General features: G+C 45.1%; 13 protein-coding genes across 15 annotated transcripts; 4 read left to right on the forward strand and 9 right to left on the reverse strand.

Moving 5' to 3' along the window:
* Positions 1-783: 783 nt before the first annotated feature.
* C14H17orf49 (chromosome 14 C17orf49 homolog) lies at positions 784-12,379 on the reverse strand. 3 transcript variants are annotated; one of them, XM_030187158.1, is made up of 6 exons: positions 12,248-12,379; positions 9,265-9,359; positions 8,486-8,587; positions 8,067-8,275; positions 5,219-5,326; positions 784-1,225 (listed from the first exon to the last, which is right to left on the reverse strand). In XM_030187158.1, exons 1-6 carry the CDS (start codon positions 12,266-12,268, stop codon positions 1,221-1,223), a joined length of 540 nt encoding a protein of 179 aa, XP_030043018.1. In that variant the 5' UTR covers positions 12,269-12,379; the 3' UTR covers positions 784-1,220. The 3 variants fall into 3 exon arrangements, with proteins under 3 accessions (XP_030043018.1, XP_030043017.1, XP_030043019.1); XM_030187157.1 differs by having other exon boundaries at positions 784-1,229; XM_030187159.1 differs by lacking the exon at positions 8,486-8,587 and having other exon boundaries at positions 784-1,229.
* A 320-nt stretch (positions 12,380-12,699) lies between these two features.
* LOC115457642 (proline-, glutamic acid- and leucine-rich protein 1-like) lies at positions 12,700-51,623 on the forward strand. Its single transcript, XM_030187156.1, is given in 18 exon segments — positions 12,700-12,894; positions 32,235-32,299; positions 32,671-32,776; positions 33,094-33,243; positions 36,922-36,970; positions 36,973-36,992; positions 37,361-37,420; positions 37,598-37,748; positions 37,853-37,982; positions 38,414-38,501; positions 39,910-39,998; positions 41,644-41,760; positions 41,857-42,007; positions 44,459-44,612; positions 47,568-47,623; positions 48,696-48,902; positions 49,213-50,940; positions 51,121-51,623. Coding segments are annotated over 18 exon segments (3,573 nt in total). The 5' UTR covers positions 12,700-12,732; the 3' UTR covers positions 51,211-51,623.
* Positions 51,624-62,753: 11,130 nt separating this feature from the next.
* On the forward strand, positions 62,754-103,185 carry ALOX12 (arachidonate 12-lipoxygenase, 12S type). The gene is given in 15 exon segments (XM_030188046.1): positions 62,754-62,847; positions 62,850-62,959; positions 82,806-83,004; positions 83,820-83,901; positions 89,920-90,042; positions 91,158-91,264; positions 91,601-91,773; positions 92,044-92,187; positions 93,206-93,409; positions 94,442-94,528; positions 95,718-95,887; positions 96,380-96,501; positions 97,230-97,330; positions 100,236-100,406; positions 102,883-103,185. Coding segments are annotated over 15 exon segments (2,001 nt in total). The 5' UTR covers positions 62,754-62,813; the 3' UTR covers positions 103,057-103,185.
* An 11,679-nt stretch (positions 103,186-114,864) lies between these two features.
* RNASEK (ribonuclease K) lies at positions 114,865-119,773 on the forward strand. The gene is made up of 3 exons (XM_030187741.1): positions 114,865-115,009; positions 117,751-117,830; positions 118,707-119,773. The coding sequence occupies exons 1-3, from the start codon at positions 114,932-114,934 to the stop codon at positions 118,849-118,851; spliced, it is 303 nt and encodes a 100-aa protein (XP_030043601.1). The 5' UTR covers positions 114,865-114,931; the 3' UTR covers positions 118,852-119,773.
* Positions 119,774-127,653: 7,880 nt separating this feature from the next.
* Positions 127,654-184,635, forward strand: ARRB2 (arrestin beta 2). The gene is made up of 16 exons (XM_030187742.1): positions 127,654-128,118; positions 155,187-155,217; positions 159,753-159,813; positions 160,491-160,535; positions 160,632-160,828; positions 160,921-160,980; positions 168,142-168,209; positions 168,438-168,573; positions 170,086-170,170; positions 171,248-171,320; positions 176,179-176,316; positions 176,543-176,626; positions 176,848-176,924; positions 179,454-179,508; positions 183,105-183,226; positions 184,003-184,635. Exons 1-15 carry the CDS (start codon positions 128,096-128,098, stop codon positions 183,199-183,201), a joined length of 1,230 nt encoding a protein of 409 aa, XP_030043602.1. The 5' UTR covers positions 127,654-128,095; the 3' UTR covers positions 183,202-183,226; positions 184,003-184,635.
* Positions 184,636-200,315: 15,680 nt separating this feature from the next.
* LOC115457016 (olfactory receptor 5V1-like) lies at positions 200,316-201,245 on the reverse strand. Its single transcript, XM_030186441.1, has one exon. It carries the CDS (start codon positions 201,243-201,245, stop codon positions 200,316-200,318), a length of 930 nt encoding a protein of 309 aa, XP_030042301.1.
* Positions 201,246-212,752: 11,507 nt separating this feature from the next.
* Positions 212,753-213,709, reverse strand: LOC115457018 (olfactory receptor 5F1-like). The gene has a single exon (XM_030186442.1). It carries the CDS (start codon positions 213,707-213,709, stop codon positions 212,753-212,755), a length of 957 nt encoding a protein of 318 aa, XP_030042302.1.
* Positions 213,710-224,088: 10,379 nt separating this feature from the next.
* Positions 224,089-227,125, reverse strand: LOC115457019 (olfactory receptor 5F1-like). The gene is made up of 2 exons (XM_030186443.1): positions 227,009-227,125; positions 224,089-225,057 (listed from the first exon to the last, which is right to left on the reverse strand). The coding sequence occupies exons 1-2, from the start codon at positions 227,123-227,125 to the stop codon at positions 224,089-224,091; spliced, it is 1,086 nt and encodes a 361-aa protein (XP_030042303.1).
* Positions 227,126-230,147: 3,022 nt separating this feature from the next.
* LOC115457020 (olfactory receptor 1019-like) lies at positions 230,148-231,110 on the reverse strand. Its single transcript, XM_030186444.1, has one exon. The coding sequence runs from the start codon at positions 231,108-231,110 to the stop codon at positions 230,148-230,150; it is 963 nt and encodes a 320-aa protein (XP_030042304.1).
* Positions 231,111-238,036: 6,926 nt separating this feature from the next.
* Positions 238,037-238,987, reverse strand: LOC115457021 (olfactory receptor 1019-like). The gene has a single exon (XM_030186446.1). It carries the CDS (start codon positions 238,985-238,987, stop codon positions 238,037-238,039), a length of 951 nt encoding a protein of 316 aa, XP_030042306.1.
* A 15,807-nt stretch (positions 238,988-254,794) lies between these two features.
* LOC115457022 (olfactory receptor 13F1-like) lies at positions 254,795-255,766 on the reverse strand. Its single transcript, XM_030186447.1, has one exon. It carries the CDS (start codon positions 255,764-255,766, stop codon positions 254,795-254,797), a length of 972 nt encoding a protein of 323 aa, XP_030042307.1.
* A 6,291-nt stretch (positions 255,767-262,057) lies between these two features.
* LOC115457023 (olfactory receptor 8D4-like) lies at positions 262,058-263,029 on the reverse strand. Its single transcript, XM_030186448.1, has one exon. The coding sequence runs from the start codon at positions 263,027-263,029 to the stop codon at positions 262,058-262,060; it is 972 nt and encodes a 323-aa protein (XP_030042308.1).
* A 6,335-nt stretch (positions 263,030-269,364) lies between these two features.
* LOC115457024 (olfactory receptor 13F1-like) lies at positions 269,365-270,336 on the reverse strand. Its single transcript, XM_030186449.1, has one exon. It carries the CDS (start codon positions 270,334-270,336, stop codon positions 269,365-269,367), a length of 972 nt encoding a protein of 323 aa, XP_030042309.1.
* Positions 270,337-288,358: the final 18,022 nt, after the last annotated feature.

The following is a 288,358-nucleotide window of genomic DNA, read 5'->3' on the forward strand; positions in this document are numbered from 1 at the left end:
AATGGATCTCATCACTACAAGAAACGATCACACCAAAGTTAAAAGTGAAAAAACTGGCATTTATTCACAAGAACGAAATCACAAACATGATAAAAGCCAGAGGGTGGGAAAAGGCTGCAGTTATAGGAGAGAGAGCAGATGGCGTTTCTTTACGTTGCTGCCAGTCAGAATCATATGAAGCACAGGCTGGTGGGAATTTTGAGTTTCAAGTCCCCCACCACGCAGCTTCTCGTGGTCAGTACGGATCAAGGAAAACAACTTGTTTTCTGTTCTCACCCCTGCTGTTATGTATTGGCAGCTCTTCTGACTGGGAAAAGAGTTGGACAGGGAAGCCAGGCTGTCTCTGTGGTTCCAGGAGACGATAAGGATAAAGTCTGCTATGGTTTAATCCTCCCATCCAGAAAGAGTGGAGGAGTGGCCTAGTGGTTAGGGTGGTGGACCTTGGTCCTGGGGAACTGAGTTCGATTCCCGGCACAGGCAGCTCCTTGTGACTCTGGGCAAGTCACTTAATCCTCCATTGCCCCATGTAAGCCACATGCAGGACGTCAGACTCACAGAAGCAGAAGCCTGCGCGGCCACATTGGTGATCTGCAAGGGCCGACTTCTACATGGAATGTTGCTAGTGGAATAGCAACATTCCATGTAGAATCTCAAATAGTAGCAACAGTGGAGGAGTGGCCTAGTGGTTAGGGTGGTGGACCTTGGTCCTGGGGAACTGAGTTCGATTCCCGGCACAGGCAGCTCCTTGTGACTCTGGGCAAGTCACTTAACCCTCCATTGCCTGCCGCATTGAGCCTGCCATAAGTGGGAAAGCGCGGGGTACAAATGTAACAAAAAAAAAAAAAAAAAAAGCAATCAGCAGTAACTTGTGGACCTCATTCAACGGGTAGGGCAGGCCGCTGCTAAGATTCTGGAACGCCCTTCCTTTTGGACAGGTGTTTAAAACCTGGGGCAGGGGCTGCAGGAGGTGGAAGGGATTATAACAAGGCTCGGCTGGTCACAGGGGACCCCCAGTGATGAATCTTGTTTTGTTTAAGTAGTAGTGGAAGTCTCTCTCTGGCTCCGTGGAACACAAGCCGGCTCTTGGTCCTGTGGGTGTTTGTCACCCTCTGCTGGAATGGGTCCAGAGCTACAGGTGGCCAGAGGTTACTTCACTTCCTGCTTTCAGCGGGACAGCAGTGGAAGGTCACTGGAGTTCATGATGAGGCTGGAGTCTAGGTTCAGGCTGTCTGAAACGAAAGCGCAATCGCCCGTCAGTGCTGGAAAGTGGAGTGTGTACTCCTCAGCTACCCTGCCCCTGCCAATCCCCCCCCCCCCCCCCCCCCCCCCCGATCTGAAGGACTGCAAGAGTTTCACCCTGAGAAGTAATAATATAATTACCAGCTGCCTTTCTATGGGACGGGAATGCTGGGGATTATCCCAACTGTTAGTCTGCCGAAAAATGCTCTTTTGACAGCACGTGAAGCCGAGTAAAGTTACCTATCCCCAGTGTGTGTTTTTTTTTAATGGCGAAAAAGATGCCCGTACTCAAATGCCAGGCCACCCTTCAGGGGTGGGGTGATCACTGAGGGACTCACCCCACAATAGCCAGGCCGCCAGTCACAGAATCTATGACAAGGTGTGTAGAGCCTGAGCTCTTTCATTAAAACTTAGGGACTGTGGGCCAATTTTAGCAGACAATGGAAAAGGTGCCGGTACTCAAATGCCAGGCCACCCTTCAGGGGTGGGGTGATCACTGAGGGACTCACCCCACAATAGCCAGGCCCCTTGCAACCAGTCACAGAATCTATGACAAGGTGTGTAGAGCCTGAGCTCTTTCATTAAAACTTGGGGACTGTGGGCCAATTTTAGCAGACAATGGAAAAGGTGCCGGTACTCGGCACCCCCCAAGTACCCTCTCAAAAAAAAGCCCTGCCTAACCCTATCCAGAAGGCACACCTCCCCGGGCTGATGTTGTACACAGCTATAAGAGCTATGCAAGAAAGATGTTTGCATACACACTGGGTGTCTTATAGACAGATCTGCCTCTCCCATGATGGCTGCTGGGTGAGCCCTTGATGTCAGTGAACTACTACAGTCAAGAGAAAGGGCTGCAGGGTGACAACATCATCTAACCTTGAGCTAAAATCTCCCTCTTGGAACTGAGAGACTTGACAGCTCTGCTTCAGCCTCTACTGCCTCAGGTTTAAACTTCAGATTGGAAGCCCTACGGGGCAGAGACAACCTGCTCTATCTGAATGTAACTTCACCTTCAGCTTGGATAAAGTAGCGTGCTAGCTGGGTTAGTCCTCTTTAAAAGGAAATAAACAGGAATAAAACAAAAAAAATAACGGGGAAAATAGAAGATAACCTTTTTTCACTAGACTAAATAAATTTTTGAAGGCCAGAACAATCGTCCTCGGGCATATTTTCCTGTCCTGGGAAGAAGGCTGCGGCCTTCGAAAGCTAGTCAAAACTATTAAGTTACTCCAGTAAAAAAAAGATATCATCTTATTTTCCTTTTAAATTTTGTTTTGTTATATTTTTGTTTGTCACCTCGAGCATGAATTTCCAAAGGTGAGGGATTATTAAATCCCCACCATACAGCAAAGAAAATGACAGTACTTAAGGACCAAAAGTCTCACCTCTTCCGCCTATTGCTGTTTCAACATTACAGAGCCCACAACAGCTCAGGCTTTAACCCTTACATGCTCTGAGCTAGGCTTGAAGTGGAGGGAGGGGTAGCCTAATGCAGGGGTTGTCAACCCAGTCCTCAGGGCACAACTAGCCTGTCAGGTTTTCAGGATATCCACAATGAATATGCATGAGACAGATTTGCACACAAAGGCAATGCATGTAAATCTATCTCGTGGATATCCTCAAAACCTGACAGGCTAGTTGTGCCCTGAGGACTGGGTTGAGAAGCACTGGCCTAAAGGTTAGTGCAGTGAGCTGACAACCTGGGGACTAGGTTCAATTTTCACTGCATCTCATTGTGATTCTGGGCAACTCACTTAACCTTCCCTTTCCCCAGGTACAAAAAAAAAACCCTACCTTAGATTGTGAGTCCACTAAGTCAGAGGCGTAGCCAGAAAACAGATTTTGGGTGGGCCTAGGCAAGACGTGGGTGGGCACCAAGTGTTCTCCCTCCCCCCCCCCCCCCCCCCCTCAAAAAAAAAAATATCTCAGCTGGTGGGAAAACGCTTCTTTCCACCTTGGCAGTCTGCAGCAGGCATGTGCTGAAAACTTAGTGTGTGCAGGTGCCGGTATCACGGAGAGTAGCGTTTTTGTTACCATCAGGGGGAAGTCTTCCGTAGGCGGAGCTTGGGATCCCCACTAGCTACCGCTAAATGTGTGCTACTGTTGGGTGGGCCTGAGCCCTAAGTGGGTGGGCCCCAGCCCACCCAGGCCCACCTGTGGCTACACCACTGCACTAAGTACCTGCATAATTGTATCAGAGAAAGGCAGTATATCAAATCCATGATCTTTGGGCTTTTACTAGTCTTGCCTCCAATGCCTCACTCTGGGAGGTCCTTTCAGGTATTCACTACCTTGTCTATGAAGAAACAGTTGCTAATGTTACTTCTATATCTAACCTGCTGCAGACTTTCCTTATCTTTGAAAAAAGGTTTCCTCTGCATTGCTCATAACTTTTGATGGATTTGAATTTATTATACTGTTGTTGTCCCACCCCCCACCTCCGGTATTAAGTTTCATCCTGAGCCTTTTGGTAACCTTTCTCTGGAATGTGTCTATATACCAGGGGCGTAGCCAGACAGCCAATTTTGGGTGGGCCTGAGTCCAAGGTGAGTGAGCATGGAATTCATGCCCCCCCCCCCCCCCCGCTCCACTCTCTGCTCTTCGTCCCTTCCTCTACCTGCAAGCCCAAAATATTAAATACCTGAGCAGGAGAGGATCTACAGACCCCGCCAGCTGAAGATTTCCTCCTGCTCAGGCAGTCAGCGCTCTTTCAAACAGAAGCCAGCAGCCAGCAGCACTTCCCTCTAGCTGATGCCATGGCCAGCAGGCTTTGCATGTGTGAAAACTAAGCACGTGCAGAGGGACTGGTATTGATGTCAGCTGAAGGCAAGTGCTGCCAGCTGCCGTTTGGAAGAGCACTGGCTGCCTGAGGAGGAGGAAATCATCAGCTGGCGGGGTTTGAGGATCTCTGTCAGCCATGGCAAGAGTGCCACAATTTTGGGTGGGCCTGAGTCCAAATAGGGTGGGCCCTGGCCCACCCATGGCTACTCCACTGCGGGAAAGAATAACTCCAGGTGAGTTCACCCCACCCTGCTATACACAGGCACTATTGCCCCCATGACCTCAGAATTCCTGCCCTTTTGTTACACTGATTTTATCTCACCACCTTCCATTGTATTTTGCCACCTTGGATTTCTGCACACCAAACACACAATTCTGGCCTTTCTTCTTCGCAGTTTGGCCTACAGTTTCCTTACAGTTCTTCTCACTCTATCTACTCTTGCAGGCAAGTCCACCCTGTTTCAGCTCTTAATGTCATGTATGTAAAAAGCAAACTGTCCCTATTAACTTCTCTAATAAGATCATCAGTCACCCACCCACCCACCTCAAGATCCACCAAGAGGCTACTCAGTTGAACAGGGGAAATGAAAGTATACCATGTCTAGTGTTCACCTCCATCTTAGTCTTTCTGTGTGTGTGTGGGGGGGGGGGGGGGGAGGGTTCCTCAGGATTCTTCTCTGCTCATTGCCCTGCTGTGAGCTGTGGTTCACTAGAAGAACCAAGCGAGGAGAAGCAGAGGCAGACCAACAGACAAATCTAACACTGGAGATATCATGAAGAAATACTTTATTGCCATTGATATAAGAGGATCCAACACAGTCCGTGTTTTGGCATCGCAAAACGCCTACATCAGGGGTCTTGTAATAGTTCCTCGGAAGCCACACTACGAGCAGACCCTACTGGGGCCGGCAGTGTTTGTTTATTTGCTCATGCCTTTTGGCCATCTTAGTTGTACCACAATGCTGAGTCGGCATCCCCTGACTGGTTTATAAAGTGGTTTCCAAGGACCCTGAAGGGTTGTCCTATATCAGCGACAATAAAGTATCTCTTCATAATATGTCCAGTGTTGGATCCGTCTCTTGGTCAGCCTCTACGTCTCCTTGCTTGGTCTTCCTGACGTAGAGGGTCCTTCCTACCTTGGCTTTCACCAGTAGAACCCACAATGAGGCTGAGAGATGATACGCCCAGCCAGACCTACCCTGGTCAAAGTTCAGTTTCTTAGTTGCAGGTGTCTCGCCAAGTCCTTCAATATCCACCAAATCACTGTTAGCGTCCGAATCATTCAGCGCACTGAGTGTAACGTCTCCTGATAGGAAGAAACCATTCCCAATCAATCAGGTGATCAAATGACCTCTACCCCATACCTCAGAGCACCACCCCAAGTGTGACCAGGCCTACACCTTATTCCAGAGACCACCCCAAACCTTAACACTTCACTCCCAGTGTGACCAGCCACCATTCCAAACCACGTCTCCACATTCACTGAAACTAGGGCTTCACCAAATAGCACAGGCCCTGTCGCCCTGTGTGACCAGGCCCCATCTCTTAACCTACAGCTCCTCTACCAGTATAACAAGGCTCCAACCTGTATTCAGAGGCCCTGTCTCAACAGACATGTTTATGTTCATTACAGAAAGCGGAGTTGCTTACCTGTAATGGGGGGGGGGGGGGGGGGGGAGGGTTTCTGCAGGCAGCAGAGAAATGCAGCCACACTTGTGGTTATGTCATCCATTGTGTTGGAGCTTTCCTGCAGATCAAGAGAAGCCATTTTGACTTCTCCTGAGCATGTTTAAGGCTCTCCTCCCCTCAGTCTATTTTCTAGCAGCATGTCTTGATGTTCAATATGTTTGTATAGGGGATGGCGAATGGGGGGGGGGGGGGTGGGCAGTGAGGCTGAATTTCGCTGCTGTCTATCGAAAACCTCCAGGCACACCTGTGGTGAGTCACTAGATGAGGGTCATTATGTGATACTGTTTCTCTGTGAGCAACCCTGACAAATAAGTGGTGGACAGATATGGGATGTGAAAGGCGAAATGGAGAATGGCCTGTCCAAAGGCAATATCTCTGGAAGTGGACTGACAACCAACTGGCCACTCTGTAGATGTCAATGATGTAGGTAGCCCTTAAGATTATCCACCAAGGCTGCTACGGCCTTATCTTCTGTGGAGATTCTTCAGCTCGATGAAAACAAAAAGTGATGCAATCAGAAATCCAGTTGGATATGGTGCGCTTGGAGGCTGAAAGGCTGGGATTGTTTGGATTGATGGTGATAAGCGAGATGTGTGGTGTAAGCTTTTAGGCAGAAGAGGAGGGCTTTTTTGGAAGTCTAAGGTGTGGAGGGCTTGTTCGGCTGACGATAAGTGTGGTCCCGCATAAAACTAGGGCAGCACTATGGATTGATGAAGATGAAATCCAAGACGACCTTTAGGGAGAAATTTGGGGCGAGTACATAGAATGATGCTGTTGTTGAGGAACTAGGATGGGGAGTAATTGGCTAGGACCTGGAGCTCCTCAGTACCTCTTAACTCTCCCTACATTCCTCCCCGGGAACACCGCTCATCGGTTAAATCTCTCTTATCTGTACCCTTCTCCTCCACTGCCAACTTCCAGACTCGGTTCCTTTTATCTTGCAGCACCGTACACCTGGAATAGACTTCCTGAGTCAGTACATCAAGCTCCATCTCTGGCTGCATTCAAATCTAGGCTAAAAGCCCACCTTTTGAGGCTGCTTTTAACTCCTAACTCCTATTCACCTGTTCGGTGCCCTTGTCTGTAAGGAATTCCCTTATCCCTTATATGTCCTGTTTGTCTGTCATGATTAGATTGTAAACTCTGTCAAGCAGGGACTGTCTCTTACAAATTTAGTGTACAGTGCTGCATAAGTCTAGTAGCACTATAGAAATGATGAGTAGTAGTAGTAGTAGTACTAGCTTGCCGACACATCTGGCCGACGTGGCTGCTGTCAGGAAATGGTTTTCCAACTGAGATACTTGAATGAAGCAAAGCCGAGCGGTTCAAAGGGCAGTTTCAAGAGTTGGCTGAGGACAAGATTGAGGTCCTACGCTGGTGTTGGCAATCAAAATGGAGGACTGAAATGGGCGGGTGGGAAGAGAACGGTTTACCCTCTACAGTTTCATGGTAGGCTGCAAGTGCAGTGAGATGGACATGGATGGAGGTGGTCTGAAGTCCGGAATGAGAGAGATATAGAAAACAAGTCAGAATTTGAGGCAGAAAGCAAGTGAAAGCAGGTAAAATGAGACCATTGGAGGTAGAAGGATTTCCTTGTAGAGGGTTTCTGTGTGACAAGAACGTCCCTGATGGAGTGGAAGCAGCTCGTTAAGGACCTCTTTGACAAAGCCACACTAGCGATTCCTGTGTGGTAAATGGAAATCACCGTCAGCTGATGTTGAGGAATTAATTGATTTCTCAGATTTTGGAAGTCAAACTGTCTTCCCAAATTTAAAAAAATATATACACGTATTTATTTACGTATAGCATTTCTATTCTGCACGATCTAGAAATTCTCGGTGTCCCCTCCCCCTGTACCTTAAAATCTCCTCCAGTCTTTGCCAGTGGCACTCACAGGCTGCCTGCGGCCTGCATCGGGTCTTCTCTCTGAAGTTCACAGAGAAGGCCCGGTGCAGGCCGCAGGCAGCCTGTGAGTGTGAACCATCCTGATGCCCCTTCTGACACAACTTCCTGTTTTCTAAAGGAGGGGCTGGTTCAGAGAGAAAGCTTCAGTGTAGGCCACCTACGAGTGACTCGGCCACTGCCCAGGCGAAGACTGGAGGTGATTTTAAAACATGGGGTGGAGTGGGGAGCGAGGGAATTGTGAGAGCTGTGCGGGGCTGGGAAGAAAGAGATGCGGCAGGAGGGAGAATGAGAAGGGAGAGACTGGCGAGGGTGCGTACGCAACAAACGCACCTTGAATGATATAAACCGCTTCGGTTGTACCTCAGAAGGGCGGCTAATCACATCCAATTATTCTTTACCTCTCTTGCAATTATGAAACTGTATGGGAGGAATGCCGATGTCGCCGGAAGTACCTGAAGTTTTCTGCTTCTTCATGGTGGACGCAGGCGGGTCTTGCATGGAGCTGCTCAGCACCGCCTGGGATGTGGGCACCGTGATCACCGCTGGTTTTGAGGAGGACGTCATTTGAGCTTTCTTTTGGGACTTCTTGGGGGACTCGGAGGGGAGAGGCACGCCGCTGTCTTCGTAGATTTTCCTCTTCACCGTGGTCTTTATCTGCGCCCTGTGGAGAGAGAAAGGCACATGAGTACTATCAGAAACAGAAGGAACTTTTCGCATGAACTTGTCTCCTAACCTAATGACATTTTCTGCTGCTGCTGCTGTCATCACCCTTCCTCCTTCCATGGTCCTGTCCCCACCCTGCACCTGAGGCTCTCTACCCTCAGCCTCCCCTGGTTTCTGTCCACCTCTACCGATCCTTTCCTTTCCTTACACTGTTCTGTCTTTGATGACTGTGCTGATTTTATTTAAATCTTCCCCAAAGTGCTTGACAGCTGCTCGTAACATCTCAATCTCTGTGTCTGTCCACTTGGCACTGAAACGAAACAAAGGGGAGAGAAAAAGAGAGAGAGGGTCAGAACGATGGGGACACAGGCTGGATAATACACCGTAAGATCCCCAGTGCAAAAGGAGCGAGGTTCATTACTGTCGTGGTATAGGCCAGGGATAAGCAACAACAGGCCGTGAGTGTCACAGGTACGTCAGGTTTTCAGGATATCCACAATGCATATGAAGGAGATAGATTTGCATGCAAATTGATCTCATGCATATATTCATTGTGGAAATCCTGAAAACCTGATGTGCCTATATGGCACTTGAGGATCGGAGCTGCCTATCCCTGGTATAGGCAAAACCCAACCCATTTGGAGAGATTGCCCTAGAAAAGGCAGCACCCCCGATCCACTAACCACCTGGAGAGAGATGACCCCTGACACTCTATACTACCCTCAACCCCATCCCCAGCAGGAAGTGTCCCGAGACTAACCAGCCTGTACAGATTTCACGACAATCCCTCAACCTGTCTGACTTTGAGATGGGAGAAAAAGAAAAATCAGAAGAAAACGTATCACATGGCAAACAGCTTGTTGCAGAGAAGGAATCAACACTGCACTTCATCCATCCTCTCTCAGGAAGACACGGGGGCCACTAGCTCAAACCCTACTGTGGAAGAGGCAGATGCCAGGCCTGGAGAAATGATGAGGACAGACATACCCTGCAGGAGAGGAGTCGGCCACCGGATGGAGCTGCATCGTCAGTTCCCCCAACTTTGTGAAAGCAGCGCCAGCTGCGGAGAAAATCTCACCCACCTTTAGAGAGAAAAATAAAAAGAGAGAGAAAGACTGAGGTGAGAATATTGGAATAGCAACATTCCATGTAGAATCTCAAATAGTAGCAACAGTGGAGGAGTGGCCTAGTGGTTAGGGTGGCGGACTTTGGTCCTGGGGAATTGAGGAACTGAGTTTGATTCCCACTTCAGGCACAGGCAGCTCCTTGTAACTCTGGGCAAGTCACTTAACCCTCCATTGCCCCATGTAAGCCGCATTGAGCCTGCCATGAGTGGGAGAGTGGGGTACAAATTAAAAAAAAAAAAAAAAGGTATTAAAAATACACAATAAGCAACCTTTTTATGATAGAAGTTCAAAGGGGAGAAGAATCAGGTCTAACATTAGGAAACTTTTCTTCATGGAATGGAAGGTGACTGTCTAAAAAAAAAAAAGCCACAGAGCTGCCAAGTTATCCAATTCCAGGAGAGATACTACAGGGCTAGTCCTGGATTTCTGACAACTCCCATCCTGGTGCATGGAAATAATACAGGCAGAGAGTTTGCATTGGAAAGTAATTTTTAAAAAATAAGGCTTTGCCAAAAAAAAAAAAAAAATTCTCCTTCCTGGAACTGGGTAACTTAAGTAGTTTGGGGTAATTTTATTTCTTTGTTGCATTTGTACCCCACATTTCCTCACCTATTTGCAGGCTCAATGTGGCTTACATAGTACCGTCAAAGGCGTTTGCCCAGTCGGTGGATAACAAATACAAAGTTTTATAGTGATCATATGAGGTATAAGTGGAGGGTCAGAATGGATGAAGATTGCGTGTTGTCCTATGCGATCATAGTCTGGGATCCCACAGAACCCTCTTCACTTACCGACCATGCTGTGTTGGTAGGTGAAGAGGGTTAGGTGGGGTCGTTGGGGTAGGCCTTTTTGAAGAGGTTGGTTTTTAGTGATTTCCTGAAGTTCAAGTGGTCGTGGATTGTTTTCACAGCTTTTGGGAGGTCATTCCATAGTTGTGCGCTTATGTAGGAGAAGCCGGCTGCGTAAGTTGTTTTGTATTTCAGTCCTTTGCAATTTGGGTAGTGTAGATTTGGAGTAATGGAGTAACAGGGTCAGGGGAGTGGTATGGGAGGACCATGGGCGGATCAGGGAAGTGGTATGGGAGGGCCATGGGCGGATCAGGGAAGTGGTATGGGAGGGCCATGGGCGGGTCGGGGGTGTTCCCAGTACTTGCACACAGTTAGGCACGAGGCATTTACACTGGTGTTCTATAAGAGAAATTGTGCGCACAACTGCTGATATAGAATTTGGACTTTATCATCCTGGCACCTAACTTGAAGTGGTCTATAGAGAATTACCCATTAATGTACAGTATGACACCATACTGTTTGAAGGTAGTTCTATTATTAGGTTTCAATTTACTGTTTTCAAGTTTACCTCATTTATTGTATTTATGTTTACTTTTGGTTATTTTACTATTGTTATGCTGTCAACAAAATTGTAAGTTTTATGTTAAACTGTACCTGCTGTACACCGCCTTGAGTGAATCTCTTCACAAAGGCGGTTAATAAATCCCAATATATAAATAAACAAGTAAATATGTTAACTGTTAACACAGCAAATAACAGAGACTATTTTCATGCCAGCTTGATAGATGATGTGAAGCGCACCCATGCAGCTTGCAATCTGGTTAACATGTCAGTGTACTGTCTCTGAGTTCATTGTATAGGAAGATACTATGAATGCCCACAACAGTTAAGGCAGAGGCTAAACCATTACTACAAGGTAATTCTGGAACAACTTGAAAAACCTGACACGCTTTATTAAAGAGGGATATAGGTTTACATACATTTGAGACAGGCCCTGTTGCTCACACAAAAATTAGGCAGCCACAGAGCACTAAATACTCTGGCAAAAGAGGGAATACAACTTATTTCTGGGCCACGCACATCTGAGATTTTAAAGAGCCACCACCGAGGCATTACGGCCATCCTCTCCTGGCTTCTCAGATCCTCAGCTCTCTGTGATCTACCATCTGGTTTGCCTTTGGGCACCAAAATCTTAAATCCAGTTCTGATTAAAGACCTAGCATATTCGAATCTTTCTCATGCATTATTCATTGTGGCAAATCTGACAATCCAACTGTAAAAACACTGCACCATTGCAGTGGCTTCACCCCAGTTCCTGCACGGATCTGTTGCTATGCCCTGCATACAAAGTAAGCAGTATGCATGCAAATCTAATGCATATCATTAGGGATAATCTTAAAGCCCCTGGAGGGTGCTTACCCCAGACTACAAGTCCCAGTGTGCATTAGATGCCTAGATGACCAGCCTATCCCTCCTCTCTCTCTATCACCTGTCTCTACCTACCTACCTACCTACCCATCCATCCTTCTATTATGTTATACTTAATTTCCTACTTTACATAACAAAATTCTGTGTTACCTATTACTATGTAAGCAGCATTGAGCCTGCTTTTTAGTGGGAAAGTGTGGGATACAAATATAATAAATAAATAATACTGACCATATGGTAACCCTATGTAAGCACAGAGATGCCAAGTAATCCAGTTTCCAGGCAAGAGATTTTGGGCAGTCCAGGATTTCTGACCACCCCATTCTACTACTACTTGACATTTCTAAAGTGCTACTAGGGTTACGCAGCGCTGTACAATTTAACATAGATTGTTGCATTACAGGCTGTGCAGCACTGACTTCTCAATAGGAAGAACCAGAAACCACAAATCCCCGACTGCTTTTTGGCTAACCCAAAAGTCTCCTCCTTTGCTCCAAGACTACAACTCCCAGGGCACCCTGCTCTGTGACGTCACTCCGGGCCCGCTCCCGGCTCGTAGACGGCGAACCCCCTAGGCGGGGGGGCCACGCCGACCAATGGGAGCAGCGCTTGCCCCTGGTACAATACCTTAGTAGAGGCTGACGTCATTGTTACCGCGCGGTGGCTGCTTTGCACCGGAGGCGTGCGCACCCTCCCGCAGGCGCCTGTGCGTGCGCTACCCGGTTCTTCCCTCTTCGCAACTGATGCAGCCAGCAGGGGACCCACCCCCCTCTGTAAAATACCGCCCCTCCTCCTCCGCCACATCTCATAGGGCGGTAAAAAGTCTACCCGTACCACCATTGGCTCGAGCGGACGTCGCTCAGCTGGACTGCGGACCTTTCCTTCGCATCCCATAGGCTAGGCGACTACGGTGCCGCGCGGCCATTGGCTACTACTACAGAGGCCGCTCGTCCTACTTTTTTTTTTTTTCTCTCCCTCGCTCGCGCCTGTTTAGCGGCGCGGTCGCCCTGCTGTGGCGTCACAAAGGAGTTGCTAAGGGAACGGAGGCGGTAGGGCGAGAGGGGATGGTCAACCCCTGTCATTTGTTGATGACGTCCTAGGCGGGAGGGAAAATGGCGGCTGTGGCCACACATGGGGTGTGGGAACAGCTAGTGGAAAGTGTATCCGGCCTCTTTCGCCGCGGGGACAGGCCCGGCGCCCCGACACCGGCTCCCCTGCTCCTGCTGCCGGGGCTAGTGCGGGGTCTTTGGGAGCATGGGGGGCTCCGGGTGCAGGTGAGGAGCGCGCGTGCTTGCTGCATTCTTAGACTAGTGCAGCGTATCTGGCTGCTCAACTTGAGACGTAAAGCAGTAGATGCGAAATATGCATGCACAGGCAGCTCGATAATGGGTGCAAATGTATGAATTTATAATTATAGTCAGTGCGTTTTTTCTAGCAAAAAAGGGGCCGGTACTCAGTACCCCCAAGTACCCCCTCAAAAAAAGCCCTGGACATCATCAGCCTACTCCTTTATAAGGACCTGGGGAGCTTTCCTACGTTGCCTTTGCAAGGGGTCTCTTAGTTTGCCTCAGTGTTACCTGTATACAGTGCAATTTTTCTAGCAAAAAAGGGGCCGGTACTCAGTACCCCCCGAGTACCCCCTCAAAAAAAGCCCTGGACATCATCAGCCTACTCCTTTATAAGGACCTGGGGAGCTTTCCTACGTTGCCTTTGCAAGGGGTCTCTTAGTTTGCCTCTGTGTTACCTGTATACAGTGCAATTTTTCTAGCAAAAAAGGGGCCTGTACTCAGTACCCCCCGAGTACCCCCTCAAAAAAAGCCCTGGACATCATCAGCCTACTCCTTTATAAGGACCTGGGGAGCTTTCCTACGTTGCCTTTGCAAGGGGTCTCTTAGTTTGCCTCTGTGTTACCTGTATACAGTGCAATTTTTCTAGCAAAAAAGGGGCCGGTACTCAGTACCCCCGAGTACCCCCTCAAAAAAAGCCCTGGACATCATCAGCCTACTCCTTTATAAGGACCTGGGGAGCTTTCCTACGTTGCCTTTGCAAGGGGTCTCTTAGTTTGCCTCTGTGTTACCTGTATACAGTGCAATTTTTCTAGCAAAAAAGGGGCCGGTACTCAGTACCCCCGAGTACCCCCTCAAAAAAAGCCCTGGACATCATCAGCCTACTCCTTTATAAGGACCTAGGGAGCTTTCCTACGTTGCCTTTGCAAGGGGTCTCTTAGTTTGCCTCTGTGTTACCTGTATACAGTGCATTTTTTCTAGCAAAAAAGGGGCCGGTACTCAGTACCCCCGAGTACCCCCTCAAAAAAAGCCCTGGACATCATCAGCCTACTCCTTTATAAGGACCTGGGGAGCTTTCCTACGTTGCCTTTGCAAGGGGTCTCTTAGTTTGCCTCTGTGTTACCTGTATACAGTGCAATTTTTCTAGCAAAAAAGGGCCGGTACTCAGTACCCCCGAGTACCCCCTCAAAAAAAGCCCTGGCCATCATCAGCCTACTCCTTTATAAGGACCTGTGGAGCTTTCCTACGTTGCCTTTGCAAGTGGTCTCTTAGTTTGCCTCAGTGTTACCTGTATACAGTGCAATTTTTCTAGCAAAAAAGGGGCGGTACTCAGTACCCCCAAGTACCCCCTCAAAAAAAGCCCTGGACATCATCAGCCTACTCCTTTATAAGGACCTGGGGAGCTTTCCTACGTTGCCTTTGCAAGGGGTCTCTTAGTTTGCCTCTGTGTTACCTGTATACAGTGCAATTTTTCTAGCAAAAAAGGGGCCGGTACTCAGTACCCCCAAGTACCCCCCTCAAAAAAAAGCCCTGGACATCATCAGCCTACTCCTTTATAAGGACCTGGGGAGCTTTCCTACGTTGCCTTTGCAAGGGGTCTCTTAGTTTGCCTCTGTGTTACCTGTATACAGTGCAATTTTTCTAGCAAAAAAGGGGCCGGTACTCAGTACCCCCAAGTACCCCCTCAAAAAAAAGCCCTGGACATCATCAGCCTACTCCTTTATAAGGACCTGGGGAGCTTTCCTACGTTGCCTTTGCAAGGGGTCTCTTAGTTTGCCTCTGTGTTACCTGTATACAGTGCAATTTTTCTAGCAAAAAAGGGGCCGGTACTCAGTACCCCCAAGTACCCCCTCAAAAAAAGCCCTGGACATCTTTCAGCCTACTCCTTTATAAGGACCTGGGGAGCTTTCCTACGTTGCCTTTGCAAGGGGTCTCTTAGTTTGCCTCTGTGTTACCTGTATACAGTGCAATTTTTCTAGCAAAAAAGGGGCCGGTACTCAGTACCCCCCCGAGTACCCCCTCAAAAAAAGCCCTGGACATCATCAGCCTACTCCTTTATAAGGACCTAGGGAGCTTTCCTACGTTGCCTTTGCAAGGGGTCTCTTAGTTTGCCTCTGTGTTACCTGTATACAGTGCATTTTTTCTAGCAAAAAAGGGGCCGGTACTCAGTACCCCCCGAGTACCCCCTCAAAAAAAGCCCTGGACATCATCAGCCTACTCCTTTATAAGGACCTGGGGAGCTTTCCTACGTTGCCTTTGCAAGGGGTCTCTTAGTTTGCCTCTGTGTTACCTGTATACAGTGCAATTTTTCTAGCAAAAAAGGGGCCGGTACTCAGTACCCCCGAGTACCCCCTCAAAAAAAGCCCTGGCCATCATCAGCCTACTCCTTTATAAGGACCTGGGGAGCTTTCCTACGTTGCCTTTGCAAGGGGTCTCTTAGTTTGCCTCAGTGTTACCTGTATACAGTGCAATTTTTCTAGCAAAAAAGGGGCCGGTACTCAGTACCCCCAAGTACCCCCTCAAAAAAAGCCCTGGACATCATCAGCCTACTCCTTTATAAGGACCTGGGGAGCTTTCCTACGTTGCCTTTGCAAGGGGTCTCTTAGTTTGCCTCTGTGTTACCTGTATACAGTGCAATTTTTCTAGCAAAAAAGGGGCCGGTACTCAGTACCCCCAAGTACCCCCTCAAAAAAAGCCCTGGACATCATCAGCCTACTCCTTTATAAGGACCTGGGGAGCTTTCCTACGTTGCCTTTGCAAGGGGTCTCTTAGTTTGCCTCTGTGTTACCTGTTGTAAATTGTAAAGGCCCTCTTTCCGCCCCGGGATTACCCTTTTCCAGTGACAAAGGGTCTCCGTTTGCACTATCTGTTGGGCTGTCTGCCTAAATTCTCTTGATATTCCATCCCAGGGATATTTCTGCTGTACAAGTAACTCTAAGATAAGGCCCATGATCATGGTCTTATGTCTATCAGGGTCTAAATGAATCCTTGGTTATCTGTGTACCCAAATGTATGTTATTAAAATGTAACAGTATTTTGTACACAGAATGAGTGTCAGGTGTGTATGTAGATTAGTTTGTAGAATAAATGGGAAATGAAGAATAGATAGAAATTAAGACAAACATAGTTTCAGGAATAGAAGTACATTTTATTTCTTACCCAAAGACAAGTTTTCAAGTTGGTACAAATCACAGAATCAGTTGGACAGCTGTTAGGTACAGAAGTTGGACAGATTCTGGATATAACCGGACAGAGCTTTCGCTGCTTCCAAGGTGTCGGGGAAGGACTCCGAAATTAAGCCAAATTCTCCCTTCTTTTATACCCACAGATCTCAATAGAAGTCTATTGTGAAGTACATTTTTTTCTAATATTTCTCAATTTCTGAGATCATATTTTCCTATCCGGCCACCTGTTCCTCTGTACCCAACTCTTTCCGTTCTAGCTATTGCAAGTTATTTCGCAATTTCCTCTTTTGTCAACATGTTTTTCTCTTCTGCCAGAACATCTTATTTTTAGCATATCAGTTTCACTTCCTCTTTTTCTATTATCTAAGTTTCATCTTATAGAAAGAAAAACTCCATTTTAATAAGTGCTACATTCAATTTGTACCTGATTTTGTTAAGACTCATCTATAAGGCCATTAGTAGGTTATCAGGCCTAGGCAGTGCTTTTCAGCTGTACAAAGCTATTCCAGTGGATATATCTTAACTGGAACGCATATTAACTTGGAGGAAAAGCACGTCCTTGCTCAGCCAGTCATAGATTTTTAAACCTAGCTGGTATTTTTACAGCCTGAGTCCTAAAATCTGGCCTTCCACCCTTCCGGTGGGCATCCAGTGAGGGCCTCTTGCTGTAGTATAATTATACACTGTATACAGTGCAATTTTTCTAGCAAAAAAGGGGCCGGTACTCAGTACCCCCGAGTACCCCCTCAAAAAAAGCCCTGGACATCATCAGCCTACTCCTTTATAAGGACCTAGGGAGCTTTCCTACGTTGCCTTTGCAAGGGGTCTCTTAGTTTGCCTCTGTGTTACCTGTATACAGTGCAATTTTTCTAGCAAAAAAGGGGCCGGTACTCAGTACCCCCCGAGTACCCCCTCAAAAAAAGCCCTGGACATCATCAGCCTACTCCTTTATAAGGACCTGGGGAGCTTTCCTACGTTGCCTTTGCAAGGGGTCTCTTAGTTTGCCTCTGTGTTACCTGTATACAGTGCATTTTTTCTAGCAAAAAAGGGGCCGGTACTCAGTACCCCCGAGTACCCCCTCAAAAAAAGCCCTGGACATCATCAGCCTACTCCTTTATAAGGACCTAGGGAGCTTTCCTACGTTGCCTTTGCAAGGGGTCTCTTAGTTTGCCTCTGTGTTACCTGTATACAGTGCAATTTTTCTAGCAAAAAAGGGGCCGGTACTCAGTACCCCCGAGTACCCCCTCAAAAAAAGCCCTGGCCATCATCAGCCTACTCCTTTATAAGGACCTGGGGAGCTTTTCTACGTTGCCTTTGCAAGGGGTCTCTTAGTTTGCCTCTGTGTTACCTGTATACAGTGCAATTTTTCTAGCAAAAAAGGGGCCGGTACTCAGTACCCCCAAGTACCCCCTCAAAAAAAGCCCTGGACATCAGCAGCCTACTCCTTTATAAGGACCTGGGGAGCTTTCCTACGTTGCCTTTGCAAGGGGTCTCTTAGTTTGCCTCTGTGTTACCTGTATACAGTGCAATTTTTCTAGCAAAAAAGGGGCCGGTACTCAGTACCCCCAAGTACCCCCCTCAAAAAAAGCCCTGGACATCATCAGCCTACTCCTTTATAAGGACCTGGGGAGCTTTCCTACGTTGCCTTTGCAAGGGGTCTCTTAGTTTGCCTCAGTGTTACCTGTATACAGTGCAATTTTTCTAGCAAAAAAGGGGCCGGTACTCAGTACCCCCAAGTACCCCCTCAAAAAAAGCCCTGGACATCATCAGCCTACTCCTTTATAAGGACCTGGGGAGCTTTCCTACGTTGCCTTTGCAAGGGGTCTCTTAGTTTGCCTCTGTGTTACCTGTATACAGTGCAATTTTTCTAGCAAAAAAGGGGCCGGTACTCAGTACCCCCGAGTACCCCCTCAAAAAAAGCCCTGGACATCATCAGCCTACTCCTTTATAAGGACCTGGGGAGCTTTCCTACGTTGCCTTTGCAAGGGGTCTCTTAGTTTGCCTCTGTGTTACCTGTATACAGTGCAATTTTTCTAGCAAAAAAGGGGCCGGTACTCAGTACCCCCCGAGTACCCCCTCAAAAAAAGCCCTGGACATCATCAGCCTACTCCTTTATAAGGACCTGGGGAGCTTTCCTACGTTGCCTTTGCAAGGGGTCTCTTAGTTTGCCTCTGTGTTACCTGTATACAGTGCAATTTTTCTAGCAAAAAAGGGGCCGGTACTCAGTACCCCCGAGTACCCCCTCAAAAAAAAGCCCTGGACATCATCAGCCTACTCCTTTATAAGGACCTAGGGAGCTTTCCTACGTTGCCTTTGCAAGGGGTCTCTTAGTTTGCCTCTGTGTTACCTGTATACAGTGCATTTTTTCTAGCAAAAAAGGGGCCGGTACTCAGTACCCCCCCGAGTACCCCCTCAAAAAAAGCCCTGGACATCATCAGCCTACTCCTTTATAAGGACCTGGGGAGCTTTCCTACGTTGCCTTTGCAAGGGGTCTCTTAGTTTGCCTCTGTGTTACCTGTATACAGTGCAATTTTTCTAGCAAAAAAGGGGCCGGTACTCAGTACCCCCGAGTACCCCCTCAAAAAAAGCCCTGGCCATCATCAGCCTACTCCTTTATAAGGACCTGGGGAGCTTTCCTACGTTGCCTTTGCAAGGGGTCTCTTAGTTTGCCTCAGTGTTACCTGTATACAGTGCAATTTTTCTAGCAAAAAAGGGGCGGTACTCAGTACCCCCAAGTACCCCCCTCAAAAAAAGCCCTGGACATCATCAGCCTACTCCTTTATAAGGACCTGGGGAGCTTTCCTACGTTGCCTTTGCAAGGGGTCTCTTAGTTTGCCTCTGTGTTACCTGTATACAGTGCAATTTTTCTAGCAAAAAAGGGGCCGGTACTCAGTACCCCCAAGTACCCCCCTCAAAAAAAAGCCCTGGACATCATCAGCCTACTCCTTTATAAGGACCTGGGGAGCTTTCCTACGTTGCCTTTGCAAGGGGTCTCTTAGTTTGCCTCTGTGTTACCTGTATACAGTGCAATTTTTCTAGCAAAAAAGGGGCCGGTACTCAGTACCCCCGAGTACCCCCTCAAAAAAAGCCCTGGACATCATCAGCCTACTCCTTTATAAGGACCTGGGGAGCTTTCCTACGTTGCCTTTGCAAGGGGTCTCTTAGTTTGCCTCTGTGTTACCTGTATACAGTGCAATTTTTCTAGCAAAAAAGGGGCCGGTACTCAGTACCCCCAAGTACCCCCTCAAAAAAAGCCCTGGACATCTTTCAGCCTACTCCTTTATAAGGACCTGGGGAGCTTTCCTACGTTGCCTTTGCAAGGGGTCTCTTAGTTTGCCTCTGTGTTACCTGTATACAGTGCAATTTTTCTAGCAAAAAAGGGGCCGGTACTCAGTACCCCCGAGTACCCCCTCAAAAAAAGCCCTGGCCATCATCAGCCTACTCCTTTATAAGGACCTAGGGAGCTTTCCTACGTTGCCTTTGCAAGGGGTCTCTTAGTTTGCCTCTGTGTTACCTGTATACAGTGCAATTTTTCTAGCAAAAAAGGGGCCGGTACTCAGTACCCCCGAGTACCCCCTCAAAAAAAAGCCCTGGCCATCATCAGCCTACTCCTTTATAAGGACCTGGGGAGCTTTCCTACGTTGCCTTTGCAAGGGGTCTCTTAGTTTGCCTCAGTGTTACCTGTATACAGTGCAATTTTTCTAGCAAAAAAGGGGCCGGTACTCAGTACCCCCGAGTACCCCCTCAAAAAAAGCCCTGGACATCATCAGCCTACTCCTTTATAAGGACCTGGGGAGCTTTCCTACGTTGCCTTTGCAAGGGGTCTCTTAGTTTGCCTCTGTGTTACCTGTATACAGTGCAATTTTTCTAGCAAAAAAGGGGCCGGTACTCAGTACCCCCAAGTACCCCCTCAAAAAAAGCCCTGGCCATCATCAGCCTACTCCTTTATAAGGACCTGGGGAGCTTTCCTACGTTGCCTTTGCAAGGGGTCTCTTAGTTTGCCTCTGTGTTACCTGTATACAGTGCAATTTTTCTAGCAAAAAAGGGGCCTGTACTCAGTACCCCCGAGTACCCCCTCAAAAAAAGCCCTGGACATCATCAGCCTACTCCTTTATAAGGACCTAGGGAGCTTTCCTACGTTGCCTTTGCAAGGGGTCTCTTAGTTTGCCTCTGTGTTACCTGTATACAGTGCAATTTTTCTAGCAAAAAAGGGGCCGGTACTCAGTACCCCCGAGTACCCCCTCAAAAAAAGCCCTGGCCATCATCAGCCTACTCCTTTATAAGGACCTGGGGAGCTTTCCTACGTTGCCTTTGCAAGGGGTCTCTTAGTTTGCCTCTGTGTTACCTGTATACAGTGCAATTTTTCTAGCAAAAAGGGGCCTGTACTCAGTACCCCCGAGTACCCCCTCAAAAAAAGCCCTGGACATCATCAGCCTACTCCTTTATAAGGACCTAGGGAGCTTTCCTACGTTGCCTTTGCAAGGGGTCTCTTAGTTTGCCTCTGTGTTACCTGTATACAGTGCAATTTTTCTAGCAAAAAAGGGGCCGGTACTCAGTACCCCCGAGTACCCCCTCAAAAAAAGCCCTGGCCATCATCAGCCTACTCCTTTATAAGGACCTGGGGAGCTTTCCTACGTTGCCTTTGCAAGGGGTCTCTTAGTTTGCCTCTGTGTTACCTGTATACAGTGCAATTTTTCTAGCAAAAAAGGGGCCGGTACTCAGTACCCCCAAGTACCCCCTCAAAAAAAGCCCTGGACATCAGCAGCCTACTCCTTTATAAGGACCTGGGGAGCTTTCCTACGTTGCCTTTGCAAGGGGTCTCTTAGTTTGCCTCTGTGTTACCTGTATACAGTGCAATTTTCTAGCAAAAAAGGGGCCGGTACTCAGTACCCCCAAGTACCCCCTCAAAAAAAGCCCTGGACATCATCAGCCTACTCCTTTATAAGGACCTGGGGAGCTTTCCTACGTTGCCTTTGCAAGGGGTCTCTTTGTTTGCCTCTGTGTTACCTGTATACAGTGCAATTTTTCTAGCAAAAAAGGGGCCGGTACTCAGTACCCCCGAGTACCCCCTCAAAAAAAAGCCCTGGACATCATCAGCCTACTCCTTTATAAGGACCTGGGGAGCTTTCCTACGTTGCCTTTGCAAGGGGTCTCTTAGTTTGCCTCTGTGTTACCTGTATACAGTGCAATTTTTCTAGCAAAAAAGGGGCCGGTACTCAGTACCCCCGAGTACCCCCTCAAAAAAAGCCCTGGACATCATCAGCCTACTCCTTTATAAGGACCTGGGGAGCTTTCCTACGTTGCCTTTGCAAGGGGTCTCTTAGTTTGCCTCTGTGTTACCTGTATACAGTGCAATTTTTCTAGCAAAAAAGGGGCCGGTACTCAAATGCAGGGCCACCCTTCAGGGATGGGGTGATCACTGAGGGACCCACCCCACAATAGCTAGGCCCCCTGCATCCAGTCACAGGATCTCTGACAAGGCAGAATTGGTGTGTAGAGACTGAGCTCTTTCCTTAAAACTTGGGGTCCATGGGTCAATTTTAGCGGACAATGGAAAAGGTGCTGGTACTCAAATGCCAGGCCACCCTTCAGGGGTGGGGTGATCACTGAGGGACCCACCCCACAATAGCCAGGCCCCCTGCAACCAGTCACAGGATCTCTGACAAAGCAGAATTGGTGTGTAGAGACTGAGCTCTTTCCTTAAAACTTGGGGTCCATGGGTCAATTTTAGCGGACAATGGAAAAGGTGCCGGTACTCAGTTCCCCCAAGCACCCCCTCAAAAAAAGCCCAGATTATAGTCATAGCCGTTCACTCTGTCTCTCTGTATAAAGAACGGTCAAATATATGGTTTATGTAGAATAATATATAAAGGTATCTTAACATATCTAGCTTTATTGATATTATATAGTAGTGTAATAGGTACCAAAATATGTTTAGTCTTTTAGGTCAATATGTTATGTATCTGTGTGACATACTCTACTTCTACTTATCATTTCTATAGCGCTACAAGGCATACGCAGCGCTGTACACATTACATGAAAAGACAGTCCCTGCTCAAAGAGCTTACAGTCTAGATAAGACAGGCAGACAGACAGAACAGTTAAGGGTAAGGGAATAAAGAGGTGAGGATAAAAGGACAGGGCAAGTTAGCAGTGGTTAGGAGTCAAAAGTAAAGAGGTGGCTTTAAGTTTGGACTTGAAAACGGTCAGAGAGGGGGCTAGACGCACAGGCTCGGGAAGTCTATTCCAGGCGTGAGGTGCAGCAAGATAAAAGGAACGGAGTCTGGAATTAGCAGCAGAGGAGAAGGGGACAGATAAGAGAGACTTATCAACAGAACGGAGTACCCGAGGAGGGGCGTAGGGAGAGACAAGAGTGGAGAGGTACTGGGGAGCGGCAGAGTGAATGCACTTATAGGTCAATAAGAGAAGTTTGAATTGAATGCAGAAACAGATAGGGAGTCAGTGAAGTGACTTAAGGAGAGGAGGGCTAGTGTGAGCATAGCGACTTTGGTGGAAAATGAGTTGCGCAGCAGAGTTTTGGACTGATTGAAGAGGAGAGAGATGGCTGAGAGGGAAGGCCGGTGGTTACAATAATCAAGATGAGAGGTGTTAAGAGTGTGGATAAGAGTTCTGGTAGAGTGCTCAGAGATGAAGGGACGGATTTTGCTGATGTTATAGAGAAAGAAACGTCAGGTTTTGGCAATCTGCTGAATGTGAGCAGAGAAGGAGAGAGAGGAGTCAAAGATGACCCCAAGGTTACTCAATGGTGGTGTGCCATCTAGATTATTGCAATGCATTGTATACTGGCTGTAAAGAGCATATCATCAAGAAAATTCAGACAGCCCAGAATACCGCAGCTAGGCTCATTTTTGGAATGTCAAAATACAAAAGTGCAAAAGAGAAGAAGCTACATTGGCTCCCAGTTAAGGAACGTTCTGTGTTCAAAGTTTGCACACTGGTTCATAAAATCATTCATGGAAATGCTCCGGCATACACGTCAGACCTTATTGATTTACCTCCCAGAAACGCTGAAAAATCAGCACTTACGTTCTTGGGACTCCACTTCCCTAGCTGTAAAGGTTTAAAATACAAATTAGTTAATGCGTCCTGCTTCAGAATTCAGCTGCTAGGTCCATGTTTACAAAGGCACGCTAGCGTTTTCAATGCGCGCTGTGTAGACGCCAATAGGAATATTATAACATAGTAGATGACGGCAGAAAAAGACCTGCACGGTCCATCCAGTCTGCCCAACAAGATAAACTCATATGTGCTACTTCTTGTGTATACCTTACCTTGATTTGTATCTGCCATTTTCAGGGCACAGACCGTAGAAATCTTGCCCAGCACTAGCCCTGCCTTACAACCACCGCCGGCTCTGCCACCCAATCGCAGCTAAGCTTCTGAGGATCCATTCCTTCTGAACAGGATTCCTTTATGTTTATCCCACGCACGTTTCAATTCCGTTATGGGCGTCTACACGGTTAGCGCGAGCTAAAAACCATAGCGCGCCTTTGTAAACAGGGCCCCCTCTGTTGGTTGAATTACATTGGTTGCCCGTGAAGTTTTGGATTATTTTTAAAGTACTCTGGTGTCCTTTAACAAAGGCTCGCTAGCGTTTTTAGGGTGTGCTAAAAATAAGCACGCGCTAAACGCTAGAGACGCCCATATTTTCAAGGAAGTGTAACTGTTTGCTGTTAGCCTTTTCCTTCAGCTAAAAAATATATGTTTTAAGGCAGACTTTTCTCAATCGTTTTTCTTCATGGTGGTTCGTCACTGGAATGATCTTCCATTATTATTATTATTATTTGTTGCTTTTGTATCCCACATTTTCCCACCCATTTGCAGGCTCAATGTGGCTTACATATTACCGTTAGCGGCGTAAGCCGATTCCAGTTGTGGAATGAGGTACAAGTAGTGTTCATTGCGGTCTTTGGTACATTGTGTCGCAAGTGTCCAGGTTTTTTTTATGTTGGGTTGGTGGGGTATGCTCTTCTGAACAGTTCCGTCTTCAGTGCTTTCCGGAAGTTTAGATGGTCGAACGTAGTTTTTTACTTCTTTTGGCAATGCGTTCCATACTTGTGCGCTTAAATAGGAAAAGCTGGATGCGTAGGTGGATTTGTACTTGAGTCCGTTGCTGCTTGGGTAGTGGAGGTTTAGGTATGATCGTGTGGATTTTGTAGTGTTTCTGGTTGGCAGCTCGATGAGGTCTGTCATGTATCCCGGTGCTTCACCGTAAAGTATTTTATGAACGGTCATGCAGATTTTGAAAGTAATACGTTCTTTGGTAGCCAGGGCATCAGAATTGCGCCCGATGAGTAGCCTAGTGGTTAGGGTGGTGGACTTTGGTCCTGGGGAACTGAGTTTGATTCCCACTTCAGGCACAGGCAGCTCCTTGTGACTCTGGGCAAGTCACTTAACCCTCCATTGCCCCATGTAAGCTGCATTGAGCCTGCCATGAGTGGGAAAGCGCAGGGTACAAATGTAACAAAAATAAAACAGATACTATTGGAGATTCTACATGGAATGTTGCTACTATTGGAGATTCCACATGGAATATTGGAGATTCTACATGGAATGTTGCTACTATTGGAGATTCTACATGGAATGTTGTTGATTCTACATGGAATGTTGCTACTATTGGAGATTCTACATGGAATGTTGCTATTCCACTAGCAACATTCCATGTAGAAGCCTGCGCGGCCACATTGGTGATTGCAAGGTCCGACTTCTACATGGAATGTTGCTAGTGGAATAGCAACATTCCATGTAGAATCTCCAATAGTAGCAACATTCCATGTAGAATCTCAAATAGTAGCAACAGTGGAGGAGGAGTGGCCTAGTGGTTAGGGTGGTGGACTTTGGTCCTGAGGAACTGAGTTCGATTCCCGGCACAGGCAGCTCCTTGTGACTCTGGGCAAGTCACTTAACCCTCCATTGCCCCATGTAAGCCGCATTGAGCCTGCCATGAGTGGGAAAGCGCGGGGTACAAATGTAACAAAAATAAAACAGATACTATTGGAGATTCTACATGGAATGTTGCTACTATTGGAGATTCTACATGGAATGTTGCTATTCCACTAGCAACATTCCATGTAGAAGGCTGTGCAGGCTTCTGTTTCTGTGAGTCTGACGTCCTGCACGTACGTGCGTCAGACTCACAGAAGCAGAAGCCTGCGCGGCCACATTGGTGATCTGCAAGGGCCGACTTCTAGTGGAATAGCAACATTCCATGTAGAATCTCAAATAGTAGCAGGAGTGGCCTAGTGGTTAGGGTGGTGGACTTTGGTCCTGGGGAACTGAGAAACTGAGTTCGATTCCCACTTCAGGCACAGGCAGCTCCTTGTGACTCTGGGCAAGTCACTTAACCCTCCATTGCCCCATGTAAGCCGCATTGAGCCTGCCATGAGTGGGAAAGCGCAGGGTACAAATGTAACAAAAATAAAATAGATACTATTGGAGATTCTACATGGAATGTTGCTACTATTGGAGATTCCACATGGAATATTGGAGATTCTACATGGAATGTTGTTAGTATTTGAGATTCCACATAGAATGTTGCTATTCCACTAGCAACATTCCATGTAGAAGGCTGCGCAGGCTTCTGTTTCTGTGAGTCTGACGTCCTGCACGTACGTGCAGGACGTCAGACTCACAGAAGCAGAAGCCTGCGCGGCCACATTGGTGATCTGCAAGAGCCGACTTCTAGTGGAATAGCAACATTCCATGTAGAATCTCAAATAGTAGCAACAGTGGAGGAGTGGCCTAGTGGTTAGGGTGGTGGACTTTGGTCCTGAGGAACTGAGTTCAATTCCCAGCACAGGCAGCTCCTTGTGACTCTGGGCAAGTCACTTAACCCTCCATTGCCTGCCGCATTGAGCCTGCCATGAGTGGGAAAGCGCAGGGTACAAATGTAACAAAAAAAAACCAATATTTTTTTATTTCGTTAAATCTTGAAAACTGTAATAAAGATTTAGGTGGTTTGACCACCATCCCAATAATCATACATATCCCAGTAAAAGATTGGAGTGATAAAAGACCAGGCAAGCAATTTATTAACTTACCAATAGAGTATACAGAATCAATATAAATTTTCTCATAGGAGAACAGTTCTGCTTGTACAAAAATATTGGCTGGGACTGTCTCAAACATGTACTAATCATGCTGCTACTTATATACAGTTTCTACACAAAGCCTTTTCATAAAAGACGTTACTTCATTCTTTTCACTTACCAACTTTCTCTCTTTTATGTTCTTTAGCCAAAAACTCCCTGCTACTTTATCTATTACCTCATGTTCTTTTCCCTGAACTCCTGTGCACATACCATTCTAGCTACAGTCTTTGTCTGTTAGTTTGGTCGGCCTTCATCTGCTCAAGATTGTAACCTAAAGAGCAGGTAACTGCATTTTATAGATCACTAGTAAAAAAAGGCCTGTTTCTGAAACAAATGAAACGGGCGCTAGCAAGGTTTTCCTCGGAGTGTGTATGTTTGAGAGTGTGTGTGTGAGAGTGAGACTGGGTGCGAGTGTGTGTGTGTGAGAGAGAGAGAGAGTGTGCCAGGGGCCCCTCCATCCCTCCCTCCCAGTTTCAGGGTCTCTCTCCCTCCCTCCACACGCACCTTCCGAGTTGAAGCTGAGGTGGTTCTTGCGGGTGAGCTTTTCTGCCTCGTCGCTGCACAACACGACCACCAAGTGCACGAAAGCGTCATGTAGAAACTCTTGCACGGGCTACAGGCACCGCGCCGGCTGTTCACGTGCGCAGGTGTCTCTCGCTTCTCCTTCCGGACACCCTCTGTAATGCTGTATTGCCGTGAGGTTAGGAGGAGGTGGTACTTAGACATCGGAGGAGGTAGTTGAGAGGCTCGTACACTCCCTTCTCTGATGTTACTTTTTCAATTCTTCGGCGTCCAGAACGCAGTGCTCTCCTGTGAGGCGACTTCCTGTTTTCGGCATGGCAGGCGGGAGCTTCTGAGGGAGAGAAGTTGTATCAGAGCTGACACCTGCGCGTTTTTCACAGGGGCGGGCAGTGCCTCGGCTACTCCGCCCCTCCACGCTTCTCTTTCTGTGTGAAGCTCCGCCCCCGCCCCTGTGCCCTGTCCCCGCAGCTGATGTTGGACGGAGGGGGGGGAGCGGCGGCGACCTGTGATGGAGGGTTGAGCAGTGGCTGCGGCGACCTTGGGGGGGGGGGGTGCTAGCGGTTGCAACTTGGGGGGGGGGGGGCGTGGCGAAGGGCAAATACTGCGCCTCCAACGTTCCAATGGGACATCATCTCTCTGTATAAAACGCACCTCTAACGTGTCAAATAGGGTGAGCGATGCGATTCGGTGAGTGTCATTGCTCTGCACTCGACGTAATCACGTTGTGACGCGAGGGCGGGGCAGACACTCGTGGGCAAAAAGCGATCTACACAACTACATCTTCCGGTTTCTGGCTTCCGGCTTCATTAGAACGTTGGCGGTGCGTTTTATATAGAGAAATTAATGAATATTGGGCCTTCCTGGAGGATCCCAAGAATGGACTGAGTACCCTACTTCTTTTTTTATTTTCCACCCCTTGGTTTTTGTTTAGAACATTTCTGCGCAATAACTCTGAAACAGTATATCATCATGATGCCATATTGCTCATTCAGTGGTGTTCAGTGCATGCACACTGTAAAATGAGTAGCTGCCTGTTTTTTTTTAATTTAATACTTACAGCCAAAGACAGGTTACAACTTACAATCCCCTCAGGACCCAGCCAGTCTGGTTTGCAAGGTATCCACAATGAATGTACATAACACAGATTTGAATGCAGTGGAGGCAATACATGCACAGATATGACCATCCACCAGCTTAATTACCCAGTGGTTTCTAAGGACTCTGGGACCACACTTCCAGGGGTCCCACAGTTCCTAGAAAGCACCCACAAACCCAAAACACAAACCACCAGGATTCTTAGTCAGTCCAGGACAAACAGAGCTAATAAATGAATTGATTTATTATTATGACAAGTTAGAACAGTGAACGGATGAGTAGGGTGTAATTAGCAGACAATAACAGGTAAATTAAACAGAAATCAATATTAAACTAGCTAAACACTTATTCACTACCTGAGGTAGTACCTGGGGAGTTCAGGAAAATGAACTGCTCGCTGCCTTTGAACAGGGTCTCAGTATAGAGCTCTGTACCTTCCACACTCCCATTCTCAGACTAAAGATTTCCAGCAGATTCAATCAGAGCCCGGAGCATAAACACGGAGGGGCTTCTGACCCAACAGCAGTGCAGATGACGTCTTTGCAGCTTAGTCAGGAAGAAGAAACTGTCACTTCTGTAACAACTTTACAGACAAAGGACAGACACCATCTGCTGGCTGAACAAGAGAAATGCACATCATAAAAAAAAAAATAGCTATACAATTTGCAAGCAGGAAAATTCCCCGTTTCTTTAAAAATCCAGAATTTGTAAAAGTTATATAATCTTGAAAGTTCTTTAATATGCTCTTTCTGTGATACTTTATGTGGGATATGCATAAAGGAATCCTGTGCATAAGGAATGTATCCTCAGAAGTTTAGCTGAAATTGGGTGGCGGAGCAGGTGAGGGGAAGAGGGGTTGGTGGTTGGGAGGCGAGGATAGGGGAGGGCAGACTTATACGGTCTGTACCAGAGCCGGTGCTGGGAGGCGGGACTGGTGGTTGGGAGGCGGGAAATACTGCTGGGCAGACTTATATGGTCTGTGCCCTGAAAAGGACAGGTACAAATTCAAGGTAAGGTATACACGTATGAGTTTGCCATGGGCAGACTGGATGGACCATGCAGGTCTTTTCCTGCCGTCATCTACTATGTTACTATGTATTAAAAAAAAAATAGCTATACAATTTGCAAGCAGGAAAGTTCCCCGTTTCTTTAAAAATCCAGAATTTCAACTCCTTTCTAAAAGTTATATAATCTTGAAAGTTCTTTAATATGTTCTTTCTGTGATACTTGTAACCCATACTGTGTAAGCCGCACTGAACCTGCTATTGAGCGGGAAAGAGCGGGGTATAAATGTAAGAAATAATAATAATAACTCACCGGGAAGCTTGTTCAAAAGTCCTGGGGCTGTGCCTGGAAAACACACTGCCTGCATCCTTACTACTACTGCTACAAATCATTTCTACAGCGCTACCAGTCGTACGCAGCGCTTCACAATAGAACTTGAAGAAAGACAGTCCCTGCCCAAAAGAGCTTACAGTCTAAATCAGGAGACAGACAGACAGGACAAATAAGGGATAAGGGTAGGACAGTCAGATAGGACACATCCTTACTAACTTAGGTTCTCTTTTACTAAACTATATTGAGCACTAACACATGCTTAACATAGGAAAAATGGCCTAACACAGAACATAGTAGTAAATGACGGCAGAAAAAGACCTGCACGGTCCATCCAGTCTGCCCAACAAGATAAACTCATATGTGCTACTTTTTGTGTATACCTTACCTTGATTTGTACCTGTCCTTTTCAGGGCACAGACCGTGTAAGTCTGCCCAGCACTGTCCCCGCCTCCCACCACCAGCTCTGGCACAGACCGTATAAGTCTGCCCAGCACTATCCCCACCTCCCAACCACCAGTCCCACCTCCCACCACCAGATCTGGCACAGACCGTATACTTCTGCCCAGCACCATCCCCGCCTCACAACCACCGGCTCTGGCACAGACCGTGTAAGTCTGCCCAGCACTATCCCCGCCTCCCAACCACCATCCCTGCCTCCCGCCACCAGCTCTGCCACCCAATCTCGGCTAAGCTCCTTAGAATCCATTCCTTCTGAACAGGATTCCTTTATGTTTATTCCACGCGTGTTTGAATTCTGTTACCATTTTCATTTTCACCACCTCCCGCGGGAGGGCATTCCAAGCATCCATTACTCTCTCCATGAAAAAATACTTCCTGACATTTTTCTTGAGTCTGCCCCCCTTCAATCTCATTTCATGTCCTCTCGTTCTACCGCCTTTGCACCTCCGGAAAAGGTTAGTTTGCGAATTTATACTTTTCAAATATTTGAACGTCTGTATCATATCACCCCTGTTTCTCCTTTCTTCCAGAGTATACATGTTCAGGTCATCAAGTCTCTCCTCGTACGTCCTGTAAATCCCTTACCATTCTCATAGCTTTTCTTTGCACCGCTTCAATTCTTTTTACATCCTTCGCAAGGTACGGCCTCCAAAACTGAACACAATACTCTAGGTGGGGCCTCACCAATGACTTATACAGAATGCAGAAAACTGTTTCGCGTTAGTTTTGTCATTTGCACACACTAACTGCACGGTGTTTTCTTTGGCGGGGAGGGGCATGTCGAGGGCAGAGAATTGAGTGTGGAAGCACTTTTCAGCAAACGCACGGACATTAGCATAAGTTAACTGAATAACGCTGACTTAAATGTGAGCGCCCTTAGCGTCTCCTAAATAGGAGGCAGCAAGTGCTCGCTCGTTTAATTTTATTTCAATGGCTGATTAACTGGTATAAAACAAAACCATTCTGAATGTGTTGGTGTAACAAAAGAAACAGTAGTAGGGGACGGGGGGTTCACACATCAATAATTATTCAGTAGACTGATCAACGGAACACCTGAGGGACAGTATATTATCACATTTTGAGAAAGAAGACGGTAATCCTAATATCCTTCAATCAAGTTGGAAATCTATGCAAAGTACAGTCATTTGATTTATCTGTAAATTTAAATAAGGGAATGCTTTTCTTTTGGCCTTTTCTGTTCTTTTTTTCCTTCAGTGTGACAAAGAGAGGGAACTAAACACAAGCACAGTCCAAGCAAAACAACACAGCACAAAGGGCCTTTAAAAACAAAAGGGACACAATACTTATATTGAAAACCTTTTAATGGTCAAATTTGATTGAAGGGAGACCCGACACGGGCCGTGTTTCGGTGCTATCGCACCTGCGTCAGGGATCACACCAATGACAGGGAGGCCTATACAGACAAATTCAGAACATCTGTTGACTTTCAAAGCTGTCTATAAATGTATTCCTCCATACGTCATACAGTATTGAGCTCGCGCACACCTTGAGAGTAAATGTCAGCCACTTTCCTTCTCTCTTTGGAGAACTTCTTCCCTTACTTCCGGGCACGTTTTTCTTGCAACCCCATTTCCTTCTCAGCCTTTCCCCATCTCTTCAGACATCTTAGCCCGTCTTTCTTTCTCTACTAGTAAAAAAGGCCCGTTTATGACACAAATGAAACAGGCGCTAGCAAGGTTTTCCTCGGAGTGTGTATGTTTGAGAGAGTGTATGTGAGAGTGACTGTGTGAGAGAGAGTGAATGTGCAAGTGTGTGTGTGAGAGAGTGAGTCTGGGTGCGAGTGTGTCTGTGAGAGAGAGAGTGTGTGTGTGTGTGTGTGTGTGAGAATGAGTGTGTGTGTGTGTGAGAATGAGAGTGTGTGCAAGTGCGTATGTGAGAGACAGTGTGAGAGAGAGTGTGTTTCACACAGATACAGTGTGTGCGAGAGAGAGTATGTGTGAGACGCAGACTCTCTGTGAGACTGAGTGTATGAGACCAAGAGAGTGTGTGAGTGACTGTGTGACACATAGAGAGTGAATGTGATACAGTGTGAGACATAGTGTGTGAGAGACAGTGTGTGAGAGTGAGAGAAAGACATTGACTGTGAGAGAGAGAGAGTGTGTGTGTGACAGAGATACCCCCCCTCCCTCTGGTGTCAGGCCCCCCCTCCCTCCCTCCCTCTGGTGTCAGCCCCCCCCCCCCCCCCTCTGGTGTCTGAGCGTTACTGTGCAGGACGCTGAGCTCTGGCTGTGCTTCAAGGAACTGACCAATCCTATTTAATAGAATGCACCTCCAACATTCTGAAGCCGAGAAACCTCGTGTGGTTGGTCACTTCTGCTTGTGACGAACCCGGAAGTACATGATGTCAATTCAGGAGATGGATACAGAGAGCAGGAATGCCTCAGCCATGCAGTCAGCTTCAGAATGTTGGAGGTGCCTTTTATTATATAGGATACTAGTTTCTTTTCCGGCCTTCCCTCCTGTCTTCTTCCTTTTCCACAGCCCCATCAGCGACAGCTGTCGTGACTTTCTGCTGCTGCTCTGGCCCTGCTGTTGTGTGATTCTGCCTCTGTTCTTTTGGGCTGATACTGAGCCTCTTCATCTGCTCTGATTGCAGAGCTCCACATCCATTGGAGGCCTGACGGGAATCAGCAATGCTCGTCTGAGCTCTATCAAGACGAGGTAAGGAAGAGAGAGCAGTGTTTTGTTTTAACCATAGATTTCAGCGTTACTGTGGGGGATGAGGTGAGGGGGGGGGGGGGGGTATGTTTTTTTTAACCACTAGGGGGCAGTTCATCAGGAAATGGGGCCCTGAGTCTATCCATAGGGAACACCACTCCCCTGCTTGCCTCCCGCACCCCCCTGTCCTTTGGAGTCCTCACTAGCCATTGAACTAGTGTGTATATTTATAATACACAAGGCCTGGTATGTAACCATGAGGTCAGGCTTTGCTGCTGTGCTTAACATTATATTCTCTGATTTGGATAGCTTTTGCTGGGAAGGCAATGCAGAACTTTTTCTAAATTAAAAAAAAAAAAAATAAAACATTTCAGGTTCGAAGGACTGTGTCTTCTTTCGCTGCTTGCCGCGGAAAGTCCAACAGATCACTTTCAGCAGCACTGTGTGTCCTGGCTTCGAAGCATCCAGCATATTATACAAGTAAGATCTCGCCAAAGCATCTTTGTGATGATGGTGGGTGGGGGGGGGGCAGGACAGGAAGACATCTCTCTGAAACAGGATGGATGGTGGGAGGATGTGAGATACCTTCCTCAGATAGACTTGACTTTGGGGGGGGGGGAGGGGTGGGACAGGACAAGTTGCCTGCCTTACAGAGACAACTTTAACTGGACATTTTAAAATTATGGGGTACTATTTTCCTGCTTTGCTGGAGCAGTTATCCTGCTCAGTGCCTGTACCCCTCCCCCTTTCACTTTGCCTTGGTAATGTTCTGATCTGTCTTCCTCTGCATCTCACAGTCCCAGGACCTGCCACCAACGATGGAGCTGGCCGTGCTTGTCCTGCATGACCTGCTGAAATACTCCTCACTCCTTCCTGCTTTGTCCCGCGAGATCTCGATGAACCTCATTCCCGGCCTTCTCACCTCTCTGCTGGACCTCAAGCCTGAGGTGAGACCTCTAAACCTCCTGGGAGGGAGTTGTTTCAGGATAACAGTGACTTCAGAATGCGGTGTAAGGCTTGGGGGGGATGGTGGTATAGATGTTACTCCCCCGAGGAATTCTGTGCACAGTGCAGAATTCGCATGGAATTCCCCACCCCTACAGAACATGCAGAATTCTGCAAGGCTGTGGCTCTCCCTCCTCCCCCACAGAGATCATGTGGCAGAAGGAGGAGGAGGAGGAGTATGTGAACCACTGCATGTTGGGTCACTTTCTCCTCCTCCGCTGACTTAGAACAACTGTTTATATCAGGCTTGACCAACCTTTTTTCTTTCGGGGGCCACATTTTTACATTTTGTAACATTCGGAGGGCCAAAGCACGCACTGTTTTATTTGGCAAAATACGATGGTGTGCTGTCCCTTTCCCAGCCTTCATCCAATCCTGCTCTCTCTCTCTCAAGCACCCCTTCCCAACCTTCACCCACTCTGTCTCATGCCCCCCCCCCCCCCCCAAGCATTCACCCAGTCTCTCTCGCTGTCTGTCTCAAGTACCCCACTCTGCAGTCTTCACCTGGTCTCTCACACTCTCGTATACCCCCCAGCTTTCACCCAGTCTCTTTCTCTCTATCTCATGTACCCCCCCCCCCCCCCCCCCCCCCCGGAAATCACCCTGTCTCTCTCTCTCTCTTTCTCTGTCTCTCATGTACTCCCCCCCCTCCCCAACACAAACACACCAAACCTGGCTTCAGATGCAAAGAAACAGAGGTCTTCCTGCTTCCTCACTGCAACTGAGCTCTCTGCATTCTTGAGCTGCCTGGCGCTGGAAATTAGGGTTGATCTCACAGGTTCAAGTATTGCCAAGCTTCAGAGGGCCAGAAAAAAAAATTCCTTGGCAGGCTGGATTCTGGCCTGTGGGCCGTAGATTGGACAAGCCTGGTGTAGATGTGTGAGTATATTTCTTTCTTTCTTTCGATGTGTGAGTATATTTCTTTCTTTCTTTCGATGTGTGAGTATATTTCTTTCTTTCTTTCGATGTGTGAGTATATTTCTTTCTTTCTTTCGATGTGTGAGTATATTTCTTTCTTTCTTTCTTTGTTTTTCTTTCGATGTGTGAGTATATTTCTTTCTTTCTTTCGATGTGTGAGTATATTTCTTTTTTTCTTGTTTTTCTTTCGATGTGTGAGTATATTTCTTTCTTTCTTTCGATGTGAGTTTCTTTCTTTCTTTGTTTTTCTTTCGATGTGTGAGTTTCTTTCTTTCTTTGTTTTTCTTTCGATGTGTGAGTTTCTTTCTTTCTTTGTTTTTCTTTCGATGTGTGAGTTTCTTTCTTTCTTTCTTTCTTTCTTTCTTTCGATGTGTGAGTATATTTCTTTCTTTTTCTTTCGATGTGTGAGTATATTTCTTTTTCTTTCGATGTGTGAGTATCTTTCTTTCTTTCTTTCTTTCTTTTTCTTTCGATGTGTGAGTATCTTTCTTTCTTTCTTTCTTTTTCTTTCGATGTGTGAGTATCTTTCTTTCTTTCTTTCTTTTTCTTTCGATGTGTGAGTATCTTTCTTTCTTTCTTTCTTTTTCTTTCGATGTGTGAGTATCTTTCTTTCTTTTTCTTTCGATGTGTGAGTATCTTTCTTTCTTTTTCTTTCGATGTGTGAGTATCTTTCTTTCTTTTTCTTTCGATGTGTGAGTATCTTTCTTTCTTTTTCTTTCGATGTGTGAGTATCTTTCTTTCTTTCTTTCGATGTGTGAGTATATTTCTTTCTTTTTCTTTCGATGTGTGAGTATATTTCTTTCTTTCTTTCTTTGTTTTTCTTTCGATGTGTGAGTATATTTCTTTCTTTCTTTCGATGTGTGAGTGTATTTCTTTCTTTCTTTGTTTTTCTTTCGATGTGTGAGTTTCTTTCTTTCTTTCTTTCTTTCTTTCTTTCGATGTGTGAGTATATTTCTTTGTTTTTCTTTCGATGTGTGAGTTTCTTTCTTTCTTTCTTTCTTTCTTTCGATGTGTGAGTATATTTCTTTCTTTTTCTTTCGATGTGTGAGTATATTTCTTTCTTTTTCTTTCGATGTGTGAGTATCTTTCTTTCTTTCTTTTTCTTTCGATGTGTGAGTATCTTTCTTTCTTTTTCTTTCGATGTGTGAGTATCTTTCTTTCTTTTTCTTTCGATGTGTGAGTATCTTTCTTTCTTTCTTTCTTTTTCTTTCGATGTGTGAGTATCTTTCTTTCTTTCTTTCTTTTTCTTTCGATGTGTGAGTATCTTTCTTTCTTTTTCTTTCGATGTGTGAGTATCTTTCTTTCTTTTTCTTTCGATGTGTGAGTATCTTTCTTTCTTTTTCTTTCGATGTGTGAGTATCTTTCTTTCTTTTTCTTTCGATGTGTGAGTATCTTTCTTTCTTTTTCTTTCGATGTGTGAGTATCTTTCTTTCTTTTTCTTTCGATGTGTGAGTATCTTTCTTTCTTTTTCTTTCGATGTGTGAGTATCTTTCTTTCTTTTTCTTTCGATGTGTGAGTATCTTTCTTTCTTTTTCTTTCGATGTGTGAGTTTCTTTCTTTCTTTCTTTCTTTCGATGTGTGAGTATATTTCTTTCTTTTTCTTTCGATGTGTGAGTATATTTCTTTCTTTTTCTTTCGATGTGTGAGTATCTTTCTTTCTTTCTTTCTTTTTCTTTCGATGTGTGAGTATCTTTCTTTCTTTTTCTTTCGATGTGTGAGTATCTTTCTTTCTTTTTCTTTCGATGTGTGAGTATCTTTCTTTCTTTTTCTTTCGATGTGTGAGTATCTTTCTTTCTTTTTCTTTCGATGTGTGAGTATCTTTCTTTCTTTTTCTTTCGATGTGTGAGTATCTTTCTTTCTTTTTCTTTCGATGTGTGAGTGTATTTCTTTCTTTCTTTCTTTTTCTTTCGATGTGTGAGTGTATTTCTTTCTTTCTTTCTTTTTCTTTCGATGTGTGAGTGTATTTCTTTCTTTCTTTCTTTTCTTTCGATGTGTGAGTGTATTTCTTTCTTTCTTTCTTTTTCTTTCGATGTGTGAGTGTATTTCTTTCTTTCTTTCTTTCTTTCTTTTTTTCTTTCGATGTGTGAGTGTATTTCTTTCTTTCTTTCTTTTTCTTTCGATGTGTGAGTGTATTTCTTTCTTTCTTTCTTTCTTTCTTTCTTTCTTTCTTTCTTTCTTTCTTTCTTTCTTTCTTTCTTTCTTTCTTTCTTTCTATTCAGCCAGCAGCAGTCAAACTTTTAAGGCACTAACTGCCACAGGCTGAGCTTTATCCAGTTATTCAAAGCTGCCCTAACTTTATTATAATCATTACCAGTTAGCAGACTGAGAATCGCTGCTAACCGGGTAACTCCAGGCTCCATTCCAGGATTGTGCTGCCTCAGTCTGCCCGGATATTCAGCGGCACTGTCCGGTTATGCTGCTGCTGAAAATCTGGCTATGACTAGGTCAGCAGGAGATAACAGGGTAGGACCATCCTCCATCCGGTTTCTCTCCTGCTAAATATCGACCTCAAAAACGTTTCATGAATTTTTGTGCAGTTCTACTAGATGGCTTTTGGGTTGGGCTTAAAGAGCTGTTTCTCCCCTTTCTTCATGGGGTCATGACCACCCAGTGGCACTTAGTGCAAGGGTTCTCAAATACCCATGTGTGCCTGCAGCCTTTACCACCTGTATAATAACCTTCCTCCCTCTCTCTTTGGACAGTGCCAGGCTCCAGCATTGGAAGGAATGAAAGCCTGTATGACCTTTTATCCCGAGCCTGTGGCTCTTTGCGGGTAAGTTCAGCAAAAACCTTTTACTTAATAAAATTAAATTCCCCCCCCCCCCCCCCACACCTTAGTTTTGTCACTGCACCTTAACTTTGCCCTGCTGCACCCTCTGCTACTTTAGTCCTGAGACCTCAACACAGAGCTTTGCCACCTCATTCTTATGCTGTATCGTCTGCTTAATGTACCTCATTCCCTCTCTGCTGCATCCTCTGATACCCCATGCGGCTGTGACAAAGTACTTCAGTCCTGTTCTTCCCTGGTAGTAAGGTCTTCCCGTCCTCTTCCTCTTGTTCGTACATTGTGAATTGAGCATGTAATTCTTATTCTGTCTCTCTTCCTCTCTACCCCCCCCCCCCCCCCCCCCCCAACCACAGGGGAAATTAGCCTCCTTTTTTTTGAGTCAACTGGAAGCAGAGAGCCCTCAGATTCAGCAGGTGAGAGGAGCTTACCTCCAGGGACTTTGCTGGGCTGGGAACACATGGGGCAGTTTTGAATCTGTCTGCTGTGGGATTGGGCAAGATACGCATGTCTCTTTATGATGTTGCAACACACATATGTCATGTTCCTATATACAGCTGATTTTGTTTGACAGTATCTCCCTCTGATTTTAGCTGGCATGCGAGTGCTACACCCTCCTTCCTTCTCTGGGCTCGGGATTTGCACAGGGGGTGAAACACACGGAGTGCTGGGAGCATCAGCTACAGTGTCTCCTGGCAACGCTGCATGCCACAGTAGGTCAGCTGTATGAGGAAGCAGAGACAGGTAGGTGAGCATGTCCCCTCTCACGGTTTACAAGTAGAGAGGGATTTCTCCCCTTCTTCAGGGGGGCACAGAAGAGAAATGATAATGTTCTCTTCCTTTTCCAGAACCACTTCATTATGAGGGCCCTGGGGTGGAGCTGCTGCTTCCAGTAGCAGATGATGGGGAATCCCTCCATGTGCTGCGTCTAAAGCATCGATTCTCTGGCATCAGCAAATGCCTGTGTCTGCTTCTTAGGTACTAACTCAAATAAAACCATCGCCAGCACCTTACCCTCGAGACAGGGACCATACATCCTCAGATCTCTGCTACCTGCCAAGGTGATAAATGTGATTCTTTGAGGATAGGAGGGGAGGCACTGAAGGCAGATAGGGGAGGGAAGGTCTTCAGACAGGTTACTTCAGGTGACCCAGATAGTCATTGCTGGGGTAGAAAGGATGCAGGGTTTGATAGATCATCGGTCTGTCCTAGCATGGTGGTACTTACCAGTTGAAGAGGGAGAGGAGTTGTGAAGGTGGATATTTGTGGAGGATTCTTGGAGACCTGTTCCTTTTTGCCCACAGAACCCTCTTAATTTTCCTTAGTTTAATCATGTTTTTCTTAACATCCTCACCAGACCAGTACAGAAAGCGAGATCTGATTTTTTTTTTTCCCATTTCCTCTCTCAGCTCCAGCTTTTCAGTGCCTGTGACTGTTCCTGTTCAGGATGTCCTAGATGCCATCTGCAGGGTTTTGAGCATTAACAGCAAAAACATTGTAAGTGTTAAATTGGGGGGGGGGGGGGGGCGGTGCTGATATGCCACTTTCAGGCCTTAGAATAAAAAGCTGCAGCGCTTTGGTCACACAAGGCTGAAACTTTTGTTTTTGATTTCAATAATAAGTTTTTATTGATCTCAGCTGAATAATACAAAGCAGTTCAAGCATTGTCCAAACCACCATAGCTTCGTATTAATATGCCGCCTCCTATGCTCTCAGAAAATAAATGTAATAACAAAAACATTTCTTTGTATCCTTAGATAACCCTTCTAACTAGTTTGTTCCCCCCCCCCCCACCCCCCCGCACAGTTTTCACTCTGTATATCAAAATCCTGATGAATTTCTCCGATTTACACCCTTTCTTTTGGTATGCACTATGGCTCCTTCAGTGTATTTCCCTGGAGTGGAGGAGTGGCCTAGTGGTTAGGGTGGTGGACTTTGGTCCTGGGGAACTGAGGAACTGAGTTCAATTCCCACTTCAGGCACAGGCAGCTCCTTGTGACTCTGGGCAAGTCACTTAACCCTCCATTGCCCCATGTAAGCCGCATTGAGCCTGCCATGAGTGGGAAAGCGCAGGGTACAAATGTAACAAAAATAAAATAGATACTATTGGAGATTCTACATGGAATGTTGCTATTCCACTAGCAACATTCCACGTAGAAAGCTTCGCAGGCTTCTGTTTCTCTGTGAGTCTAACGTCCTGCACGCAGGACGTCAGACTCACAGAAGCAGAAGCCTGTGCGGCCACATTGGTGATCTGCAAGGGCCGACTTCTACATGGAATGTTGCTAGTGGAATAGCAACATTCCATGTAGAATCTCCAAATAGTAGCAACAGTGGAGGAGTGGCCTAGTGGTTAGGGTGGTGGACTTTGGTCATGGGGAACTGAGGAACTGAGTTCGATTCCCACTTCAGGCACAGGCAGCTCCTTGTGACTCTGGGCAAGTCACTTAACCCTCCATTGCCCCATATAAGCCGCATTGAGCCTGCCATGAGTGGGAAAGTGTGGAGTACAAATGTAACAAAAATAAAATTAAAAAAAAAAAATTTAACCATTCTTTTCTTTCCCACTTCCCCCTCCCCACCAAACACCCTACTTAAGGAAATACATTCTTCCCTTTTATCATCATATCTCCCCCTGCATTCATCTGTAAGGTTTTTTTTTTGTTTTTTTTTTTCAATTCCCCTGCTATTTTCATTCTTAATATCCAGTCTTGCATGGCTGAAACAGTTTCACCGTGGTGAACGCGCTCTGTGGGAACAGCCTTGTTGGTAGGAATGTTTGGGGGTGAGGCGGCAAACATCCTTGATAGAGAAATATCTTTTACTGGATTCATTTTTAGGTGGGGAATGGGTGGTGGTGGTGGTGTGGTGGTCTCTGCGCTTACCTTGCTTCTCTCCTGAGCAGAGCTGGCTGGGGGATGGGCCCCTAAAGACGCTGCTGCTACCATCCATCCACGCGGAGGTGCTGGATCTGCTGGCTGCACTCATTATGGCGTAAGTGATTTCTTCACTTTTGATGTGGAAATCTCAGCAGGCACAGAAGGGGGGGGGGCTCTTTGTTTTCAAAGGGTAAAGGGGTCGTGGATATGATATACCGTATTTTTCGGACTATGACGCACTTTTTTCCCCCCAAATTTGGGAGGAAAATGGGGGGTGCGTCTTATAGTCCGAAGGTAGAGATTTCCCTCCCTCCCTCCGAGTTCGGGATCGCTCGCCCGCCCTCCCTCCCTCCGAGTTCGGGATCGCCCTCCCCCCCGGCCCTGTCACCACTTCTCCCTACTCACGTCACGCGATCTTCCCTGGTGGTCTAGTGACGTCGGGGCAGGAAAGAGCCCCCTCTTTCCTGCCCAGCGCGTTGCTCTCCGTCCTCCTGTATGCAGCCTGATGGTCTCGGCGAGATTCAAAATGGCCGCCTTCAATTCTCGGCGGCCATTTTGAATCTCGCCGAGACCGTCAGGCAGCATACAGGAGGACGGAGAGCAGCGCGCTGGGCAGGAAAGAGGGGGCTCTTTCCTGCCCCGACGTCACTAGACCACCAGGGAAGATCGCGTGACGTGAGTAGGGAGAAGTGGTGACAGGGCCGGGGGGGAGGGCGATCCCGAACTCGGAGGGAGGGATTCGGACAAGACGCACCGGAGCACCTAGGTTTTAGAGGAGGGAAAAAGAAAAAAACATTTTTTTTCCTATTTTCCTCCTCTAAAACCTAGGTGCGTCTTATAGTCTGAAAAATACGGTACCACTTTTCTGTAGTACAACCAAAGTAATTTGCATATTTTGCATGCAGGTGCTTTCTGTGTCCTTCACAATCTTTTGGTACCCGGGGCAATGGAGAGTTAAGTGACTTGCCCAGGGCCACAAGGAGCGGCAGTAGGAATTGAACCCAGGTTCTCAGCCCACTGCACTAACCATTAGGTTATTCCTCCACTCCTGAGAAGTTTTGTGACACCCCCACCTCCCTAGACTGACTATACTGAGCATGTACAGGAGGTGGGGAAAGGGGAGACCACTAGGGAACATCAGACTAATTGTGCTGAACCAGGTTAGGGGAGGGAAGTGATCGGAGACAGGGTGAATGGGTGGGGTGTGGTGAGATGGGTTAGAAGTGTGGAGGCAGGGCATAGCAAGGTGTGTGGTCTGTCAGTGTAGAGGCAGGCCTGAGTTTATCAAAGTCAGCTGCCTACGGCAGTGCTGCTCAACACTCTCCTGGAAGCACACCTGGCCATTCTGGTTTTAAGGATTACCGCAATGAATATGCATGAAGAATATTTGCATACAGAGAGCCCCCAACAAATGCAAATTTATATCATGGCCTATTCATTGTGGTAACCTGTAAGGCTAGGTGTGCCTTCTAGGACAGGGTTGAGAAGCACCTACCTAGGTTACCAGATTTTAAAGGTCCCAAAAACCCAAGCTGAAGTGGAACGTGTTACCCAGCCTAAAAGCAGGCAGAAACACTGCTGTTTTAAAGGCATGTTATTGTGGTATTCTGGCCTCCCTTCTCTCTCTCAACTCGTGAAATCTTAAATCAGCCCCTGATTGTGCAAGGTATTGGGGGGTTGGGAGTACGTGTCCTAGAGTTGTAGAGGCAGGATGTGGCATGGTATACGGTCTGCACAGAATGATTAGTTTCCTTTCACAGGTGTGGCAGCAGACTGGTGCGCTTTGCTGACCTGTTCTGCAGGCTGTTTGCACAGGTTTTGACGCTATGGAGTGGAAAAAGAGACACCGTCATACCAGGCCAGGAGAAGCCTTACAGGTTAGCGGGGAAAGGGACCGAAAAGCAGAGTGAGAGAGACACAAGAAGGGCATCATTTTGTGATGTAATTACGCTAACGCTGTTCCCTTCCTCTAGCGCTGTTCGAACAAAGGTTTACCAGGTGTTGGAGTTGTGGATCAAAGTCTGTGGAGCCTCTTCTGGAGTTCTTCAGGGCGCCGGTCACCAGTGCGACGTGCTGCTGGCTCACCTCACCAGTGATATCAGTCCTCCCACAGATACCATCAAGGTTAGGACATGCCCTTAATTCTTGGTCTGCTAATACATCACCAGCAGGTGGCGCCGGAAGAGCAGCGTTTCGGGAATAAACTCAGTATAACCCCCCAAAAAAACCTGAACTATAGATGATGGACCATCAGAAATGTACAGGAACCAAACAGTGCCAAGTTCACATTTTTTAAATCCACTCTGAGTCCAGTGTCACTGTCCAAAATCCACAAATAATAGTGTATTAATCAAAAAGTTCAGTGTGTCAAAAAAAAATGCAAAAAAAAAAAACCAAACAAACCTAATAACGATGCAACTTACATAAATCAGTTTGGCCAAACTTCTGGGTATAACTTTTTTTTCTTTCCCAAAAAGCCTTTATTAAACACACTGAGCTGAATACAATATCTCATAACGTACTATAAAAGCAAATGGGAAATAGTACTACACATCACAGAACATCCAACCCCTAACCACCCCCCCCCCCCTCCCCAAGTGGGCAGGGTACAACTACTACTACTTGACATTTCTAAAGCGCTACTAGGGTTACGCAGCGCTGTACAATTTAACATAGAAGGACGGTCCCTGCTCAAGGAGCTTACAATCTAATAGACAAATGTACAGTCAGTCAAATAGGGGCAGTCTAGATTTCCTGAAAGGTATAAAGGTTAGGTGCCGAAAGCAACATTGAAGAGGTGGACGTTGAGCAAAGATTTGAAGATGAGTAGGGAGGGGGCTTGGCGTAAGGGCTCAGGAAGTTTATTCCAAGCATAGGGTGAGGCGAGGCAGAATGAGCGGAGCCTTGAGTTGGCGGTGGTGGGGAAGGGTACTGAGAGGAGGGATTTGTCCTGTGAGCGGAAGTTACGGGCGGGAACGTAAGGGGAAATGAGGGTAGAGAGGTAATGAGGGGCTGCAGACTGAGTGCATTTGTAGGTAAGAAGGAGAAGCTTGAACTGTATGCGGTATCTGATCGGAAGCCAGTGAAGTGACCTGAGGAGAGGGGTGATACGAGTATAACGGTTCAGGCGGAATATAAGACGTGCAGCAGAGTTCTGAACGGATTGAAGGGGGGATAGATGGTTAAGTGGGAGGCCAGTGAGGAGTAGGTTGCAGTAGTTAAGGCGAGAGGTAATGAGAGCATGGAAGAGAGTACGGTACAATGACCCTACTTAATTGTATTTCGGCTATTCCAACTTCGGAGCTGTCCCACACCTTATGAAAAGCTGCCAGCCGCCAGTGCTAATCTAGCCGCTGTAAAGAAATTAGTAGCTAGTTTGTGTTGGGTTGGCTTTATACCGAAAGGTTTATGATGTAGTAGACAATGTTCAGATTCCCAGAATCTGCTTTACAAGTCGGAGAACAGTAGACCAACATGATTGTATGACAGGACAAGTCCACCAAATGTGGAACATATCTCCATTCATACCACAGTGTCCACTGCCATGCTTAAATATTTTCAGTAGTCTCATTGAAATATAATACCATCTGTACAATATTTTTATGCCTATTTTCTACCGAGGTACTGCTCACCAAAACATTTAGCAGATGTCAAAAAGTTTTAGGTTGATGTGAACATTAATATTGAAATCATCGTAAGCAGCAGCATAATCATAATCGGCATCATCATTTTTGTAATATAAAATTGCATTCCACAAACAAAAGGAGCAAGTTCCCACAAACCATCTTTCTCTTTTGATCTAAGCACAAAAAACTGTGCCCCCCCCCCCTCCAGCATTGTTTTTATTTTATTTTGTGTTTTTTTACAATTCCACAGCCCCCCCCCCCCCCCTGCTCTGATTCGAGTCCTGTGTCTCCCTCGGTCTATACGTGCTCCCTCTGGCTCCTGCTAGCATAGCAGCTACTCACAGCTGCCCTGTCTCACTCTCCACAGTCCATCTCCTGCCGGGCCGGCCAGCTGCCATTAGGCCAGCTCAGGCCACCACCATAGTCTAGTGCTGCATGCAGCCATTATAGTCGGCCGGATCTCCCGCATGCTCCTATTGGTCCAATTAGGACCAATGGAGAGCAAGCTGCAGAGCGCGCAACCCATGGCTGTGGTGAGAAAAAGCCAAACCCGCGGCCGTGGGGATTGAAAAGCGCCCGAAAACCGGCAACCCACAGGCTTTATAAAGATCCCACCGGGGGGGGGGGGGGGGGGGGGGGAGCGGGAAACCACCCAATTCCGTGGTTTTACCATGGAATTGGTTTCAATAGTTGAACCTGCGCTGGTCAGCTGTTATAAATTTCTGATGGGCCCACCTTCCGTTTACAAGGATTTCAAGGTTTTTGCATTTATATTCAGCATTTTAGGAGCCAGACCTGGGACTTGGCACTCTGTCTCCTCTGCTTGGAGTGCATGTGTTAATGTATGGGCAGCTAATCCCACTCGTAACAAAATTGGCTTGCTGTAGAGGTTTCTTCAGCTTTTTCATTCCTTTAAGTGTTAGACCTTTTTTTTTTTCTGCCCTTTCAGCTAAGGGTGGGACGTTTGGGCGCCGAAATCTTGAGCAACGGGAAGCCAGGAAGCAAGAAACAAAAGATGGATGTGGGAGATGGCCCTCAGCTGCAGAACCACCGCAAACAAGATGTCAATGCAAACAGCGATACATGCACTATGGCTCTGAGAGGTAATGGGAGCTGCAGAAACAACCTCTAGGTCGTGAGCAGTATTTCCTGGGGTCTAGTGGCTGTTCCAAACCTCAAATGGCCGGTCTAGTCTCCTATCCCAGGCTGCTTTCTCTGGTTTACTGACTTAAAACACAGTGTCTTAAGAGCGAGTTGGGAGCTTAAGACAAGCTTATTTATTTGTAACATTTGTATCCCACATTTTCCCACATATTTTTTTTTTGTTGTTGTTACATTTGTACCCTGCGCTTTCCCACTCATGGCAGGCTCAATGCGGCTTACATGGGGCAATGGAGGGTTAAGTGACTTGCCCAGAGTCACAAGGAGCTCCCTGTGCCGGAAATCGAACTCAGTTCCCCAGGACCAAAGTCCACCACCCTAACCACTAGGCCACTCCTCCACTGTTGCTACTATTTGAGATTCTACATGGAATGTTGCTACTATTTGAGATTCTACATGGAATGTTGCTATTCCACTAGAAGTCGGCCCTTGCAGATCACCAATGTGGCCGCGCAGGCTTATGCTTCTGTGAGTCTGACGTCCTGCGCAGCCTTCTGCATGGAATGTTGCTAGTAGAATCGCAACGTTCCATGTAGCATCTCCAATAGTAGCAACATTCCATGTAGAAGTCGGCCCTTGCAGATCACCAATGTGGCTTCTGCTTCTGTGAGTCTGACGTCCTGCACATACGTGCAGGACGTCAGACTCACAGAAACAGAAGCCTGCGCAGCCTTCTACATGGAATGTTGCTAGTGGAATAACAACAATCTGTGTAGAATCTCCAATAGTAGCAACATTCCATGTAGAATCTAGTGGAATAGCAACATTCCATGTAAAATCTCCAATAGTAGCAACATTCCATGTAGAATCTCCAATAGTATCTATTTTATTTTGGTTACATTTGTACCCTGCGCTTTCCCACTCATGGCAGGCTCAATGCGGCTTACATGGGGCAATGGAGGGTTAAGTGACTTGCCCAGAGTCACAAGGAGCTGCCTGTGCCTGAAGTGGGAATGGAAATCAGTTCCCCAGGACCAAAGGCCACCACCCTAACCACTAGGCCACTCAGGCTCAATGTGGCTTACATAGTACCGGAGGGGCCTTTGCAGGCTCCTGTGTGAACAAATATACAAAGTTAAATAAACAAATTATTTCCCTGTCGATGGATTTGCAATCCAAATTGTGCTGTGGTGACCGAGGAAGAAATGGTTTGTTCATGGTCAGCTGACCAGCCAGGATTTGAACCCTGGCTTTCTTGATTCCCAGCCCTCGCCTCTAACCTCCAGGCTACTTCTCACTGCACTGTAGACACACAAGAGGTTATTCCGTAACGAGGCGCCATATTTCCACAGGTAGCAAGCCTATTGTATAAGATGATTTGGGAACGGAAGAGTTCTTACAGAATACAAGAATAAACCCGCATCATCACAGCCTGATTTAGTCACACACATTTCTAACAGCTTTATGGCTTGCATAAATGTTAATATCTAAATGTGACATACAGTATTCTGTAAGTGGCATGTGTGTAAAAGTGGGCCCTGCCTGTGCCTCTCCCCTGTGAATGCTCCTCTTAATAATTGCGTGCAAAGCCATTTTAGCATGCATGCATGTATGTATGTATTCATTCGTTCATTCATTTCAAAAATTTATATACCAAATCTAGGCGGATTCCAAGGAACCACACACAATTAAAAACAAGCGTACAAAAATTAAAACAGAAAAATAACACGATAACATGACAACCACTACAAATCATCAAAACAGATAATGCTGTTCTTCCACACCAAAAAGTCGTAGCAGTTTACTCTTAAAGAAAAGCAGCGATAAATAGCCATCTTCAACCATTTTTTTTTTAAATTGCACTTTATTACTTCATAAACGGATTTGACCAGGAAGTGCATTCCACAGCTGAGCACCCACAGCTGAAAAGCATCTGGTATCAACGTAAGAGACTTTTGTCACTAGATCTAATGGTAACCGCATTGATCTTTTTGGGCGATAGACACAAATGATTTGGGAACAATAAAATACCACACAAGTATAGAATAATGCTTAGTGGCCTAGTGGTTAGGGTGGTGGACTTTGGTCCTGGGGAACTGAGGAACTGAGTTCGATTCCCAGCACAGGCAGCTCCTTGTGACTCTGGGCAAGTCACTTAACCCTCCATTGCCTGCCGCATTGAGCTGCCATGAGTGGGAAAGCGCGGGGTACAAATGTAACAAAAAAAAACAAAAAAAGTGTAAAGTTACCCGCCTGGGCGGCAGTATTCTATAAAAGTACACGCACAAATGGCGCTTAAAGTTAGTCAAACTGTTATATAAGATGAAGGGGATAATTTTGTCCTTAGCAAGCAGCGGATCCTGAGAGGCTGATCACAAGTGTGTGTTTGGGGGGGAGGGGGAGTGTGAAATAGCTGTGGGAAGGAGAGGTTTTCCTGAGAGAGGAATTCGTTGCCAGAGAATGTGGTAAAGGTGGTTAGCTTAGCGGGGTTTAAAAAAAGGTCTGGCCGATTTCCTAAAGGAAAAGTCCATAGACCATTATTAAATTGACTTGGGGAAAATCTACTGCTTATTTCTGGGATATGTATTGAACTTTTTTTGGATCTTGCCAGGTATTTGTGACCTGGATTGGCCACTGTTGGAAGCAGGATACTGGGCTTGATGGACCTTCAGTCCGTCTCAGTGTGGCAATACTTATGGAATTGGAGGGAGTGGGGCGGGAAGAATGGAGTAGCTGTAGATTTGCAATGGGGGGTTGGTGATCCTCAGGTGTTTTGGATTAGGGCTCTGGGGGAGTCATGATGTGTAGTGGTTGTTGGGGAGAAAAGCAGGATCTAGAAGAACAGGTATAAGTTGGGTAGAAGATTCTGGGGTGGGGGGGGGGGGAGAGAATATTGTTACTGAGGGGCAGCTTTTGACCTTGTGTTATCCTTCCCTCCTTCTTGCATCCATTTCTAGTGCTCAGCCGGGCAATCCTGCTGTGTGGGACTTTAATAAAAGAAGATACACATAGGGTGAGTTGTGCCAAGAGAGGGTCCCAGACCTCAGCTGAACGTGAGTTGCATGCCAGTCTGCACTGGAGGATAGAACAGAATGGTAGGAAAAGGATTAAAGGCATCAGTGTGTGAGGGAGGCATGAGGGGAAACGGGCGCTGACACAGCAGTGTGTGAGGGAGGCATGAGGGAAACGGGCGCTGGTGGAGCGACATGTGAAGGTGGATGGAGACTATAATAGAAAATGAAACGGGGACGTGGAACCGCAGTTACCGTGGGGACGGGGATAGAGCTCGTGGGGACATGGTGGGGATGAGGACAGAGCCCACAAGGACGGGGATAAACTTTGTCCCCGTGTCATTTTCTACTTTGAAGCCTGTTAATGAACTGGACTATTATTTGTGTGTGAGTGAGGCCTACAAAGATATTTTAGATTTTGGGGGGGAAAACAAGCAAACATACTGGCCACAGCTAGCAAAATTTGCATGGGGGAATCCTGTACATCCTGCTACCAGTTCTATTCCAGGAAGGACTGTGGAAGACAGGAGAGCTAGATTGAATCCTGAGATTGTTGATGATTTCTTATTCATCCACAGATTAAAAAAATCATAACAGTGCTTCATAGGGCATATTTCTCCCCTCTAGGGCTAATAGAACGGGTTGTATTTTGTACCCATGGACATTTTAACAGGGTGGATTAGGATTCCTTGGGGTAGTAGAAATCAGCTATTGTTGGGGTTGGAAGGGTAGAGGGTGGTGGTGGGAAGGAGGGTGTTACAGCTGCTCATTGTTATTATTGTTTTCTATTTGTAATTTATACACAACAGTTGCACAGCATATTGTTCCTTTTTATATTTTAATAAAAAGATTTAAATATAAAATCATAAGTGTTCAAAACTTCTGCAGATCAGGACAGAGCCCACGGGGATGGGGCGGGGATGAGGACAGAACCTGCTGGGACGGAGTGGGGATGGGGCGGGGACAGGGACAGACTTTGTCCCTGTGTCATTCTCCAGACTATAACAACATAAGGTAAGGGATTGGAATCTCCTTTCCTAGCCTTTGATTCCATTCAATGCTGTTCTCCCTCAGAGACTCCACGAGCTCGTCGTGCCATTGCTGATTCACCTACAGCAGAGCACTCTTCCGATGACTAGCCCATATGCCAGCTCTGAATGCCGGAAGGAGCTCTATCGCTTGCTGCTCTGTCTCCTGCTCACGCCTCACCCACGGTGGCCACCTCCCCTTCACTGCGCTGTCTGCATCTTCAGCCAAGGCCAGAAGGAGAACAACATGAAGGTAAATAAAGGGGGGGGGGGAATAGTCCTCTGGAAATTCGTTCTTGTCAGTAATAGAAATAACTTGTAGGGTCTAACCGTTTAGCATTGGTATCAAAGACAGTCTTGCCCCCTATCTGCATCTGTGTTAAGAAAGGAAGCACCCCACCCCCCAGCCTCATTGTGGTCTAAAGCATTGGTAGAAACAGCACCCCCTTCTCCTCTTTCCCCTGAACTGTTGTGTCCATGTAAAGAGCACCTTCCGCCCTCTTCTTAGTTTTTTGAAATGTGTATCCCACTTATGATGTCTCCTGTTCTGTTTCCTGTGGTAGGTTTCTTCCTTTTGTGCCGAGGCATTGGTGATCTGTAATTGTATTCTCCACCCGCGGGTTCCGTCTCTTCAGCTCCCAGTCCTTTCTGCCACCGGTACTGCTGCCACAGACCTGCTGAAATCCTCTGTGCTGGGAGCAGAAGTGCCATCTACCTTCCGACACAGCCCACTTGCCACATCTGTGCGTCCCCAGACCAACCACTTGGCCATTCCCTTACAGGGACTACCATCGGGGCAACCTCTGGCATCCCGCCTGCAGCCTTCCTTGGTATCCAACCTGACATTGCCTTCTGTGCCACCTTGCACCATTGGCGCTGAGAATCATCAACTGGATGAACAGATGGAAGTGGAGCCCCGAGTTCCTAGCATTCCCTCACCCAGTGAGGAAACCTTTGGTGGAAAGGCTCATCGTCCTGTCTTTATCCATTATGAGAAGGAAGAGACATCGGATGTGGAAATCTCCTTGGACAGTGACTCTGACGATAGCGTGGTCATCGTCCCAGAGGGACTGCTACCGAAACAGCCCATATCGCCACCTGCCAAGGCGGTAGAAGAAGCCGAAGAGTTGTCCAAGGAGCATGCTGTCACTGTCACTGGTGCCACCACAGCAAACGCCACAGTCTCTGCTCCAGCACCACCATCTAACCAACCCCCTGCTCCCCCTGCAGCTCCCCCACCTCCCCCGCCACCCCTACCTCCCCCACCCCCACCTCTGCAGCTCGTGGCAGAAACTCCAGCCTTGGCCGTTGAGGAGGACCTCACTGTGATCAACCTCAACAGCAGTGAGGAGGAGGAAGAGGAGGAGGAGGAAGAGGACTTTGCTGAAGATGAATACTTTGATGAGGAAGATTATGAAGAGGAAGAATATGATGGTGAGATGATGGAGGATGATGATGATGAGGAGGAGGAGGAGGAGGATGAGGATGAAGAAGGTGAGGAAGGGCGGCTAGACCTGGAGGAGATCGACGATATAGATGATGAAGAGTTGGAGGAAGACCTTGAGGAAGATTTAGAAGGTGAAGATGAAGTGATGACGGAGGAAGAAGAAGAAGAGGAGGAGGAGGAACTCCTGCAGGACGTAATGCCGCGCATAGAAGAGGAGCCGGAGGAAGAGCTGCGTATTGGCTTTGTGGAAAAGGAGGCACCGGAGGCTGAGGGGGAGCCGGCGGTGCAAGTTGATGCTGAAGTAAGGGAAGAGAAAGCAGGAGCCGAAGAACGGATGGATGAATCCCCCCCTCGACTGTCTCCAGTGCGAGAGGATGCACAGGAGGTGAAGCCAGAGGAAGAGGAAGACATGGCAGCAGATGCAGACACCGACTTACTCATGACAGTGGAAAGCGATAGTGCAGAGAGGCTGGAGGACGAGGACGAAGAAGAGGAGGAAGTGAGGGAGACCCCGATCCTGGTGCAGGAGACTCGGACACCTCAGTTACCGGAGGAGACGAGTCCCCCTCCTCCTCCTCCCCCTCCTCCGCCACCGCCGCCTTCCTCACCCCCTCCCCCACCTCCTCCCCCTCCTCCACCCCTCTCTCCACCTCTTCCGCCTCCCCTGCCAACAGAATCTGAGGAATGTGAAGAAATCCAAACGGAAGAGAAGTCTGACCAGAACGTCGAGGCACCTCCATTGCCTGCAACTACCGAAGAAGGCATAGGGGAGCTTGTGACTGAAGGAGATATAAAACCAGAAAAGGAAGAGGAGACCCCAGAGAGCTCTGAGAAAAAAGCTGAGGTAAGACCTTATGCCAGGCTGTTCTGGAGGAGGCAAATACGTTTTTAAGGCTTTCCTTTTATTGATAAGTGTAGATTGGATTTATATTTATGTCTGTTTCTGTATTGTCTATCTGGCACACAGCGTAATGGTATGTTTGTGCATATTTTGGGTTTTACTTCATACGTTTTTCTCACCCAGGCTGATATCGACGACTCGGCGGCCTTGCTTGCCGACTTCATTGACTGCGCTCCCGATGGAAACAAAATATCCCACGATACCAGCTCCTAGACTGCCCTTGACAGAACCGGCCCCACCCCCACCCCCGAGATCAAGGCCTGCTCCTACACCGCCAATGACTGATCCGAGATGCTGACAAGACCAGGGCCGGCTCTTGAGCGTGGGAAGCGTGGTGGAGATCTGCCTCCGAACCGAACCCTTTAGACTCTTTCAGCTGACAAAAGCGCTAAATCTGAGAGTGAGCAGAAATCGTGGTACAGCTCTGAGAGACCTGGAGGGAAAAACACTTGTAGGGTTTCTGAGGCCGGATGGGACTCAGAACTCTTATTTGAAAAGACACATGCTGTGAAACATTTTGTTTGTTTGTTTTGTTTTTTTTAATCTCCCCCCTCCCCTCTTTGGCTTAAACTTACTTGCTGTGTTAGAGAAAAGTGGAAAAAATAAACTTTGACAGTTGCGTCTAATATTGAATTTGGAAGAAGAATGTCAGTGTCTCAATCCTTTATTATATCTCACCCTGACTCACGGACCTGGAAAGGAGCTGATGGTTTGCAGCAGTGGTCTCTTAGTAGCTTTGTGGCACGAGCGGCTGTAGCCTGAAATGACTCCCAGAGATTACAGTAGGTTAACTGCCCCCCCCCCCTCGCATCTGATGGCCAGTTCAGGGCAGCCTAAATTCATTCTTATCGCCTGCACACACACCCTGAACTGCAGCAAGAGCTGAGGGTGTTTTTAACTTTCTAGCAGCCATTCCACGGAGGGAGGATGGTCTTTAGCTGCTCACATACTTCTCAGGGAGATGCCACAGCAGCATGCCTTCTGCTTACAACTGCAGTATTTTAATTTTAGTGTTTCGTACTGCTGTGATAAGTTTGCCCCTTTTATAACGGAGGGAGACACATTCCTGTAAAAGACACTCCTCAGTCTAGTATCGCCAGGCCATTCAGCCCCTCTTGAGTGTCTTTGGTGGAAGACTTATCATTAGATTAGCGCTGAGCTGTAGCACAGCTGGGGCCTGTATCAGACAGGAATGAAGGCAATGTGTTTAATTTGGCTCTCCTCCCTCACCAGTCTCTTGCAAACAGAAATGCCTGCGGTTGGTCTAAACACAAGGTGCTTCATTGTTTTTACGGGCCTCTCACTTCCCTTCTGTTAAGGAGGAGATGCTGCTGGTCCCATCCCTTCCCGGTACAGTATGACAACAGCAAATAATAGCAGAGAAAAACCCTTAGGTCCATCTAGCGACCGCACCTAGAGTATTGTGTTCAATTCTGGTCGCCGCATCTCAAGAAAGATATAGTAGAATTGGAAAAGGTGCAGCGAAGGGCGACTAAAATGATAGCGGGGATGGGACGACTTCCCTATGAAGAAAGACTAAGGAGGCTAGGGCTATTCAGCTTGTAGAAGAGACGGCTGAGGGGAGACATGATAGAGGTATATAAAATAATGAGTGGAGTGGAACAGGTGGATGTGAAGCGTCTGTTCACGCTTTCCAAAAATACTAGGACTAGGGGGCATGCGATGAAACTACAGTGTAGTAAATTTAAAACAAATCGGAGAAAATGTTTCTTCACCCAACGTATAATTAAACTCTGGAATTCGTTGCCGGAGAACGTGGTGAAGGCGGTTAGCTTAGCAGAGTTTTAAAAGGGGTTGGACGGTTTCCTAAAGGGCAAGTCCATAAACCGCTACTAAATGGACTTGGGAAAAATCCACAATTCCAGGAATAACATGTATAGAATGTTTGTACGTTTGGGAAGCTCACCAGGTGCCCTTGGCCTGGATTGGCCGCTGTCGTGGACAGGATGTTGGGCTCGATGGACCCTTGGTCTTTTCCCAGTATGGCATTACTTATGTACTTATGTCCTCTACTTGGCTCACTTTTATTACATAGAGCAGTGATTTAACCTATTGTGATGTCATAGTGGCTCATTCCACCAATAAGAGGCAACCTCATTAGTGTTGTCACAATGGCTTGATTGTACGTTTGGGAAGCTCGCCAGGTGCCCTTGGCCTAGATTGGCCGCTGTCGTGGACAGGATGCTGGGCTCGATGGACCCTTGGTCTTTTCCCAGTATGGCATTACTTATGTAGTTTCTGCCCAGTTTATGTCCTGGTGCAGTGCCAGAGACTCCAGGTAACCCCTCCATTTCTCTACAACTTAGGATTTTCTTAGGTTTTCTTGAATTCTGTTACTGTTTTCATCTCTGTCCTCATGCCCCTGTCATCTTTTGTGTGAAAAAAAAAAATACTTCTTGGGTACCCCCAGGACCCTTTCCCTTTAGAAGCCTAAAAAATAAAATGGGAGAGTTAGAGTATAAAGCACTAAATGAGGTAGATCAATGGGGACACTGTGTTAACAGGATACATAAACTCTGGAATTCGTTGCCAGAGAGTGGTAAAGGCGGTTAGCTTAGCGGGGTTTAAAAAAGATCTGGACGGCTTCCTAAAGGAAAAGTCCATAGACCATTATTAAATTGACTTGGGATACGCAGTATAAACTGTATTGAACTTTTTCGGGATTTTGCCAGGTATTTGTGACCTGGATTGGCCACTGTTGGAAACAGGATGCTGGGCTTGATGGACCTTTGATCTGTCCCAGTGCGGCAGTACTTATGTACATATTGTATTGCAATGATAGAGGGGATCAGATTGGAGGGAGAGTTGCACTATATGGTAAAGAGGGAACGGAGTCAACCAAAATAAACATTCTACATGAAACCAGCAGCGTGGAATCCTTCTGAATAGAAATTCCATGTGTGAAGGGAAGGAGTATAGACTGGTAGGGCTGTACTACCGTCGACCAGGACAGAATAGACGGATGAAGAAATGTTCACAGAAATTAGGAAAGCTGGCAAATTGGGCAACAGTATAATGGGTGATTTCAGTTACCCCAATATTGTCTGGATAACATTGGGGAGCGCTAGGGAGGTAAACTTCCTAGACGTAATAAATGCTTCTTGGAGCAACTGGTCCAGGAACTGATAAGAAGGGGGAACTGTATTAGATTTAGTCCTTAGTGGCATGCAGGGTATGAAGTAACGGTGTTGGGTCTGCTGGGAAACGATTTTAACGTGATCAAATTTTGAGCTAATATCTGGAGTGAAGTAACAAAGGAAAACCCTATGGTGGCAGGCATTTAATTTTCAAAAGGGCGACTTTGATAAAATGAGGAAAATGGTTAAAATGAAGCTTATAAGGTGTGGTTGGGCATGGATGCTGTTTAAAAATACCATCTTGGAAGCCCAGACCAGATGTATTCCACGTATTAACAAGGTGGAAAGAAGAGCAAATGACAGCCAGCGTGGCTAAAAGGCGACGTGAAAGAGGCAATTAGAGCCAATAGAACATCCTTCAAAGAATGGAAAAAGGATCCGAATGAAAAAAAAATAAGAAGCAAGGTAAGTACTGGCAAGTTAGATGCAAAGCATTGATAAAGAAAACTAAAACAGAATATGAAGGAAAACTTGCCGCAGAGGCAAAACTCACAGTAACAACTTTTTTAGGCACATCAGAAGCAGAAAGGGAGGGAATCCACGGGACTGTTAGATTGTCAAGGAGCAAAAGGTGCACTCGGGGAGACTGAATGAGTGCTTCGGTCTTTACGGAAGATGTAAGAGATCTACCTTCACCAGAAGTGGTTTTCAAGGCTGATGCTGCAGAGGAGCTGGAAAACGTACTGAGCCAAATCAACAAATTAAAGAGTAGTAAATCACCTGGACTGGATGGTAAGCACCCTAGGGTACTGAAAGAGCTCAAACATGAACTTGATGATCTGTTGTTAGTGATCTGTAACCTATCATTAAAATCGTCCGTAGTGGGTGGCCAGTGTAACGCCTGATTTTTAAAAAGGGTTCCAGGGGTGATCTGGGAAATTACAAACCGGTAAGCCTGACTTTAGTGCTGGGCAAAATAGTGGAAACTATTATAAAGAATACAATTATGGAATACATAGAGAAATATGGTTTAATGGGACAGAGTCGGCATGAGTTCAGCCAAGGGAAGTCTTTATTTGCTTCATTTCAAAATAAAACATGGAAAAGAAAATAAGATGATACCTTTTTTATTGGACATAACTTAATACATTTCTTGATTAGCTTTCGAAGGTTGCCCTTCTTTGACAGATCGGGTTCTACATGGAACGTTGCTACTCTTTGAGATTCTGATGTGGAATCTTGTCACTCTTTAGCATTCCGGAATCTTGCTATTCTTTGGGGTTCTACATGTAGAGAGGTGTGGTAGCCGTGTTAGTCCACTCTTAAAGGTTATCAATAGAAATCAAACAAAATAAAACATGGAAAAGAAAATAAGATGATACCTTTTTTATTGGACATAACTTAATACATTTCTTGATTAGCTTTCGAAGGTTGCCTTTCTTCGTCAGATCGGAAATAAGCAAATGTGGTAGCTGATAGTATATATATAAGTGAAACATCCAAGCATTTCATTGACAGTCTAGCAGGGTGGGGGTGGGTAGGAGGTATGCATGGGGACATCAAAGCATTTCATTGATAGTCTAACAGGATGGGTGTGGGTAGGTGAGAGGAGGGTGATAAACAGAGAAATACAACTTTATGGTTTATAATGGGCTAGAAAACCCAGATCCTTGTTAAGTCCTGTCTGTTGGGTGTCAAAATATTCAATCATTCTGACTTCAAAGGTCTTACGTTCTTTATCAATGCTGTGCATCTAACTTGCCAGTACTTACAGTGGTGGAAATAAGTATTTGATCCCTTGCTGATTTTGTAAGTTTGCCCACTGCAAAGACATGAGCAGCCCATAATTGAAGGGTAGGTTATTGGTAACAGTGAGAGATAGCACATCACAAATTAAATCCGGAAATCACATTGTGGAAAGTATATGAATTTATTTGCATTCTGCAGAGGGAAATAAGTATTTAATCCCTCTGGCAAACAAGACCTAATACTTGGTGGCAAAACGCTTGTTGGCAAGCACAGCGGTCAGACGTCTTCTGTAGTTGATGATGAGGTTTGCACACATGTCAGGAGGAATTTTGGTCCACTCCTCTTTGCAGATCATCTCTAAATCATTAAGAGTTCTGGGCTGTCGCTTGGCAACTCGCAGCTTCAGCTCCCTCCATAAGTTTTCAATGGGATTAAGGTCTGGTGACTGGCTAGGCCACTCCATGACCCTAATGTGCTTCTTCCTGAGCCACTCCTTTGTTGCCTTGGCTGTATGTTTTGGGTCATTGTCGTGCTGGAAGACCCAGCCACGACCCATTTTTAAGGCCCTGGCGGAGGGAAGGAGGTTGTCACTCAGAATTGTACGGTACATGGCCCCATCCATTCTCCCATTGATGCGGTGAAGTAGTCCTGTGCCCTTAGCAGAGAAACACCCCCAAAACATAACATTTCCACCTCCATGCTTGACAGTGGGGACGGTGTTCTTGGGTCATAGGCAGCATTGCTCTTCCTCCAACACGGCGAGTTGAGTTCATGCCAAAGAGCTCAATTTTTGTCTCATCTGACCACAGCACCTTCTCCCAATCACTCTCGGCATCATCCAGGTGTTTACTGGCAAACTTCAGACGGGCCGTCACATGTGCCTTCCGGAGCAGGGGGACCTTGCGGGCACTGCAGGATTGCAATCCGTTATGTCGTAATGTGTTACCAATGGTTTTCGTGGTGACAGTGGTCCCAGCTGCCTTGAGATCATTGACAAGTTCCCCCCTTGTAGTTGTAGGCTGATTTCTAACCTTCCTCATGATCAAGGATACCCCACGAGGTGAGATTTTGCGTGGAGCCCCAGATCTTTGTCGATTGACAGTCATTTGTACTTCTTCCATTTTCTTACTATGGCACCAACAGTTGTCTCCTTCTCGCCCAGCGTCTTACTGATGGTTTTGTAGCCCATTCCAGCCTTGTGCAGGTGTATGATCTTGTCCCTGACATCCTTAGACAGCTCCTTGCTCTTGGCCATTTGTAGAGGTTAAAGTCTGACTGATTCACTGAGTCTGTGGACAGGTGTCTTTCATACAGGTGACCATTGCCGACAGCTGTCTGTCATGCAGGTAACGAGTTGATTTGGAGCATCTACCTGGTCTGTAGGGGCCAGATCTCTTACTGGTTGGTGGGGATCAAATACTTATTTCCCTCTGCAGAATGCAAATAAATTCATATACTTTCCACAATGTGATTTTCCGGATTTAATTTGTGATGTGCTATCTCTCACTGTTACCAATAACCTACCCTTCAATTATGGGCTGCTCATGTCTTTGTCAGTGGGCAAACTTACAAAATCAGCAAGGGATCAAATACTTATTCCACCACTGTATGTATTAAGTTATGTCCAATAAAAAGGTATCATCTTATTTTCTTTTCCATGTTTTATTTTGTTTGATTTCTATTGATAACCTTTAAGGTGGATTAACACGGCTACCACACTCCTCTCTATTTCATTTCTTTGAAAGGGAGAGTAAACGTTGATAAAGGTTAGAACATAAGAATAGCCGTATGGGGTCAGGCTAATGGTCCATCAAGCCCAGTATCCTGTTTCCAGCAGTGGCCAATCCAGATAACAAGTACCTGGCAGAAACCCAAATAGTAGTGGGCATTCAAGGAAGTTACATGGTACTGTTTTTAAACAAATAGGAGGAAATACTAGTCTGACCCAGTGTGGCTATTATGTTGATCCACCTCATAGCATAACCTCTTATGCTTGAAATTTCTTTTTGGCTGAAAAAATGTTTGGAGCCGAAGCAGCATTTGTGAAATTCCAGGGTGTGGAGGAAACGTATCTGCACCGGAAAACAGGAACGTTTCAATTGCACACGGAACCTGTCTTCCAAAAAAAAATGGATTCTTTTTCCTGCATGCAGTTGGAAACCTTTGCTGTCACACTTTCCCCCTTTGTTCCCTTATACATCCTGTTTCATATTTTTAAGTTGAGGTGCTTTGGACGAACTGTGGAATTCACTGGGCGGGATTATGCATGGGGAATTATGGCACTTGGATATAGCAGTGATGCTGCAGGGCGGGAGTGAGGTGACCTGTTAGAATGTGTGTAGGCCAGCATGAAGTACTTTGGGAGCTCAGGGGGGGGGGGGGGGGGGGGGGGAGTACCGCAGGAGAGAAATGAGATTTATTGGTAAAACTATGTGTCTCCTGAAATTGCAGAGTAGGAGTGACTGAGGTGCTTTGAGAGAGCAGTTTCCCTGAATAACAAGGGTAATCAATAGAAATAGAATAAAATAAAACGTGGAAAAGAAAATAAGATGATACCTTTTTTTATTGGACTAACAATACATTTTTGGTTTACTTTTCGAAGGTAGCCCTTCTCCGTCAGATCAGAAATAAGAAATGTTGATAGATGACATTATATATAAGTGAAACATTAAAGGGTGAGGGACAGAGAGGGTTGGGTGGATGAGGGACAGGGAGATATGCATGGTGATAAGAGGGTGACAAAGCAGTAGAATTTCTATGGTTTATAATGGGCTAGAATCCTGTCTGGTGGGTGTCAAAATATTTAATCATTCTGACTTCCTCCATAATATCATTGCTACAGTGTTCTGCTTTTGTAAAGTGCTGCCCCACAGAGGTGACATCCTGGTTGGCACTGGCATTTTTCATATGATGTCTATGTAAATTAAATCTCTTCCTTAGCATCTGGCTTGTTCCTCCAATGTAGCAGGTGAGTGAAGTACATTTCGTCACTATTTCTTGGATCAGTGTCTCCGAAATTCCATACTGTCAGGTTGAGCTGGGCACAGACTTTGTCTCAGATGCACTGGTTGGCTCGTTTTAAGGTTTGCATTGTACCAAAGCTAGCTTCTGTTTGGAGTTGGTAGGCTGTACTATGTTATAGGCAAGGATTCGTTTTCTGTATTGAGGTCAACCATGCCTGGCCTGTGGGGTTAAAATCACACACGAATGTTGGTACCGAGAAGCTTGTACCTCTTCCCCGGAATAAGGTGCTGTTGGTGATGTGGTACTTTCGGAAGTGTTAGGCTTCCTTTCTCGATGCGCTGCGGCTGCTGCAAGAAGCTGAATCGACATTTCCGCGTTGCAAAATGTTTAGTGGTGGTTAACTTAGAACTAGATCAGTGGCTGTACTGTGTGTTTTTCTGCTTACACAAAAAGAGATAGCCAGCTCTGATGCTTGATTGTGAGATTTGGTGTTATTCATTGACCTTCAGCTTGAACCCTTCCTGGGGGTGCTTTATTTTTTTAGTCTTAATATTTTATGATTTTTTTTTAATAAAGAGAACATTCATAACAACAATTGTACTACAATGTATTTAAATTGAGTTAAAATTAAAAAGGAAAAAAAGACACCTTAAAGTATGTAAGCAGTATAAAAGTTCATGCATGTGACACAGATGGTAATAATATACATGAAGAAAAAAGAAAAAGTACAATATACACCTCTCACTTCACGTCTTCAAAATAGGATATCAGTGGACCCCATTTTTCTTTATACAAAGCATATCGAGATCTTTTTTTTTTTTTTTAGCAAACATGTTTCATATTTATAGGTTTGAAAACAATAAATAAAAGTCCAGGAATCTCAATTATTTTAATCTGCTGCTGGCAACCTTTCTTAAGAAGGGTTATATTCGGGGAGGTTACCGTATGGTTCTAAACAACCCTGTACTATCAATCTTTCCAGAAAGAGGGGCTGGAAGGAGTATCACTTTTTATTTGTTTACACAAGGGCTGCCCGAGAGGGGGGGGGACAAAATTCCCGGGGCCGGGCCTCCAAGGGGGGGGGGGGCCCGGCGCTGCAGTCCCACCCGCCACCGGGCCCCTTCCACCCGAACCCCCGCCAGCAGAAGTGCTGTCTTCTGACTCTGGCGTGTGCGGCCCACACAGACGCGCTCCTCTCAGCTGATCTTCGCTGTACTCTGCAGGGCTTCTGTGCGTCTGACGTCCTGAAAGGAGCGCGTCTGTGTGGGCCGCGCACGCCGGAGTCAGAAGACAGCACTTCTGCTGGCGGGGGGGTTTAACGGGGTTTGGATGGAAGGGGCCAGCCTGGTGGCAGAGGCGGGTGGGACTGTGGGCCGGGCCCCCCCGGGGGGGAAGCGACAACCTGGGGGCAGCGGGGGCCGGGGCGGCCTTGTCCCGGGCCCGGCCCAGTCTCTCGGCGGCCCTGGTTTACACCACTGTCTGCAAACGCCCTCCGGTACTATGTAAGCCACATTGAGCCTACAAATGTTATAAAGCTTTCCAGTGTGTAAAGACTACTTTCAAAGCTAGATTCAACATGGTATTAACAAGCAAACCTTCATTAGTACATAAGTACATAAGTACATAAGTAGTGCCATACTGGGAAAGACCAAAGGTCCATCTAGCCCAGCATCCTGTCACCGACAGTGGCCAATCCAGGTCAAGGGCACCTGGCACGCTCCCCAAACGTAAAAATATTCCAGACAAGTATACCTAAAAATGCGGAATTTTTCCAAGTCCATTTAATAGCGGTCTATGGACTTGTCCTTTAGGAATCTATCTAACCCTTTTTAAACTCCGTCAAGCTAACCGCCCGTATCACGTTCTCCGGCAACAAATTCCAGAGTCTAATTACACGTTGGGTGAAGAAAAATTTTCTCCGATTCGTTTTAAATGTACCACACTGTAGCTTCAACTCATGCCCTCTAGTCCTAGTATTTTTGGATAGCGTGAACAGTCGCTTCACATCCACCCGATCCATTCCACTCATTATTTTATACACTTCTATCATATCTCCCCTCAGCCGTCTCTTCTCAAGCTGAAAGCCCTAGCCTTCTCAGCCTCTCTTCATAGGAAAGTCGTCCATCCCCACTATCATTTTCGTCGCCCTTCGCTGTACCTTTTTCCAATTCTACTATATCTTTTTTGAGATACGGAGACCAGTACTGAACACAATACTCCAGGTGCGGTCGCACCATGGAGCGATACAACGGCATTATAACATCCGCACACCTGGACTCCATACCCTTCCTAATAACACCCAACATTCTATTCGCTTCCTAGCCGCAGAGCAGCACACTGAGCAGAAGGTTTCAGCGTATCATCGATGACGACACCAGATCCCTTCTTGATCCGTAACTCCTAACGCGGAACCTTGCAAGACGTAGCTATAATTCGGGTTCCTCTTACCACATGCATCACTTAGTCTTTAAAATGGGTCTAAAACATTGATCTTTAGTATCACATATTTATATACTATTGGACCAGAAAGATGGAATATATCTACTAAATCGGACCATATGTCCTTCTAAAACTTTTGAATACATATACAATCGAATGTAATATGCTTAAGAGTACCTTGTTGGGATTGACAAGACCAACTTAGGTTGGACATAGAAGAGTTAATCATATGTGGGGGTTGCTTTATACGCAATAATGCACTGGCCCAAGCCGTTCTTAGGCCGGGAGCTTAGTCTGTGGGGATCTGAGGGTTACGATGATTATTAATCACTGAGGCTGGATGAGGATGTTGTTGATGAGTGGGTTGATTTTCTGATGTGCCAGAGGTAGTGCTTGAGTTGGATTTCATGGTGTTGAATCTAGACACTGATGGTGCATAGGCTGTTGGGTTGTAAGGATGAGGGATCGGCCATGGGTCTGTTTGGGGGTGGGGTGAGTACTGGTAAATAGGCTGTTTGTTGAGAGGTGGGTGTTAAGGATGAGGGATTGGGCATGAGTCTGTTTTGGGAGGATGCTGGTGAGTTGGGTGAAAGGATGAGGGATCGGGCATGGATCTGTTTGGGGAGGGGGAGTGCTGGTGAATAGACTGTTGAGAGCTGGGTGTAAGAATGAGGGATTGGGCATGGGTCTGTGTTGGTGGGGGGTGCTGGTGAATAGCTGTATGTTGTGAGAGGTGGGTGTAGGATGAGGGATTGGGCATGAGTCTGTTTTGGGAGGATGCTGGTGAGTTGGGTGAAAGGATGAGGGATTGGGCATGGGTCTGTTTGGGGAGGGGGGGTGCTGGTGAATAGGCTGTTGAGAGTTGGGTGTAAGGATGATGGATCGGGCATGGATCTGTTTGGGGGAGGGGGAGTGCTGGTGAATAGACTGTTGAGAGCTGGGTGTAAGAATGAGGGATTGGGCATGGGTCTGTTGGTGGGGGGGTGCTGGTGAATAGGCTGTTGAGAGTTGGGTGTAAGGATGGGGGATTGGGCATGAGTCTTTTGGGAGGCTGCTGGTGAGTTGGGTGTAAAGATTAGGGATAGGGCATGGGTCTGTTTTTGGGAGGGGGGTGCTGGTGAATAGTCTGTTTGTTGAGAGTTGGGTGTAAGGATGAGGGATCGGGCATGGATCTGTTTTGGGGGCCTTGTAGCGCTATAGAAATGATAAGTAGTAGTAGTAGGGTGCTGGTAAGTTGGGTGTAAGGATGAGGGATTGGGCATGGGTCTGTGTTGGGGGGGGGGTGCTGGTGAATAGGCTGTTTGTTGAGAGTTGGTTGTAAGGATGAGGGATGTCTGTTTTGTGGGGGGGGGGGGGGGCAGTGGATTAAGTGGGTGGAGATAACCACTCGATGTTGTAGAAATCTTGCTTGATGTAGGCTGACATGAGCCCGTGGTTGGGTTGGGGCGGGGGCTGTTTTCTAGGTGGAGTCTCCGAGTCTCGCGTCCCTCCTCCGACCTCCTCTTATAACTGGTCTCTACGCTCGTGGAACAGCGCTGGGAGCTCGGGTTCTGTCCAGGTTCGGTAATGGCTCGGTACCGCGTCACGGTGGCCACCGGCCCTTCGAATACTCGGGAACCAACAACTATATCTACTTGGTTCTGATCGGGGAACGGGGTCGCTCTCATCGGACCTTACTGGACAATCCCGGCTTGGATTTCTGCCGGGGAGCGGTAAGGAATCGGGGGGGGGGGGGGGGGGGGAATAACCCGGGATAGAGGAAGACCCGAGTCGCTGAAGAGACTGGAGGGAAGGAGATACCCGGGCCAGGAGCGGGATTAGAAGGAAGGGAGGGGAGAGGTAGGGGTGAGTGGGCAAAGGAGACTTTCAACTTGGCATTAACCTTTGCAAGACACGATTTGTTGCTCGTCCACGTGTTCCTTCCTGGTTCCGGGGGTTCCAAACACGGCAGGACGGGTCGAGCCCTGAAGAGCTAGCTTTGGTGGGGAAGTGAGGAGGGACGAGACTAGACTATTGTACATAAGCCTTCCGGAGTGGCTTGGCTTGAAGTCCGGATACCCTGCTGGAGCCAAATCAGGAGCCTAAAATCCCTAAGGTCCGCTCAGTCCCTCCTCAACATAGTGGATAATCCTTATTAAGCCCCCACCTTTTTTCAGTAGTAGCTCAAGGTATATGTTAGGTATGTCCCTGTCCCCGGAAGGGTTTGCAATCTCATTTTGTACCTGAGGCAATGGAGGGGTTAATTGAGGTGACCCCAAGGAGCAGTAGCCAGGTGCCCCTAGCAACTAGTCTGCTCAGGTAGAGACAGAAGCAGTCCATCTGCACTGCCCAATAAGCGATTAGGGTCCTTTAACTAACATATAGTAACATAGTAGATGACAGCAGAAAAAGACCTGCATGGTCCATCCAGTCTGCCCAACAAGATAAACTCATATGTGTATACCTTACCTTGATTGTACCTGTCCTTTCAAGGCACAGACCATATAAGTCTGCCCAGCACTAGCCCCGCCTCCCCCCACTGGTTCTAATATTACTACTCAACATTTCCAAGGCGCTACCAGACTCAGGCAGCGCTGTACTGCCTAACTGCTGGCCTGGAACTACCCCTGTGTACAGTAGGTTTGATCCTCCCTGCAAATTATTTTTGCAAAAATAGCTGATGCACACTTTGGCAGGCGCTAAAAGTCAAAATACCACAAATTATGCGGTATGCCTTTCTTGTGTGCTAAGCTTGCATCAGGAGACTGATAATGCCCTTCAGCAAAAGAGCTGCTTAGATTGTCAGCCCCTGGGGGTGAGGGAAATATCTGCTGAGTCTGAATGTAACTCACCTTGAGCTGCTACAGAGAAAGGTGTGAGGTAAATGCAAGTAATACGATTTGAAAGGGTGCATAATTGTTCCTTATTTACCTGTCCAGCCCACACTCCTGATTTTATAGACCATTACCCTGTCCCCTCAGCTCTCTCTTCTCCATGCTGAGGTGCCCTCTTAACCTCTTTTATCCTTTCTTCCCAAGGGAATCTTTCCACCCCCCTCTATCAGTTTGGTTGCCCTCCTCTGAGCCTTTTATAGTTCCGTCGTTAAGATGGTGAAAACCAGAATTTTATCGCACTTGAGGTGCAGCGACGCCACCGATCTGTGCACAGGCAGTAAAAGTATATGCTCTGTTTTATTCTCCATTTTTCCCAAAATTATTTCTAACATTCTATTTGCATTTTTGACCTGCCTCACACTGACCTGAGGATTTTATCATGCCGTCCACAGTGATTCCCAAGATCCTTCTCCTGTTGGGTGACTCCTAAAATGGAACCTTTCATTGGATTATTTGCCCCTGTTTACTTGGCTCTGCACTTGTCTGCTTTTAAGTTTCACCTGCACTGCAGTGGTTTCCCTTAATGTCCTCCCTCCAGGCATTGTCTTAAGTACCTAAGTATTGCCACACTGGGACAGACCACAGGTCCATCAAGCCCAGCATCCTGTTTCCAACAGTGGCCAATCCAGGTCACAAACGCCTGGCAAGATCCCGAAAAAGTTCAATACATTTTATGCTGCTTATCCCAGAAATAAGCGGTGGATTTTCCCCAAGTCATTTAATAATGGTCTGTGGACTTTTCCTTTAGGAAGCTGTCCAGACCTTTTTTAAACCCCGCTAAGCTAACCGCCTTTACCATATTCTCTGGCAACAAATTCCAAAGGTTATGTTATGATCGCTACTGCCAACTGGCCCTGCTACCCTTACCCCTTGCACTGCTTAACTGGGAAGGGGTTGCAAAGAGTATTGGCAGTGGGAGGACAGAGATCCAATTCAATATTAAGCACCTGCAACAGCTGGGAGGGGTTGTGATGCCTCTGTGCACAACCCAAACTCTACCTAGGCTCTTGTGCCAGGCTTCATAGGAAGTACAGCAGTAGTTTTCTTCCTACTGTGTACATGACTCAAAGAAGGTAGAATCTTAGAAGCCAGGGATTCTGGGATGTGCCACAGGAAGTCTGATCCTGCATTAAGGAGTGAGTCATAATTGGCTCAGTGACCTTGATAGCTACCTCATATTAACTGAAAGGGGCTCAGCCTGGAATTCTTATTTGCATCAGTCTCGTATATTCAGGTTTTTTTGCCATGTATCTGATCACTCCTAAGTGGACAGATGAAATTGAAATGTGGACAAATGCAAGGTGATGCACATTGGAAAGAATAATCCGAATCATAGTTAACCTGATGCTGGGGTCCACCTTGAGGGTCAGCAGTCAAGAAAAAGATCTAGGTGTCATTGTACATAATATGCTGAAATCTTCTGCTTAGTGTGCGGTGGCGGCCAAAAAAAGCGAACAGGATGCTAGGAATTATTAGGAAAGGGATGGTGAATAAGACCGAAAATACTACAGTGCCTTTGTATCACTCCATGGTGCGACCGCACTTTGAGTATTGCGTTCAGTTCTGGTCGCTGTATCTCAAAAAGCGTATAGCGGAATTAGAAAAGGTTCAAAGAAGAAAGGGGATGGAACTCCTCTCGCATGAAGAAGGCTAAGAGGTTAGGGCTTTTCAGTTTGGAAAAGAGACAGATGAGGGGAGACATAATTGAGGTCTACAAAATTGGCTTACCTTGCTGACATCACTGGAATGGGCGGGGCAGGGGCAAGGCGGAATCAGTTGGAAGCGTGTCGCGCAGGGGCGCGTTTGCCGTTTGTGATGTTCCAGCATTAAATGGTCGGGGAGGGCAGGGCCGGTCTTAACAGTTGTGAGGCCCTGTGCAGACCAGTTCAGTGGGACCCCCGTCTGCACCTGCCTCCTCTGCCCGTGCACCCAACCCCCTGTCCGCGCCCGCCACCATAAGTCATAATTTATCAGAGTTTAAAAGGAGGTTTAAAGCTCTTGGAACCCCACCTCACCCCGTACCTTGATGTGCATCCACCATGTTTCAGTAGAGAGCGGCAGGCAGCGGCAGCCATTTTCATATCCTGCCAGCTGCTGAGCCCAGATCGTCCTCGCTGCTGCATCCCGCCCTTGTGGAAGCAGGAAGTGATAGCAAAAGGGGGTGGGGACGCAGCAGCGAGGACGATCTGGGCTCATCAGCTGACGGATATGAAAGTCGCTGCCATTGCCCGATGCTTTCTACTGAAATGTGGATGCACATTAAGGTACAGAGAAGGGAGGTGATCTGAGACCAAGAGGATAGGCGTGCCACCAAATGCGGGGCCCCTAAGAGCGCAGGGCCCTGTGCGAGTGCGTTGCTGGCTGATCTGCAAGGCTTCGTTCTGTTTCGTGTAGTCTGACGTCCTGCACAGAAACAGAACGAAGCCTTGTGAGTCTGATGTCCTGCACAGAAACAGCGGCCGCATTGCTGGCTGATCTGCAAGGCTTTGTTCTGTTTCTGTGAGTCTGACTTCCAGGACATACAACATGCAGGACGTCAGACTCACAGAAACAGAACAAGCCTTGCACCTTGGCTGGCGGGGGTTGGGGTCTCCCGTCTGCAAAGGTAGCGGACGGTGGTGGCGGGGGAGGGTTGGTGGCAGGAGGGGGGTCCAGGGCCAAATCTACGGGGGCCCAGGCCCCCATGGCCCCACGTAGCTGCACCACTGGGCCGTGCAGCCATTTCTTAAAAAAAAGAAAGACCTACCTTGTACCAGCTGCAGTTAAAGGTGGCCTCGAAACCAGCTCAGGCCCCCTTCTGCCGCATTTTAGAAGCCTATTTTATTCCTATGGGTTTCTTAGCATTTAGCACATGGTAATTATCATCACACGCTAAATCGAATAACCCACCAGAGTAAAAGCAGTCCTCAGCCTCTTGCAGAGGCGTAGCAAAGGTGGGGGCGGTCCGCCCCGGGTGCACGCTGCTGGAGGGTGCAGAGAGCAGCCGCGCGCCTGTTGGCTCCGCTGGTTCCCTGCTCCCTCTGCACCGGAACAGGTTACTTCCTGTTCCGGGTTAGAGGGAGCCAGTGGAGCCAACAGGCGCGCAGCTGCTCTCTGCACCCTCCAGCAGCCAAGAATGCACCGGGGGGGGGGGGGCTTGATGCGCCGTGGAGGGGGTGTCATTGCGCTGGGGGTGTGTGTCGTGCTGCACCCTGGGGGGACGGACTCCGCTGCACCCGGGGAGGGGGGGGGTGCGCACAGGCGATCAGCCCCTGGTGGCAGCCGACCTAGGATCGCCACTGGTCTCTTGTCTTTGTTAAATCCCTGATCGTGCAGTCCTTAACGCAGCGGTAAGGGGTACAGCCCAGAAACGTTCAGTTTGTTTAGTTTCCTTGGTGTTTGGGGGAGTTTTTTTGGTTTGGGGGCAGTGGTGTAAATAGTTTATACTTTTTCTGACCAGTTCACACTAGTTACTACACAGGAAAAATAAAATGGATTTTCAGGGGGTTTTTTTCTTGTCATTTGGGGCTATTTATTTATTAGGATTATTTACTGCCTTCTTAAAGAAATCAACCTAAGGTACTGTACTGCAAGAGTAAGTGTGGTAACCAAATCCTGCTTGGCAGAAACAACCAAGCCTTTATCTGCTGTCTACTAAAAACAAGCAAATGTTGACATTCCCATTGTGGTTTCAAGCAAATTAACATTTCCCTGCAGTGATCCCATGTAAAACTTATTTCCTGGGGGACCTTTTGTCTTTGCAGTGCTTTTTTTTTTAATTGATCTTATGATCAGGATCCATCTCGAGAAATTCAAATCTAAATGACACCTCCTGACTTATTCTGAAGTTTTAATTTGGAATGGACTGAAAAGGATTCGATGGAGAGCTGGCTTCTTTTTTTCAAACTCATTATCTGAGACCAACCTACAGCCTTTATCACCTTATTACTTTATAGCATAAATCCCCCTCCCCCCCCCCCTTTCCCCTTCACATGATCAGGTTGTAGACTATTCTGTTACTTACTACTTCTACTTTCTAGGGATGCTGAATAACTCTGAAATTGTATTTGTGTTTTCTTTCCTGTGTGGAAGTGAAGCATTCTTAGGGGTCCTTTTACCAAGCTGCGGGGGTGGGGGGGGGGGGGGGGGGGGAAAGGGCCCTGTGCTTGGGGCAGGGACTGATTTTCCCGCGCGCCAGTGCCCTTTTTACTGCAGCGGGTAAAAAGCCCCCAGACAAACGTGGCCATGCGGTAAGAGAACTCTTATCGTGTGGCTATGTTGCAGGCAAGGGCGTAGCCAGACACCCGATTTTGGGTGGGCCGGGGCCCAAGATGGGGGGCAGAAGAACTCCGCCCTGTCTCACAAGTGATTTGTCTCTCCCTCTCTCGCCTGCACGCCATGTGGTCTCTCAAACATCCCCCCTCCCCCGCATACCTTTTAAATAGCAGATTTTGACCGGCAGCGTCAGCGAAGCAGCGACTAATACACACTACTCATGCTGGTCCCACAGCCTTCCCTCTGATGCAACTTCCTGTTTCCTCATAGGCAGGAATACATCAGAGGGAAGGCTGGTATGCAGGAGGAACAGTAGTTGGGAGTTTTCGGCTGGTGGGGCTTGGGGATCCCTGCCAGCCACATCGTACGTGTGCTGCTACTGGGTGGGCTTGGACCCCCTTAGGAATGCTGTGCCTGCTTCACGAACAGCCCGTGCCGTTTTGTAAAAGTGCACACTACGAACGATATTGCCCCGGAAACGGAAAAGAAAACCAAGTGATAACTCTTGTAAACGACCTGGGAAAGTACATATTTGAGCTGCCTAACCCTACTTTTGTTGTTCATGTCTCATTTACTGAGACCTGAGGTAAGGTGTGTTGCCTGTGAAGAAACGTAATATTGCAATGAAAAGGTTATCGCTTTTTGATTTGTTTGCTGAGCTCTCGGAAGTCCTTTGAGGGCCACCTGCCTTATCTAGAGACTACGAGCATAGAACAAAGGGGAATTGTGCCCTGGTATCTCTCTGTTGTAGTCTTTAATGTGCAAATCGGGAATAGCTAGCCGGAAAGTCGTTTGTGTGTTTTTTTTTGTATCAATACATTTTATTGGGAAAGACAGAAAGATACCATTACCGAATCAGCTCACCCAATACACATCAAAATCATATACTACAGCATATGTAAAACTTTCCCCCCACCCCTTCCCTGTTCAAAGTCTTGACTTTTTTTTTTTATTAAATCGGAATCTCTGTTCTTTGCTGATAATTATTTTATTGCAAGTTGCTTCTGGTGGAGTGAGAAATCAAGTTATGGCAATGTGAAGGGAACCTGCCGCGTGGTGGTTTTTTTTTGGTTCTCATACACATCGTATGTGTGCTGCTAAATGTTTTTTGTTTTTTCTTACAGGTGTGTAGAGAGGTATTTGTACCTACATGTTAGACCTTATTGACCTACCACCCAGGAATGCCAGAACCGATATACTCATATCACCCCTCTCCTCAGGTCACTTCACTGGCTTCCGATCAGATACCGCATTCAATTCAAGCTTCTCCTTCTTACCTACAAATGCACTCAGTCTGCCCGCCCCTCACTACCTTTCTACCCTCATCTCCCCTTACGTTTCCGCCCGTAACCTCCGGTCACAGGACAAATCCTCCTCTCTGTACCCTTCTCCACCACCGCCAACTCCAGGCTCCGCTCATTCTGCCTCGCCTCACCCTATGCTTGGAACAACCTTCCTGAGCCCTTATGCCAAGCCCCCTCCCTGCCCGTCTTCAAGTCTTTGCTCAAAGCCCACCTCTTCAATGCTGCGTTCTGCACCTAACCCTTACCGTTCGGTGAATCCAGACTGCCCCAATTTGACTGCCCCTATCGGACCGACCGTTCACTTGTCTATTAGATTGTATGCTCTTTGAGCAGGGACTGTCTCTCTTTGTTAAATTGTACAGCGCTGCGTAACCCTAGTAGCGCTCTAGAAATGTTGAGTAGTAGTAGTAGAATGCTAATAGATCGGCACGCACATTCCTAAATCTTCACTTCCCCAGTTGTAAAGGTCTAAAATATAAATTAACACATGCATCCAGCTTTTCATACTTGACTTCACAAATGTGGAATGCTCTACCATTGGACCTGAAAATAATCCACAACCTAATTAATTTCCGTAAGGCACTAAAGGCACATCTCTTTAACACAGCATACCATAATAACTTATGATTGGAACTGTATTTCTCCATCGTTTACTTACAATAGGTTCATTCTCTTCCTACACTGAATTGTTTAATTTTTAATATAAATCCATGTTCAATATGTGATACCATTTGTTTATTTTATACCATTTGTATATATTTTTTCCTTTTTATTCGACTGTTACTTAACACTCATGTTTTATATATATTACCAATTATATATGTATTCTGAAATGACATAAGGCATGGCGGAAAAATTGTAAGCCACATTGAGCCTGCAAATAGGTGGAAAATGTGTGGATACAAATGTAACAATAAATAAAATAAATAAATACAGCCAACTTTCTTGTTTAATGAAGCATAGACTGTGGAAGCATAGTGTAAGCTCTATTAAGAAGGGACTATCTCATACGTTTAAGTGCATAGCCCTATATAAAAATCAATAATAAGAGTACATAAGGGTCATAATTCCCATCTGGACTGTCAGTTTCACTCTTGACACTAGGGTCACATTAACCACCAATGAGGCTCTGGGCAAAATTTTGTGCATGGTCCCCCATTCGGTCCAGGCCCTCCCCCTGGTTTCCACGGCACCCTTTCCACCCCCTGCCCCTCTGTCCAGCAGCACGGCTTACTTTGCTTCCCAGGGGGTAAAAAAGCAGCGTAAAGGCATGGAGCCAGTTATTCCGTGCAGCTGTTGACTTGCCAATAAGGGACAGGGCAGGGGATTTGATCTTATATCACCTCCTTTCTGTGGTTACAATCAAAGCAGTTTGCATGTTAATACAGGTACTTACTTGTACCTAGGGCAACGGAGGGTTAAGTGACTCACCCAGGCCAGAGTCACAAGGAGCTGCAGTGGGAATTCACAGTCTGCTTTACCATTAAGCTACTTCTCCACTCTTGTGCTGCCCAGAAACAGGATGTGATGTCAGAAGGGGCAGAGCCATCCGCGGCACAGACCAACTATGTCTCTGTGCTTTTATGCTGCTTTTTTTCTTTCCCAGGAAGCTGTTGGTGTTGGACTGGGGGAAAGGAAGAGAGGGAAGGAAGATGCCAGACCAGAGAGGGCCCAGTGTCCAGGCTGTTTTTTTTACTTTTGGGCCCCCTGATAAGCTGAGCCCAGGGCAGCTAACTTGTTTGCCCATTGGTAAAAGCAGCCCTGCTTGATGCAGTGTCACAGAATCCAGTTGGTCTTTGTCTTTCATTCCATTCCTCCGTAACTGAGGACGCTCTTTCCATATCCCCCCCCAGCTTTCTCGAGCTCTGTTACTGGTGTTGGCCTTCACCCTCCCATCTGGGAGACCCTTGCAGACTTAATTTGTGGTCTCCCTCTTGAGTCTACACCCCTGGTGAGCAAGGTTTCTCAACTCAGTCCCGAGGCACACCATGCAGTCTGGTTTTCAAGAGATATCCACTATGAATATGCATGAGATAAATTTGCATTCAACGGAGATAGTGAGGACAACCATGCCAGTCTGCCGCAAGAGATAGTCAACTGGTGGAATCTCCAGACTATATGATAAATCTGATTGACCTCCCAGCAAGAAACCATGTCTATATCCTCGCGAAAGTACCTCAACCTGCACTACCCAACTGTAAAGGTCTCAATTACAAAACTTATTATGGATCCAATTTCTCCTTCCTTTCAAAGCCAACTGTGGAACGCTCTCCCTAGACCTATCCGAGCAATCCAATGACCACCTACCATTCAGGAAAGCATTAAAAACCCATTTATTCAAGCAAGCCTACCCAAAGACCCAGATTAATCTTATGAACCCATCTACCTTACATATACCAAAGAGAAAACACATTGACCCAGACTCTATCTCCCACCTTACCTTCCTCTCTATCACCTGTCTCTACCTACCCATCCATCCTATTCCTACCATCATTACTATGTTATACTTCATTTCCTACTTTACATAACAAAATTCTGTGTTACCAATTACTATGTAAGCCACATTGAGTCTGCTTTTAGTGGGAAAGTGCGGGATACAAATGTAATAATAAATAAATTGTTAAAGCCGGATATATTAGTTCCAAGGGAGAAGGAATAATTGGCTTCTTAATCAAAATTCAACTATTATAGACTACCTAAAGTGCATAAGTCTCTCCAAAAATCCTTCTGAGCATCCCATGGTATTTGGCATTGGCTCGGCTTTAGAATCACTACCTAAATTTGTCGATTACTTTCTTAAACCATTCGTTCCATTGATAGAATCGTATGTCAGGGACTCCTCCCACATGATCCAAACTTTGGAGGAATGTGATGGTGACCTGGAAAATATATATTTAGTGACACTTGACATAGATTCGTTATATACAAATATACCACAGGTTGATGCACTAGCTATTATCGAGAGAACACTCAAGGCAAGAGCAACGCCAAGTAGGGTTCCTAACCATTTCATTACCACCATTGCTATGATAGCACTTGTCCAAAATTATTTCTGCTTTCAGGAAAAGTTTTTTTTTTTTCAACAAGAGGTACAGAGATGGGGTCTTCTAAGGCTCCAGATATAGCAAACCTGTACATTGCCAATTTCAAACAGAATTTTCTTAAGGAGAATCCTTTCGGCAACGAGGTGAAGTTTTACAAACAATACATCGACCACCAAATGATAAATCGACCACCAATGTAGTAAATTTTAAACGAATTGGAGAAACGTTTTCTTCACTCAACGTGTAATTAAACTCTGGAATTCGTTGCCGGAGAATGTGGTAAAGGCGGTTAGCTTAGCGGAGTTTTAAAAAAAGTTTGGACGGCTTCCCATAGGAAAAGTCCATAGACCGTTATTAAATGGACTTGGGGAAAATCCACTATTTCTGGGATAAGCAGTATAAAATGTTTTTGTACATTTTTGGGATCTTGCCAGGTATTTGTGACCTGGATTGGCCACTGTTGGAAACAGGATGCTGGGCTTCATGGACCGTTGGTCTTTCCCTGTATGGCTGTACTTATGTACATTTTGTGCAGTGGCATGGGGCACTGGAGAGCCTTTTTGAGTTTCATAATTGGTTGAACACAAGAAATGTCAATTTACATTTAAAGATACAGTAGCATGAACATGAAATAGCTTATTTGGATATATTGGTCAAGAAAACTAGATATCGCTTCACTACTACAATTTATAGGAAACCCACAGATCAAAATACATACCTTCATTTCACATGTTTTCACAATCTAAGGGCCCTGTTTAATAAGACTGCACTGTAGGCATGCAAACTTTGTAGTGTGCACTAAAAGTGAGTGCACGCTAGTGATAGAGACACCCATAGGAATATTATGGGCATCTCTATCATTAGCGCATGCAAAAAAGTTAGCATGCCTACAGCTTGGCTTAGTAAACAGGACCCTCAGCCTGAAAGCAAATTTGCTATATTCGCAGTCCCTAAGCCTACATCGTTTTGTGCACTGATATTGAGGAGTTTGAAGTCCAGGCTGTTGCTATGTCAAAGCGCTTTTTCCACAGAGAGGATATCCAAGTGAATGCATATCTAACAGTTTGTGCAAGGCCCGATCACAATGTAGGGAAGCTCTCTTAGAAGTGAATCGAGTAGAAAGTAAATTGATTTTTTTACTCGTTCCAAAAGTACAAAGGCTAGGGGACACTCAAGGTGTAATTAAACTCTGGAATTTGTGTTGCCAGAGAATGTAGTTAAAAGCCGTTAGCTTAGCGGGGTTTTAAAAAGGGTTGGATGGCTTCCTAAAGGAAAAGTCCAAAGACCGTTATTACAATGGACTTGGGGAAACTCCACTGCTTATTCTAAAATAAGCAGCATAAAATGCATTGTACTGTTTTTGGATCTTGCCAGGTATTTGTGACCTGGATTGGCCACTTTTGGAATCAGGATGGAGCTTCGGTCCTGTCCCAGTATGGCAATACTTATGTACTTAATGCTTACATAAGAAGTTGTGTGGAAATACCTTTTAAAACAAATAGGAGGAAATATTTTTTCACTCATGAATAGTTAAGCTCTGGAACTCTTTGTCAGAGGGTGTGTAGTAACAGTGGTTAGTGTATATAGGTTTAAAAAAAACAAAAAGGGTTGGACAAGTTCCTGGAGGAAAAGTCCATAGTCTGCTATTGAGATAGACATGGGGAAGCCACTGCTTGCCCTGGGATTGGTAGCATAATGTTGCCACCAATTTTGGTTTTCTGCCTGGTACTTGTGACCTGGCTTGGCCACCGTTGGAAAAAGGATTCTGGGCTAAACGGACCATTGGTCTGACCCAGTGTGGCTACTCGTATGTTCTTATGTAGATGGACGGGTTGAGAAACCTGAACCAGAGATTGTATGTACCTTGCGTTCTCCCAATGTGCAAGAGACATTCAGCATATCATCTGTAAACATTGGCATATTGTTGAGATTCATACCTGTTTCCAAACAAGAAGCCTATCATAGCTTTTCTCGTAATAACAATCTGAGAGAGAAACTGGTTCCATCAGCTTCACAAAGGTTCCTGCTCAGTTTGTAAACACAGTTTGACAGTCGCTGAATTTTATGCATCCTAAACCAACAAAGTTTTTTTTTTTTTAAACTTAGGCAGTCCACTGATTGCTTGCAAACTCTAGAAAGTGATATATGCGCTAATTTGTCCCTGTAGATTACTGTGTGTGGGGAAAACATGGCTGTAAAGACAAGAATAATTGAGCATTGCAGCTGTACAGTATGTGGAGACCTACATAAGTACATAAGTACATAAGTAGTGCCATACTGGGAAAGACCAAAGGTCCATCTAGCCCAGCATCCTGTCACCGACAGTGGCCAATCCAGGTCAAGGCACCTGGCACGCTCATCCCAAACGTAAAACATTCCAGACAAGTTATACCTAAAAATGCGGAATTTTTCCAAGTCCATTTAATAGCGTCTATGGACTTGTCCTTTAGGAATCTATCTAACCCCTTTTAAACTCCGTCAAGCTAACCGCCCGTATCACGTTCTCGCCGCAACAAATTCCAGAGTCTAATTACACGTTGGGTGAAGAAAAATTTTCTCCGATTCGTTTTAAAATTTACCACACTGTAGCTTCAACTCATGCCCTCTAGTCCTAGTATTTTTGGATAGCGTGAACAGTCGCTTCACATCCACCCGATCCATTCCACTCATTATTTTATACACTTCTATCATATCTCCCCTCAGCCGTCCTCTCTCCAAGCTGAAAAGCCCTAGCCTTCTCAGCCTCCTCTTCATAGAAAGTCGTCCCATCCCCACTATCATTTTCGTCGCCCTTCGCTGTACCTTTTCCAATTCTACTATATCTTTTTTGAGACTACGGAGACCAGTACTGAACCACAATACTCCAGGTGCGGTCGCACCATGGAGCGATACAACGGCATTATAACATCCGCACACCTGGACTCCATACCCTTCCTAATAACACCCAACATTCTATTCGCTTTCCTAGCCGCAGCAGCACACTGAGCAGAAGGTTTCAGCGTATCATCGACGACGACACCCAGATCCCTTTCTTGATCCGTAACTCCTAACGCGGAACCTTGCAAGACGTAGCTATAATTCGGGTTCCTCTTACCCACATGCATCACTTTGCACTTGTCAACATTGAACTTCATCTGCCACTTGCACGCCCATTCTCCCAGTCTCGCAAGGTCCTCCTGTAATCATTCACATTCCTCCTGCGACTTGACGACCCTGAATAATTTTGTGTCATCGGCGAATTTAATTACCTCACTAGTTATTCCCATCTCTAGGTCATTTATAAATACATTAAAAAGCAACGGACCCAGCACAGACCCCTGCGGGACCCCACTAACTACCCTCCTCCACTGAGAATACTGGCCACGCAATCCTACTCTCTGCTTCCTATCTTTCAACCAGTTCTTAATCCATAATAATACCCTACCTCCGATTCCATGACTCTGCAATTTCTTCAGGAGTCTTCGTGCGGCACTTTGTCAAACGCCTTCTGAAAATCCAGATATACAATATCAACCGGCTCCCCATTGTCCACATGTTTGCTTACCCCCTCAAAAAATGCATTAGATTGGTGAGGCAAGACTTCCCTTCACTAAATCCGTGCTGACTTTGTCTCATCAGTCCATGTTTTTGTATATGCTCTGCAATTTTATTCTTAATAATAGCCTCCACCATCTTGCCCGGCACCGACGTCAGACTCACCGGTCTATAATTTCCAGGATCTCCTCTGGAACCCTTCTTAAAAATCGGAGTAACATTGGCTACCCTCCAGTTGGACATTGCTAGGCTGCTAATCATTCTACTGAGGACCTGCAGTTTTTTTTTTCTCCTTAAGACAATTCAAATGGGATGGCGAACAGTGGCGTAGCTACGTGGGGCCACGAGGGCCTGGGCCCCCGTAGATGTGGCCCTAGACCCTCCTGCCGACAACCCTCTCGACTCCCCCTCCCGCCGCCAACCCGCCGTCGGCTACCTTTGCTGGCAGGGGACCCCAACCCCCGCCAGCCGAGGTCTTCGTCTTCCATCGCAAGGCTTTGTTCTGTTTCTGTGAGTCTTTGTACGTGCAGGACGTCAGACTCACAGAAACAGAACGAAGCCTTGTACGTGCAGGACGTCAGATTCACAGAAACAGAACGAAGCCTTGTATGTGCAGGACGTCAGACTCACAGAAACAGAACGAAGCCTTGTACGTGCAGGACGTCAGATTCACAGAAACAGAACGAAGCCTTGTACGTGCAGGACGTCAGACTCACAGAAACAGAACCAAGCCTTGTACGTGCAGGACGTCAGACTCACAGAAACAGAACGAAGCCTTGCAGATCAGCCAGCGGCTGCGTTGCTGGCTGATCTGCAAGGCTATCCATGTGCTGGGATATATATATATATTTAAGCATCAGCGTTTTAACTCACCCTTTCTCAGTTTTATCATGTTATTTTCTTGCAATGTCATTTAATAAGATTGCAACCGGATTCTACAGATTCACCTTTTTTTATTTTTCATCTTTTTACGTCACTCTTAGGAAGTGTCGTCATTTCCAGTTTCGTTTTAGACTGGTTCAGTGTCAGTGCATTTTTTTTTCTTCGTTTTTTTTTTTTTTACCGACGTACAGTGTGTGGCAGAGATAGGTGCAGCGACGCATCGCATACGGTATGTTGTTTATTTGTTTTTCTTCTTCTTCCTGGCTGTTTTCAAGTCAGTTATTTTTCATTCTGATTCCATTTTTTTGTCCGCAGCACGTTCAATACTTGGCTGATACGCACATGCATGTTTATTTATTTTATTTATTTATTGCATTTATATCCCACATTTTCCCACCTCTTTGCAGGCTCAATGTGGCTTACAATACATCATGGATAGTGGTAATGATAAAAAGAATAGACATTTGGTGTTACAGAAGGATTTTGGTTTGCATGGTAATGGAATACATGATAGCAATATAACATAAGGCATTATTAACATTTCTGGATATATGTGAGAGTTTCACATGTTTTGATCTTTGTGGTTGGTATATCTTGCCGAACAGATGGGTCTTTAGTAGTTTACGGAAGTTGGTTAGTTCATAGGTCGCTTTTAGGTTGCCTGGCAATGTGTTCCAGAATTGCGCACTCATATAGGAAAAGGTTGATGCGTGCATTAATTTGTATTTTAGACCTTTACACTTGGGGAAATGAAGATTAAGGAATGTGCGAGATGTTCACGAGCCTCAGAAGTTTTTATCGTAATAGTGTGCTCTACCCCCCCTTTTTTCAGTGCGATCCATGTGATACAGGCTCACTCACAAAGGTCTATTTTGCTTTTGTCATCTTTTACTTTTTGTATGTTTTTTTTGTGGTTTGGCGCCAAGTAAGTGACGTCATTATTTGTGACGTCTGTTTTCCGCTCTTTACTTATTGGTGTCATTTACGGTATTTTGCTCTCTTCATAACATTGTCGTGTCTGCATAAGGGCAGCAATTTAGTTATCGATTTCCCTCCGTTTAAAGATTGGAGGAGTGGCCTAGTGGTTAGGGTGGTGGACTTTGGTCCTGGGGAACTAAGGAACTGAGTTCAATTCCCACTTCAGGCACAGGCAGCTCCTTGTCACTCTGGGCAAGTCACTTAACCCTCCATTGCCCCATGTAAGTCGCATTGAGCCTACCATGAGTGGGAAAGCGCGGGGTACAAATGTAACAAAAATAAAATAGATACTATTGGAGATTCTACACGGAATGTTGCTACTATTGGAGATTCTACATGGAATGTTGCTATTCCACTAGCAACATTCCATGTAGAAGGCTGCGCAGGCTTCTGTTTCTGTGAGTCTGACGTCCTGCACGTACGTCAGACTCACAGAAGCAGAAGCCTGCGCGGCCACATTGGTGATCTGCAAGGGCCGACTTCTACATGGAATGTTGCTAGTGGAATAGCAACATTCCATGTAGAATCTCAAATAGTAGCAACAGTGGAGGAGTGGCCTAGTGGTTAGGGTGGTGGACTTTGGTCCTGGGGAACTGAGTTCGTTTCCCGGCACAGGCAGCTCCGTGTGACTCTGGGCAAGTCACTTAACCCTCCATTGCCCCATGTAAGCCGCATTGAGCCTGCCATGAGTGGGGAAGCGCGGGGTACAAATGTAACAAAAATAAAATAGATAACATTGGAGATTCTACATGGAATATTGGAGATTCTACATGGAATGTTGCTACTATTGGAGATTCTACATGGAATATTGGAGATTCTACATGGAATGTTGCTGCTATTGGAGATTCTACATGGAATGTTGCTATTCCACTAGCAACATTCCATGTAGAAGGCTGCGCAGGCTTCTGTTTCTGTGAGTCTGACGTCCGACGTCAGACTCGCAGAAGCCTGCGCGGCCACATTGGTGATCTGCAAGGGCCGACTTCTAGTGGAATAGCAACATTACATGTAGAATCTCAAATAGTAGCAACAGTGGAGGAGTGGCCTAGTGGTTAGGGTGGTGGACTTTGGTCCTGGGGAACTGAGGAACTGAGTTTGATTCCCACTTCAGGCACAGGCAGCTCCTTGTGACTCTGGGCAAGTCACTTAACCCTCCATTGCCTGCCGCATTGAGCCTGCCATGAGTGAGAAAGAGCGGGGTACAAAAATGTAACAAAAAAAAAAAAAAGCAAATCTTTATATTTTTAGCCCCTACGTGTTGACTAATGAAATTCATACGGTGCGTTATGAGCATATCAGAAGGAGCCATTTTATCTTTTTATTTTTGTATGTTGACCTTTTGATTTGCATTTTTCCTCCATAAATATGGTTATACAATGTACCTTTTGTGTTTAATTTACATTTATATTACTTTATAGCAAACGAAGGCTGTTGCAAACAAATACTACAGTTTCTTATCTTATGTGTCCCCCCCCCCTGTTTTGTTGCACATATACCTTAGTTCCCTTTTTTTATTATAGTGTTGCCCATTTGTAAAAAAAAATCTTTTATAATAACACATGTTTGGCATCATTTTTAATTATTACAATTATATTTATATATGCATTATTATTACTTTTTCTTAATTTAATTTTTATTTTATATTCTTTTTCATTATTATTATTATTTTGTCTTTATTTTCCATTTTATTTTTAATTTTTAATTTTTTTATGTTTTATTGAGGCATTTTTTTCACACATCTATAAATTCCCTGTGATGTTTTTTCTAAGATCCTTATCTGTTTTATCTGGGTCCCATATGTGAACATTTTATATATTTTTATATGTATATGTGGTATCCATATACGTGTGTGGTTTTTTTTTTTTTTAACTTTTTACTATCTGTGTATTATCATAAGGCTACTGTATTATGTTATGTTATGTACATTATGTTAGGTACAGTATGTATTGATTTATACATTTGTCCTAGATATCTCTGTCAACAATTAACCATTATTTATGTGTTATCCATGTACATGTGATATCCTTGTTTCATTAGAAACCACTTTTTATGTAATATTATCTGTGTATTTACCAAAGAGCTACCGTGTTGTTTATACAATCATGTTATGAACAGTGTGTATTGATTTATTTATATATTCGTCCTAGATATCTCTGTTAACAATTAACGTATTGAGAGTCATGTGATTTACAAGGTATTTTGCATGAAGAATTAATAGGTACGTTCCTTATAAATAGATGGACATCATTGTACTCTCCATTATTGTTTTTGTGTAAATTATATTTCTATTTTTTTTTCACTTTGTTTTTATGCTCTATACATTTTTTATGTGTTACATATACATGTCTTTTATATATATGTATGTGAGTAATATATGTATATATCATTTTTATGTTTATTTTATAGACCCCTGACGCAGGCCTTCTCGGCCGAAACACGTCACGTGTCGGGTTGTTTTATTGATTTGAATAAAGACCTTGTTTAGAAAGACACCAACTGTGAGAGGACTTTCATTGGATCCACTGTTTGTTCATTTGTCTTTGGTTCTCCTGTGGAGAGAACACCTTCTGCGGGTGTTTGCTATTATTTATTAAGTTACACTTGCAATGATTGTTTTATGTTTAGATTATTATTTTATTGGTCCTTGATCTAGTCACCAGGTTTTTTTTATGTTTTTTAAAATATTTTTTTTATATATTTTATTTGCAAAGAATGTTTTATTATTTTCATTCGTTCTTATACTTCGTTTATATTTGTGTTATATACTCCTGAGGCAGGCCTTTTAGCTACACAGCCTGTGTCGAGTCACTGAGTCACCGGATTGTTTGAAGAAATCTATTAAACAACATTTGTTTATCAGAACCTTTGGTCTCCGCTGTTTTGTATTGCTTTGTGTACTGTGGAGTTTTGTTCTTCTGTTTCTCTAGGCTGTATATTATTTGCCTGAAAGGGGCTTAAACATTTTCAAGGTTAAACCAGCTTTGAAAGGCATCATAAAGAAAAGCTGGCTCCTCTTGAGGTCGTCCAAAAATCTCTTCATTTGCCTTTCTATGAGGAGTGGAGAAGGAGGTACTGGAGTCCCTGTTCCCCTCAGAGCCTCAAAATGTCCCTCAGAAGAGAAAGAAAAGGTGCCTCTATCCAAAACAAATGTTAGTTTACTTTCCAACTTTTAAAATCCGCAACCACACTTCAGATATTGTCTGCAGTTCTGGTTACTCTATCTCCAACAAGATATAGCAGAATAATAGAAAAGGTACAGAGAAGGGGAGAAAAAATTTGAAAGGGGATGGGACGATCTCCCTATAAGGAAAGGCTAAAGCAGCTAGGGCTCTTCAGCCTGGAGAAGAAGCCTACATAGACATCCAGTAGGCCTTCTATTATGCCCACTTAACGTTCCTTTTATCTTGCTGCATCATATTCCTGGGATAGACTTCCTGAGCCGGTAGGTCAAGCTCCATCTCTGGCCGTCTTCAAATCTAGGCTAAAAGCCCACCTTTTTGATGTTGCTTTTAACTCCTAACCCTTACTTGTTCAGTACCCTTATTTCATCATCCCCACCTTAGTAATTCCCTTATCTCTTATTTGTCCTGTTTGTCTGGCCTAATTAGATTGTAAGCTCTGTCGAGCAGGGACTGTCTCTTCATGTTCAAGTGTACAGCACTGCGTACGCCTAGTAGCACTATAGAAATGCTAAGTAGTAGTAGTAGAAGAGACGGCTGAGTGGGGATATGATCGAGGTCTATAAAATACTGAGTGCAGTGGAACAGGTAGATATGAATCTCTTGTTTACTGTTTGCAAAAATACTAGGGGACATGCAATGAAGCTACAAAGTAGTAAATTTAAAACAAACCAGAGAAAATATTTCTTCACCACTCTTTTACAAAGCATCGGTACGCCCAATTTGAGCTTACCGCACGCTGACTTGGAACTAACGCTGGCCCAACGCAGTCGCCGGCGGTAATTTTGCCTTGAGTGGACGGCATTTCCAGTGTGCCGGGCATTTTTTAAATTTTATAGCGTGCAGCTAACCCGGCGGCATTCAGGAATCGCCATGTGCTGCTTGGTTACCGCGGGAACCCTTACCGCTGCCTCAATGGATAGTGGTAAGTGTTTCCCCCGCATGACCACACATTAAGAGTAATATTACCACGTGGCCAATTTTCTTAGGGGCTTTTTAACCGCTGAGGTAAAAATGGCCCTGGCACCAGGAAAAACAGCTCCCGCAGCTGCTGCAGGGCCCTTTTTTCCTGCAGCTTAGTAAAAGGACCTCTCAATGTATAATTAAGCTCTTGAACTCATTGCCCGAGAATGTGGTAAATGCGGTTAGTATAGCAGGATTTAAAAAATATTTGGACAACTTCTGGAAGAAAAGTCCATAAGCTGTTATTAAGGTGGACTTGGGAAAATCCACTGTTCATACCTCCGATACGTAGCTTGAAATCTATTTTATTCTTTTGGGATCCTGCTAGGTTCTTGTGACCTGAATTAGCCATTGTTGGAAACAAGATACTGGGCTTGATGGACCTTTGTCTATATACTCATGTACTTTCCTGGCCTTGTTGCTGTAGGTGGCCAGTGAATATTTCCACATAAGGAAGACGTTGGCAGGAGTCTCTCTATATCTCACCTTCCCCTTCGTGTCTTTTCTTCCTCATCTCACTCTTCCAACCACCTGCTGCCCTTTCCAGGTAGATGACTATGAGGTTCTGAGCGATGAGGAGATCGGATCCGTCCAGCTTGTGCAGTTCGAGAAGCAGAGGTTCTGGGTAGAGGATAACTGGTTCTGTCTCTATGTGACGGTGACCTGCCCCCGGGGGCAAGTGTTTCACTTCCCCTGTCACAGATGGCTCGTTGGGGATACAACCCTACGTATTCCTGAGGGTACAGGTGAGCATGGGGGGGGGGGGGGAGGGGAGGAGAAAGAACTTGATCTATCTGTGCATGGGGGAGTGAGTGTGTGTGTGTGTGGCGGGGGGGGGGGGGGGAGAGGGACCTTGTAAAAGCTGATAAGAGAGAGATCTTGTCACCTGTCAATGGATGGGGTAAGCCCTGAGAAAGACTACTACTACTACTATTTAAAGAGGACAGAAACCTCTGTTCATAGCTAAAAAAAAAAAAAAATAAGGTACGGGAGAAGCTCTCCACCTATAGGAGGCCTGCAATCTAAACAGGCAGAGTAGGCAAGCACCTAGGGGTGCTGACCTTGCAAAGAAGTTGACCAGAAGGGACAGCACTGATGCAGAAGAGCCATGAGAAGGAGTTTTTAATTTGCCTCATGACTGTAAATTTATGATTGTCCAACGGAGTAGCCCAGGTGTAGAGAGAGCACCCCTCCCTAGTCTATCTACTGGTGAGGGGTGGGCGGGGGTGCAAGAGACACAGCTGCATTGTATTAGCCCTGATTCTGTCTCAGAACTGCCTTAAGCTATCGAGCCAGTGTCTCTGTTATGGTTTTCTGGTTTGTGGGCAAGGATATACCGTGGCAGGGCCCAAACGTGGTTTGAAGAAATGGTATGAGAGTCTGGGGATGCAGAAGGACTTTGACATTGATGTGACCTTTCCGGTTCAGATGGTTGACACCTAATTATGGAGGGTGGTGTAGGGCAGAGAAATGTGTGTGTGTGTGTGTGTGTGGGAGATTGAACGATGCTACGGAGGGATGTGTCTCGGTTTCTACTTTGTTTTCTGGTTTTTATAAACAGCCAGGAAGGTGACAGATGAGGCCTCGGAGATACTTCATAGTCAGCGAGTGATGGAGCTTCAGGAACGACAGGCGTTATACAGGTACCGAAGCAGAAGCCACTAATACACTACTGACGTATGGTCTACTCTCTCACCAAGCTGAAGGGTGGCTGATCTTTCACCCTCGTGCAATTAAAAAAAAATCTGTGGGAGATTTTAATGCTGAGTTGTTTTTGTTTTGTTTTTTAATTTCTGATGTAATGCCCAAATGATATGCAACATAAAACAGCAAAAAATTAAAACTTTTGTCCTAAAACAGAAATAAACTTAAAAAAAATGAATTGTAAACTGGAAGTAATGTCTTAAAATGCAAATAAAGTTAACTATACTGTTATTTTAAGGGAAGCTATCTGGTCCTGGGAAACACTGGCTTGTGACCCCCCCAACACAGGGAGTCCCTCAGACCGGCGAACTCCCGTCACCTGCTCCTTCCCAGGGTCGCTGAGAGGCTAGGCCGCCCCACCCCCATCGCTCCCCCTGCCGCTACCGTCCCCGGTCTCACCTGCCTGCCTCCACGGCTCCGGGCCCCCTGCATTTGAAGCGGCAGTCGCAGATCACCTCTCTTCTGGCCTTCCCTCCCTGTGTCCCGCCCTCATCTGATGTAACTTCCGGTTTCCGCGAGGGCGGGACACAGGGAGGGAAGGCCCGAAGGGAAGTGACCTGTGACTAGAGTTACCATATGGCTCCAGAAAAAGGAGGACGGATTGAACCAGCCAGGTTTTACTTCCATTGCTTTCAATGGAAGTAATTGAGCCAGCCGGGTTTTACTTCCATTGCTTTCAATGGAAAGCAATGGAAGTAAAACCTGGCTGGCTCAATCCGTCCTCCTTTTTCTGGAGCCATATGGTAACCCTGCCTGTGACTGCTGCTTCGAATGCAGGGGGCCCGGAGCCGAGGAGGCAGGCAGGTGAGACCGGAGACTGCAGTACCGGCGGCCTGACCCCGGCGCCGCCCCCCGCCCCTCTCGATGGCCCTGCTCCTTCCCCTGCCAAAGGACCAGTGACAGTTACATTATCTGAAGCATCCTCTGAGGCTTCTTTTCCTCCGCCGCCATCTTGGAGATCAGCTGCAGAGGGGCCTGCAGAAGAGAAACCTCAGAGGCCACTTCCCCTGATTAAGTAAGCATCTCTTGTCCTTCACAGAAGGGGACAGGTGTTTTGGGGGCTTTTTGGTCCAAATGCCCCCCTGTGTTGGGAGTCCCTGGCAAAGGGTACCAAGAGGCCCGGGGCTGTGGGTGCCCAACTTTGGAATCTGGTGCTGTTTTATTTTTTTTTTTTAACTTCCATGAAGCCAGTGGGTGACTTAGAGGCATATTTTCAAAGCACTTTGGGAGGCTACGTTCCATAGGTTTCTATGGAACTTTGGGAGGCTAAGTGCTTTGAAAATATGCCTCTTAGTAGTTTTAGCACAAAGAGAGGCGGAGACTGTATCCAACAAACATATAGGATCTCGTTGTCAGAGAATGTGGTAAAGGTGGTGAGCTTAGCGGGGGTTTAAAAAAGGTTTGGATAGCTTCCTAAAAGAAAAGTCCATAAGCCATTATTAAAATGACTTGAGGAAAATCCACTCCTTATTTCTAGGATATGCAGCATAAAATGAATTGTATTTTTGGGGGATCTTGCCAGATATTTGTGACCTGGATTGGCCACTGTTGGAAACAGGATGCTGGGCTTGATGGACCTTTGGTCTGTCCCAGTATGGCAATACTTATGTCTAAGGGAGAGGAAGATATGGTATGGATGGGCAAACTGTACAGGCCTATAGTCTTTAATTACCGTCCTTATCTATGTTCATCACGTGAGGAACCTTATGCAATCAAGTGAATTGTAAATTAAACTCAATAATATGTTTTGCTTCAGTGACAATCATTTTGATTTGGGAAGCGTTGAATATCCACAAATAACCTCAACTGTGGCACACTGTTTTGGGCTATGCATGCCCGCTGTGTGCCTTCCTGGAATAACCACCCAGCAGAGGTGGTGATAACAAGAACTGTTACAGAACTTTAAGCCTGTTTGGAACAGATACAGAGGGCGGTGGCGACGTGAGCAGGAGATGCAGAAAATGCCCTTTGCAATATTATTTATTTAGATTTTGCTCACACCGTTTTCAGTAGTAGCTCAAGGTGAGTTACATTCAGGTACTCTGGATGTTTCTCTGTCCCAGGAGGGCTCACAATCTAAGTCTGTACCTGAGGCAATGGAGGGTTAAGTGACTTGCCCAAGATCACAAGGAGCAGCAGTAGGATTTTGAACCAGCCACCTCTGGATTGCAAGACTGGTGCTCTAACCACTAGGCCACTCCTCCACTCCAGAATCTTGCTATTCTTTGGGGTTCTACATGGAATGTCGCTACTCTTTGAGATTCTGCATGGAATCTTGTCACTCTTTAAGAGTCCAGAATCTTATTTATTTAGATTTTGCTCACACCTTTTTCAGTAGTAGCTCAAGGTGAGTTACATTCAGGTACTCTGGATATTTCTCTGTCCCAGGAGGGCTCACAATCTAAGTTTGGACCTGAGGCAATGGAGGGTTAAGTGACTTGCCCAAGATCACAAGGAGCAGCAGTGGGATTTCAACCGGCCACCTCTGGATTGCAAGACCAGTGCTCTAACCACTAGGCCACTCATCTATGTTGTGATGTCATAATGCCTCATTCCACCAGTAAGAGGCAACCTCATCAGTGATGTCACAATGGTTTCATTGTCCTATACATGGCTCACTTTTATTACATAGAGCAATGAACTTCCCTCCTTAGTATGAAGAGTTTCAGTCTCTGCTAACCAGAGCTGGTCTTATTTAATTTAGATTTTGCTCACACTTTTTTCAGTAGTAGCTCAAGGTGAGTTACATACACTGGATATTTTCTCTGTCCCAGGAGGGCTCACAATCTAAGTTTGTACCTGAGGCAATGGAGGGTTAAGTGACTTGCCCAAGGTCACAAGGAGCAGCAGCGGGTTTTGAACTGACCAATGCTCTAACCACTAGGCCACTCCTCCACTCCAGAATCTTGCTATTCTTTGGGGTTCTACATGGAATGTCGCTACTCTTTGAGATTCTGCATGGAATCTTGTCACTCTTTAAGAGTCCAGAATCTTATTTATTTAGATTTTGCTCACACCTTTTTCAGTAGTAGCTCAAGGTGAGTTACATACACTGGATATTTTCTCTGTCCCAGGAGGGCTCACAATCTAAGTTTGTACCTGAGGCAATGGAGGGTTAAGTGACTTGCCCAAGGTCACAAGGAGCAGCAGCGGGTTTTGAACTGACCAATGCTCTAACCACTAGGCCACTCCTCCACTCCAGAATCTTGCTATTCTTTGGGGTTCTACATGGAATGTCGCTACTCTTTGAGATTCTGCATGGAATCTTGTCACTCTTTAAGAGTCCAGAATCTTATTTATTTAGATTTTGCTCACACCTTTTTCAGTAGTAGCTCAAGGTGAGTTACATACACTGGATATTTTCTCTGTCCCAGGAGGGCTCACAATCTAAGTTTGTACCTGAGGCAATGGAGGGTTAAGTGACTTGCCCAAGGTCACAAGGAGCAGCAGCGGGTTTTGAACTGACCAATGCTCTAACCACTAGGCCACTCCTCCACTCCAGAATCTTGCTATTCTTTGAGATTCTGCATGGAATCTTGTCACTCTTTAAGATTCCAGAATCTGATTTATTTAGATTTTGCTCACACCTTTTTCAGTAGTAGCTTAAGGAGAGTTACATTCAGGTACTCTGGATATTTCTCTGTCCCAGGAGGGCTCACAAGCTAAGTTTGTACCTGAGGCAATGGAGGGTTAAGTGACTTCACAAGGAGCAGCAGTGGGATTTGAAGTGGCCACCTCTGGATTGCAAGACCCATGCTCTAACCACTAGGCCACTCCTCCACTCAGATTCTGTCTAATTCCTGTTTACTATATCTTATCTGTCTATATGTTCAACCTCTGCTTAAACCCTATGCTGTCTATTAAGATGTTTTAATTTGTACTGTACTGACATTGTAAGTGGCATACTATGCCATAATGTGTGCTGTTGAGCATTTTTACTGCTGTAATTTTCTGTTGCTTATGTATGCTTATTTTTGATGTACACTGCCTTGGGTGAATTTCTTTAAAGAGATGGAAACCAGGGGCGTAGCTAGGTGGTGCCACGGGGGCATGGGCCCCCCCACAGATTTAGCCCTGGCCCCCCTGCTTTCACCCCCTGCCACCGACCCTCCCCCACCACATTTGACCCCCCCCCCCAATCCTCCCCTGCTGCTGCCGTGAGGTACCTTTGCTGGCGAGGGTCCCCAACCCCCGGCAGTCGAAGTCCTTTTCAGCGCCTCTCTCTGGCGCGTTGCAGATCTGGATTCTGTTTCTGTGAGTCCTGACGTCCTGCACGGTGGCAAGTGGGCGGTGGTGGTGGTGGGGGGTCAAAAGTGGGGGGGGGGGGGGTTGGTGGAGCCAGGGAGGAGCTAAAATGTGCCCACTCACCTCTGGACCCCCCCTCCCACCGAAGTCTGGCTACACCCCTGGTGAAAACTAACTAACTTCCTAAAAAGACAGAGGGCTGAAAAGGGGAGAAGGCAACCCTACCTCTAGATCGTTTGGTTTCACAACTTGGACCCAGATTTGCCCGACAGGGTTGACCCAGTCCCGGCCTTACTCCATTGCGTGCAGGAACTTGTGGTTCTTATTTCCCCATTGGATTCCCTAAGAAAAGCAAGGCTACAAGTCCCTGCATGCATTGAGGTAAGTCCAGAACTGGATCAACCCTATCAGGTGAATCTGGATCTAGTTGGCAACCTTACCTAGAGGTGGTTTATGGCTACAATAAACACTTAAGAAGAGGAAATAAGGTCAGCAAACACAAAACTGTCTAAGGTGCAGGTATATTAGTAGGGCTCCACTTCCTACCTAAAGACAAAGGTTGGTGGCTCAACCTGCTGCAGGTGCCTGGGAGATCTTAGGTAGAGAATGGATGAGGCAAATAGTCTTATCTGCTTCATTACACCGCCTTGGACGCATGTCTTCATAATGGCGGTAAATAAATCCAATCAATCCATCAGTCAATAAAATTATGTTCTCTGCAGCTTCAGGAAAGACATAGTGGAATTGGAAGAGGTAGAGAGAAGGGTGATGGGGGGGGGGGGGGGGGGGATGGGACGACTTCCCTATGAGGAAAGGCTGAAGCGTCTAGGGCTCTTCAGCTTGGAGAGGAGACGTCTGAGGGGAGATATGACAGAGGTCTGTGGAATAATGGAGTGGAACGGGTAGACATGAATCGTTTGTTTACTTTTTCCAAGAGTACTAGGGCCGGAGAGGGGGGACATGCAGTTTAGCTGCAAAGCGGTAAATTTGATATGAATCGGAGAGTTTTTCTTCACTCAATGTGTAATTGCCAGAAAATGTGGAAGAGGTGGTTTGCTTAGCAGGGTTTTAAAAGGGTCTGGACGGCTTCCTAAAGGAAAAGTCCATAGAGTGTTATTAAATTGACTTGGGGGAAAATCCACTGCTTATTTCTGGGATAAGCAGCATAAAATGTATTGAACTTTTTCGTGATCTTGCCAGGTATTTGTGACCTGGATTGGCCACTGTTGGAAACAGGATGCTGTGGCAGTACCTATGTACTTATGATACAGGGGAATGGGTTCTCTTTCCACACTGTATTATGCATTGTAAATTACACTTCAACATAAGTGCTCCTTAACATCGATGCTATCAATTAATACCTCTATGGCACTTTAAATTTTTTTCAACACAGTCGTTTTAAAGAATGTACTAATCTTGCCTTCAGATTTCCGGTGTGTTTATTAATTATTTGCTTCATAAACTTCACCTCTCCGCTGTACCTTTGTTATAACAGCGGGAATCCTCATTAGACAAGATTAATAGTTTTTACTTTTTCACTTTTTCATTTCATTTTAATATCACTCGGTTTTTCACTTATCTTATCTTCCAGGCTTTCTCTCTGGTTTGCTCTACAGTGCGCTTCTGTTTCGTAACTTCTTCATCTGGAGCTAACCTTTCTCATGCCCTGCAATTATGCATGCAGTCTGTTTTCGTTTGCTTTCCTTTTCTAGATGGATGCAGTGGCAGCCAGGCATCCCTAAATGCATCTCTGCCAGGAGCGAAGAGGAACTGCCTCGGGATGTCAGGTTTCACAATGAGAAACAGAGTGATTTCAAGAATTCCTTGCAGTATGCGTAAGTCATGTGGGGCTATGAGGTCCTGCTTCCCTTCACCCCCACCCCCACCCCCATTGGCAGTGAAGGCTCAGGCTGCAGGAATTTCCAAAGAATCAAACTCTATAGGTCTCAAGGTCAGAATGGGGGGGGGGGAGGAAATAGTAGGGGGTAGAAGATGAAAGGATATATGGGGTAGTTTTAATGCTTGATTCAGGCATGAAAAGATTGTTTCAGTGCTACCTTTCTAGGCACAGTTTTGGAGGGTGACGAAAATGATAAAAGGGATGGGACGACTTCCCTATGAGGAAAGGCTAAAGCGGCTAGGGCTCTTCAGCTTGGAGAAAAGACGGCTGAGGGGAGAGAGGATAGAGGTCTGTAAAATAATGAGTGGGGTGTAACGGGTAGACGTGAATTGCTTCTGTACTCTTTCAAAAAATACTAGGACTAGGGGGCATGCAATGAAGCTACAAAGTAGTAAATTTAAAACGAATCAGAGAAAATATTTCTTCACTCAGCATGTAATTAAACTCTGGAATTCGTTGCCAGAGAATGTGGTAAAAGCAGTTAGCTTAGCAGGGTTTAAAAAAAAAAGGTTTGGCTAACTTCCTAAAAGAAAAGTCCATAAGCCATTATTAAGATGGATAAGGATAAGCAGCATAAAATGAATTGCACTGTTTTGGGATCTTGCCAGGTACTTGTGACCTGGATTGGCCACTGTTGGAAACGGGATGCTGGGCTTGATGGACCTTCGGTCTGTCCCAGTATGGCAACGCTTACGTTCTTATTTGAGACTGGAGACCCCATGACTGCCTAATTTGCCTCTGATGCAGGCGTTTGCCAAAATATAGCCATGATGGACCCTAGTGCAATTTTTTATATACACTTCTTTTTAAGAAATGTTTCATCTTCACTGTTTCTGGTTGTGATTTATGATCTCTCGCGGTTGGATTTTCTTGAGCGGAATGGGGTAGGCCACTAGGTGCCATGGGCCAACCAAGATTTTGCCCAACGTGGTATCAGCAACTAGAGAGCTTGTGGGCAGGACCAGAGATTGGTTTGTTTGGCTCCCTCCAACCCAAAATGCCTAGATTTCTCTCTCTGCCTTCATTCAGTTGTTGTTTTTCTTCTGGCAGTTTGATAGAACTTTCTCTGAAGAAACTTGTTACCATGTTCAGCACCTCATGGACTGACCTAGATCATTTCCGTTCAATTTTCTGGAGCGTGAAGAGCCCAGTGGCTGGTAAGTGTGACAGCTTCTGATCCAGGGGCTGGTCGCAGGCAAAGGAGAGAATGTAGCTTTAGAATGCAATGCGGAAGGAGTTTTTGTGTTTCAAAGTCTCTCTTGCTCCTTTCGCTCTGCTGAATGGAGTAGCCTAGTGATTAGTGCAGTGGACTTTGATCCTGGGGAACTGGGTTCAATTCCCACTGCAGCTCCTTGTGACTCTGGGCAAGTCACTTAAACCTCCATCGCCCCTGGTACAAAATAAGTACCTGAATATATGTAAACTGCTTTGAATGTAGTTGCAAAAACCTCATAAAGGCGGTATATCAAGTCCCAATTCCCTTTCCCTTATAGAATATGTCATGCATCACTGGAGAGAAGATTGGTTCTTTGGTTACCAGTTCCTCAATGGAGCAAACCCTTCTCTAATCAGACGCTGCACTCAGATCCCTAGAAAGCTGCCCGTCACAGAGGAGATGGTGGCTGATTTCCTGGGAGATTCTACGTCTCTTCAGCAAGAGCTCCAGGTAAGCAGTCTCATGTCAACCTGTCCTTCTCAGACACAAATGAAGCATTCCTGTCTCTTAGGCGGAACGCACATGTTCTAAAATGCATGAGTTAGACACTGATGGAGGAGCGCTAGGGGAGGGAAGGGTTGGGGTATGTTTGGGATTGAGATGGGTATGTGGGAAGTGGGTAGGTGTGCAGTTGAGACTGGGGAGATGTGGCTCCTGGAATCAAGCACTCTCCATCTCCATGTGTGTGTGTGTGGTTTTTTTTTTTTTATTTCGTAACAGAATGGGAAAATTTTTATTGTGGATTATGATATCCTGGACATGATTCCCACCAATGTCATCCAAGGGAAGCAGCAGTACCTGGCAGCTCCTGTGTGTCTCCTGCAGCTGACCTCCACTGGGCTCCTAATGCCCATTGCAATACAGGTTAGAATCCCACCAATATATATATATTTTTTAATGCTTGGAAACATAGAAAATGATGGCCGATAAAGACCATAGGCCCGATATTCAGACCGCGGGAGTTAGCCGGGCTGATCCTGGATATTCAATGGTGAGCCATTTCTGGTGACCGGTACTGAATATCGGGTTTATTTTTGGCCAGTTTAGACATAACCCGCCAAGTCGATATCCAGCAACTGGCCAGTTAAGTTTAAACCGGCCAAACTTAGATAGCCGATTATCTGCTAAGTGTTAAACTGGCAATATTCAGCGGGAAATAACCAGCTATCTATTGCCGGATAGACAGTTAAGTGCCATTCAAGCAGGCCGGGAGCTGTTCCTGGCCGGTTAAATGGTTTTAAATCTCAGGCGGCATATGACCCATCCATACCATAGTAAGCTAGTAAATGATGGCACATAAAGACCTGAACAGTCCATCCAGTCTGCCCAACAAAATAAACTCATTTTATGTGGTATGTGATACTTTATACCCGAGTTTGATTTGTCCTTGCCGTTCTAAGGGCACAGACCGTAGAAGTCTACCCAGCACTGTTCTTGTACTAAAAGTTCTGAAGCTAACGTCGAAGCCCCTTAAAATTTGCACTCAAGCCCATCCCTATCTATTCAGTCACGATCAGGGCGCAGACTGTAAAAGTCCACCCAGCATTGGTTTTACTCTCCAATTACCAGTGTCACCACCCAATCGCCGCTAAGATTCTGTGGATCCATTCCTTCTAAACAGGATTCCTTTGTCTTTATCCCACGCATGTTTGCATTCCATTACTGTTTCCATCTCCACCACCTCCCGCAAGAGGGTATTCCATGTATTCACCACCCTTTCTGTAAAAATATTTCCTGAGTCTGCCCCCCCCCCCCCCCCTTCTTAACACCTGACACCATTCTGCGCTCCCGGAATCACCAACACTCATGTCCGGAACTGCACCGCATCCTCCTAATTTATCTACCCTCCAAGTTCCTAACTCTTCTCCTATCCCACCCGCAGCTAAATCAAGTCCCTGGGAAGAATAACCCCATCTTCTTGCCCTCTGACCCCGAACTGGATTGGCTGCTGGCAAAGATGTGGGTTCGGTCGGCGGAATTCCAGATGTATCAGATTGCCGCACACCTCCTTCACACCCACCTGGTCGCAGAGGTCATCTGCGTGGCTACACTGCGCCACCTACCGACCATGCACCCCATCTTCAAGGTATAGAGGTGACTTGGGGGAGGGGGGAAAGGAAAGGGAGGGCAGTCTTTTTGAGGACATGTCCGGGCAACTGGGCGGGTTTTGCCAATCTGCCCGTTTGTCCAGAAATCCAGACAAATGGGCAGATTGCTAGCCTCCCCTTAGTTACTACTGCCTTGGTGGTCTAGTGACCTCCTCCGCCTTTGGGGCAGGAAAGAGCCCCCTCTTTCCTGCCCGGAGCGCAGTACTGCATGCATCCTTCCTGTTGGTGATCTCGGCGCCAATTCAAAATGGCCACCGAGAGTTGAAGTGACTTCGCGAGACTTCAACTCTCGGCAGCCATTTTGAATCGGCGCCGAGATCACCAACAGGAAGGATGCATGCAGGGCAGCACTCCAGGCAGGAAAAAGGGGGCTCTTTCCTGCCCCGAAGAGGTCACTAGGCCACCAGGGCAGTAGTAAAGGAAGGGGAGGGGGGGTGACGGGGTGTGTGACAGGGGGTGGAGCAAGGGCACGAAAGGGGGCGGGGCATGTGTCCTCCTTTTGGGGGGACAAAATATGGTAACCCTAGCTCCAGCGCTTTCTCTCTACTGTATCCTGCTCCGCCTCCGAGGAAACAGGAAGTACATCAGAGAGGTGGGCTGTAAGAGAGAAGGGGTTGGCGGCCCTGACTCTTGGAAAGCTAGAAAAGAAGGTAAATTCAAGGGAAGGGTGAGTGGGGGGGGGGAGCGATGCCAGAATGCGGGGGGGGGGGGGGGGTGAATGCTGCTCCAAGTGGCCTAATGGTAGGTCTGCCACTGTTTGTCTGGTTTCACATATCCTGTTAAGGGCTGAATATTGGCCTTAACCAGATAAGTACCGGACGGCCGCACATACCCGGCTATGGCCTTGCATTGAATATCAGGGCATGAAAGCAGCAAGAGCTAACAAGATTTCCGATCACTGCCAACTGAATATTTACCCGTTTGTTTAATTTTGTAGGTTTCATACAGCAGTGCTTGGTTGTGTATTTGTGAAATATATAATTTGTGTACATATCTTGGCTCTGCTGCAGCTCCTCATACCGCACATGAGATACACGTTGGAAATAAACACTCGTGCCCGGGGTCAGCTCATCTCCGAAAATGGAATCTTTGACCAGGCAAGTAACTCTAATGAGGAATGGGGAAAATGGGGAAAATGATGATTGCTGACTAGTGACACCCCCCCCCCCCTCAATGTAACCCGGGGGAAGAGTCCGTGATGGAGGACACATCCCCATGGCTCAAGGCTTCTACTTGGAAGAAGAGACTTGAGTTTTAATTGGACTGATAAGTGCACAGAGAAATTCATTGTATGGAAAAGGTTTTGGGGTGAGCGGTGGGCAAGGTAGCATGGGATCTCATTACAGAACACAGGTGACTTTAAAGAGACCCTACTTTTTAGACTGGAAGTGGGACATCGAATTTCCCCCGAAGGAAGGTGCGTGGTGAGTGGACCCTAAGAAGGACCTTATCATTCATTCCTTTCAATGCCATTGAATATTTTCATTGCTCAGCAACACTAGAGCACGCAATCCCTGGAGCTGAGTCGGGGTATGAGCCTTCACACCCTGTCTAAACCTCGACTTTGTAACCAGCCCTGCTAATAATCAAACCAACCTTCTCCTAAACTGCAGGGGTCAGTAGGAGTTCAGGTTAATTAACACTAATAATTTTTACCTTGAGCTCATCAATTCCGTAGAGGGCTGGCTGTAGGAATTGTTCTCCTCAGCTGTAATAATTCTCCCGCAGGCCCCCGTCACGATATTCCATTTTACTGTGTAAACTCTAGCCCAGAAAAATTCACTCTTCGATCTATTTTACCACACAAAGAGACAATGGCGTATATTAACCAGATAAGAGGGTGAACAGGCTCTTCTATCTCGTGCAAACACCAGGGTAAGAGTCTGAAGTGTAGTTAAGTTCTTTGTGTGGTGTCCAAAGCAGTATCGTATGCGTAACTGTATGAAACTTTGCCATAGAAATTTTGACTGCTTAAACTTTTTTTGACTTATCCTCTCAGTGTTTTGATTGTTAGGCATTTATCGTTGATTGAGCTGCTCTTGGCCATTGGGCATTCATTGCAAGCCAAGTCCTACTCTGACCCTGCCCTGGTTTTTGGGTAGCGGCAGTTTAGCGACAAGCTTTTAATCGAACATTTTTCACGTGCGCTGCCACCAGGGACTGGCTTGGTTTTTTGCCAACCATTTTGAGGTCAAGTGTAGTACGGGTGAAGGTTGGTGGCCTGCGATTGTTCCCATGCAGTGATTGATCAGCGGACGTGACCTGATTCTCTTTGGTTGATTACAGGCCGTGTCGACGGGCGGTGGAGGGCTTCTCCTCGTGGCACAGAGGGAGTACCAGCGGCTGACGTACACGTCGCTCTGCCTACCTGACGATTTGAAGAACCGAGGCATGGAGAATGTAAAAGGTTATTACTACATGACGGATGGACTCCGGATATGGGGGGCCGTTCACAGGTGAGAATTTGTTGGCTTCTTGGAATGAAGATATCAATTACTACATGACGGATGGACTCCGGTTATGGGGGGCTGTTCACAGGTGAGAATTTGTTGGCTTCTTGGAATGAAGATATCAATTACTACATGACGGATGGACTCCGGATATGGGGGGCCGTTCACAGGTGAGAATTTGTTGGCTTCTTGGAATGAAGATATCAATTACTACATGACGGATGGACTCCGGATATGGGGGGCCGTTCACAGGTGAGAATTTGTTGGCTTCTTGGAATGAAGATATCAATTACTACATGACGGATGGACTCCGGATATGGGGGGCTGTTCACAGGTGAGAATTTGTTGGCTTCTTGGAAAGAAGATATCAAGTACAGGGAGCAGGTCAGTCTGTGATATTTGTCAGATGTCCTTGGCATTCTGTTCCAACCCCAGGGTAAGATTGAGACTGGGCCAACCGTTCTTCCTTTTTACCCAGCATGCTCTGCTTCTTGACAGGTATGTGCAGGGGATTGTGGAATTGTATTATCACAGTGACCAGGACGTGACCTCTGACACTGAGCTGCAGGCCTGGATTAAGGACATCGCTGAGGAAGGATTTGTTCACGCTCCAAACCTTGGTGAGTTCTACCACAATCTCCTCAGAGTAGTGCCTCTGAATGGGTTAACTTTGCACGTAGTGGAGTGGAGGAGTAGCCTAGTGTGGTTAGCGCAGCAGACTTTGATCCTGGAGAACTGGGTCCAATTCCCACTGCAGCTCCTTGTGATTCTGGGCAATTAGCTTTGCACATAGCAGGACGAGAAAAGCGGGGTTACTTACCTGTAACAGAGGTTCTCCTTGGACAGCTGGATAAATCAGACACACACACATGAGTGACATCATGGCTCCGGTGCCATCATGGTCCCGTCCCCCACGTGTGTGGCTGATTTGTTCATGGAGAAGAATCTCATTCCTGTGCTGGGGTATACTCCAAGTAATCTCAGTCTTTCAGATTCACTCAGAGGCGTAGCCAGAAAACAGATGTTGGGTGGGCCTAGGCAAGAAGTGAGTTGGCACGAAGTGTTCTCCACCCACCACCACCAAAAAATATCTCAGCTGGTGGGAAAACACTTCTTTCCACCTTGGCAGTCTGCAGTAGGCATGCGCTGAAAACTGAGCATGTGCAGATGCCAGTATCATGGAGAGTAGGGTTTTCATTACCATCAGGGGGAAGTCTTCAGCTGGCAGAGCTTGGGTGTTGGGTGGGCCTGAACCCTAAGTGGGTGGGCCCTGGCCCACCTGTGGCTACGCCACTGCCCTGAGCTCTCCTGTTCAGCAGCCGGCTCATTGCTGTCCTCTCTTCCTCAGGTATCCCGTCGTTTTTCCAGTCCAAGACGGAGCTGTGCAAATTTCTGGCAATGGGGATCTTCACCTGCTCGGCAGAGCACTCCGTTCTGAATGGGGGACAGGTATGTTCTGTGGGGTTGGGGTGCAGAGGGCGTAAATGAGGTTACCAATTTCTCTTTTGTTATAATCAAATTTTTGTATAGTTCTGCATTTTGATTATTGCAATGCCCTTTTGTGCGGTCTTCCACGTACAACGTGTATAAGCTGCGCGGAGTATATACTATTCTCAGGAAAGGAAGAGAATCAGGTGAAGAAGAAAAGAAATATCTTTTATTATGTAGCTAAGCAGGAAATAACATTCTCGGTTCTGTATAAGAAATAATCATGCAAACTATGGAGAGATCACTATGCAAAAGTCCCTAAGCAATACAAGAACGAAAGAAAGAAAGAAAGAAAGAAAGAACTCAGAAGGGGGTGGGGAAATATAATTATATATTTATTTATTTGTTACCTTTGTACCCCACATTTTCCCACCTATTTGCAGGCTCAATGTGGCTTACATAATACCGTCAAGGCGTTCGCCAGTCGGTTGATAATAAATACAAGGTTGTATTGTGGTCAGATGAGGTAGGTGTGTGTCAGGCACCGTGAAGGAAGAAGGGAATGAGGATTGTATATTTCCTGGGAGATAGGCTCCTGACAAGGACACAGGGTCTAACTCATCAGTACAGCGTATCCAGTGGCGTACCAAGGGGGGCGGTCCGCCCCGGGTGCACACTGGTCAGCTTTGTTCGTTTCCATGCTCCCTCTGCCCCGGAACAGGAAGTAACCTGTTCTGGGGCAGAGGGAGCATGGAAATGAATGAAGCTGACCGGCGCGCAGCACCCCCCAGCGGCGTGCACCCGGGGGGGGGGCGGGGTTCTTTCGCCGGGGGGGGGGGGGGTGAATCATGCTCCACCAGGGGGGGGGGCGGGGTGCATCGGCGATCCGCCCCGGGTGTCAGCCCCCCTAGGAACGCCACTGAGTGTATCCCACTGGTAACAGGGGGCAACATATCTTTATAGGGTATATTGCTATCCCACCTCTAGCACCAAACACCAATCATAGAGAGTGTCACGTGTACAGTCTCCTTACATCTCCCCCCCCCCCCACCCCTTACACTACGTCATTACCATTGTATTCTCTCTGGCCGGTGTTCTGAGTACAGGCCGTTAGCTACAGGGGCATTATGTGGGGGGTGCCCAAGCAGCAAAAGTCTTATCTGAGATGGCAGAGCCTCCTGTACAGCAGTGTCAGCAAAAAAAACAGCACTTTGGAACAAAGAAACTGCAGTCAGAGAGAAAAAAAAGTGTTAGCAGTGGCCTGAAAGTTCCAGAAAATTCCATAACAAACGTTGCGAGCATTGCAGGTGGCACAGTACTCTGCGGAGCGCTTGCTTACAAGGACAAGTAAGTTGGAGCAGATTGCTCCGCATTCGCGGAAATTACATTGGCTGCCCATTATGTGAAGGGTTGCGTTTAAAATGCTGGTATTGGTTTTTAAGGCGTTGCGCGATGATGCTCCGTTGGCCTTGACTCAGAAATTGCGAGTGCATCATCCCGTACGGTCTTTTCAGTCTCAGGCTGAAAATCTGTTGGAAGTTCCTTCGTTTTATGATTTATTTATTTGTTACATTTGTATCCCACATTTTCCCACCTATTTGCAGGCTCAATGTACATAAGTAATGCCACACTGGGAAAAGACCAAGGGTCCATCGAGCCCAGTATCCTGTCCACGACAGTTGCCAATCCAGGCCAAGGGCACCTGACAAGCTTCCCAAACGTACAAACATTCTATACAATCAAGCCATTGTGACATCACTAATGAGGTTGGCTCTTATTGGTGGAATGAGCCACTATGACATCACAATAGGTTAAATCACTGCTCTATGTAATAAAAGTGAGCCATGTAGAGGACATAAGTACATAAGTAATGCCACACTGGGAAAAGACCAAGGGTCCATCGAGCCCAGCATCCTGTCCACGACAGCGGCCAATCCAGGCCAAGGGCACCTGGCAAGCTTCCCAAACGTACAAACATTCTATACATGCTATTCCTGGAATTGTGGATTTTTCCCAAGTCCATTTAGTAGTGGTTTATGTAGTACCGGAGAGGCGTTCGACAACTCCGGTATGAACAAGTACAAAGTGATGTTATGGTAGGATAAGGTTCATGTGGAGCAGACACATTAGAAGATCATAGAGCTGAAGAGTTGTGTTATGTCCATTACGTGCTTTGGTTTCGTTGTGTTGCAGGGTACAGGCATTTAAGTTGGGTCAGTAGGGTATGCCTTTTTGAACAGGTTAGTTTTTAATGATTTCCGGAAGTTTAGGTGGTCATACGTTGTTTTCACGGTTTTTGGTAGTGCGTTCCACAGTTGTGTGCTTATTTAGGAAAAACTGGATGCGTAAGTCGATTTGTATTTTAAGTCCTTTGCAGCTTGGGTAGTGGAGATTTAGATAGGATCGTGTTGATTCGGATGAGTTTCTGGTTGGTAGGTCTATGAGGTCTGTCATGTATCCCGGGGCTTCGCCGTAGATAATTTTGTGAACCAGGGTGCAGATTTTGAAAGCAATACGTTCTTTGATTGGGAGCCAGTGCAGTTTTTCACGGAGGGGTTTTGCGCTTTCAAATCGCGTTTTTTCCCCAAATATAAGCTCGTTTGCAGGCGGTTCGCTCTCGGAATTTTTCTGTTGTTGGTCCTAGATCGTGGAATGCTCTTCCTTTAACCCTGTGGCAAATTTCCTCCTTGCCTTTGTTTAGAAAACAATCAAAGTCTTTTTTTGTTTTGTAAGGCATTTTTTGGTTTTTTAGATGGGAGGTTTGGGATTCTGGGTTTTTCTGTGATTGGGTATGTTGTTGTTTTAATTATGTTTGCGATTATGATTATGTTTGTTTTATTGTAACCCGCTCAGATGTTTGGATGTGCGGGCTATAAATTTTGTTAAATAACGAATCAAACGCCTTTTACGCTTGCTCTCATTCCAGTTTGATTGGTGTGCTTGGGTGCCCAATACACCCTGCTCCATGCGTCAACCTCCACCTACCTGCAAGGGAGACACAACAATGCGACTGATCATGGAATCTCTCCCTGATATCCGCCAGTCTTGCATCCAGATGGCAATCACATGGCACCTAGGAAGGAGGCAGCCAGACATGGTGAGACACACACCGTCAACGGGGAATGTTGCATAGAATCCATTGGGAAGCTGGTGAATTGCTGAGTATCTCTGGGGGGGGGGGGGGGGGAGAGAATAAGCTTGCCTTGCCAAGTCTTGCTGAGTGCCTGCATATGGTGACCTTGTATAAGATCTATACTCAGTGGCGTAGCAAGGGCGGGGCGGTGGGGGAGATCCGCCCCAGGTGCACGCCGCTTGGGGGGGGGGGTGTCGGCTCTGCTGGTTCCCTGCTCTGTCTGCCCCGGAACAGGTTACTTCCTGTTCCGGGACAGAGGGAGCAGGGAACCAGCGAAACTGACATCCCCCCCCCCAGTGGCGTGCACACAGCACAGGCAAGAATGCACTCGGGGGGGGGGGGGCTTGGGTGATGCGCCGGGGGGGGGGGGGGTTGATGCACCGAGGGGGGTATCATGCTGCACCCGGGGGGGGGGGGGGCGCAGTGGCGAACCACCCTGGGTGGCAGCCGCCCTCGCTACGCCACTGTCTATACTAAATCTTAGCAAGGCTCACCTGTAGCTTATGCACTAGGCTAAAGATGGTGGTAGTGATAATACAAATTTTTTCAGTAGAAAATTCCATCCCTGGTGTAGCAATAAAGCATGGTGAATGTGTTCATGGACCCACTTACTACTACTACTACTAGGAAATAAACCCCAGAAATTAATGGAAAAACAAGGAGCATTAAAAACCTGTTATGTGGATTCCTGAAGGTAAGTGGGGAAAGCATGCAAAGCAAGATTCATAAAATTCTTTCCAACTCCTCTGTATGTATGCAGTCTGCATGTGTTGTGTCTGTAGTCAGTAGCTTGGGTTCTTGGGACAGTTTGTGGGGGTATAGTTGTAGGGGTAGGGGGCAGTTTGTAGGGAGTGGGGGGTTGTTGAAAGTAAGAACATTTTGTGGAGTGGTGGGGCAGCTGTAGGAAAAGATTTTGGGAGTGGGGGGGAGGAAACCATTTGCAGGGTGATGGGGCAGGGTTTTTTTTTTTAATTTGTATTTTTTTTTAGTTTGTTTATTGAAAAACTGTTACTGATTTATTATTGTAAAACTGCTTGAAAACTTTATTGTATAAAGTAGTATATCAAGTAAATATATCAAATCAAACCAAACTGATTAGAAAACCAGACATTGTGGTAAATGAGAAAAACACAAGAATGGCATTGAAAATAGAGGGTTCAAATCAAGTAAATTGAAATGATGATTTTTTTATTTTTATTTTGAAATCACTTTTTACCCTGATCTTGATTTTAGATTTGAAGTCACGTATTCATGTGATTTTTATATCTTTTTCTGTTAATAAAAAAAAAACCCCCAGTTACTGATGGATGTTGATTTAATTGTAGGATTCATAGATTTTATTACTGTGATGGTTGATAACACTGGCAAGGTTTTAAACGAGCCTAAGTTCGTAAACACTATTTGTATATTAATTCTTGCCATAAATGGACTTGTAATTCACACGTCCACACTTATGAATATTGACAGATTAGTCTAGTGATTCCCAAACCTGGTCCTGGAGGCACCCCAGCCAGTCAGGTTTTCAGGATATCCACAATGAATATTCGTGAGAGAGATTTGCATGTACTGCCTCCACTGCATGCAAGTCTCTCTCATGAATAGTCATTGTGGATATCCTGAAAACCTAATGGCTAGGCTGCTTCCGGGTAGGGTTACCATATGTCCGGATTTACCCGGACATGCCTTCTTTTTGAGGACATATCCGGGCGGCTTTTGCCAATCTGCCAGTTTGTCCAGAAATCCGGACAAACGGGCTGGTTCCTTGCCTCCCCTCCCCTTACTTACTAGTGCCCTGGTGGTCTAGTGACCTCTTCCGCTTTTGGGGTAGGAAAGAGCCCCCTCTTTCCCGCCCGGAGCGCTACCCTGCATGTATCCTTCCTGTTGCTGATCCTTGGTGCCGATTCAAAATGGCCGCCGAGAGTTGAAGTGACCTCGTGAGACTTCAACTCTCGGCGGCCATTTTGAATCGTCACTGAGGATCAGCAACAGGAAAGATGCATGCAGGGCAGCGCTCCGGGCAGAAAAGAGGGGGCTCTTTCCTGCCTCAAAGAGGTCACTTTACCACCAGGGCAGTAGTAAGATAAGGGGAGGGGGGTGACGGGGAGGGGGGGTGACGGGGTATGTGACAGGGGGAAGGGGAAAATGTGACAGGGGCGGAGCGAGGGTGTGAAAGGGGGCATGGAGGGGGGTGTGGTGGGGGCGGGGCATCTGTCCTCCTTTTTGGGGGACAAAATATGGTAACCCTGCCTCCGGGACCAGGTTTGGGAACCACTGGATTAGTCTGTAATCCCATTCAACAGAATACCTCTGCTGATTTTTGATCTGAAATCATTTGTTGACTGATTTTGATTTCAAAGTCATTTTGTACTTAGTGATTTTGATTTGGAATCTTGGTCAAAATGATTTTACCCAACACTGCTCTTTACTCCCTGTGTGCAAGGTACCATTGGGTGAGAACGAATATTTTGCTGAAGAAAAAGCTGACCGACAGATCCGAAAATTCCAGAGGGAACTCGATGCCATTGAGCATGAAATCGAGGAGAGAAATTTGGCACTGGATCTGAAATATGAATACCTGAAACCTGGAAATATCGAGAACAGCATCACCATCTGAGACCTCTATCCCGGCAGTATGGGTTTTACAGCTGAGATCTGCCCTGTGGACCTTCTTAGATAGGGTTACCATATGTCCGGATTTCCCCGGACATGTCCTCTTTTTGAGGACATGTCCGGGGCATCCGGCGGGTTTTGCCCGCCCGCCCGTTTGTCCGGATTTCTGGACAAACGGGCGGGCAGGTGAGCGGCGCCATGGGTCTCCCCTCCCCTTACTTACTATCTGCCGTGGTGGTCTAGTGACCTCTTTGGGGCAGGAAAGAGCCCCCTCTTTTCTGCCCGGAGCGCTGCCTGCCCTTGCCCTGCATCCATCTCAGTCTCGGCTCGGGATTCAAAATGGCCGCCGAGAGTTGAAGCGGCCTCGCGAGACTTCAACTCTCTGCGGCCATTTTGAATCCCGAGCCGAGAAGGATGCAGGGCAAGGCTGCACTACGGGCAGGAAAGAGGGGGCTCTTTCCTGCACGAAGAGGTCACTAGACCACCAGGGCAGTAGATAGTAAGTAAGGGGAGGGGAGGGGAATATGTGATAAGGGGGAGGGGAGGTGACGGGGGGCAGGGAAGGGGAATATGTGACCTGGGGGGAGGGGGAATATATGACAGGGGGCGGGGTGAGAGCGAGAAAGGGCGGGGTGCGGATCCGAAAGGGTCATGGTGTGGGTGGGGCAGGGGAGTGGTGTGGGTGGAGCAGGTGGTGTGGGCGGGGCAGGGGCATGACATGTGTCCTCTTTTTCAGAGGACAAAATATGGTAACCCTATTCTTAGAGTTTCAGGGAAGTTGGCTAGCCGCTTAGTGCCTTTACAGAACTGTCCAAAGAAGAATGTAAGAAATTTTAACAGCTTTGCAATCTTTTTTTTAATCTACTGAAGATATGAGAGAGTCTCTGATTTTTAACAACTCTCTTCCCCCTCTGTAGATCTTACCTGAACCTCTTGAGTATTTATTGAAATGATCCTATGTTTATGATACTGGTGATAAACTATCTCTTTTCTTTTTAAGACTTCTTCCTTAGTTGCCTGCAGAGATAGTTCTCAGTTGTGTGACTGGTATCATGTAATTGGGGGGTTGATAACCTCAAAGCTTCCTTTTCATTTCTTTTTCGCAAAATCTGTTCCTCTTTCACTTCTAATAGGCTCAGAAATAATTTATTGTGTAAGTTCCTTTTAATAAGATTTTTTTTTCCGGGGGGGGGGGGGGGGGGTGGCGGGAGGAGCTGAATGCTCCGCTGAACTTGAGGTTTTCGGTAAGAATCAGATGGGCTTTGAATAGCTGGATAAAAATGATGGTAACCAGGGCAGGATGAAGGCATAGGGGCTTAGGTAAACTAGGCACACGCCTAGGGCCCAAACGTTAGGAGTAGCCCGGTCTGATGTGCTAAATTAAGTGGTCCTCAAGGCAGATTTTGCCCTGGTAACTTAGTTGGCAGAAAGAAGACTTTTTTTGGGGGGGGGGGGGAGGGGCATAGTCACTGCTGCCTGCATTGTCTTCTAGACAGCAGGGGGAGCTGATGAGCAGCACTTCTTACCTACTGCTTCCTCCTCTGCCAGTTTTCCTTTATAATCATGATTTGCAGAGCTGCCAAGGGAGCCCAGTTTTTGAGAGGGAGATTAAAGGACACACCTCTAGCCCCACCCACTCTACCTCCTGGCTCCACCCCCTGGCACACCTTTATTCTGTGGCCTTGGCATCAACAAGCTGCCCCCTCTCCACCCCCCTCCGGCTACATGCCTCTGACCTAGAACTAGCAGTTCAGGAGACTCTGGTGTGCACGTCTCCTGCCGGGGTGGTAATCTTTTGGTAACAAGACGAAGGAGGTCGCCAACCTCATCATGAGGACAACTGATACCATCAAGTCGCTCTCCCGGACCACTGCTGCTGCAACCTTGTCTTTGAGGAGGGTTTGAGGCACAAGGGCAAAGGAGATCTACTACTCTCAAAAGCGTAGGTATCCTTCTCCCCCCCCCCCCCCAACCCCCCTCCGGTAGCAGGAGATGCCTTAATGAAACATTATCTCCTGCTGCCATGGGCATAGGAGCCGACTCAGTGGGTGCTGTGGGTGCTTGAGCACCCCCAATATTGAGAAAATTCCTTGTATGTGTCCAGGGAGGGGTTATTTCCATTGGGATTAGCACCCCCAATAATTTTGAAAAGTTGGCTCCTATGGCCATGGGACCAGTTTTACATAAGAGCTGTGAGATCTTGCAGCTCCTGTTACCAGACTGGTCTTGTAGCAGCAGGACATGGTGTCCTATTAATGCATCTCCTGCTGGTGAAGGGGGGAGGCCACTGAGCAGGGGCTTTTGGTTCCCCAGCAGAAGTGCCGGAGATGACCCTTGAAAGTGGGAATCTCCCGCTGAATGTGGGAGTGTTGGCAGGTCTGGATTTGTGGGAGTTTTAAGATGTATTTACATTAACGGAAGGAGCTCAATCTGTCTTGCGGCCACAAAAGGATTAATCCTGCCCTGAGGGAATCAACAGGTCTTGCCTGCAAAAAGACCTAATATTATTACCCTGCTTGAGGACCCTCATCCTTCTCATTAACAGTGGCACAACTCAGAATTAGCAGAGAAAAAGTCAGACCCCAAGGAACAGTTTCCATTAAATGGAGCATTGCAGCATCAGCCATGTTTAACCGACCCATCGACAGGCACGTTAGCCAATCGCTGCAAAGAAGTACGCTTCATTTCCACTGAACAGCTGTCTCCACGCTATGGTACTTAAATCACAGCCAGGGAAAGGGGTGGGTCACATGGACTATGGCCCCCACCAATGTCTTGTCTAACACAATGTCGGTTACTAGAGATGTGGGGGCAAGGCCATGGACCTCCAAACATAAAGGTGTCCCACGCTCTGATTCTGAAGTGCCATCTGCAAGCTACTTCTCTGAGGTATCTTTCATGGGAATTCATTCTCAATCAATTCTTTTGTTTGATCTTTTTTTTTTTCAAAAAATGTAGCGTAGCATTTTTGCTGAGAAAACGTGACTGGATGAATAAACAGACACACCCGTAGAGTTGGGGAGTATCCTAATGGTTCTTGCAGCTGTCCGAGTGCTGCTTCATCCGAGTTTGCATGACCGACATTTCGGCCATTTTGCTGTGGCTTTTCCTGCTTTCAAGAGTTTAAATGTGATTGGATAGACATCAACCAATTCAGATTGAGAACCCTTACACTGAAACCTGCACGCAGCTTCCCCTGAAGAAAGCCACAGCAAGACGGCTGAAACATCCAGGCCAAGCAAACTTGGACGAGGCAACACCCGGAAGCTGCAAGAACCACGATGCCCCTTTATATTTTACTTGATCATTGAAATCATATGTTCCTGCTCACTGTCTACATTCAGAAAATTCTAAACTGCTTCAGTTGCCATTTAGGAGGTCACTTACCAATATTTGAGTATTTATGAAGGGAACTCAAAATGACTGACAATTTCTTTATCTTTAGAAAATATTTGAAAGCAGCCTTGTCTAGCAAAGCCTTTTCTGTTTAGGAACACTTAGGACCCTGTTTACTAAGGTGCGCTAGCATTTTTTAGCACGAGTTAAAAATGCTAACGCGTCTTTAGCACGGCTTAGTAAATGGGGCCCTTAGGGTGGTAGTGTGGCGAAATGGTGAATTTTCCGGCATATGAATGATAAGAATATTTTATGAAGTGTATTTGTCTAGTTTGGCCAGCAGGTGATGCATGTTTTATGTTTAAAGCTGTTACAGAGAAATGACTGTTCCCTCTTTAGTTTAACACAAAGAGAAAGCAACCTGCAGTGATGTGGCCAGCTACTTTAAAAAAAATGCTGTTCTGGGCTCTGATTGGCCCAGGAGCTCAAATTTAGTCTGGAAATACTGGATTTTTCTCCAGTCTTGGGTTGGAAGTAGAGAAAGAACTCTTTACTGAGACCCTGTGAGGAGTTATATTCTGTAACCTGTGAGGAGTTATATTCTGTAACCTGTGAGCAGCTATATTTCCTGTACTTCCCAGGTACTATCTAAAATGTTTAGATAGTTTTATAATTGATCCTTATTCAGTTACCTGTTATTTGCCTGTTATTTTTCCATCTGTTTTGCAGTTCACTGTTCAATACTTTTATGACAATAAACCTTCTTTAGTTTTTTGTCTTTGCTTGTCTGGACTGACTAAGAATCCTGGTGGTTTGTGGTTTGTGTTTTTGAGTTTGTGGGTGCTTTCTAGGAACTGTGGGATCACTGGGAGTGTGGCCCCAGGGTCCTAGAAATCACCGGGGGATACCTTGAGAGCAAGAGACTCGCCCAGGGGTGGTTGGGACCCAGTCAGTGGGAGGAGGGTGCACATGCCCAGGTGTAGGCGGACCTGAGCTGAACTAGGGATAGATCCCCTAAGTGGCTGCAGGGTTAGCCCCAGGCGAGTGGCTAAGTGTTTCGTGACAGGTAGTAAGGTACCACTATATAGTTTAACAAAGTGTACACTGTATTGATTTTTAAAATGATAAAACAATTGTTTTTTTTATATGATTGTTTTGTTTTAATATTTGTTTAATATTGTATGTGACTTTGTATTCCGCCTGGACACAGAATGGATTAGAAATATTTTTAAATAAATAAGTAGCCTAATGGTTAGTGCAGTGGGCTGAGAAACAGGGAAGTGAGGGTTTAAATCCCACTGCGGCCCCTTGGGATCTTGGTCAAGTCAGTTATTCCTCCATTGCTTCAGGTACAATCTTAGGGGCCCTTTTACTAAGGTACGTTGAAATTTGGGCTTAGCATGTTCCAACATGGCACTTTCTCATGCACTAAACCTAAGGTTTTATAAGGCATAAAGTAGGGCTTTTTATTTTAAAGTTGCGCACGAATGTTCCCATTAGCGCGCACCACCTGCAAAAAATATTAAGTGGAAGAATTTACCACCTCAAAGTGCTAAGTGCCTCTGTGGTAACCCTGAGTTATCCAGTTAATGTGCGGTAATCCTAACACGCCAGCTAACTAATATGGGAACACCCACCCAAAAATATTTTTAAAAAATAGGTAAGACACAGGTTACCGTGCACAAACAGGCAAAATATAAGTGCATAAGTATTGCCATACTGGGAAAGACCAAAGGTCCATCGAGCCCAGCATCCTGCTTCCAACAGTGGCCAATCCAGGTCACAAATACCTGGCAAGATCCCAAAGAGTAGCAACATTCCATGTAGAACTGCAAACAATAGCAAGATTCTGGAATCCTAAAGAGTAACAAGATTCCATGTAGAACTCCAAAGAGTAGTAACATTCCATTCAGAATCCCAAGTACAAAAGTATTGCCATACTGGGACAGACCAAAGCTCCATCAAGCCCAGCATCCTGTTTCCAACAGTGGCCAATCCAGGTCACAAATACCCGGCAAGATCCCCAAAATGTACAAAACATTTTATACTGCTTATCCCAGAAATAGTGGATTTTCCCCAAGTCCATTTAATAACGGTCTACGGACTTTTCCTTTAGGAAGTCATCCAAACCTTTTTTAAACTCCGCTAAGCTAACTGCCTTTACTACATTCTCTGGCAACGAATTCCAGCAATAGATAAAAAGATAATAACTTGTAACATTCAATCAGGGCCAGCTTCTGGGGAGCATCAAGAAGTAGCTACGGTCAAGAGTGACATCAGCGCTCAGCTCCTTTTAATTCCAAGGTATTAGCTGTGAAAATCCAGAATTACGGACATGTGGAAAGTCTTTTTAATGCCAGGTCCGAGGAGTAAAAGGTTGCCTCATTCTTCTGTGGCTGGCGATAAAAGGGAAGATGTCCATTTTTTTTCTCTTTAATGAGAATTGGTGGTTTTTTAAAAATCGTTGTATTTTTATGACTGATTTTATGATTGTAAAATCACCGCCTTGCTTGTCTTTATGGAAGCAAATAGGTGATATTTATTTATTTTATTTTATTTGTACATAAGTACATAAGTAATGCCATACTGGGAAAAGACCAAGGGTCCATCGAGCCCAGCATCCTGTCCACGACAGCGGCCAATCCAGGCCAAGGGCACCTGGCAAGCTTCCCAAACGTACAAACATTCTATACATGTTATTCCTGGAATTTTGGAGTTTTCCAAGTCCGTTTAGTAGCGGTTTATGGACTTTTCCTTTAGGAAACAGTCCAACCCCTTTTTAAACTCTGCTAAGCTAACCGCCTTCACAATTTGCATTTGTATCCCACATTTTCCCACCTCTGGAACAAACAGTAAAGCGCTGTATTATTCTGCACAGAACATTGATATGTGGAAAATCGTATACCAGCAGATGCTCATAATTTATGCACATTAAAACCCTGTGCACAGCTACAATATTTCTGCGCAGAAATGCATTCCAACCCTAAGTGCAATTTTTTTGTGTGCACAGGGACCCGTGTGTGCATGTTTTTGGCGTGCTGTCCCATGCTAGGCACATTTGTATGCGTACAACTTATTTGCATACCATTTAGGTACTTGCAATGGGGATCAAAATGTTTTATTTATGCTTGTGGCAGAAAACCGGGCACAAGGCTGTAACACAAGGCATCTAAATGTGTTGCATCAGGTCTTCTGCCATGCCAGTTGTTTCCTTTTGTGGTTTGGTGTGGCCTAGATGTTCCTTCACAATGAGGGGGTTAGCAAATCCATAATAAACTTGAAACCAGACATCTTTAGCGTGGCTGTCTCCGCTGTAGGACTTGGACACTGATTTCACCTTTTCCTGACCTAGGGCCAGAGAGGGGGGCAGGGGGGACTAAATTCCTCAGGCCCGGGCCTCCAAGGGGGGGGGGGGGCTGACGCCGCAGTCCCAACCATCCTCCGTCATCGACCATCTGCCACTGGACCGGGCCCCCTGCATTGAAATCACAGCGCCTCTCACCTCCGTGTGAAAGCGCTGATCGTCTTCCTTCGGGCCTCCTTCCCTCCCTGTGTCCTGCCTTCGTCTGACGTAACTTCCGCGAGGGCGGAACACAGGGAGAGAAGATGGCCCGAAGGGAGGCGATTTGCTGCTGCCTGCAGCGCTTTCACACGGAGGTGAGAGGTGCTGTGATTTCAATGCAGGGGGCCCGGCCCGGTGGAGGGGGGAAGCAGCGGCAGCGGGGCTCCGGGCCCAGCCCAGTCTCTCAGCGGCCCTGCCTAGGTCTCAGGGCTCCGTTTACAAAGCTGTGCTATCGATTAGTGGTGCATTAAATGCAAATGAGCCCATTCTATTCCCATGGGCTTCTTCGCATTTAGAGCGCCGCTAAGGGTAGCACCCGCTGTATAAAAGTCACCCATGGTCTTGAGTGATGATCATAACTTTTGTTGAGCATGGTTTCAGTTTTACTTTCCATGCAATGCCTTCTTTACCCTGGGCCACAGGACAAAGATAATAAATTAGTGATGTAGGTGGTCAGCTTTGAAAACTGATGCATATAAAATCACTGATAATTTGATACTAGTAAGGTCTGGTCTTGAATTGACAGGTAATATGAAAGGGTTTGGCAACAATAATATAACTTTACGATTGTTTTGTAGTTACTACTACTAATCATATCTGTAGCAATACTAGACACCAGTGGCGTAGGAAGGGGGGGCGGTGGGGCAGTCCGCCCCGGGTGCACGCCGCTGGGGGGTGTCGGCGCCTTGCTGGTACCTTGCTTTCTCTGCCCCGGAACAGGTTACTTCCTGTTCCGGGGCAGAGTGAGCAGGGAACCAGCGAGGCGCCGACACCCCCCAGCGGCGTGCACTCGGCGGATTGGCTCTCCCGCCCGCCCCTCACTGCCTTCCAGGTATGTTCTCGGGGGGGGGGGGGGTTGCGCTCCGGAGGGGGGAGGGTGCGCCGCGCTGCACCCGGGGTGGGGGGGGGTGCGCAGCGGCAACCTGCCCCGGGTGTCAGCTGCCCTCGCAACGCCACTGCTAGACACATTGACACATTATCAGGCGCGTAGCCAGACAGCCAATCTTGGGTGGGCCTGAGCCGAAAATGGATGGGCACGGAATTCAGCCCCTTCTGGCCCCCCTCAACTCTGCTCTCCCCCTACCCTCAAACACAAAATATTAAATACCCGAGCTGGTGCAGATTCCCAAACTTCACCAGCTGAAGATTTCCACCTCCCAGGGCAGCCAGTGCTCTTCCAAACAGCAGAAGCAAGACGCCGCTACCAGGTCTCCGTACATGCTCAGTGCTTCCGCCTGGTGAAAACTGCGCACCTGCAGAGGGGCTGGTGTGTGGCAGAGCACTGGCTGCCTAACAAGGAGGAAATCTTTAGCTGGTGGGGTTTGAGGATTCCCACCAGCCACACATCAAGAGACCCACAATTTTGGGTGGGCCTGGGTGCAAATGACCCACCTGTAGCTACGCCACTGCAACATTATATGCAGGTACTTTGGTTTCTAAATTTGGGCTTGATCTTTCAGCTGGGGCAAATTTGGTGTTTCTCTCTCATAGAAATAAAGCACAATAAAACATATTGCAAGGTGATTATTTTCTTGCACTGATTTAATACATCTGACATTAGGTTCGCATATGATTAGTGAAAATTTTCTGAAACTACAGTATCCCACAGTAGACGCATCATCCACTGTCAGCACCACAGCGTCCTCCTCTGAGATGCCTAAGCCGGATATCAAACCCTCTTCCTCTTTAGCCGGTCCTAGCTGTTGAACTGTTAGTAACCTTGCTATCTTTAGCAAAACTGCATGCAAACATTACCCATATTTAAGCACTTTGAAAAAAAGGGGTGGAGATTGGGAAGAAGTAGCTCTTGGAATCAGGGTCATCACCGGGACTTTTACTGTTAATAGTAATCAATAGAAATCAAACAAAATAAAACATGGAAAAGAAAATAAGATGTTACTTTTTTTTTTTTTTATTGGGGACTTAACAAAGATCTGGGTTTTCTAGCCCATTACAAAGCATAAAATTGTATTGCCTTGTAAATTGTATTGCTCTCCTGTCTCCCTCTCACCTAACCCACCCTTAGGGTTACCATATTTTGTCCCCCCAAAAGGACACATGCCCCGCCCCACCACACCCACCCCACCTCTTTCACGCCCTCACTCTACCCCATCACACCCTCGGTCTGCCCCCTGTCACATTTTCCCCTCCCCCCTGTCACACACCCCATCACCCCCCTCCCCGTCACCCCCCTCTCCCCGTCACCCCCCTCCCCTTACCTTACTACTGCCCTGGTGGTCTAGTGACCTCTTTGGGGCAGGAAAGAGCCCCCTCTTTCCTGCCCGGAGCACTGCCCTGCATGCATCCTTGCTGTTGGTGATCTTGGCGCCGATTCGAAATCTAGACTGCCCCTATTTGACTGACTGTACATTTGTCCTTTAGATTGTAAGCTCCTTTGAGCAGGGACTGTCCTTCTATGTTAAATTGTACAGCGCTGCGTAACCCTAGTAGCGCTTTAGAAATGTCAAGTAGTAGTAGTAGTAGTAGATTCAAAATGGCCGCCGAGAGTTGAAGTCTTGCGAGGTCACTTAAACTCTCGGCGGCCATTTTGAATCGGCGCCGAGCTCAGCAACAGGAAGGATGCATGCAGGGCAGTGCTCTGGGTAGGAAAGAGGGGGCTCTTTCGTGCCCCGAAGGCGGAAGAGGTCACTAGACTACTAGGGCAGTAATAAGGGGAGGGGAGGCTAGCAATCTGCCCGTTGGTCCAGAAATCTGGACCAACGGGCAGACTGGCAAAACCCGCCCGGTTGCCCAGACATGTCCTCAAAAAAAGGACATGTCCGGGTAAATCCGGACCCATGGTAACCCTATCCACTACCACCATTTGCTTATTTCCAATCTGACAAAGAAAGGCAACCTTCGAAAGCTAATCAAGAAATGTATTAAGTTATGTCCAATAAAAAAAGGTATCATCTTATTTTCTTTTCCATGTTTTATTTTGTTTGATTTCTATTGATTCTACATGGAATGTTGCTATTCCACTAGTAACATTCCATGTAGAAGTCGGCCCTTGCAGATCACCAATGTGGCCGCGCAGGCTTCTGCTTCTGTGAGTCTGACGTCAGACTCACAGAAACAGAAGCCTGCGCAGCCTTCTACATGAAATGTTGCTAGTGGAATAGCAACATTCCATGTAGAATCTCCAATAGTAGCAACATTCCATGTAGAATCTCCCATTGTAGCAACATTTCATGTAGAATCTCCAAGAGTAGCAACATTCCATGTAGAATCTATAGAAATCAAACAAAATAAAACATGGAAAAGAAAATAAGATGATACATTTTTTATTGGACATAACTTAATACATTTCTTGATTAGCTTTCGAAGGTTGCCCTTCTTCCTCAGATCGGAAATAAGCAAATGTGCTAGCTGTTTCACTTATATACACTGTCAGCTAGCATATTTGCTTATTTCCGATCTGACGAAGAAGGGCAACCTTCAAAAGCTAATCAAGAAATGTATTAAGTTATGTCCAATAAAAAAGGTATCATCTTATTTTCTTTTCCATGTTTTATTTTGTTTGATTTCTATAGATTCTACATGGAATGTTGCTATTCCACTAGCAACATTCCATGTAGAAGTCGGCCCTTGCAGATCACCAATGTGGCCGCGCAGGCTTCTGCTTCTGTGAGTCTGACGTCAGACTCACAGAAACAGAAGCCTGCGCAGCCTTCTACATGGAATGTTGCTAGTGGAATAGCAACATTCCATGTAGAATCTCCAATAGTAGCAACATTCCATGTAGAATCTCCAATGGTATCTATTTTACTGTCATAGTAATGCTTGAATGTTTTCACTTATATACACTGTCAGCTAGCAGATTTGCTTATTTCCGATCTGAGGAAGAAGGGCAACCTTCGAAAGCTAATCAAGAAATGTATTAAGTTATGTCCAATAAAAAAGGTATCATCTTATTTTCTTTTCCATGTTTTATTTTGTTTGATTTCTATTGATAACCTTAAGAGTGGACTAACACGGCTACCACACCTCTCTACATGTAGAACCCCAAAGAATAGCAAGATTCCGGATTGCTAAAGAGTGACAAGATTCCACATCAGAATCTCAAAGAGTAGCAACGTTCCATGTAGAACCCGATCTGACACAGAAGGGCAACCTTCGAAAGCTAATCAAGAAATGTATTAAGTTATTATGTCCAATAAAAAAGGTATCATCTTATTTTCTTTTCCATGTTTTATTTTGTTTGATTTCTATTGATTACCTTTAAAAGTGGACTAACACGGCTACCCCCACCCACCTCTCTACTGTTAATAGTGTATCTACTACAAGTAGGATTTAGCGCCATGTAGTATAAGAAAAGTTGACAGGAGGCTGTATTCCTCTCTGTGACCGGAAGAGGGCGCAGCGCCAACGTGAAGATACCCTGAGTTCAACAGCCCCTCCTCCTCCTCGCTCAGTAGGGGGCGTAAGAAGAGGGGTGGTGGCGTCACCTGACTTCGACGTGACGATAGGTCACGCGCCGGGCTCGGCGTCTTTGCGGAATGTACCATCTGATGAACACCAGGGGGGAGGGTGTTCTTTTCAGAGTTGCCATATAGCTGGAAAGGGACCGGGACATCCTTTTTATATGTTGTCTGTGTCTTCTCCATTGATAATGATCAAAGAGGAGACACAGACAACGTCTAAAGCAGGAGTCGGGGCTTCCTTAAGTGGCCAAGAAGGAGGTGGTTCCCCTCCTCGGTAAGTGGTGGTAAGCGAGGGAGGTTCCACGCCGCGAGGAGGGACGTGACGTGACGTGCGCGCCTACTCCCTCCCTAGGAGGGCGGTACGTACCTGACACGTTCTGACGTCATCAGCGAGGGTACTGTGAATCCCTTGACTGGGCGCGACGCGTCGGAGGTGTGGTTACTCGTGCGCGCGCTCATTCTATTAGGGCGGTACGTACGTAGGTACGTACGCGCGCGCGCTCAGAGGAAGGGAAGCAGCAGCAGCAGCAGCAGCGAGAGAGACGGGAGTCGCTGTCATGTCGTCGTTGTTGTGCTGCGGTCCGAAGCTGGCGGCCTGCGGGATCGTCCTCAGCATCTGGGGAGTGATCATGCTGGTGAGGGGACAGGCTGGGAGGGAAGGGGTTAATGCAGAGCAAGTGCAGGGATATTGGACAAACCTTCAGCCCTTACTCCCTCCCCCCCCATCAATCCATAGGCCCCCCTTGCCCCCCCCCCCTCCAGCAGTCATGATCAGCCCCAGCACCACCCCTGTATTTATTTATTGCACTTGTATCCCACATGTTCCCACCTGTTTGCAGGCTCAATGTGTTATGTCCTTCCCTACGAATTTATGTGGCTGTCAAGATCTGTTGCTACTTCTTGATGCTCCCCAGAAGCTGGCCCTGATTGAATGTTACAAGTTATTATCTTTTAATCTATTGCTGGAATTCGTTGCCGGCTCTGGAATTCGTTGCCGGGGAACATGGTGAAGGCAGTTAGCTTGACAGGGTTTAAAAAGGGGTTAGACGGTTTCCTAAAGGACAAGTCCATAAACCGCTACTAAAATGGGGGAAAAATCTACAATTCCGGGAATAACATGTATAGAGTGTTTGTACGTTTGGGAAGCTCGCTTGGATTGGCCGCTGTCGGGGACAGGATGCTGGGCTCAATGGACCCTTGGAGGCATATTTTCAAAGCACTTAGCCTTCCAGTTCCATAGGTTTCTGTAGAACTTTGGGAGGCTAAGTGCTTTGAAAATATGCCTCTTGGTCTTTTCCCAGTGTGGCATTACTTATGTACTTACGTTAATTCTAACTTATTCTCAATACATATTGCTTTTTAAACTGTTATTCCAATCTTACTCTCAATTTGCAAAATTGTATTTCTCGCATTGTAGCTTTACTACAGTATTATGTAAGCCACTTTGAGCCTGCAATCAGTGGGAAAATGGGGGATACAAATGTAATAATAAATAAATAAATACATGAGAGCTCCACTGCTCACCCTCAGCCCATTGCTTTTGTCTTGATATTTACTTACTCTACCACTCCTGGGATGGGGGGATCCTCTTGGCCTATTCTTCCCATTGCCTGTGTCCCAGTATCTGTGGCTGTTTCTCCCCTGGGGTTGTGGGGTGCTGGGCATGTGATTTTGCTTTGGTGATACCCACACTCCTTTTCTTGTTTCACTGACCTTTTAACTGATTGATAATACTTGGGTATAGCAGTGGATTGGGAGGTGAGGCTGGCGTGTTTGGTCCCTCCGACCAAAAAGGGGGCTCATTCCCAGGGCTGGGTTTGATCCCCAGTGCCTGACTGCTACCATTTGGAGATCTCTGAGCCCCCCGTATTTCTCTTTCCATGTTGCATTAATTTCCTCTTAGCAGAGTCACCTTGTTCATAGTGGATTGTGGACTTCTCCTTTCGTTGCTGTAGGGAAATGGTGACTCTGCTGTCTACAGAGGCAGTGGAAAGAAATCTTAATCATGTCATCATACTCTCTCAAACTTCACAAAGTGACATTTCAGTCAAACAAGATGTAAGCTGGCTATCCCTGGTGGAACTATTGTCTGGCAGGAGTCCTTTGAGGAAGGACCCTGTGGGCTGTTTTTGGCATTCCATTAGGCTGCTGTCCCCCTTTGTCTCTCAGTTAACACAGAGTAGGATAAGTCAGGTGGGGCTGGTTGTGTCGAGAATGAACTGAGATAGGGCGACCTGCTCTGTTTACAGGTTAAACAGACTCTGGAGCATACAGGGCTGCTACTGCTGCTTTTGAACTACTTTAGACTTCCCAGTTCCGGCCTGGGGAAGGTCAGTCTGAGACGGAGAGCATTCACCTGATAATCGTGCAGGAAAAACATTGTCAAAGCATCCTAGATTTGTGGATCACTGGTAGCTCCTTTAGGAAGGCTTCATCAAAAGAATCAAGAATTGTAGGAGGATGTAAATATTAAATTTGGCCCCCAAATAGTGCCCTGAATACATTATTCGTATTTGGCCTAATAGTGATTTAAATTTGAATATGAATAATCTAGGGCTCTACTGTGCTAAGTCCTACTGAAATAAACACTTGATCTCTGATTTCACGTTGCTTCACGTTGGAGTGGAGGAGTGGCCTAGCGGTTAGAGTGGTGGACTTTGGACCTGGGGAACTGGGTTCGATTCCCACTGCAGGCACAGGCAGCTCCCTTGTGACTCTGGGCAAGTCACTTAACCCTCCATTGCCTACCGCATTGAGCCTGCCATGAGTGGGAAAGCGCAGGGTACAAAAATAAAATAGATACTATTGGACATTCTACATGGAATATTGGAGATTCTACATGGAATGTTGCTTCTATTGGAGATTCTACATGGAATGTTGCTATTCCACTAGCAACATTCCATGTAGAAGGCTGCGCAGGCTTCTGTTTCTGTGAGTCTGACGTCCTGCACGTACGTGCAGGACGTCAGACTCACAGAAGCAGAAGCCTGCGCGGCCACATTGGTGATCTGCAAGGGCCGACTTCTACATGGAATGTTGCTAGTGGGACTCTGGGCAAGTCACTTAACCCTCCATTGCCCCATGTAAGCCACATTGAGCCTGCCATGAGTGGGAAAGCGCGCGGTACAAATGTAATAAAATAAAAATATTATTTGTTATGTTAAAACTCAGTTCCCATTATTCATATTAGGTATTGGTGTTCGACTGAACATTTTTCATTATTTTTATTCAGCCGAATAGTAAAATATACTATTTTGTACAGCTGTTGTAAATATTACCAGACGTAACTTGCTTCCTAGCATTGCTTGGATTTAATTTGTTAAATTTCATAAATAAATAACTTGCTTCCTGGCTGAAGTTTCTTTCTCTCTTCTAGGTTCTCCTTGGTATTTTCTTTAACGTTCACTCGGCTGTTCTGATTGAAGATGTGCCACTTACACCGGCTGATTTTGAAGAGTGAGTTGGTCTGTTCATGGCATCTGTATAAATAATTCTCACCTCCAACGTTCTGAACCTCACTGTATGACAGGGAAACACTGAAGCCCTGTAGTCTTCTAGGCTGTCAGCACCACTCACTCTCACTCATAGACCCGCCCTCAGCCACGCCCCATCCACACATAATTCACAACCCCAACATTCTAAATGCAGATTTGTAGTTGCAAGATCCCATGAGTGTATGCCCCGCCCTCGTGTCACAACGTGATGACGTGGAGGGCGGGGCTATGACACTCAGCCAGTCGCCAGTTCCACCGTCCTCCGACGCTACCCCCCCCCCCCCCCCCGACACACTGCGAGAAACAACGGCCTACTCAGGGCCTCCACCCTCCCCCCCCCCGACTCACAGCGACAAACACCGAGCTACGCAGGGAGAGGAGTGCCGTCCGAACACCTGATCCGCCGGGACCCCGAAGCTGCCGCCTGCCAAAAAAAATCTACCCGCCTGCACCCTCCCCACGTTGCCGTCCTGCGCCCTCCCGATGCTGGCGCAGGTAAACCTTGCTAGCGCCCGTTTCATTGCTCACAGAAACGGGCCTTTTTTACTAGTTTAATATAAGTTGCTTGATATACTGCACATTGTACACACACAAAATATATAAAATGACCAAAAGGTTTTCAGTAGCTTTGCTCATGCACCCCTTGATATTAGAGCAGAGACCCTTCCCCTCCCCCGCCTTTTTGCACACATCTCTGCCAGTGTATCTCACTTATGGCACCCCTTGTCAGTCCAGCTCTGGGCCTCGTAGATAGACACTGACTTGTATTGTTGAATAGGTATTACTTCCTCAGGTGTTAACACAAGCTTTTCTGTCTTGCCTTTTTTCCTTCCACCAGCGATCATCCACCAGAGAAGATTTACCGCCTGTACGAGCAGGTCAGCTATAACTGTTTCATCGCTGCTGGAATCTATGTGGTGCTTGGCGGCTTCTCCTTCTGCCAGGTGCGGCTGAACAAGCGGAAGGAGTACATGGTCCGTTAGTACCCCTGCTTTGGGACCCCAGATCTGCTGCAGGAGCCATGGATCACTTTTTATTTATTAGAAAAGTTGTCTTTCTGTTCCATCTTCCTATTTTGTTTTTTCTCAGTTTGCCAGGCTGTGCATTGACATTTTCCTTCCATTGATGTTATAAGAACCGACACGTAGTAAGGCCCACATCTGCAGGCCTGAGTGCCAGGTGTGTTTTTAAATGACTGGTGTGGAGGATAGTCTGTCTGTGCTTTCTGTTCATTAGTCCTTTCTGCCTGCCCCCCCCCCCCCCCCCCCCCCCCCCCACGGTTGTCATTTTGGTATTAGCTGTTTAATACTGTTAACTAGTTTTCAACCTCTCCAGCTCTGAGAAGGTTTCTGCTTTTGGTGATGTGGGGGAAGAAGGGAGCCCTCTTCTCGGTTTTCTGTGTTTCTGTGCAGAGGAGGCAGTGCCATGCCAGGCCACACGGATGTATCCTAGACTCAGAGCAAATTCCTGAAGTTTGAAGCTGGTGCAGTGCAAAATTGGGCATCCGTTGAAATTTTCAAGCCCTCACTGTCTAGGAATTAATCTTCCAGTCTGGCAGTCTCTCTTTTTTTTTTTTTTTCTCTCTTCTGTCATTTTGCTGTGATGTGAGGGGAACCCCACGTATTAAACATGAACATTTACTAACCTGTTAATTACGCAAGTAATCACATGCTCCTTTTTCAGATGTAAATTTTGTTTTCTCGTGCTCTGTTTTTACCTCTCTGCAAATACATCAGTTCTCTGTGGCTTTAAAATGAACACCACGGTGGTACTGTAACCTGTTAACGAACAGGTAGTGTGGTCGCTGAATGTTTGGCTCATTCTGTGTTGATGCAATAGAGGGAGCTGAGCTCTCTCAAACCAGTCACATATGTATTAAATTAATCTAATAAAATTCTGATCGAAGTTGGTTTGACATTTTTATTACTTCTGCAGTTCATTGAAGGCATTGTGGGGGGCTCTTTGTGAGAAATGTTTTCCTAGAGATCTGTTAATGACCAGAAAATGTGGTCTGGGGTGGTAATACAGTTGAGGCCAGGCTTGGCTGGGTTTATCTTTTTAAAGACACATGATTTTAGGTCTCTACTACTACTATAAATCACTTCTAAAGCGCTACCAGTCGTACGCATCGCTTTACAATTGAACATGAAGAAGACAGTCCCTGCTCAAAAGAGCTTACAATCTAAATCAGGACAAACAGACAGGACCAAAAAGGATAAGGGAAGGACAGCCAGAAGGACACATAAGGATAAGATAAAAGTTACGAGTCAGGAGTCGAAAGCAGCATCAAACAGGTAGGTCTTTAGCCCGGATTTGAAGGCAGCCAGGGATGGAGCTAGACGTAATGGCTCAGGAAGCCTATTCCAGGCATAAGGTGCGGCGAGATAGAAGGAGTGTAGTCTGGAGTTAGCGATGGAGGAGAAGGGTGCAATTAGGAGAGATTTGCCTAGGGAAGGAGTGTAGGGAGAGATGAGGGTGGAGAGGTAGTGAGGGGCTGCAGAGTGAATGCATTTATAGGTCAACAAGAGGAGCTTGAATTGTATAGGTCTCTAACTCTTATTTCCGGGTGGGTCAGGGAGAAGTGGATGAATCTGAAGCTGACAGGTTGGAGTAGATCTGTCAGACCCTCTGCTGCTACCCAACTGAGGTGTCTTATTTGTGCGTAGTCACTGATCTAGTGTCGGAGGCTCTGTGCAGAGCTAAGTATGGTTTCTGTGCTAGCATGGCCTGCTTTGTGTCCACTCGGAAACATCAGGGAAGAATGATATTTTACCACCCAGAAAATTACAGCCTGTAGAATGAAAAAAGAAAACATAGCAAGGCTTTTTTTGCCCTGAAGAAAGACAAGCACCTAGAGTCGACCACCCTGAAGCCTCTTCCACTGAACTCACTAAAATATCTGTTAAGTTTAAACTACCAGATGAGACATCCACTGGAGAACTTTGAGGTGGAGGCTTGAGCCCTTTGTGGATTAAGAATATAAAAAATGTTATGAATTGGAGGTAAAGCACTCCTTTAAGAACTGGTATAACAATCCCTCAGGACACACCTAGCCAGTCAGGTTTTCAGGATACCCACAATGAATATGCATGAAACAAATCTGCATGCCCTACCTCCATGGTATGCAAATTTTATCTCATGCATATTCGTGCCTTAGGAGTACTAGTCCAGTGTTTCCCAAGTTCGGTTCTGGAGTGCCCCTTGCCAGTCAGGTTTTCAGGATATCCACAATGAATATTTATGAACTTGATTTGCATATACTGTCTCCATTATGTGCAAATGGCTTTCATGCATATTCATTGTGGGTATCCTGAAAACGACTGGCACGGGGTGCCCCAAGACCGGACTTGGGAAACACTGTACTAGTCAATACTTGAGGAAAATTCAATAACCTGAGCTTCCATCGTCTTGTGTAGTTATCAAAGTTCTCCATTTTACACTGAAACATCAACTTATCTCGAGCCATAGATATTTGAACTGTTTTTACTTGTACTTGACCAGATAAATCACTTTATCTGAGCTGCTTGTTGAGACACGTTCTCAGTTTTGAATTTCTGCCATATGTTTTCATAATGGTAGGGGACAGGACGGCACATACATGGTCCATAGAGTCCAGAGCTGTCCAAATTGAATCCAACGTGATCGTAGATGGCCTAATCAAGGGACGAAGGGTTAATTCCAAACCCAACTTCCCTGTATCAGCATTCACCGCCTCTATTTAGCAATTCAAGGTTTTATATGTGTCCAGATTTTCCTACATAAGCACACAACTATGGAACGCACTACCAAAAGACCTGAAAACCACGAGCAACCACCTAAAGTTCCGCAAAAAACTTAAAAACTCACCTTTCTAGAAAAGCCTACCCCACAGAACCAACATAAACGCCCGACCACAGAAACACAACATCACTAAAACATGACATGGACATAACACAAGTGCTTCTTGTTGGAGGCTAGAGCACTAGGTTAATAGTAGCTGCAGTGGGCTCACACAAGTGCTTCCTGCACATGCCTGAAAAGCACCTGATTGGCGTTCGGACTAGGTGGGCCTGAGCTCAGAAAGGCCGACAGAGGCCCATCCACAACCATGCCCCTGGTTTGCCACTGTTTTTATATATCTAGTCTTTCTATCACCTCCCCAAATTAGTACTCGCCAACCACCCACAATTTAGAGAGATAAAAGATTAGGAAGGCCACGTTTTATGAGAAAAACAATTCTTTAATTTCTTACCAAGAGAAAGTTACAATTACAAATGCTAGTTTCTCATGTGGAGAGCAAGGGTCACAAACATGTGGTCTGCCTCTGCCTCTCCAACGTAATGCTCTGATTCAATTGTTTATATACCTTTTGCGTTAAGCAAGGCTTCACATTACTTCAGCACTTATCTCTTGTGAGAGCATTCAGTTCTCTGTTCTCACAATATATTTTTCCCTTAAGTTGCTAAATCACATTCTTCTGTCCATCCATAATTGCACCTTTCCCACGCCAGCACCCCCTAATACCGGCCCTGCATCAAAGGGAGAAGGACCTGGTAGAGACTGGCAGCGTGCTTGAGCAAAGGTTCTGTGGTGCATTGCTTTTCTTTTTAATGCTGACACTGATCAATGATACGAAAGAACGTTTCAGAGGAGGGGACAGACCCAAGAAAGTGGGTGATAAGAGGGGAGATGCTGATTTGAAAGGGGGAGTAAATAAGAGAGAGGTAGAGATGTTAGACTGGAAGGAGAAAAGCGAGAGGGGTGGAGATCCTGGACTGGAAGGGGATAGAAGAAAGAGATGGAGATATTGGAGTGGAAAGAGGAGAGGAAAGGAAAGGTAGGTGGTGATTTTAGGCAACGGAGGAGGGGGTTAGAGGGAAGAGAGAGTTGGGGATGCTGGTCTGGGGGGGAGGGGAGAGAGATTGTGTGTAAAGGAAGAAGCATACCCATTGGAGAAATCAAGACAATAAGAACATAAGTGTGATGAAACAGTGGGTTCCTAAGCCTGTGAACTGTATTATTTTTACTGATGACATGCATTTCTCCTAATTGGCCAGCAGATGGCACTTGTTTTAGGTTTTAAAGTTTTTGCAGTTTAAACGTATGGAAAGGCAATTTGCAGTACCATTTAGCCAGGATACTTTCAAAGTTGGTTCTCAGGGCATTGATTGGCCCTGGAGTTCAAATCTAGCTAGGAGGTACTGGATTTTCCCCCGTCTCAGCCAGGGAGCGGAGAGAGAAAGATCCATTTACTGAGGTCCTATGAGCAGTTATATTTTATAATCTCTAAGCAGCTATATTTCCTGAACTCCCTAGGTACTTCTCAGGTAGTAAACTCATTAGATAGTTTTATAATTGATCCATATAAGTGATCCGTATTCAGTTACCTGTTATTGTTTGCTGATTTCACCTTTTTCTGTTCACTGTTCAAGTTCTATGACAATAAACCAGTAGTATATTAGCTGTGCTGTCCTGGACTGACTAAGAATCCTGGTAGTTTGTGTTTTGGGACTTTGAGTGCTTTCTGGGAACTGTAGGACCCCTGGGGGTGTGGTCCCAGTGTCCTAGAAATCACCCAGGAATAACTTGTGGGGTGGAAGACTCGCCCAGAGGCAAGTGGAACCTAGTGCATGGGGTGGATGGTTGGCTAGTATAGAGCCCGTGCCCAGGTGCAGGTGGGCCTGAGCAGTGCTGGGGACAGACTCTCTAGGTGGCTGCGGGGTTAACTCCAAGTGAGTGGTAGGCGTTTCGTGACAATAAGTGTTGCCATACATGGACAGATGGAAAGTCCATCGAGCCCCGTATCCTGTTTCCAACAGTGACAATCCAGGTCACAAGTATCTGGCAAAATCCCAAAAGAGTAAAACAATTTTTATGCTGCGTAACCTAGAAATAAACAGTGGATTTTCCCAAGTCCATCTTGATAATGGCTTATGGACTTTTAGGAAATTATCCAAACCTTTTTAAAACCCTGCTAAGCTATCTGGCTACAAATTCCAGAGTTGAGTGAAGAAATATTTTCTCCGATTTGTTTTAAATTTACTACTTAGCTTCATTGGGTGCCCCTTAGTCCTTGTATTTTTGGAAACAGTAAATAAGCAATTTATGTCTACCCGTTCCATTCCATTCAGTATTTTATAGACCTCAATCTTATCTTCCCTCAGCTGTCTCTTCTCCAAGCTGAAGAGACCTAGCCTCTTTAGCTTTTCTTCACAGGGAAGCTGTCCCATCCCCTTTATCATTTTTGTTGACCTTCTCTGTACCTTTTCTTATTCCGCTAAATCAGTTTGATATGCGGTGGGAATTGGATTAGAGACTCAAGTGTTTGTGTTGTTAAATAATTTCTGGTTTTAAAAGAGAAAAAATGAAATCATTTGTATTATTTCCACTAATATTGGACAATAAGTATGTTTCCAACGAAATAAATTGACTATACACCGTTTTGGGTTTGAAGAAGCCAACCAGACAATCAATGTGGAATAATGATTCAGATAAATAATAACTGGGGATAATCAGGTTAATACCACATTTTCTTTGTTTACTGTTGTTTAATTGATCTCCTTGTCTTGTTTCACTCTCCCTATTTTGTGGTGTAAGGAAGAGTATAGAATTACCTGATTGAAATAATTCTTGTATTATTTTGTCTGTATTTCTGGCAAGTTATTTTAGTGTTATAAATAAAATTTAAAAAAAAGTTTGATATGTGGTGACCAGAGTTGCACACAGTAATCGAAGTGTGGTCACACCATGGAGTAATAAAAAGGAATTATAATATTTTCATTTTTTGTTTTCCATTCCTTTTCTAATAATTCCTAATATTCTATTTGCTTTCCTATCCACTGCTGCACACTGAGCAGAGGGTTTCAACGTATCATCAATGATGACACCTAGGTTTTTTTCCTCGGCGGTGACTCCTAATGTGGAATTTTGCATCGTGTAGCTATAGTTTGGGTTCCTCTTTCCTATATGCATCACTGTGCACTTGCTCACATTAAACGTCATCTTCCATTTGGATGGCCAGTCTTGTAAGGTCCTCTTGCAATTTTTCACATTCCTCTTGTGATTTAACAACTTTGAATAAGAACGTAACACAAGAGTAGCCATACTGGGTCAGACCAATGGTCCATCTAGCCCAGTATCCTGTTTCCAACAGTGGCCGATCCAGGTCACAAATACCCGGCAGAATCTCAAGAGCAGCAAGATTTCAGAACCCCAAAGAGTAACAAAATTCCGGAATCATAATAAATAGCACGATTCCATGCAGAATGTCAAAGAGTATCAACATTCTGGAACTCCTACGAACATAAGAGTAGCCCTACTGGGTCAGACCAATGGGCCATCTAGCCCAGTATCCTGTTTCCAACAGTGGCCGATCCAGGTCACAAGTACCCAGCAGAATCTCAAGAGCAGCAAGATTCCAGAACCCCAAAGAGTAACAAGATTCCGGAATCATAATAAATAGCAAGATTCCATGCAGAATGTCAAAGAGTATCAACATTCTGGAACTCCTACGAACATAAGAGTAGCCCTACTGGGTCAGACCAATGGTCCATCTAGCCCAGTATCCTGTTTCCAACAGTGGCCGATCCAGGTCACAAATACCCGGCAGAATCTCAAGAGCAGCAAGATTCCAGAACCCCAAAGAGTAACAAGATTCCGGAATCATAATAAATAGCAAGATTCCATGCAGAATGTCAAAGAGTATCAACATTCTGGAACTCCTACGAACATAAGAGTAGCCCTACTGGGTCAGACCAATGGTCCATCTAGCCCAGTATCCTGTTTCCAACAATGGCCGATCCAGGTCACAAATACCCGGCAGAATCTCAAGAGCAGCAAGATTCCAGAACCCCAAAGAGTAACAAGATTCCGGAATCATAATAAATAGCAAGATTCCATGCAGAATGTCAAAGAGTATCAACATTCTGGAACTCCTACGAACATAAGAGTAGCCCTACTGGGTCAGACCAATGGTCCATCTAGCCCAGTATCCTGTTTCCAACAGTGGCCGATCCAGGTCACAAATACCCGGCAGAATCTCAAGAGCAGCAAGATTCCAGAACCCCAAAGAGTAACAAGATTCCGGAATCATAATAAATAGCAAGATTCCATGCAGAATGTCAAAGAGTATCAACATTCTGGAACTCCTACGAACATAAGAGTAGCCCTACTGGGTCAGACCAATGGTCCATCTAGCCCAGTATCCTGTTTCCAACAGTGGCCGATCCAGGTCACAAATACCCGGCAGAATCTCAAGAGCAGCAAGATTCCAGAACCCCAAAGAGTAACAAGATTCCGGAATCATAATAAATAGCAAGATTCCATGCAGAATGTCAAAGAGTATCAACATTCTGGAACTCCTACGAACATAAGAGTAGCCCTACTGGGTCAGACCAATGATCCATCTAGCCCAGTATCCTGTTTTTCAAACAGTGGCCAAGCCAGGTCACAAGTAACTTTGTGTCATCGGCAAATTTAATTACCTCACTAGTTATTCCCATTTCTAGTTCATCTATAAATATGTTAAAAAGCAGCGGTCCCAGCACAAACCTCTGTGGAACCCCACTATCTACCCTTCCCAGGTGGAAGACTCATGAGAGAGGAGGAATGGGAAGGAGACCGGGAAAAACGGAGGGCATCAAGATAAATGGGCAGAAATGGATATACAAGAGAGAAAGTGAAGGAAAGAAATAATAAAGGAAGAGACAGAGCTGAAAGAGAAATGAAAATGGAGGAAGACACCAGAGAGAAAAGGGAGCAAGATATGAGAGAACCTGAATACATGAAAGTTTACATTGAGCCCCTTTGCTACTGGATCCTAAGGAATTCTATAAGTGATCACCTCCATTTTTTTTGGCACCCTGATGCCGCAGAGTGAAAGCCTATTTCATAGCGTCATCTGGGCACCGGTTACAGAATAGTAGCATAACCCGGTATCGACCTCTGATAACATTTACACGCCCCTCAATGACACCAGCCATAGACCTGCTGTAACTGTGGTCATGTAAATGCAGCAGGGATGCACATGCACATAACTGACAGTCTTCTGCAGGTTACTCGTGTAAGCGGGAGCTCGCTCAAGCTTTTCCCAGCTGTAGGCAGCCCCCTTGAATGTATGCACTGTGCCATTTAATCGCCCTGCTGTCACTTTCACACTGTAAAATGTGCACACACGCATAAGTGACAGTATTCTGCATATTTATGCATACAAAGGGCAGGGCATGTAGATGCAGGTGCCCCGTTATAGAATTGCCCTTCACATTAAAGAAGGTACCTTTAAGATATAAAGGATTATAGTTTTTATTTTAATTATACATTTGGGGGGGGGGGGGGGGCGCTGCTGTGGTGTCTCACATTTGCAAACAAAAAATCTGGTAAGCTTAGATGAAACCAAAACCAGAATTTACTAGGTCCAGGGGCCAGTACAGAGGTTTGCCAGTACCACATCAGTCCCTCACGGTCCTGCTCAGCCAGAGCAGGTCCTTGGATTAGTTATATTGACCTTTATGGGTTTATACTACTACTACTATTACTACTATTTGATATTTCTAAAGCGCTACTAGGGTTACGCAGCGCTGTACAGTTTAACAGAGAAGGCCAGTCCCTGCTCGAGGAGCTTACAATCTAAAGGACAAATGTACAGTCAAAATAGGGCAGACAAATTGGGGCAGTCTAGATTTCCTGAATAGAGGCTGCTAGTGCTGATGTCATGAAGAACTACTTATCCCTGCATGCAATGGGGCAATGGTCCTGCCTCCTCGGGTTGGTGGAACAATGAGTTTTCTTTTCCTTGTCTGCTGCAGAATCCCTAGTATTGTTAGAAAAGAAGGCTCTGTGGCGTCACAATCGGCCATTCGATGCCATTTGCGCGACGTCATAAAGCAGCTTCCTCAGCCAATCGCATTACCCGCGCGCTGGTGAAGCAAGGACCCCACCCCCTTCTCGCGGAGGCAGGCGGTGGCAGGAGAAGCAGCAGCAGCCGCCCAGTGTCAGGCCCAGGCCCGCCCCACTGCCCATTGGCCCGTTGGCCGCGGTGCGCGCTGCAATTGGCCGTCGTCTCCGCCAGTCAGAGGTCGGGCTGGCGATGGCTACAATTGGAGCTGTTCTTCTGTGATCCCCGGCGGTTTCCGCTCTTTGGCGGCTCGCGACCGGAGCCTTTAGAACGCTGGCGAAGGCGCTGAGAGGGAGGCGGCCAATCGCAGTGTCTGCTGGGCTCGCGGCAACGCGCGAGCGGCTTGAGTTCGCGCCATGGGGGACAAAGCAGGAACCCGGTAAGGCCGCGCGCGTGCACCCTGCGGGGAGGGGAGCAGGGCAGCTGGGGGGGCGTATGTAGGGGCATCGGGTACCGAATAGGGGATGATTGATTGTGGGTTGAGCGAGCCCAGGTACCGGACTGACTCCAAGGGGCTCTATAGGTGCTGGCTGCACAGTGACATACTAGGGGTCTATAGGGCAGATGATTGTAGACCGTACTGGACAGACTCGAAGGGATTCTATAGGTGCTGGGTGCACAGTTGGGGATCTATAGGCAGATGATTGTAGTCTGAGCTCGTGTATCGGAGGACTCTATAGGTGTTGTGTGCACAGTGACATGCTGGGGGGGTCTATAGGGTGGTTAATTGTACACCGAGCGGAGGTACCGGATAGACTTCCAGGGACTCTATAGGTGCTGGGTGCACAGTTGGGGATCTATAGGGCAGATGATTGTAGTCTGAGCTCGTGTATCGGAGGACTCTATAGGTGTTGTGTGCACAGTGACATGCTGGGGGGGTCTATAGGGTGGTTAATTGTACACCGAGCGGAGGTACCGGATAGATTTCCAGGGACTCTATAGGTGCTGGGTGCACAGTTGGGGATCTATAGGGCAGATGATTGTAGACTGTACTGGACAAACTCAAAGGGATTCTATAGGTGCTGGGTGCACAGTTGGGGATCTATAGGGCAGGTGATTGTAGTCTGAGCCTGGGTACCGGAGGAATCTATAGGTGCTTGTGTGCACAGTGACATGCTGGGGGTCTATAGGGCAGGTGATTGTAGACCGTACTGGACACACTTGAAGGGATTCTATAGGTGCTGGGTGCACAGTTGGGGATCTATAGGGCAGATGATTGTAGACTGTATTGGACACACTTGAAGGGATTCTATAGGTGCTGGGTGCACAGTTGGGGATCTATAGGGCAGATGATTGTAGACTGTACTGGACACACTTGAAGGGATTCTATAGGTGCTGGGTGCACAGTTGGGGATCTATAGGGCAGATGATTGTAGACCGTACTGGACACACTTGAAGGGATTCTATAGGTGCTGGGTGCACAGTTGGGGATCTATAGGGCAGATGATTGTAGACTACTGGACACACTTGAAGGGATTCTATAGGTGCTGGGTGCACAGTTGGGGATCTATAGGGCAGGTGATTGTAGTCTGAGCCCGGGTACCGGAGGAATCTATAGGTGCTTGTGTGCACAGTGACATGCTGGGGGGGGGGTCTATAGGGTGGTTAATTGTACACCGAGCGGAGGTACCAGATAGACTTCCAGGGACTCTATAGGTGCTCGGTGCAGAGTTGGGGATCTATAGGGCAGGTGATTGTAGTCCGAGCCTGGGTACCGGAGGAATCTATAGGTGCTTGTGTGCACAGACATGCTGGGGGGTCTATAGGCAGATGATTGTAGACTGAGTCCAGGTACCAGACAGACTCAAAGGGATTCTATAGGTGCTGGGTGCACAGTTGGGGATCTATAGGGCAGGTGATTGTAGTCCGAGCCTGGGTACCGGAGGACTCTATAGGTGCTTGTGTGCACAGTGACATGCTGGGGGGGGTCTATAGGGTGGTTAATTGTACACCGAGCGGAGGTACCGGATAGACTTCCAGGGACTCTATAGGTGCTCGGTGCACAGTTGGGGATCTATAGGGCAGGTGATTGTAGTCTGAGCCTGGGTACCGGAGGAATCTATAGGTGCTTGTGTGCACAGACATGCTGGGGGGGGGGGTCTATAGGGTGGTTAATTGTACACTGAGCGGAGGTACCGAATAGACTCCCAGGGACTCTGTAGGTGCTGGGTGCACAGTTGGGGATCTATAGGGCAGGTGATTGTAGTCCGAGCCTGGGTACCGGAGGACTCTATAGGTGCTTGTGTGCACAGTGACATGCTGGGGGGGTCTATAGGGCAGGTGATTGTAGACTGTACTGGACAGACTCGAAGGGATTCTATAGGTGCTGGGTGCACAGTTGGGGATCTATAGGGCAGTTGATTGCATACTGGGTCTCAGGGACTCCACAGGTGCTGTGTGTATAGTGATGTCCATGTCACGGAATCTTAGCGGTGATTGGGTGGCGACGCTGGCAGTTGGGAAGGGAAACGGTGCTGGGCAGACTTCTACGGTCTATGCCCTGAACATGACTGAATAGATAGTTATGGACTTGAGTGTAAATTTTAAGGGGCTTTGATGTTAGCTTCAAAACTTTTAGTACAGGAAGAGTGCTGGGCAGACTAACGGTCAGTTCCTGAGAATGGCAAGGACACATCAAACTCAGGTATATATATATATATATATATATATATAGTATCGCACATCAAGTAAAATGAGTTTATCTTGTTGGGCAGACTGGTTGGACCGTACAGGTCTTTATCTGCCGTCATTTACTATGTTCCTATCACATGCTGGGGGTCTGTAGGGCAGATGATTGTAGACTTGAGTTCTGTTACCGGCAGACTCAAAGGAACTCTATAGGTGCTGTGTCCACAGTTGTGGATCTATAGGGCAGATGATTGTAGACTGAGCCCTGGTACCAACAGACTCCAGGGACTCTATAGGTGCGTGCACAGTGACATCCCTGGGTCAATAGGGGAGATGGTTATAAACCGTACCTAGGCTTTAACAGGCTATCTTTGCACAGGAGAAGGCTTTTAGAAGAGCACTTTTTTGCGTGGCAGTGAACATTTTCAACGATAACACACCAGTGTGTTAAGGCATTTGACCTAAACAATTTAAATACTGCAGAACCAAATCTTGACCCCTGAGGCAGGCGTCATTTGACGCCGAAACACGACCCTTGTCGGGTAACCTGTCAATAAAGTACTCCTGTTGTCCTAGTCTTGAAGGCCCAGTGTTGCTTTTTTTTTTCTTGTTTGTATACTTTGGTTGTATGCTGTATTACCCTCTCTATTTGTTCTTTCTCCATTGCAAGGCCCCAGGGCCAGTGGTGACTGCCTTTCATGCTCAGTGCGGTTCCCTGATTCTTCCCCCATACAAGTTTCCCCCTCCACCCCCAACCTTGTCGCAAGACTTACTGCTGACACTACATCTGCAACAGTTGTTCTCTTTCTGCCTGTGCGGTGTCGCTCTCTAAGTTTGAACTCTGTTTTCCCCCAGACTCCCACACCTTCCTCACGAGAGTGAAAGTGCAGTGAAGGAAAATCCGGGTACCATGCAGTTCAAACTCGCTGAAGAGTCACGTGGTGCTGGAAGAAAATAGGACAACTGTTCCAGAGGCCAGTAAGCCTCTGCAGAAAATTTAGGTGGTGGGGGATTTAAAATCTGGAGCAAGGGCCGACTTGAAGGTTTTGAGTGTAGAGACAAGAAGATGACCTCGAACCAGTGGAAATGGTGGGTGGAACTGAGACTGGTCAGAGTTTGTTTAGAGAAGTGTGTCGTGCAGAGGGGCTGGGGAAGAATGTAGGATTTAGGGTAAGAGAGCGTGGGGCAGTAGACTCTCTTAGTCACATGAGCTACTCTCTAAATGTGTGTAAGCAGCCGAGGTTGACCACATCGGAGGAGGAAGCCACCAAGCCAACTGCCTCTTTGGAGGGGGGAAACTCCTATGCTCATTGTTCAGGTTGTCCAATAATGATCTTGACTCTCAAACCTCTGGGAAAAATAACAAAGATAACTGCTCTATACTTTTTAGGTACTTTCTGTACAGTAAAGATCTTAGTGATGATCTATAGGGATGGTTTTGTAGGCGCTGTCTATATTAAAACTGGGCACTGGGGAAGGGCTATTATGCTGAGTGTATAGCACAACTATATAGGTACTGCTATAGGTCCTGTCTGTACAGTAACACTGGATACGTCCCAGGTCGCACGAGCAGTACTGTTAAGTGCATGCTATCTAGTAACACTGAATACTTTTGTATGCACTGTGTGAACGGGTAACATCAGGTGCTGGACAGTGGTAACGCCACTGAATGGTTTGTTTTTGTTTTAATAAGTGCTGTGTTGTAAGTGCTGTGGAGGAGTAGCCTAGTGGGTTAGTGCAGTGGACTTAGATCCTGGGGAACTGAGTTCGATTCCCACTGCAGCTCCTTGTGACTTGTCACTTAACCCTCCTTTGCCCCCGGTACAAAATAAGTACCTGAATATATGTAAACCGCTTTGAATGTACTTGCAAAAAACCTCAGAAAGGTGGTATATCAAGTCCCATTTCCCCTTTATCTGTATTCTATTCCTTCTGCTTTCTTACGTTTTCATGGTGTCTGTTGTATTTTTCTCTAGCAGCAATGAAATAAAGGGAATCGACGGTAAGGAAAGCAAGCAGACCAGAGGAAAGCGCCGAGGGCCTCTGAGAATGAGTAACCAGCAAACCTTTCATGAGGGACCCGACACAGGCCGTGTTTATTTTATTTACTAGGGTTTATTTACCACCTTTTTGAAGGGATTCACTCAAGGTGGTGTACAATAAGAATAAATCAAACGAGAGCAGTAGACAATTACAGCAATACAAACATTCAAATAATACAAAGTATGGCATAGTATACTACTTACAATGGCAGAGGAATACGTAATATAACATTTTAATTGAGAGTTTAGGGTATAAGCAAAGATGAAACACTGTACTGCTATGGATTTACAGCCTGTCTCACTGACACAGACTACTCAATAATTACCGTGGATTCTTTTGGATTCGTATTAGATAAATGAAACCTTTGTTAGAGATGCTAAAATCTACAATGATTAAGATATATACAATGGTTAGCTATATAAACAATCATTACATCACTGGTCTCTACATCTAAGCAATGCTAAGAATTCTTAGACCAGGAAAACAAGCAATAATACACTATACATACAATCATCACTGGTCCTTACATCATCCAGGCTCTTATCATCAGCTGGGGGGGGGGGGGGGGCCCGTTACAGCGAAAGCCAGGAGCTTTTTAGACCAGGAACAATTCCTCTGCGCAGTACGTACATTACTCACAGATGAGCTCCCAATTTCACTGAAAGAAACTCCCCTTTTTATTAGGCTCAGAACTCCATGTTCAGACCTAAGGAAAATTACAGAATGCTTCTCTGTTTAGGTAAACAAGCCATACTGTGGGAACGTGGTCACACGCTTTCCAAGTCCAGGTGGCCAGGCTGAACTTCCGAAAACAAGAACCATCCTCCCCTTTGCATACCAAATTAATTCTCATCTTCCAACTTGTTTTTGTATTTACACGGAAAGTTACTTTCGGTCAAAGACAGAAGATTTCAGAGTTCGTTATCGATCAAAGCACGGTTGAAAAGCAATCCTTTACGTCTTCCATTACAAACACATAGATAGGGTAAGAGAGTAAGAGGAGTTAGAAAGTAAGGCCACTAATTTTAAAGAATTGTCAGCGTGAAGGAAATCCGCCTGCATTGATATGGTTTTGCTCCTTCTCGCAGATGGGACTGCCTTATTTGCGGCTATGGACGGTATTCCACCCAATTTTTCTTAAACCGCTGACCCCCCCGAGATGAAAGTGTTCACACAGAAACATGTTGGGCCCCTCATTAAAGGTTTGCTGGTTAATCGTTCTTGGAGGCCCTTGGTGTATTTTTCTCTAGAACCTATGTTTGTAAGCCAGTATCAGTTGTAATGGAGGTGTAAATGAGGGAATCCCTTCCGTGAAGACCTTAGACAGGAGAGGGTGGTTCTTGGCGAGACCAGGGAATGCCTCGGAGTATATTACAGCACATGATATGATGTGTTTTGCTGGGTACACTTCTGTGCTGGCCCATCTAGGTCTAAAATCCACAGTGTATTGTAATTTTAAAATAGTATCCAGAGCTTCCTAACTTTTCAGTATGCTTGGAGCCCATTTCTGGGCTGTGGCCGGTTCATAGTCTCTGGCCTGGCACAAAAGGAGTTTGAAATGCGCCTTTTTCTGCCTCCTGCACATCTACCGCACTGTGGATCTTTTTAGGCTGGGGCAGCCCTCATCCGACAGCCGCTTCTACACTTCCCGTCCGTTCTGGCCTCTCGATTTCCTGCCGCCTCCCCAGAAACAGGATGTGTGGCTTATTTCAATGTGAGACGAACACATTTCACTAGAATTTGTATATTCATATTGACACAGCTCTGAACACACAGGGAACTTTGTTCACGGTGTCATCTGCTTCCCCCATCCTGTGGATTACATTTACGTATGTGTCTCGATGCCTGTATTCTTGGGCTTAGCGCGCATCCCTGCTGTCAGCTCATCAGCTTGTGTGGATGCTTTGTTTTTTTGTTTTGTTTTTTTTTTAATCGCATTCTATTTTTGTGGCTGTTTTGCTGCAGTAATTTTCCTGTTTGCCTTCCATAGCACAGCTTGTTGTTTTGATACTATTTCCAACGCCCGGGGCTCATGACTCCTATTTGGCACTTCTCTCCTGTGGCTGGGGTGGGTTGTGTACTTCGAGAAAGTTTTTTTTTTCTTTGGGGATGGGGGGGGGGGGGCGCTGGAGAGTGAGGCTGGAGAGTGGGTGTGACGATTGGAGAGGGGTGGTTTGCTCGCTTTCGGCATTTCTGTGGTCTGAGGGAACCCCCAGGAGGGGTGGGCATGAGCATTTAGCCCCAGAAGCTACTCCTCTGAACTTATTTCCCCATCCATGGAGGGCTTACACTTTAATAAACCTTGGTAATGCAAGTCTTGTTGTTCTGAGTGGGCTCTGCTTGTTAAGGAAGCAAATAAATTGCATGAATGCACATTACAACCCATTACAAGGCTAATACACATTAGTAAATGAGGCCTCCTGTTTCTGCCTCAGGAGGGTGAAGTGACTTGCCCAGGCCACTAGCAATGTCATTGGGAGGAACAGAATTTGAACCCTGGATTTCCTGGTTCTCAGCTCACTGCTGTGATATTTAGGCTGCTCCCTGTGTGCTGCAGGTCCCGGGCCCCAGCACTGTTGCCCCCAGCAATTACATAGTAACATAGTAGATGACGGCAGAAAAAGACCTGCACGGTCCATCCAGTCTGCCCAACAAGATAAACTCATATGTGCTACTTTTTGTGTATACCCTACCTTGATTTGTACCTATCCTCTTCAGGGCACAGACCGTATAAGTCTGCCCAGCACTATCCCCGCCTCCCTCCCACCACGGCTCTGGCACAGACCGTATAAGTCTACCCAGCACTCTCCCCGCCTCCCAACCACCGGCTCTGGCACAGACCGTATAAGTCTGCCCAGCACTATCCCCGCCTCCCAACCACCAGCCCCGCCTCCCACCACCGGCTCTGGCACGGACCGTATGAGTCTGGCCAGCATTATCCCCGCCTCCAAACCACCAGCCCCGCCTCCCACCACCGGCTCTGGCACAGACCGTATAAGTCTGCCCAGCACTATCCCAGCCACCAGCCCCGCCTCCCACCACCAGCTCTGGCACAGACCGTATAAGTCTGCCCAGCACTATCCCCGCCTCCCAGCACCGGCTCTGGCACAGACTGTATAAGTCTGCCCAGCATTATCCCCGCCTCCAAACCACCAGTCCCGCCTCCCAGCACCGGCTCTGGCACAGACCGTATAAGTCTGCCCAGCACTATTCCCGCCTCCCACCACCGGCTCTGGCACAGACCGTATAAGTCTGCCCAGCACTATCCCCGCCTCCCAACTACGTCCCACCTCCCACCACCGGCTCTGGCACAGACCGTATAGGTCTGCCCAGCACTATCCCCGCCTCCAAACCACCATCAGCAGCCTTGTTGCTAGGACATAACTATTGTGATCTTAACGCTGCCGTGTCTTTGCACTAGAAGCGGGTGTGTGTATCGATAGTTCTGATTGTACTGGGAAATAGATGTATGTTTTGTGGCAGGGATGGGCAACAACTAAGATTTTCATAGTGAATATGCATGAGATCTATTTGCATACGATGGAAGAGGTAGATGCAGATCAAATCTCGTGAGTATTCATTGTGGAAATCTTGAAAATCGGACTTGGTTGTGGCCCGCGAGGACCATGGATGCCCATCCGTGGTGGTGCAGATGTGGGTTTATATTCTGGGTGGTGTGCTTGGATGGAGGGGGGGGGGGGGGGGCGGTTATACTGCCTGTGCATCTCAGTGCGAGTTTAACGGGAGCGGGTGTGTTGGGAATGGATATCTGTTCTGTGCGTGTGTCAGTATTGGCATGGCAGGAATCGATGAAAGGGACGGAGTGTAAGCAATCGTTTACTTATAAGTACATAAGCACTACCACGCTGGGAAAAGACCAAAGGTCCATCTAGCCCAGCACTCTGTCTCTGACAGCGGCCAATCCAGGGCCCAAGAACCTGGCAAACCCCCAAAATTTAATAATGATCAATGGACTTTTCCTTCACGAATCTGTCCAGACCCCCTTTAAACTCAGCATGACATCTAAATGTAATCATCACTGCACAAAGAGAGGCAGTTGTGATCCACAGAAGAACAAGGATCCATCGAAGAGTTTAAATTTATAAAATATACTTTTATTATTAAAATTGCCCAACGTGGCCACACTTCGCTGATGGCAGTCTGCTTCAGGGGGGCAGCAACTCAAAGGAAATTTAAACTCGCCCTTCCCCTTAGTGAATGTCTATTCACTGGCTGGGGTACTGTGGCTGGTGCCACCGTTTCTTTGCCTTCACTAAGGGGAAGTGTAACTTTAAATCCCCTTTATTTTCTGCCCCCCCCCCCGAAGAAACGTGGCCATCTCAAGCAATTTTAATAAAAGCATATTTGTTGTTCTTCAGCCTAAATTTAAGCGTCATTTGCGTGTTTAAGTGATAGAATACTAGCATTTAAGCGTGTAACTACGCTTTCAGCGCTGGTCTATAAATGACGTGTATGACTTTAGCGTGTAAATGCAGGGGAGGGGTGTTTAGAGGGGACAAGCATGGGTGGCACCAAGATTTCTCAGAATACTGTAATTTATGCGTTAAATCGCTACAATTAGATGACCGCATTTACTCCTGCAATTGATGTGTCGTAAGAGGCACGGACGTAGCCAGACCGCAATGTTTGGGGGGGGTCCGGATCCCAAAGTGGATGGGGGGGGGGCACAGTTTGGCCTGCCTCCCTGCCGCAAACCTCTCCCCGCTACAACCGCACATACCTTGGCTGGCGGGGGTTGGGAACCCCTGCCAGCCAAACCATGGGCCCCGGATCCAATTTTTTGGGAGGCCAGGCCCCCAAGGTCCCCCTGGAGCTACACCACTGGTGAGAGGATGCACTTAAATGTAGGCGTGCAGATGCTGACATAATAATCTTAGTTCACAGATGCTGTTATACAGTTAGCGCTCAGCACGCTGTGTCTAGGCACAGTTATACAGCTGGCCTGTCCCCTCCCCCATATGTGTATCAGGAGTGAAAGTCGAGAAGAAAGGGCACATGCTTTTTACTCTGTGTTACACCATAAGAATAGTACTGTCCAAAGAAGTAGGGAAGGAGCGTAGGTCAACCAAACACACGTGGGACTCCAGAGGTAGATAAATGTCTTTATTTTTCAAAGCATAGATACAGGGGACTCGACATGGTCCCGTGTTTTGGCAACAGTATGCCTGCTTCAGGAGTCTAGGTACCTACATATATAAAATACATAAAAGCATTATGAAATCTTGCCTCACCAATCTACCACATTTCTTTGAAGGAGTGAACAAACGTGGATAAAGGTGAGCCCGTTGATATTGTGTATCTGGATTTTCAGAAGGCATTTGACAGAGTACCTCATGAAAGACTCCAGAGGAAATTGGAGAGTCATGGGATAGGAGGTAGTGTTCTATTGTTGATTAAAAACTGGTTAAAAGAATTCATTGCCAGAGAATGTGGTAAAGGCGGTTAGCTTAGCGGAGTTTAAAAAAGGTTTGGCCGGCTTCCTAAAGGAAAAGTCCATAGACCATTATTAAACGGACTTGGGGAAAATCCACTATTTCTGGGCTAAGCAGTATAAAATGTTTTGTACTTTTTTTTGGGATCTTGCCAGGTATTTGTGACCTGGGTTGGCCACTGTTGGAAACAGGATGCTGGGCTTGATGGACCTTTGGTCTGTCCCAGTATGGCAATACTTATGTACTTATGAAACAAAACTACATTGTGAATAAAATTATTGTGAATACATGATGTAGAAAAGTATAATAAATAAACATAAGACAGAAATTAATGTACCTCAAAAAAACAATATAAAAATTTTGTCCTAAACTCTTAAGCCTTCCCTCGTACGAGAGCAGTTCCATCCCCTTTGGTCGCCCTTCTTTGACCCTTTTCTAATTCCGCTGTTTTTTTTTTTTTTTTGGGGGGGGGGGGGGGAGATACAGTTACCAGAATTGAACACAATATTCAGTGTTTGTATTAGTGTAATGGGTCAGGAGTAGATGTACTGGGAATGCACCAGAGCTGGAAAAAATTCTCGGATGCCACCTAAAATAAATGTTTGACTGGTGCCTGAGTTTTCTAAACCGTACTCCCCCTCTCCTGCCTGACTCCACATAGATAGTGGTGTGAGCGTCAGGAATTTAGGGGCGGGGTGTGTACTCCCTACACAGATCTTTCTGGGTGTTTTAGGATGGGACATAGGGTGTGACGCATTTCTCTGTTGTAGAAAGGCACCAGTGTGTGGGTGGAAGAGGCCTTCCTTTTTTCGTTTGAGAGCGGATACTTTGCAGGGGAAAAATACGGAAGTGGTAAATATGTTCCTTATCTAGATGACTGTTTTTTTTTTTTCTTCCCTTGGGCCTCTTCAGTTATCTTTGCTCACTGTGTAATGTGCAGGAAGTTGCAGAAAACTTGTGACTTGTAGGTTGGTTTTTCAGGCTCCGAATAAGATCAGGGTTTTGCAAGGATCCCTCTCTGTGCAATGAGAGTGTTGGGTGGGGTGGGGGCTGGGGGCTGCAAGGATCGGTCCCAGGTCTTGTAATTCCATAGCAGGAGCTTGCAAATTTGACTGCGTTTGCAGGAATCCCAGTATACTTTTTGATGCAGCTTTTAACTCCTAACCCTTATTCACTTCTTCAGAACCCTTATTTCATCATCCTCACTTTAATATTCCCTTATCTCTTGTTTGTCCTGTTTGTCTGTCTCTTCATGTTCAAGTGTACAGCGCTGCGTACGTCTACTAGTGCTATAGAAACGATAAGTAGTAGTCTTTGGGATTCCGGAATCTTGCTACTCTTTGGGATTCTGCACAGAATCTTGCTACTGTGGGATTCCGGAATCTTGCTACTCTTTGGGATTCTGCTTGGAATCTTGCTAATCTTTGTGCTTATCCCTTATTTGTCCTGTTTGTCTGTCCTAATTAGATTGTAAGCTCTGTCGAGCAGGCACTGTCTCTTCATGTTCAAGTGTACAGCACTGCATATGTCTTCTAGCGCTATAGAAATGATAAGAAGTAGTAGTAGTTTTTGGGATTCCGGAATCTTGCTACTGTGGGATTCTGGAATCTTGGTACTCTTTGGGATTCTGCACAGAATCTTGCTACTGTGGGATTACGGAATCTTGCTACTCTTTGGGATTCTGCACAGAATCTTGCTACTGTGGGATTCCGGAATCTTGCTACTCTTTGGGATTCTGCACAAAATCTTGCTAATCTTTGTCCTTATCCCTTATTTGTCCTGTTTGTCTGTCCTAATTAGATTGTAAGCTCTGTTGAGCAGGGACTGTCTCTTCATGTTCAAGTGTACAGCGCTGCGTACGTCTAGTGGCGCTATAGAAATGATAAGAAGTAGTAGTAGTTTTTGGGATTCCGGAATCTTGCAACTGTGGGATTCTGGAATCTTGGTACTCTTAGGGATTCCGCACACAATCTTGCTACTCTTTGTCCTTATCCCTTGTTTGTCTGTCCTAATTAGATTGTAAGCTCTCTTCAGCAGGGACTGTCTCTTCATGTTCAAGTGTACAGCGCTGCGTACGTCTAGTAGCGCTATAGAAAATTGTAAGTAGTAGCACTTCTGCCTTGCTGCTGTCTGTGCTATTGTATCGCTGTTGTGACGTGGCGCGTTCTGTCGGACGCACATCCCGCTTGGTAAAGTTGATGTCTCCCTTGTTTAATCACGCTGCTGCAGGAACGTACATAAGGCCCTGATTGTTCTGAACAAGTTGTGTTTTTTTTTTTTTTTCTTTTGTCCACAGAGCTGGTGCTTTCATTCTTGGCATAGCATTGATAAGGCAATGTGGATTTTTTTTTTTTCCAGCGAAATGATAAGGGGCTCCAGATTAACCTGCTCAGAGCCATGGTGCTCCTCAGAGGTGAAGCAGCGTCTGGAACGTGATGCGAGACCCTGAACGTGCAGCAGGTCTCTGATTTGCAGACCCTGCATACGTAAACTCATCACCATGTGGCCTGCTTTCTTTATGGTGTTCAATCATGTGCCTGGAAGCCATCACAATTCATATAGTTCTCATGCCCAGAAGCTGAACAAATAGGCTGAAGACAGTTGTAGAAGGACGTGTGAATGCTGTCGCCAGAGGGGCAAGGAGGGGCAGTGTGACAGCTGCTCAAGTTCAAGGTTCCACGTTAGGAGTCACCCACCAAGAAAGGGATCTAGGTGTCGTTGATGATACGTTGAAACCCTGTGCTCAGTGTGCTGCGGCGGCTAAGAAAGCAAATAGAATGTTTGGTATTATTAGGAAAGGAATGGAAAACAAAAATGAGGATGTTATAATGCCTTTGTATCGCTCCATGGTGCAACCGCTCCTCGAATATTGTGTTCAATTCTGGTCGCCGCATCTCAAAAAAGATACAGTGGAATTAGAAAAGGTGCAGAGAAGGGCGACGAAAATGATAAAGGGGATGGGACGACTTCCCTGTGAGGAAAGTCTAAAGCGGCTAGGGCTCTTCAGCTTGGAGAAAAGATGGCTGAGGGGAGATAGGATATAGGTCTATAAAATAATGAGTGCAGTGGAACGGGTAGACGTGAAGAGTCTGCGCTTTCCAAACATACTAGGACTAGGGGGCATGCGATGAAGCTACAATGTAGTAAATTTAAAACGAATTGGAGAAAATGTTTCTTCACTCAATGTGTAACTAAACTCTGGAATTCGTTGCCAGAGAATGTGGTAAAGGTGGTTAGCTTAACGGGGTTTTAAAAAACGGTTTGGACGGCTTCCTAAAGGAAAAGTCTGTAGACCATTATTAAAATGGACTTGGTGAAACTCCACTGCTTATTTCTAGGATAAGCAGCATAAAATGGTTTGTACTTTTTTGGGACCTGGATTGGCCATTGTTGGAAGCAGGATGCTGGGGCTTGATGGACCTTTGGTCTTTCCCAGTATGGCAATACTTATGTACTTATATTTTGCCTGTTTGTGCACGGTTTCCTAAAGGAAAAGCCTGTAGATCATTATTAAAATAGACTTGGTGAAACTCCACTGCTTATTTCTGGGATAAGCAGCATAAAATGGTTTGTACATTTTTGGGATCTTGCCGGGTATTTGTGACCTGGATTGGCCACTGTTGGAAACAGGATGCTGGGCTTGATGGACCTTTGGTCTGTCCCAGTATGGCAACACTTATGTACTTAAGCTTTCCTGCGTCATGTCCCAGTGCTGCTCATATGACGGGGTTGGGAGGTAGGTTTGTGTGTGGCAGTATTTACTCTTCATCCCCTTCTCTCTTTTTTCTCTTGCTCTCTACTGCACTGGGTCTGTGCTTTCCCCCTACCACCCTCCCTATCTATGTCTGTCATATAGTCACGTGCATAAGGGCTGCTCACCAGGAGGATCCTGGGATACTGGAAGCCCAGCTGTCATCATTCTGGTGAGGACAGGGAAGCCAAGTGTGGGATGGGGAGAGGGATTCAGATCTGGTACGGGTCTGCATGGGGCTTTCTGCCTGTTCCTCTGTGTTTGCACAGGCATTTGTTTCTGGATGTGAATGCCAGGTTGTAGCTTGGATGTCCGTCTGTCCCCCATGTCTGGGATTTCCACTCATTGTCCAGGCACTTCCTTCTCTGCAGGGTCAGGAGCAGCAGAGAGCAGGAAGGGAAGCATCTGTATCCATCTCTGTGCTCTTGTCTATCTTTCACCAGGAAGCTGTCCTGCTTAACCTCTCCCCCCCCCCCCCCCTCCCCTCAATTTGGCTGTCATCAGGGAGCCATCCTGCATAGTCTCTGTAGGGATCTAGGTGTCATCGTTGATGGTACGTTGAAACCTTCTGCTCAGTGTGCAGTTGCGGCTAGGAATGCAAATAGAATGTTGGGTATCCTTAGGAAAGGGATGGAAAACAAAAATGAGGATATTATTCTGCCTTTGTATTGCTCCATGGTGCGACCGCACCTCGAGTGTTGTGTTCAATTCTGGTCGCCGCATCTCAAAAAAGATATAGTGGAATTAGAAAAGGTGCAGAGAAGGGCGACAATGATGATACAGGGGATGGGATGACTTCCCTATGACGAAAGGCTGAAGAGGCTAGGGCTCTTCAGCTTGGAGAAATGGCGGCTGAGGGGGGGGGGGATATGATAGAGGTCTATAAAATAATGAGTGGAGTTGAACGGGTTGATGTGGAGCATCTGTTTACACTTTCCAAAAATACAAGGACAAGGGGGCATGCAGTGAAGCTGCAGTGTAGTTAACTTTCCTCCAATTCATTTTAAATTTTCTTCACTCAACGCGTAGTTAGACTCTGGAATTTGTTGCCGGAAAAAGTGGTTAAGGCGGTTGACTTAGCGGACTTTAAAAAAAGGTTTGGACAGCTTCCTGGAGGAAAAGGCCATAGAATGTTATTGAAATGGACGTGGGAATAATCCACTATTTCTGGGATGGGCGGGACAAATTGTTCTTTAGGCTGCTGTCGGAGACAGGGTGCTGGGCTCGATGGACCCTTGGTCTGTCCCGGCATGGCGATACTTATGTACTTAGACCTCTGATTTGCCTCTTTGATCAGAACTCCTGGCAGCATGAACTTTCAAGTGCTACTCCTGGCCATTTCCCGCAGTTTTTAAATTTTTTTAGAACCTGCTCCCCACTCCCCACCCCCCCCCCCCCCAGATCCCAGTGTCAAACCTCTCTCATCATGTTCCTCGTACAGCATTACTTATACTGTAATACTGTGCGAGAAATGTTATGCTGTTTTATTCTGTAACTCAAATAACCTGGTGTTTGACCCCGGGATTTGCTGTATCGTTGCAGCCTGAGGGCGAAACATGGCCACGTCAGGTTTTTAATAAAGGATCACATCTTCCAAAGACATTTCATTTGTACCCTGACGCAGCCCGAGGGCGAAACATGGCCACGTCAGGGTTTTTAATAAAGGATCACAGCTTCCAAAGACATTTCGTTTGTAGAACAACTGTTCTTTGTTTTCTGGCTTTTCATATTACTAAGCCTCCTGGTTTTCATCAATCATTTAACCTGGCTAGCGCAAAGACAGTCTTTTGTCTTGGGGGGGGGGGGATGTGCCAGAGCATCTTCCAGAAACCTGCAGTCGTGCCACCGGCTGTCTCCCTTAAGTGATCATCGTGACCTCCTCGGCTCCAGGGCTGTGATCATTAGGAATGGGCAGTCATTAAAACGAATATCGTTCATGGTTAAGTGTGCGATCACATTATTTGCACGTAGTGAACACTCTTTCCCGAGGGGTGCAAGTGCACAAACTGGTGTGAATGCATGAACCAGCACGCATGGGGAAAGAGTGTACACTCAGCAATATTCATTTGCCTACAGGAAAAAAATATGAACACATCATTTTTTTTTTGGGTGCCCAACCCTAGTGAGCATTTCCACCCCCCCCCCCCCCCCCCCCACTTCCTGACAGATCTGGAGAGAGGGCGATCTGATTCAGGGATTGAACACTGGAGACCTTCCGTATTGCACTGGGTTGGTCCTCTGATCTGACACTTGTCAGGGGCAGTCCGTCCCTCTGGGATTTCCTTTTCTCTTTCTAACATAGCAGCCCTGAGGCCTAGGAATGTTTTTTTACTGCTACTCTTTTATTGAGGGTGAGGCGTCATCAGAGCCGATCTGGCTGCTTCTGCATTTTAACTTCCTCTTCCCTCCTCCCCCCCCCCCCATCAGCTAGAGCCTGCAGAGAGCTGGAGGCATGAACACGTTCCTGGCACAGGCTCTTCACCTCATCAGCTGCCTTGGCATGTGTGAGCACAGCTGACCTACAAGGGATGAGGAATTGGACTCTCCATCCACGCTAGCTTATCTCCTCCCCTCCCCAGACCAAGAGGAAGATTTAAAAAAAAAAAAAAATGTTTCTTAGCCACCGCTTACAGAAACATTCAAATAAAACAAATAGCAGCATTCAGACTGCAGAGCAGTCTTGTCATTACAGCAGTGAAGTGCATACCGTTACAGCGGTGCCTGTACACTCTCTCACCATCGGTGGCTTGATAGATCTCTGCCTTCGCTGTCTTCCCTGTACACACACACACACACTCTTGGGGGTTGATTTAAGCTGTGCCTTTGCCTCAGTTCCTAGTACCCCCACACCGTCTGGGGCTTGATGAGCCTGTGTCTTCGCTGTCGGTGCCCCATAAACACCACACCACTGGGGCTTGATGAGCCTGTGTCTTTGTCGTTAGTGCCCCATACCCCCCCCCCCCCACACCACTGGGGCTTGATGAGCCTGTGTCTTTTCTGTTGTTGCCTCGTACCGCCCCACACCGTCTGGGGCTTGATGAGCCTGTGTCTTCGCCATCGGTGCCCCATAAACCCCACACCACTGGGGCTTGATGAGCCTGTGTCTTTGCCGTTGGTGCCTCATCCCCCCCCCCCCCCACACCCTGGGGCTTGATGAGCCTGTGTCTTCGCCGTCGGTGCCCCATAAACCCCACACCACTGGGGCTTGATGAGCCTGTGTCTTTGTCGTTGGTGCCCCATACCCCCCCCCCCCCCCCCCACACCACTGGGGCTTGATGAGCCTGTGTCTTTTCTGTTGTTGCCTTGTACCGCCCCACACCGTCTGGGGCTTGATGAGCCTGTGTCTTCGCCGTCGGTGCCCCATAAACCCCACACCACTGGGCTTGATGAGCCTGTGTCTTTGCCGTTGGTGCCTCATCCCCCCCCCCCCCCCCCACACCCTGGGGCTTGATGAGCCTGTGTCTTCGCCGTCGGTGCCCCATAAACCCCACACCACTGGGGCTTGATGAGCCTGTGTCTTCGCCGTCGGTGCCCCATAAACCCCACACCACTGGGGCTTGATGAGCCTGTGTCTTTGTCGTTGGTGCCCCATACCCCCCCCCCCCCCACACACCACTGGGGCTTGATGAGCCTGTGTCTTTTCTGTTGTTGCCTTGTACCGCCCCACACCGTCTGGGGCTTGATGAGCCTGTGTCTTCGCCGTCGGTGCCCCATAAACCCCACACCACTGGGCTTGATGAGCCTGTGTCTTTGCCGTTGGTGCCTCATCCCCCCCCCCCCCCCCCCCACACCCTGGGGCTTGATGAGCCTGTGTCTTCGCCGTCGGTGCCCCATAAACCCCACACCACTGGGGCTTGATGAGCCTGTGTCTTCGCCGTCGGTGCCCCATAAACCCCACACCACTGGGGCTTGATGAGCCTGTGTCTTCGCCATCGGTGCCCTATACCCTCCCCACACTCTGGGGCTTGATGAGCCTGTGTCTTCGCCGTCGGTGCCCCATAAACCCCACACCACTGGGGCTTGATGAGCCTGTGTCTTTGCCGTTGGTGCCTCATCCCCCCCCCCCCCCACACCCTGGGGCTTGATGAGCCTGTGTCTTCGCCATCGGTGCCCCATAAACCCCACACCACTGGGGCTTGATGAGCCTGTGTCTTCGCTGTCAGTGCCCCATAAACCCCACACCACTGGGGCTTGATGAGCCTGTGTCTTCGCCGTCGGTGCCCCATAAACCCCACACCACTGGGGCTTGATGAGCCTGTGTCTTTGCCGTTGGTGCCTCATCCCCCCCCCCCCCCCACACCCTGGGGCTTGATGAGCCTGTGTCTTCGCCGTCGGTGCCCCATAAACCCCACACCACTGGGGCTTGATGAGCCTGTGTCTTCGCTGTCAGTGCCCCATAAACCCCACACCACTGGGGCTTGATGAGCCTGTGTCTTCGCCATCGGTGCCCTATACCCTCCCCACACTCTGGGGCTTGATGAGCCTGTGTCTTCGTCATCGGTGCCCCATACCCCCACACCTGTACCTTCTTCAGCCATTAACTTAGTTATAGTTTATTAAATGTTCTAGACCTCTAGCCTCAAAAAAAAAATTAAGATAACAGCGGGTTTACAATACAATAAAAAATAAAGTTAAACAGAAAGGAACTCCAAATAGCAAAATAAAACAAAAAAAGAAACCCATTAAAAACAAGTAATTTATATATAAAGTTAATCTAAAGCAGATCCCTAGTTTCCATACCCACTAATCTTCTGGAAGATCGACATTAAAGGCCAGACGAAAAAAAAGTGAGCCTTCAATAACCGTTTAAACCGGGTTGGACTGCACTTCCCGCAAAGTTCCACAAGGAAGGTGCCAAAAATAAAAAATAAAAAGCCCTCTTTCCTGTAGACATCAAAGGAGTTTCCTTCACCGCAGGGACGGTTAATAATATATCCTTAGATTTCAAAGATTTACTTGGCACATATTCATGAACTAAAAACGACAGCAGTGATAAGGTTCTCACAGAAAGCTCGGAGTGTTAAAAACCATCTGCAGTGCAACTGACGAAGGCACTATAAAATATTTCAGTGAGAAAAACCATGAATCCTACGTATGTTCATTCATATGTACGTACTAATGGCCATGTATTGACACACAGAAGCCTTGGGGAAAGTCAATGTACACAGTTCATACAAGGGACAGGTAATCCACCTAGGTGGATGAACAACGAAATCCCACAAATCGAAAAGACGAAAAAAAACCAGGAGTGGGAAATGGACCAATGACTCCAGAGACTGGGACAGGAGGATAAAAAATGATAAAACCTTTATTACAGACTCGACACAGATCCGTGTTTCGGTCACAGGCCTACCTCAGGAGTCTCTGTAGTCGAAAGGAATGCTTCTGAGAGATTGGGTGTTCTTGAAGGTGTGCAATCTCAAAGGTACGTAATTCAACTCTTATCACCGGAGCTAGAACTGGAAAGCACGAAATATACAGCTGCAACTGTTTATTTTTTAATTTTGTTTTTTTCGCAGTTCATACAATACAGGATACGCTCTCTAGGTGCTTATATGTATCTGGGTACAGGCCAACGAACGCAGTGTACGCAGACAACTGAGGGAAGGGGATACTGTAGTATAAATCTGGGGCAGGAGACCTTGAGCCAGTCCTCGGGATGCAATGAGTATATTCAAGATAAATTTGCATGTGCAGCCTCCATCGTATGCATATCTCTCTCATGCATATTCATTGCCATACACTCTCTTCAACAACCGTTGTATTTAATTATCAATCTTTATTAAATGTTTAATTCAAATTATAATCTTGTCCTTCATATTTTAAAACCTTTTCACACAAACCACCATTCACACCTCACTCTTACTCCCATTCACACTAACCAGAATAACTTCATCTCTATTGAACGTTCTAAAAATCTAATACAATTCTCATTTTCATGTTCCCTCTAAAGTCATCACCAGAAACTACAATTCAGTAGTCACTTTTCCCAAAAGGGTTAATAATTCAGTTTTCAAGTTTATCATCCACACTTCTTCTAATAAGTCTGAAAGCATGTCTGCTCATGTACTCCAATTAATCCTCAGTATATGATAACTTTAGCATAAGCTTCATGCTCTCTAGCTGCTTTAGACTTCTTCCAAAGTCAGTTTCAAAATTTACTCCTCTTGAGACACCAGGCTATAGCTCTAGGAGTTAATCCACTTCCTCATTCTTCTGTTATTCATTTATTATTTTTCACTCCCTTACATCAGATCGATACTGACTGGAGGATCACATGATACCTCAGTCAGTAAACTTTAACTTGACAGTGGTTTGTTCTGTTGCAGTGATATATCCATATCACCATCAAGACCCTACATGTACGTGTTTCACTCCGTAGAGCGTCTTCAGGGGTCATATTATTATTATTATTATTTATTACATTTGTATCCCACATTTTCCCACCTATTTGCAGGCTCAACGTGGCTTACAATGTATAGTTATGGCCTCCGCCATACCAGATTGGATAACAGTTGGTATTACATAGAGAGCATGGATGACATAGTAAGATTAAGCAAAGAGATATGAGGAGTAGACAATTCCAGGTATAGGTAAGATGGGAAAGTGTTATATTTACAGTTCTCCGAGGACAAGCAGGCTGCTTGTTCTCACGACTGGGTGACGTCCGCGGCAGCCCCCACCAACCGGAAATAAGCTTCGCGGGACGGTCGACACGCAGGGCACGCCCACCGCGCATGCGCGGCCGTCTTCCCGCCCGTGCGCGACCGCTCCCGCCAGTTACTTTTTTTCCGCGACTGAGAGAGTTGTGTTTTCCCCTCTCTCTCGTTTCAGCCGCCGGATTTTTTCGACCGCGTTTACGCGGATCGTCGCTTTTGGCCTGTTCGGCCTCTTCTTCTTCTTCTTTCTCTTTTTTAAAAAAAAAAAAAAAAAAAAAAAAGAAGAGAGAATTTTGCGCGTGTGGAGCACGCGCTCCTTCTTTTCCCTCGCTTTCTAGCGGGGACGCCTCGTTGCGGCCTAGTGGCCGCTCGGTCGGTTTCAGTTTTCGTGGTGTGATTTTAGCCACCATTGCCGACTTTGACTTCGCCGACGCGATTTTTCCGTCGATGTCCTCGAAGGTCCCGAGTGGATTTAAAAAGTGTGGTCGCTGCGGCCGGCCGATCTCGCAGACCGACACCCACGCTTGGTGCCTCCAGTGCCTCGGGCCGGAGCACAATCTCAAGTCGTGCGTTTTGTGTCTCGGTCTCCGGAAACGGACTCAGGTTGCGAGGCAAGTTCTGCGGGACCGTCTTTTGGAACTTGCGCCGGCCCCTCGACGTCGACCTCGACGGCATCGGTATCGAAGACCGGTTCTTCGGTACCGGTATCGATGCCCGAGACATCGGCACCGATGGCAGCGACCCCAGGAGAACAGGTCCCGTCGGCCCGCCGGTCCGCCGGCGAGAGTGGGGTAGAGAGACCGCGTGGGCAGTCGGCCCCGGTCACTCCCTCAACTCGTGAGCCACGGGACCGAACCCTGTCGGACCCGGTACCCCGAGACCGAGGGGGATCGACCTCCTCCTCCTCCATGCCCTCCGGCACCGGTGACGTGCACCGGAAAAAAGACAAGAAGCGCCGTCACCGGGAGCCCTCGGTGCACCCTGAAGAGGAGTCGACGCCGAAGCGTCATCGCAGAGAGGAGAGATCTCCGTCGGTGGTGGAGGTACCGACGCGTCGGGGTTCCGGCACCTCGGTGCCGTCTCCTGGCCCCCAGCAGCTTCCGGCACCGACACCCTTACCGGCCCCACCGCCTTTCCCGGCAGCGGGCCTGGACGAGTGCCTCAGAGCCATCCTTCCGGGGATCCTGGAAGGGCTGATGCGCCAGGCTGTGCCGGCGCCGGGGGTGCTTGCGCCCTCGGCGCCGATGACTGTGGCGCCGGCGAGCTCTAGCCCGGCGCCGGGGCAGTCGACACCGCCGCCGCTTGCGGTGCCGGTCTCGACAGCCACGCAGGTGGAGTCCCCGTCGACGTCGATGGAGGGAGCTCCGTCCCCGCCGGCGCGGGAGTCCACCGCTCGACGACACCGAGACCTCGGTGCCTCGACGTCGAGCCGGGCCCGGTACCGGACGCAGCTACATGAGCTAATGTCCGATACCGAGGATGAGGACTCGTGGGGGGAAGAGGAGGACCCGAGATATTTCTCCTCAGAGGAGTCTACGGGCCTTCCCTCGGACCCCACGCCGTCACCGGAGAGGAAGCTCTCACCTCCTGAGAGTCTCTCCTTTGCCTCCTTTGTGCGGGATATGTCTATAAGCATTCCCTTTCCCGTGGTCTCTGTGGAAGAGCCGAGGGCCGAGATGCTCGAGGTCCTCGACTATCCATCACCACCTAGAGAGTCCTCCACGGTACCGCTGCACAATGTCCTGAAGGAGACGCTGCTCCGGAACTGGGTGCGACCACTAACTAATCCCACCATTCCCAAGAAAGCAGAGTCCCAGTACAGGATCCACTCTGACCCAGAGCTCATGCGGCCCCAGTTGCCCCATGACTCAGCGGTCGTGGATTCTGCTCTCAAGAGGGCACGGAGTTCGAGGGATACCGCCTCGGCGCCCCCGGGGCGGGAGTCTCGCACTCTGGACTCATTTGGGAGGAAGGCCTACCAATCCTCCATGCTCGTGACCCGCATCCAATCTTACCTGCTCTATATGAGCATCCACATGCGGACCAATGTGCAACAGCTGGCGGACCTGGTCGATAAGCTCCCGCCGGAGCAGTCCAGGCCTTATCAGGAGGTGGTCAGGCAGCTGAAGGCGTGCAGAAAGTTCCTGTCCAGGGGGATTTTTGACACCTGTGACGTGGCATCTCGTGCTGCGGCCCAAGGTATAGTGATGCGCAGGCTCTCATGGCTGCGTGCCTCTGACCTGGACAACCGCACCCAGCAGAGACTGGCTGACGTCCCTTGCCGGGGGGATAACATTTTCGGTGAGAAGGTCGAGCAGATGGTGGACCAACTGCATCAGCGGGAAACCGCTCTCGACAAGCTCTCCCACCGGGCGCCTTCAGCACCCGCCCCCACGGGTGGGCGTTTTTCCCGGGCACGGCAGGCTGCACCCTATTCTTTTGCGAAGCGTAGGTACAACCAGCCGGCCCGAAGGCCTCGTCAGGCACAGGGACAGCCCCAGCGCGCTCGTTCTCGTCAACAGCGTGCGCCTAAGCAGCCCCCTGCGCCTCCACAGCAAAAGCCGGGGACGGGCTTTTGACTGGATCCACGGGAACATAGCCGCCCTACAAGTGTCCGTACCGGACGATCTGCCGGTCGGAGGGAGGTTAAAATTTTTTCACCAAAGGTGGCCTCTCATAACCTCCGACCAGTGGGTTCTCCAAATAGTGCGGTGCGGATACGCCCTGAATTTGGCCTCCCTGCCTCCAAATTGTCCTTCGGGAGCTCAGTCTTTCAGCTCCCTTCACAAGCAGGTACTTGCAGAGGAACTCTCCGCCCTTCTCAGCGCCAATGCGGTCGAGCCCGTACCACCCGGGCAGGAAGGGCAGGGATTCTATTCCAGGTACTTCCTTGTGGAAAAGAAAACAGGGGGGATGCGTCCCATCCTAGACCTGAGAGGCCTGAACAAATTCCTGGTCAAAGAAAAGTTCAGGATGCTTTCCTTGGGCACCCTTCTGCCAATGATTCAGAAAAACGATTGGCTATGTTCCCTGGATTTAAAGGACGCATACACTCACATCCCGATACTGCCAGCTCACAGACAGTATCTCAGATTCCGCCTGGGCGCACGGCACTTTCAGTATTGTGTGCTGCCCTTTGGGCTCGCCTCTGCCCCACGAGTGTTCACAAAGTGCCTCGTGGTGGTGGCGGCGTATTTCCGCAAGCTGGGAGTGCACGTGTTCCCATATCTCGACGATTGGCTGGTCAAGAGCACCTCGGAGGCAGGAGCCCTCCGGTCCCTGCAGTGCACTATTCAACTTCTGGAGCTGCTGGGGTTTGTGATAAATTACCCAAAGTCCCATCTCCAGCCTACTCAGTCTCTGGAATTCATAGGAGCGCTGCTGAATACCCAGACGGCTCAGGCCTACCTTCCCGAAGCGAGGGCTACCAATCTCTTGGCCCTGGCTTCGCAGACCAGAGCGTCTCAGCAGATCACAGCTCGGCAGATGTTGAGACTTCTGGGTCATATGGCCTCCACAGTTCATGTGACTCCCATGGCTCGTCTTCACATGAGATCTGCTCAATGGACCCTAGCTTCCCAGTGGTTTCAAGCCACCGGGAATCTAGAAGATGTCATCCGCCTCTCCACCAGTTGCCGCACTTCACTGCTCTGGTGGACCATCCGGACCAATTTGACCCTGGGACGTCCATTCCAAATTCCGCAGCCCACGAAAGTGCTGACGACGGATGCATCTCGCCTGGGGTGGGGAGCCCATGTCGATGGGCTCCACACTCAGGGTCTGTGGTCCCTCCAGGAAAAGGATCTGCAGATCAACCTCCTGGAGCTCCGAGCGATCTGGAACGCACTGAAGGCTTTCAGAGATCGGCTGTCCTGTCAAATTATCCAAATTCGGACAGACAATCAGGTTGCAATGTATTACGTCAACAAGCAGGGGGGCACCGGATCTCGCCCCCTGTGCCAGGAGGCCGTCGGGATGTGGCGTTGGGCGTGTCGGTTCGGCATGCTCCTCCAAGCCACGTACCTGGCAGGCGTAAACAACAGTCTGGCCGACAGACTGAGCAGAGTCATGCAACCGCACGAGTGGTCGCTCCATGCCAGAGTGGTACGCAAGATCTTCCGAGCGTGGGGCACCCCCTCGGTGGACCTTTTCGCCTCTCAGACCAACCACAAGCTGCCTCTGTTCTGTTCCAGACTTCAGGCACACGGCAGGCTAGCGTCGGATGCCTTTCTCCTCCATTGGGGGACCGGCCTCCTGTATGCTTATCCTCCCATACCTTTGGTGGGGAAGACCTTACTGAAGCTCAAGCAAGACCGCGGCACCATGATTCTGATCGCGCCCTTTTGGCCCCGTCAGATCTGGTTCCCTCTTCTTCTGGAGTTGTCCTCCGAAGAACCGTGGAGATTGGAGTGTTTTCCGACTCTCATTTCGCAGAACGACGGAGCGTTGCTGCACCCCAACCTCCAGTCTCTGGCTCTCACGGCCTGGATGTTGAGGGCGTAGACTTCACTGCGTTGGGTCTGTCTGAGGGTGTCTCCCGGGTCTTGCTTGCCTCTAGGAAGGATTCCACTAAAAAGAGTTACTTTTTCAAGTGGAGGAGGTTTGTCGTGTGGTGTGAGAGCATGGCCCTAGAACCTCGTTCTTGCCCTGCACAGAACCTGCTTGAATACCTTCTGCACTTATCAGAGTCTGGCCTCAAGACCAACTCAGTAAGGAATCACCTTAGTGCGATTAGTGCTTACCATTATCGTGTGGAAGGAAAAGCCATCTCTGGAGAGCCTTTAGTCGTTCGATTCATGAGAGGCTTGCTTTTGTCAAAGCCCCCTGTCAAGCCTCCTACTGTGTCATGGGATCTCAACGTCGTCCTCACCCAGCTGATGAAACCTCCTTTTGAGCCACTGAATACCTGCCATCTGAAGTACTTGACCTGGAAGGTCATTTTCTTGGTGGCAGTTACTTCAGCTCGTAGGGTCAGTGAGCTTCAAGCCCTAGTAGCTCATGCTCCATATACCAAATTTCATCACAACAGAGTAGTGCTCCGCACCCACCCAAAGTTCCTGCCGAAGGTGGTGTCGGAGTTCCATCTTAACCAGTCAATTGTCTTGCCAACATTCTTCCCCAGGCCGCATACCCGCCCTGCTGAACGTCAGTTGCACACATTGGACTGCAAGAGAGCATTGGCCTTCTACTTGGAGCGGACACAGCCCCACAGACAGTCCGCCCAATTGTTTGTTTCTTTCGACCCTAACAGGCTAGGGGTCGCTGTCGGGAAACGCACCATCTCCAATTGGCTAGCAGATTGCATTTCCTTCACTTACGCCCAGGCTGGGCTGACTCTTGAGGGTCATGTCACGGCTCATAGTGTTAGAGCCATGGCAGCGTCAGTGGCCCACTTGAAGTCAGCCACTATTGAAGAGATTTGCAAGGCTGCGACGTGGTCATCTGTCCACACATTCACATCACATTACTGCCTCCAGCAGGATACCCGACGCGACAGTCGGTTCGGGCAGTCGGTGCTGCAGAATCTGTTTGGGGTGTAAATCCAACTCCACCCTCCAGGACCCGAATTTATTCTGGTCAGGCTGCACTCTCAGTTAGTTGTTCTTCGTAGGTCAATTTCTGTTGTTTCCTCGCCGTTGCGAGGTTCAATTGACCTGGGTTCTTGTTTTGAGTGAGCCTGAGAGCTAGGGATACCCCAGTCGTGAGAACAAGCAGCCTGCTTGTCCTCGGAGAAAGGGTATGATACATACCTGTAGCAGTTGTTCTCCGAGGACAGCAGGCTGATTGTTCTCACCTTCCCTCCCTCCTCCCCTTTGGAGTTGTGTATTTCATATTTTTTGCTAGTCATTCAACTGGCGGGAGCGGTCGCGCACGGGCGGGAAGACGGCCGCGCATGCGCGGTGGGCGTGCCCTGCGTGTCGACCGTCCCGCGAAGCTTATTTCCGGTTGGTGGGGGCTGCCGCGGACGTCACCCAGTCGTGAGAACAATCAGCCTGCTGTCCTCGGAGAACAACTGCTACAGGTATGTATCATACCCTTTACTGATCATTGTGGTATGCCTTGTAGAAGAGGTAGGTCTTCAGAGATTTACGAAAGTTGATTAGTTCGTGAATAGTTTTTAGATTTAGCGGCAATGCGTTCCATTGCTGTGTGCCCAGGTAGGAAAAACTTGACGCATGCGTTAGTTTGTATTTTAGTCCTTTACAGTTGGGGAAGTGAAGATTCAGGAATGTGCGGGATGATCTTTTAGCGTTTCTGGGGGGCAGGTCTACAAGGTCTAGCATGTAGGCTGGGGCATATCCATGAATGATTTTATGAATGCTAGTGCATATCTTGAACGTAATGCGTTCTTTGAGTGGAAGCCAGTGTAGCTTTTCTCTTAGGGGTTTAGCACTTTCATATTTTGTCTTTCCAAATATGAGTCTGGCTGCAGTGTTCTGGGCAGTTTGAAGTTTCTTGATGATTTGATCTTTGCAGCCAGCGTAGAGAGCATTGCAGTAGTCTAGGTGACTCAGCACCATTGACTGTACTAGGTTGCGAAAGATGTTTCTTGGGAAGAAGGGTCTTACTCTTTTAAGTTTCCACATTGCGTGGAACATCTTCTTGGTTGTATTTTTCACATGAGTTTCGAGAGTAAGATTTCGATCAATGGTAACTCCGAGAAGGAGGAAGGAGGGGGGCAGCACAGTGTAGGTGTGTCTGGTGAGAGTTCGGTGTGCGCAGGTTTATATACAACAGACCTCTCCTGGGGATCCTACAACCTGTTGGGTTTTCAGGATACCCTCGGTGAATATACATGAGACAAATGTTATAGTTACCGAATCTGGAGTTTGGGAAGATACGGTATGCAGATAACTGGGAGGGGAGAAGCAAGGAGTGTTTTCCTTTATCCGTTTTTGTCTCTGTTTTACAGGGTTTTCAAGAAGTCCAGTCCAAACTGCAAGGTAAGTCTCCTGTTTGTTACCTTAGTGTGTGTGTGTGTGTGTGTGTGTGGGGGGGGGGGGGGGGGGGTGAGGTGTTGCACCCAGTTACCCTGCTGACCTCTCATTCGCTGCCTGAAACTGATGCTTGGCCGGCTGACTCTTGTGTCCACTCCATCTGCTGCCCAGTGCATGTTCTGCTCTTTCCATGCTGCAGGAGGCTGGCCTGCGGCACCTGTCCACATAGATGCCGACTTGATGCTAGATAAAAGCAGAACTCTTCGGTACCAGGATAGGCAAAATGAAAGCGCGTAGGCCATGGTAGTTTTGGAAGGAGTGAGGATGCCCTGTCCGCAGCTTGGATTTCCGGTAGCACGGGCTTGGGGTAGTGACGATGGTGAAAGTAACACTAGCCTTGGAAACGAGACATCGCTTCATGGTAGTTAGTAAGGAAAAAAAACCCCAAAAAACCTCCAGGCAGGTGGGAGCCAAGTGGTTTTGTTTAGGGAAGAGGGGATGGAAACACCATGAAGGCATTTTCCAGGTGCTTCTCAAATCCTCTTGAATGGGAGATTTGACGCTAAAAAAGTCTTACACATAAGGCATAAGTAGGAGTCCTGTCCATGTCTTGGCCATGTGAACGCCCCTCCCTTGACAATTGTGCACTATGCTATTTAACACATGCAAGAGCCCTAAATGCTATTCTGTACGGCAGGGATTCTCAACCCAGTCCTCTGGATACACCCATCCAGTCAGGTTTTCAAGATACCCTCATGAGAGAGGTTTGCATATAACGGAGGAAGAAAACAATGAGGCAGGTGTTCCGCCGTATCCAACTTGGAGGATTAAAAAAAAAAAAAACCAGAGGTAGACCTTGTGAAGAACACAGTGTTTTATTTGTAAATTAGAAGCTCCCAGGAGTTCAACATTCAGTGCCCGACATGGCCATCTTTCGCCAGAGATGCAGGCTGCGTCCGGGGGCCTTTCGAGGGAAGCCACTTTGGAGACCTTTTGGCATCTTTTTCAAGACTGCCATCTTTGGTTTTTATTTACTCGGTGATATAGCTCCACACCTTTTGCATTTCTCTCGCAGTGCTTGCCACTTTTTTATCAGTTGGTGAAGTTTCACACTAGCTGGTAACCTTTGCTCCTGACCACAGCCTGTGTCTCCGGCGAAACATGGTCGTGTCGGGCACTGAACGTTGAACTCATGGGAGCTTTTAATCGACAACTAAAGACTCTGTTCTTCACAAGGTTTGCCTCCTGGTTTTAGCTTCTACAGTGGAGGCAGTGCGTTCAAATTTATCTCATATGTGTTCATTGTGGATATCTTGAAAACCAGACTGGTTTGGTGTGTCATGAAGACTGGGTTGAGCCAAGTGAAAATGACGTGGAGGGGCATAATCGAACGGGGGCGACCATCTCTAAGGACGTCCTAGCGAAGGGGCGGGGAAACCGCTATTATCGAAACAAGATGGGCGTCCATCTTTCGCGTTGATAACACAGTCGAGGACGCCCAAATCTCAACATTTAGGTCAACCTTAGAGAGATGGTTGACCCAAATGTTGAGATGGTTGACCTTAGAGATGGTTGTGCCCGGTTTTCGGCGATAATGGAAACCGAGAACGACCAAATCCAAGCCATTTGGAGGAGCCAGTGTTCGTAGCGTTCCCATCACATGCCAGGACACCAACCAGGCACCCTAGGGGGCACTGCAATGGACTTCACAAATTGCTCCTAGATGCATAGCTCCCTTACCTTCGGTGCTTAGCCCCCCAACCCCCCCCCCCCGAAAAAAACACTCCCCACAACTGTACACCACTACCATAACCTTAAGGGGTGAAGGGGGGACCTACATGTGGGTACAGTGGGTTTCTGGTGGGTTTTGGAGGACTCACATTTACCAGCACAAGTGTAACAGGTAGGGGGGGGATGGGCCTTGATCCGCCTGCCTGAAGTGCTCTGCACCCCTAAAACTGCTCCAGAGACCTGCATACTGCTGTGATGGAGCTAGGTATGACATTTGAAGCTGGTATAGAGGCTGTCAAAATAAAAAAAAATTTTTAGGGGGGTTGGGGGAGTAAGGGGAGGTTATCCCCGATTCCCTCCGGTGGTCATCTGGTTAGTTTGGGCACCGTTTTGAGGCATGGTTGTGAAAAAAAAAATGGACCAAGTAAAGTCGACCAAATGCTCGTCAGGGACCTCCCTTCTTTTTTCCATTATCGGTTGAGGATGCCCACCAGTCCCGACTTCGCTACGCTTCCGACACGCCCCAGTGAAATGTGGTCGTCCTTGCGACGGAAAGCAGTCGAGGGTGCTCAAAATCGATATGCCGATTTGGGCGCCCTTATGAGAAGGACGCCCATCTCCGATTTTGTGTCGGAAGACGGGCGCCCTTCTCTTTCGAAAATTCACGTGATAGTGTACAACTGCAAGGGAGGTGTACATGTGGGCGGAGCATGGGTGTGGCTCCCAGTTATATGCAAGACTTCTAGGATATGCTCATTTACTCCTGCCGTAGACTGTTTAAGGGGGCATGCCTACATTTCTGTGCGCCGATTTCAGGTTTCCAGTGGAATCTGGGCACCCAGCACTCCTGTACTGCATTGGGGTGTCTATATCTAAGTGCCCCTGGTGGGAGGGGGGGGGAGGGGTTTGTCTCATGGCTGGGTACGTTCTTCCATGGCAGTTACGGGCATCAGGTGGCTAGGCACAATCTTTCTCATCTGCTGAGTATACTGGGTTGTTAGAGGCTGATTTCCTTGCTGGTTGGGAGCACAATCTCTGATGGGTGGATTCGGTGTTATTTTTACTTTGACAGCAGAGCTGCTGTATGTCGAATTTTGTAACCACTCAATTTTGCATTAAGCGGAAGGTGATGGGAATTAGCCTTAAAGTGCTTTACAATGCTTTGTCTTCATCTGTGCAGGAGGGGGGGGGGGAGGGGGGAAACACCTTACCCCTGTGTAGCCGTTTCTGGTGCTGTCTTGGGGTTGGGGGGCCCTTCCTTCTACTGCTCTGGCGCTGGGCTGATCTCTGGGTCATGTTGGACCACCAACGGGTTAAACAGACTTGAGAGCGTGTTGTTTGTTTTTCAGCGAGGTGTCTGTTCTTCTGGCCTTGCTCGTTCTCATTGCTGAGTTTTCTGTCCTTTGGGTCCTGGTAATTCTGTTTTGGAGGGTAATAAAATCCCAAGACTAAGCTGAAACCTCAGGCAACAGGAGAGAGAGAGGAGTGGCAGGCGAGACTCAGGTGTAGGTAAACAGGATACTGTAATCTTACTCATTATGTTGGAGAGGGTGACGGTGTTTATGGGACCTGTAGCTGAAGGAAAACTGTATCTAGTTCTCAGTAGAGAGAGAGGAGGGGGGGTGGGGGGGGTGTTTTTGGATTTACTACCCTGCTGTACAGGAAGTTGTGTTGTTTTTTTTTTTTTTGTGTGACTGGAAGCTGGCTGCACTGTTACCTAGAGATCTTCCCGGGTGCCAGGGGATGGATTCGCTGGATTTGGACAGAATTTGCTGCTACGTTCCCCGGGGACTCCTTGTCTTCAAAAAACAGCTAAAGAACGTGGTAACAGCATACGGAGTTTGAAAATTAATTTAAGGATTTGATTTTTGTGCTCCTTGTGCAGAGAGGTTTCAGCGCGGACTTGCACGGCCCCCTTTTCGAGCATAAACATCGGGGATGGTTTGGCCTGCCCTGAGTTACTTGCTGGTTTCTTTCTTCGAGGGCCTGGGTGTTCGTTCTTTTTAAGGCAGTGGGACGGATTGCTTTTGTTGGGCCTACCCCGGGGGGGGGGGGGGGGGGGGGGGTTGCGATGATCTTGCCGGCTTGTTTAGTGAACTGCCGGGAGATAATCTTCAGAGTAGCGTAGAAAGATACAGTTAGGCAGACTAGGTTCACCCGATGGCCCTGATCTCCTGGTATCTACTGTGTACGTTACTATGCTCATCTCTCAAGAGGGTCTGTATTGTACAAGGCTGCGGGACAGTTTGGCCTCTTGGTAGCTCAGAAGTATCTGATTTGGGGGTTATTTTGTACATGGATTTCCTGCTAGGACAAGGAAAACTCTTTGTACCAGTTATAAAACTGTTTTTTGTTAGCAACTGACTGTAGGACTGAGGAGTATTCAGCCCAGTGAGGGATCCTTGAGACTGAGGGGCTGGAAAGAGCTCAGTTGGGGGGGGGGGGGGGGGCAGTAAGTGTTGCAACCCTGAAACTGTAGAGTAGGGAAGTCTCTGCTTGGTGTAGTGATTGTGGGATCCCTGAGACTATAGGTCTGGGAAGGCCTCAGCTGGAGGAGGGGAACGACACGGTGAATGTGGTGGGACCCCCCCGAGGCTGTAGGATGGGAAGATTTTTGTTTGGGGGCAGTGAGTGTTGGACCCATGAGGTTTTAGGGTGGGGGAAGGGCTCCGCTTGGGGTAGTGACTTGGGACCCCTGAAGCTTATAGCACTGGGAAGGGCTTGGCCTAGCATTTCTGTGGCTTTTCAGCTCATCCTGTTATGTTAACCTTTTCCCGTCTGATCCTTTAATTCTTGCCGCTCTTTTCTAGCTAACTGTGTACTTGGGGAAACGGGATTTTGTGGATCATCTGGACCGAGTGGACCCTGTCGGTGAGTAGGAAGTAGGTGGAATCTGATACAGGATTAGGCTGAATTTACTCACGGTTACAAACCTTGTGCTCTGGGCAAGTTTCAATTCAGGTAGAGTAGGTAGGTCCCTACCCTGGAGAGCTTATACTCTTTTTTTTGCGTCTGAACCGGAGGAGGACTAAGTGACTTGTCTGAGGTCACAAGACGCGCCATGGGCGAGATGAATTTTGAACCCTGGCTTTGGTAATTTGTAGGCCATGGTTAAAACCATAAGTCCTCTCCCTCCACTGTAGGCAAGAGAAGAGTCGAGCTTGTACCTGGTTCTGGAGTCTTTAGAGAAAGATAGCGTCAAGCAGGCATGGCCTTATGGGAATTATATATAGGAATGGGTGTGTACTTTTTTTTTAGTGGTACCTAGCTGGAGTCTGGCATGTCCTGGACCAGGTGCTGGACAAGAATTTTAGCTTCTTTCTGTGCCTCGAGGCCTGAGGCAGGCCACCATCTGGATATTGCCCACAGTCTGTGCCATGGGTCCTGGTCCTCTTTGTTCCATGGTACATGGTTTTGAAAATCAGTTCCTGGGCCTTAACCCTTGCTCTGCTGTGAGGCGCTGCTGCCTTCCTGCTCTGTATGTTTGTTCTTTTTCCACGGTGTGTTCTGCTTGGCTATTAATGAGCTATGTGGGGTTTTAATTTTAGATGGTGTGGTTCTGGTGGATCCCGATTACTTGAAAGACAGGAAAGGTAAGGGACGTCGTCCTGTCCGTTGAGTCGGTTCTTCTCTTCCTTAATGTGATGCTGATTTGCGCACTGATATATTTTTCTCTCTTTTTTTTAAAGTCTACGTGACTTTAACTTGCGCGTTCCGCTATGGCCGAGAAGACCTGGATGTGCTGGGGCTCTCTTTCCGGAAGGATCTCTTCATTTCCACGTTTCAGGCATTTCCGCCGCTTCCCGAGGAGAAGAAGCCGCTGACTCGGCTCCAGGAGCGACTGATTAAGAAGTTGGGGGAGAATGCCCATCCGTTCTTCTTCACGGTAAGGGAGGGTGAGGGGTTTGCATCGGTTCCTTCCTCCTCCTCCCCCCGTTACCCACTTCTGAGTTTGAGTCCTTTTTTTTTTCCTTTCAGATTCCACAGAACTTGCCATGTTCGGTCACTCTGCAGCCTGGCCCTGAGGACACTGGGAAGGTAGAAAAATAAATTTATATGGTGATTCTGACGCTTCAGCTTCCCCCGCCTGTCGCAGGATAAGCAGCACACCTTCTAATGTGACACAGGGCCCTGACACGACACTTTCAGCCCCTTCCCCCCCTCCAAAATCACAGCATAGGTAGCAGCGATCCAGGCAATGCAGCCTTTCCCCACCTGTCACGGAGGTAGAAACTCAGTACCATGTTTCATATAACACTAGTAAAAGAGGCCCGTTTCAGAGCAAATGAAACGGGCGTTAGCAAGGTGTTCGTCGACAACACCCCTCCCTCCCTGGCCAATCCCTTCGTTATTCTTCCATTGCTCCGCCCCAAACGTCATGATGTTTGACGCGAGGGCGGAGCGATTTGTCTCCGTCCCCGCCCCGTCTCCATCCCTGCCCCCACCCCGTGGGCTCTGTCCTCATCTGCAGAAGCCTTGAACACTTATGATTTTACTAGGGAAAAAAGGCCCATTTCTCAGCGCAATGAAACGGGCGCTAGCAAGGTTCTATAATGGTAGGGGCCTCCGTCCCTCCGAGCTGCTTGCCTGCCTCCGTGTGACCGTCGGACGTTGTTCGTGGTTCGCTCTGTGTGGGGATGGTTTTTTTTTTTTTTTTTTTGCTGCGCCTCCGTGCCTGTGCCATTTCCGTTTCGGCCCTCGAGTGTCATTGCTCCGCCCTCGACGTCATCACGTTTTGACGCGAGGGCGGTGCGGACACTCAGGGGCACACCGGATATCTCGGGCGCCTCAACTTCTGTGGAGGCTTCATTAGAACGTTGGGGTTGCCTTTTATATATAGAGAGATTTAAATCTTTTTATTAAAGTATAAAAAGGAACAATATGCTGGGCAACTGTTGTGTATAAATTACAAATAGAGAACAATAATAACAGTGAGCAGCTATAATAACCCTCTTTCCCACCACTACCACCCTCTACCCTTCCAACCCCAACAATAGGTGATTTCTACTACACCAAGGAATCCTAATTCACCCTGTTAAAATGTCCAGTGGTATAGTTCTGTTAGCCCTAGAGGGGAAAAATATGCCCTGTAAAGCACTGTTATGGTTTTTTAATCTGTGGATAAATAAGAAATCATCAACAATCTCAGGATTCAGTCTAGCTCTCATGTCTTCCACAGTCCTTCCTGCAATCGAAGGTGTCTTCTTAGAAGGTGTGCTGGTAGTGGGAAGTACAGGATCCCCCATGCAGATTTTGCTATTCCTCAGCAACCCTCCAGACCGGTCAAGACGCTTGGGTTATGCATGCCTACCAGCAGAGGGAGACTGAGAACACTAACTTCAAACTGAGTACATATAACCTGTGCTAGCCCTCTATCTCCAGTATTTTCTCAGTCTCAGCAGAGGGTAGACATGCAGCCTGTGCAGCTTGTCCGGTCTGGTAGGATTTTGTGAGACTAGTTTAATTTTCCTGATTTTCTAGGGATAAGTTGGTGTACAGTAATCCCTGTGCCTGGAACGCTGTAGTGTGCAAGGGGTTGGTAGGTCCGGTGGGGCCTACCATTGTCCCCTCTGGGGTGTCACACCCGGGTGGCCGGGTCCCTCCCCCGACTGGCTCTCCCGTTTTGGCCAGCGTTGTGCCTCGGCTGCAGTGTTAATCCTGCAGCCTTGAGTGCCTTTCAGATCTTAGCAGCAGGGCTCAAATAAAGTATATTGAAAAAAAAAAAAAAAAAAACTCCTCATGTGTAGAACTGCAGGAGCTGCACTCCGGTGTCTCCGGAGTTGTTCAGCCGGTCTGGGAGAGCTGAGTCAACAAGCAAGCGCCGTGAGTGTTGGTTTTTCTTTCTTTTAACTTCGCCGGTTGCAATCAGCTGTTTTTTGTTTAGGCGCGAGTATGTCAGGGAAGTTAATTCGTTGCCGGCTGTGCGCGCGTCGGGGTGTTGACGCGGCTGGCGGTCCCTGCCGGTTTTGTGGGGAGCCCAAGGCCCCATCACTCGCGCCACCGGTGCTAGCTGCGGAAGTTCCTTCTGCGGGATCGCAGGAGAGTGGGCCGGCTCAGGTGGGCGCTTCAGCGGCGGTCCCGATTTTGGCGGGAACCGCCGCCATCTTGGATTCGGGCCTTTTGAGCGCTGAGGCGGTCGTGGGGCCGCAGCCTCTCCCGATTTCGAGTACCGCTGGGGGGGAGGCCTCGGGCAGCATGGGGTTCCCTCCAGAGTTTGTGTGGAGTCTGTTTCAGGCTTGGAAGGCGGGCCCATCGGGTGCGGAGTCCCTTAGTCCAAGATTGGGGGGGGGCTACTGCTAAAAGACCTCGAGTGGAGTGCTCTGAAGATGTAGAGGTCTTTTCCCCTCCGGATTCTGAGGGTGATTTTAGTCCACTGGAAGAGGAGGAGGGGTCGGTTGCAGGGCAGGATGGAGACCTGTCTTTGCCTGGGGAAGACCCCTCTGTGGTTAGGATTTTTCACAGGGATGAATTATCTGACCTCATTGAGCAGGTGTCCGCCACTTTAAGGTTTGATCCTGCGGCGGCTCCCATTGGGGATGGGAAGCAGGTGGATCCTTTGGTTAAGGGGATCAGGCGGGTCTCTCGTTCTTTCCCTATGAATGCGGACTTGAGAGACATGATCACGCAGGAGTGGCATTCGCCGGAGGCTCAGTGTAAGGTGGCTCGGGCTATGACCAAGCTCTACCCTATTCCTCAGGAGGACAGGGAGTCTCTCAGGCCCCCGACGGTGGATGCCGTGGTGACGGCAGTGACTAAGGCTACGGCTATTCCAGTGGATGGGGGGGCCGCGTTGCGGGACCCTCAGGATAGGAAATTGGAGACCTTTCTAAAGCGGAGTTTTGATCTGTCTGCCTTGGCGCTACAAGCGTCTGTTTGTGGAGGTCTGGTGGCTCGGGCCTGTTTTCGCTGGGCGGAGAGGCTCCTGGATAGCCCGCAGGCTGATAGGGCTTCTCTTGTTCAAGAGCTGGCCAAGTTGGAGATGGGGTCGTCGTTCTTGGCGGATGCGCTGTACGATTTGTTGAGGGCCTCTGCTAAGAACATGACCTTTGCGGTGGCAGCTAGGCGGGCCCTGTGGTTGCGGGGCTGGGTGGCCGATGCCGCCTCCAAGACTAAACTTTGTTCCCTCCCTTTTAGGGGCTCTCTGCTCTTCGGGGAGGAATTGGATAAGTTGGTGAGGGGTCTTGGTGATGCTAAGGCCCCTCGGCTTCCTGAGCTTCGTCCCAAGGTGTCTAAGGGGCCAGCAGGGCGGGGGCGTTTTCAGGAGGCTAGACGTTATCGGCCCGGTAGGTCTTCTGGGGGGACTAGGGGTCGGTTTTTCCAGAGAACCCAGCCCTTTCGGGGTGGCCGTCGCGGGGGGCGAGGCTTCTCTTCGGGAGCGTCCGGTACGTCCCGTGTGTCTCAATGATGGTTTGGGGACCCAGCCTCTGGTTCGCGTGGGGGCTCGCTTGCGCTTGTTTTACCAGAGGTGGGTCCAGATTACGTCAGACCAGTGGGTCCTACAGATAGTGCGAGACGGGTACGCCCTAGAATTCGACAGTCCCCTCTCCGATTTCTTTCTCGTGTCTCCCTGTCATTCAAGATGCAAGGCAAGAGCAGTACGGACCACTCTGTCGCGTCTAATCGGTTTAGGGGCGGTGGTACCTGTCCCCAGTTTAGAAAGAGGTACGGGCTGTTACTCCATTTACTTCGTGGTGCCCAAGAAGGAAGAGGGTGCCTTCCGGCCCATTTTAGACCTCAAGAAGGTCAATGCTGCTCTAAAGGTTCCCTCCTTTCGGATGGAGACTTTGCGCTCAGTTATTGTAGCGGTGCAAGAAGGAGAGTTTCTGACGTCTCTAGACCTGACAGAGGCTTACTTACACATTCCCATTCTAGAGGCGCACCAGCGTTTTCTTCGCTTTGTGGTCTTAGGGAGACATTTTCAGTTTTGTGCGCTTCCTTTCGGTCTGGCGACTGCGCCTCGCACCTTCTCCAAGGTGATGGTGGTGGTGGCGGCGGCGCTGCGCTTGCAGGGCATTTTGGTTCATCCGTATCTGGACGACTGGTTGATTCGGGCCAAATCAAGGTCAGAGAGCGAGGAGGCCACCGGCCGCGTGGTGACCTTCTTGCAGTCGCTCGGTTGGGTGGTCAATCTGGCAAAGTGTCACCTGGTGCCTTCCCAGTCCCTGGAGTATCTGGGAGTTCGCTTCGACACGAAGAAGGGCCGGGTGTTTTTGACAGCTCCTCGCATTTCCAAGCTGCAGGGACAGATCCGTCTACTCCGAGCGCAGAGGGCGCCTTCGGCTCGAGCGTATCTTCAGGTGTTGGGGCTGATGGCAGCAACAATAGAGGTGGTTCCTTGGGCCAGGGCCCATATGAGAGACTTACAGAGAGCCTTGTTGTCTCGTTGGTCCCCTCAGTGTCAGGACCTGGAGGAGAGTTTCCCTCTGTCGGGGGTTGCCCGTCGCAGCCTCCGCTGGTGGCTCCACTCGCCGAATCTAGCGAAGGGCATGTCGCTGGACGCTCCCAATTGGACGGTGCTGACCACGGATGCGAGTCTCTCGGGCTGGGGAGCGCATTGCCTGGGTCAGGTAGCCCAGGGACGATGGACGTTGGAGGAAGCATCTTGGTCCATCAATCGCCTGGAGACTCGAGCAATTCGGTTGGCTCTTCGGTCCTTTCACAGCCTGTTAGAAGGCAAGGCAGTCAGGGTTCTTTCCGACAATGCCACGGCCGTCGCATATGTAAACCGGCAGGGGGGAACGAAGAGCCAAGCGTTAGCTGTGGAGGCAGCGGAGTTAATGTTGTGGGCAGAAGCTCATCTTCAGGGGCTCTCGGCGGGACACGTGGCAGGGGTGGACAACGTGAGCGCGGATTTTCTAAGCAGGCACACGTTAGACCCCGGGGAGTGGTCCCTCCATCCCTCAGTGTTCAATCGTCTGGTGTTGGAATGGGGTCGGCCGGTGCTGGATCTCATGGCATCGGCCGACAATGCTCAGGTCGCTCGCTTCTTCAGTCGTCGAAGGGATCCTCGGGCCGAGGGCATCGACGCGTTAGTGCTCCCGTGGCCGACTCAACAGTTGCTCTATGTATTTCCGCCGTGGCCGCTGGTGGGCCGCGTGGTGCAGCGGATCGGGCGCCATGCAGGTCTGGTGGTTCTGATTGCGCCCAATTGGCCTCGACGTCCGTGGTACGGAGACCTGGTTCGGTTATTAGTGCAGGCTCCGATTCCGTTGGGGTCCAGGGTGAGATTGGTTCAGGGGCCGATCGAGATGGCCGACCCTGCTCCATTCTCGCTTACGGCCTGGCTCTTGAGAGGCTCAGATTAAGGAAGAAAGGTTTTTCGGCCAGGGTAATTGATACCATGTTGCGCTCTCGTAAGAGGTCTACTTCTTTGGCTTATGTGCGGGTGTGGCGCATTTTTGAGAGCTGGTGTCAAGAGCGGGATTATGTTCCTCTACGTGTTTCGGTCGCGGAAGTTTTGGAGTTCCTGCAGGACGGTCTTGACAGGGGGCTCTCGCTCTCCTCCCTGAAAGTACAGGTTTCAGCGTTGTCTTGTTTCCGGGGAAAGATTCAGGGGTTTTCCTTGGCGGCTTCGCCGGACGTGTGCCGGTTTTGAAAGCTGTCAAGTTGCTTCGTCCGCCTCGTCGGCCGACGGTTCCGCCTTGGGATTTGAATTGGTTTTGGAGGCGCTGGTAGGCCCTCCGTTTGAACCGTTGGCTTCCATCTCGTGTAAAGACCTTACTTTAAAGACAGTGTTTCTGGTGGCCATTACGTCGGCGCGTAGAATTTCGGAGCTACAGGCTTTGTCTTGTAGAGAGCCTTTTCTCTCCTTGGCTAAGGAGAAAGTGACTTTGCGGACAGTTCCTTCGTTTGTTCCTAAGGTGGTATCCTCCTTTCATGTAAATCAGGTGATCTCGTTACCAGTGTTGGGGGATAGGTCTGGTGATCTCTCTCAACGTCGTCTGGCTAAGTTGGATGTTCGACGCATCTTGCGGGCATATTTGAGCAGAACGCAGGACTTCCGAGCGTCGGATCGTTTGTTCATTTTGTTTGGAGGTCCCAGAAAGGGGGAAGCGGCTTCCAAGGCTACTCTGGCTAGATGGTTGAAGGAGACCATTGCCTCGGCGTATTTGTTGAAGCGTCGGGCAGTTCCCTCGGTACTGAAGGCACACTCTACTCGGGGGGTAGCCGCTTCTTGGGCGGAAAGTAGTTTTATTCCTCCGCAGGACATTTGTAAGGCGGCGGCGTGGTCGTCCATTCATTCTTTTGTAAAGCATTATAGGATTGATGTGCAGGCAAAAGAGGATGCTCGGTTTGGAGCGGCTGTGTTGTCTTCTGCTTTTCGTGGGTCCCACCCTTAATGTGTCTACTGCTTTGGTACTTCCCAAGCGTCTTGACCGGTCTGGAGGGTTGCTGAGGAAGGTGAAATTAGGCCTTACCTGCTAATTTTCTTTCCTCTAGACCCTCCAGACCGGTCAAGAGCCCGCCCTGTCTCTTATCAGAAGTATTTTTCAGCCGTGTCAATTATCAGAAGTATTTTGAGCCGTGTTCTGCTATGTCTGTTCATTTTATATTCAGTATGGTCGGAGAACTTTCTTTGACTCTAATATTCTGCAGAGTGGGACGTCTGGGCGTCTCATCTGTTTAAGCACACTGTTGGAGTTTAACTGTTAGTTTTCCAGGTACAGGGGTTTTATTAGTTTCAGAGTTACTGTTCCAGGGATTTGTTTCTCTGCTTTGCTAAGTGTATACTGGAGATAGAGGGCTAGCACAGGTTATATGTACTCAGTTTGAAGTTAGTGTTCTCAGTCTCCCTCTGCTGGTAGGCATGCATAACCCAAGCGTCTTGACCGGTCTGGAGGGTCTAGAGGAAAGAAAATTAGCAGGTAAGGCCTAATTTCACCGTTGTGTGGCCAGCACGTTTGCTTGTTTTTCCAAAAAATCAAAATCACTGAAACATAAATAACAGTCCAGTTCATTAACAGGCTTCAAAGTAGAAAATGACACGGGGACAAAGTTTGTCACCTATCCCGTCCCCGCCCCCAGCCCCGAGGTTACTGCGGTTCCCCGTGTCATTCTCTAATGGGGAGTCAAAGGTTTCTTACAATACGTTAAAGGGTGTCTTGTGTGCGTGTTTAATTGGATACATTCTTTGTGTCCTGTGATGTGCACCATCATATCTGATTTTTTTAAATCTGTCTTTATTTCCCCTCGATCTAGGCCTGTGGTGTGGACTTTGAGATCCGGGCTTTCTGTGCCAAATCTCTTGAGGAAAAGATTCACAAAAGGCAAGTGAGGCCAACGGATCCTTGAGCTGGGTCAGGGCTGTTACTGGAAACATCCGATTCTAGCGTGGAAAAAATGCTGAATTTGGGCATGCCTCCTTCCCCTCCCTGTTGGGGATGGCGTCTTGACTCTTGTGAATTTGCGCTCAGGGTGGTTGGCTTGTAGTAGACTCTGCAGCTAGGAGTGAAGGGTAGAGAGAAGTTTACATTTTTTTTTCCTCCTTCAACCAGGAACTCTGTACGGCTTGTGATCCGGAAGGTCCAGTATGCACCGGAGAAGCCTGGCCCCCAGCCAATGGCGGAGACGACGCGACATTTCCTCATGTCCGACCGTTCTTTGCATCTGGAGGCTTCATTGGACAAGGAGGTAGGACGGGGTGAGCCGAGGACGGACAAGAGGGGCAGGGCTGGGGTGCTGGGGGAGATCCATTCATTAAAGACAAGGATGGCTCACAGTTCTATTATTGAATTCTAGGGTCCTTCAGATAGCCTGTTTTTCTTTTACAATGAAATTTCAAGTGTACAATTTGGTATAATAGCATAAATATTTATTTTGATCCATCTCAAGTAACTGTCTTTTTGTGTGATAAAACTCCTCAGTAGATTTCATTCTGAATGACCAGGATTGGTATGCATTGTGGATATGAGGTGCTTGGATAGCATGTACCCTCATTGTTTCTTATTTAAATAATGTATATTGTTGAAGTTTTCAAGATTAGGCGGTCGAAGTCTAAATTATATATATATATATATATATATATATATATATATATATATATATTTTTTTTTTTTTTTTTGTGGTAATTCTCCTAATTTAGACTTCAACTTCGTAATCTTTGAAAACTTCAACAATAGTTTGTACAGTTCTGAAAATATTCTTCTATTGGCTCAATTTTATGCTGGAAAAAAAAAACATTATTTCTTCTCAAGTTGTTCAACTTGTAATTTGAAAATCTTCTATAATAAAACGCACCCTCAACGTTCTGAGGACACTGACGTCACTGCAGGCGCTCACACACCGGTTGGTAACTTCATGGTGGTGAAGCCACAGCACTCACCATGTCTGCATGCCCCGCCCTCGCGTCACACGTTATGACGCCGAGGGCGAGGCAAAACAACGCACGGGGAGCAGTAGTTTCCCTACTCCTCCCCTTCCAAAAAAAAACCTACAGCCGACGACGTGCCCATCAACCCGCACCCGGTAACAAACTCTTCCCCTCATCACCTTCCCTCCTCCCTGTCACCTCCCCTCCCCTTACGCCACTATCCCTGGTGGTCTAGCGGTACCTGTTTGCACGGCCACGAACGAAGGAACCCCCCCGGTTTCCTGGCCCGGAGCGCTGCTGCTAGCTGCCCGGCAACATCGTGTCGGAGTCCGGCTCTTGGCGATTCAAAATGGCCACCGAGAGTTCAAGCTGCCTCGCGAGACTTTAACTCTCGGCGGCCATTTTGAAACGCCGAGAGCCGGAATCCCACACGATGCTGCAAGGCACCTACCAGCACCGCTACGGGCAGGAAAGAGGGGGGTCTTTCTTTCCTGCCCTGACCCAACAGGTACCTCTAGATCACCAGGGACACAACCGTAAGGGGAGGGGAAGGGAGTCCAGAGCCGGCTAGGGCCCGTTTCATCAAAGGCAGAAACGGGCCTTTTTTACTAGTGCATAAATAAAAATGATAATAAAGTAAAAGACAGGGATGGCTTGGTATAGAGAACCTTTAACATGTGTTCATGCATCGATCCGATATAAAGGGACTGAAAAGATCCTTCTAGACCATAAACCACTAGGTGTGATGTGACAGAAAAGAAAATGCTTCCTGGGCTGCGTGACCTCTGGGAGGTCCCCACCCCATTCCTTCTAACCTCTCTCGTCTCTTCCAGCTGTACTACCATGGGGAGCCCATCAGCGTCAACGTTCACGTGACGAACAATTCCACAAAAACCGTTAAAAAAATAAAAATCTCAGGTAAGAGTCCAGAGTGATCCAGCGACTACCAGTTCGTGTGTGTAACAGCCTGTGGGAAGGAAGGGGGAAGGCTACCAGTCTTTGCATTTATTTATGAGTCCAGGAGCTACCAGTCTTCATATGTAGGTCTGTCATTTATCGTTTTATTTATATTCTGCCTTTCACAAGGCAGATCGCAACAAAACAGCTGCATTTGAATATCACAAGAACCGGTACCTTTTCTGTAGCTGGTCCGTTGGAGTGGAATAAGCTGCCTTTAGCACTGAAGTCACAGCCGAATGTTACGATGCTGAGGAGTTATCCGTTGGGTATAACTAGCGGCCTACAATGATTCTTCTTTCTCTCATGGACTTGATTGCTCCACTGTATCTTTATTTGTCTGTTGTTTTGTGTGTTGATCTGATTTTAAATTGTTGTTTTGTTACCTGCCTTGGATAAAGGGGTAGCTATAAATATCAAAACCATAAACGTAGTCCATAACGAAAACAACAGAACATAAAATGTGCAAACAGACTTGGCAACTGTGAATCTGTGATGGCAGATTAAATTAGGAGTACAGCATAATGTACTGTGCTAAGCTCCCGCATATAAACTTTAATAAACAGTAATGCTTTCGATTGCTTCCAAGTTTATTCAAAAATTTGATATACCGCTTGCTTCAGGAGAAAATCTGTCAAAGGTATCTTGACATTAATCCAAGATGAAGTGGAATTTGATTCCTCTCTCTCAGACCGGCAATTGAGAGGGTGCATCATCTGGTCTCTTCATAATGGTTCTGAGAGACGGAATGGATAGATACTGGGCCGACTCCGACCGTAACGATCTGGCTGGTTTATACACTTCCAAAAGAGTCGACCAGCGGTGGGGAGGTATCGTGGGTCGGTGCGTTATGTATCGACACAAATTTTGAATGAAATTCTTTGTTCAATCGGTTACCAATCCATGTGTGAATATGTAACAGTTTTGGTGGCCTGTCTTCCATTTGTTCAATATAGAACAGAGGGTTATGACTGTGGGTCACGAGTGAGTATTGGACCCCAGGGCCTGTGGTTGTTACCCTTTCTCTTTTTCTTGCAGTGCGGCAGTATGCTGATATCTGCTTGTTCAGCACAGCCCAGTATAAATGTCCCGTTGCACAGTTAGATCAAGAGTGAGTACCCATCTTCTTTAAGTTGTGACTCTCTCCGCTTCAGCAGGTGCCCATGTCTCTTAATGCTTTTCGTCACACACTCCGAGGTGCTCCTTTTCTCTCGGATGCCACTTTATCCCTCGTCTACTGCACCCCCCCCCCCCCCCCACCCCCCCCGATGATGTGAAATACATGCTACAGTAAGACAGAAACACAGTATGTCGCTCTGCACCTTTTTCCTGCCTTTGGGTTAGTGTTGGTGGTTAGCTGTGGTGGTAATTACTCGATAATATATTGGAAAGATTCATCTTTTGAAAGTTCTGATTTTTCAGCTTTGCCACAGACTTTTTCCCACGTGGGATGAATCCCCTGCCACTGTACCTGTCCCGTCCCACCCAGAGAGTTGGCTAGGGCTATGGGATAGATTCAAGAAAGTGCTAAACTGATTCTGGGGGGGGGGGGGGGGGGGGTCAGAGCTACTGATCATGCTTCCATTATTGATTAAATTGCACTGGTTGGTGGTTAAAAGCAAGAATTGAATTCGATCCAGTTTTAATCAGAACCTAGATCGTCACATTTTTCTCGAGAGGTTAGACTAAAACTCGTATGATGAAAGAAACAGTATGGGCTGTTAATCCCAATCAAGTAATCTAATACTGCAAAGAACTGAAAAACAGCCAAACACAATCCAAAGGGTTGTGTAGAATGAACGTGAAAAAAACGAAAAGAATGGGAAATACCCTCAGAAACCAAGGCTCCTGCCAAGGTCTAATCAACAGGACACTATTATCCAGTGTGTTTTTTTTCTAGCGAAAAAGGTGCCGGTACTCAATGCCAGGCCATCTTGCAGGGGTGGGGTGATCACTGATGGACCCACCCCACAATAGCCAGCCCCCCCTCCACAATAGCCCAGGCCCCCTGCAACCAGTCACAGAATGTATGACAAGGTAGAACTGGTGTGTAGAGCCTGAGCTCGTTCATTAAAACTTGGGGACCATGGGTCAATTTTAGCAGCCAATGAAAAAGGTGCCGGTACTCAGTACCCCCAAGTACCCCCTCAAAAAAAGCCCTGCTATTATCTATAAAAGATTTTGTGTCCGTGATCTAGTTTCTTTCATGAGGTAAACTTTCCCTCCTTTTTTCATTCAAAACTGCCCCACGAAAATCAGCAGTTGAAATGTGGGGTCGTCAAGCCAGCATTCATTAAGCTAAGTTTATGCATGCTATGCTGTAGCTTGAAAAGTTTTGTTACTCAGTTATTCTTAAAATCTGTGCTCTAATATGGGCAGTTTTCAATGAAAAAAGGAGGGAAAGTTTACCCCATGAAAGAAACTAGATCACGGACACAAAATCTTTTATAGATAATAGTGTCCTGTTGATCAGACCTTGGCAGGAGCCTTGGTTTCTGAGGGTATTTCCCATTCTTTTCGTTTTTTTCACGTTCATTCTACACAACCCTTTGGATTGTGTTTGGCTGTTTTTCATTTAGACTAAAAATCCCCTCAGTCTTTGATTGTTGAAAATCTACTACTGGACCGAGATCTTTGGCAGGTCGAGGTCCAGATATACAGAACAAATTACTGTGCGAAATTTGAGACGTCGCCTCATATAATGTATGTATGTAGGAGAGCTGTTAAAAAAAAAAAATACTTATTTAGGCCAGTATTTGACAGGTGATTAAATAAATACTAGCAGATTATATTTTTAATGTTCTGTATTTTAAAATGGTTTTTGTCCATTTTCCGTTTAAATCTGTAATCCGCCTTGTGCCGCTTGGTGTGCTGAGCGGAATAGAAACGTCCACATGCTATTATATTAGATTTAAATACGAGTGCTTCGTCGCCAATTGCCGTTATAGAATAAAGAGTAAGCCGGCAGGTGCGCCAGCGCTGGTGCCGTGTCAAAAGCTAGTGTAAATGGTCGTTCCTGAGGTAGGCGGTTGCGTGTGTAAGGTATTAGTATTCTGTAATTTATGCGCACAACTGCAAGACACACCTTTCTAGTTGCATTCTGTAGCAATTAAGGAGCATTTAGACCGGTTCTTCAGAGCAGTTACATGTGTAGCTACAAATTAGTTCCAATTAGCACTGATTAATGCTTCTTAATGGCTATTATTGGTACTTAAGGCCATTAACGCCCAATTAACAATTAAGTTAGCCATGCAACTGTAAAAAAAAATTTGGGCATGCAGCTTTTTTAGACTCCGGCTCTGTCCGGCCTGTCCAAGGTATTGGAAGGTCAGCGAGGGAATCCTGTACCCTACACGCTACCTCCTTACATAGTAACATAGTAGATGACGGCAGAAAAAGACCTGCACGGTCCATCCAGTCTGCCCAACAAGATAAACTCATATGTGCTACTTTTTGTGTATACCTTACCTTGATTTGTATCTGCCATTTTCAGGGCACAGACCGTAGAAGTCTTGCCCCGCCTCCCCCCACCGGCTCTGCCACCTAATCTCGGCTAAGCTTCTGAGGATCCATTCCTTCTGAACAGGATTCCTTTATGTACTGGAAGTAAAGAGCCCTAGATAAAAGATAAGCTTACCTTCCTGCATGCTTGCCGCTTCAGCCTTTTTTTTTTAATGGTAATGGCATAGGTGACAGAGCTGGCCCCATTATATCCCGTCGAGACCTACAGAAAGCCAATGCTCGGTAAGTGGAGCTATGCTCTCGACCCTGCCCTGGTGACCTGTGACCCTGTAACAAGAGTTTATTTCTCAATCCTCAGCCCCATGCCTGCCCGTAGTTCAAAAATTCTTTCTGAACCCTGCAACGACGGATTGTAATACTAGATACAAAATTTCTTGTCCTGATTATCACTACTACTACTTATCATTTCTATAGCACTACTAGACGTACGCAGCGCTGTACACTTGAACATGAAAAGACAGAGCTTGCAATCTAATTAGGACAGACAAACAGGACAAATAAGAGATAAGGGAATAGTAAAATTGAGGATGATAAAATATGGGTTCTGAACAAGTGAATAAGGGTTAGGAGTTAAAAGCAGCATCAAAAGATGGGCTTTTAGCTTAGATTTGAAGACAGCCAGAGATGGAGCTTGACGTACCGGCTCAGGAAGTCTGTTCCAGGCATATGGTGTAGCAAGATAAAAGGAACGGAGTCTGGAGTTAGCGGTGGAGGAGAAGGGTGCAGTTAAGAGAGATTTACCCAGTGAACGGCAGTCCCGGGGAGGAGTGTAGGGAGAGATGAGAGTGGAGAGGTACTGAGGAGCTGCAGAGTGAATGCACTTATAGGTCAATAAGAGGAGTTTGAACTGTAGGTGGAAATGGATAGGGAGCCACTGAAGTGACTTGAGGAGAGGGCTAATATGAGCATAACGACACTGGCGGAATATTAGTCGTGCAGCAGAATTTTGAACAGATTGAAGAGGAGAGAGATGGCTCAGTGGGAGACCTGTGAGAAGCAAGTTGCAATAGCCTAAGCGAGAGGTGATAAGAGTGTGGATGAGGGTTCTGGTAGTGTGCTCAGAAAGGAAAGGGCGAATTTTGCTGATATTATAGAGAAAGAAACAACAGGTTTTAGCAGTCTGCTGAATATGTGCAGAGAAGGAGAGGGAGGAGTCGAAGATGACCCCAAGATTACGAGCTGATGAGACAGGAAGGATAAGAGTGTTATCCACAGAAATAGAGAATGGGGGAAGAGGAGAGGTTGGTTTAGGGGGAAAGATAAGAAGCTGTGTCTTGGTCATGTTTAGTTTCAGATGGTGGTGAGACATCCAGGCAGCAATGTCAGACAGGCAGGCTGATACTTTGGCCTGGATTCCTGCTGAGATTTCTGGTGTGGAGAGTTAGATCTGGGAATCATCAGCGTAAAGATGATACTGAAAACCATGGGATGAGTTCAGAGTACCAAGGGAAGAAGTATAGATGGAGAAAAGAAGAGGTCCCAGGACAGATCCCTGAGGTACACCAACTGACAGTGGGATAGTAGAGGAGGATCCACCAGAGTATACACTAAAAGTACGCTGGGAGAGATAAGAAGAAAACCAGGAAAGAGCAGAGCCCTGAAATCCAAGTGAGGACAGCGTATCAAGGAGTAGGCTGTGATCAACAGTGTGAAAAGCATCAGATCTAGAAGGATGAGGATAGAATAGAGACCTTTGGATCCAGCCAGGAACAGGCCATTGGAGACTTTAGCAAGCGCTGTTTCAGTTGAATGAAGGGGGCGAAAGCCAGATTGAAGTGGATCAAGAATAGCTTGAGGTGAAAGAAAGTCAAGGCAACGACGGTGAAGAACGTTCAAGTATCTTGGATAGGAAAGGGAGGAGGGAAATGGGACGATAGTTGGAAGGACAGTAGGGTCCAATGAAGGATTTTTAAGGAGTGGTGTGACTATGGCATGTTTGAAGGCCTCAGGAACAATCGAAGCGGAAAGTGAAAGATTGAGGATATGACAGATAAAAGGGATGACAGTAGGAGAGATAGTGTTAAGTAGATTGTTGGGAAATAGGATCAGAGGAACAGGTAGGTAGTTTTGAGAAGGAAAGAAGATGTGTAGTTTCCTCTTCAGTGATTTCAGAAAAGGAGGCAGGGGTTGGAGGGTTGAGAGAATGGACTAAGGGAAGGAGCCCCTGTCAAAGAACGATTGTGTCATGCACATTAGTCATTCAAGCGATATCTTATCAGGGGGGGAAACGGTTTAACCTCCAACAGCATTTGCCCTTGATCTTAAGCCCTCCCTGAGACAACCCTGAATGCTCAGCCTTCCCCCTCAGTACAAACTACTACATGCCACAGATTCTGGGAGGAAGTTGGCCTGGTGGACTGTATCTTGCCGATTTCTCTTGGGGTTGAAGGTACCTGCCTGAGCTCTGGGCTCTTAACTCATCTCTCTCATTTTTTTTGTACGCCTAGTGACCAGGTCTCGGCCAGTTCCACTTTCTGTAAAGTTTACACCTTGACGCCTCTTCTGACAAACAACCGTGAAAAGCGAGGTCTAGCTCTAGACGGGAAGCTGAAACATGAAGACACCAACCTCGCCTCCAGCACCATGTAGGTAACGAAGCAGATTGTGCAGGTTGAGGATCGAAAGGGTCATAGAGCTGGTATCCTTAAGAGTGGGGAATGTCCCCCCCCCCCCAACAGCTGTTCTCTGCAGGGTGGGTAGCATAGGATGGGGAATATCTTTCAACTGTGCTCTTTAGAAGGGATACTGTAGGGTGGGGAGTGACCCCTGACGGTTTTCTGCAAGATGTATCTTTCAATTCCTTGTTTTCAGCGTTAAAGAAGGGGCCAATAAGGAGGTGTTGGGTATCCTGGTTTCATACCGAGTGAAGGTGAAGTTGGTTGTGTCTCGTGGAGGGTGAGCAGATAAACCCCTCTCTTCTCTTATCCTGTCACATCATCTTTCTGCTATCCCTCCACCCATTTCTCATCTCCTGCCCCGTTCTGTGCCTTCCTCCTGCCCTCTCTCTCTTGCTATATATATTTTTTCTCTTCCTGTTATCTTGTCTGTCTCTTCCTGCTATCTTGTGTATGTGCGTTTTTGATCGCCCTCTTTCTCTTTCTTTTGTCGCCCTCTAGTGATGTGTCTGTGGAACTGCCGTTTGTTTTAATGCATCCTAAACCCATAGAGCAGCCAGGATTGCGGCCTCAGTCAGGTAAGAGATTTTCTCTCAACTTCTGCTGAGAAACACGGAGGCAGAGAGCATGACAGTAGATAAGAGTCAGAAAGTTTCTCTTGTCTGCCTAGTTTGGAGTGGAGGCGTGGCCTAGTGGTTAGAGCACCAGGTCTTGCAATCCAGAGGTGGCCGGTTGAAATCCCACTGCTGCTCCTTGTGATCTTGGGCAAGTCACTTAACCCTCCATTGCCTCAGGTACAAACTTAGATTGTCAGCCCTCCTGGGACAGAGAAATATCCAGAGTACCTGAATGTAACTCACCTTGAGCTACTACTGAAAAAGGTGTGAGCAAAATCTAAATAAATAAATAGTTTATCTCCGGTGCAGTGCTACAGACCTCAGTTGAATTCAGGCTTTCTCTTCATTTCTTTTCATTGTTTTAAGAATTAAAGATCTTGACAAAAGTTTTATCTTATCAGAAAAAAGCCAGGGTATTGCTTTCTTGAGATTCTGTTACTGTCGTAGCCCTCACATCATCACTGGAAGGTTTCAGACACCCATCACTTTCAATGAAGAATTTTTTTTAATAACTTTTTGCCATTTTTTAAAAAAAATTTAAACTTTTTTTTTTTTTTTTTACAACCATAATACAAGTTGAGTAAGAGTTAACATTTTAGAAGTGTTATTCTAATCCTTAAATACTTTCACTAATAATGAAAGTTGTACATAAAAAAAACACAAGTTGTTTTATGTATAATCAGACTTCCAGAGAGAATCTGCCATCTTTCTGAAGCCCCCCCTTTCCTTGTATGAAACCAATCCGGCATACTTCATAACAGGTTTATTCACTAACTGTCATTGAATAAAGAAGGCTCTCGTATCTGGCGGAATATCCTTTCCATAGCGTCCCACAGATCAATCCAGAGACTTGAGGGTTATGTCCCTCTGCCAGCAGGTGGAGATAGAGAGAACTTCTGAGGTTCACTATTTTGTGGTCATGTGCAGCCAGTTTCATTAAAATGAGCGTGCATGGTGCGACTGAGAACAGAGCAGGGCAGGCGATGTTGAGACCAGCGCGGGACAAACGCTCCCCCGCCAGCCAAGGTACCATCATCTGGTGGTCGGGGGGGGGGGGGGGAAGGCGGGACAAAATGTGCCCCTCCCCACACACAATTTGGGCTCTGCTCCCCCCCCCCCCCCAATCGATGTCTGGTTACGCCCTTGTATCACTACAAAATAGCACTTTGGTGGTATGTTGGCATTTACACACGTGTGCACCAATATTCTAATCAGTTACATGTGCAAGTGACGCGTTGTTGTGATCATCCTCTTCAGTTACACGTGCAACTCCCGCATTGTCGTGATCACTTCTGTAGCATTAACCTTCATGAACGGCAGTTCTGTAACTGAGCGCCCATTTTTACGTGCCCCTTGCGTACGTAAATTCACAGAATACATAAGTGCGAGAGCAGGGTGCTTAAACGCTGTTCCGTAAGGGCGTGTGTAAGTGGCGTAGCATGTAAATGCAAGAGGGTTTGCGCATGGGCGGGGTCTCCCGCTTACATTCTTTTTGGTTGCGGGGCTGTGTTTGCTCTTATCTCTTGAAGACATACTGGTCTCTTTCCTCCTACGACTGCTGTCTTCATACAAGCATTCTTGTGTCCTTTTGAAATGCTGTTTAACTTCTGTATTAACCGACTTTCCAGTGGATGTTCCTGTATTTCTTTGCATGCTCTGTCTCTTTTGCAAAGCCCCTCTTGTTTGCTGATCATGCAGAGAAGGGCGACGAAAATGATAAAGGGGATGGGACGACTTCCCTATGAGGAAAGGCTAAAGCGGCTAGGGCTCTTCAGCTTGGAGAATAGGCGGCTGAGGGGAGATATGATAGAGGTCTATAAAATAATGAGTGGAGTGGAACGGGTAGATGTGAAGCGTCTGTTTACGCTTTCCAAAAATACTAGGACTAGGGGGCATGCAATGAAGCTACAATGTAGTAAATTTAAAACGAATCGGAGAAAATGTTTCTTCACTGAACGTGTAATTAAACTCTGGAATTCGTTGCCAGAGAATGTGGTAAAGGTGGTTAGCTTAGCGGAGTTTAAAAAAAAAAAGAGGTTTGGACGTCTTCCTAAAGGAATAGTCCATAGACCGTTATTAAATGGACTTGGGGAAAATCCACTATTTCTGGGATAAGCAGTATAAAATGTTTTGTACATTTTTGGGGTCTTTGTGAGGTATTTGTGCCCTGGATTGGCCACTGTTGGAAACAGGATGCTGGGCTCGAAGGACCTTTGCTCTTTCCCAGTATGGTAATACTTATGTGCTTATCATTGCAGAGAAGTGAGGAGAAAGCCAGACACCAATTGGGATTTCTGACATTGCATCTGGAAGGAAATTAAGCAGATTAGGTGGGCCTTGGGGTCCTCCATCAGTCTGTGCTTCTGTGGTTACTGCATTGGCGTAGGATTTTGTGTCTTCCCTGCATTGCATTTCCAAAGCTTAGAATCGCTGCATTTTTTTTTTTGCTCTGAATTCCAGTTCATACACTGACTATCTTCTCTCTTCCAGTTCTTCCAGAGACGGACATACCAGTCGATACAAACCTGATAGAGTTTGAAAGCAAGTAAGGTGTTTTTGGTTATTTCTGGCCCTAGTCCTATATCTTTGCTGATATTTATATATAAATTAGTAAAAAAGCCCCGTTTCTGATGCAAATGAAACGGGGGCTAGCAATGTTTTCTTCTGTGTGCATGTGGGAGTGTGTGTGTCCCTGCCCTCTGGCCTCTCTCCCTTCCCCCCTCTGAGTCCTTCACTGTTACAGAGCCAGCGATTTGATTTCCTGCTCTGCTGTTTTCCTTCACTGACTGTGTTACAGAGAGGGCGGGGCAGACACTCATAGGGAAACTGGATATCTCGCCCCCTTCACACTTCCGGCTGGAGGCTTCATAGAGCGTTGGTGTTGCCTTTTATATAGAGAGATGTGTGCATGGGGGAGTGTGTGTGTCCCTGCCCTCTGGCCTCTCTCCCCTCCCCCCTCTGAGTCCTTCACTGTTACAGAGCCAGCGATTTGATTTCCTGCTCTGCTGTTTTCCTTCACTGACTGTGTTACAGAGAGGGCGGGGCAGACACTCATAGGGAAACCGGATATCTCGCCCCCTTCACACTTCCGGCTGGAGGCTTCATAGAGCGTTGGTGTTGCCTTTTATATAGAGAGATGTGTGCATGGGGGAGTGTGTGTGTCCCTGCCCTCTGGCCTCTCTCCCTTCCCCCCTCTGAGTCCTTCACTGTTACAGAGCCAGCGATTTGATTTCCTGCTCTGCTGTTTTCCTTCACTGACTGTGTTACAGAGAGGGCGGGGCAGACACTCATAGGGAAACTGGATATCTCGCCCCCTTCACACTTCCGGCTGGAGGCTTCATAGAGCGTTGGTGTTGCCTTTTATATAGAGAGATGTGTGCATGGGGGAGTGTGTGTGTCCCTGCCCTCTGGCCTCTCTCCCTTCCCCCCTCTGAGTCCTTCACTGTTACAGAGCCAGCGATTTGATTTCCTGCTCTGCTGTTTTCCTTCACTGACTGTGTTACAGAGAGGGCGGGGCAGACACTCATAGGGAAACTGGATATCTCGCCCCCTTCACACTTCCGGCTGGAGGCTTCATAGAGCGTTGGTGTTGCCTTTTATATAGAGAGATGTGTGCATGGGGGAGTGTGTGTGTCCCTGCCCTCTGGCCTCTCTCCCCTCCCCCCTCTGAGTCCTTCACTGTTACAGAGCCAGCGATTTGATTTCCTGCTCTGCTGTTTTCCTTCACTGACTGTGTTACAGAGAGGGCGGGGCAGACACTCATAGGGAAACCGGATATCTCGCTCCCTTCACACTTCCGACTGGAGGCTTCATAGAGCGTTGGTGTTGCCTTTTATATAGAGAGATGTGTGCATGGGGGAGTGTGTGTGTCCCTGCCCTCTGGCCTCTCTCCCCTCCCCCCTCTGAGTCCTTCACTGTTACAGAGCCAGCGATTTGATTTCCTGCTCTGCTGTTTTCCTTCACTGACTGTGTTACAGAGAGGGCGGGGCAGACACTCATAGGGAAACCGGATATCTCGCCCCCTTCACACTTCCGGCTGGAGGCTTCATAGAGCGTTGGTGTTGCCTTTTATATAGAGAGATGTGTGCATGGGGGAGTGTGTGTGTCCCTGCCCTCTGGCCTCTCTCCCCTCCCCCCTCTGAGTCCTTCACTGTTACAGAGCCAGCGATTTGATTTCCTGCTCTGCTGTTTTCCTTCACTGACTGTGTTACAGAGAGGGCGGGGCAGACACTCATAGGGAAACCGGATATCTCGCCCCCTTCACACTTCCGGCTGGAGGCTTCATAGAGCGTTGGTGTTGCCTTTTATATAGAGAGATGTGTGCATGGGGGAGTATGTGTGTCCCTGCCCTCTGGCCTCTCTCCCCTCCCCCCTCTGAGTCCTTCACTGTTACAGAGCCAGCGATTTGATTTCCTGCTCTGCTGTTTTCCTTCACTGACTGTGTTACAGAGAGGGCGGGGCAGACACTCATAGGGAAACCGGATATCTCGCCCCCTTCACACTTCCGGCTGGAGGCTTCATAGAGCGTTGGTGTTGCCTGTTATATAGAGAGATGTGTGCATGGGGGAGTGTGTGTGTCCCTGCCCTCTGGCCTCTCTCCCCTCCCCCCTCTGAGTCCTTCACTGTTACAGAGCCAGCGATTTGATTTCCTGCTCTGCTGTTTTCCTTCACTGACTGTGTTACAGAGAGGGCGGGGCAGACACTCATAGGGAAACCGGATATCTCGCCCCCTTCACACTTCCGGCTGGAGGCTTCATAGAACGTTGGTGTTGCTTTTTATATAGAGAGATGAGATGCCTTAACTGGGTAATGCATATGCTTATATTTTATTAATTTTAATATACCACTTAAACTCAGCAGTACAAAGCGGTTCTCATAAATTATTGACTTTTTTTTTTATTATTAACGTTAAATTCAAGAACGCCAGTAATTAATGGAAAAGTCTGCCTCAAGAGATCTTTAAAGTACAGCTTATGCTAATTTTTACGTGCAAGGGACCGGTGTCACCACGTGTGATCAGAAATGGAGACAATGGTCAAAAAGATGATAAAAGGAATGAAGCACCAGTATCAAAAGACAACTTTATTGATAGACCCATCTCGCATGTAAGAACCCAATGCGGCCATGTTTCAGCAAACCGCCTGCATCAGGGAATTAGCAAAATCACTAAAGAGTTGATTTAAAAATAAAATTCAGAGCTTTACACACTGACACTGCCACGTGTTTGGTTTCTCCAGCTGCGGTCAGCTTGAGGCTAGGGCTTTTCAGCTTGGAGAAGAGACGGCTGAGGGGAGACATGATAGAGGTATATAAAATAATGAGTGGAGTGGAACAGGTGGATGTGACGCGTCCGTTCACATTTTCCAAAAATACTAGGACTAGGGGGCATGCGATGAAACTACAGTGTAGTAAATTTAAAACAAATCGAAGAAAAGTTTTCTTCACCCAACGTGTAATTAAACTCTGGAATTCGTTGCCGGAGAACGTGGTGAAGGTGGTTAGCTTAGCAGAGTTTAAAAAGGGGTTGGACGGTTTCCATAAACCACTACTAAATGGACTTGGGAAAAATTCACAATTCCAGGAATAACATGTATAGAATGTTTGTACGTTTGGGAAGCTTGCCAGGTGCCCTTGGCCTGGATTGGCCGCTGTCGTGGACAGGATGCTGGGTTCGATGGACCTTTGGTCTTTTCCCAGTGTGGCATTACTTATGTACTTATGAATGCTTTTACACTCCGAGAGGCTGTGAGTTGTCGTTTTTTAATGAACTCGTTTTAGCGATTTTGCTGCTCCCTTGATGTAGACGGGTTTGTTGAAACGTGGCATACGAGATGGCCTATCAATAAAGTTGTCTTTTGCCATAATGGTGCTTCTTCCTTTTTATTATCTTCTTTTTCACTTCTCTCCGCTCCCAACGTCTTGTACCTGTAGGAGATCTTGGCCCTTAGTCCTGGGACCTTGGACAAAGTTCTGGCAGTAGATGTGGGGGCCTTACAAAGTGTCCCAGCAGTAGATCTAGAACCCTTTAGTCTTTGTACCTTGGGGAGATCCCCCATAGGCAATGTCCCTGCAGGAGCTGTGGGATGTATGTTTTTTTTTATTTCTTATTTCTAAGTATCCTTTGCTTTTGTCTTCACATAGCTTTGGTCAGGATGATGATATTGTATTCGAAGACTTTGCTCGCCTCAGGCTGAAGGGCATGAAAGACGACAAGGATGACGACGAAGCTTTCTGCTAGTGGTAGATGAGGACGACACAATGTGGTGAGGGGGAAGAGTGGTAATCCGGGGGGGGCCCCCACCCCGTGACCAGGCGTGTGTTGTAGCCCCACGTAACAGTGACCTGCAGCCCCGTGAGGCTACACGAAGAAAGATTTTTTTCATACATTTTGCGTCTGGTGTATCTTTTTAGATCGTTTATAGACTAACACAAGGAAAATTTAAGATGGAGAAAAAAACAAAACAAAGAAAAATCGGGATTTTAGAACTTTGGTTATAAGTCATGTGCGTGAAAGACAAAGATTTTGTTGCTCTATTTCTGTATTTTACTGTCATACTTACACTGTGTAACTGCTGTACTTGGGGGAGGGAGGAAGGAGGGGGGGTCACGGTGCCAGTTTCAGCAGAGCCTCCTCCCATGTTAAGAAATGAAACCTGTGATTTTTTATCTTCGGTTACCAGTGCTGTATTTTTAGTGTATTTTTACAGTGAGGTATGGTTGCAAGAAGCCACCCTGTAATACTTCACCTCTGTTCTGTGAATGCCCAGGGGGCTGATCCTGGGCTGAATGATGGGGGCAGAGGGCTTACAACGGGAATATCTGGCTACGTTATGTTATGTTATCTTCAAATGATTCAGTGGTCTTCCTGTGATCTGGATCAGTGTTTCACTGTGTCCTGTCCCCCCCCCCCCCCCCCCCCCCCCCCCCCCCCCACGCCATCACCTATCATGGCTAGAGAAGAAGGTAGCGTAAACTTGCACGTTCACTCCCCTCCTTTCGGTCTGTCTCCACTAATTTTATGCTGGTTTTGTATTTGCAGTCACCTCTGACCAACTACCATGCGCCTCTGGTCCTGCTGAAACACCTCTGTGTCTCCTCCCTTCGGCCTGAGTGTTTGTGCCTCTCGGCAGCTCCCAGGACCGGCTCTGCTTTGCACTGGGTGCTAGACCTACTGGACAGATGTACTTATATACACGTGTACATTTGGATTTCTGTGCTTTTCCTTGCTTAGTTTTAAGGTTGGTTGGTGTGAGGCTGGCGGCAGAAAGGAAGATTGTTGTGTGTAACTTTATGCAGATTTTGGTGATTGGTGGGAGATGTAATTGCAAAATTGTTGAAGGTGACTGATAAAGATGTATTGTGGGATGTAATGTTTGTATTAACATGGCACCTTTCCGACTGCACCTTAACCTAGGAATAGTAAGAGACAAAATCCACAGCTAAGGCTCTGCTTGGGGACGGTATATTTTGGAGTGGGGAGAGGGGTCTAGATTTGTGGTTAACATTTGCAGGATGGGGTCTGGGAGATGAATGGCTTTATGGGTTGAGGAGAGTGGATTTCTTCCGCTGGCAATTCTTAAACGCCAAACCACTAATGGAAATATATTTCTGCACATCTCGGAAGAAAACCGTCCACTAGCCACATCTTCATTGCTTCGGAGTTTTTTTTTTTTTTTTAAACATCCATGATCCTTCAAAGAGCAACATTCTCAGGTCCTTTTTCAATAGGCAAATCCTCTTCGCCCCCCCAACCCTCCTTCCCCCCCCCCCCCCCCCCCCCCAACCAAATAACAGGCTTTTTCCAAGTTCAGTTCTCGAGGGCTGCAAACATTCCAGATTTTCAGGATTTCCCTAATGAAATACGCACGAGAGAGGTCTGTGTACTGTGTGCTCTGGAGGTAGTGGGTATGCAAATCTCGTGCGTATTCGTTAGGGAAATCTTGACAAGCTGGAAAGTTTTTTTGGCAGCCCTGAACTCGGACAAGCCTGCAATAGAATGCCTCCAGCAGAGTTGGGAATTGAAGAAGGCTGGAAAGGGAAAAAGCTGTCCCTTTTTTTTGTCTGTTTGCTGCCTGATGATTTAGCAGTGGGATTGGATAGTAACAGTGGTCTTTAAATCATTACTTTTACAGTGTTTATATTTTTCTTTCTCTTTCACCAGCAGAAAGAGATGCAGTAACTCTGTGGCCAAGGACTGCTTTCTTTACTCCAATGTAGTGTCGTGTTTAAAATGTAAGCAGGACACCTTCGAATTTTGCTTTGACGGTTAAACATGTTTAGATGACGATTATTAATTTTAATCTTCACGTTATAGCTTGCTTACAGTTGTAGCTGAGCAGAAGAAGACATTTAATCCTCGGAGACCAAGCGAAAAAGAAGGTCCTCATTCCCCCTCTTAGAGGTTAGCTCTGAGCCGTACGTTTTCTTAAATGGCGCGATTTCGCTCTAGAGCCAAGAACGTAACAGCGTCAGATTTGAGCAACGACTTGGTCAATCTCTGCTTCTGTTGGTCTTAACATGATGATAGCACCGTGCACAGGCGGGATGGTTGGAGAGGAAGCAGTGAGGCCCTGCCAGACACGTTTAAGTGCGGTAACCCATACAGAAAAAGGCGGGTGGCCTTGGCAGAGGGCGACTGCAGCTCCCTGTTGAGGAAGTAGTTTGCAAACCTGAAAGAAAACTCCGTGATATTTTCCAAGACTCCTACTTACTGCTGCTGATTACGGGAGCGATTTATGCCTGTCTACCAAAAGCAGTTAAACATGTGGAGGGCTGTTCTATAAAGGGGCATCTACTGAACATATTCTGTAAAGGAAATTAAGCACCTAAATTTGTATATAGAATACCGGTGTAACCGTGTATATCCACACGTATGTTATTAGGCGTGAGCGGTTGTAAATGCTCATGTCTAGATTGTCGAAAAAAACGTGCGTGAAATAGTTTTCAGATGGCGGTGGCCAGGGCGGTGTTACAGCTGCGTATTCAGCGTCAGGTTACATCCGGGTACCAGCGTTCAGTATCCGACTAGCGTTCGGCCGGCTGCCATTTATTTAAGGGTTCCTTTTACTAAGCGGCGTTAAGTCTAACGCTCGCTATACAGGTGGTATTTCCCACCCCTAGCCCTCCGTCTTTTCCGACGCTACAAGAATGTATTTATTATAGTGGCCACGCACTGCCCGGTTACCGCTGGGTTAACGCAGGAGCCCTTACCGCCACCTCAATGGGTGGTGGTAAGGGCTCCCCCTCCACCCCCGAAATGGCCGCGCGGCAAGTGCTTTTCTGGCCGCATGGCCATTTCCTGCTGGAAGGCGCAACTTCCCTTTTACCAGGTGCGGTAAAAGGGGGGCCTCGACGTGCGTGTAAAACACGGGCCGACACCAGCGCCCGCCCCTTTTGCTACAGATTGATAAAAGTGGGCCCTAACTGTGGTATTCAGAAGTTAACCGCATAAGTTAACCTGGACAAAGATAGTTGAGTTAAGGGGACCTATTTATCCGGTTAACTTAGTGCTGAACATTTGCATTTAACCTTATAAGTACCGACTCCGCCCCTGGACCGCCGACAAAATCGCTAGCGACAAATTTGGCTCGTTAGTGCTGATAATTCAGTTTCACCGTCAGACAGCCCCTTACAAGCAATTTTAACTGGGTAGAAGTTAAATCGTTGTGAATATCGACCCTTGTCATTCATGCGTGTAACTGTGCCCCACCCACAGTCCCCTCCCCCTCACTCCACCCTCATGTATGTCTACCTTCAAACTATGTGCCATTGCATTTAGGTGTCGTGGTGTAGCGTGTAGTTAAAATACTGATTTTTTTTTTACTCATGTAGGTGCAGTCATGCGCGTTTACGCCTCTTTCTCGACGCCTAAATGCTTGTTTCCACTTCCGTACAGTACAGTCTCGATTATTAGACCTAAATGGGAACGGTTTCTTGTCGGATAACTGGAAAAAAAAAAAACGCTGCGGAAACCCCTCGAACAACGCATAAACAAAAGCATAGAGATCCCAATTTTCGAAAATTGTTCCTAAAACAAAAAACTTTTTAATAGAAATAACTGCAATGACATGTCCGAGGTTTCTGTCAGGTATGCCAGATGGTCGGATAAGACTGTACTGTACCGCCTGTATGTCCCAAGGAAGATTCGGGAGCCCTGCCCGACGTTGAAGGAAGAAAGGTGACCAGTGTCGAGCAGGGTTGTTGGAAAGGGGGTTGAGGGGTGAGGGGATGAGGCAAAAAAAAAAAAATCAGGAGATGGGTTTAGGTGGATACTAGAAAAGAAAAATGGATTTTGCGACAAGTTTGCTTTCAGTACTGTTGAGGTGCTTTTAAGGTGAGAGCAATACCTGTGTGTTTGACATTTTCAGTCTGTAACTGAAAGGATAATGATGTGGAAAGTTACGTGAAGGCGTTCTGCGGCATCATGTCCTGCATCACGCTGCTTTGTAAATCTGTTTTGTGAATGTAATACGGTAATTGTATGGTGAAAAGCAGCTTAACGGGTATTAAGTACAACTTTATTAATATTTTTTTTTTTTTTTTTTGCTACAACTATTAAAAAAAACAAACAAACAAACCTGTAAAATAAAGTTATAAAAATCTAAGACATTTTTAAAAAGCAGCATCAGTTTGGTTAACTTGAATTTTATTGCATTGCATTGGATTGTATGGCTGTGGATGGACGGTCCACTTTTTGTCCACTTTTCACTGTGAAATTGGGACGCCAAATCCCTGTAACTCGGATTGTGCTTGAATCTGCAGCAAGAAAACTAAACGCAAAGTCCCCCTACAGACCTAGTGGCGTCTACTGTGAGAAGTTAAGACAAGCATTCAGAGACTCCCTGACCTGTGCAGAAAATTTGGTTTGGAAATTTACTAGTAGATTGGATGCAAAACCAAAAATTCATGAGTGATGTAATTGTGTATGTGCGTTCGTGAAACGCCCTCAAAAAGCTACCTTGTAAACTTCGTATCTCCTCAAAGCATTGTTGTAGATTCAATGGAAAACCGTCTTGTTTGTCAGGTATGGAATACGAGAGGCAGCAAAATAATACCCCTGTCAAAGATACTGACGGACTGCCTGACATGTTTGTTTATGTTTATTTGGGCATTTCGATACCTCCTTTCATACAACAGTCAAAGCGTTTTACAATTCAAAACAGAAAGGAACTACAAAAATAGACAGGACGGTGGAAAGAAAAAAAAAACACAGTAGGAGAGACCAAAAATACAAAACAAAACAAAAAAACAACCCACACCATAATTTCTCAAGTGACACTGCCACTAGGAAGACCCAAAACTGTGGGTATGTGAAAACTTGCTGTAGGTCAGCTGTAAAAAGACGTTATTAGGGGTTGATAGAAGCTCTCGGCCATGGGCAGTCACTACTACTACTTAACATTTCTAGAGCGCTACTAGGGTTACGCAGCGCTGTACAATTTAACAAAGAGAGACGGTCCCTGCTCAAAGAGCTTACAATCTAATAGATAAGAGTGAGACAAATATAGGACAATCAAGCCATTGTGACATCACTGATGAGGTTGGCTCTTAGGCATTGGTGGAATGAGGCATTATGACATCACAATCTCAGCTCGGGATACCAGAGACTGAAACTCTTCACACTAAGGGGGGAAGTGGGCCAAGTATAGGCCAATCAAGCCATTGTGACATCACTGATGAGGTTGGCTCTTAGGCATTGGTGGAATGAGGCATTATGACATCACAATCTCAGCTCTGGATACCAGAGACTGAAACTCTTCACACTAAGGGGGGAAGTGGGCCAAGTATAGGCCAATCAAGCCATTGTGACATCACTGATGAGGTTGGCTCTTAGGCATTGGTGGAATGAGGCATTATGACATCACAATCTCAGCTCTGGTTAAATCACTGCTATATGTAATACTACTACTACTACTTAACATTTCTAGAGCGCTACTAGGGTTACGCAGCGCTGTACAATTTAACAAAGAGAGACAGTCCCTGCTCAAAGAGCTTACAATCTAATAGACAAGTGAACGGTCGGTCCCATAGGGGCAGTCAAATTGGGGCAGTCTGGATTCACTGAACGGTAAGGGTTAGGTGCCGAACGCAGCTTTGAAGAGGTGGGCTTTAAGCAACGACTTGAAGACGGGCAGGGAGGGGGCTTGGCGTAAGGGTTCAGGAAGGTTGTTCCAAGCATAGGGTGTTGCGTTGCTGTTTTCTTGTGGAGGTGGTTGCAAGAATCAGGGGCAACTACGGGGCATCCCTTCAGCCTCAGAGCCTACAAACACCTACCAGAGGCCTTAAAAAAACAAAACAACGTGTGCTTGTTACAGATCCCGTGCATCCCGGCTTAAGATTTTTCAATCGGACAAGTAACAGCTGCAAGGTTATTTATTTACTTGTTGCATTTGTATCCCACATTTCCCCACCTATTTGCAGACTCAATGTTATAAAATCGGTATGACATAAATGTGTGATGCTTTGGCACATAACTTATAGTAACACGTGCAAGTGGGAGCCCTGCCTGTTCTCTAACCTTTGGTGTATGTATATAATCCTATATAATAATTTGCACCTCCGTCTGGATGCCTGGGTTCCTAATACACTTCCCATTGGTCCGCCCTGGCGATGACGTCAGAGGGCGGATCAGTGAGAGGGAAGGGAAGCCAGCACCAGCCAGCCACAGAACGGAGGTGAGTAGAGAATCGCCCCCCCCCCCCCCCCCCCGTCCTCCCTCCGAGTTCCAGGCCCCCTCCCCTCCGAGTTCCATGCCCCCCTACCTCCCTCCCCTCCGAGTTGCAGGACCCCCTCTCCCCTCCGAGTGCAAGCATGATCTGTTCTCCAGCAGCCCCTCGCCTTCCTGCATGCCGGCTGTAATTTAAAAATTCTTACCTCGGAGTCTGGTGTCAGCAGTGAAGGCGAGTGACGCTTCAGACTGCCTTCCCATCTGTCTGCGGAGCAGTTGGGGGGAAGAGGGGGTGGTGGTTGGGAGGCGAGGATAGGGGAGGGCAGACTGATACGGTCTGTACAAGAGCCGGTGATGGGAGGCGGGACTGGTGGTTGGGAGGCGGGAAATACTGCTGGGCAGACTTATATGGTCTGTGCCCTGAAAAGGACAGGTACAAATTCAAGGTAAGGTATACACATATGAGTTTGTCTTGGGCAGACTGGATGGACCATGCAGGTCTTTTTCTGCCGTCACCTACTATGTTACTATGTCTCAGCTCTGCCTCTGGTCCCGCCCTCATTTCCTGTTTCCGGAAGGATGGGACCAGAGGCAGAGCTGAGACAGATGGCAAAGCAGTCTGAAGCATCGCTCGCCTTCACTGCTGACCCCGGACCCCAGGGTAAGAATTTTTAAATTACTGCCGGCACTTAGGAAGGCGAGGGGCTGCCGGAGGACAGGTCGTGCTTGCACTCGGAGGGGAGGGAGGGAGGCGCGGGGGTCTGGAACTCTGAGGGGAGGGGGCCTCTGGAATTAGGGGAGGAGTCCTGGAACTCTGAGGGGGGCAGGGTGTCCTGGAACTCAAAGGGGGAGGGGTGCCTGGAACTCAGAGGGAGGGAGGTAGGGGGTTCTGGAACTTGGAGGGGAGGGGGCTGGAACTCGAAGGAGAGAGATGGAGGTAGGGAGAGGGGCATGGAACCTTGCTAGCGCCCATTTCTGTCGGAAACGGGCCTCTTTTAGTGTAATAATAATGCAATAAAGAAATACATTTTGTTTGGGGAATTGCATTAACCCGCACTGTATAACGTTTGAGGAAATGTGCTCAGAGCATAAGGCTCAAGTCTCAGCCTGCCTGTCTGACATTGCTGCCTGGATGTCCCACCACCATCTGAAACTGAGTATGGCCAAAATTGAGCTTCATATCTTTGTCCCTGACCCTGCCTCTCTTCTGCCCCCCATTCTCTATCTCTCTGGATAACACTCCCTGTCTCATCAGCCCGTACCCCCCGCGGCTGAAAGACTTCTGAGAAGCCCTTGTAGTGGAGAGAAAAACTGACCCTCCTTGGAAGCCTTTTCTCGCACCCCTCACCCACCCACCCATCCCAATTCTGCTTATCAAAGTACAAATGTAATTAGAAACCGAAGGCACCAGATAAAAATTTACCCTTGCTCCTAAAAGTTTTTTTCATTACTGTTTTCCTGATTTTCTGATATGTGGGCTTGTGGGGCAGAGGCCCGATTTCTCGAAGTACATAAGCACTGCCACGCTGGGAAAAGACCAAAGGTCCATCAAGCCCAGCACTCCGTCTCTGACAGCGGCCAATCCAGGCCCCAAGAACCTGGCAAAACCCAAAATTTAATAACGATCAATGGACTTTTCCTTCAGGAATCTGTCCAGACCCCCTTTAAACTCAGCAAGGCCAGCTGCCGTCACTACCTTCTCCGGCAACGAGTTCCAGAGTCTAACCACGCGCTGAGTAAATTTGTTTAAACCTAATTTCATCTTGTGTCCCCTGGTTCTATTATTGTTAGAAAGCGTAAACAAATGCTTCACATCTGTCCGCTCTACCCCACTCATTATTTTGTACACCTCTATCATATCACCCCTCAGCCGCCTTTTCTCCAGGCTAAAGAGTCCTAGTCTTCTTTACCTCTCCTCATAAGGTAGTCGTCCCATCCCTTTTATAATTTTTGTCGCCCTTCTCTGCACCTTCTCCAATTCCTTTATATCTTTTTTGAGATGAGGCGACCAGAACTGAACACAATACTCCAGGTGCGGTCGCACCATGGAGCGATATAAAGGCATTATAACGTCCTCATGCTTGTTTTCCATCCCTTTTCTATTAATACTCAACATTCTGTTCGCCTTCTTAGCTGCCGCAGCACATTGAGCTTTATCCCCTTAGATCGAGAGGTGGTTTGTCCTCAATGGGAAATAAAAAAGCCCTTTCCAATCGTCCACCTCTGAATACTTGGGTGCTATCAATTATTGGCACTAATTGGAAACACATTGCTTAGTATTTGCATCTTGCTGCACATTATTCCGTAAAGATCCACGTGCAAATCTTTTTAGCGTGCAACTCGAAAGGGGGAATGGCCATGGGCGGGGTCAAGGCCGCTCACTAAAGATTCGCACAGTATTACAGAATGCCAAGCTTATGCATCAGGGTTTAGACCAGGTTTCAGTTGGTGTAAATCCTCATGTTTAAAAGTTTGGTGGGGAAATTGGAGCTATAAACTCGTCAGTTCCATTTATAGAATAGCACTCTGCATTTGGACTCCATTTACCGAAGCTCATCCTTGTGGGGAAAATTCTATAAGCTGGCACCCAACTCTGCATGTAGGTTATAGAATACCTAGCACTTACGGATGCCATTGGTCGACCAATAATTGGAATTTATATTCGTAAATACCAGGTGCTATGTTATAAAGTACATGCCAAAATCGTTTCGCACGTAACTGCAAGGGGCTGACCCAAATGAGAGTAGGGGTGGGACCAAATAACCTCCAGCAGCCAAATAAACGGGCAGGTCTTGATTAGAGATGCACTGCGTGTAAATGAACCTGACACAGGACCATGTTTTGGCGGAAACACCTCAGGTAAAAGGACCCAATATGGACCATGTGGTGGCAGGGGTCGCGCACACTCTGAGCAAAACAGAAAAATGAAATATAAATGTGTAAAAGGACATACATACGATTGGTAAAACACTATACCTACTACAAAAAATATATGGTGGTAAAATAAACAGAAGAACAATGTAAAATAATACAAACAATATAAAACATCTCCAGTTAAGCATTAAAGAGTAACAAAGGCATAAAAGAAATTATTATGAAAAGAATCAGAACTGTGGATACAATTGTGACTATCACCAGTGACAAACATAAAAAAAACATTGTCCACAGCTGTCATGGTCAGAAAGAATAACAAAACCATATGTAGGTACTAAGGACAGTGAAAAATGTATCTAAAACAGATCCCCTATATACATAAGCAACAATGAGCATATAAACACTATCCACAGATGTTTTAAACTGTTTATATTTTTATATATTTTTAATATGTTTTTAATTTTATTTTTTAACACCATTTGTTTTTTGTAGTATGTACATTTTTTTCAACCATAATGTCATATAAATATTTTTGTCATAAGTACATAAGTACATAAGTAGTGCCATACTGGGAAAGACCAAAGGTCCATCTAGCCCAGCATCCTGTCACCGACAGTGGCCAATCCAGGTCAAGGACACCTGGCACGCTCCCCAAACGTAAAAACATTCCAGACAAGTTATACCTAAAATGCGGAATTTTTCCAAGTCCATTTAATAGCGGTCTATGGACTTGTCCTTTAGGAATCTATCTAACCCCTTTTTAAACTCCGTCAAGCTAACCGCCCGTACCACGTTCTCCGGCAACGAATTCCAGAGTCTAATTACACGTTGGGTGAAGAAAAATTTTCTCCGATTCGTTTTAAATTTACCACACTGTAGCTTCAACTCATGCCCTCTAGTCCTAGTATTTTTGGATAGCGTGAACAGTCGCTTCACATCCACCCGATCCATTCCACTCATTATTTTATACACTTCTATCATATCTCCCCTCAGCCGTCTCTTCTCCAAGCTGAAAAGCCCTAGCCTTCTCAGCCTCTCTTCATAGGAAAGTCGTCCCATCCCCACTATCATTTTCGTCGCCCTTCGCTGTACCTTTTCCAATTCTACTATATGTTTTTTGAGATACGGAGACCAGTACTGAACACAATACTCCAGGTGCGGTCGCACCATGGAGCGATACAACGGCATTATAACATCCGCACACCTGGACTCCATACCCTTCCTAATAACACCCAACATTCTATTCGCTTTCCTAGCCTCAGCAGCACACTGAGCAGAAGGTTTCAGCGTATCATCGAGGACGACACCCAGATCCCTTTCTTGATCCGTAACTCCTAACGCGGAACCTTGCAAGACGTAGCTATAATTCGGGTTCCTCTTACCCACATGCATCACTTTGCATTTGTCAATTTGCATTGTCCTTTTACATATTTATATTTCATTTTCTGTTTTGCTCATAGTGTGTATGACCACTGCCAAACCATGGTCCCGTGTTGGGTCCTTTTACATGAGGTGTTTCTCTAATAAAGTCTTGTCTATTCATTTGGCTGCTGGACATTATTTGCCCACCCCTACTCTCATTTATGTTTGCGTGGACTATGTGTAGTGGTTTGTTTTCCTGATTCTTTTTGTTTTGGACAGTTGTGTTACTGTAAGGGGCTGCACATGTGGACAGACCTTGGGCAGGCAATGGACATGTCACCAGGTGGATGCATGCAACTTACAGAATATTATCGGCTGTGTGCATTGCATGTCACACTTAGGCAAACCAGCTTACCAGTGAGCATGTCTATGGTTTGGGGAATGCTACCGCCTCTGACTTTTGAAAACAACAGCAACAAAAAAGAAGGTAGGCTTGGGAGGGGGGTGATGCTAGACTGCGGTTGGGGGAGGCAGGAAGGAGTTGCAGGGGGGTGCGATGCTGGGGTGCCAATGAGCATGCCTATAGTTTGGGGATCGCTGCCACCTCTGACTTTTGAAAACAGCAACAAAAAAAGAAGATAGGCTAGGGGTGGGGGATATGCTAGACCGCAGTTGGGGAGGGAGGAAGGAAGGAATTGCAGGGGGTGGGGTGCAATGGTTGGCGGCCGGGGCACCAGTGAGCATGCGTATAGTTTGAGGATTGCTGCCACCTCTGACTTGAAAACAACAACAACAAAAAAAAAGTAGGCTTGGGGGGTGATGCTAGACTGCGGTTGGAGGAGGCAGGAAGGAGTTGCACGGGGGTGGGGCGTGATGGTGGGTGGCCGGGGCACCAGTGAGCATGTCTATAGTTTGGGGATCACTACCATCTCTGACTTTTGAAAACAACAGCAACAAAAAAGAAGGTAGGCTTGGGGGGGGGGGGGGGTGATGCTAGACTACGGTTGGGGGAGGCAGGAAGGAGTTGCAGGGGGGTGCGATGCTGGGGTGCCAATGAGCATGCCTATAGTTTGGGGATCACTACCATCTCTGACTTTTGAAAACAGCAACAAAAAAAGAAGGTAGGCTTGGGGTGGAGGGTGGAGGATATGCTAGACCGCGGTTGGGGAGGGAGGAAGGAAGGAGTTGCAGGGGGGTGCGATGCTGGGGCGCCAATGAGCATGCCTATAGTTTGGGGATCACTGCCACCTCTGACTTTTGAAAACAGCAACAAAAAAGAAGGTAGGCTTGGGAGGGGGGTGATGCTAGACTGCGGTTGGGGGAGGCAGGAAAGAGTTGCAGGGGGGGTGCGATGCTGGGGCGCCAATGAGCATGCCTATAGTTTGGGGATCACTGCCACCTCTGACTTTTGAAAACAGCAACAAAAAAAGAAGGTAGGCTTGGGGTGGGGGATATGCTAGACCGCAGGTGGGGAGGGAGGAAGGAAGGAATTGCAGGGGGGGGGGGGGTGCGATGGTGGGCGGCCGGGGCACCAGTGAGCATGCCTATAGTTTGAGGATTGCTGCCACCTCTGACTTTTGAAAACAACAGCAACAAAAAAGAAAGTAGACTTGGGAGTGGGGGTGATGCTAGACTGCGGTTGGGGGAGGCAGGAAGGAGTTGCAAGGGGGGGGGTGTGCTATTTCATCCCTGGTTCAGGTGGGAGATTGCCTTGGGCTGCCCCTGTTCATAACAATGAGCACCATTTACTGGACCTGGCCTTAAGCATTCCCTTTGTGACACAAATTTATAGACTTTGCTACCTTAGATAGTGAGACCTCCAGGGACAGAAAAAATACTGTATCTGAATGTACACCACTTGGCTTGCAGGCAGTATATAAGAAATGAAATAAAAATACAATCTTGGTACTACATAAATGCGTTTGTCCATGGGTCAAACATAAAATGACCTCCTTCAACAGTTTGATATTATCCATATATATTTTGAAATTACATGGACAGGGCACTTATGCATTCACTGGCAGTCAGCTTTGGAACATCTGCTCACGTTTCCAGGAATCAATTTAGCATCATCAAACACCACCCCTTTAGAAGTGGACATATGGCTATCAGAGTTATTTATTTTCATTTCACTATGGATTAGCTGCACCATGATAATGATGTATTAACCTATTTTCCTAACCTGCTGCCCTTTATCACTGCGTAATTCACTTTTCACTGTAATAGTCTGCCTACTGTACTTGCAAATGTGGTAACAGGAGGGCATCTAGTGGTGTCAGGAAGTAAAATAGATGACCTGTAGTCTATATGCTAAATTTCAGCCATTAATTATATCTGGATGTGCACAAAGTGGATGAACATTTGTGAATTATGAGGGTAATTTTCAGTAGCAGTGGGCAGCTTACTGTGTCCCTGGAAGCTGATTTTGAAAATTCGTAGTGAGTAATCTTGTACCCACATGCTTTCTAGGTCCAAAGTGTATGGGTTGAATCATTTAAAAGCGGGCACAGGGATTTAAAAATAAAAACCCTACCTGGATTGGCCACTGTTAGAAAGAGAGTGCTGGACTCAATGGTCCATTGCATTGATTCAGGGATGATATTTCTTATGCTTCTTTGTTCCACTCCGTCTTAAATAATGAAAAGTCCTGAATTAGATTGTAAGCTCTTTGAGCAGGGACTGTCTTCCTTCTATGTTTGTGCAGCGCTGCGTACGCCTTGTAGCGCTAGAGAAATGCTTAGTAGTAGTAGTAGTAGTAAGTTGGTTCAAAACCATTTGCATTAAAATGAGCTCCGTCTTTGATCCCTCCACCTGTGCTACCCAGATCCATTTACAAAATCTTGCAAGACCTCCTTTTCCCCTGCACCATGGTGTCTCATGCATCTTTTATTCCAACTCCTTCCCCTTCACGCAAGCAGAAACCTGCATTTTTTAGCTTTTAAAACCCAACCAGTCCAAGTGACCCTAGACTAATGGCGTTTATCCATTTCATTAAATACTCACAGACCTTTCTTTATTGTTGAGGGTACTGCCACCAGGTGTGGCCAGGAAATTATTCCTTAGCCCTGTCTTATCCAACCCTAGTATATATACCTAGTTCTTCTACTATTAGAAGGTCCTTAGAAAGCTAAATATATGAAGGTCAATATTCAGTGACAGACCAGCTTCAGAATTTTATATGGATGAGATGTGTATATAAAGTTATGGGTATATTCAGTGATCTTAAATGCATAAGTAACATTGCTGACTTTACATGCATACTTTTATATGGATAAACCTTTATACCTGATGTTTGTGCAGTGTCAGTTATACATTTCCACTGTATGGAGAGTGACTTAATTGTGTAGCTCTTGTACAACTTTTTTGACCACCCCTGCCTACTCCCCTCCAAAAATACATTTATGCAGTCTGTCAGGTCCCTCGAGGCAGGACCGGAATTCGTGAGCCCTTGGACCACTGCCGAGGAGCGGCAGAGGCAGGCAAGACCACCCTGGAACTGGATACAAGGAAGAGCAGGACTGGAACTCGGGACTGGAGTAGTAACAAAGGCAGGCAACTAGAACCGGCAGAACAGGAACAGCTTCACCTGTGCTTGACCACCGTTCCTCCGGAGTTGAGCTCCGGAGTGCGGGTGGCCGGCAGGACTTGCAGGATAAAGCAGGAACTGAAGATCCAGAGGACCCACCCTGGGTCTGGGATACACGAGGGAGGCATGGCATGAGACTAAGACTATGAGCTGCACGCAGCCACTAAGCCAGAAACACCAGAAGGAGACAAGACGTACACAAGGCTTGGCAGGAGCAGGGGCAAGGAATACACTCAGGATAAACACACTAGCTAGGCAGAGACAGGATTCAGGATATACACTCAAGATGTACACACTAGCTAGGCAGAAGCAGGGTTCAGGATATACACTCAGGATATACACACTAGCTAGGCAGAAACAGGACTCTGTATACAAGCAAGCTTGGCAGAAACAGGACTCTGGATATACACATAAGCTGGGCAGAAGCAGGGGTCAGGACCTACCTACAAGCTTGGCTGAAGCGGGGTTCAGGATATGCAGACAAGCTTGGCAAAAGCACACAGAGAGTATCAGGGTCCAGGCTATAGTCAGAGACAGGCAGCAGGCAGAGAATATCTGGGTTCAGGCAATAGAGACAGGCAGCAGGCAGAGAATATCTGGGTTCAGGCAATAGAGACAGGCAGCAAGTAGAGAAGAATAAACCAGGAGCTAACCGAGTCTTTGGGCAGGCAGCAGACAGAGGAATTAACCAGGGATAACAGGGTCAGGGCTGAAGCTTCAGACTCCAAACACGGACAGAGAGAAAATGGCTGAAGCTTCAGACTCCAAACACAGAGCAAGGCAATAGAAGGACTAACAATCCACAGACACAGAGCAGAAGGGCAGAGCCCACACAGAAGGACTAGCAGTCCACAGACACAAAGTAGCAGCTGGGCAAAAGCCCCAGAGAAAGGCTAAGTAGCAGCGCAGCAGCAGTGCACTCACAGTAACCTGACGACCTATAGCATAACACCATGCAAAGGCCCTGAATGCAAGCACAGCACTTCCTTATGAAGGCCCTCACTGATGATGTCACCTGCGCAGGACAGGAGCAGGGAACAGACTCACACCAAGGGGAGGCTGGGGACACATAGGAAGTGAACACACAGGAAAGACAAGCAGGAGCCATCTTGGAAGCTGGCACAGAACAAGCGGGAGCCATCTTAGATGCTGGCTCCTCAGAGAGGCATAGCTCACACATGTGAGGTCTAGTGAAGTAATCAGCACACACAGCCAGAGACAAAACTAACAGAGACAGACAGAAGCCAGCACGGATGCTGACCCCCAGAAACAAGGTAAGTCTGAGGGTGGTCACGGCCACAGACGTGACACAGTCAATACTATTGCCAAAGAATAAGTACTTTTGAATATTGACTCTCTTAAAGTGGTAACATGGTGTACTGGACCTCAGGTCCAGGGTTAAGTCATGAATTCTTTGTTTGAGGTAACATCTTCTGCCAAACCTGTTACATTATCTTTAAGGATGGCACAGTACATTGAAGTTGTGCTTCTTCCTTGACTGACTTTTATTAACAAAGTTCATAAACAGGTTAGCAGTAAACAGTTGAGATTAGTCACACATCCTCTATTGATCATGATTTTAGTTGTTTTCCCACATGAAGACAGACGACTGTTGTCCAGAGTTTCTTGAAGTCAGTAGAAATCCCATGTTGTTGGTGCTGCTTAGCTTCTGGCTATTTATTTTAGCGAAACTCCTGCATAGGGTGACTTTCTCAGAATCGCAGAAAAGCATCAGTGGAACCTACAATATGGGACACAAACAATTTTCCAAGGCATTTTCCTTGGCTAAGTAACTTGGCCTGGTTGAAGATTGTTCTCGGAACTGATATGTCTCGTTTTTATTTGCATATGTAATTTAAATTGGTACTAAAGAGGACTGAAAAAACAGAGAGCTTATTTTGGCATTTTCAGATGCATGCATGCTCTTTTATGATTTTTGACCATTCACAGCAATAGCAAGTCCAAATGATGTGACCACTTCTTATGCACCAACTCATAACCCACCCAACCAGTGCACCTTACGGTAAGTGATTGATTAATAATCACTCCTTTACTGATCTGTTAGAAGATACAGCTCTCCCTTCATTGAATACAATTTTCATGGAATTAAATATTCCTCTTCAGCCTGTACTGGCCCTTAGTTGACATGGGGTCTTGGCTTGCATGACTGAGTGGTTCCCTTGCATCCCTGGCCATTTTGCCTAAACCATTCTTTTTTTTATTTTTCTCCCAGAAATACTGCAGACTGTTGCATTTTATCATGTATTTTATCCCTGATGCCACAGAGCTCTGCTGCATTTACTCAGACCTGATATATCTTCATCAGGCCCATGAGCTAGTCCAGCTGTCTAAAATCCTTCTCACTAAAAGCCTTATCCCATGCTATATATGACTGAACAGGAAACGGTTTTCGTTCCTCAATAATAACAGAGTTAGTGGAATAGAAAGTCCAAACAACACCTTAGATGCACTCTTGAACTACTCCAGCTGTTGTTCATGGGTTTCTCCTTTGCTAATAGCAACCTTTCTAGGAAGGCTGTTGGTTCTAGCAATTTCCATACCAACTACCTTGCAGACTGATTACAGACTTCTATATCTCATTCTCTTTCACGGGGGAAAAATAATCTGTATCTTTCTCTGCTTATCCACCCTGTACTCTAGATAGAGCCAAATTTGGTCTTCCTTCAAGAGTATATTCATTGGGCATATCACTACCTAACCAAGAACTCATAAACAGATCCAGATCAATGCTAGGAAGAATCGTCTCCTTTGGCCTGTTCAGCCCCTCACTATATTCTCATGAGTAACCTCAAAACCACTCAAGTCAATACAAAATTCCTCATGACCCAGGCTTCCAAAAGTGTTAACCGGCTGTCTTCCTCCTGATGGCTTTTTTGAGAGCCACATTCAATTCTTTGCTCCTCAAGCTATAAATAAGAGGGTTTAATATGGGGAGAATCAATATGTACATTGCAGTAGGCAGCTTTTTTGATTTTGTACTATTATCTGACCCAACGTGCATATACGTTCCTATCATAGTCCCGTATAAGAGAATGATGACGGTAAGGTGGGAAGAGCAGGTGGAGAAGGCCTTGCTTTTCCCCTCTCTAGAACGGATTTTCAGGATGCTGGAGATGATAAACACATAGGATGTCAAGGTTAGGAGAAATGGGGTGAATCCTGAAAACACCGATGAAGCAAAAGTCATAGGTTGAATGACAGAGATGTCGGTGCAGGAAAGTTGCAGTACTGCTGTGAAGTCGCAGAAGAAGTGATCGATAATGTTGGAGTCACAGAAAGAAAACTGGGCTGTGACAATAGTGTGTGGTAATATTTCTAAGAAGCCAGTTACCCACGAGACTGCTGCCAGAACGACACAGACTCTCTTGTTCATGACGATGCTATAACGCAGGGGATTGCATATTGCAACATAACGGTCATATGCCATGGCTGTGAGAATGAGAAACTCTACCTCAACAAAAGCTAAAAAAGAATACATCTGTATAATACAAGCACCAAAAGATACAATATTACTCGCTGTTAGGAGGATTGCCAGTAATTTGGGCACAGTGACAGTCAAGGAACAAACATCTAGAATAGCAAGGTTGGCCAAGAAGAAGTACATCGGGGTGTGCAGGTGTCGATCAACACATACTATGCAGATAACCAGGAGGTTCCCCAGCACGGCCATCAGGTACATCAAGAAGAAGAGAGTGAAGAGAGGGAGCTGTAGCTGTGGAAATTCAGAGAATCCCAAAATCAGGAATTCTGTCACACTAGTGTGATTTTCCATCTCCCTGTGTTCATGTTCTATTGTGTGCTGAGGAAAGAAACGAGAGAAAGAAATGGAAAAAAAAATCCTACATATAAGATTAAGAAAACAATAGTAGATTGAAGAATAGTAGAAGATTCACTGGCACATAATTACTGAGTCATAGGCAATGATCTTTCTGAGTTGCACAGAAAACCACCAGCGGATATATTTCCAGCTATTTCATGATTTGTACTGCACGAGGCGCTATGAAAGCATCTGGGGAACATCTGAAATGCAGCCAGTGGTGAAAATGTGGTACAGTAATACAGCCGCAGAGTTACCCACTTGTACAGCTACCTGGCCACACAATTATTGTTTAAGACAGGTAGACAGTCATATGAGTGTAGAATTTATAGGTCATAGACACACAGACATGCATTAACAAAGTTACATGATTGCACAGTTATACAGTCATAGTGTTAAACAATCGTATAACTATAGGCTCAGAGTCACTTTGTCATATGTAGTAGCATGCAGTAGTTACGTTAATACAATCCTATATCTTCTTAGCTTTGATAGTTTCTGAAGTTCCTTTTTCATCCCCCCGTAATGACATAAACTCAGTGCATTTCATCAATGATCTCACAAATGATGATACTGCAGGAGGAACTTAATAGATATAAGGGAGAGGGGGCCTGTTAAATGGTGCAAAATGGTTAATGTGCAACTCATCTGGAAAGAATAGCACATTTCACTTTTAATGACAATGAGAAAACTGACTTGGAAGAACACAATTATACAGGAAAAAAGTGTGTATCTAACGTTCATGAAACCAAAGAACACAAGTAGAAACACCATCATTAAAAAAACAAACAAACAAACCATGTCTCAACCTTTTAGAAAACCTAAAAGCATGACCATGTTTCCGCAAAAATTCTTCTTCAGGGGACTGCTTACTTCAAAAGGGTTATAAAAATATAAACACTTCAAAATGCAAAGTTAAGAGAACGAAACATTGAAAAAGTAATAATAATCAATTAAAAAGTCTATAAGCAAACATCATCTCTCATCCTGTCTCTAAGAGTTCCAGAGTCAAATTTCTGTTGGCTGTACCAATGGGTAGTGATTCTATTTCATCGTCGACACCGGTTTCAGCTTCCATCTACTTGCGGCGCTGCTCAAAAGACATGACTCCTAGATCTTCTCTTGCTGAAACCAGGGTGATACAATGAAGCAGATGCCAAACAAGCACAGGAAAACACATTCATGTGGACTAATGTTTAGTGATTCATTATTTGGTTTAGTGGATATAATTATTTTTTTTTCTTGTATTCTTGTATAGGGAACTTTTTTTAATGGATCACCTTGATTATATTTTGAAACATTATTTTCAATATATTTTCAGAATTAAAAATATGCATAAAAAAGAAAAACACATTTTTGCCTCCGATGCATAGCTCTCAGTTCAATATTACAGCACAGTGTAGTTGACAAAACAAGAGAGTGAATTCATGTGGACCAAATCATAAAGAAAATGTTCTTCTCGTTGTGGAAACTCAAGCGGCTAAAGCCTTTAGTTTTTCGACACCTAGTTCAATCAATGGTATTAAGTCACCTGGACTACTGTAATGGAATATATGCTGGATGCAAAGAACAGCTTGTTAAGAGACTTCAGACTGCCCAAAATACAGCAGCCAGATTAATTTTTGGTAAATCCAAATTTGAAAATTCTAAGCCCCTTCGAGAAAAATTACACTGGCTCCCAATAAAGGAAAGAATTAACTTCAAAATTTGTGCCCTGGTCCACAACATTCTTTATGGAGAAGTCCCAGGATACATGAATAACCTAATCAACCTTCCTTCTAGGAATACATCAAGAACATCCCGTTCATTCCTAACCTCCATATCCTACCTGCAACAGCCTCGAGTATAAATCTACTTATGCTATCTACTTATGCTACCTCCTTTATCAGCACCCGATTATGGAATGCTTTACCAAAAGCTGTCAAAACTACCCAAAATCATCTTAACTTTAGGAAATTACTCAAGACCAGCTTATTCAAGAAAGCCTACTCCCAGGATCCAACATAAATCCTAAAGTCTTCCAAAGCTATACATTAATGGACTATTTTGGACTCTTTTTCCTTCCCCTTTTCCCTCCTTTCAACTTGTTCTTCTAAACTCTCTGTTTACCACAATATATTGTAATTGATTAATAACTGGGTTTGCGATTGCCTTCTCGGTTTAATGTGAGCCACATTGAGCCTGCAAACATGTGGGAAAATGTGGGGTATAAATGTGACAAATAAAAAGAAGAGGAGACTAGTAATATTGTCAACTTCCAGAAAGTTAAAATCAAAGGTCGACACACATTCAGCAAACTTTAAAAAAAAAAAATGACCTTTAAAGCTGAAACAAACTCGCTCTATTTTTTATCTATTCACATTGCCCTGATTATATATAATTTGTTATGGCTCTTGATAATAGAAGAAAAAAGACCTCAAAAGTCTTTGCACAGCAGCAAGTATAATTACTTCGTGCTGGCTCTTCATAGACTCCGATCTTATCATCGGTCAAAAAAAACCCCTCCACTTATTTTAAATAAACTTCAAAGCTTTTCGTTTCTGATTTAAATTTTTCAAAACTCTTTTTATAATTATCACTAACACCATATCATCCTTCGGTCTTTTCTGGGAACAACTATAGGACATTATCGCTTAACGATGATGCTGCATAAACCAAATAAGAGTCTTGGAAAAAAATGTTGCCGGCTAAAGATGTCGATTCTGCTAAAGGGTCGCTCCTTTTGTTACATCATTAAAGGGCGAGAAGCAGAATGAGGGGTAGCCGAGTACTGTGTACGTTCAATTGAATTGATGGTGAGGAAATGAAACTCAAACTGTTGGAGTATTATTTAAAGAAAATAATATATGGAAACACTTCATAGAGAGCTGATGAGTAGATTTTTAGCAGAGTCCAATGCCGGCATCACAGTGATCAGTGAAGCAGGAACATAGACAGGTGGAATTCAGAGAGGGGAATGTATGACCATAATACGCGTGTGGAAGTAAGTCTACCAAAGCATCTATTTTTAGACATGAAGAGGTACCTTCTTTCATGGCTTTTAACAGGTCAAATTCGTGCTTCTATTTTAGGCATGGGCCTTTACGCAAGTTGTAGAGCTGGCACCTAGATCGTTCAAAAACTCATGTCGATTCTAGTATTTAATAATCTACAGGGTAAATATTCAGCCGGTGACCAAGAAAGGTTTGCTGACTGTCACTGACATTATTCCTGTTTATTCCATGCCAGGTCGTGTTCAGGCTTTGGTATTGATTGTCTGGTTTTGTGGAGTTGGCTAGCACAAACCAGTTAAGTCCGATATTCAGCACTGAAATGGCTATGGATTGTTGCATAAAGATAGGAATGTGTTTTATGTGGTCCCATTTATGCGGTTAACCTGACTGAATAAGTGCTGTATATCAAAACAGAAAAAAGTACTCAAGGGATGGAACGACTTCCCTATGAGGAAAGGCTAAGAAGATTAGGGCTCTTCAGCTTGGAGAAAAGGCGGCTGAGGGGTGATATGATAGAAGTCTAGAAAATAATGAGCGGATAGATGTGAAGCGTTTGTTTACACTTTCAAACATTAATAGAACCAGGGGACACAAGATGAAGCTAGAATATGGTAGATTTAAAACAAATAGGAGAAAGTTTTTCTTTACTCAGCGTGTAGTTGAACTCTGGAACTCGTTGCCGGAGAATGTGGTGGCAGCGGCTGGCCTTACGGAGTTTAAGGGGAGTTTGGACAGATTCCTGAAGGAAAAGTCCATTGAACATTATTAATTTTTTTTTTTTTTTTTTGGGGGGGGGGGGGGGGTTACCAGGTTCTTGAAGTCTGGATTGGCTGCTGTCAGAGACAGGATGCTGGGCTTGATGGACCCTTGGTCTTTTCCCAGTATGGCGGTGCTTATGTGCTTCTGGCCTTTCAAAACTGGGACAATATAGGTGATAATTTATTCAGTACATGACCCAACATGGGCCGTGTTTTGGTGTGATTCCACCTGCGTCAGGGGTCAAAGAGGTCCCAGAGTCCTAGTGATATCTTGTGGAAAAATGACAAGCCTCGAATAAAGATAAATATCACTCTGATTATCTCCACAATCACAGAAAGTATCACTGCTTCTCGCTTAGGAAAACGCCACCGTAAAGAAATTTACTAGTTTGGCGGTATTTTCTTTACTGACGGCATTTTCCTAAGCAAGAAGCAGTGATACTTTCTGTGATTGTGGAGATGATCAGAATGATATTTATCTTTATTCGAGGCTTGTCATGAGTGGCTAAGGCCCCGAACAAGCGATTTTAACCAGTCAGTGGCCATTTCAGGCCAGTTAAATCATTTTGAATATTGACCAGTAGGTGCATAAATTTATGTCCTGTCCAGACTGCACCCAAACACACTATTTGAAGTTTGGTTGCAGTCTGCATACCTATAGAGTATTGTGTAGCCAGTATTTATTTGCATATGTGAAGTAGTAGACATGTTAATAACTAGAATAACCACAATTACGTGCATTCTGCTTATCTAAATTTGTTTGGCTCATTATAGAATCACCCCTCATACTATTTTGTCAAAAATATATTTGGTGGAACACTCTGCTGACTGATTTCCCACATCGATTATGCAAGCTCTCCAGAAGTGTGGCATGAGATGCCCTCATGAAGGACTGACTAGAAATTACTCTCCAGAAAATGACTCTATAACAATTAGAGAGATCAACAGCAGAGCAGCTGAGTGATTCCCCCAAAGTGGGTAAGCTAACACCAGCTGTTAGGGGAGGCCCTGCCGATTCCTCAACCCCGGAGGAGATAGCATCAATCAGCTTTGCTTTCCCCTATCCAGGGAACTACCTCCATAGAGCTCGGGGGAAAGAAAGATCAGCTGTAGTAACTTTGGAGGTTCTGTGGGACGCTATCCAGGCTTTGAATACATCATTCCTCCAGGTAACAAATTTATTGAAACAAGATCTGTCTGATTTGAAACAAGCTCAACATACTTTGACTGAGAGAGTTCAAGTGCATGAACAAAGACCTGACCTGCAGGATGGAGATATTAAAAAAATTGCAAAGTTCCATTGGAACACTTATTCATGATAGAGGTATCAGTGATAAGAAACTTGAATACTTAGATAATCAGATGAGGAGAATCAACCTGAGATTTCTTAATTTTCAGAAATCACCTTTGATTACCCCAGTTGATATGTTGAAAAATATTTTACTGATATACTAACAGTTCCAAAGGAAGCTTTGCCACCTATTGTTAAAGCTCAGTATATTACTGGAATTAGAAATGCCCCCGCGGAACCTCAACAGGAATTAAACTTGACGGAATTTCTGGAAAGTTCTCTTGAAGTAATAACTGAACGAACAACTCTCATTGTTACTTTTGCTTTTGAAACAGACAGAAACAGTATACTTCGATTATATTTTAGATATATTTCTGCATAATTTCTTGGTGCCAAAATACAGATATTTCCTGATTTGAATAAGGAAACTAAAAAAAAAGAAGACTGCAATTCACATGGACTTGAAACCAAGAATTCTCGCCTTGGATGGAACTTTTCTTCTAAAATTTGCCTGTAGATGTTTAGTGTCCTTAAACTCGATTAACTATGTCTTTTTTGACCCCCCCCAAAAATGCAGGGATTTATAATATCGAAAGAGGGGGGTGTTGCTCGTAGCCTGGACGCACCAACAGTTTGAATGCTGAAAATCGCATGCAGACGCTTTGCACTCCCTCTCTTAGTTTGAAATTATTTACATTTTTCTTTTATATTTTTATTTCCTAGTATCTTGTCAAATTTTGTGTACAAAGTTATTAGTTTATTATTTCAATGCATTTATGTAATATGAATGTAAAAATGAAACATAAAAAATTAGAGTTACTTCACCTACACTTAAATAATATAATTAATTTCCATGGGGCATTATTAAGCAACTGTTAGTATTTTGGTTGTTAAGTTTCTCTGCTGCAAAAGTGTTCATTGAATGCTTGCATCTGACCACTTATCTGTGTAGTATGGACCAATGCATAGACTTCCAAACTGAGCAGAGTCCCCAGAATCTCTTGAGTTTAAGAAATCAGCCTCAATGCTTTGAACAGTGCAACAGGCTGCAGTTCACCCTCTTCAACAACAATAGATCTGGCAGGATAGAGATTCAACACAACTCCATAGCATCAACATAAATTTACATGCACGGGTCTTCTAGACAGGTCCTAAAAGATTCTGAATCCCTGAATTCATGGAGTTCCTCTGTCTAAAAGCATCCTTTCCCCTGCCTTGTCTGTGGATTGTACACTTCCATCAACAACATTTTTACATTAAGCATCATTAAAAATAAATGTGGATTCCAATTTAGAAATCTGGTTTTTATAATTTTATGTCCTTTTAATATCTATAAACTTGGTTTATAGACCCAGTTTTCATGAGACGTTGAAATCCATGCTATAACCATGAACAGTTTTCCTTCCCTCCATTTCTATGATCATCTAAACTTCAGGAAATCACTGAAAACCTACCTGTTCAAAAAGGCAGATGCCACCGACCCAACAAAAATGCCCATACTCTGCAACACAGAAAAATCAAAGCTCGTAATGGTCTCGTTATAACCTTCCCTCTCCTCGACCCTCTCTGTATCTGAAACACAGGTAACTTACTCGACCACAATATCAACATGTATTTGTTTCTTTACCGGACCTGGCGCATGCCTTCACGGTATTATGTAAGCCGCATTGAGCCTGCAAATAGGTGGGAAAATGTGGGATACAAATGTAACAAATAATGTTTGGTGAGGTGTTGGGTCAACGAGTGACATAAAAAAGGGAGACATTGATATCTGGACTAGACGTATAACAGAGTGCAGGAATCATCTAATTTGGATACATAAAACTTACAGCTATTGCAAAGATTACCAGAAAGGATGTTGAGAATAAGGATAGGTCACATTGGAGAACATTAGTATAGATTCTAGTTTATAGCAAAGAAAGGTCTGATCCTGTCACTTACTTAGTCGACGGATCCTGCATCTCTGGTTTGAATAGCACAATGATGTAGGACTGTTTATGTTGGTTGATAGGCTCACTTGGGATCAGATCCCTGGAGAGCCAAACCTTGTTTATTATCTTCAGAATCTTATTATATATAATACCTATGGGGGATTTCCAGGATTATAACATACAAGGTTTTCCTGAATGCTCCATGGTGTCTTTCTTATTGGTTGCTTTTCTCTATAGCTTTTGAGGTTTTCTTTATGTGTGTATAGGTATTTGTGTATGTTGGTGGTATGGGTATAATACTGTACACCTCTGGAACATCTTTTGAATACCACTGGAGCTTTTTTGTCTAGTGTAAAATAATAACCCAACAGCTTCTCAAATACTGTGGCCAAAACCTCTACAGATCCTTTTCCAGTAAGATAAAGAAATGCTCTTTGATTCATCCTTTTTAATCACAGGTCAATACTTAGCCATGAGTAGCCCGCATTTTTTTTTTTTGTAAATATAGATTGCCACTGGTGAAATTAGGTCCAGATATTGAACGGAGTGGAGGCGTGGCATAATGGTTAGTGCAGTGAGTGGAGATCCTGGGGAACTGGGTTCAATTCCCTCTGCAGCTCCTTGTGACCCTGGGCAAGTCACTTAGTGGTCCTTTTTACTAAGGCTTGCCGAGAAGTGGCCTGAGCTGGTGTAGGCACCTGTTTTGGACACGCGCAGGTCGATTTTTCAGCATGCCTAGAAAAAAAGGCCATTTTTTTTCCTGGTCGAAAATGGACATGCGTCAAAATTAAAACCAGCATGTGTCCATTTTTAACCTGAGAACTTACTGCCACTCAGTGACTTAGCGGTAAGGTCTCATGTTCTACTTGGGTGGTAAGTGTCAGTGCACGTACGTAAGTAATGCCACACTGGGAAAAGACCAAGGGTCCATCGAGCCCAGCATCCTGTCCACGACAGCGGCCAATCCAGGCCAAGGGCACTTGGCAAGTTCCCAAATGTACAAACATTCTATACATGTTATTCCTGGAATTGTGGATTTTTCCCAAGTCCATTTAGTAGTGGTTTATGGACTTGTCCTTTAGGAAACCGTCTAACCCCTTTTTAAACTCTGCCAAGCTAACTGCCTTCACCAAGTTCTCCGGCAACGAATTCCAGAGTTTAATTATGCATTGGGTGAAGAAAACGTTTCTCCGATTTGTTTTAAATTTACTACACTGTAGTTTCATTGCATGCCCCCTAGTCCTAGTATTTTTGGAAAGCGTGAACAGACGCTTCACATCCACCTGTTCCACTCCACTCATTATTTTATATACCTCTATCATGTCTCCCCTCAGCCGTCTCTTCTCCAAGCTGAAAAGCCCTAGCCTCCTTAGTCTTTCTTCATAAACTGCCGATTACCGCTTTGGACGCGTGTCAAAAAATGGAATTACTGCCCAGGGCACGTGGTAGCCGGGTGTTAGTTCCAATTTGACGCATGTTGGAAGTGCTTAGGCACCTGCGTTCCTTAGTAAAAGGGTGTCTTAGTTCTATACTGCCCCAGGTACAATATTCTGCTTAGATTGTGATCGCATTTAGGTGAGTGCCAATAGCTGTAAAAGAAATTGTAAACCACTTCGGTCCAGGTGTATAAACGGCACCCAGTCATAATAGCCCTGACAAAAAGCCCCGACAAAACAGCCTTGTAACAAAATAACCCTTGACATTTCACACCCTAACAAAATAGCCCTTGACAAAATGGCCCCTCCCACAAAACAACCCTTGACAAAATAGCCTCTACACAAAATAGCCCCCTTAACAAAACAGCCACCTAAGAAAAAAAATAACACATCAGAAAAAATATAATAAACTACAACTGAAATCTTAACTGATAAAGACTCCCACCAGCATTCGATTGCATAAAGCATATATAAATAAACAAAATTCTATTGCTGCCAACTGGTATTCATGATCTGTTCTGCTATTTAAAGAAACTATTCTTCCATCAACATGCTAATTAAAAACAAAACAATATGGTCATCATTTTCATAGTCTTACTAACCTTATCCTGTTTGGCAAGGTACGATTATTAGGAAAAAAAATGCGGTCCCATATTCCTAATTTGTCAAGGGTTATATTGTCGGAAAGCCGTTTTAACAGCGGCTGTTATGTCAGGAGGGGTTTTTTGTTTGGAGCTTTTTTGTCGGGGCTATTTTGACCAGGTACCTATATAAATACTTACAGTATGTTCAGCCACCAGGCATTGAATATCAGGGCATTCTGAGGGTAGGTGTGACAGAATATCCCTGGATGGCCTCCTGACCAGCAAAATACCTTTTCAATTTGACTCCTCGGTTGTTATTATTCACTATGTACTGGTTGGCCAGAATCCTGCACAACTGGGGCAGACACAAGATCCAGACAAATGCAAAGTCATGGCCTAATATTCAGCAAGACTTGTTCAGGTAGGAGAAGTCCTACCTGGGTTAATCCCAGATTTTCAGCTGCATTTACCCCTAGACAGTGCAACTGAAAAGAGCTGCCCTAACTTCATCCAGGTTGTTATCTTCAGAACTAGAAAGAATTTGTTTTTATTTTATTTATTCATTCTTTTATCCCACTATTATCCAAAAACAAATTTTGGTTCAAAGTGGCTTACAACGTACAGTTTGGTGGAGCTACAATAGCGTTGTGCAATGTGGAGAGGGCATCTATAGTTTGTGTGGTTATTCATAGAGTTTTTGAAGAGAAAGATTTGAAAAGGAAATGTGGTAGCTTTTGTGTTCAGTTCAGTTTTGTGTTGTTGAGTTTTGGTGATGTTTATTTATATACTTTTGAAGACGTAGATTTGAAAGGAAGGTGTCAATATCTTTGTGGTTAGCTGTAGAATTTTTAATTTTTTTTATTTATCAAGTTTTCATATATAAACCAAGCATAAAACTTGTACAGAAAAGTATAGTCTAGTTCGATAATATTTCAAAGGAAGAAAAGGAAATATAACCATACATTTTCTTAACCAGACATTCCTCAAGTCCACATTAAATGATCCAAGATGTTACAAGATGGAAATAAATTATTAAGTAATATACATTACAGGAATTTGCTTCTCTTGACATACCTAAAGGAACCGATTAACAAATAATAGTAGAGCTCAACATTGAGACCTCCCAATGCTTTTTTTGCTGTTAAAAAAGCTGTTAGTTGGGATGCTTCATAAAACACATATTTAATTGACTGGTATTTAATTACACATTTACAGGGGTATCTTAAAAAAAAAGTAGCCCCCAGTTGAAGAACTCCTGGCTTTATCAAAAGAAACTGTTGCCATCTCTTCTGAGTTTCCTTAGAGAGATCGGGAAAAATTTGGATCTTTAAGCCCAAAAAAGTCTTATTTCTATTCTTAAAGAATAACTTCATAAGCCAGTTCTTATCTGGAGTCAGGGCAACTATGGCAATCCATGTTGACGCCACCACCAAATCAATGTCCGAGAACTCTAATAACGCTGAAATGTCTAATTCTTGGTTACCTTGATCTTGTTGACTCACTTCTGCCTTAGTAATAGATTTGAGAAAATGGTGCAATATTCTCTTCAACCACTCCTAAGATTTCTTTGATATATTTTCTTAACATATCTCAGGGGTGGGGGGGAACTGTTAATTGCTTAGCTGTAGAATGTTTTGAAGAGGTAGGTTTTCATTTCTTTTTTGAATTGGAGGAGATTTGTGATGCTTCTTATGGTTCTTGTTATTGAGTTCCACCATTTGGAACTTTAGTTGCTAAATCCTGCTGTGTAGATAGTTATGTAGATGGTGTTTTTTGCAGTTGGGTAGATGTAGGAGTAGATAGTTTCTGTTTCCTGGGCTGGCATTTCTTGAGGATAATTCAATCATGTTAAGCATATATTTGAATGCCATTCCAAATAGTCTCTTGAAGATTTGGGTGCTCGCTTTGAAAAATATTCTTGCCTTGACTGGTAGCCAATGTAATGTTTCAAGCAGTGGGGTTTCTCTTTCATATTGTGATTTCTTTGAAAATCAGTCTTGCAGCCAGGTTTTGGACTGTTTGCTCGATTTTAGTGTGTTTTCCTTGCACCCTACATATGTTGCATTGCAGTAGTCTAGTTACAATAGTATCATTGATTGTACCAGTATCCGGAAAGATTGTCTAGGGAAATAGTCTCTTATTTTTCTCAGCTTCCATAGTGTCCTGAACCATTTTGATGTTACTGCTGATATTTGATGCTAGATGTTTGTCGAGAATGATTCCTAGTATTTTAAGCTGTGTTTTGATGTGGTATGCTTGGTTGATTGTGAAGTTAGGATGTGGGGTTGTGTGGGCTAGTTAGTACTAGGAACTTGGTTTTGCATATGTCCAGTTTGAGTTTGAAAGTTGTTGCCCATTCTTCCATGAGGTCCAATCCTTTTTTAAAACGTTGTTCTGTGTTAGTCACCTGTATAGGCTCAATTTGTGGTATATCAAATGCCTGGAAATAAATAATAAAGCAAACCTAACCTAACCAGTGATTGACAATATGCGCTTCCTGCTTAAGGCTTTATTGAGGGCCACTTTTAACTCCTTGCTTCTCAAGCTGTAAATCAGGGGGTTTAATAGTGGGAGAGTGACTACATACATTGCAATGGGTATCTTATTTGAATTCTCAGAGTTGAGTGATGCAGGCTGCAAATACGCTCCCATTATGGTCCCATATGCGATTACGATGACTGTCAAGTGGGAGGAGCAGGTGGAGAAGGCCTTGCTTTTCCCCTCTCTAGAACGGATTTTCAGGATGGTGGAGATGATAAACACATATGATGTCAGAGTTAAGAGAAGTGGGAAGAAGAGTGTAAACACTGATTCTGTGTAATTCATAATTTGAATGAATGAGGTATCTGTGCATGACAGTTTCTGCAGTGCTTCAACTTCACAGAAGAAGTGATCGATTACATTGGAGTCACAGAAAAAAAACTGGGATACAATAAAAGTGTGTGGCAATGGCTCTAATAAACCTCCTATCCATGAGGAAGCTGCCAGAAGAGCACAGACCTTCTTGTTCATGACGGTGGGGTAACGTAGAGGATTGCATATTGCAACATAGCGATCGTAAGCCATGACAGTGAGAAGCAGATATTCTATACATGTACACATCAAATAGCAATGCATCTGTAGAATGCATTCCCCGAAAGATATGGTATTTTTTCTTGTTAGGATTGCCAGCAGTTTTGGAATAGTGGCGGTCAAAGAGCAGATGTCCAAGGTAGACAAGTTGGCCAAGAAGAAATACATGGGGATGTGCAGGTTTCGGTCAGCACAAACTATGCAGATAACGAGAAGGTTCCCCAGTACAGCCATCAGGTAGATGAGTGAGAAGAGAGCGAAGAGAGGGAGCTGCAGATCTGGGAATTCTGAGAATCCCAAAATCAGGAATTCTGTCACACTGCTGTGATTTCCTCTCTTCAAGTTTCCACCCATCGTGTGCTGAGGTATAAAAAAAAAAAAGAGAAAGAGAACTGAATAAAATCCAGAAGAAACTATGAAAGAGCTGAAATTTATAATTAAAAGAATCACAGTGGCATAATTTCACAGGCAGAGATAACAGAACAACCATTCACATACTGTAGGTAACACAGTAGTATAGTAATACCAGTATATAGTTGTAAGTTCACATGGTCACATATTTATACCTTAAGAGAGTTAGATACTTTAACAGAAGGTATGTGTAGAGTTATTCACATACTCAGAGTAGGAAAGGTACATATTTGCAGAAGTTCACAATTGTTCATTCACAGTCCACATAGTTCAGGCTCAGTTACAGTGTCATATACCATAACGTAAGTAAAATGTTTACAGGTCCAGAATGTAATTTTGACAATAGTTTCTGAAATTCTTTTGAAATTCCGTGAGTGTTCCAGGGTTGCTACATTCTATCAGTAGTCTAGTGATGACCCCATCACTTTGGGGGACCATCAGAATCATCCAGCAATAGAAGAGAAGCGGAAACAAAGGCAGTAATTATATAACATGCTATTTGGTACTTATTTTAAGCCTATTGTCCAAAGAAGATTAGGTACCTGCTTTTCTTTGTGCCCATACCTAGTTGTGAGCAGGAATATACATAAATTATAGTATTCTATAAATTATGAGCATACGTATGTGCTTTGCCCATGTGGATACCCACTGGCAAAGTAGACACCATCAAATCATAAGTACATAAGTAATGCCATACTGGGAAAAGACCAAAGGTCCATAGAACCCAGCATCCTGTCCACGACAGCAGCCAATCCAGGTCAAGGACACCTGGCAAGCTACCCAAATGTACAAACATTTTATACATGTTATTCCCGAAATTGTGAATTTTTCCCAAGTCCATTTAGTAGCGGTCTATGGACTTGTCCTTTAGGAAACCGTCTAACCCCTTTTTAAACTCAGCCAAGCCAACCGCCTTCACTACGTTCTCTGGCAACGAGTTCCAGAGTTTATGCGTTGGGTGAATAAACATTTTCTCCTATTTGTTTTAAATTTACTACACTGTAGTTTCATCGCATGCCCCCTAGTATTTTTGGAAAGCGTGAACAGACGTTTCACATCCACCTGTTCCACTCCACTCATTATTTTATATACCTCTATCATGTCTCCCCTTAGCCGTCTCTTTTCCAAGCTGAAAAGCCCTAGCCTCCTTAGTCTTTCTTCATAGGGAAGTCGTCCCATCCCCACTATCATTTTGTCGCCCTTCGCTGCACCTTTTCCAGTTCTACTATATCTTTCTTGAGATGCGGCGACTAGAATTGAACACAATACTCTGTACATACTTCTCCTTGCCTTGACTGGTAGCCAATGTAGTGTTTCAAGCAGTGGGGTTTCTCTTTTGTATTTTGATTTCCTGAAAATCAGTCTTGCTGCTATGTTTTGGAGTGTTTGCTGCGATATTAATTAATTAATGAATTAATTTGCTGCATTTGTATCCCACATTTTCCCACCCATTTCCAGGCTCAATGTGGCTTACATTATGCCGTAATGGTGATCGCCATTTCGGACTGAGGAATACAGACTATTATAATATTAAAGTACAGAGAATATAAAATACATTATAAGTAAGTAGATAAACAATTCCTTACAGGTATAAGAGATCAAGGGGTAATGTATAACGTTCAATAGTGATAATATAAAGGAAGTAACAAATAAAAGAGTTCAATATTATCTTCTTCTGGTAAAATGTAGATATCAGGTCGTTTGTGAAGGATCCTTTAGATAAGTCTTTTTGAACAGGTTGGTCTTTAGTGATTTACGGAAGTCTACCAAATCGAACATTGTTTTTATGGCTTTATGGCATTTTAATGTGTTTTACTGGCACCCTACGTATGCCGCACTGCACTAGTCTAGTTGGAATAGCATTGTTGATTGGACCAGTATCCGGAAAGATTGTCCAATAGTCTCTTATTCTTTTCAGTTTCCCTAGTGTTCTGAAGCATTTTGATGTTACTGCTGATGTTTTTGAGTGTCCAGTGTTTGTCGAGAATGATTCCTAGTGTTTTAAGTTGTGTTTTGATGTGGTATAAGAATTAATTTATGCAAGTAAATAGCCGCTCGTATGAGTAAATGACTAAAATACTATCATTCATGCACCTTCTTGCTGCTCCTTTATAGAATTACTTCCAAAAGGTGGTAATGTTATGATCCACTTATGTGAATAAAGTAACATTTTGAGCTAGATTCTATATATGGAGTCAAATAAATTGGTGCTGAAAAAAAGTGCTTTTCTATAAGCCCCACTTAAAGTTAGGCATGGTTTATAGAATAACGCTTACTCCCAGGAATTGCGCCTAACTTTAGGTGTGGCCATTTGCATCAACTGAAATGTGGCGTAAATATACATGCCTTCATTAGGTACATATCCCTGTTATATAATGGGACATATTAATTTTATAGTAATCTGCAATAACTCCCACTGCTATGCAGAAGGAAACAGCACAACCAAATTCCTGTGGCTGTCTATTATAGTAGCCGCTCCAATCGTTGCTGACAGACCGGACTGAGATAAGCCACTGATCAGTCGAGACACCCGTCTTTCCCATGTGGACCCTGATGCAGCTTTAATCAGCACCTTGGCCAAGGAAGAGGAGGGTGAGGCAACCGATTGCAAGGCGGACCAAGAAGTTAAGTTTTTTTTTAACCTTTCTTGATCTTCCTGTAATGTTTTACTTAGTGACAGTTATGAAGTTATAAAGCCCATTACCTGCATTTATGAAAACAAGATGTGTGCTCCTGTTTAAAGAACGATTGAGCATTTTGGGGTGGTTTTTTGCCCATGATGAAGTATTGATCCCTTTATGACCAATGATTGGTCACCAGGATCACTTGTTGCCGAGCTAGGTCATATTTTGATCCTTTTGGCACTTTGAGGCTTCCCCACCCCCCACATTTCTATACCAACCTAAATTAGCAGTACTGTAGAGCCTATACTGAAAATAGGGGGAAAAGTCTCAACAGTTGCGGCAACACCTTAAAATGATCAGTTGCTCGCAAAAAAAGTCATCATCGACTGAAACCCCCCCCCCCCCATCAATTTTTTAATATTTTACATTTTTTAATTATTTCTCTATTGCTCTTTAGTCAGTTAATGCACTATCCGCTTTAAATAGCAATCTTTCATAAAGTGCACGAATCCACTTATCTTGTAAGCTCCAGCTTGCGTGTTGATTCCAACTGCCCCATTTCGGTATTCTTCCTCAGGGAACCATACCGCAAGACGTTTGTGGATCGCTAATGCGTCATGCCGGAGATGAATTCTCCAGCATGACGCATTAGTGATCCACAAAAGTCTCAGGGCATTTTCATGTAAAAGTTGCCTTTTAGGCTTGTAAGTACATCTCCTGCAAAAGTCTTCATTAAATGCATTTGCCTGATCACTTGTATATATGTAAGCAGCAACTGCAAGGACCCTTCAGTGCCACCCAGCACATGGAAATGTCACCCATATTCTCTGTGATTCAACAGGAAGCATCACACTGTTCTTAATAGGAACAGACCTGGCAGGGCAGTGAAAAACTAGACAACGCAACACCACAAAGTCAAATGACATTTGCAGTAACTTGTCGTAAAAGTAAGCAAAATCCAAAGACCCAAGATATCACTTGATTCCTTGGTCATCAAGATGCCTTTTTGCATCTGTGTCTGTGGAACTACTTCATTCAAATCAATTGTAGTTCAGGATAATGCAATATATTATTTTAAGATTTTTAGCATCATTTAAAAATAAACAGTGATTCCAAGTTGGAAATCAAAAAAGATGTTTCCCATTACATTTGTGGAACTTTCTATTACTATCCATGAATTTATGTTTGAAGCTTGTCTTCCAAATCTTCAAGCAGCTATCCTAAGTTTTGATTTAAGCTCCTGACTCTTGGTGGTGATCTATTGATGATTAATTGGCTCAGTTGGAAGCCATTTTGAATCATACTTCAGCTCCTGCTACCCTAAACCTAACCTAGCTGTACTGATTACTGGGTCTGTGGGGTTAATGAAAGACATCATAATAGGACACATTTAATATCTTGACCCGAGACAGAACAAAGTCGAGCAATGGTCTAGGTAGAGGAGACCATCCCGACTTCAAACTAATGATTGTTCCAAACAAAGCATTAAAGCACACTTAGAACAAGGACATTTGCAACTGTATCTCAGAATATATCATCTGGATGCACAATAGTATATATTCTAGTAAAAATTAAAGAATAATTTGATCCCATTACTTACTTTCTTGGCCATTGGATTCTGCATCTTTGTTATGAAAAGCTTGATAAGTCAGATATATTTAAGTAGGTCGACAGGCAGTTGGATGTTTTCCCTGGATGTACAGAACTTGTTGATTGTCTTCCAGATTTTAAGACTACAATACACAACACTCAGAGCTGGGCCAATTTTGTGAACACCTGGGATTTGGTACATTTTCTGCTTGCTGCTGAGTGGAGTGGAATGGGTAAACACAAATCAATTGTTCACTGTTTCAAAAAGTACGAGGACTAGAGGACACAACATGAAGTTAAATCGAATAGGAGAAAACATTTTCACTCGGTGCATAGTTAAGTTCTGGAACTCACTGCCAGAGGATGTAGTAAATGCAGTTAGTGTAGCTGGGTTTAAATAATGGTTTGGATAATGCTCAGAGGATAGATAATAAACTGTTATTAATGTAGCTACTGCTTATCCCTTGGGGGTTAGTCACATGGAATCCTGCTACTTTTGGGATTCTGCCAGATACTTGGGAGTTGGCTTGGCCACAGTTGGAAGCAGGACACTGGTTAAGGCGGACAGTGTTTCATGAAAAGATTGGGCATTTTTACCTTAGGCGGTACTATTTTCTCTGTGTCCCAGTCAAGCCTTCCCCTGGTATCATTCACAAAAGAGATAAACCTTATCTGACAGCCTTTCCACAATATTACTTACAAAAATATTTAAAAGAACTGAACCAAGGCCCAGTGGTAACACTTTTATCCTCCAAGTGAACTTCATTTGCCACCACCCAATCAACTTCCAATCAACCAATTTCTAGTCAGTCATTTCGAGGCTCATACTGAAGGCACTCGGGGATCTTTTACAAAAGTACGCTAGCATTTTTAGTGCACGCGTTAAATGTTAGAGATGTCCATATATTGCTTTGGGCGTCTCCAGCATTTAGCATGTGTTAAAGACCTATCTCTTTGAAGCAGGTTTGCAACTCATTAATTTCTCTTCCTCTGATGGATGAGTGTGCTGCAGTGCCTAGATAGTGAGAGGACAGTTTTTGAATGAGTGTGTATCTTGCTTTCGATGATTGGTTATTTTCTATTTTATTATGCGGTTCTGATTTTATTTTCTTTAAAAGGAATGTTTTTCTTTGTACACTGCTTTGATTTGAGATACAAAAAAGGTGGTCTATTAAATTTAATGAGTAATACAAGATAATAATAGAGCTGGTGTAACTGCTGAAGGTACAAGACTAGAGTATTTCATAAGGCACGCATATGTGAATCCTGCTGATTCCCCAATCAGGCTCCACCTATCTGTACAGTCTCTTGCAGCCTTGACAGTAGATTTCTCATTGATCACTTGACGTCATATAGAATACGCTGGTTTGTGCTGCTTACGCTGGTTTTTGTTATAAAGGAAATTCCTTTTATCCTTGTCCTGATATACATAATTTACCACCGCTCTCATTTAATGAAGATACAGATTAGCCCCTGACGCAGCCCTATTGTTGGGTGAAACACGGCCTGTGTTGGGTATTTGTCTTACATACGCTATCTTCAATAAAGTTGTTTGGATATTATATTGATCTGCTAGTTTATTTTCCACGTTGGATTTTGAAGATTGCTTGCCTTGTTGTTTTCTCAGTGTCTTGCAAATACATGAAAGATTTGCACATTTATAGTCTAATCCTTAGATGGAAATATATAAATGCATTTAATAGACCTGCCACCCAGAAATGCTAAAAGATCATCCCGAACTCTCCTCAATCTCCACTTTCCTAAGTGCAAAGGCATAAAATACAAAGTACTGCACGCATCAACCTTCTTTTATAAGAGCACGCAACTCTGGAATACACTACCACGCAACCTGAGAACGATCTACGAACTAACCGACTTCCGTAAACTATTGAAGACTCATCTGTTTGAGAAAACTTACTGCAAGGATCAAAAAACATGAAGTCCACACACACTAAGAGAAATGTATCAGTACACTCTCTTCTGAGTTCTCTTCCCCCGTATTCTCACCACACCCAAATCTCTACCCTCTCGTTATTGTTTTTATCGCCCTATCAATTCCCCATTGTTACATTACATTGTTCTACTCCCCATATTGTATTTCGACGTCGACTTTGTCTTCCCATAACTCTTCACTATGTAACCTATAATCGCAATGCAACAAATTGTACTTCCACCATTCACAATATATTGTAAGCCACACTGAGCCCGCAAAAAGGTGGGAAAATGTGGGATACAAATGCAATAAATAATAATAATAATAATAATAATAATATACATGCATAGATGGTAGTGTGTGTATATATATATATAACAAGATGGGTAGTACAGAGTCATTGTGATAAATGATAAATAGATTGGTGGGTAAATTGAAGGGCTAAGTAGAGGCTGAACACAAAAGTCCCACAGAGAAACAGCAGGAGACAAAGAAGTGGGAGAAGGAAAAAAAAAACTCAGTAATGGGACTTGCGATGACACAATACTTTATTGACACAAAAAGTACTTAAGTTGTGAAAAACACTCTTCTTTCATAACAGACTCAACATGGCACCGTGTTTCGACTAGTGTCTGCCTCAGTAGTCTACAAAAAGATATGGCATATTGGAAACAGTTAAAATAAATGTAAAATAAAGTGGACCATGAAACACATCTAAAAAAGTATAATATATGTGTATATCTCTAATATTTGATAGAAGAACAATGGTAAATCAATAAAGGACCAATGGTAAACAGATAAATTAATGACATATATAGTATGAAAGATAAAAGCGTTGGTTATTGTACATAATGAAAAAATCAATAAAATAATGAGACACAAAAAAACTGATCTTACAGTAATGGATACAAGCATAAGCAATAGACAACTTCCAAAAGGGTAGACCAGAGGTCTGAGCAAAAAAAAAAAGACAAAAATATAAGAATACAACACAAACGGTATACGGACTAATAAAAACGTACACACGCATGGACATACAACAATGAAACCATAGTTATAAGAACCATATTTTACAATTTCACAATGGTCTTTTTAAAGGTATGTTTTTAACCGTACTTACCAACACTTTTTAGCCTCACTTTTCTTTTACAATTAGTTATTATAGTCTTTTATAGTTTACTAGCCGTTGAGCCCGTAAAAACGGGCTGGTGTAGAGGTTTTCCTCCCCCCGCGGTCACCACCGCTCCCCTCCCCCCGCGAAGTCGCCACCGCCCCCCCCCCCCCCAAAGTCGTCGCCGCCGCCACCCCTCCACCTGGTCCGGGCCCTCTCTTCACTTCTGAACTTACAGATCCATTCGCCGAACGCAGCAACGCACATCAGCTGAGCTGCCCCTTCCTTCTCTGCCTGTGTGTGTCCCGCCCTCGCTGACGTTACGTCACAGGAGGGTGGGGCCACAGGCAAAGAAGGAAGGGCTCACTGCAGCTCAGCTGATGTGCGTTGCTGCGTTCGGCGAATGGATCTGTAAGTTCAGAAGGGAAGAGAGGGCCCGGGCCGGGTGGAGGGGTGGCGGCGGCGACTCCGAGTGGGGGGGGGGGGAGCGGTAGCAACGTCGGCGGCGCAGTTTCCCTCTCTGTCCCGCCCCCCCCCCGTCATCACGTATTGACGCGGTGGCGGGACAGAGAGGGAAGTCTCTACTGCGCATTTGCAGTGAGTACGGTCACTCGCCGTTTATATGTTTGATTATATGTTTTATTTTTCACTTATTCTTCTTTTTATTTGTTCCATTATCACTCAATAGAGTTGTTCTTTAATTGGTTCTTATCAATATTCTTTGAAAAATGTAGGGGCTTAGATATAGGTGCTGCCTTATAGAATCAATCTTTATCCCCCCGGATTCTATATGGCATGCCTAGAGAGCCGCAGTGAAATCCAGGCATATTCGGTAACAAGGCGTGCAACATAATTGGCTTAACAATCCAATCAGCATTGATAACAACGCTTAACAAGCAATAATGAGCACTAATTGGCAATAATTAGAATTTATTCTATAATGCAGTGCATCTAATGTCTAACATGCACAGCCAAAAAGAGGCATGGTTGTGGTTGAGGAAATGTGCATTCCAAAATTTACTAAATGTCCTATAGGGTGGGGGTGGAAGTAGCTAAATACTATATAATAATGTTGATAACTCCCACTGTTACTTGTAAGAAGGAGAAATATATGATCTTGTGATATACCTACATAACTTATTTCATTGAAAACTTATGGGGGGGGGGGGGAAGGGCTCAAAATGCTTGGATCGAAACCAACTCACAAGCAATAATCGATCCTGTTGACCAATCACTTGGTCTTAAGAGGATCTGCTCTTTATCATAGGAAAAAAAATAAACCTCCCCAAGGTTCCTCAATGCAAAAATTATTAGGGAGGTCCCCAGCAATTTTTCCCATCTATATTTTTGCATTGAGGAACCTTGGGGAGTTTTTTTTGCCTATGATAAAGAGCAGATCCTCTTAAGACTGAGTGATTGGTCAACAGGATCGATTATTGCTTGTGAGTTGGTTTCGATCCAAGCATTTTGAGGCTTTTATTCCAAAATTTATGCATGTAATTATATATGGCCCAGTGTGCTTAAATCTATGCTCCAAGTTAAATACCACCAACTCAGCACACTGTGGGGACTAGTAATCAAAACAAATACTCAATGTCCCAAACATCAATATAGAAACAAATACTCAATGTCCCAAACATTTCTATATTGATGTTTGGGACATTGAGTATTTGTTTAAATCTACGCTCCGGCATTTATATCATGTTTTCATTGGCATAAATGGATGTGTATAGTTTTAGGCAGTGGGATATCAACTAAGGATATTCTATATACCCAGCCTAAATCTAGGCACCAGTTATAGAATACGCTTAGGCAAAAATGTTTTCCCTATGTGTGTTTGTGTGGGGGTGGGTGGGAGGGGTAGAAGTGTTAGGATCCCAGAGCTCCTTTTGTTCTTTTGTGGGGAGATGGAAGGTCTAGTGGTGGGGTTACCAGGCACCTTTTCTGGTGTGGTATTCTACTAGGGGATATTTTCACCTAGTAGAATAAGGACTTGTAACAGTCCAGCCTGTACTGTTTTTCTAGTAGGAGGTGTATCAATGTTCTAGGGAAGTGTTTTCTAATCGGTGATCACGTAAACAGGTGTACTGTTAATGCTCATCTCAGCCCCTTCATTGTGTTTAAAATGGCTTCCTTCAGAAATTTGTAAGTGTAACTCTGATAAGCAATATATCAAAGTGTATTCATTGCTTGTCAGTGCTACACCCTACAAGCTTCTGAAGGAGGCTGTTTTTGACACAATCAAGAATGTTGAGATGAGCATTAACAGCACATCTGAAAGGCTGAGATCACCCCAAGGCAACGTATCCTGATTTAAGAGTGAGGTTCATTCCAGTAACTGTTATAGAATGCACAAAATTAACCCATCTGAAGATATTCCGGAAGGTAAGAAATTACTCAATGTCAATGTAAGCCATTTTTGCCAGTCCAAATATAGTATTTCTACATCTAGAGGCTGTGTATTTGTAAGGTTCATACTAGCATGGTATGGGAAAAATATTGGAGTAGTGGAGAAGAGAGAGTGCTGGCTAAAGAAGGAGGAAGGGTGGAAGAGAGAGCAGGTTGCAGTAGTGAGGGGAAGGGGGGAGAGAAATAGTGTACATTGTCCTGGATAAATCATGGAGCTAACGAGTGAAGGCACCATAAGACAAACTTCCCTTGGTGCTGGTTCACTCAGTGAAAAAACAAATTTTCACTGTTCAATGAACTAGATTCCTATCCAGTTCATTTTTTGAGATAATGACTATGCACGAGATGCATATATGCAAATGAACATGCTAATGTGTGACAGCCCCCACTTTACCCCCCCCCCCAATAGAACAGTCAAACTACGCCTATACAATTGAAGAGTAAGAGGGAAAAAATGACTCCAAAGTTCTAAAGACTCTATTATGTATATTAAAAGGGTATTTTTAAAGGCTGCTTAACATAATTTTGTATTCGCTGCCTACTGACAATACTGATGACAAGTTCTGATGATGATTATTAGAATTTGAAAAATATGGACCTCGATCGTTTTTCCTTCTGAGTCTTCAAATTCCTTACTTGAGTTGAATTTTCAAAATTATCTGGTAGTTAACCACGTTAACCTTCTGCTTATGGCTTTCTTCAGGGCCACATTTAACTCTTTGCTTCTCAAACTATAGATTAGAGGATTTAATAGTGGGAGAATGACAATATATATTATGACAGGCAACTTGTTTGAATTCATGGAGTTCCCCGAGCTGGGCTGCATATACACTCCAAGTACAGCTCCGTATGACATAATGAGGACCGTGAGATGGGAGGAGCAGGTGGAGAAGACCTTGTTTTTCCCCTCTCTAGAATGGATTTTCAGAATGGTGGAGATAATAAACACATAGGATGTCAGGGTGAGGAGAAATGGGGTGAATCCTGATACCACTCCTTCTACAAAAGTCATAGTGTCAAGGATTGAGGTGTCTGTACAGGAAAGTTTCAGTAACGCCGTAAAATCACAGAAGAAGTGATTGATTATATTGGAATCACAGAAAGAAAACTGGGATATAACGACAGTGTGAGGTAATGAGTCTATTAAACTTGCTACCCATGAAGCAGCTGCCAGAAGATCACAGACCCTCTTATTCATGATAATGCTGTAACGCAGGGGATTGCATATCGCAACATAACGGTCATAAGACATTACACCGAGAAGCAGGAATTCTGTCTCAGTAAAGGCAAAAAAACAATACATCTGTAGAATACATTCATTGAAGGGTATTCTATTACTCTGAGTCAGGAGGATAGCCAGTAATTTTGGCACCGTGATTGTCAAAGAAAAGACGTCTATGACAGACAAGTTGGACAGGAAGAAATACATGGGGATATGCAGGTTTCGATTAGCGTATACTATGCAGATAACGAGGAGGTTCCCCAGGACAGCCATCATGTAGAGGAGTGAGAAGAGAGTGAAGAGAGGAAACTGTAACTCTGGGAATTCTGAGAAGCCCAGGAGCCAGAATTCTGTCACACTACTGTGATTCACCGTTTCCATGAATTCATTCTCCATGGTGTTCTGAAACAAAGAAAGAAGAATCAGAATAAGATGAAACCAGACCAGACTGAAAAGAAAGAGAAAACATATTTTGCCCTGATTTAATATATTATTTCAGTTTTTTCAAGAAGATAAGTTAAATTTGTTTTTCATTATTGAGTATTTTGTTAGCAGGCATTGCCTGACATAATAAAGGATATCACTTACCTTTACTTTATCCTGGTTCTTCTGGATGATTCTTTCAGGAAGTGTAGAACAAAATGTTTTTACTGCCTGTCAGACTTTGGTCTCTCCTGCTCACCAGTTTGTTTCTGAAAGGTGGTGCTCAAAAGCCAGTTGTCATGCCTGCTTTAAATCGAGTGTGCTTGGAGCAAACTAAAGAGGAACTGTTTCTATAGCGGGACTTATTGATGTGGAATAAATTGCCTAACCATCTTAAAAATGAGCAATACAAATATTTTAAAATGGTACAAATATTTAAGCGTCAGCTGAAAGCACATTTATTATGCCTGTCATGTTATGTACCTGCCGATGTTGCTTCTTTGCCTATTTCAAAAGAATGGAAATAATTTTTTCTATTTTTTTTCTTGACCTGTATTGCGAAGAATTTGAATTGTTTGTTTTTATGTGATTTTATGTATGCATTTTTGTAAGCCACTCCAGACATGGTATTAAAAATAATAAATCCAATCCAAGCAGACTTCAAAATCCACAAATTCTTCTAATCAGTTTCCATTAAGCGTTCACCCCTTCATAAGCCTTAAGCTCAGGATCTTAGCTCCAGCTCTGTTCTGGATCTTGGTGAGGTAAATAAAACAGCTCCAAATTTTAACCTTCAGGTTCCACTGGCAGCAATTCTGACATAATCCTCCAGATTGCCGTACTGGATGCTAACGTTTTATACTCTTGGCAAAGTCTTTCATAGCAAACAGATCTGGGGTTAGGATTTGGATGGCATAGAGAGTCCCACTTCTCTGGCTTCCATTTCTTATCTTTTCCCATGGACTTTCTTCCCCCTTTCCCTAAAATACAAGTTTTATTTATGTTTTATATGTTTTGGGGACCATTTTCAAAAGAGACTCAAAAACAGCTTGAAGTGCAATGTGAACATGCATACTCATGGTGCTGAGTTCTACATTAGGAGCTGCCACTGAGGAAATGAACCAGACCTCAGCTCGGTGTGTAGTACACGTGAAAAAGAACATGAATGTTAGAGACCATTTGGAAAGGAATAGAGAAGATAACTGTGAATCTCGTAATGCTCTGGGCAGATGTATGGTGTGACTGCACCTTGAGCATTCTATGCATTTCAAAATGATGTAGTGGAACTAGCCAAGGTGCTGAAAAGGTAGCATGACTTGGAACACTCTCTGAAACTTAGCAGCAGCAGAGTTAAACTAATTCTTTTTTTTTTTTCTTTTATAGTCACTGCAAAATTTAGCTGTAGAATTTGGAGCAGAAAGATTTGATCAACCCTACAGATAAGTAAAAGTTGGTTTAAGAAATGTTTGGACACATTTCTACAGAATGGGTCAGGTAAGAATGATTACCTCAGTAGGACTTGTGTTTTACCACTTTTTAATTCTGGAAGTGAAAAACATGAAATGTGTCTGCTTTATGGAACTACCGGTTTATTTTATGTGGACACAGTTTAAGAAAAATGATATGATAGTTCTGACCAAGTCTGGCCTTGCTTGTGTTCACTCTGGAAATTGAACTCTGTTACACAGGTTCCAAATTTAATCCTTCCTGGAAAATCTATTAATAACATGGCTATTATCTTTTGTACCAGCAAGTTTTTCTTTTTACCAGAAATTATCTTGTTACAGTTATTTCAGGAATATCATTAAAAGAAAGAATAAAATGACAATCACATTCACACTATGAAGTTATATCTAAGGATGAATCATCCCAGAGACAATTAGTACAGAATCTATGGTATAATAAAGAAAGCTTTGACACTCTCACTTACTTTCTTCTTCAATGGATCCTTCATCTCTGGTAGGAATAACCTGATGAGCAAGGAGTGTTTATGTTGGTCGATAAGTCCCTTTGGGATCTGATCCCTGAACACACGAACTTTGTTCATTACCTTCTGAATATTCTACCTAATTGCATATAGTAGAGGAATATTGAATACAAATAACCAAATTTGAACTACTGAAAAGGCAAAAAATATGCGAAGCTAAAGCACGTTGTATTAAAGGGAAGGAAAAAGCCTCAAAGAGCTCTAGACCAACCATTCTATAGAGCTAAAAGCAATCAACATGATCTGTTCCTCATCATTTTTGACCTTTTGAGTGGGCCAAATTTGGTTATTTGTGTTCAATATTTTTGATTTGATTGAGTTGTTTTATAGTAGAGGAATATGCTTTCATATTGATGACCTGTCACAGTCTAGACCATTCATCAAGCTTCACTAGATGGCTCATGTTTTCTACATGTTCTAGGGTGTTTTGTTTGTTGCAAATACCAATATCATCTGAAGAAGGCAAACTTTTTCTGATAGCCCTTTCGAACTATTATGTATAAAAATGTTGAACTAGATGAAGCTTTGTTTTATTTATTTATTTCTAGACAATTTATATACCGCAAATTGAGCCCATACAGGCAACTAAGCCATTATAACTTCTTCCTCAGTACTTTTAATCTAAAGAATAATGTAAACATCTGAAGGCATTTAGCTTTCTACTAAAAAGGGTAGAAGCTAAGCTAAGGGGTCCTTTTACTAAGATGCATTGAAAAATGGCCTGCGTTAGTGTAGATGTGTGTTTTGGGCATGCACAGAATTATTTTTTACTGCACTTACAAAAAATGCTTCCCCCCCCAAATGGACGGTAAGGTCTCACACGGTAACCGGGCGGTAATGGTCTATGCATGTCTAATTCCACTTGACGCACGTAGCTGCCAAACATCAGAAAATAACGAATATTTTTCAGAAGTGCATAGCAGACACATGCCAAAATTGAAATTACCGCAAGGGCCATACAGTAACCGGGCGGTAACTCCAATTTGACATGCATTGGCCATGCATAGATGTCTACAAGGACCCCTAAGTGCCTTCAGATGATTACGTTATTCTTTATATTACAAGTACTGAAGTAGAAGTTACAATGGAAATAGTAAATGCACTTTCTAAAAAGGAGGTTTTTGACCAATGATAGTATTGGTGTCTATGAACAGCTGGCACTTAGAAATTATATCTGCTGCCGAGCCAAGACATTTGAGGTCTTTTCCTCCACTAAAAAAACAAAAAAACTTTAGATAACACAATTTAAATTTACACTTGAATATTATAAGACTCACAGTGAGAAATATCTTAATGTGATTGAATTGTGAGCTTGATATTTTGTTAATAATGACTAAGTGAGAAAAAATGCCCTAAGGGCCCCCATTTACAAAGGTGCAGACTGAAAATTAGCATGCACTAAACACTAAGATGCCCACAGGAATATAGTGGAAATCTTAGCATTTAACATATGCTAAGTTTTAGTGTGCACTATAAACGCTAGTGCACCTTTGTAAAAGAGGTCTTAAATGACCAGATAACTACTGAGGGAATAATGGAATGACCCCCCTTTCTTCCCCCATGACCACTGACCCCCCGTCTCACCCTCCAAAGATGTGAAAGAAACAGTATATACCAGGCTCTATGACTGCTGTGGCACTGATTGGTTAGCGCAAGTATAGTCCGTGGGCAGAGCTGGGCAGACCACGAAGATATATGGCTGTTGGCTGCATATCTAACCAGGCAAATAGATACACATAGAAATCAGTCCAGGACCCACATAACATCTGGGTCCACTGTTAAATGGTCAGTATTCTCAATGGAGAAGGGTAGTTAGTGGGGTTCCTCAGGGCTCTGTGCTGGGACCGCTGCTTTTTAACATATTTATAAATGACCTAGAGATGGAAGTCACTAGTGAGGTAATGAAATTTGCTGATGACACAAAATTATTCAAAGTTGTTAAATCATGGGAGGATTGTGAAAAATTACAAGAGGACCTTACGAGACTGGGAGACTGGGCGTCTAAATGGCAGATGTTGTTTAATGTGAGCAAGTGCAAAGTGATGCATGTGGGAAAGAGGAACCCGAATTATAGCTACGTCATGCAAGGTTCCACGTTAGGAGTCACGGACCAAGAAAGGGATCTAGGTGTCGTCGTCGATGATACATTGAAACCTTCTGCTCAGTGTGCTGCTGCAGGTAAGAAAGCAAATAGAATATTAGGTATTATTAGGAAAGGAATGGAAAACAAAAATGAGGATGTTATAATGCCTTTTTATTGATCCATGGTGCGACCGCACCTTGAATATTTTGCTCAATTCTGGTCGCCGCATCTTTAAAAAGATATAGTGCAGAGAAGGGCAACAAAAATGATAAAGGGGATGGGACGACTTCCCTATGAGGAAAGGCTAAAGCGGCTAGGGCTCTTCAGCTTGGAGAAAAGGCGGCTGAGAGGAGATATGATAGAGGTCTATAAAATAATGAGTGGAGTTGAACAGGTAGATGTGAAGAGTCTGTTCACGCGTTCCAAAAATACTAGGACTAGGGGGCATGCGATGAAGCTATAATGTAGTAAATTTAAAATGAATCAGCGAAACCTTTTCTTCACTCAACGTGTAATTAAACTCTGGAATTCGTTGCCAGAGAATGTGGTAAAGGCGGTTAGCTTAGTGGAGTTTAAAAAAGGTTTGGATGGCTTCCTAAAGGAAAAATCCATAGACCGTTATTAAATGGACTTGGGGAAAATCCACTATTTCTGGGATAAGCAGCATAAAATGTTTTGTACATTTTTGGAATGTTTCCAGGTATTTGTGACCTGGATTGGCCACTGTTGGAAACAGGATGCTGGGCTCGATGGACCTTTGGTCTTTCCCAGTATGGCAATACTTATGTACTTATATTCAATGTTGGTCTAATTCAGCTGAATATTGCCTGTTACACTACTAAACCTTAACAATCTCATATATATACCATAATAATAGCACTTTATTAAGCATTACAGGCCCTTTTCTTGCTATTGAGGTACCGCCAACAAGTGGTATCACAAGATCACTGGGTAAGCCTGCCCCTCCCTGTATATTCCTTCTATTGAGTTTAGAACTAGCTACTGGAAGTGTTTATTAACCAACAACATTGATTTCCTTCCTATGACTTTTTTCAGAGCCACATTTAACTCTTTACTTCTCAAGCTATAAATCAGTGGGTTTAACAGTGGGGAAGTGACTATATACATTGCAGTAGGCAGCTTGTTGGATTTCACAGAGTCAGGCTGCAGGTACACTCCCATTATAGTCCCATAAGACAGAACGATGACTGTGAGGTGGGAGGAGCAGGTGGAGAAGGCCTTGCTTTTCCCCTCTCTGGAACGGATTTTCAAGATAGTGGAGATGATAAACACATAAGATGCCAAGGTCAAGAGAAAAGGGGTGAAGGCTGTGAACGCTGACATTGCAAAAGTCATAGTTTGAATGACTGAAACGTCTGAGCAGGACAGCTTCAGCAGCGCTGTGATTTCACAGAAGAAGTGATCGACAACATTGGCGTCGCAGAAAGAAAACTGGGAGACAGTAATAATGTGAGGCAATACATCTAAAGAACCAGTTATCCATGAGGCACCTGCCAGAACAGCACAGATCCTCTTGTTCATGATGACGGTGTATCGCAGGGGATCGCATATCGCAACATAACGATCATACGCCATAGCTGTGAGAAGCAGATATTCTGTCTCCACACAACCCATATAACCATATATCTGTAGAATGCATGCATTGAAAGATATGGTATTACTCTGAGTCAGGAGGATGGCCAGTAATTTTGGAAGACTGACAGTCATGGAAAAGATGTCTAGGATAGACAGGTTGGCCAGGAAGAAATACATGGGGATGTGCAGGTGTCGATCAGCACATACTATGCAGATAACGAGGAGATTCCCCAGGACAGCCATCGAGAAGAGGAGTGAGAAGAGAATGAAGAGAGGAAGCTGGAGCTCTGGGAATTCTGAGAATCCCAGAAGCTGGAATTCTGTCACACTGCTGTGGTTCACCATTTTTAAGAATTTGTTGTCCATGGTGTTCTGAAACAAAGAAGAAGAGTTACATAAGAGTGCTTGACAAGCAATTATAAGCACTAATTGGGAATAATTAGAATTTATGTGAATAACTCACTAAGCGTATTCTGTAACACACTGCAGCTAAATTCTAATGTATGGATCCGAAAAGGGGTGTGGATACAGGTGGGGAAATGCGCATTTTGTGGGTGTTCCAGAAAGTTACATGCACTGTTATAGAATACACCCCTCTGCGTCAACATTTAAATGCCGGTATCTACGCCATATTTTCCTTTGTGTAAATGGATGTGACTAGATTTAGGCACTGGAATAGCACCTAAGCATATTCTATGGACCGTGCATAAATTTAGGTGCTGCTTATAGAATACAGAAAGACAGAAAGTTTTTGCGCACAGGTTTTTTTACGCACCTTATATGGAATCTAGTCCTAAGTAAATTCAGCTGCAGTTTTGCAATTTAAAAATCTTTGTAAATTTTCTCCTTGAAAAGCTGGCCAATATTAATTTATTCAATTCTCTGTCTCTTCAGACTTTTCCACAAGCTCACATCTGTGTACTACCGTTTCAATATCAGATAAGTACAAGATTTATCTGTTGTAATTTCCAACCTTTGAACACATGGGTTTATATCATTCTCTTTGGGGTCCTTTTACCAAGCTGCAGTAAAAAGAGCCCTGCGATAGTGGTGGGGTCATTTTCCCTGTATGCCAAGGCCCTTTTTCCCGCACCATGTAAAAAGCTTCCCCCACAAAATGGCCATGTGGCAGGTAGGGGCGTAGCCAGACCTCGGCGGGAGGGGGGTCCATAGCCCAAGGTGGGGGGCACATATTGGCCTGCCTGCCTCCCCCAGCTGCCAACCTCCCGCCGCCACTGACCATCCCCCACCACTTTCGACACCCCCCGCTGCCGCCAACCCTCCCCCACCACTTTTGACCCGCCACCGCAAGGTACCTTTGCTGGCAAGGGTCCCCAACCCCCACCAGCCTTAGTCTTCTTCAGCGCTGGTCTCTGGCACGCTTGCTCACTTCGCTGATCTGTGCTGTGAGATCTGACGTCCTGCACGTTCCTTTAAGTGAATAAAGGAATGTGCTGGATGTCAGGACTCAAAGCACAGATCAGTGAAGTGAGTGAATGTGCTGCAGACCGGCGCTGAAGAAGACTAAGGCTGGCGGGGGTTGGGGACCCTCGCCAGCAAAGGTACCTTGTGGCAGCAGCGGCAGGTCGAAAGTGGAGGGGGAAGGTCAGCGGGGTGGTCAAAAGTAGAGGGGGCCAGGACTAAATCTGGGGGGGCCCATGCCCCCGTGGCCCTACGTAGCTACGCCCCTAGTGGCAGGATTACTCTTATCATATGGCAATGAGTGGGGAGCAGTTACCGTCATTCATTGAGGTGGTGGTAAAGGCCTCCTGATGTAACCTGGCGATTTATCACCAGGTTAGCGCTGTGATAAAAATTCCGAAAATATTTTCCAGTGCAATTGAAGGGCCCCTTTGTAAAGATTGATTCTTTTCTTATAGGTGACTGTCTCTGGAAAAACACAAATAAAATCACAGATGCAAAATGTTGAGAATGGCCAATTTTCATGTCATTGGTCCAAATCAAAATTGAGGTCCCTTTTACTAAGCCGCGTTAGGCTCTATGTGTGGCCAGTGTGCGCCAAAATGAACTTACCGCCCACCTACCATGTGCCTCTTGTGGTAATTAAATGTTTGGCGTGTGTCCAGAAAATATTTTTTATTTTCAGACACACATAGCAGATACGCGCCAAGTGGCATCATGACGCACGTAGGTCCTTACCGCGCAGATTCCTTACCACTAGGTCTATGGCTGGCGGTAAGGTCAGACATCCAAAATGGAAGCGTGGCAATTTTGATTTTGCTACACATCCATTTTAGGCAAAAATATTTTAAAAAGGCATTTTTTTGGTACGTGCGCTGAGAAATATTTCTGTGCGCTTCCAAAACCCGCATCTACACTATCGCAATCCACATTTTACCGTGGCTTAGTAAAAGGAGCCCTGAGTTAATAAGTTTTGTGCTTAGGGATCCTTTCACTAAAGTTTGATAAAATCTGGGTATTCTAACAGAATTTTCCCACGTGCTGAACCTAGAATTAATGTGGCATTTCTGTAGGGCTTTTTAAAAATTTACTGCCTCCTTTAATGCATTCTGCAATAGTCTGTTAGCCAGCACAACTACACATTGTGATAAGGTGGGAGAATTCAAGCCGGGCAGGATCAGGTGCAGGGCCAAACTACACATCCCAGAAGGTAGTGGGAAAGGGAAGCAGGAAGGTAAATTCAAAAACCTGTCAGGGACTTCACATTGGGGAGGTGGAGGGAAAGACTGGATGGAGCAGCAGCTATGGCGCTCAGTGACCAGGAGGGGGAGCAGTAATGGAAAGACTCAATTTCCCTGGGTCAAAAATCAATACAAGTTGCCTTCCACCTGGGAGGCCGAGGGAGGAGCTAACCGACAGGCTGGGAAGGAGCCAGAGTTAATGGAGTGTGGGGAAGCAGGGGAAGGAGAGAGTGCAGGACTGCCAGGTTTGGATGAACAAATGGATGTGGACTGTGATTGTACTCGGGTGGAGGGTTGCAAGGGTTTGAAGGCAGTTGGGTGGTCACAGGAGTGCATTTGCTGTGTAGAGGGAGGTGTGCTGCCATCCTACAACCACTCGAGAAAAGACTTTAACATTGAAAAACTAGGAGGTTTGAACTTTGGAACTGGAATTTACACAGGGGGAGTTTTGCTGAGACTTTGAACCCTTTTTGAAGTACTGTGTTGGGGGAATAGTGCTTGACCTCAACTGCTTATGCGAACTGTGTTGTGGGAAGGGAACGTGGGTGCAGAGGAATACACAGACTGCCCGGTTGCCTTGAGAGACTTTGTGATTGGACCACTGAAGGGGGGAAGCTGGATTGCTGATTACCCGGTTTCCTGTAGTACTGCAGGGGGAAGCACTAGGGAGCTGACCACCATTCCAGTGAGATTACTACCAGGCTATTACAACATTAAGGGCTTATCACCCTTCAGTAAAAGCTCCCTTTTTGTTAATGTAATCTGTGATTTTCTAACCTCCTGTGTAATAAAAATGCATTTAAAACGTTTGTATTAAGTACTTTTGAAGATGCTTTTTCTTGTGTCAGCAGTTTTTCTCTAATATTAGCAGTCAAAAACACTGTCACTGTTCATTCTTAATGCTACAACACAATGCACACAACTTTAAATGTTTATATTTTCCCCTCTGTTAACTTTCACTCACAACACCACCCTCTTTGTAATCATTCAAATCTAAGCACAGACTTTATTCACGCCAAAAATGCCTATATGTAACATTGTCAGATACAGAACCCAGCAGTCTTTAAACCCGCAAACCCTTCTGATCAGTTTCCATGAAGCACTTATCCCTTCGTAAGCCTTAAGCTCGGGATCTCAGCTCCAGCTCTGTTCTGGACCCTGGGGAGTTAAACAAAACAACTCCAAATTTTAACCTTCAGGTTTCACTGGCAGCGATTCTTACACGATCCTCTGGATTGCGGTACTGGAGTCTAACGTTTTATACTCTTGGCAGTGTCTTTCATAGCAAGAAGATCTGGACTTAGAATTAAGAAGACAGAGAGTCCTACTCCTCCAGCTTCTCTTAACCTAAAATGTAAGTTCCATTTAAGTTTTGTATAGTTCGAGGCTCGTTTTTCAAAAGAGAAAGATGTGGCTAAAAAATGGAATAAAGTGACATTTGGACATGTTTGTTCACAGTGATGAGTTCCATATTAGGAGCTGCCACTGAGGACCCCAGCTCAGTGTGTAGTACATGTCAAAAAGAACATAAATGTTAGAGACCATATGGAAAGGAATAGAGACAATAACTGTGAATCTCGTAATGCTCTGGGCAGATGTATGGTGTGACTGCACCTTGAATATTCTATGGCGTTCAAAAAGATGTAGTGGAACTAGCCAAGGTGCTGAAAAGGTAGCATGACTTGGAATACTTCCTGAAACGAAACAGCAGCAGACCCTAGCCAAGGTGCTGAAAAGGTAGCATGACTTGGAACACTCCCTGAAACGAAACAGCAGCACTGTTAAACTAATTCTTATTTTTTTTTTTCTTTTATAGTCACTGCAAAATTTAGCTGTAGAATTTGGTGCAGAAAGATTTGATCAACCCTACAGAGAAGTAAAAGTTGGTTTAAGAAAAGTTTGGACACATTTCTACAGAATGGGTCAGGTAAGAATGATTAGCTCAGTAGGACTTGTGATTTACCACTTTTTAATTCTGGAAGTGAGAAACATGGACTGCGTCTGCTGTGTGGATGTGCCAGCTTATTTCACAGGGACACAGTGTTAGAAGCATGATACAATGGTTCTGTGGCCTTGCTAATTTTCATTCTGGAAATTGAACCCTGCTACACAGATTCCAAATGTAATCCTTCCTGGAAAATCTATTAATAATATGACTATTATCCTTTGTACCAGCAAAAGTCATAGTCAAAGAGTCAATAATTCTTTTCTTTCAGTAATCATAATCTGCACTTTTTGCTGGAGGTTTGAAATCATTGCATAACCAGTGAGTTGCTTTCCTTCCCTTCTGTATTTCTAAGCTGCCGATATGTGCTGATCTTCTTTCCGAGTTTCACTGGGTCAGATGTGAGCCATCCAAAATCACATTTCAGATCCTGCTGTGAAAACCCTGACCCCGTTCTAGCATCTATTTGGTTAGTGGGGTTAACAAGTGAACTTTCATCCAAAAATATAATAATCAAACATTTTTTTTTAATACCAGAAATTATCTTGTTACAGTTATTTCAGGAATATTATTAAAAGAAAGAATAAAACGAGAATCAGAGTCATGCTATGAAGCATTTGTATGTTATATCTAAGGATGAATCATCCTGGAGACCATTAGTACAGAATCTGTGGTATAATAAAGAAAAGTTTTACATCCTCACTTACTTTCTTCTCCAAAGGATCCTTCATCTCTGGTACGAATAACCTGATGAGCAAGAAGTGTTTATGCTGTTTGGTAAGTCCTTTTGGGATCTGATCCCTGAACACACAAACTTTATTCATTACCTTCTGAATATATTACCTAATTGTTTATAGTTGAGAAATATGCATTTGTATTGATCTTGAATTTTTTAGCATTAGATCTTAGCTGTCACATTCTAGACCATTCATCAAGCTCCACTAGATTGCCCTATGAGGAAAGCTAAAGCGGCTAGGGCTCTTCAGCTTGGAGAAAAGGCGGATGAGGGGAGATATGATAGAGGTCTATAAAATAATGAGTGGAGTTGAACAGGTAGATGTGAAGCGTCTGTTCACGCTTTCCAAAAATACTAGGACTAGGGGGCATGTAGTAAATTTAAAACGAATTGGAGAAAATATTTCTTCATTCAACGTGTAATTAAACTCTGGAATTCGTTGCCAGAGAATGTGGTAAAGGTGGTTAGCTTAGCAGAGTTTAAAAAAGATTTGGACGGCTTCCTAAAGGAAAAGTCCATAGACCGTTATTAAATGGACTCTAAATAAAATAAGATAAGTGGGGATTTACCTGATATCATTTAGGATAAAGTATAGACTTTAAAGACCACTAAGGAGGTATTTTGCCTATGATGACAGTAAGAACTCCAGCGATTTTAAGAGCTGTATAGCCAAAAAACGGGAGTCTGTTGAGGCTTTTTCCTCCGGTTCAGTACATGGGATATGCAAAGTGTACCGTTAGGATTGATTGAGATAATACAATAAGTAAGTTATTCCTAACAAACGCTCAATTGAAGTTTGTAGGTGTTTCTATTAATCACAACTAAGCCATAAAAAAGTGCCTTTAGTGCCCCTTTTACAAAAGCATGCTAGCATGTACTAAATAATATGTCCATAAGAATATAATGGGCACCTTAGCGTTTAGCATACACTCATTTTTTCACGCACTACAAACGCTATCGCACCTTTGTAAACAGAACCCTAAATGACCAGATGACTACTAGAGGAATAAAAGAATGACCTCCCCTTTCTTCCCCCATGACCACTGACCCCCTCCCATGCTCCAAAGATGTGAAAGAAACAGTATATAGCATGCTGTATGTCTGCTGTGGTTAGCGCAAGTGCAGTCCGTGGGCAGAGCTGGGCAGACCACGAAGATATATGGCTGTTGGCTGCATATCACGTACATTCCTGAATCTCCACTACCCCAGCTGCAAAGGACTAAAATATAGACAAACATATGCATCCAGCTTCTCCTACATAAGCACGCAACTATGGAATGCACTACCAAAAGCCACAAAAACAATACACGACATAACTAAATTCCGAAAACTACTAAAAACCAACCTATTCAATGATCCATCCTAAATACCAGATGACAAAACTCGTACCAGAACTGTACAAAACCAAACTCTCTATTCTTGACTGCTTAAGTTAACCTCTCACGATTGAACTTTAACGCAATGCCTTGTTTATTTCTCATTACGAAAATGTATTCTCTTTATTTGATTGCCTAATCCACGCTGTCACCTGCATTATGACTATGTATTTCTTATTCCGGAATTGGTGATCGCCATTACGGAACAATGTAAGCCACATTGAGCCTGCAAATAGGTGGGAAAATGTGGGATACCAATGCTACAAATAAATAAATAAATAAATAAATAAATATCTAACCAGGCAAATAGATACACACACAAATCAGTCCAGGACCCACATAACATCTGGGTCCACTGTTGACCAAGATATTCAATGTTGGTCTAATTCAGCTGAATATTGCCCGTTAAACTACTAAGCCTTAACGATCTCATGTATACCATAATAATAGCAATTTATTAAGCATTACAGGCCCTTTTCTTGCTATTGAGGTACCACCAACAAGTGGTATCATGAGATCACCGGGCAAGCCTGCCCCTCCCTGTATATTCCTTCTATTGACTTTAGAACTAGCTACTGGAAGTGTTTATTAACCAACAACATTGATTTCCTTCCTATAACTTTTTTCAGAGCCACATTTAACTCTTTACTTCTCAAGCTATAAATCAGTGGGTTTAACAGTGGGGAAGTGACTATATACATTGCAGTAGGCAGCTTGTTGGATTTCACAGAGCCTCTTGACTTAGGCTGCAGGTACACTCCCATCATAGTCCCATAAGACAGAATGAGGACTGTGAGGTGGGAGGAGCAGGTGGAGAAGGCCTTGCTTTTCCCCTCTCTGGAACGGATTTTCAAGATAGTGGAGATGATAAACACATAAGATGCCAAGGTCAGGAGAAAAGGGGTGAAGGCTGTGAACGCTGACAATATAAAAGTCATAGTTTGAACGCCTGAAACGTCTGAGCAGGACAGTTTCAGCAGTGCTGTGATTTCACAGAAGAAGTGATCGACAACATTGGAGTCACAGAAGTAAAATTGGGAGATAGTAACAGTGTGTGGCAGTACATCTAAGGAACCAGTTATCCAGGAGGCACCTGCCAGAACAGCACAGATCCTCTTGTTCATGATGACGGGGTATCGCAGGGGATCGCATATGGCAACGTAACGATCATACGCCATAGCTGTGAGAAGCAGATATTCTGTCCCCACACAGCTTATAAAACCATACATCTGTACAATGCATGCAGTGAAAGATATGGCATTACTCGCAGTCAGGAGGATGGCCAGTAATTTTGGAAGACTGACAGTCATGGAAAAGATGTCTAGGATAGACAGGTTGGCCAGGAAGAAATACATGGGGATGTGCAGGTGTCGATCAGCACATACTATGCAGATAACGAGGAGATTCCCCAGGACAGCCATTGTGTAGAGGAGTGAGAAGAGAATGAAGAGGGGCAGCTGGAGCTCTGGGAATTCTGAGAATCCTAGAAGCTGGAATTCTGTCACACTGCTGTGATTCACCATTTCTATGAATTTATTCTCCGTGGTTTTCTGAAACAAAGAAGAAGAGTTAGAATAATGGGAAACCAGACAGAATTGCGACCACACTGACAAGAAAGAGAAAGGAAAATCTGCTTTGCTCTGATAGATGCAGTATATTATTTCAGCTTTTTCAAGAAGATAAGTAAAATTTGGTTTTCATTATTGAGTATTTTGGTAGCTGGTATTGCCTGACATAATAAAGGATCTCATTTACCTTTATTTTACCCTGGTTCTTCTAGATTATTCTTTCAGGAAGTGCAGAACAATCTGTCAGGATTTGGTTTCTCCTGCTCATGTGTGTTAACTTTTGAGCCAAAGGCCATAGTTACTAATGTGGACTCCTGTTAAGATGTGTTAATGTTTTTTTAACCCTAGTTATTAGTAACTATGGGACCCTTAGCCACATAGGTGCCTATCAAGCTTAGTTTCGAAAGGGAAGGACGCCCATCTTTTGACACAAATCGGGAGATGGGTGTCCTTCTTCTCCCAAGGTCGCCCAAATTGGCATAATCGAAAGCCGATTTTTTGTGTCCTCAACTGCTTTCCATCGCGGGGATGACCAAAGTTCACGCGGGCATGTCAGCAGTGTACAGAAGGCGGGACGGGGGCGTGATTAAGAGATGGCTGTCCTCGGCCGATAATGGAAAAAAGAAGGGCGTCCCTCACGAGCATTTGGTCGACTTTACTTGGTCCCTTTTTTTTCCACGACCAAGCCTCGAAAAGGTGGCTGAACTGACCAGATGAGCATCAGAGGGAATTGGGGATGACCTCCCCTTACTCCCCCAGTGGTCACCAACCCCCCCCCCCACCCTAAAAAACATTTTTTCTAGCCTCTATGCCAGCCTCAACTATCATACCCAGCTCCATGACAGCAGTATGCAGGTCCCCAGAGCAGTTTTAGTGGGTACTGCAGTGCACTTCAGGCAGGCGGACCCAGGCCCATTCCCCCCCTACCTGTTACACTTGTGGTGGTAAATGTGAGCCCTCCAAAACCCACCTCAAACCCACTGTACCCACATCTAGGTGCCCCCCTTCATCCCTAAGGGCTATGGTAGTGGTGTACAGTTGTGGGGAGTGGGTTTTGTGGGGGGTTGGGGGGCTCAGCACCCAAGCTAAGGGAGCTATGCACCTGGGAGCTTTTTCTGAAGTCCACTGCAGTGCCCCCTAGGGTGCCCGGTTGGTGTCCTGGCATGTGAGGAGGACCAGTGTACTATGAATGCTGGCTCCTCCCATGACCCAAAGGGCTTGGATTTGGTTATTTTTGAGATGGACGTTCTCTGTTTTCATTACGGCCGAAAACTGGGGACGACCATCTCCAAGGTCGACTATCTCAACATTTAGGTCAACCATCTCTAAGGTTGACCTAAATGTTGAGATTTGTGTGTCCCTGACTGTATTATCGAAACGAAAGATGGACGTCCATCTTGTTTCGATAATACAGGTTTCCCTGCCCCTTCGCCGCAACGTCCTTAGAGATGGTCGTCCTCGTTCGATTATGTCCCTTCACGTGTGCTCAATGTGCATCAATTTGAAGTTACCGCCCGGCTACCGCATGGCCTGGGTGATAATTTTGTTTTTTTACACACGTCCACCATGCGTGCCAGAAAATGTTTTATTTTCCTGTGTGCGGCGGTAACCAGGCAGTAGATGATCACCGCACAGTTACTGAATGAAACCTTACTGCTAAGTTAATAGGTGGAGGTACAGTCTCAGTCCGAAAATGGACACGCGCCAATTTTAGTTTTGAGCACGTCCATTTTTGGCAAAATATCAGATAAGTACAAGAATTATCTGTTGTACTTTCCAACCTTTGAACATATGGTTTCAATTGTTCTCTTTGAGGTCCTTTTACCAAGTTGTGTTAAAAATGGCCCTGCAATAGTGTTGGTGGGGGCCGGGGGGGGGAACATTTTTACCATACGCCAGAGCTCTTTTTACTGCAGCGAGTAAAAAGACCACCCCCCCAAAAAATGGACATGCGGTAAGATTACTCTTACCATGTGGCCATGTGGTGGGGAGCACATCTCCACCCATTGAGGTGCTGGTAAGGGCTCCTGTGGTAACCTGGCAGTAACCAGGCAGCACACAGAGCTGTGCGATTATCGCCAAGTTAGCGCTGCAATGAAAATGCTGAAAATATTTTCCAGCATGCCGGAAATGACATGCCCTCAAGCCAAAACCAGGGCTGCCGAGAGGGGGGGCGGGGGGGGGGGGGGTCAGGCCGCCGGCACTGCAGTTCCCGGTCTCACCTGCCTGCCTCCTCAGCTCCGGGCCCCCTGCATTCGAAGCGGCAGTCACAGATCGCCTCCCTTCGGGCCTTCCCTCCCTGTGTCCCGCCCTCGCGGAAACCGGAAGTTACATCAGACGAGGGCGGGACGCAGGGAGGGAAGGCCAGAAGAGAGGCGATCTGCGACTGCCGCCTTGAATTCAGGGGGCCCGGAGCTGTGGAGGCAGGCAGGTGTAGACCGCGGACTGCAGCATTGGGGGGAGCGGAAGCGAGGCGGCCTTGCCCCGGACCTGGCCTAGTATCTCGGCGGCCCTGGCCAGAACCACTGCTGGCAGACATGGGCCAACATAGTCCCGGTTTGATGCAAGGCGAGCCCGTAAAAAGGGCCTCTTTGTAAGGATTGATTTTTTTCTTATATGTGACTGTCTCTGGAAAAAAACACAACTAAAATCCCAGACCCAAAATGTTGAGATTGGCCGATTTTCATATCATTGGTCCAAATAAAAAATTGTGTTAATAAATTTTGAGCTTAGGGGTCCTTTCACTAAAGTTTGGTAAAATCTGGGCATTCTAACATAGGATTTTCCCTACACCCTGAGCCTAGAAATAATGTGGCATTTTTGTAGGACATTTTCTTTTTTTTTTTTTTTTTTTGCAGGTTGTGTGATAGCATGAGAATACTTACTGTCTCCTTTATTGCATTCTGCGATAGTCTGTTAGCCAGCACAACTACACATTAAGGGCTTGTCACCCTTTAGTTTGTTATTTAATCTGTGATTTTGAGGGGTATAATCGAACGGGGCCGGCCATCTATAATGACGGCCCTGTAAAGCAGTGTACCCGACTGTATTATCGAAACAAGCTGTCCGGCCATCTTTCGTTTTGATAATATGGTCGGGGCCGGCCAAATCTCAACATTTGGGCCACCCTTAGAGATGGCCGGCGTTAGAGATGGCCGCCATTGTTTTTCGCCGATAATGGAAACTAATGGCGGCCATCTCAAACCCGGCCAAATCCAAGCCATTTTGGTCGTGGGAGGAGCCAACATTTGTAGTGCACTGGTCCCTCTCACATGTCAGGACACCAACCGGGCACCCTAGGGGGCACTAGTGGACATCACAAATTGCTCCCAGGTGCATAGCTCCCTTACCTTGTGTGCTGAGCGCCCCCCCCAAAACCCACTCCCCACAACTGTACACCACTACCATAGCCCTAAGGGGTGAAGGGGGCACCTACATGTGGGTACAGTGGGTTTTGGGGGGGTTTAGAGGGCTCAACATTTACCACCACGAGTGTAACAGGTAGGGAGGGGATGGGCCTGGGTCCACCTGCCTGAAGTGCACTGCAGTACCCACTACAACTGCTCCAGGGACCTGCATACTACTGTCATGGAGCTGGGTATGATATTTGAGGCTGGCATAGAGGCTGGCAAAAAATGTTTTTTAATTTTTCTTTTTGGGTGGGAGGGGGTTGGTGACCACTGGGGGAGTAAGGGGAGGTGATCCCAGATTCCCTCCGGTGGTCATCTGGTCAGTTCAGGCACCTTTTTGAGCTTTGGTCATGAACAAAAAGGGACCAAGTAAAGTTGACCAAATGCTTGTCAGGGCTTGCCTTCTTTTTTCCATTATTGGCCGAGGCCAGCCATCTCTTAACCACGCCCCCGTCCCGCCTTCGCTACCCTGCCGACACACTCCCTTGAACTTTGGCCGGCCCTGCGACGGAAAGCAGTTGAAGCCAGTCAAAATCGGCTTTCGATTATACCGATATGGCCAGCATTAGGGGAAGGCCAGCCATCTCCCAATTTGTGTCGGAAGATGGCCGGCCTTCTCCTTCGAAAATAAGGTTTGTAACCTCCTGTGTAATAAAAATGCATTTAAAGTGTTTTTATTAATAATTACTTTAGGGGACGCTTTTTCTAGTGTCAGCCATTTTTCTCTAGCACTAGCTGTCATAAACACCATCACTGTTCATTCTTAATGCTACAACACAATGCAGACAACTTAAAATGTATATATTTCCCCCTCTTTTAAACATTCTCTCACAATGCCACCCCTATGTATTCATGCAAAAATGTCAGATACAGAACCCAGCAGTCTTTAACTCCATGAATCCTACTGATCAGTTTCCATTAAGCGTTCAGCCCTTCATAAGCCTTAAGCTCAGGATCTGAACTCCAGCCCTATTCTGGACCCTGGGGAGGTAAATAAAACAACTTCAAATTTTAACTTTCAGGTTCCACTGGTAGTGATTCTGATATAATCTTCTGGATTGCAGTACTGGATGCTAAAGTTTTATACTCTTGGCAAAATCTTTCATAGCGAGCAGATCTGGGCTTAGGATTTAGATGACAGACAGTCTTACTTCTCCAGCTTCCCTTTCTCTAAAATATAAGTTCCATTTATGTTTTATATATTATGGGGCCCATTTTCAAAAGAGAAAAACATCTCAAAAATGGCATAAAGTGTCATTTGGACATATATGCTCGCATAGGTACATATGTATGGCCAAACTGGGACAGACTGAAGGTCCATCAAGCCCAGCGTCCTGTTTCCAACAGTGGCCAATCCAGGTCACAAATACCTGGAAAGATCCCAAAGAGTAGCAACATTCCATGTAGAATCCCAAAGAGTAGCAAGATTCTAGAATTCTAAAGAGTAACAAGATTCCATGTAGAACCCCAAAGAGTAGCAAGATTCTAGAATTCTAAAGAGTAACAAGATTCCATATAGAACCCCAAAGAGTAGTAACATTCCATTCAGAATCCCAAGTACAGAAGTATTGCCATACTGGGACAGACCGAAGGTCCATCAAGCCCAGCATCCTGTTTCCAACAGTGGCCAATCCAGGTCACAAATACCTGGCAAGATCCTAAAGAGTAGCAACATTCCATGTAGAACTGCAAACAATAGCAAGATTCTAGAATCCTAAAGAGTAACAAGATTCCATATAGAACCCCGAAGAGTAGTAACATTCCATTCAGAATCCCAAGTACATAAGTACAAAAGTATTGCCATACTGGGACAGACCGAAGGTCCATCAAGCCCAGCATCCTGTTTCCAACAGTGGCCAATCCAGCAGGTCACTGGCAAAATCCCCCAAAAGTACAATACATTTTATGCTGCTTATCCTAAAAATACTCACAACATCCACTAGTGGTAGATTATAAAGAACACGGTGCTAATCCGTATTGGATGGAATGGAGAAGTCTCATTCAGTCACTTCAACTACTTAGGCTACTGCTTTTAACGCCCTTCGGGTGAGCCTGTATAGTGTGACAATTTATAATCATCGACACCCTCCAACCATCCGTGATACTGTGATACATGTAATAGTGACTAGCGATCTCTTCTTTTGTCTAATTTACTTAATATTTTTTTAAAAAACTTTTTGTTGAATATCACTCTTCGTTTATAACATAAGTACATAAGTACATAAGTACATAAGTAGTGCCATACTGGGAAAGACCAAAGGTCCATCTAGCCCAGCATCCTGTCACCGACAGTGGCCAATCCAGGTCAAGGGCACCTGGCACGCTCCCCAAACGTAAAAACATTCCAGACAAGTTATACCTAAAAATGCGGAATTTTTCCAAGTCCATTTAATAGCGGTCTATGGACTTGTCCTTTAGGAATCTATCTAACCCCTTTTTAAACTCCGTCAAGCTAACCGCCCGTACCACGTTCTCCGGCAACGAATTCCAGAGTCTAATTACACGTTGGGTGAAGAAAAATTTTCTCCGATTCGTTTTAAATTTACCACACTGTAGCTTCAACTCATGCCCTCTAGTCCTAGTATTTTTGGATAGCGTGAACAGTCGCTTCACATCCACCCGATCCATTCCACTCATTATTTTATACACTTCTATCATATCTCCCCTCAGCCGTCTCTTCTCCAAGCTGAAAAGCCCTAGCCTTCTCAGCCTCTCTTCATAGGAAAGTCGTCCCATCCCCACTATCATTTTCGTCGCCCTTCGCTGTACCTTTTCCAATTCTACTATATCTACTATACCTCTTCACAACTTAGCACTCAAGTGATCTTCACACTTTTACACTTTCAAATGCCGGAGGCAATTTCAAACAGTTGTGGTCCCGGAAATGGCTTACGTGTCTATATACTTCTCTTACATTCAGGTTTTACATCTGCCATAAATTACACTTATTTCATGTATCCTAGAAATAAGCGGTGCATTTTCTCCAAGTCCATCTTAATAATGGCTTTTGGAGTTTTCATTTAGGCAGTTATTAGGAGCTGTCACTGAGGCCTCAGCTCAGCATGTAGTACATGTGAAAAAGAATATAAATGTTAGAGACCATATGGAAAGGAATAGAGAAGATAACTGAATCTCATAATTCTCTGGGCAGATGTATGGTGTGACTGTACCTTGAATAGTCTACGGAGTTCAAAAAAATGGAGTGGAACTAGCCAAGGTGCTGAAGAGGTAGCACCACTTGGAACACTCCCTGAAACGAAACAGCAGCACAGTTAAACTAATTCTTATTTTTTTTTTCTTTTACAGTCACTGCAAAATTTAGCTGTAGAATTTGGTGCAGAAAAATTTGATCAACCCTACAGAGAAGTAAAAGTTGGTTTAAGAAAAGTTTGGAGACATTTCTACTGAACGGGTCAGGTAAGAATGATTAGCCCAGTAGGACTTGTGATTTACCACTTTTTAATTCTGGAAGTGAGAAACGTGGAATGTTTATGCTGCATGGATCTGCCAGCTTATTTCATGTGGACACAGTGTTGATACAATGGCTCTGACTAAGTCTGGTCTTGCCTTTTGTCATTCTGGAAATTGCACCCTGTAACACAGATTCCAAATTTAATCCTTCCTGGAAAATCTATTAATAACATGGCTATTATCCTTTATACCAGTCAAATAGTCAATAATACTTTTTTTCTGTAATCATAATCTGTACTTTTTGCTGGAGGTTTGAAATCATTGCATAACCAATGAGCCACTTTCTTTCTTTTCTGTATGTCTAAGCTGCCGATATGTGCTGATCTTTTTTCAGAGTTTCACCCGGATGAGATGTGAACCATCTGAAATCACATTTCAGATCCTGCTCTGCAAACCCTCACCCAGTTCTAATGTCTATTTGGGTAGTGGGATCAACAGTGAACTTTAATCCAAAAATATTACAATCATTTTTTTTACTTACCAGAAATTATCTTGTTACAGTTATTTCAGGAATATCATTAAAAAAAAGAATAAAATGACAATCACATTCACACTATGAAGTTATATCTAAGGATGAATCATCCTGGAGACCATTAGTACAGAATCTGTGGTATAATAAAGAAAGGTTTGACACCCTCACTTACTTCCTTCTTCAATGGTCCCTTTATCTCTGGTATGAATAACCTGATGAGCAAGGAGTGTTTATGTTGGTCGGTAAGTCCCTTTGGGATCTGATCCCTGAACACACAAACTTTGTTCATTACCTTCTGAATATTTTACCTAATTGTTTATAGTAGAGGAATATGCATTTGTATCGACCTTGAATTTTTTAGCATTAGATCTTAGCTGTCACAATCCAGACAGTCATCAAGCTCCATTAGATTGCTCATGTTTTCTACAAGTTCCAGGGTGTTTCAGATTTCGATATCACGTGAAGAAGACAAGATTTTCCTGACAGTCTTTTCAAATTATTACGTATAAAAATGTTGAACTGGATGAAGTATCGTTTTATTTGTTTATTTTATTTCCAGACATTTGATATACCGCAAATTGAGCCTATACTGGTGACAGGCTTATTTTCGAAAGAGAAGGGCGCCCATCTTTCGACACAAATTGAGAGATGGGCATCCTTCTCCAAGGGTCGCCCAAATGAGCATAATTGAAAGCTGATTTAGGGTGTCCTCAACTGCTTTCTGTCGTGGGGAAGACCAAAGTTCATGGGGGCATGTCGGAAGCGTAGCGAAGGCGGGACTGGGGCGTGCCTAACACATGGGTATCCTCGACCGATAATGGAAAAAAAGAAGGGCGTCCCTGATGAGCACTTGGGCGACTTTACTTGGTCCATTTTTTGTTATGACCAAGCCTCAAAAAGGTGTCCGAACTGACCAGATGACCACCGGAGGGAATCGTGGATGACCTCCCCTTACCACCCCCAGTGGTCACCAACCCACTCCCACCCTCAAAAAAGCTTTTTAAATATTTTTTGCCAGCCTCAAATGTCATACCCAGCTCCATGAGAGCAGTATGCAGGTCCCTGGAGCAGTTTTAGTGGGTGCATTGCACTTCAGGCAGGCGGACCCAGGCCCATCCCCCCTACCTGTTACACTTGTGGTGGTAAATGTGAGCCTTTCAAAACCCACCAGAAACCCACTGTACCCACATGTAGGTGCCCCCTTCACCCCTTAGGGCTATGGTAGTGGTGTACAGTTGTGGTGAGTGAGTTTTGGGGGCTTAGCACACAAGGTAAGGGAGCTATGCACCTGGGAGCAATTTCTGAAGTCCACTGCAGTGCCCCCTAGGGTGCCCGATTGGTGTTTTTGCATGTCAGGGGGACCAGTGCACTATGAATGCTGGTTCCTCCCATGACCAAATGGCTTGGATTTGGTTGTTTCTGAGATGGGCGTCCTCGGTTTCCATTATTGCTGAAAATCAGGGATGACCATCTCTTAGGTCGACCTAAATTTTGCAATTTGGGCGTCCACAACCGTATTATCAAAACGAAAGATGGATGCCCATCTTGTTTACGGGATTCCCCGCCCCTTCGCCAGGATGTCCTGCAAGGACGTTCTCAGGAAAACTTGGGCGCCCCTTTTGATTATGCCCCTCCACGTGGTTTACATCAATCAAACAAAATTCTACTCATTCTGAAACTGTGGGTAGGGGAAGAAGAGAGAAAAAAGAATAAAGAAGAAGACAATCAGAAGGAAAAACGGAAGAGAAGAGGAAGGTTTTCAAGAGTGTTTTGTAAGACTGAAGAGGCATATCAATTCTAAGATAATGGGGGAGATCATTTCATATCTTGGGGCCTGTAGGCGCACCATTGCTAATGTCTCTTTCCTTAGAATGAACTCCAGTCACCTCCTAGTCAACCAGTTTCAAACCCACCACTTCATTTGGGTTTCATTCCATTGGTGCTTACTTTATTCAAAGTCACCTGTGTGGAACTGTGGCAAAAGTCTTGCTAAAATTAAGTATATCACATCCAGCTCTTTCCCTATCCAATTCTGAGACGAGATCTACCTCTTGTGAAAGCACTGAAGTGTTGAGCTCAGTGTGGTGTGGCCCTTTACATTGTGACGGGTAATTTCAGAATTGGCATTTATGCATCAAAATTTGGATACACCTGTTCCCTCTAAGCTGAGCAAGAGTCCTCCATCTATAGGCCTGCCAGTGGGTGGCGCTGTTTCACTATTACGTTTTCAATAGTGAAGGACAGGGAATTTCTGCAGGACTCACAAGGAGTCTAGATTGAGAACAAGAGTTGGTACGAGGCTATCTAGCCATTTATATGGGTTGAAGCCAGTAGGCAGAGCTTGATGGTAGTAGGTGGAGATTGCTGCCACACTGGTTCACCTAAAGCAATAGCAAATGATTATTAGAAATAATGGACTGCCTATACGCATAGGCATGCGGTCCATCTGTAAAAAAGTCAAAAGCTGTGTTCTAGTTGGGCAGGCAGTGCCTTAAAAGGTGGAGGACAAAAGATGCTTTAAAAAAAACTCACATGACAGCTTTTTAATTTACTTGAAAGCTTCCCTTATGTAGATATTTATTTGTTGCATTTGTATCCCACATTTTCCCACCTATTTGCAGGCTCAATGTGGCTTACATAGTACCGTGATGGCGATCGCCAATTCCGGTAGGAGAAATACAGAGTGGTTTAGGGTTAATGTTCATACCTTCCTACCTCTCTACCCTCATCTCCCCTTACGTTCCTCCCGTAACCTCCGCTCTCAAGACAAATCCCTCCTCTCAGTACCCTTCTCCACCACCGCCAACTCCAGGCTCCGCCCTTTCTGCCTCGCCTCACCCCATGCTTGGAATAAACTCCCTGAGCCCATACGCCAGGCCCCCTCCCTGCCCATCTTCAAATCCTTGCTCAAAGCCCACCTCTTCAATGTCGCCTTCGGCACCTAACCACTACACCTCTATTCAGGAAATCTTGACTACCCCAACTTGACATTTCGTCCTTTAGATTTGTAAGCTCCTTCGAGTAGGGACTGTCCTTCTTTGTTAAACTGTACAGTGCTGCGTAACCCTAGTAGTGCTCTAGAAATGTTAAGTAGTAGTAGATGACAAAGTATTTTAAGTGATCAGGGAGAGAGAGTTCGATTTTGTCCAGTTCTGGTAGGAGTTTCGATTGTTTTGTAGAGTTCAGGAGTTTAGGTTGGTTCTTTCTGGTATGCCTTTGTGAACAGGTAAGTTTTTTTTTTTTTTTTTAACGGTTTCCGGAAGTTTGTTAGGTCGTGCAGTCTTTTCGTGACTAAAACGGCTTCAAACATTATTGTAACTGGTAGAAACAACACTTAATAAAGGTTGTATTCTGTGCTAATTTTTCTACACTGTTCTATACATGGCCAAATTTCAGTGAAGATATCTTGTTTACCGATGGGTAATCTGTTTACTGTTGTTGTAATCTGCCTTGGGAAGCCTGGTGTTATAAAGATTGGAAGTAAAGGTAAACTCTTCTTTCATTGGGGCACACGGAATCACATCTTCACTTCATCTCTTTTATACAAATGGATTATTCTGTTTTGAGCATGTTTCAGAGACGAGTGGTTTTCATAAGTGAAAATAATGAAAGCAAATATTTTCTTTCATGCAGATCTCTCATTTACTTAAACATAATTATTATTATTATTTTATTATTTATTGCATTTCTATCCCACATTCCCCCACCTATTTGCAGGCTCAATGTGGCTTACATAGATTTCTTAACATTGTTATTTCAGGATAAAAAAGCCCCTAATGCAGTCCAGTGGTTTTCTTATATTTTGTTCTTGTGATGACTTATACTGTGACAAAACTGGAAATATAGTGAGACAGAATAATAGAATTCAATAAGATCCAAAACTTATTTTTTTATGCTTTAATCATCTTTATTAAAAACACAACGTGTTGGTGAATAAGCTTTATACAGAGAGAGAAAAAAACAGTGAACCATCTAACGTGGCACAATAAAAACCTCTACAGATAGCATACCCCAAGAACCCTTCCCCCCCGTATTCCCCTCCCTCTCTCTGAGCCCACCTGACTGTTTTCACTCATCAAAATAACACAACAGATGTACAGATTAGAAGGATCCAAAAGCAGTACAAAAGAAGTAAAAGTCATAAAGAACACAGTTTATACCAAATTGTTTAACGACCCTTAGGTTTTGCCTTTGGGTTTAACAAGCAATACCACGTGCGCATGTAAGGTCTAGATAAATGAATTTAAACAATCTGTGTTGAAGGCATATCCCCTAAATATGTAATACTGGATAGCTATAATGAAACAGTGATGGAATATTCGTATAGCAGGCAGCCAACAGATTTAATTTCCACTGGAAATAATTAACTTTGTATGAACTTGGCGGCTAATATTGTACTGATTGATATTTTTGTATTTTGGCAGTGTATTGTTTGCTTGCATAATAAAATTGCAAGCAAACAATACACAATAAACATAATAAAATCGCACTTGCAAAATGTTTTTCTGACACAGCTTTAATTAGCAAAAGTTCTCAAAGAAAGGGTTGTGATGGAAACCTAAGCAAAGAACATGTGACAATTACCAAATTGTGGACTGTGTCTATTATTGTATAAATAGGTTACCCTAACTATCATCAGAGGCAGACATGGTCGTATAATTAACATTATAACTGTGTTCGAATCTGGGTAATAACTGAGTGTTATGTTAGGAAGCTTGATGTTGACTTGTCTAACTTCTGCTGAATATCAACCAGCTAATAGTTTTAAGGCTAGATTTTGTTTGCTGAACTCATGCTGACTCATTTCCCCTCCACTAGATTTGTTCCTCCTTGGTTAATTTTAAACAAGAAGTTAAGAAATAATTTACTCTGATCTTACAACAAGTACATGCCATCAAGTTAAGCATCACCATTTGGAAAACATAAATGTCATTCAGCTCCAACTGTTCTACTGCTGCTTTCCCTTAGCCATCATTATTCCTGGAACTCATCTATATACAAACACACAACCGAGAGACAAAGATTAACCCCTCCCCCCCCCAAAATGCCTTTACAACCAAACAGATTTGAAGAAGAAATAGCTATATATCACAGAACTGGAAAATGTTGGCACATTTAGACTGACTCAGGACTTCTGTATGAAGGTAGCTCTGCCCTTATTATTCAATATTTCTCTTTTGAATAGTACTAATAAACAATATTAAGTACATATACCATTGTATTCCAGAAAACAAAAGGAGCAAGTTCACACAAACCATCTTTCTCTTTTGATCTAGACACAGGAAAAATAAGATTTTAAATGCTCCCAGGTTTTAACCTAATTCATGTTTAATGTGGGATATAGATATCATAAATAAATGAATAAATAGATACTCTGAATATTGACCACATGATTCTCATAATATGATGTCTATTTTATTGGCCCTGTACCAGGAGAAAAAAATATCTCAGCACGAATATAACACATGCTAGGGTGCTCCTATAACCAGTCCCACCAAATGACACACTGATTATGATTTATAACAAATTACTACTCTACTTATGAAAAGTTATTCCATTATTATACTTCCTATGTGCACATTCATATGCTGCATAAGCTGGCCTGTTTGAAAATATAAGTAAGATTAATTTAAAAATGCTACGAACAATAAAGAAGACAACGTGGATGCAGCAGCTCATTGATTTGTTTGCTTTGCTTTGAGTGTAAGGAGATGACAGCTGCATGGAAGAGGGAACACAAAGATTAACCTAATTGGCTTCAACTTTTTGATGTCATGTCATCGCCTGTTCTCAATCTAACCTCCTTGAGGACCCCAGGGAACCTACCTATCCCTAGCAATTGAAAACACAATATTGAAGCAGCACATCCCACTGGCAACAATGCAGTTGCAGGACTTCTGGTCAGCTTAGAGAGAACAGTGGGCATGTACATAAGCATCGCCATGCTGGTACAGACCAAGGGTCCATCAAGCCCAGCACCCTGTCACCGACAGCGGCTAAAAGAACAAGCAATTTCTCCTGCCCATCCAAGAAATACTGTATTATTCCCTCGTCCATTCAATAACATTCTATGGCTTTTTCCTCCAGGAAGCCGTCCAACCCTTTTTTTGAAGTCCGCTAAGTTAACCACCTTAACCACCTTTTTCGGCAGCGAATTCCAGAGTTTAACTACGTGTTGAGTGAAGAAAGATTTCCTCTGACTCGTTTTAAATTTACCACACTGCAGCTTCATCGCATGCCCCCTTGTCCTAGTATTTTTGGAAATGTATTGGGCAAGAATAAATGCACGTGTCTAAATGTAGCATTTTAGTGCATAAATAACACCATTCTATAACATGCCTTGTTAATAGTGGCCTTGTCCCACCCATATCCTACCCACAACAATCCCCCCCCTGCATTTGCAGACTATGCAATTTTTACGTTAAGATTAAATAATACTGCTTAGCATTTATGTGCAAATCTGTAAGATCAGTGGTGTGCTGGAGCGGGCTCCCACAGGCTCATTTTAAAGAATTTTGGCAGCTGGTTCTTAAAGTAGGGCCCTCACCCATGGCTACTTTAACAACTGGCTCCCCAAAAGCCTGAATTCTCTTTTACTTTGCTGGTGGGGGATGCTGAGCCCCGCAAGCCAAGTAAATAGACTTCCACCACTCCCTGGATCCTTGTTTCCAGCTCTTAATATCAAGATTGGACTTCTCGTGCATGTGCGAGAAGTCCCGGAATGCTGCTCAGAGCCAGAAACAAGCAGCGGGGGGTGGTGGCAGGCTATTTATTGGCTGGTAGTGTTCAGCATCCCAACCAGTGATGGTATGCCTAGCATGCATGCACAAAGGGGGGGGGGGGGAGAGAGATGCATGCATTGCCTCCCAGTCCACCCCTGGCCCCCTAAATTGCAGGGCTGGCTATGCCCGAAGAGACAGCCTGTTGTTAATAATTTACCAGCACACCCCTGTGTAGCATTCACACTTCCACATGCTAGTATTCTAATCTGAGCATCTGAATGGGTGAATGGCACATATCTTTAGGCAGTCATGTCATAGGGTAAGGGGAGTAGGGTGTACAGGTATATTGTATGGAGTATGTGCTTAAATTGCTACTATATCTGTCCTACCCAAGCTATTCTTCCAGGAATGAATACATGCAGATAGCATAAACGTAGGTGCTATCTTACACTTCTATGACTCTGCACAATTTAATACTAGTTATTTTCTGTATGTAAAACATTTTTTATATGTGGCTAATGGCCCCATATGCGTTTGTCTGTCTGGATATGTTTTTTGTCTGTCTGGTCTTACCCATTATTTCCCTCTCTCCTTTCCTCATGGCTCCCTCACACCCCCCCCCCCCCCGAAAAAGATCTCTATCATACTTCTCATCTTATTTGTCTTCAGTCTTTTCAGATGCGGAGGAGTGGCCTAGTGGTTAGGGTGGTCCTGGGGAACTGAGGAACTGAATTCGATTCCCACTTCAGGCACAGGCAGCTCCTTGTGACTCTGGGCAAGTCACTTAACCCTCCATTGCCCCATGTAAGCCGCATTGAGCCTGCCATGAGTGGGAAAGCACGGGGTACAAATGTAACAAAAAAAATGCAATGAATTATATATATATATATTGTGGTTAGTTCTAGAGTATTGCCCTACTCTTCCCAAAGTCCAGCATCTCCTCTTCTGTTCCCCCCCCCCCCCCAAGATGTCCAACATATCTTCTTATCTTCTACCCCCACAACAGGTTTCAAGCAATTCCCCTTCCCTTTCTTAACCCCCCCCCCCCACAAATGACCATCATCTCTTTTTCCCTTTCCTACCCCCAGAGCTGGCCCAACCATTAGGCCAGAGAAGGTGATGACCTAGAGCAGCGGTGTCCGGAAGGCAGCAAAACACAGCTGCAGCAAATAGATCCTGACAAGAGATGGGAATGAGATTTGATATACTGCCTTTCGGTGGTTACAATCAAAGTGGTTGATGTAGTATATACAGGTCTTTACTGGTACCCGGGGCAATGGATGGTTAAGTGACCTGCACAGAGTCATGAGAATCTGCAGTGGGAATGGAACCTTCCTGTCTTTTCACAAGACGTAAATACAGCGAGAAGTACCAGGAGCCTTCAGAGACGGGACACAATTCTTTATCGGTAACAATCAATGTTCCAAAATGGACCCGACACAGGCCATGTTTCGGCGCACAGCGCCTGCGTCAGGCGTCTGTTTTTCTAAACATAAATAACCTGTGTCGGGTCCGTTTTGGAACATCGATTGTTACCAATAAAGAATTGTGTCCCGTCTCTGAAGGCTCCTGGTGCTTTTTGCTGTATTTTGGACCCTCTCCATATTGTTATATTTTAACAAGACCTAATCATACTCTTTTGACTAATCTCCTAAAGCCTTTAAAATGATTCCTGCTTTTGGGTTAACTATCTAAAGTGTTTCATAATTGACAACATTGACATCCTGCTTATGACTCTTCTCAGAGCCACATTTAACTCTTTACTTCTCAAACTATAAATCAGGGGGTTTAACAGTGGGGAAGTGACTATATACACTGCAGTAGGCAGCTTGTTGGATTTCACAGAGTCTCCGGATTCGGGCAGCAAATACACCCCCATCATAATCCCATATAAGAGAGTGATGACCGTCAGGTGGGAGGAGCAGGTAGAGAAGGCCTTGCTTTTCCCCTCCCTAGAACAGATTTTTAGGATGGTGGAGATGATAAACACGTAGGATATCAGAGTTAGGAGAAGTGGGGTGAAGGACGTAAACGCCGACATTATAAAAGTCATAGTTTGAATGACTGAGGTGTCTGTGCAGGAAAGTTTAAGCACAGCTGTGATTTCACAGAAGAAGTGATTGATTTCGTTGATGTCACAGAAAGAGAATTTAGATATAGTAATTAAATGAGGCAATGGATCTAAAAACCCAGTTGTCCATGAAACAGCTGCCAATAGAGCACAGATCCTCTTGTTCATGATAATGGGATATCGCAAGGGATTACATATCGCAACATAACGATCATACGCCATGGCTGTGAGAAGCAGATATTCTGTCATCACAGAAACCATATAACCATACATCTGTAGAATGCATGCAGTGAAAGATATGGTATTACTCTGAGTCAGGAGGATGTCCAGTAATTTTGGCACACTGACAGTCACGGAAAAGATGTCCAGGATAGACAGGTTGGCCAGGAAGAAATACATAGGGCTGTGCAGGTGTCGGTCAGCACATACTACGAAGATAACGAGGAGGTTCCCTAGGACAGCCATCAAGTAGAGGATCGAGAAGAGAATGAAGAGGGGCAGCTGGAGCTCTGGGAATTCTGAGAACCCCAAAAGCTGGAATTCTGTCACGCCGCTGTGATTCGCCATTTTCATGAATTCGTTCTCCATGGTGTTTTGAAGCAAAGAAGAGGCAGAATAAAGGAAAAGCAGACAAAATTGTGACCACACTGTAAAGAAAAAGAAATAATGACATGTTTTGTTCTGATAGATGTAACACATTATTTCAGCCTTGTTAGGAAGTTAAATCAAGTCTGTCTTTCATTATGAGTATTGAGGTGACTGAGACTGCCCAACATACTAAAGAATATTGTTTACATTTGTTTTATCCTAGGAAGTGTGGGAACAGTCTCAGTTTTTACTGTATCTCAGCTTTTGGAGCCTAGACCTCTTGTAACTTAGTAAGTCCCACACCCTTATCACCTCTCGCCTAGACTACTGCAATTTGCTTCTCGCTGGTCTCCCGCTCAGCCATCTATCTCCTCTTCAATCTGTCCAAAACTCTACTGCGCGTCTTATATTCCGCCAGAGTCGCTATACTCACGTTAGCCCTCTCCTCAAGTCGCTTCACTGACTCCCTATCCGCTTCCGCATACGGTTCAAACTTCTCCTTTTGACCTACAAGTGCATCCACTCCGCAGCTCCTCAGTACCTTTCCGCTCTCATCTCTCCCTACACTCCTCCCCATGACCTCCGTTCGCTGGGTAAATGTCTCTTGTCGTCCCCCTTCTCCCCCACTGCTAACTCCCATCTCCGTTCCTTCTATCTCGCTGCTCCCTATGCCTGGAATAGACTCCCTGAGCCAGTACGTCAGGCTCAGTCTCTGGCTGTCTTCAAGTCTAGGCTTAAAGCCCACCTCTTTGCTACTGCTTTCGACTCCTAACCATGACTCTCTTACTCAACACCCTCACTTATCACCCCTACCACTGCAATTTCCCCACCCCTAGCTGTCTGTTCGTCTGTCCAATTTAGATTGTAAGCTCTGTTGAGTAGGGACTGTCTTGTCATGTTAATTTGTACAGCGCTGCGTAAGTCTAGTAGCGCTATAGAAATGTTTAATAGTAGTAGTAGTAAGTGACAGCAAATAAAGATCTGAATGGTCCACCTAGTCTGCCCAACAGTCAAATTCATTAACAATTCAAGATTTATACTTGATCTTTTGTGTTTCTGGGACATAGACCATAGAAGTCTGCCCAGCTGTGTCCTTAAATTCCAATTGCCATTAAAGCCCACTCCAGCCTATCTAAATCCATCATATCATTTGAGAGTTCACATTTAAAGGTCACTAGCAGGGATTCTTCCATAAACCTTTGGACTGAAGTACAGGATGCCAAAGGTGTATTTTCTTGGCAAAGTCATTGATAGGGAACAGGTCTTGGGTTAAGATGCAGATTGCAGATATTTCTACCTCTTCAGCTTCCCTTTCCCTTCCTTTTACATCTTCTCTCTTCCCTCTTTTCCTAAAATCTAAATTCCTTTTCATTTTAATATATTTTACCTCTCCTTATTGGCAGCAGGACAAAGATTCTGGTTTGAAAGGGTAGAAGACTCTTAATCTATTTCAATGATCCATCTTGGAGAAACACAGGAGATGCAAGGATAAGTTGATAGACACTTCATGGTCAGCCTGGCACTTAGCAGACATCAAGTCACAAGTCCCACATAAGAAGTCATATTACTTTATGAAAAGTGTCCATGTCATTTTACTTGCTCCATTGATTCGCACAGTGATGAGTTCCACAGTAGGAGTTGCCACTAAGGAGATGAACCGGACCCTCAGCTCAGTGTGTAGCACAAGTCAAAGAAAAATGAATGTCAGAGAAAATTTGGAGAGGAATAGAGAACCCAGCTGTCACTATACTAATGCTCTGGTGAGATCTACGATATGGTGTGACTGCACCGTGAGTATTTTGCGCACTTTAATTGAAGTAGTGGAACTAGCAAAGTTGCAGAAAAATTCAACAAATCTGATAAAAGGGTGGAATGTATGAAGAAAAATGTTTCAACCTGGAAAAAGGGCAACTGAGTAGACATAGGACACAGGGTAATAAAGTCATATGTGGTATCTAAGGCATATTATCCTTGCAAATGGTAGAATGTCTAGTAACCCTCTTTGATACTACATTTAGATGTGGTTCGATGCAGAAAGATGTGGTCAAAGTTATTTTAAGTTTGGACACATTCTTACATGGCTAGTCTAGAAGACTTATGGCTTACCATCTCTTAATTCTGGAAATGAGAAACTTGAAATGTGCCTCCCGTTTGGATCTGTCACTTTATTCCATGTGGATGAAGTGCCGGATAAAAAATGATTCAATTGTTCTAACATGCTTATGTTCCCTCCAGAAGTGACATCCCTTATATACGGTCCACATTCAATTAGACCACATCTCCCAATCTCCTTATGCTCTTATCTTTTTCCTTCCATCCTTTGCCTTTTATCTTTCCCTCTCCATCCTTCCTCTCCTCACCCCTCCTAATCTCTTTTCCTTTTGCTTATCCTACCTTTGTTTACCTTTACATACTCAACTTACTTATTCTCAAAACCTCACTTTGACTGCTTATAATAGTCTCCTTAAGACCTTGCTATTGTAATTGTATTAACTATGTAAGCCACATTGAGCCTGCAATGTGTGGGAAAGCGCGGGGTACAAATGTAATAAATAATAATAATTCTCCTGACTGGTAAATCTATTGGCAATTTTCCTTCGTATCAGAAAAAGTCATAGTCAAATGTAAGTCATAATTAATAATTATAAACTAGAAATCTGGTAAAACATTCCCCTTTAAAATTCATGTCTTTTCTTTCTATTATCATAGTCTCTGTTTTGCATGAACTGTGAGTCACTTCCCTTCTCTTGTGTATTTCTAAGGTGATGATTATGTGCTGATGTTCTGTCAGTGTTCTATTGGGTCAGGTGTGACCCATCCTAAATCGTGTTTTAGAACCTGCCATAACAACGTTGCTCAGGGCTAATGCTTATTGGGTTGGGGGTGTCAACCGTTTTCATCGATTGAGATTATAAAAATGTAGAAATGACTTTGCACTCGGTGAGCTCTAAAATGGACATACTTATGTCTCAACCTCATAATGAATCAGTCCAGAAATGATCTAGTCATAGGAGGTCTTTATTTTAGTCACAATGAGAAGCATCTGCAAACTTTTATATTTGATGACGCATCATATTGGAGAACAGTAGGACAGAAATATATCTATACAGAATATGAAGGAAGGCAGATTATGAATGTATTGCATGAAATGAAGTCCCATCACTTACGCTTTTACCCAACGGATCCTGTTCTGCTGGTATGAAGAGCATAATTTGCTAGAAGTCTTTATGTTGGTTGAGAGGCTCACATGGGATCTGATCCCTGGATGCACAAACCTTGTTTATTATCTTCTGAATCTTTTATCAAATAATTGTACGTATTAAAGGAATGCCCGTAGTTATTATTCCTGAGAGTTGAGAGTTTGAATGCTTTCTTGGTGTCATTCACTGTACCAAATATTTGTGGTTCTTTGATGGCACAGTCCCCCTCATTCTATAAGTGGCCCCAAACATAGATGTGTAATTGGGTGCACGGTTATAAAATAAGGTCATTTATGTGTGTAAAATAATGAGCTCAACTGGCATTTAATTGATGATATTTGGCCTTAGCAGTTATGGACTAAATTCCACAAACAGCGCTGAAAACTCAGCACTGAAAAAGTGCAAAGTGCTATTTTATAAACAATGCTCAAAGTTAGGCACCATTTATAGAATAACACTCTGTGGCAGGAACTGTGTCTATATTTGGGTGCAAACATTTACACCAGTGAAACTCGGTATAAAATCCTTAGGTGTGGATCCCCTTATTCTGTAGCAATGCGCCAAAATTACAGGAATACCCATGATCCACCCATGGCCACGTCCCCTTTTTTGATCAGCATATAAAAGTTACATGCAGATCCAGGCATGTCAATTTACATGTCTAGACTTTAATGCAAATTAGCACCAATAATTGATTGTTTGGGTCCAATTACAGGCTGTAATTGGCTTGTAATTCAATTAATTGTGTGAGCAATTTAAAGCACAATTTATGGGGCGTGGCCAAGGGGCATGGATGGGAACTCCCACTGCACATAGGTATCGCATAGAGTTCCGATCCTGCATTCATCTTCAAAGAGGGTCTATATCAGCAGATCGTTCTCTAAAATACTCTGGAGCCACAGCTAGCATCGAAAACAAACATCGCAGTGGTAGGCTTTCTGTGCTCCAGGCCTGCTGACCATTTATTGGCTGGTAGTGTTCAGCATCCCAACTAGTGATGGTATGCCTAGCATGCATGCACAAAGGGGGGGGGGGGGGGAGAAAGATGCATGCATTGCCTCCCAGTCCACCCCTGGCCCCCTAAATTGCAGGGCTGGCTACGCCCGAAGAGACAGCCTGTTGTTAATAATTTACCAGCACACCCCTGTGTAGCATTCACACTTCCACATGCTAGTATTCTAATCTGAGCATCTGAATGGGTGAATGGCACATATCTTTAGGCAGTCATGTCATAGGGTAAGGGGAGTAGGGTGTACAGGTATATTGTATGGAGTATATGCTTAAATTGCTACTATATCTGTCCTACCCAAGCTATTCTTCCAGGAATGAATACATGCAGATAGCATAAAAGTAGGTGCTATCTTACACTTCAGTGACTCTGCACAATTTAATACTAGTTATTTTCTGTATGTAAAACATTTTTTATATGTGGCTAATGTCCCCATATGCGTTTGTCTGTCTGGATATGTTTTTTGTGTGTCTGTTCTTTTACCCATTGCTTCCCTCTCTCCTCCCTCATCCTTTCCTCATGGCTCCCTCCACCCAAAAAAGATCTCTATCATACTTCTCAGCTTGTTTGTCTTCACTCTTTTCAGATGTAATGAATTATATATATTGTGGTTAGTTCTAGCGTATTGCCCTACTCTTCCCAAAGTCCAGCATCTCCTCTTCTGTTCCCCCCCCCCCCCAAGATGTCCAACATATCTTCTTATCTTCTACCCCCACAACAGGTTTCCAGCAATTCCCCTTCCCTTTCTTAACCCCCCAAATGACCATCATCTCTTTTTCCCTTCCCTACCCCCAGAGCTGGCCCAACCATTAGTAACATAGTAAATGACGGCAGATAAAGACCTGAACGGTCCATCCAGTCTGCCCAACAAGAGAAACTCATTTTACATGGTATGTAATACTTTATATGTATATCTGAGTTTGATTTGTCCCTGCCTTTCTCAGGGCACAGACCGTAGAAGTCTGCTCTGCACCAGTTTTATTCTCCAAATACCGGCATCACCACCCAATGTCCGCTAAGATTCCATAGATCCATTCCTTCTAAACAGGATTCTTTTGTATTTATCCCACGCATGTTTGAATTCCGTTACCATTTTCATCTCCACCACCTCCCGCAAGAGGGCATTCCACGTATCCACCACCCTCTCCATGAAAAAATACTTCCTGACATTAGTCCTGAGTCTGCCCCCCTGCAACCTTGTCCTCAATTCATGTCCTCTAGTTCTACCCATCAATTCATGTCCTCTAGTTCTACCACCTTCCCGTCTCCGGAAAAGGTTCATATGCGGATTAATACATTTCAAATATTTGAACGTCTGTATCATGTCACCCCTGTTTCTCCTTTCCTCCAGGGTATACATGTTCAGGTTGGCAAGCCTCTCCTAGTACGGTTTGCAACGCAAATCCCATACCATTTTTGTAGCTTTTCTTTGCACCACTTCCAGTCTTTTTACGTCTTTAGCCAGATACGGCCTCCAAAACTGACCACAATACTCCAAGTCCAGAGTAGGTGGTCACCTGGAGCAGCAATGTCCGGGAGGCAGCAAAACACAGCTGCAGCAAATAGATCCTGACAAGAGATGGGAATGAGATTTGATATACTGCCTTTCGGTGGTTACAATCAAAGTGGTTTACGTAGTATATACAGGTCTTATTTGTACCCGGGGCAATGGATGGTTAAGTGACCTGCACAGAGTCATGAGAATCTGCAGTGGGAATGGAACCTTCCTGTCTTTTCACAAGACGTAAATACAGTGAAAAGCACCAGAAGCCTTCAGAGACAGGACACAATTCTTTATCGGTAACAATCAATGTTCCAAAATGGACCCGACACAGGCCGTGTTTCGGCTCACAGCGCCTGCGTTAGGCATCTGTGTTTTAAACATAACCCGTTTCTGGTCCATTTTGGCACATTGACTGTTACCAATAAAGAATTGTGTCCCATCTCTGAAGGCTCCTGGTGCTTTTTGCTGTATTTTGGACCCTCTCCGTATTGTTATATTTTAACAAGACCTAATCATATTCTTTTGACTAACCTCCAAATCTCCTAAAGCCTTTACAGTTATTCCTGCTTTCGGATTAACTATCTAAAGTGTTTCTTAATTGACAACATTGACTTCCTGCTTATGACTCTTCTCAGAGCCACATTTAACTCTTTACTTCTCAAGCTATAAATCAGGGGGTTTAACAGTGGGGGAGTGACTGTATACACTGCAGTAGGCAGCTTGTTGGATTTCATAGAGTCTCTGGATTCAGGCTGATAATACACTGCCATCATAGTCCCATATAAGAGAGCGATGACCGTCAGGTGGGAGGAGCAGGTAGAGAAGGCCTTGCTTTTCCCCTCCCTAGAACGGATTTTTAGGATGGTGGAGATGATAAACACGTAGGATATCAAGGTTAGGAGAAACGGGGCGAAGACTGTGAACGCTGACATTATAAAAGTCATAGTTTGAATGACTGAGGTATCTGTGCAGGAAAGTTTAAGCACAGCTGTGATTTCACAGAAGAAGTGATTGATTTCGTTGACGTCACAGAAAGAGAATTTAGATATAGTAATTAAATGAGGCAATGGATCTAAAAACCCAGTTGTCCATGAAACAGCTGCCAGTAGAGCACAGATCCTCTTGTTCATGATGATGGGGTATCGCAGGGGGTTGCATATCGCAACATAACGATCATACGCCATAGCTGTGAGAAGCAGATATTCTGTCCCAACAGAAGCCATATAACCATATATCTGTAGAATGCATGCACTGAAAGATATGGTATTACTCTGAGTCAGGAGGATGGCCAGTAATTTTGGCACAGTGACTGTCATGGAAAAAATGTCTAAGATAGACAAGTTGGCCAGGAAGAAATACATGGGGATGTGCAGGTGTCGATCAGCATATACTATGCAGATAACGAGGAGATTCCCCAGGACAGCCATCGTGAAAAGGAGTAAGAAGAGAATGAAGAGAGGCAGCTGGAGCTCTGGGAATTCTGAGAATCCCAGAAGCTGGAATTCTGTCACACTGCTGTGGTTCACCATTTTTAAGAATTTGTTGTCCATGGTGTTCTGAAACAAAGAAGAAGAGGCAGAATAAAGGAAAAGCAGACAGAATTGCGACCACACTGAAAAGAGAGGGAAATAATGACATAATTTGTTCTGATAGATGTAACACATTATTTCAGCCTTGTTAGGTAGATAAATCAAGTCTGTCTTTCATTATGAGTATTGAGGTGAGTGAGACTGCCCAACATAATAAAGAATATTGTTTACATTTCTTTTATCCTAGCACTTCTAGATTATTCCTCCAGGAAGTGTGGGAACAGTCTCAGTTTTTACTGTATCTCAGCTTTTGGTTTCTCCTGCTCACTCGGAGTAGGGGGCATGCGATGAAGCTACAGTGTAGTAAATTTAAAACAAATCGGAGAAAACGTTTCTTCACCCAACGCATAATTAAACTCTGGAATTCATTGCCGGAGAACGTGGTGAAGGCGGTTACCTTGGCAGAGTTTAAAAAGGGGTTAGAAGGTTTCCTAAAGGACAAGTCCCTAAACCGCTACTAAATGGACTGGGGAAAAATCCACAATTCCAGGAATAACATGTATAGAATGTTTGTACGTTTGGGAAGCTCGCCAGGTGCCCTTGGCCTGGATTGGCCGCTGTTGTGGATAGGATGCTGGGCTCGATGGACCCTTGGTCTTTTCCCAGTGTGGCATTACTTCTGTACTTATGTACTTATGTACCAGTCTAAACTTTGGAGCCGAGACCTCTTGTAACATAGTAAGTGACAGCAAATAAAGATCTGAATGGTCCACCTAGTCTGGCCAACAGTCAAATTCATTAACAATTCAAGATTTATACTTGATCTTTTGTGTTTCTGGGACATAGACCATAGAAGTCTGCCCAGCTGTGTCCTTAAATTCCAATTGCCATTAAAGCCCACTCCGGCCGATCTAAATCCATCATATCATTTGGGAGTTCACATTCACAGGTCACTAGCAGGGATGCTTCCATAAACCTTTGGACTGAAGTACAGGATGCCAAAGGTGTATATTCTTGGCAAAGTCATTGATAGTGAACAGGTCTTGGGTTAAGATGCAGATTGCAGATATTTCTACCTCTTCAGCTTCCCTTTCCCTTCCTTTTACATCTTCTCTCTTCCCTCTTTTCCTAAAATCTAAATTCCTTTTCATTTTAATATATTTTACCCCTCCTTATTGGAAGCAGGACAAAGATTCTGGTTTGAAAGGGTAGAAGACTCTTAATCTATTTCAATGATCCATCTTGGAGAAACACAGGAGATGCAAGGATACGTTGATAGACACTTCATGGTCAGCCTGGCACTTAGCAGACATCAAGTCACACGTCCCAAATAAGAAGTCATATTACTTTATGAAAAGTGTCCATGTCATTTTACTTGCTCCACTGATTCGCACGGTGCTGAGTTCCACGGTAGGAGTTGCCACTAAGGAGATGAACCAGACCCTCAGCTCAGTGTGTAGCACAAGTCAAAGAAAAATGAATGTCGGAGAAAATTTGGAGAGGAATAGAGAACCCAGCTGTCACTATACTAATGCTCTGGTGAGATCTACAATATGGTGTAACTGCACCGTGAGTATTTTGCGCACTTTAATTGAAGTAGTGGAACTAGCAAAGTTGCAGAAAAATTCAACAAATATGATAAAAAGGGTGGAATGTCTCCTTTATGAAGAAAGATGTTTCAACCTGGAAAAAGGGCAACTGAGTAGACATAGGACACAGGGTAATAAGTTTGGACACATTCTTACATGGCTAGTCTAGAAGACTTATGGTTTACCATCTCTTAATTCTGGAAGTGAGAAACTTGAAATGTGCCTCCCATTTGGATCTGTCACATTATTCCATGTGGATGCAGTGCCGGAAAAAAAATGATTCAATTGTTCTAACATGCTTATGTTCCCTCCAGAAGTGACATCGCGTATATACGTTCCACATTCAATTCTCCTGACTGGTAAATCTATTGGCAATTTTCCTTTGTATCAGAAAAAGTCATAGTCAAATGTAAGTCATAATTAATAATTATAAACTAGAAATCTGGTAAAATATTCCCCTTTAAAATTCATGTCTTTTCTTTCTATTATCATAATCTCAGTTTTGCATAACCAGTGAGTCACTTCCCTTCTCTATTTCTAAGGTGATGATTATGTGCTGATGTTCTGTCAGTGTTCTATTGGGTCAGGTGTGACCCATCCTACGTGTTCCAGAACCTGCCATAACAACTTTGCCCAGGGCTAATGCTTATTGGGTTGGGGGTGTCAACCGTTTTCACCGATTGAGATTATAAAAATGTAGAAATGACTTTGCACTCGGTGAGCTCTAAAATGGACATACTTATGTCTCAACCTCATAATGAATCAGTCCAGAAATGATCTAGTCATAGGAGGTCTTTATTTTAGTCACAATGAGAAGCATCTGCAAACTTTTATATTTGATGACGCATCATATTGGAGAACAGTAGGACAGAAATATATCTATACAGAATATGAAGGAAGGCAGATTATGAATGTATTGCATGAAATGAAGTCCCATCACTTACGCTTTTACCCAACGGATCCTGTTCTGCTGGTATGAAGAGCATAATTTGCTAGAAGTCTTTATGTTGGTTGAGAGGCTCACATGGGATCTGATCCCTGGATGCACAAACCTTGTTTATTATCTTCTGAATCTTTTATCAAATAATTGTACATATTAAAGGAATACCCGTGGTTATTATTCACAAGATTGGAGAGTTTGAACATTTCTTGGTGTCATTCACTGTACCAAAGATTTGTGGTTCTTTGATGGCGCAGTCCCCCTCATTCTATAAGTGGCCCCCAAACATAGATGTGTAATTGGGTGCACGGTTATAAAATAAGGCCATTTATATGTGTAAAATAATTAGCTCAACTGACATTTAATTGGTGATATTTGGCCTTAGCAAGTGCTTATTGACCCTAATTAGCAGTTATGGAATAAATTCTACAAACAGCACTGAAAACTCAGCACTGAAAAAAGTGCAAAGTGCTATTTTATAAACCATGCTCCATGGTTAGGCACCATTTATAGAATAACAGCTGCAAAGGACTAAAATACAAATTAACACATGCATCCTGCTTTTCCTGCATAAGCACGCAGCTATGGAATGCACTGCCACTCGACGTGAAAAAATTGCGCGACCTAACCAACTGTTGGAAATCACTGAAGACCTGCCTCTTCAACAAGGCATACCCAAATGAATCCCTTATTCCGAATAGGATCTCTTTATACTTGATTGCTTAATCTACTTTGTCACACATGATCTTTATGTAATACCACTTGTATCTCTCACTCTGGAATGGCGATCGCCATGACGGAACAATGTAAACCACATTGAGCCTGCGAATAGCTGGGAAAATGTGGGATACAAATGCAGCAAATAAATAAATAAATACATACATACATACCAGTCTGTGGCAGGAACTGTGCCTACATTTAGGTGCAAACATTTACACCAGTGAAACTAGGTATAAATCCTTAGGTGTGGATCCACTTATTCTGCAGCAATGCGCCAAAATTACAGGAATACCCATGATCCACCCACGACCCTCCCATGGCCACGTCCCCTTTTTTGATCAGCATATAAAAAGTTACATGCAGATCCTGACATGTAAATTTACATGTCTAGACTTTAATTAATGCAAATTAGCACCAATAATTGATGGGGTCCAATTACAGGCTGCAATTGGCTTGTAATTCAATTAATTGTGTGAGCAATTTAAAGCACAATTTATGGAATTCGGGGTTATATATTTAACTATTCTATACCCCCTATTCTATCATTTCTATAGGGTAGAACTCCAAAGGGGCGTGGCCAAGGGGCATGGGTGGGAACTCCCACTGCACATAGGTATCACATAGAGTTCCGATCCTGCATTCATCTTCAAAGAAGGTCTCTATCAGCAGATCATTCTCTAAAATACTCTGGAGCCACAGCTAGCATGGAGAACAAACATCGCAGTGGTAGGCTTTCTGTGCTTTAGGCCTGCTGGGTCCTGCCCCCTCTAGTGCACACATCCTGCCAGAAAGGGTAGGAGAGACATTCCCAATGAGCTCCCACTGTGCTGACTGCTTTCCCATTGTCTTACTGGTTTTGCTGGTGCCACATTGACACCCCCTGATGTGTGCCACCCTAAGCAGACATGTCTAGTCTGCCTTGTAGATGGACTGTCAGCTTATTGTCTTCAGGCAATAGCAGACTGGTCTCTTCCAGACTTTTTTTTTTTACTTCAGTGATCTTTATCTGTCAGTTCCTCTTTCAAAGGTTAGGCCTGGAGACTTTCTCTCTCTAGTTCAAGGCTCCTATCTCTACACCCAGATTAATCGGGGTCTTTTATACTCCTCTGCAAAACAGAGAGTGTAAACATTTCAGCCCTTCTTACAGGACATCACTGCAGCCTTTATTTTAAAAACATTTTCACACGTAAATAGCAGCTTTTGCACATGCAGATCACATGCACATGTATTTATACCTAGAGATTGTGGGTGGGCCGAACGTCTACATGTGCATTTTCCATCTTACTTAGGGAAGGCATGTTTACATTTAAAAAGGTTCCCATTAGAGTTTGCACAAGCTCAGAGGCAGGCACAGATTATAAAAAGGGGTTGTTTTGCCCAGGGTTTGATATTTATTTATTTATTTATTTGTTACATTTCTACCCCACATTTTCCCACCTATTTGCAGGCTTACATAGTACCGTAGAGGCGGTTGCCAATACGGTTGATAACAAATACAAAGTTATGTTAAGGTCAAATGAGGTAGATGTGAATCAGGCGTTATGGGTTTGAGAGGAAAGAGGATAGTAGATTTTACTAAGGCGCGCTCATATCCCTAGCACGCGCCAAAACCACATGAAGTATTAAGTAAGTTATTCTCCAACTACCCCCCCCCCAAAAAAAAAAAAAAAAAAAAAATTCAGCCTTACTGCTTAATTGACAGCACATATGCTTTACAGATTGGTCAAATCTGTGGCTACACTTGGAAGAACCATCACATGTGAAAGTTGCCAAATCACCGCTTCTTTGTAACCCATGATTCAAGTGTGCATCTTGGCAGCTGTCTAGTGTCTGCCCCATAGAGTGGGTAAACAACTGAATTTATTGGTTTAGGGACCAAAGCTAGACTTTTATAGTTCTCCACGTAAATAACTCGGCCGACTTCATAGTATTTTCTCTGAACCAAAACCTTTCTTTATTGTCTTTAAAGTCATTCCAGCTTGAACGTTGGCAAGACGTGTAGCAAGCAGATCTTCAGAACAGTAACAAAAGTTGATACAAACCAGCTTATTTTCGAAAGAGAAAGATGGCCATATCCCATGGGCGAACAAATTGGTATAATCGAAAGCTGATTTTGGTCGTCTTCAACTGCACTCCGTCGCAGGAACGAACAAAGTTGATGGGGGCGTGTCGGAGGCGTGGTGAAGGTGGGACTGGGGCGTGGTTATCGGCCGAGGAAAGATGGGCATCTTTAGCTGATAATCGAAACAAGAAGGGCGTTTTGGACGAGAATTTGGTCCGCTTTATTTGGACCCTTTTTTTTTTCAGGTCCAAGTCCCAAAAAAGTGCCCCAACTGACCAGATGACCACCGGAGGGAATCGGGCATCACGTCCCCTGACTCCCCCAGTGGTTACTAACCCCTTCCTACCAAAAAAACCCATTTTAAAAACTTTTTTTCCCAGCCTCTATGCCAGCCTCAAATGCCGTACCCACCTCCATGACAGCAGAATGTGTTCTATCCTGTGACAGCCTTTCCCTGGTTCTGATGTGGCTCTCAGGTGAGTGGGACACCTTTTCTGTTAAGGGCACTGCAGAGTCACATCAGCAATGCATTGTGGTGGTTGTAGGGTATGGGGCTCTGTGATTCCACTAGCTTGTATTAAATGCTCACGATGTTGGTAGTTGGTAGGCTCTACTCCCATGGTGCTTTTCCCCCTGCTTACTGGGTCAGAGTGTGCCCTGTTTTGTTTCCGGTAGCCCGTTTGAGCTGGGCGTTTGTTTTTTTTTAGCAATAATGGAAACTAAAAACGCCCAGCTCAGAAACGACTAAATCCATGGCATTTTGGTCCGTACAAACGGTATTTTCAAAACGAAAGATGGACGCCCATTTTTTTTGAAAATACGGTCTGTCCCACCCCTTCACGTACCCGTTCTCGGACATAGACGCCCATGGAGATGGACGTTCGCGTTCGATTATGCCCCTCCTATATGTTTCATTAAATTAAACATATCTTGATTAATACCATTTCAAAGAATCTTCCTGTCTTTTAAGAAGTCCTAAACATATTCTCTTGACTAACTTCCATTTCACCTAAAGCCTTTAAAATAATTCCTGCTTTCAGATTAGCTACTTAAAATGGTTCTTGATTAACAACATTGACTTCCTGCTTATGACTCTTTTCAGAGCCACATTTAACTCTTTACTTCTCAAACTATAAATCAGGGGGTTTAACAGTGGGGGAGTGACTATATACATTGCAGAAGGCAGCTTGTTGGATTTCACAGAGTCTCCGGATTCAGGCTGCAAATACACTCCCATGATAGTCCCATATAAGAGAGCGATGACCGTCAGGTGGGAAGAGCAGGTAGAGAAGGCCTTGCTTTTCCCCTCCCCAGAACGGATTTTTAGGATGGTGGAGATGATAAACACGTAGGATATCAGAGTTAGGAGAAATGGGGTGAAGGCTGTAAAAGGTGACATTATAAAATTCATAGTTTGAATGACTGAGATGTCTGTGCAGGAAAGTTTAAGCACAGCTGTGATTTCACAGAAGAAGTGATTGATTACGTTGAAGTCACAGAAAGAAAATTCAGATACAGTAATTGTATGAGGCAATGGAACTAAAAAACCAGTTATCCATGAAACAGCTGCTAAAAGAACACAGATCCTCTTATTCATGATAATGGGGTATCGCAGGGGATCGCATATCGCAACATAACGATCATACGCCATGGCTGTGAGAAGGAGATATTCTATCTCCACACAACTCATGTAACAATACATCTGTAGGATGCATGCAGTGAAAGATATGGTATTACTCTGAGTCAGGAGGATGGCCAGTAATTTTGGCACAGTGATTGTCATGGAAAAAATGTCTAAGACAGACAAGTTGGACAGGAAGAAATACATGGGGCTGTGCAGGTGTCGGTCAGCACATACTACGCAGATAACGAGGAGGTTCCCCAGGAGAGCCATCAGGTAGAGGAATGAGAAGAGAATGAAGAGGGACAGCTGTAGCTCCAGGAATTCTGAGAACCCCAAAAGCAGGAATTCTCTCACACTGCTGTGATTCACCATGTTCATGAATTCGGTCGCCATGGTGTTCTGAAACAAAGAAGAAGAGACACAACCAAGGAAAAGCAGACAGAATTGTGAGCACACTGAAAAGAAAGGGAAAGCAAAACATGTTTTGTCCTGATAGGTGAAACATATATTACTTCGGCCTTTTCAGGAAAATAAGTGAAATTTGTGTTTCATTTTGAGTATTGTGGTTGCCGTCACAGCCTGACATAATAGTGAATTAAGCATATTCTAAAATCGACACCTAAATCTAGGCACCAATTATAGAAGACGCTTAATTCAGTGCTGATTTTTCAGGCACCATTTATAGAATCTCTCCCAAAGCCTATTTATTTATTTCAGGTCTGATTGGCGGAAATTTGTGAAAAATCTCTCGATAAGGCAGTGGTGGAACAGCAGCACTCTGTTGATCGAATCACAGGTTACACATTCCAGTTACGCTATTAATGTTCAGCATATGTTATTGGTCCATGATTTATATTTCCCCTAAATAATCTTCTTTATCAGAGAAAAGAGATGTGAACTTAACTGATATTTTGGAAAAGCTATATTACTAGTAACTTTCGCCTTTGATTTAGATAGGAATAATGTTTTGAAATTGTATTTCCGACACATGGTTGATAGTTTTTTGGGTTCAAAGATAAATATATTTCCTGACTTATCAGGGGAATCGCAGACTAGGAGGTGTGAACTCTTGGCTTTTAAGCCAAAGATCATTGCCCTAAGTGGGACCTTCCTAGTGCGATTCCCTTGTAAGTGTTCTATTTCTTTGAATTTTAATAATTACTTATTTGTTGAACCTAAGAAATTACAAGAGTTTGTGGAGTTGAAAGAACAGATGAAGAACCCTCTGCAGCAACTTCCTTTATTTACCACTGTACCGGCTGCAATTACCGATTAACCTTCCTCCCTCAGAAAATGTGAATTGTAAGATTAACCATTTTGTCTTTTTTTTTTAATTTTCTTTGAGATTGTTTTCCTGATCTTGGATTTCCCAGTTGTGGACGATTATATAACATATATTGGTGGGAGAAAATGTTTTCTTTTTTAATATCAGTTTCTCTTTTCCCTTACATTTATGTGATAAATGTGAATGTAATTTAACATCAGCAAAATTCGCCCTTTCCTCTCTGAGCACACCACCCGTACTCTCGTCCACGCTCTCATTACCGCTCGCCTTGACTACTGCAACCTACTCTTCACTGGCCTCCCACTTAACCATCTATCCCCCCTTCAGTCCGTTCAGAACTCGGCTACACATCTTATCTTCCGCCTGAACTGATATACTCATATCACCCCTCTCCTCAGGTTACTTCACTGGCTTCCGATCAGATACCGCATACAGTTCAAGCTTCTCCTTCTTACCTACAAATGCACTCAGTCTGCAGCCCCTCATTACCTCTCTACCCTCATTTCCCCTTACGTTCCCGCCCGTAACATCTGCTCACAGGACAAATCCCTCCTCTCAGTACCCTTCTCCACCACCGCCAACTCCAGGCTCCGCTCATTCTGCCTCGCCTCACCCTATGCTTGGAATAAACTTCCTGAGCCCTTAAGCCAAGCCCCCTCCCTACCCATCTTCAAATCTTTGCTCTAAGCCCACCTCTTCAATGTTGCTTTCGGCACCTAACCTTTAGACCTTTCAGGAAATCTTGACTGCCCCTATTTGACTGACTGTACATTTGTCCTTTAGATTGTAAGCTCCTTCAGCAGGGACTGCCCTTCTATGTTAAATTGTACAGCGCTGTGTAACCCTAGTAGCGCTTTAGAAATGTCAAGTAGTAGTAAAATAATAAATAAATTAATAAATAAGAAATTTAGGAGCTCTTTTTCAAAGCGGTGGTGAGCCCATCGTGGGCTTACAGCTTGCTAAAAGCGAAATACCGCTGGGCTATCGCAGCATCCCAGCAGTAGTTCCCACCTCCAGTGCATGTCATACCTGGTGCTACAAATATATTTTATTTTTGTAGCGCCTCTATGTACCCTGTGGTAATCAGGCGGTGCCACGCACTCATTGGGTAAGGGTGGTAAGGGCACCTCCCTGAAATGACCAATGCTGCAAGTTCTTCACTTACCGCACGGCCATTTTCTGAAAAAAAAAAAACAAAGACCTGCCATTTACCCACTGGGGAAAGACAGAGCCTCAGCGCGTATCGAAAACATGCATTGACGCCAGCTCAGGCCCCCTTTTGCCACAGCTTCGTAAAAGGGGCGCCAAATTAGGCTCTCGAGTAGTATCCTTGCATTGTTCGGGCACTTCAAAGACAGACATTTATCTCATTATGTCATTAAGTAATTGGCGCCAAAAATGAGCTGCACCGTGTGAATGCGTGAACGAACGGTGGATGCTGTGAGAATAATAGCTAGATGGTGATCAATATGTAAGAGCAATAAAAAGTATAGTAAATGGTTTAATAGGAATGTAAAATGTAAGTCATAATCAATCATTCTAAATTAGAAATCAGGTAACGGTTTCCCTTTAAAATTCATGTCCTTTCCATAATCTCAGTTTGTTTTGCAGGAGGTTTGAAATCGTCGCATGCCACGCTGAGTCACTTCACCCCTCCTCCCCCCCTTTGTATTTCTAAGCTGCCAATATGTGCCGTTGTTCTTTCAGGGTTTCACTGGGTCAGAAGTGAGCCATCCTAAAGAACATTTCAGATCCTGCTGTGCAAACCGTGTCACAGTTCTAATGACTGTCTGGTTAGTGGGTTCAACGTGTGAACCTTCAGCCAAAAATATGATCATAAAACTTTTTTTTTTCTTTAAACCCAGAAATGATCTTGGTACAGTTCTTTTAACAGTATTATTTTAAAAAACAAAATGACAATGACAATCACAGTAAGAAGCACCTTCAAATTGTAACTAAGGGTGATTCCTCCTGGAGTCCATTAGTGCAAAATCTGTGGTACAGTAAAGAAAGATCTGACCCCATCACTTACTTTTTATGTTAATGGATCCTTCATCTCTCTTACAAATAACCTGATAAGCTAGGAGTATTTATGATGGTTGAGAAGTCCTTTTGGGATGAGATCCCTGGACATGCAGACCTTGGTTATTATCTTCTGAATCTTTTGCCTAATTGCATATAGTAAAGGTAATCAATAGAAATCAAACAAAATAAAACATGGAAAAGAAAGTAAGATGATACCTTTTTTATTGGACATAACTTAATACATTTCTTGATTAGCTTTCGAAGGTTGCCCTTCTCCGTCAGATCGGAAATAAGCAAATGTGGTAGCAGATAGTATATATGAGAGAAACATCAAAGCATTACTTTGACAGTCTGACAGAGTGGGAGGATGGGGGTGGGTCGGAGGTATCCTAAAGAATGACAAGATTCCATGCAGAATCTCAGAGTAGCAACATTCCATGTAGAACCCCAAAGAAGAGCAAGATTCTGGAATCCTAAAGTTATCAATAGAAATCAAACAAAATAAAACATGGAAAAGAAAGTAAGATGATACCTTTTTTATTGGACATAACTTAATACATTTCTTGATTAGCTTTCGAAGGTTGCCCTTCTTCCTCAGATCGGAAATAAGCAAATGTGGACGATGACAGTATATATAAGTGAAACATCCAAGCATTTCATTGACATTCTAACAGGGTGGGGAGTGGGTAGGAGGTATGCATGGCAACATCAAAGCATTTCATTGATAGTCTAACAGGATAGGTGAGGGAAGGGTGATAAACAGAGAAATACAACTTTATGGTTTATAATGGTAAAGGAATAACCATTTGTATTTTTTAATATTAAATCTTAGCTGGATTATTCCTCAATATTAAATCACACTCTGGATTATTCCTCAAGCTTTGCTAAATTGTTCATGTTTTCCAGATGTTCCAGTGTGTCTACCCTGTTGTAGAATCTGGTCATCATGTGAGAAAGTCAAACCTTTTATTTATTTTTTTATTTATTTTGCATTTGTATACCACATTTTCCCACCTATTTGCAGGCTCAATGTGGCTTACGTAGTTTTCTGACTGTGCTGTCAAATTATCTTTATTTAGAGTGTCCACAATATTTAAAACAATATAACCGTGAGAAGTGCAAAGAAAACAGTGAGTTGGATCCAAGGAGGAGAACAATAAAGTCCTTATTGGGGTTGCCCTAAAATACGACCCGAAACGGCTGTGTTTTGGCTCAAAGGCCTGCCTCAGGGGGTCTTGATTCAACGATTGCTTCGCTCACATTAGCCGGCAATACGGCTTTTCGTTTATTTAGTGCACTCGCAAGACTGAGGATAACCAAGGGTTTTACAGCCAGTCCCTTGTTTTAGGATTCTCCTGTTGTTAAGTAACACATAACAAAATCAGAGATTACTACTACTACTACTTATCATTTCTAAAGCGCTATTAGACTACGCAGCGCTGTACACTTGAACACGAAGAGACAGTCCCTGCTCGACAGAGCTTACAATCTAATTAGGACAGACAAACAGGACAAACAAGAGATAAAGGGAATTTTAAAGTGAGGATGATAAAATAAGGGTTCTGAACAAGTGAATAAGGGTTAGGAGTTAAAAGCAGCATCAAAAAGGTGGGCTTGCATGGGCAGGCTTCTGTTTCTGTGAGTCTGACGTCCTGCACATACGTGCAGGACGTCAGACTTACAGAAACAGAAGCCTGCCCTTGCAGATCAGCAATGCGGCCGTGCCAGAGAAGAGGACAAATAAGGGATAAGGACAAAGAGTAGCAAGATTCCGGAATCCCAAAGGGTAGCAAGATTCCGGAATCCCAAAGAGTAGCAAGATTCCATGCAGAACCCCAAAGAGCAGCAAGATTCCGGAATCCCAAAGACTACTACTACTAGTACTTATCATTTCTAAAGCGCTACTAGACATATGCAGCGCTGTACACTTGAACACGAAGAGACAGTCCCTGCTCGACAGAGCTTACAATATAATTAGGACAGATAAACAGGACAAACAAGAGATAAGGGAATATTAAAGTGAGGATGATAAAATAAGGGTTCTGAACAAGTGAACAAGGGTTAGGAGTTAAAAGCAGCATCAAAAAGGTGGGCTTTTAGCTTACATTTGAAGACGGCCACAGATGGAGCTTGACGTACCGGCTCAAGATCCATCAAGACCCCTGAGGCAGGCCTTCAGGCTGAAACACGGCCGTGTTGGGTCGTATTTTAAGGCAACCCTCTCTGTTTTCTTTGCACTTCTCATAGTTTTGTGAAACAATATAACCGGCAAGGAATAACTCCTGGCCAGTTAAATGGCCCTTAACTGCCTCTCCGGCATAATTCAGTTGGAAATAGCCTGTTATCTCCTGTTGAATATTGCCAGTTAGTGCTTAGCGAATAGCTGGTGATATCGCATGGTATAAACAGCTATCTGTTAATATTCAGCGTATGGAACTAGATTGTATATATCATGCTTAAAAAAAAATCAGCACTGAAATGAAATACGCCGCTTTATAGAATACACGAGTGCCTCTTCACATGACTAAATCCAGTCACGGGCAGGTACGCCAAGTAAAACGTGGTGTAAATGCCGACACCTATATTAGGTGCAGACTGGGCGTTTCTATAACAACGCGCATAGAGTTTAGTAATATTCATGACCCGCCCATTCTATGCCCATGACCACACCCTGTGTTCAACTATGTGACTAAGGGGCCATTTTATGAAGCTGCGTAAGCATCTATGTGCACCCAATGTGCGCCAAAATGGAGTTACCGCCTGGATACCACATGGCTCTTGCGGTAATTTCATTTTTGGTGCGCGTCTGAAATAATTTGTATTTTCGGACGCGTGTATATCGGACGCGCAACAAGTGGCATTTGATGCGCATAGGTCATTACCACCCGGTTACCGCATGAGACTTTGCTGCTAGGTCAATGGATGGCGGTAAGGTCTCAGACCCAAAATGGATGGGCAAGAATTTTCATTTTGCCGTACGTCCATTTTTGGCAAAAATTAAAAAAAGGCATTCTTTATAGATGCGCTGAAAAATGATTCTGCATGCACCAAAAACATGCGTCTACACTATCGCAGGCTATTTTTCAGTGCGTCTTTGTAGAAGGGCCTCTTAGAATTGAAGTGCATCACATTATAGACAGTTGTGCATGTAAATCCTAATTAATGCCAATTAGTGTCAATAATTGCTTGTTAAATGGCGATTATCAGCTTTGATTGCCTCGGGAGTATTCTATAAACTGTTGTGTGTGCAAATACAGAATATACCTGGATTTTCATGCGCAACTTAAGTCGCGCTATGTAGAATCTGGGGGACAGTGACTAAGGTTGTTGGCCAAATTGGGCGGTCAAAATAGCAGGCCTATTTTTTGGCTGGTTTAAACTTAACTGGCCAGAGTTTTATTTATTTATTTATTTGTTGCATTTGTATCCCACATTTTCCCACCTATTTGCAGGCTCAATGTGGCTTACATTGTTCCGTCATGGCGATCGCCATTTCCGGAGTGAAAGATACAAGTGTTAGTACTTTAGAGAACATGATTGGCATAATAGATTAAACAGTCAAGTATAAAGAGTTCATATTCGGAATTAAAGATAAGAGTGGTAATGCGTTAAAGATCATTCATGGTAAAGTAGACTTTGGTAATTAAGTGTAGAGAGTTGGGTTTTATCTAATTCGACTTCAGTTTCATTGTCTGGTAGTTATGTTGTATCGTTGTGGTATGCCTTTTTGAACAGGCTGGTCTTCAGTGATCTCCGAAAGTTAATTAGGTCGCGGATTCTTCTCACGGCAAGTGGTAGTGCATTCCATAGCTGCGTGCTTATGTAGGGGAAGCTGGATGCATATGTTAATTTATATTTTAGACCTTTGCAGCTAGGGTAGTGGAGATTCAGGATTGTGCGTGCTGATCTTTTAATATTCCTAGGTGGTAGGTCTATGAGGTCTGATGTGTAGACTGGGGCCTCTCCATAAATAATTTTATGAACCAGAGTGCAAATTTTGAACGTAATGCGTTCTTTTAGTGGGAGCCAGTGTAATTTTTCTCTTAGGGGTTTGGTGCTTTCGTATTTCGTTTTTCCAAATATGAGTCTGGCTGCTGAATATTGAGTTGAATATTGGCTTTCTGGTTACCAGCCCAAAATAAACTGCATAGTCAATGCCGGTCACCTGAAATTGCTCTGTGTTGGCTACCTGGGCTCAGCGCCGACCGTTCTGAGTAAGACATTAAAATATACTCTATGGAGGCATTTCTGTAAGTGTGCACCTCCTTTTAGATGCCCCAATGCCAAGGGCTGAGATCTGATTCTATAGTGGCTTCTGGTTTACAATTTCAGTTCCAGCTATAACCTACTCAAATTAAAAAGAATTAAAACTGGAGGAAAATGTTCTTCCGAGGACCGAAGGGTAAGAAGATACAATCTGTGACCTATCGTGCAAACATGCCAATGTGAAATAATAAGTCTTCAAGTCTTTCCCTGCATCAGGGGGTCCCACCATGTCCCCAAGAAACAGACTTCACATCACTGCATTTATTTTCCATCTTCAAAGCCCAGCAAAAACATTTCTTTTTTTTTTTTTTAATGCAAATGGTGTTTGGCTTGATAAGCAACAGAATCTATATCCAGAGTTTCTTCAGCGATATCGTGGGTGGGTTACGACTGTTTCAGAATTTAATGAATCACCCGTCTACGGCAATGCCAAACCTAGGCGATTTACAAACTTAAAAAGAAAAGAACTCCAAATAAGTAAAGCAAAGAGCAAACATTGTAAAACCATTTATCCAGCACAATAGAACAAGTCAAATAAAATACAAAATAAACCAAAATATGCCAGTGTCACCCACGTCCCTATATTGAATGTTATCGTACCTCAAAGGCCTCTAAAAAAATGTGCCTTTAATTTGGACTTAAATACTGAGAAGGATGACGCTTGATGAATCTCCAAGGGAGGTAGGGAGGCAGCATTTGGGGAGTGTGTCCAAAGCCACCACAGGTTGACAGGTGGGTGGGCCAGGGCCTGTGACTTAAAGTCATTTTTCAGGTATAAACTCACACCCTCAAGCAACAGGAAAATACCTACGGCATCTGAATGATACTGACTTTGAGCTACATATGAAAAAGTCGTGAGCTAAATCAAAACTACTTTTCCTTTTATATCAGTTTGTTTTTATTTCATTTTCCCCATTTATTTTGTTTTTTTTTTATTTCATTTTAGATGAATTAATCTTATTAATTGTAAAGAAAATGAAAAAGAAAAAAAAAAGACCAAAATGAGCATATTTTAAAGTGTACACCTTTAGTAAAAAAACAAAATCAACAGGGCTACTTTAAAATGTTGTGGACAGGTGATAGGTAGAAAATGGCCTTTGCTACACATCACCATCTACTCCATTCAGGCCTTGCATTGAATATTGAATCTAATTCAGCTTTCAATCCACTGACTACTACAGACTGAATATCATCCAACAAGTTTATAAGCCATAAGAAGTTCATTTGCCCCACAATTAATAGCACTTTATTAAGCATTTCAGGCCCTTTCACTACTTTTTAGTAGAGTGGTGTGGTAGCCGTGTTAGTCCACTTTTCAAGGTAATCAATAGAAATCAAACAAAATAAAACATGGAAAAGAAATAAGATGATACCTTTTTTATTAGACATAACTTAATACATTTCTTGATTAGCTTTCGAAGGTTGCCCTTCTTCGTCCGATCTGACGAAGAAGGGCAACCTTCGAAAGCTAATCAAGAAATGTATTAAGTTATGTCCAATAAAAAGGTATCATCTTAATTTTCTTTTCCATGTTTTATTTTGCTTGATTTCTATTGTCTACTTTTCAGGTACTGCCAGCAGGTGGTGCCAAAACCTCATCAGATATTCCTGCCCTCCTGTAGATTCCATCGAGTTTATGTTCTAAGATTCACTAAATTAAACATATCTCGATTAATACCTTAAGTACCTTCCTGTCATATTCTGTTGACTACCCTCAAATCCAACCAAAACCTTTAAAACCTTTCTTTCTTTATCATATTTATACCCCACATGTTTGCAGGCTCAATGTGGCTTACAATAAACCGAAAAGGCTATTGCCAGTCCAGCAGTTATACAAATACAATAGATTGTGGTAATCAGAGAGGATAGAAAGTACAAGGTACAAAAAAGGGAAAAGGGTAAAGGTAAGATAGTCTAAAATGATCCATTTATATGCTGTCTTCAAGGATTTTATGTTTTATGTTGGATCCTGGGAGTAAGCCTTCCGGAATAGGCTGGTCTTGAATAATTTCCTAAAGTTGAGATGGGTTTGAGTGGTTTTTGACTGCTTTTGGCAATTGCATTCCATAATTGGGTGCTGATAAAGGAAAAGGAGGAAGCGTAGGTGGATTTATATTTGAGGCTGTTACAGGTAGGATAGTGGAAATTTAGGAATGAACGGGATGTGCTTGATGTATTCCTGGCTGGAAGATTGATTAGGGTATTCATGTATCCTGGGGCTTCTCCATAAAGAATTTATGATTAGGATTCGCTACCTGAAGTGTTTATTAACTGACAACGTTGACATCCTGCTTATGACTTTTTTCAGAGCCACATTTAACTCTTTACTTCTCAAACTATAAATCAGGGGGTTTAACAGTGGGGGAGTGAGTATATACACTGCAGTAGGCAGCTTGTTGGATTTCACAGAGTCTCCAGATTCAGGCTGCAAATACACTCCTGTGATAGTCCCGTACAAGAGAACGATGACCGTCAGGTGGGAGGAGCAGGTGGAGAAGGCCTTGCTTTTCCCCTCTCTAGAACGGATTTTCAGAATGGTGGAGATGATAAACACATACGATGCCAGGGTTAGGAGAAATGGCGTGAGGAGTGTAAGCCCTGATATTCCAAAAGTCAAATTTTGAACCACTGAGGTATCTGTGCAGGAAAGTTTTTGCAGTGCTACAAAGTCACAGAAGAAGTGGTTGATGAGACGGACTCGCAGAAGTACAACTGTGATACAATGATGGTATGTGGCAATGTCTCTAAGGAAACGATTACCCATGAGACAGCTGCTAAAAGAACGCAGATCTTCTTATTCAATGATGATGGGGTAACGTAGGGGATTGCATATCGCAGCATAACGATCATAGGCCATGGCTGTGAGAAGGAGATATTCTACTTCCACACAACTCATATAACAATACATCTGTACAATGCATGCATTGAAAGATATGGTATTAGTCTGAGTCAGGAGGATGGCCAGTAATTTTGGCAGAGTGACTGTCATGGAACAGATGTCCAGGACAGACAAGTTGGCCAGAAAGAAATACATGGGGGTGTGCAGGTGTCGATCAGCACATACTATGCCGATAACGAGGAGGTTCCATAGGACAGCCATCAGGTAGAGGAATGAGAAGAGAATGAAGAGAGGCAGGCTGTAGCTCCGGGAATTCTGAGAACCCCAAAAGCTGGAATTCTGTCACACTGCTGTGATTCAACCATTTCTATGCATTCATTCTTCATGGTTTTCTGAAGCAAAGAAGAGACAGAATAAAGGAAAAGTAGACAGAATCATGACCACACTGAAAAGAAAGAGAAATAAATACATGTTTTGTTCTGCTAGATGTCGCATATTACTTCAGCTCATTAGGAAGATAAATCAAGTCTGTCTTTCATTACGAGTGTTGAGGTGTCCGAGACTTCCCGACATAATAAAGAATATTGCTTACATTTATTTACCCTGGTACTTCTAGATTATTCCTTCAAGAAGTGGTGGGAAGAGTCTCTGTTTTTTTACGGCTTCTCAACTTTCGGTTTCTCTGCTGCTCACCTGTGTTAACTTTGGCGCCTAAGCCTCTTGTGCATGGGATCTCACATTCACAGATCACTTGCATGGATGCTTCTCTAAACCTTTGGACTGAAGTACAGGATGCCAAAGCTTATATTCTTGGCAAAGTCATTCATATGAACAAATTTGGGGTCAAGGTGCAGATGACAGTCCTATCTCTACAATTCCCTTTCCCTTCCTTTTACATCTTCTGTCTTCCCTCTTTCCCTAAAATCTAAGTTCCTTTTCATTTTTAATATCTTTTGCCCCTCCTTGTTGGCAGCAAGGCAAAGATTCTGGATTGAAAGGGAAGAGGACTCTTATGCTTCAATGATTATCAGGCTCCATCTTGGAGAAACACAGGAGCTGCAAGGGTAGTTGATAGACACTACATGGCCAGCCTGGCACTTAGCAGACATCGACACATGTCTCAAATAAGAAGCCATTTTACATTATGAAAAGTGTCCATGTCATTTTACTTGCTCCATTGATTCGCAGAGTGCTGAGTTCCACACCACTAAGGAGATTAACCAGACCTCTGCTCAGTGTGTAGCACAAGTCAAAAAAGAAAATGAATATTAGAGAAAAATTGGAAAGGAATAGAGAACCCAGCTGTGAATATAGTAACGCTTGGGTGAGATCTACGATATGGTGTAACTATACTGTGAGTATTGTGTGCAGTTTAATTGGAGTAGTGGAGTATGCAAAGTTGTAGAAACATTCAACGAATGTCATCAAAGGGGTGGAATGTCTCCTTATGAAGAAGACTTTTTGAACCTGGAAAAAAGGGCAACTGAGAAGAAATATGATACAGGGTAATATAAAGCCATATGTGGATTGGAACAAGTTTAAACGGCATATTATCCTTGCAATGGTAGAATGTGTAGCAACCCTCCTTGATTTTGATGTGGAGTTTGATGCAGAAAGATGCGGTCAAGCTACCTACTATTAAAAGTTGGTTTAAGGAAACGGACACACTATTACAGTTTAGGCCAGTAGACTTGTGGTTTACCATCTCTTAAATCTGGAAGTGAGAAATTTGGAATATGCCTCCCATTTGGATCTGCCACTTTAGTCCATGTGGATGCAGTGCCAGAAAAAAAATGATTCAATTGTTCTGACCCTGGTAATGTTCACTCCAGAAGTGAATCCCTTAAACACGTTCCACATTCAATCCTCCCGCCTAGAACATCTAATGGTAGTTTTCCTTTGTATCAGAAATAGCCGTGATAGTCAATGTAAGTCATAATCAGTACTTATAACTAGAAATCTGGGAAAATATTCCCCATTAAAATTCATATCTTTTCTTCTATTATCACAATCTCAGTTTTGAAGTTGTTTTATAGGAGGTTGAAATCATTGCATAACCCATGAGCCATTTCCCTTCCCTTGTGCGTTTCTAAGGTGATGATATGTTCTGATGTTCTGTCAGTGTTCTACTGGGTCAGGTATGACCCATCCTAAATCGTGTTTTAGAACCTGCCATAGCAACTTTGCCCAGGTCTAATGCTTATTGGGTTGGAGGCGTCAACTGTTTTAATCGTAGAGATTATAAAAAAGCAGAAATTACTTTGCACTCAGTGAGCTATAAAAATGGAACATATTTATGTCTCAACCTCATAATGAATCAGTCCAGAAATGATCTAGTCACAGGAGGTCTTTATTTTAGTCACAATGAGAAGCTCTGCAAACTTATATCTGATGAAGAATCGTACTGGAGTAGAGTAAGACAGATACATATCTAGACAGAATATGAAGAAAGGCAGATTATGAATGTATTGTATGAAATGAAGTCCTATCACTTACCGCTTTTACCCAACGGATCCTGTTCTGCTGGTATGAAGAGCATAATTTGCTAGAAGTCTTTATGTTGGTTGAGAGTCTCACATGGGATCTGATCCCTGGATGCACAAACCTTGTTTATTATCTTCTGAATCTTTTATCAAATAATTGTACATATTAAAGGAATACCCATAGTTATTATTCACAAGATTGGAGAGTTTGAACATTTCTTGATGTCATTCACTATACCAAATATTTGTGGTTCTTTGATGGCGCAGTCCCCCCTCATTCTATAAGTGACCCCCCAAACATAGATGTGTAATTGGGTGCACGGTTATAAAATAAGGTCATTTATATGTGTAAAATAATTAGCTCAACTGGCATTTAATTGATGATATTTGACCTTAGCAAGTGCTTATTGACCCTAGTTAGCAGTTATGGACTAAATTCTACAGGACAGCGCTGAAATTCAGCACTGAGAAAAAGCACAAAGTGATTAGTGCTATTCTATAAACATTGCTCAAAGTTAGGCAATATCTATAGAATAACATTTAATGGCAGGAATCGTGACTACATTAAGGTGTGACCTTCTACACCAATGAAACCTTGGTGTAAATCCGTATGCCTAAATGAGGTGCAGATCCTCCTGTTAGTCTGGTTGTGAGCCCTTGGGCCCCGGTCGAGGCCTAGTATAGGGGTTAGGCTTCGATGGCTTGGAGGCCCAGATCAGCAGATTGGAAAGACGGTAGGTGCATCCTTCAACGGGATACACCGGAAATGCAACAGGTGCTATGAGAGACAGCCCAGAGAGGAAACAGGGTGCTTGGACGGTACAACCTGTGAGACAAGAAAGACAATGGTTGATAGAAGCTGTGTGTACCCAGGCAAGAGAAATGTTAACAGTCATGATGTCAAGTAATCGAACATGTCATATATTAAGTTTAGAAATACAATGTTAGATGTTCCTGGCTGCGGCCAAATAAATTCCAATTTCTGTCGAAAGCAGCCTCCAGTGTATTAATGTGTGACACAAGAGGCTATGTCTAAGTATGTGCCGAGTGCCCAGGTTGATAAATTGGAGATTTTAGTGGCAAAGTAACGTTAAAGATTTCTTTAAAATAGTTCATAGTTTGAAGAGACCTAAGACAGAAAATTCTGCTTCTAAGTTAGCATTATATTTTGTTGCTACAGTTGACAATTTATGCAGGTCAGTTCCAGACATCAGTAAGTATTTAGGTGTCAGCATTGCAAATGATTTAACCGGGTAGGAGAGGTTGCGTTGATGAGCCCCAGAGGAAACATTCAGAAGCACTCTGTGGTTAATGCCACTAAATAACTTTCCCAAACCCAGCCAATGTGAATTAACAAGGTAAGAGCTACTTATACCTGGTTAAACTCATGCTGAATATTGACCCCCTCCCCGAAGTTATTTCAGAAATACTAAGGACAAGAGCTTGATAATTAATTGTCTTGCATTTATTAATTTTTTCATATCAGAACTGTTGCAGATTATAATTCTGAAATTAAATTAAATTATATTTATTTATTTATCACATCTGTACCCCCACATTTTCCCACCTATTTGTAGGCTCAATGGGCTTACATCAAACCGTACAGGCAATCGCCAATCCGGTAAATATACAAAAACAATATAGTGTCGTGATCAGGAAGCATCAAAAGAACAGGGTATACAGGGAAAACGGAGGGAAGGGTAAGAGTGTCCAAAATGGTCCATTAATTTGCTGTGTTGCAGGATGTAGGGATGTATGTTGAATCCTTTCCGAATAAGCTGGCCTTGAGAGATTTCCACCTTTCGGCAGCATTTTTCTCACATTTATGTTGTCGCAATCCTGCGGGACAGAATAGTGGCCACATCATTGCCAACTGGTTCCTTCTTGGCTTCCTGTTCCCGCTGCTCCTGGACTTATCGGAGCTGGATGCCCCTTCGAATAGCAGCGAGCAGATCACTCCGGGCATCACTCATGGGCATAAGAGGGATCTGAGGTTTCCGTGGTTCCACAGTCACAACTGGAGGGGAGGCAGAATGAGCTGGGGAGGCACTAACAGTTGGAGGACCAGGTAGAGGAGTGGCAATTAATATTTTATTAGTTTAGGTTCACTGATTTGTAATCTGCCTTAAACCAAAACACCATTATGCAGATTATAAGTAACCAAATTAAGGAGACCTTTTACAAAAATGCGGTAAGCAGTTAATGTGCAAAATAACAGGTGTTAACTGGTACAGCGCAGTCATGTTAACTGTTAATGTAAGGCTGGCACACATAGGGCTCTGTTTACTAAGCAGCATTATAGACACAATGTTTTTAATGTGCGTTAACCATGTACGCACTTTAGCCATGTATGTGCCTACAATATCCCTATAGGCGCCTACATGGTTAGTGTTTGCTGTAAGTGTAGGCATGCTAAAAACACTAACACACTTTAGTAAACAGAGCCCATAGTGTTAATGGTTAAAAAGGAATGAGGAAGGAGCCAAGCATGACTGTGGTGGATCAGGGAGTGGCTGGAAGTGACCACAAGTGTGATAACAGATAGCGAGGCTGCATTTACTGCCTTCTCAAAAGGAAGTCAGATAATATGATCACAGGTGCGCTGTTGCAGATCCTTGTTCTCATCCTTGCCATCTACCCAATATCTGACACCCGTGGAGGGGCATAATCGAACGGGGCGCCCAAGTTTTCAGGAGGGTGTCCTCGCAGGATGGCCCCGTAAAGGGGCGGGGCAACCCATATTATCGAAACAAGATGGGTGTCCATCTTTCGTTTCGATAATACGGTCGGGGACGCCCAAATCATGAAATTTAGATTGACCTTAGAGATGGTCGTCCTTAGGTCGTTTTTGAGATGGTTGTCCCCAGGTTTTCGGCGATAATGGAAACCAAGGACGCCCATCTCAAAAACGACCAAATCCAAGCCATTTGGTCATGGGAGGAGCCAGAATTTGTAGTGCACTAGTCCTCCTGACATGCCAGGACACCAATCGGGCACCTTAGGGGGCACTGTAGTGGACCTCAGAAAAAGGTCCCAGGTGCATAGCTCCCTTACTTTGGGTGCTGAGCCCCCCAAACCCCCTCAAAACCCCAAACCCACAACTGTACACCATTACTATAGCCCTTAGGGATGAAGGGGGGCACCTACATGTGGGTACAGTGGGTTTCTGGTGGGGTTTGGAGGGCTCACATTTACCACCACAAGTGTAACAGGTAGAGGGGGATGGGCCTGGGTCCGCCTGCCTGAAGTACACTGCACCCACTACAACATCAAGGAGAAGGAGAGAGAATGAGAGGAAGAGATGTTACATCTTGGAGGATGGGAGAGGGAGAAAAATGTTGGATTTGGGGAGAGGGGAGAGATGTGGGACCTAGGGCTGGAGGAGGAGGGATATAGGACCCAGGGCAGGGGGACCCAGGACCCTCTTTACCACTATGTCAGTGGCTGGCGGTAAGGTCTCAGACACAAAATGGACACACCAATTTTGATTTTGCTGCACGTCCCTTTTCGGCAAAAATAAAAAAAGGCATTTTTTTTGCAGGTGCGCTGAAAAATGGATCTGCGCGCACCTAAAACACACGCCTACACTACCGCAGGCCATTTTCAGTGCACCTTAGTAAAAAGACCTCTAACTTTCTATAGTAAAATCATTAATTAAATTTTCCATAAAGCTTACCTGTTTCTTGGAAGCATTAAATTGGACCCGCGCCCACTTAGGCGTTCCCTGTACATCTCAGCCTTAATATATAAGCATAACTTTTAAGCTCCTAAATTAACATGAATTTTCTGCTGAACAGCTGTGATACTAAGGGCCCTGTTTACTAAGGTGCACTAGCGTTTTTAGTGCGTGCTAACCGTGTAAATGCCCATAGGAATATTATGGGCATCTACACAGTTAGTGCATGCTAATGCTTAAGCACGCATTAAAAATGCTAGCATGCCTCTAATGCAGCTTATTTATTTATTATTACATTTGTGCCCCGCACCTTCCCACTCAAAGCCGGTTCAATGCTGCTCACGTAGTAACAAGGTTTACAGAGTATTGAAGAGGAAAAATAAGTTGACTTATCAGAAATAATAAAAAGGAATTAGGTAGGTAGAGGTGGGCAAGGGTGAAGGGAGTAGGAGAGGTATGAGCAAGGGTAGGTGAGTGTAGGTAGAGAGGGGCAAGGGTGAAGGGAGTAGGAGAAATATGAGCAAGGGTTGGTGAGCATTGGAGAAGGGGTAGATGAGGCGGAAGGAGGAGGGACATGGGATAAGCATTGGAACTTTGGTGGTAGATGTAGTCTAGGTCATTGTCGTTGTCTCCTGGATATGTGATGCGTAGATGGATTAGTTTGGGTCATTTGGGTAGGCCTGCTTGAACAGATGGGTTTTTAGTGATTTCCGGAAGGGTAGATAATCAGATTGATCGAATAGGTCTAGGGAGGGCATTCCAGAGTTGGCTGCCTAATAAGGAGAAGTTGGATCCATAATAGGTTTTGTACTTGATACTAAGGGCCCTGTTTAACTAAGGTAAGCTTAGTAAACAGGACCTAAGTTTGGCTGAAAAACAGGGCTAATGTGCATCTAATCTCTTTTCCATGGACTGTACAAATTGTACTGTGGCTTCCAGGATTTTGTTCCCTGAAGAAAGCTTGCTTATTTGTGGGTTAGGCAAACTAATTAGAGGAAAAGGCTGCACCAAAGCTCAATCTATGAGAAGCCAACTTGTAGAAGACGAATCAACCAAATCTACATAAGTACCTAAGTATTGCCATACAGGGACAGACCAAAGGTCCATCAAGCCCAGCATCCTATTTCCAACAGTGGCCAACCAGGTCACAAACACCTGGCAAAATCCCAGTAGATAAGCATTGTGATGCTGTCTAAAATCTGGGAAGTTAATTCCTCCTCTGTGTTTTACTAATTTTAACTTTTGTTTAAAGCCATGAAATGTTTTTTTTTTTTATAGCACTTTAGAAATCAAGAAACATTAACTTCCCAACCTTTGTGTAAGGAATTCTGAAATGGGAGAAGACTTGTATTTATTTAGCTTCAGCAATAGCGCAATTTTCATGGCCTCAAGGCATCCTCACAATGATAAGTACAACAATTGTCTATTTTATTAAACTTTTAAAAGCTTTTCAGTGGCGTTTCTAGGGGCGCTGACACCCGGGGCGGATCGCCGATGCGCCCCGCCCCCCGGGTGCAGCGCCCCCCCCATGCAGTGTGACCCCCCCGTCGAAAGGACCCCCCGCACCCTGGCGAAAGAACCCCCTCACCCCCGGGTGCACGCCGCTGGGGGGGGGTGCCGCGCGCCGTTTAGCGTCGTTCGTTTCCATGGAAATGAACGACGCTGACTGGCGCGCGGCACCCCCTAGCTGCGTGCACCTGGGGTGGACTGCCCCACCGCCCCCCCCCCCCCCCCCCCTTGGTACGCCACTGAAGCTTTTCCTTGCTGGTTTCATTGAATTCCTGACCCTGGAATAACCCACTCCACGTTATTTCTTATATGCTTTGGACATTGCCTGCATG

Source organism: Microcaecilia unicolor, chromosome 14, assembly GCF_901765095.1.
Source record: "Microcaecilia unicolor chromosome 14, aMicUni1.1, whole genome shotgun sequence".
Classification (NCBI taxonomy): domain Eukaryota; kingdom Metazoa; phylum Chordata; class Amphibia; order Gymnophiona; family Siphonopidae; genus Microcaecilia; species Microcaecilia unicolor.

Bases quoted from the DNA above. Each gene is read 5' to 3' on its own strand.
- C14H17orf49 (XM_030187157.1), bottom strand. From the start codon at position 12,268: ATGACGTCAGCCTCTACTAAG. The intron at 8,276-8,485 runs GTAAGGAAAGGA...CTCTCTCCACAG, and splicing joins GTCATCAAAGACAGAACAGT to GGCGCAGATAAAGACCACGG. The intron at 1,230-5,218 runs GTAGGTCTGGCT...CTTTCGTTTCAG, and splicing joins GAAACTGAACTTTGACCAGG to ACAGCCTGAACCTAGACTCC.
- LOC115457019 (XM_030186443.1), bottom strand. From the start codon at position 227,125: ATGAACAAAGTTCGTGTGTTCAGGGATCAGATCCCAAAGGGACTTATC. The intron at 225,058-227,008 runs GTAAGTGAGAGT...TCTTTGTTTCAG, and splicing joins AGGATCCATTGAAGAAGAAA to AACACCATGGAGAATGAATT.
- LOC115457020 (XM_030186444.1), bottom strand. From the start codon at position 231,110: ATGGACAACAAATTCTTAAAAATGGTGAACCACAGCAGTGTGACAGAA.
- LOC115457018 (XM_030186442.1), bottom strand. From the start codon at position 213,709: ATGGGTGGAAACTTGAAGAGAGGAAATCACAGCAGTGTGACAGAATTC.
- LOC115457024 (XM_030186449.1), bottom strand. From the start codon at position 270,336: ATGGCGACCGAATTCATGAACATGGTGAATCACAGCAGTGTGAGAGAA.
- LOC115457016 (XM_030186441.1), bottom strand. From the start codon at position 201,245: ATGGAAAATCACACTAGTGTGACAGAATTCCTGATTTTGGGATTCTCT.
- LOC115457021 (XM_030186446.1), bottom strand. From the start codon at position 238,987: ATGGTGAATCACAGCAGTGTGACAGAATTCCAGCTTCTAGGATTCTCA.
- ARRB2 (XM_030187742.1), top strand. From the start codon at position 128,096: ATGGGGGACAAAGCAGGAACCCG. The intron at 128,119-155,186 runs GTAAGGCCGCGC...TCTGTTTTACAG, and splicing joins GGGGACAAAGCAGGAACCCG to GGTTTTCAAGAAGTCCAGTC. The intron at 168,210-168,437 runs GCAAGTGAGGCC...TCCTTCAACCAG, and splicing joins GAGGAAAAGATTCACAAAAG to GAACTCTGTACGGCTTGTGA.
- LOC115457023 (XM_030186448.1), bottom strand. From the start codon at position 263,029: ATGGACAACAAATTCTTAAAAATGGTGAACCACAGCAGTGTGACAGAA.
- LOC115457022 (XM_030186447.1), bottom strand. From the start codon at position 255,766: ATGGAGAACGAATTCATGAAAATGGCGAATCACAGCGGCGTGACAGAA.
- RNASEK (XM_030187741.1), top strand. From the start codon at position 114,932: ATGTCGTCGTTGTTGTGCTGCGGTCCGAAGCTGGCGGCCTGCGGGATC. The intron at 115,010-117,750 runs GTGAGGGGACAG...TCTCTCTTCTAG, and splicing joins TCTGGGGAGTGATCATGCTG to GTTCTCCTTGGTATTTTCTT. The intron at 117,831-118,706 runs GTGAGTTGGTCT...TCCTTCCACCAG, and splicing joins ACACCGGCTGATTTTGAAGA to CGATCATCCACCAGAGAAGA.